Source organism: Amphiura filiformis, chromosome 12 (assembly GCF_039555335.1).
Source record: "Amphiura filiformis chromosome 12, Afil_fr2py, whole genome shotgun sequence".
NCBI classification, from domain to species: Eukaryota; Metazoa; Echinodermata; class Ophiuroidea; order Amphilepidida; family Amphiuridae; genus Amphiura; species Amphiura filiformis.
Window position 1 is genome coordinate 56,180,665 of NC_092639.1, and position 258,629 is coordinate 56,439,293.

General features: G+C 36.2%; 3 protein-coding genes across 6 annotated transcripts in view; 1 reads left to right on the forward strand and 2 right to left on the reverse strand.

The window, feature by feature from the left end:
• Window positions 1–12,118: 12,118 nt before the first annotated feature.
• LOC140166466 (uncharacterized) lies at window positions 12,119–227,615 on the reverse strand. Of its 4 annotated transcripts, XM_072189945.1 has the most exons (15): window positions 227,501–227,615; window positions 222,450–222,551; window positions 114,562–114,700; window positions 79,493–79,594; window positions 75,676–75,810; window positions 63,392–63,549; window positions 59,235–60,832; window positions 58,488–58,762; window positions 31,245–31,430; window positions 22,341–22,564; window positions 19,542–19,671; window positions 19,032–19,145; window positions 18,183–18,340; window positions 16,079–16,337; window positions 12,121–15,069 (listed from the first exon to the last, which is right to left on the reverse strand). In XM_072189945.1, exons 1-15 carry the CDS (start codon window positions 227,509–227,511, stop codon window positions 14,875–14,877), a joined length of 3,786 nt encoding a protein of 1,261 aa, XP_072046046.1. In that variant the 5' UTR covers window positions 227,512–227,615; the 3' UTR covers window positions 12,121–14,874. The 4 variants fall into 4 exon arrangements, with proteins under 4 accessions (XP_072046048.1, XP_072046046.1, XP_072046049.1 ...); XM_072189946.1 differs by lacking the exon at window positions 75,676–75,810 and having other exon boundaries at window positions 12,125–15,069; XM_072189947.1 differs by lacking the exons at window positions 114,562–114,700; window positions 222,450–222,551; window positions 227,501–227,615 and adding an exon at window positions 106,612–106,786 and having other exon boundaries at window positions 12,119–15,069.
• A 5,737-nt stretch (window positions 227,616–233,352) lies between these two features.
• LOC140166459 (glucose-induced degradation protein 8 homolog) lies at window positions 233,353–242,755 on the forward strand. Its single transcript, XM_072189937.1, has 5 exons — window positions 233,353–233,448; window positions 239,003–239,114; window positions 239,763–239,959; window positions 240,810–241,007; window positions 241,517–242,755. The coding sequence occupies exons 1-5, from the start codon at window positions 233,446–233,448 to the stop codon at window positions 241,688–241,690; spliced, it is 684 nt and encodes a 227-aa protein (XP_072046038.1). The 5' UTR covers window positions 233,353–233,445; the 3' UTR covers window positions 241,691–242,755.
• A 15,582-nt stretch (window positions 242,756–258,337) lies between these two features.
• The window catches only part of LOC140166933 (inactive phospholipase C-like protein 1), a 129,405-nt gene continuing 129,113 nt past the window's right edge, over window positions 258,338–258,629 (reverse strand). Inside the window, exon 28 of the mRNA XM_072190418.1 lies at window positions 258,338–258,615. Coding sequence (XP_072046519.1) covers window positions 258,338–258,615 — 278 coding nt within the window. The remainder of the gene's footprint in view (window positions 258,616–258,629) is intronic.

Genomic DNA, 258,629 nt, shown 5'->3' on the forward strand with positions numbered 1-258,629 from the left:
ATCACATACAAAGAATTTTTTTCTGAAAATATCAACTCCCAGATGACATTTTTGACCCTTTTAAATGAATTAAGCTGGGCTGATATTGTGAAGTGGTCAACTTGCAAGCATTTTTGTTTACTGTTGGGCTTTTTAATTTCAACATCAATGTTACAGCATCCCAGGTGAATCTGATAATGTAATGGTTTGATTATAATCACACACTGGTAATGGATTCAAATGAAAGATTTTGTCAATCAAATGCAATACAATGTCAAGGCAGTGCTGCGTTAAGTGCAATTTTCGCAAATTGCATTTTGTAGTGCTACGTACCAAGTTTAATTTTAATTAAAGTCTTTATTTTAAGCACACGTCACCATTTCACTAACTGCCTCGGTAATTTCTGTTATTAATTGACTACATGCTTGTAGAATTCTGAAAATGCCCTTTAAAAAGAAGCAGAGATAATAAACAAAACTTGCTATTTGTTTTAGGAGAAGCGGTATAGCCAGCCTTTTAGTGTGGGGGAGACAAATTTTGTCTCCTTTTGTCAATTTGTTGTCACTTAATGACATTTTACTAATTGCCGTCCCCATTTTACCCCTGACAAATATCTGGGGGGGGCTTTTTTTGGGGGAGATATGCAATTTTTAATGGGCTTATGAATATTCAATATTCATCCAGTTGAAAATGTTGTGTGGAGGATTTCTTCTATCTGCGTACATTCTGATATTCATGCTGCATACGGAAATGTTCATGTAGAAATTGGCCTCATCTATTATGCAGATTTCCCAGTGCATCATCTGTGGTCGCTGTACAAACCAACAGGAATATGTGCTGTCTTCAGTAGATCGCATTACGATATCACAAATAACATCATGTGCTGTCTCCAGTAAATAGCATTACTGTCACAATAGCATCATGTGCTGTCTTCAGTAGATAGCATTACTGTCATAATGGCATCACATGCTGTCTATAGTAGATAACATTACCATATCACATATAGTATCACGTACTGTCTTCAGCAGATGGAATTATCCAATCACACATAGCATCATGTGCTGTCTTCAGTAAATAGATTACTATCACACTAGCACGATAGCATTACAATATCACACATAGCATCATGTGCTGTCTTCAGCAGATAGTAGTATCCTATCACACACAGCATCATGTGCTGTCTTCAGTAAATAGCATTACTATCACACTAGCACGATAGCATTACAATATCACACATAGCATCACATGCTGTCTTCAGTAGATAGCATAATCCTATCATACATAGCATCATGTGCTGTCTTCAGTAGATAGCATTATCCTATCACACATAGCATCATGTGCTGTCTTCAGCAGATAGCATTATCCTATCACACACAGCATCATGTGCTGTCTTCAGTAACTAGCATTATATCACAATAGCATCATGTGCTGTCTCCAGTGGATAGCATTATCCTATCACACATAGCATCATGTGCTGTCAGTAGATAGCATTACCCTATCACACATAGCACAATGTGCTGTCCTCAATAGATAGTATTACCATATCACACACATCATCATGTGCTGTCTTCAGTAGATAGCATTATATCACAATAGCATCATGTGCTGTCTCCAGTCGATAGCATTACCATTTCCCACATCATGTGCTGTCTTCAGTAGATATTATTAGTCACAATATCAACACTTGCTATCTGTCTTCAGTGAATAGCATTACTATATCTTACATAGCATCATGTGAAGACCATTGGGGGATGTCAAATTTAGGGGGTCATGTCCCCTCCCTTTTACTGTTTTGTCAAAATTAAAAGTAATATTAAAATTTTGTTCTCTGAATTGACCTTTCACATATTTTCCTTAAAGGCCCATGCAGTGATCACAGCGAAAGTGTGAACAAATTAAAAGTATTATGTGATGCGATCAAGCAAAATCAGTCGGAACTCGGAAATATTGATTTTGAGATATAGCCAAACAAAGGTAATATTTCCTTTTGTTTCCTCTTGTTTTGGAAACTCTTTAATTGCTCATATCTTTGGAACTGGTTGTTCAATTTCAATGGGGTTTTCTGCAAAATGCAGCTTTGTAAATGCTTGTTACTATCATATAAAAAAACTGAAAATTTCCGAGTTCCGACTGATTTTGCTTGATCGCATCACATATAAGTCAATAGAAATTATGTCTTCATGGGTTAGGGGCCATCCATAATTTTTGCCATTTTCACTTGCATACAAAGTGTATGTAACTTTTTACCCCCCTCCCTCCCTCGAGTTATGTACAAATAAAATGGCGAAGTATTTCCATAGCAAAATTGGGTTGTGGTTCGGGTCAGGATTTAGGTTATGGGTTTTGTTTGGGTAATGTTTAAGGCTGGAGGTTAGGGTTAGTGCTTTAGGAGGACTGTTGGTTGTGCTCCAGGAAAGCAGTTGGTTGATGAAAATAATTTGCCATTTGCCTGATAAAGTCATTGCCAGCACTCCCTCGTAAGGCATAGAAAAGGAAAGAAAGAAACAAAAAGAAAGAAACGGAAAATACTAAAGAATAAAAGAAAGACAAAGGAAAAAGAAAAAAGATGTATGAAAAGGGTGTTTTGGTGGTACCGCATAACTTAACCCGAGTAATTGAGCTGGTAAAAGCGATAGCAATTGCCGACGGTGATTACCATTTTTCCCCCCGTTTACTAACACTCCTTGTTTTAGCTGCTCAAATTTACTCAGCTAGCGGTGATCCGATCCGTGATTTGCACAGGTACCTGCACAATCAATAATGATATGGTAGATTTGATTCTGTATTCATTTTTACAGGCTTCCTTTTTAAACAGTATTTCATGAAAACGAGAGCCATCAATAAATTTAAAATGGCTAAAAATGCAGCCTGAATCCAAACTAAATGACTAAAATGCACCCCAAATCTGCTGCACAGCCTACTCCCAGACTCATATCCACTAAGAACCCCCGGGATCACATCATATAAAAGGGGGGGGGACCGGGGACAGACAGCCTTTGATCATCCTAGTGCAAAGGGATAGGACTCCTGTGTATATTAGACTCAAAATTAAAGAGAAAACCACTGCTGGCATGTTTTAGAAATTGTTGCAACAAATTGAATAATTCTTTTCTTAGGTCAATTGGTTAATAAGTTAAGAATAAAGTATTTGAAAATACCATGATTTTTCACTTTCATATTTTTTTATCACTCAAACAAATCGCCATTTTTCTTATGTACATATGCCCAGAATTTTTACCCCCCTCCCCCCTCTTATGTACGCTTTGTATGCAAGTGAAAATGGCGAAAATTGTGCACGACCCCTTAAGTAGAGAACTGATGGATATAATGGAAGTAATCTACCCTTTCTCGGCCCTTTTTGCAACGCCAGTCAATACAAACACTTCCAAGAGTTTGAAAGAGCAATCAGTGGGTGGAATATAGAGATGGTGGAACATGGGACCTCCGATTGCAGTTGGTAGTGTTTGTATTGACCGCCTCAGTCTGTAGAAAGGTAGATGGGAGAAAGGGTAGATTACTTCATTTAATCCAATATGGTATTGGTACAGTAGCATTGGGTTATACTTCCCTTATTGTTTTAGACTGTGTAGTTAAATAATTAATTACTAATTAATTAATTTCAAGCTGCAGCAATTGGAGGGATGCACTGTATCTAATGAAGATGAAGAATAAGAAACTCACACAAATAAATGATAAAACACCACAAATCTTGTTATGAAAAAAAATGGGAAAGTTATCGCATTTTAATAGCTTGCTCTCCTTACACAAATAGCACATACAATCTACGAGCAACAGAAGCTGCCTCCAACATAAAAATAAATACTGCCCCCTACAGTTGATCCTTTCATAACCTTTGACCCTGGATACATTACTGACATCACTGCACCCACAAGCAAGTGTAGGTTGGTATAAATACAATATGATGTAAATGTATACATGTGAAATATTTATGATATATTAATAAATATCATATTTTTACATCAATTTTTTGATCAATATTTTAAGCATGATTATAGTTTTAGGTGATGCTTAACAGTTGAACGTTGTACTTCTCACATCTCAATAATTGTGTGTTCTTGATATACTGTTCTGCGTGCTTGCCATAGGTTTCAATATAAAAAGCTCAAATTTTGAGATATTTTCTCAAAATATCAAGAGCTATCTTGACCTATACACAACATGAATATATTGCATGTCAAATAATTGCATGTCAAATTTTAACAGTAACCTGTCAAATTGACAACATCTGCCTTATGTTTAATATTTGGTTTGGATAAATATTCCACTACTTTGATAAAACCGAGTCATTATTTAAAATGGTTACCTGGGATAGAATTGCTTGCTACAGCAGCCATATCAAGACTTACACCCCAAGACTTGGCATGTTGGGACTTACACACATAGCACAAGGCAGACACTGTCATTGCGCTTCAATGGGCTATTGCAGTTGAAATCCATACACCCCCTATGGAAGACATGACTTTTATCTCCCACACAGGGGTGTAGATTTTAAATGGAGTCACACATTCAGGTATCCCCACTTGAAATTCACACTCTAAGTGTGGGAGATGAGGTTGCGTCTTCCATAGGGGTGTATGGATTTCAACTATAATAGCCCAACGGTGAACTGATCGACCCTTAAGCACCACCTTTGTGATTATTTGAGCGAGTTAACATTAATGTCTTGTGTATTGATTTTGAATACAAATATTAGATTATAATGTTACAAATAACAAGTGGAGTAACAATGCAGCTTCTAAAATTAACACATACATACAATACACAGTTTGTAAAATTGTTTTATATTAACATGATTCTTTTTACTTACACATTTTTCATCATCGATTTACTCGCCAACTCACTCGTCACACATTCACATTTTTTTGTAAAACATTTTTGTTTAAAAATCACAAATGCAACAGAAAAAAGCGAACGATATTTTGATAACATACTGGCGGACACATACACTCCGCTTGGGTTCAGTTATTGTGTCCATTTCTCAACCCAAGAGTTTCTTTTTCTATTGTATATACATGATGTAGGATGCAATTCAATTATAATAATACTTATATTAAAAATAATAATATCAAAGGGTTTTAGGGCAAGATTGACCTTTCTGCAATAGCTGCCCTATGTTAACTTAAATTTTCACCAAGTACTCAACATGGCAAATCTAACACTATTACATCTGGCAGCTATTGCAAAAAGGACTTTCTTGCCCTAAGCCCTCACTATGCTTCCTGTGACATAATGACATTAAAAATCAAAATCATCAAATGCCTACTTAATATCAAGGGTGTCTGCCTATTTCAGTGTTCTAGCTACAAATTATACTGCACCATATTAGCATAAATTAGTCAAATTTATCCAATTAAGTATTCTAATTAATTTTATAATTAGCCATAATTATTCAGATTGAACAAGGTGGTGGCGGTCTACAATTAAGGTGATTCGGAACTCACTTTCAAACGTGGTATATATTTTTATGAAGCTGTGTGATCAGGAACATGGCAAAACTGACATGTCTTCATAAAGTTAATTTAATTAATTACTGTTTTTAAAGAATAAAGAAAACAAATGCATATCACTTAAAAGAAAATACCATAATTGTCATTTGCATTTTAAGTATATCATTGCAAATCACTTAAAAACTAAACCGACTACACTAAGGGACTGTTTTGTCTATAATGAAAAATAAAATCAAAACAAATCATAAATTTGCAATAACAATGGCTATGCACAAATGTACATGTAGTCATTATTCAAAGTCTCTACGAGTCTTTGAGTATATAGCCAAATAACAATACAATGCAACATAAGGACTATATGTGCACTCAAAACTAAAAAAGGTTTAGCATTAAATTATACATTTCTAAAAATATATGTATGAGTGCCATAATAGTATGTTAAATAATAATAAATATGAGCTTAACTAATATTAATATGCACAAATTGTGCAACTTATAATACTTAATCAGCATAACAAGGTACAACATAACAATTGAAACACAACATTTTATGTGTGATAAAAAAATATGGAGCATAATCCAGTAAACAGTTATTGGAAGTTATTGAAATGCTTCAAAAATATGTAATTTGTCTCTGCTAGTTATAACAATGTTCATCTGAAAGTGAGTGTAAAACCCAGAATAAAGGCTTGTATATAGCCCAACGTCTTAAAGGCAATTTTCCGTTGCAATAGACACAATGCCTAATTTGTTGCAAAGTAAAAATGACCGAAAAGACATTGGACTATATCTTGGCTTATAGATATCATTGCCAAATTGGCAGAAACTACTTCTCTAATGAAGAAATCAATGGGCTATTCCACCTGAATACTATACCCCCTATGGAAGGCATGTGGGTGGGTGTGAAGTGACCTCATCACCACTTGTCTGCATCTTTCATAAGGAGTGTTTGAATCAACTGGAATAGCATCATTTTGTTATAATTAGTCAATAGATTTATAAGAAGTTCAAACGAACAAGCTAAACACACAAAGGTTTTATGTTTATTTCCATAGCCATGATCATTTGGAAGAACAAACTAATCAGCCAAATAATATAATTTAAGTCAAAGCCTCCCAAAACAAATCTAAATACTTTTGCTACAATTATGTGTACGTCTCAGTAATGTATGTAAACTATACATAAACACAAACAAAAATATTAAAAAAATAATACCATTGCGTGTCAGTCAGGAAGGCATATTGTTATGGAAAATATTTCATAAGATTTAAATAATATAGCACCCTTAATGCACCTACGAACAAGGAGCAAGTCTTGAGTTTCTCTGATCCTTTACATAACATCTAACGAGAATATAAAAGGGTGAATTAGGCTATTCTATGTGAAAACCAAACACCCCCTATGGAAGACATAACCTTAATCATCCACACAGGGAGTGTGAATTTCAAACAGGGTTACTTGAATGAGTGACTTCATTGAAAAAATCTACACCTCTTGCGTGGGAGATTAAGGATATATGTCTTTCATAGGGGTGTATGGATTTCAACTGGAATAGCCCATTGTGACTGACAGAGGAGACAAAAAATAAGGCATCCTTTGGGGGACTTAGGACAAGTCTACACTACCGACAAAGTGCCAACGGTATTTGCAATTTATCAATATGCATTTTTCACATGGATAATAATGTAAATTTGAGGTGTACTTAGGTGTGTTCATCTAGCAGGGGAGAACACAATCTTGCTCTGTAATGTGTAAATTTGATTTCCACACATCAATTTATCAACAACAACATGGTACTTTGTCAGTGGTGTAGGAATATGAAACATTCTGCAGGTGTGGTATTAGACCGTCATCCAGTCTTGCTGAAATGATGATAGACTAGGCATATGAGTCTTGCTTTAAGTGTGATATCTAACAGTTGATAACTGGCATCTCAAAAACATCATAGACTCTGCTTTGGTTTGAAAAATAACTTAAGTGCAGAAAAGTTATGTTTTGAAACTTCAGCTGATTGTAAAACTTACAGCACAATAATATTATGTTTGGAAATTCAACTTCAAATTTTTTGAAAGAAACACAGATGCCTATTTAGTGCTTAGTGAACTGGAAGATAATTAATACTTGGTCCTCCCATCCACAAAATGGTTATAAGTTTGGTCTCTACAACAGAGTGTACTCATCAAAGGTGACTAATTAGTAACAGAAAGATAGTGTGTAGAAGAGACTTAAATCAGCCATGTTGATATCACACACACACACTTACAAAACATTGCATTGTGGGATTCCCTGCAACAGTCTATAATTTGATTATTACTAAATAAGCATTTTACAATTTAAAACTAACCTCCTTATTTTCACCCTGTCCATATGGTACCGCATGACATCAACTTTCTTGATGCACTTGATACTAATTATAAAATACAAACATTGAGTATGCCTATTTAGTAATGATCATACTATAGTGACATAAAACTACCTCATAATTGCAAGCATTGAATGTATCGACAAAGTTTTTATTAAACAGGTCCTCATAAATTAAAGACAACAACAAAAAGTAGCAAAAATGCCCCTATAAACCCTTTTCCTACTAACTTTACCTCCCACCCACCCGATAATATTTTCCCACCCTCCCACCCAACAATACCCTCTATAATGCATTACAACAGACAGACATTGAAAAAAAAAATTAAATACAATATTTGCTGAATTATAATACAAGTATCTCATCAATCATCATGGTATAATAGAGCCTACAAAATACCAATACAATACAATAGTTTTGTCATTTTCATTACAATAGTTTTTATTATTCAATATGAACTGGTTAGCATCTGCAATACTCTGAATCTTGATTCAACCCCAGAAGTCACCTACTTACAGTGACAACACAGTATTATTATAAATACACTGAGGGAATTTACAATACCTAGGGTATGACCAAGATTCAAGGTACTGACTTGCATCGTCAATACCGTGAATCTTACTCCAATGTTTCTCTCACACTAACACTATACAGTGTTTTATACATTAACAGGGATTTAAGGAAACTTGGGCATGAAGCAAAGATTCAGTGTATTGCCTAGCATAGACCAGTTTGGTATGCTTTATAAGCTATACTACATAGTGGCTAGTTTACAAAATACTGAAGAAGAAACTTACACAGTGAAGGTAATTAAGTTATACATGTACACATCAATATTTATAACATTATACATTAGATAGATAGCACATTTCCTCTATTTTCATCAGCTTTCAAGTCTGGATAAGTTGAACTTTATTCCCGGTCCTTTCAAGCTTCAAGAGTTTTCTCCTAATGCACTTTTTTCACTTCCATAGCTTCCAGTTGAAATCCACACATCACCTAAGGAAGACACAACTTTAATCTTCCACACAGGGATATGAATTTCAAATAGAGGTACCTGAATAGGTGTCTCCATGTGAAATCTACACCCCTGTGTGAGAGATTAAGGTTGTGTCTTCCAAAGAGGGTGTATGGATTTCAACCGGAACAGCCCATTATGTCTGTACCATACTAGGCAATCGTAAGGAGCTTAGCATTTGTCAATGGCATATTTCCAGTGCTTGATCAGAAAAGCGACTTAGCCGATATAGCAATCAGAAGTCGCTAGCGTCAAATCGTATACTTCAAGGCAACATGCTAGCAACATTGCTAGCCACACCTGAACGCTACCTAGCATTTTACAATCGCTATCAGTATTTCATCTCTAGCAATTAGTTTGATGCACGCTGCTAGTATGATTCAGACTTTAAATTCACATTGAGTTGCTGTAGTACAGACTATCAGGTGATTCCAAATCTTGCAATCATTTTTATATCGATGTAGAGTGAGCCATCGACTACCTTAAAATATTTTGAACATTTTGAGCTTGAAATTTCACTGATAATGATTCAATGTACGGTAAGAAGTATGGTACAGTATTGTAATGAGTGAGAATTTGACATTGGTGGGTTTCAAGTTGGATGCAATCAATAGAATGCCACCAACTCGTCATACATGATGAATAAGGGATGGCGCCATAACTCAACCGCTGGTACCCTGACAAAACTGGTGGTTGGGCATGGTTTTTTATTTCTTATAATAGAACCTGGTTAAACCACCACAGGCCTCTTTCACAGAGACTTACGATCGATCTTACGATTGATTTAATAGGGTATTATGTGTGATAAATCAATCATAAGATCGATCATAAGGCTTTGTGAAATGGGGTGTGCCAGGATGCCAGCGTTTAACTGGAGATTGTGTTTTTTCGCCATCCCTACAGTGTACCCTGTAATTCATCAGGGAGACATTGAAACTGGTAGCATCATTTTAATCTGGGCAATTGGACATAGGTTTAATACTGCAGGCACAAATCCGATTCCAATAAACCTTTGGTTCGAACCCCTTCGCGAGAATAACACCTTTTCACCATTTGAACCCTTGACAGTAGCACCTCCCTCCCATGGGTGTAGGTGGTGGGGTGGGGTGGGGTATTGAACCATACAAATCAATACAGGCAAGATTTAATTGACCAATAAATATGAATGCCTATGAATGCATGATTATAGTAATAATAAATATGTATATAATTCTTTGTATTGTAAATTTACATCATAATCATCATAATAATCACCATATCACTTCAACCAATCAAGATAAGTTACATTTATTGCATCATAATTTGTCACGCATATTTGCTTACAATTTCGCCTTTTTGTAACCTTTACCCTTTGAACTTGCATATGATAAACAATGACCTGTACATGTATAGTCAGAGACAGAAATGAAGAGCTTATTTGAGTTAGAAGAAAACTGGTGTAATAGACCATTGGGCTATCCCATTTGAAATCTACACTCCCCTGTGGCAGATTTAGCTTTAGTCTTCCACAGATGCAGTATGAGTTTCAAATTGAATAGACAATTAGGTTACCTTCAATTTGGAATACTCACTCCAGTCATGGCATATACAGGGTGGAGTATGGGTTTCAAAAAAATTAACCCTAGCCAATTCCATTTGAAAAACTTACTCCCTCTGTGGAAGACTTGTCTTAAATCTTAAATCACAGGGTTATGGCAAATATCAAATGGAACAGCCTGATACATTGCCATTGTCTATTGAACAATAAATAAGATGCTAGACAGCCTTGCCTATATGCATCTGTGAAGTGATCACATAAAATGAGTCGCCCTGGCAACAGAAGTCTTCTTTTTGTATTTTATTGTTTGTTTTTGAAACATGAAAATTATCATCAAGAACAAAATATTTCATTTTGATAGCAAATTACAGCCAGCAAAATAAGAATATAAAAATTCAGTATAAAGTTTTGACCTTTCATTTCCATCTCACGACTGGAAAAGGCAAAGAGCTCAGAAACAAAAGTATGGTGAGGTACAAGTGGTAAAGTTAGCAGAAGGTATGAAATGTTGGCAGAACATGTAATTAATTGGCAAGCCTGCTGCACACATACAGCCAGCCCCACCTTGAATACATATACAGAGGAGTGGCAGCTATCACAAGCTTATTTTCCTATGATTTACATGAATTATTATAATCATTTATAACAGTTTTTAATTATGACATCAGGTTATTAGTTTCTGTTAGGTTTTGCTATGATGCTTTGTATTGGTTTTTAATAGTATATAAAAGTTCATAAAAAACACCATTTTTCCGAAACATTCTTAATCCAATTTTTCAAATGTACGGTAAGAAAACCTTCCAGAGAATTAAACTTAGAATAAAAGCCTCAAGAGTATCATCCTCCACTAGCGAACCAGTTACAACAATGGATTATTCCAGTTGAAATTCATACACTGTGGTAAACATGACCTTAATCTCCAACACAAGGGGTGTAGATTTCAAATGGAGTCACCATTACAGGAAACCCCATTTGAAATTTACACTCCCTGTGTGGAATATTAAAGTCATATCTTTCTTAGAGGGTGTATGGATTTCAACTGGAATAGCCCAGTGAGTTTAAGTTATCAATTCCAGATGACACTTTTTCCCAAAAAACCTGGGCTTGATTTTAGAGTGGTGGCAATTCTTCACCCCTAAATCCATCATAAGTCCTAATCGCATCAAAACTCTTCCATGGTTCCGTAGCATATATTTATATGTCAGCGTTACGACACATTTGGGCTTACGATATGTTGGAGGAGTTGAGACAACTTTGTAACTGTTAATAAAAGCGATCACTGGTCAGAAATTTTGACATTGTGCTTATAAAAAGAACTGCTTAGGTGTAAGAACAAACATAGAGTGACATGTAACAGACAAAATAGATAAAATAGGAAGCCGAGTTTGGACCCCGCTTGATTATAGTATATCCGAGAAAAAAATAAATGGATAAGTTGTGATACACACACAAGGTTTCAATTTGTCAACTTATACCTCAATAGCAACTTATATTCTCTTGAACTCACTTTATACTTTGCAATAAGATTGTTGCGAAAAAAATAACAGGCAAGTTAAAAAGAGTAATAAAACACCATGCATAAACTATTTGTCTCAGTCTCAATAATGATCAGCAGAATGTCTGAACCATATGCAGAAATAGATGTAAGTAGGTCCCATTGTGCTATCAGTATACATGATATTGGCAATAATTAAAAACTTATCTACATATTTAGAAAAAAATAATATAAATAAATAAAAACTCATGCTATTATAACAAAATATGGACAAACAAATCATCCGAGAAAATGTCATCAGATTATTACATAATAATGTAATGAGTTGCCATGGTTACTTGGTGATTAGGGACCAAACCAAATGACTGATGACATCCTATAAACGTAACTAGTTTAATTTACCCTTCCCCCTCCCCATTTGACTAAAGTGGAAGTGGATTAAAATACCATAGAATACAACCTACAAGTATATATGCCTCTAAATGAGTGGGTTTTTTTTGTTGACGAAAGGCAGACACCCTCTACAAAAACATTTGGAGTTTGAGCAACTATATTACTGATACTGTACAAACAGGTAGCTGTACAAGCAAGTATTATTGTAAGACCAATCTATTGTAATGTTTTTGTGGAGTGTATTTGCCTTTTATCCCTATCTTCATAAAAACACTAATTTAGAAGCATTATGCTTGTAGATGGAATTCAATGGTAGCATCAATGTTTTAAGAGCAGGAGAAATGAAATCAACATTTTTAACTCCCTCCCTCACAAATGCAACTAGGTTTGTTTACAGGATGTCATCGATCTTTTGGTTTGTTCCCTTACAACCAAGCAAAAGTAGTATTGGGCCATTCCAGTTGAAATCCATACACCCCCTATGGAAGACATGACCTTAATCTCTCACACAGGGGATGTAGATTTCAAATTGAGTCACCCATTCAGGTAACCCAATTTGAAATCTACACCCCCTGTGTGGGTGATTAAGGTCATGTCTTCCATACACTGTATATGGATTTCAACTAGGATAGCCCATTATGACACAGTTGGACATGCACTTCTTTTGTGACTCAAATTGGGAGAAGGGATGTGGCCTTGACAAAAGTAACTTGACAATATATCCTTCCAAGTAATAAAACCGTATCTACAAGTAGGCAAGATTGCTGATACTGTTCATTATACATTTCTAACTTTATGCTGTGTGTTCAAACAGACAAAATCTATACAACAGAGCAGAGTTGACCACTTGATGAGATTAACCATAAGAATCATTTGATATATGCAATGCACTTGTAAAGAATACAACACAATGGGCTATTACAATTCCAGTTGAAATCCATGTACCCCCTATGGCAGACATGACTCTAACCTTCCACACAGGGAGTATGAAGTTCAAACAGGGTTATCCGAATGGGTGACTCCATTTGAAAGATAAAGGTCATGTCTTGCATGCACAGTGTTTTCAACTGAAATAGTCCAATTATCATTTCCAAATAATATGGAAGCACTAAATGGAATAATTGCCACATACTTAACACAAAACTCTAGACTCATCTCAGTGCTTTTCATGATTTGCAGATTGGAATTGTTACAATAATTGTTTTGGCTTCATGCTATTCCCATTATTCCTGTAATAATCAAACATATTCCTATATATTCTGTATTAGTTAGTATCATCACTATTAGGGGCATGGGTTACTAGTAGGTTTAGCATTTGTGGATTTTGTTGAGTTGGCGCAGAAGATATACATTTGTAGAACACACACATTATCTGTTTGTTTGTAATTTAGAGACATGATTGTGTAACACACTATGCCTTAACAATTAACGCCATAATTATGTTTTGTGTTATTGGTACATGTACTATAACCTTATAATAATCATTGCAATATTACAGTATCATAGTTGAAAATATTCATGAATTTTGCAGGGTGAGATGGAATAGATATGGGGCCATAATAAGCATGTAATTTTATGTTTAGTTGATTTATGATATCAAATGAATATTTTTGCTTATTTTCTGAAGTTTTGACCAGGAATAAGATTTTTCTGCTTTACAAGATGATTTGTACAATTATTAGCAGTTATTTTCATAAATGTCTACTGGCGTTATGCACTTTACAGATGATTGCTGCAGGTTACTTTTGTTTTAAATATTTGCATTGATTGTACGATTCATGAAAATAAAACACAGCTCTGACATGTGGTTGCAAAGGGCTAAGTAGTGTTGCCTGACTGGAGCACCACTACTTGGGTAGGAAACAAAATGGACACAAATTCTTTCAAAAAGTAGCTTTGCCCATAGGGTAACATAGCCTGCATCATCACACTTTGCACTTTAGAGGTCAAGCATATTGTCCATCAAGTCAGGAAAGCCAAACTGCATTTTTATAAAAAAAACATGTAAACACTCTTTATCTTTGTAACTTACATAATTTTACTTCATGATCACTATTGAAATTTAGGATATACCAGTTGAAATCTACATACCCCATATGGAAGATATGACCTTAATCTTCCACACAGAGTGTGTGAATTTCAAATGGGGTTACCTGAATGGGTGACTCCATTTGAAATCTACGCCCCCTGTGTGTGCACTTAAGGGCATGTCTTACATAGGGGTGTATGGAATAAACTGGAATAGCACAATGCTGCAAGCAAATGGAAAAAGATACACTTCAGTACAAAACTGCACATCATGATCTGCACCACATATTAATATCATTTAGCAATATGCAAACATATTCCAACTTTTGTCACATTCCTCCACGAAGTCACTACCAGTTTGTCGATGCACCAAGTCGTCATAGCAACAGCACACAATCCTCCATGTTTGGTTTTCGGCATAATATTCCAAGAAAATTCTGCAGGATCAAATTCACCGATTTGATGAATCCCCAAGCTGGTGGCCCAACAAACATCCAGAGGGCTAGAACCTCAGGAATATCACAATATTTCTTCTACTTAATATATGTATTTTCTCCATACACACAAAAATGTGCACAAACTGCTATTGTTTCATTAAATGATACCATCTAAATATGAGGTATCAAGATGCTGTATCAGCGTCCGTACAAACGACATCTCCTTTCTCGTATTCTCAAAGATGATTTGTGGGTTCTCGGAGGCGCATCGTAGACAGTTCGGCGCCATAACCATGGCGAGGTTATTAATGTCCATCTTCGTTGACGATACATTCTCCTCCTTTGCAAATACCTGCAAAAATGCACAAAGGTGAAAAAGTTATAACAACATTGTAAATGTCAGTAATGGTTGTGGTGGCAGCACTCTGCAGCAGTGATAAAAAAGTTGACTACATTTCTTTTGGTTCAAATTAATTATTATTGACAACTCCACATCTAATATATCACAGTGACTACTAACCCAGGCAGGTGTGAACTGACCAGCCTGACTCGTGATGTATTAGTCACACATATCAAGGCAATAAACAGTACACAACTTATTGTCATCATCTGCAGAATTGAGGCCACTGATGCTAATGACACTAAAATATCTGCTTGCTTTTTTTTCTGTTTCCTAAATAGGGAGTGTGAATAGAGAAATTGTCAAATGTTTACAAGAAATGCCTGAAGAACCTCACTGTACCTTTTTACACTTTTGTAAAGCTACAAACTGTGGTAAAGTTTCTAAAAACTTGGTTGGCAATAACATGCTGACAATTTATGACTTTATTTTTCTGTTGTGTTTGAGATCCACATCCCCTGCTGTAAACTGTTGCCTTTACTTACTAATTGAAGTTGAATTGTAAACATTTTGCAATTTAAACACAGAAAATCCCAAAATTAGAAGATTCCAACTTCCATATTTGCACAGGGGAGCCTGGCAACAGAAAAAGGCTTTTTTACATTTTTTTCGGGATCATTCATCGTTCTACAACAAAGAAACTTGTTGCATACATTGGCATTTTGTTATTTAAACTGCAACAAAATCATATCCAGTCATTAGCCTGCAGCTAGCATGATTTAAAAAAAATCTCTTTCACTTTCACATTTATTAACCCCATTGGCCAAAATTAATATTGTGTCCAATTTTGAACCAATCAAGGAGGGTATTAAATAAGATCACCTGCAAATGCAAATTTGACCATAAATAGTTTAAAGCCTAGTCATAATTGGCAATTGAAATGAGCATTTCAAGTTATCATCCAATCAGAAATGCTGTTAGATGACCAGTAGTGTCCAGGGGTTAAGGGTCACAATCTTACCTGTAAAAATTTGATAAAATGACAGAGCAGTAGTCTATTTAAGTCTGGTAATAATGAGATCACTTCTAATGCCTTGTCTCTCTCGTTACATGCCCTGATACACTGGTCGTAGAATTCCATGGGTATAAGTGGCTCGTACAGGTCACGGTACCATAATTTAAGTAGCGAAGCTGGGACGTTGGGGTCGCTGCACTCTGGCATCGACCACTGGTCACATTTCACCTTGAGTGCGTTGACCTCATCTATATCACCGGGTACTCTGCATTTATGATGGAATACAAAATATTAGAACAGAATTAGCAGACAGCAGGGATAATTATGACCATGTTCAACAAATATATTACAACCTCTCTGGGTTATTATGGACAAATCCAATTCTATATGCCCCTTTCTTAGTGTGAGTGTGCATGCAACAGAATGTATTATGGGTAATATGCATGGGAGATAAACCAGTCTAGGGACTCACTGGGGTGAACTTTGCACTTTGTAAACAATGCTTTGTACTTGTATTTTCTGATTTCTCCTTCCACAACTGTTTCCTTACAAGTATAAAATATTCATTTCTAACCAAAATGTGTTAAGTTACAGTCATGAAACTGATCATTAAACACTGAAAACCATCAATAGATTTTATTCACCATTTGTTGTGAATTTGATGCAAAAATAGGGTGTAAAACACTAACAAAACACAAGGGAAAATAAAAGTGCAAATAACAGCATCAAAGTGTTGTATAACACACATCTCCAATCTCTCACCAAGTCATTAACTAAATCAACAGTTATCAATTAACTTATTTCACTTTTTCCTTCCCAGCTACCCATTTAAGTTCTCATCACTCTTACTAATAATAATGACACAACCACAACATATATAGCCACACGCCTTCTTGTGCTGTGCAATTTGGAAAGTTCCGACAGTGTTTCCGGAGCTGGGGCAATGTTTACGTCAGAATCAGGAACCTTGATGGCATTTCCAGTTTATATAAAAAGATGAATCATAGCAATTTTATCATATCAATATTTTTTCCTTTTTCAACAAGCTTGCATAGCTCATAACAGAATTTGAGTCATAATATAGGCTACTTACTATGTTTAGAAAATTTGAATTGATGATAGTGTCATCAGATTAATAATACATCACTTTGTTGTAACATATTTTATGTATATATTGTATTAATTTCAACTGGACCTAAACTGATCCTTGTTGAGAATTCCTACTAACAAATCCATACTTGGATGATATAACTACAGTCTAACCTCTCCTATCCAGACCTCTTTCAGGAATATCTGTTATCTGAATGTGTGATCTTCATACAATCTTCATAGGAAAACAAGTTTGTAATGCTTGAAATCTTAATTTTGCATTTAGAATGGCCTATCCCTGTTGCATACAACCTGAGACGAATATAGGTATATTCGTCTCAGCATACAACCATGGACTAAAGAGACACTGACAAACTCCAAACAGTCAAAGTCTCAATGCACGCAATGCTGGTGTGATTGTCAGACATGGCACAATCAAAACGATGGGCCCATGAATAAGTGAGAATTCACAGCATACAATGCACGGGGACTTTGACTGTTGGAAAATAGTCTGTATTAGTCTATCCTATATCTTTTAGTGTTATTATGAGTAATGTATAGTAGTCTCAATTTAAGCACTTGCTGCATTCAGTGTCTCCAAACAAATCTGTCAACACTTGATTGATTACACATAGGAAGAAATATTCAACTATGGTTTCTGACAGTAGTATAATCAGCGGCGTAGCTGTGCTTTTTTCCAGGGGAGGTGGGGCAAGCCTGTATGGAGTGGGGCCCAAATCCACCAAATTTCCCTGCACTTGGGGGGGGGGAGGGGGCAGGGGCCCAAAGAGACAATTTTTGCCAGGCTTATTGATAATAATCGTATGGTATTGCATATCATATGGATTCCCCATCTCTCTGCCCCTCCTCTCCCTCTCTTTCCTCGCTCCCTCTTTTTTCCTCTTTTTTTCCTTGCACTAGGGGCGGGGGGCCCAAATAGGCAATTTTGCATGGGGCAATTGCACCCCGGCAGCTACGCCACTGAGTATAATACTTTTTGTTTATGTCCAATTAGTCTTACCTGAATATTCCTTCTGTTTTCTCTCCGCCTAATCTGAATACTTCTTCTGCTAAGACGACCACAATCCAAGGCAGCTCACGGTCTGGGAAGCGATCCTTCTGTAAGTCCATCACATCTTCAAGTGTATTACCAAACATGGAGGGATGGAAGACTGAATTCTATACACAGAATCAAGGAAAGATGTGTTACAGAGATAGAAATTGATATATTATAAGCAGCATCAACTTAGTAAGGTTAATGGTGCTGTAGCTGTTGAAACTTTATTAAAATTGTCAATTCTCATACTTTTAAGCCTCCATTTTTCTTTGAACTATTAACTCTCCAATAACACACAAAATGCTCCTCCTCAAAGATATGGCATAACATCAGGCAGCTATTGTACCTCACTGCAGCTATTGTACCTTAAAGTAGCTTTTGCAGTCCTCATTATTAACTTGCCATTATTGACATTTTGGCAATTCTCATCAAACTAATATGACCTATACCAAAATGCACGGATCTTACACAAATGGGGCAAATGTGAAGTTTTGAGATATTTTCTCAAAATATCAAGAGCTATCTCAAGAACTACTGGACCAATACTAGGCTTATTTGTACTCAATTAAATGCATTTTATATGCTGATTCCAAATATAGTCATGAAAATTAACAATTTTTAAATTTTTAAAACAAAATCTAAACCTGTCGTCTGCAGTTGACACCCATGTGGAGAGAATTAAGTGTTAGAGATCATTTAGAGGAAGATGGAACATGGCTTTGTACACAGTGTATTAGATAACAAAGGTTAATGGATGGGGTCATGTTCCAACTTATACTGGACACACATTATAGCCATCCACTGATTACTTACTTTAGCTAAATTGATTTCTTCCAGTGTGATCTTTTTGACTCCTTTGCGAGCCCCTGTTTGGGATATCCTCTCAAGTTTCTTAAAGCAATGTTCTGCATAGTCCTTGACAGGTACCTGCACATTACAAAGGAAACATTACATCAATAAATCAATCATAATTTTGACAAATTGACAGCTAAATAAATATTTAGAATGATCATGAAAATTATACCTGGGTAAAGAGGGACATACTATGTAGAGCATGGTAATGTTTGAACGATGTCCTCTTTCAACTCAGAACTCCAAGTTTGTGAGAGGAATAAGTCCACTTATTTTACCATTAGCTGATGAGTTTTATAATAGATTTTTAAACACAAAAATTTATTTTAAATATCAAACTATCCTTAGGAATGGAAGTGGACAGATGGAGGGAATTTGAGGAAGATGGTCATCTATGTCTCCTACCACATTTGTATGTTGGGTGGGAGTGGGGGTAGGCGAGGGGTGGGGGTAGGTGAGGGGTGGTCTTACCTTTCTTGTGTCATATTCCCCAGTCAGGTGCTTAACCACATATCCATCCAGATAGGAGTGGAAGCGGACGGATGGAGGGAAGAAGTTAAGGAAGATGGCCAACAACTCCCAACCTGCTTGTAGACTTTCACTGAAAAATACAAAATCGTGAAATGCAGTTATTACAAATATTTTATGGTTGCATATATTGCATAGAACTAGCCCTGTTCCGCAAACTGCGACGCCTCTTGAATAGCGAGCAAAGTGAGCACCGAGCGTAGCGCTATTGGTGGAATATCTTGGATCATCCTCATAGGTATAAGAGTACAACACAGAGCCTGTGCTAATACTGCATGGTTGAACAATTATGTAAATAAATCATACATTTTCTATCAATGTTTTTAATGATAAATAGCTCCTTCAACAGGATACTGTAGTTCAAATGAAATCTTAATTTGCAGATCATTTGTAGCACTAATACAGATTGCATGACTTCATTAATGTAAATATCCTTATTTGAAATGTCTTATACAATATGTACATTTTGCATCTTTTATGGTATCAACACATTCCCTTTAATCCTATACCCAAATATACATATAAAGTATCATAGAATTCTATAGATGTATTGGCAAAATCCAATTTTAAATCGCTCTTGCTCTATGTTTCTATGTTTAGATCAAGCATTTAGTTTTGAAAATAGCACAAAAAAATGACTACACAAAACATTACTTATGCAAATTGAAATCACGATCAGTTGGCTGAAATTGATAACAAACTTATAAATAGCTTTGCTAATGGGCTTCAGGAAACACAATGTGACATGAAGAGAAAGTTAGCATGATCTCTGTATCCGATAGAAAAGAAGTGCTGTATCTTCTTTTAAAAATTTATCTTAGTTTACAAGATCCAACACATGTGCCGGCCGTCAATGAACTATGATTATATAACCTATCAGGGTTGCCAAACCCACAATTTGGTAGCCCAACTGGTCAACTTTTGAAAATTGTCCCCACAATTTTTGTAAATTCCTGTCCCATAGAAACCAATGGTTAAGAAAAAAAATTGGATGACTCCTGCGACTTCCTGTAGTTTCCAGAAACCAATGGTTAAGAGAAAAATTGGTTGACTTTTGATTATTTGACCCGCGATTTGGGCTGAAATGTTTTGGCAACCCTGCTCATAATCTCTCCTAATAATCTGTATAGTTGCTATTAAAGCTTTGTTACTGACTACTGGTTTCAGGTTATGAGGTATGATACCCAATATACAAAGGTACGCATCTGTATTGAGAGGTCATCATATGTCACTGAACTGTGCTTTTGAGGGATTAGGTTAAAGAGGTCACAAGTAGTATGATAGCTAGCCAGTGTCAATCACAAAAATGTGGAAGGATCTTGAATTTGAGCAGAAAGGAAATTCTGTGAGTTCTCATCAAGTAATCAATGCTACATCAAGAAAGATCTTGCACGCAAGCGACCCTAAAGTTATACAATATGTAACTGATAATGTTGTATTTGGCTGGCATGTAGCCAGACTTGGTTAGAGTTTCACATCAATGTTATGTAATCAAGTGTTTAACTGGAATTATGTGTAATATGCTGCATACTTGATTTCAATATTCTTTTACAAATAAGAAACGTAACAGGATTAATTTGTCAATTTGTGGTTACTAGAATTTTGAAATAAGTGTAAAGTCACAAGTAGGGATTTTCGAGACGTTCCATCTGTTGAGTTGATGTTCTTTGCTTGATGACGTTTGTATTTTCAATGGTGTGTTCTTTGTGAATGGGGACAAAATTGAAAATAGATTATGGCATATTATGTCCCATTCACAAAGGACATCACTGACTATACATGTGTCTTCAAACAAAGAATAGCAACTCAAAAAAAAAAAAAAGGTCTCAAAACCACCAACTTGTGACTTATGCGCTCATTTTGTGAAAACAGGTCACATACGATTTGATAACTTGGGAGTCCAAATCAGTTTCTGATTATTTCTACTGTTTCTTGCAGTAATTTCAACACCAAACAATTGATTACTTGGCTGGCATGTACCCAGGCCTGTCTCGGTTTCAAATCACTATTATGTAATCTGTTAACAGACTGTGCAATTCTCTGGAACACATTTATTATTTGTGTCTCACATTGTCTTACACCTGCTAAGGGGAAGCATTTAGGATGCCTCATTCTCAATTATTGCAATGAAAAGCTTCCATATGTTACATAATTTTGAATAGTAAGTTTGAATTATGGCATAATTAATCTTTCCAGTGTGATTGACAATGACATAAATTAAATGCTGAGTACTGTATGTCGTGTACAGAAGAATATTCAAAATTGTTTGTCATTTCAAACACCATCCAAAAATAAATTTTGCTGTAAAATAATACTAAAAACATATTTTATGACAACGTTCCTCCTAAGTGATCTGTTTTAAAAGTTTTAAGCTTTTCACAATTTGCTTGGCACAGAAAATGCAACAATTTGCAGCATTCAAATTTAGAGTATAAATATCTGAAGACTTGATGTGATCACTGGACGTGCTGCATATAAGCCATATCGCTAATGCATTCTGGGAAGGTTTTGGCAAATTTTGGTACAGAATACAGATGAACATTAACTCTGACCAATCAGGATTTTTGTGTGTGTTTGCTTATAAAATATTGTTTGAAATGTTTTACTACAAAAAAAATATAAGAGTAAATGAATGCATAATAATTAAAGCAATTTTCCAGATTCAGCTATTCGAGTTCAGCTACCAAAACTGTCTGTCCCACAATGCATTGCAAATTGAACGACAAATTGGCGTATACTTACTCATTATAATTTTCTGTCGTCTGTCTGCACACTTGAATGTAGAGTTCATCCCTAATGGGTACCGTTGTCCAGCCCCTCGTCACCAAATCCACGACCACCGCCTCCGGTTCCTTGTCTTTAATTTGCCTATCTCCCATATAACATTGAATGAGTTTGAAAACTTCTATTGCATCTCGTTTCACACCTTTGTCCTTGGTCTGTAGCATTGGCTTCTTGATGATTTCCTGGATTTAGATAAAATGCAAGAGGCGTATGGTAGATAATTAATTTGGCATTCTATATAACATTACATCCTGTTGTAAGTTCTTGTTCTGTAGCATAGGCTTCTTGATGATTTCCTGCTGTAATTAAAACATACATGAGGCATATGGCGGATAATCAAACAGAATTTTAGATGTCATATAGATTGTTTCTATTAAATGTGTCCATAAAACATTAAGATAATTTTCATAAATATCTTAACTTGAGTCTTCACATACTGTAGTTAAAACAATCAGAAGTTTGAAAACGCAAGGACGAAAGACAACTCTTTTATGCTACTTAAACCAGCTCCTCTCTGTATGTAAGATTAGGGGGCCAATGATAAATACAAAAGCCAGTCTTCAGGGAACGGCTCTTTTCAGAGCCTCCAAACCTTGAAATTTAGCAGAGAGACGAGATTTGCTTGTTCTCTGTTGACAAGGGGCAGTCTTCAGTGAACGGCAGTAAGCAAGGGTGGCCTACATGTCTCATTCTTAGGTACTTTGTCCTGAAGAAGTCAGAGCTACTCCTGACAAGAGCTTGACAGTTCTAAACTTGTCCGGCGCTAAAAACCCAATAATTGAAGTTATCACATTATGTCCACCACTGTAAGAGATCCTGGGTAAAGTCCTTTTTGTGATCTATTTTAATTTGGAAGTAACATGCTGACATTCTTACTTTATTGCACAATTCCACTTAACACCAATAAAAAGTACTTTCCTTTTGAATGGTTCCTGTAATTGTCAAACCACAAAAGATATATAAACCTTGATGTACAGAGATAGACAAATATGTGAGCACTCACCACTTTTGGTTTAGGCAATTGAACCAAAATTGTTTGACCATAGATGTTGAATTGGTCGATCCTTTTCCACTCTTTTCCACGTACAAGCAGTCAAAGTCTCAGCATCACTCGATAGTGAGGGCCGATTGTTCCATGAAATGCGACGAGCAAAACTGCTACGCACTTAATGCGTATTTTTAAGGCACGCAACACTCTATCACGTATACGCGTAGGCACACAACGTTGGCGTGATTGTTAGACATGGCACAATCGAACAATCGGCCCTCATGAATATGCACAAATTCACAGCATACAATGCATGGGAACTTTGACTGTTGATACATGGTCTGTAATAGTCTGTGATCTTTTCATATATGCTATGTATTTACCGAGACAATGTTACCAATCATTCTGATTGGTTAATTGATAGTTCATTAATTCTAAGTATCTACTACAAGCAGCATTGACAGTCAATCCAAAAAGATTAAACAAATTTGACTGCATTTCTTTACATTAATCAGCAAGTTTGTTTTCATTTTTGTTGCCCTAGGGTAACCAAATTAGGGCAACAGTAATAAATAGAGTATGTCAAGATGGTACTTCCTTATTATCATTGATCATTACAGGGACTTTCCCCGGGGACTCTTTCTGTTGCAATGGTGGACATATATGATAACTTCACTTGTATTTATCACTGGCCGTAAAAACTTGCGTACAGAGAGGGGTTGGCTTCAAAAGCAGGAAAAGGCTGTCTTTCCTGAATGTGTTTACACGGAGATGATCGGCTTTAAGAACATCCTAGTACAGAGTCAGTGTTAGCATCTGATTTGTAACATGTTTATGTGTTTAAATAAGAAAACACGGACATCAGCATAAAGGACATCCTAGTACAGAGTCAGTGTTAGCATCTGATTTGTAACATGAGGGCAAGATGGCAGAGTGGTTAAGGCGTTGCGCTGCCGGCCGGGAGATACGATCGACAAGGGTTCGAGCCTTGGGCTTGCCTTAGGTGAAAATTCTCTTCCCTCCCAAAAAGTTCCTATATGGTCAGGAATCCTTCAATTCAGTTCAGTATTTAATTTCAGAATTTAATTGAAGAATTTCTTCTCACCCCCATACACTGCTCATCACGTGCAGATATAGGTAGTGTATGTGCTTCGTCCGTGATTTGGAAGTCATGTAAAGCCGTTGGTCCCGTGTACAGGAAGAGTCAAACCCTGTGCACGTTAAGTGTCAGAGCTATTCGAAAGAGAAGGGGACCATCCCGGTTCTGATATCTGCAATCAATCCTAGGTTCCAGGATCGTGCATAGGTAAAAAACTGTGCACGTTAAGCCCGTGCGACAATACTCAATTTGAGGTATGCACGTATATAGGAAGAATGTTTATGTGTTTAAATAAGAAAACACGGACATCAGCATAAAGGACATCCTGGTACAGAGTCAGTGTGAGAATCTGATTTGTAACATGTTTATGCGTTTAACTGAAAATACACAGACATCAGCATAAAGGATATAAATTACATAATATTTTATTGGTTCTGAAGCCAGCTTCTGCAGCCCTAGAGAGACTGCAAACTGTACTGAGGTCACAATGTTATAAATAGGCATAATCCTAAGAAATGTACTTTCTCAAAAGTGTGAAAGATACTTGTTTTCATGCTTTTCACTCAGATACTTTCTGAGGACAATCAGTAATGGTGGCCTGGTCTGCAGACAATGATTAAGTTCCATGGAAAACCCAGTGTGCTTTCAAGTTTAAACCCACTACAGCCCCCATACACACATATGCGTGTACTAGTAATACTAAATCCATCACTCTTTGATTTAGCCCTTCAGAAGGAAACAAGACAGACAGATTTGAGAATATTTTTGGATGACATAACATCACTGAGTTACCCTGGATCATCTGTGCCACCTCTCATCACATGAGATAGGAAACTGGCACTGATATGCTGACAGAGATGTCTTGCCACAACACCGCATCACAAGATATTCATTAACGACTTTGTCCACTCTGAGGTCAAATATTTTGTTTTGGTCACAACTCTTTTTTGTGCAAAGCTGTGTTTTGGGGCTGTATACAGTTTGATGTTTTGCATCAATTTTGCTCTAATCTTGGTGTGTGTAAATTGCATGAAGGCATATCTTATACATTCTCCATAGGGTTATGCCATTTGATATCCATACACTCCTATGAAAGACATGACCTTAATCACCCACACAGTAGGTGTAGATTTCATATGGGGTTACCGGAATTCACACTCCCTGCGTGGATGATTAATATCATATCTTCCATAGGGGTGTATGGATTTCAACTGGAATATCACATTCTACATTGACCACTCCAGTAGAATGTATTTTACACATTTAAGTGAAAAAAGACGTCAGACTACATAATAGTAGTAGCCTTTAGCCTGTAATCCATTTGGTTTCTGCCAGGCAGTGATGTCAGTGCAGTGAGCCCAGTATTAACTTGTGTGTGTGTTGACTCAAAGAAATGATGCATTTACACACTTGCCGCTACGGCCTCAAAGAAGCCAAATGGACTATAGCTACAATTGTATTGACTCTAGCAGGATAACATAGTACTTTGCCTGCCTCACTCAACCCAAGTGTAATAGGGAGCATTTGTCAAAAAAGAATCAATATCCAAGTGAAGATGATTAAACTACTAACATTGCAAAAATAAAAAATTCTGATTTGGATTAATCAAATTGCAAATTGTTGCAATGTGCGCACATGAACTGCACATTAAGGTAGTATGAACGGCTACGGTGTCATGCTCAGATTTGCTTTGAAAATGATACAGAATGTGGAGATGGGTGAGAAAAACTCACCTGCCAATTTTTAATTTTTTCCAAAAGAGCATTTTTGACTTACACCATGTTTTGGGATTGGAAAACCCCATAGACTTTGCACATGGCATGTTTTTGGCATGTTGCCAAGTTCTTCAATCAGCTTCATTTTTGAAAACAAGTAATTTGTTTAAATGTGATTTTCTCTCCTTTATACCCACTCCATAAATCTGGTTTTTAATTTGTTTTATTGCAAAAATGCTACTTAAGAAAGGACAGCAATTTTTGCCAAGATATTGGCCTTAACAAAGGAGATATTTAATGGTAATGTTAGTACTTTTTCAATTTTCTTGACTTTTTCTAGAAACACTAAATTACCTAAATTCTAGAATTTTTTTGGAGTTAACTATAGGTCCAATTACAACAAACAAGGTGTCATATGAAAGGTAATCAAATTTAGAAAATTCTCTCGCCAGCATTTTTTAATTAAGTGTTTCGATTTTAAGTTATATGTGTTTCTAAATTTCCCTAAAATCAAAAATTTAAAAATTATTTTTCTAAAAAATTAAACACTTTATCCAAACAAGCTGGCGAGAGAATTTAGATATTAAGCTTATACACCATCCCTGAAAGTTTGGAAACCATAGCACATTCCATGTAGGCAAAAAAAATTATAATGTGGAAAAATTTAGGTAATTTTCAAAAAATAAAGAAATGAAACTCTGAAAATAGGTGGAGTGAAGACTTATCTTTAGTCCGTTCTAAGTTTTAAATTAATACACAATTCCAATTTGCTATTGTGGCTATTTTGCTGCAAGCTTGATTAGCCGTTCATACTACCTTAAAATACCCCAGCCAGCAAGCATAGTAAATCTGTCAGCAAACAATCTATTTTTCATATTGGCAGTGATAATTTGGCATTATCACAGACTTGGTTGGAGCTTAGCATAATTAGTGACTTTTACTGGCATAAACAAGTGCCGAATTTTTTTTTAAAGCTTTGCCAGAAAGAAAGACTTCAAATCTGGCAGCTTAATTTGTCTCATTAAACTGTCCCCAACAACTATCCCAACCAGTCTGTCTGGGAACAACATTAGACTTCGCAGTCTGTTTACTTTAAATAAAACCCGACCTAAATTTAACACTATTAATTCAATACCAAGATCCAATTTCTGGGTAATAAACTATCACAAGTTGCAAACACTAAAATTTCAGTAGTGTCATTGCACTTTGGCAATGTCACTCTCAACCAATACAGCGTACCGTTATCATAGGTCATGCTCCATCTGATGGAGAACAGACTATAAAATGGACAGGAAGTGTGGGTAAGCAGTGTGACAATGAGGTGGATCATCCCGTCCCATCTTCAAGCTAAGCTAAATTTGGCTGACCTTACCCCTTCTATTATTAGCTCATGGTGTTCATCCAATTTTCTTTTAGCCAAATCATGAGGCCGTAACATACTTATGGCGGCACTTTTGCTGTGCGTGTATTTAAATGTTGCAAATAGTGGTATCATTATTATTGAGACTTCAATTTACTTCAGTTAGATCTGCTCAATGTTGCTTGTGTACAGGCCACTGACTTTCATTGGCCCAATACAACCACTGGCATATTGCAATTACTGCATTGTTGCAACATTTGCACAGGTCACCTCAAAATCCTAATACCAGCTTTGCACCACTCCTGGGTGGAGTGAGGTATGTTTAAAAGAGATGCACAGCCATAACGAGGCATAACTCAGACTCCTCAGAAGTCCTATACATGGACTCTGTTCTCAATTGATTAATCTACCACCTCTGGGTTACAGCTTGCTACTTCATATCGTCGGGTGCATCACATACTGGTCTATCTTGAATTTTTGACTTTTTTGAGAAAATTGGTATATAGTTCTTTTTTACGGAGCTCTTCAAATACAACAAATTACAGACCTCAATTTTTCCTAGATAATTAGTTATAAAATGCTTAATTTAAACTATCTATGATTTTTTCAAAATACGTATTTTCACATACTGATCTATCTCGAAAAAAACACGCATTTCTAGAAAATCGCAATTGAAAATCTTCGTATTAAGTTTACCTTTCTATAATTTAATTAGACTACGGATTTTTATGAAAGCAGACATGCCAACTTTGAAATCCAGATTCCCGTACTCAGAAGAACAAAAATCCGTATTTTGCACCCAAAAACCGTATTTTATAAATATGTACCTTTGCATACCTGCCAACCCCAGAAACCCCAAAAGTAGAACACATAATTGCGAGGGAGCACTTGTGCGACCGAAAGCACGTAATAGCCAGGGCCCACCTCACAAATTTGCAATGAAATTTGGCAATACCTAAGAACCATTCCATCAAGTAATAAATCAATACAGAAAGATGCTTCCTTTACGAGTTATCACTCATTGAAAGTGCTACTTTGCTATACTTTACATAGAAAGCGGCCATCTTAAAGTCGTCATATTTCCTTAATTACATGACTGATCAAGCTGATTTTCGAATATGTGATGCATGGTTGAAAATAAATTATTAAAAGATTTGGTGACCTCAGTCGACCTTTGACCTTCTATGTGACCTTTGACCTCACGGAATTGGATAAAGTATGTAGACCAAACAAATTGATATATTTCTGGAAACATTGGGTTTTGTTACTTCTAATGTTGTTAGAAGCATGCTTTGTTAAAACTTTCCAGAAAATAATTGATAATCATCATCATCATCATCATCATTATAGAATCAGTCGGTAGACCTGCCTAACATCGGATTAATGTCAATGTCAATTAGAAGACTGTACTGGGTATAGCAGTTGTCTATGCATGGTTAAAGAAAAATATTAAAATATTACAAATATTAATGTGCCACTGAGTGCACCCTTGAGAAAACAAAATCGGAAAGCATCTTGCAGGCTTATTCTGACCTAAATAGTTAACTAAATATCTCCAGAAGACATAGCATGTGTAGCAGTTAGATGAAGATGCTTAATAAAAATATTAATGTGCATGAAAAATACGCAAGTCAGGAGAAAATTATTTCAAAAATTCTTGTAGGCCTATAAATATTTCTTTAATGTGCATGCATCGTATGCGAAAGTCGGAAGTAAAAGGAGGTCGGAAACCTTCTTGTAGGCTTATTCTTTTGCACCAATAGAGCTAAATAGTTAACTAAATACCTTCAGAAGATAGCATTTAAGGTGGTTACTAAAAATATTAATGTGCATGAACAATCTGCAAGCCAGAAGAAAATTATTTCGGAAACCATCTCGTAGGCCTATTAAATATTTCTTTAATGTGCATGCATGGGGCGAAAGTCGGAAGTAAAAGGAGGTCGGAAACCTTCTTATATGCTTATTCTTTTGCACCAAAGGAGCTAAATAGTTAACTAAATACCTTCAGAAGACATAGCATTAGGTGGTTAATAAAAAATATTAATGTGCATGAAAAATCTGCAAGTCAGAAGAAAATTATTTTGGAAAGCATCTTGTAGGCCTTATTAAATATTTCTTTAATGTGCATGCATGGTGCGAAAGTCGGAAGTAAAAGGAGGTCGGAAACCTTCTTATATGCTTATTCGTTTGCACCAAAGGAGCTAAATAGTTAACTAAATACCTTCAGAAGACATAGGTGGTTAAAAAAAATAATAATGTGCATGAAAAATCTGCAAGTCAGAAGAAAATTATTTCGGAAAGCATCTTGTAGGTCTATTTATAAATAATTTTTTAATGTGCATGCATCATGGAAAGTCGAGAATAACGATGTAGGCAACCACTTTAACAGACCAAGAAAGTGGTCAAATGATACCAGTAATTCAGTCGGTAGACTAATCTTGCAGCTGTTTATCTTTTTAAGACACAACATTTTATTATTTTGGTCAAAATTCTGGAATACCGTATTTTTGGGGGGTTGACCGTACCACCGTATTTTTCACGTTTTACCGTACAAAATACGGTGAAACCGTACTAGTTGGCATGTCTGTGAAAGTGGTTTTAAATTAAAGCATATACTTAGCAGATTTATTTAAGTGGAATCTTGAATTATATTTATGTATGTAATATTGCTTAAAACTACACTTAAGTTGTAGTTCTGTATGTGAAATAGTTAATTTCCCGATATCGTATTGAAAGTGCATTACATACTGGTCTATCTCGAGATAGACCAGTATGTGATGCGCCTAAAAATCACATCATTGTTCGCGAAATCGAGATAGCCCCCAAGATAGACCAGTATGAAACGAATTTTAAATACGATATCAGGAAATTAACTATTTCACATACAGAACTACAACTTTAGTGTAGTTTTAAGCAACACTGCATACATAAATATAATTCAAAATTCCACTTAAATAAATTTGTTAAGTATATGCTTTAATTTAAAACCACTTTCATTAAAATCCATAATCTAATTAAATTATAGAAAGGTTAACTTAATACAAAGATTTTCAATTGCGATTTTCTCGAAATGCGTGTTTTTCGAGATAGACCAGTATGTGATGCGTCCGACGATATGTCCGTTATTCCAAATGTGCACTGTGAATGTTAAGAATTGCAGACAATACAGAACAGAGAACGGTCCTAAAACAATGTTTTTTCCCAATAACAAAAGGAAACATGAATGTATAGTTGGACTAAATTATAAACATGTTCATCTGGACTTATTGTTTTGGCTGGCTACAGTATCATGTCATATCCATGATGCATCATCAGGCCTAGTCATTTTCAATTGGCTCTGTATTATTGACCTGTGACATCACAGTGGTAGAAGTAATGTCACACTGGAGTATGTGCTCTTTTGATGTTAGGGGGTGTCTTTAAGCACAGACATGTCCTAATACTACACAAAGGCCAACCTACACTTTGTTTGGTAGGGACTTCAGTGCTTAACTTCAAAGTTTGGTATTTGCGTCGGGCTTCACCTTGAGTTTGGTAGGGATGTCCGTGCTTTTAGGCAAGCATACTGACTAATCACCCTTGCACGTATGTGTATACTCTTTGCAGGATTCAGTGCACAATTTGATACTGCTACCACTGAAATACGCACAAAACTCAAGGTGAAACAATCAGAGTACCCAGAATGCATTGCAATTCTTACCCTCGTCCATGATAGCATGTTCGCTAACGGCACCTTCTTTCTGAACAGCCCTTTCTTATGTCTGTTGATATTTTCAGCTGCATAATTCTCTAGATCACTTTCCGATGATGACGGTTTCTTGGACTTGCCCATGGCCACCAGTGATGGGCTGGGCCGCATTGCACCTGGTACTGTTCCATGCTTGGCCTAACAAGAAAAGAGAGAAAAAATATTAGTTAATGATAATTTGTTACGGTAACCCTCCTTCATTCTATTTTTTGCTGAATTTACAGGAATGTATTAAATTCATTTTCATATGAGACTATGCAACACTGACACTATGCAAAGCTGAATTGAAATTGGGCTATTCCAGTTGAAATCCACATACATCCTATAAGACATGACCATAATCTCATACGGAGGGGTGTATATTTCAAATGGAGTCACCCATTCAGGTAACCCCATTTGAGATTTACACTCCCTGTGTAGAAGATTACAGCCATGTCTGTCCACCAAATCAGTATGATGCATACATAGGGAGTATATGAATTTCAACTTGTACAGCCCATTTAAATTTGGTCACTGAGCAACAAGCAATTGATTTTTGACCAATGAGGAAGCAGGCTTTTTGCTGGTTATAAAACTGATTGGTCAAAAATCAAGTCATTCATCGCTAAGCAATCAAGTATAAATTCAGCTTTACAGCAGTAATATTGAATGTGAATAACTTGTGTGTATTTGTTTATGTGCTTTGTATGTGTTTTACATTATTTTGAATTGACGGGTGTTCAATGTATAAATGCTAAATAAAGACAACTTGACAAATAAAGACAAATGCTACATAGAGACAACCAGGATATATTCAGCAGCTCTGAGAAAACAGCATTTGAAAATAAGTGCTGTATGCACAGCATAATGTGCACAAAACCACCATTATACCATAATCTCAATACATTTCTGATACAGAATGCAAGTTTCAATCCCTATTAGTACATGATACCAATTGTGATTGGCTAAATGAACAGGCAAATATGAAATTGATGTGCAGGATGGTGAACAATCATGATGATACATTCCTTTAACTTTAATCCCTGAAGAAATATCACATCATATTAAAATAAAAACATACAAATCCAACCAGGATATATTCAGCAGCTCTGAGAAAACACAACACAATTTGGATTACACCACTATAAGATTACAACCAAACTTCTCAAATGTCTACCGCAAAACCCAAACCTGTATTATACTAGGCAGTTCTCAAACCACAGTGTCGCCTGCTTTTGCAATTAACTTGAGCAATGTATGTTTTTTCGACTTCATTACAATTGATCTTTGCTAAACTGGCCTCAAATGACCCTTCCAAATTGTGGGTATATAATGCTGATCACTTGTACCAAGTTTCATAAGAATAAAATTGGTCCCACCTTTAAATAAAACCAAACAAAATCTCTAGTCTCAAGTTGAGAGTAAAGCCATGTTGGATTTCGTAGAGGCAAATTAAAATCGTGCAGGGTGTATATACATGCATAGAATAGCGATTTGTCCATACGTTATCCACGCAACCGAATAAACACAGATTTGAGTCTGCACTACAGTATTCAACATGGCATACTCTCAACTTGAGGTGAGACACAGTATAATCAGCTAGTTATGTATGACTTAAGTCGGGTGTTTTCTTTTTTTAAAATCCAAAATCAAACCACAATCTAACACCTTAATACCTGCCCCACAACCATATTTCATGATATCTTAATTACATAAGCTTACCTGTATATGTATAACCATGTTAAATAAGCCTATGTTCCTGACATGAAATCCCAAATCAAAATCTGTCTGACATATCAACTTATCAAATGTCAGGTCTTCTCTAAGATGGCTATCATAAGCCTAATTAATCTAACTTCCAATGACACAGTTCAATAAAAGTCATTTAAAAAGCAAAGCTCAAAAGTTTGACCTCAAGATGTGGAGTATGAGTTTAAGTACCTAACACATTCACAGGTCATTCTATGAGTATATAAACATATTGGGCTTGGGGAACTGTGTACTGACAGATGAGCATGTTCTGGTACATATTTTGACCATTGCTGATCCATGTTCACGGTTGATAAGTAGCATTTTCCTGTCATTATCATGGTCTAATAACTGATATAGGAAGCAATCGTCCACTTAACCTAATCCTGTTCCTTTCTCTAAATCTACAGATTTGATTGGTAAAATTAAACTACAGGATACAAATATGGTCTCTCTATGATAATTGTATTATTAATCCAATTATTAGCACTGGCCTAGTTGAGGAAGAGGAAAAACACACCCGATATGGGGAATGAAATGGGCATGTTAGGATGTATGGTCTTTAGTTGAATGTCATAGTTTACAACTTGACATTGGTCATTTGGTGTATGGGTATTTTTAATGCTGATAAAAATTAATATCATATTTGTGTAAAAGACCACACATTTAGCCTAGCACAGAAATCTTCTACTGAAGGATTATTAACTTTATTCCATAAGCTGCTGAATACCTCAATGGAGTCTTTACACTAGTCTAACTCATGAATATCTTGCACCAAGGATAAACCTGGACTTTCAATTTTTAATTAAAAAAAATAAAGATGATAACTAGACTGGCACTTATCATTTGGATTATCCAGAGAGATATATAATGCTATAATGCTACATACACCTTCCACAAAATCACCAATTTGAGTTTGGATGATCACTCATTGTTTGTTTATTTCTGCAGCTGTCCTTACATCAGAAAGGCCTCTTAATTGATATATCCAGATTTAATTTGACAAAGTACAGCAACTCTTGTTGGTTGAATAGTGATTACCAAACACACTAAATACACTAAATACAACTTAACATCATGTTTCAATACCTTCAATGTTGTATGCAAGGCAGCAACAGGACCAGCCAGAAAGCATAGCACACAATCTGACAATGACATTATCACTGAATAATTGTACTGAATCAGGTATCGTCCACCAATCAACTTGGTTTAATTATCAAATATATTATACAGCACTTTTAATCAACTTGTTCCAATATAATTGTATCAGTATCCAACACTTGACTTAAGTTTGCACAGAATATATCCAACTATAGTCCTCTTTGTTCCATGACAAAATAAATACTAACTGTTACTACCAGTGATTACAAAACCCTTTTGTTTGCTAAGGTGGGTGAGAAATGAAACTATATATGTAGCATGTCAGGCATTCCCCTTTTTTATTTATACGTGTAGGCTTTGTTCACATGACCACAAGCCTAATATGAAAGTGTGGCAGTGTAATGCCCTTTAAATAGCATCCTGGAAATCCTATGAGTTTGAACTTCAAAAGAAGTCATTTTATTATCATGCAAAGTGACAAAAAGGTGACTTTGCTTGTTCATGGCTGAGTAAATTTGAAAGATTGATTGCATGGGACAATATCTTGCGATGGTGGTGGTACTGAATGCTGTTAAAATTGAATTGTTTTCTAAGTATTCTTTTGAATTTAAGAATGAAAGTAACCATTCCTTGCATAATTTTGACGCTTTCCATTTTAAATATACCTGTTACCTATTTTTAATAAACAGAGCAGGACTTGTTGCCTATTTTTAGCCTCTTTATCAACAGGACAGTTGGTTTACCCTATGCATATAACACAAAGCCATCCTACTTGCCATAGTTAGAATACTAACTTTTAAAATAAGCCCCATTTGCTCCATTTATATTTAATTTTGTATACTTCCGATTCTCTATGCACAACATCATAAAATTTAGTGGTAGTGTTACAATTGCAGTGAACAATTATTAGAATTAAGAGCTTCATTGTTATAATTTCTTACATCATGTCTTACATGAAGGAAGTATTATTTCAATTTGAAGTTGTAATAATCTCAAAAAAGAAACAAGAGTTTACCTATGGGTCATTGCCTATGTTTATGATCTGAAATAGAACCAGGTCACAATGTTACTGTGCTAAGAAAATAACAACATTGTGTCCACCTATCAGTCACGCGACATCATTTCACATGTCTGTGACTATGTGAAAGTACTTGCACAAAACAAGTTATGATTCTTCAAACCAAAACAGGATTCAACTTCCTCATATGTGCAACATTCAAATGCCATTCACCTTAAAAATCACGAGATTAGAAGCTTTAAGTCCTGTGAGTAACTTGTAAACAGGACTTATCTAAGACTAGGCATGCTGGTACTTGACAGTGCAATAAAGATCTATTAAACAGGTTGAACTTTCTAACCCAATTCTTTTAACCTTGTAAGTCATACTGAAATCAACAACTGGTTGTTCCATATTACGGTCTACAATTCTAGGGTATTGGTTGCCACAGCAAAGCCTACAATGTGTCATTTCAAATGCTGCCAAATGACACATATCACTGTTATATAAATACGGTTTCATGTAATTTAATAGGTTTCAGGCATGAGAGTGGCTTTGCTTGAAAAAAGCTGAAGTAGAACAAAAAAAGCTAAAAAATGGTATGAAATTGGCAAAAAATACCCAAAATTGGGCTGAAAATTTTTAAAAAAGTGTAAATTTGAATATAGTCAAAAAAGATGAATTCAGCTGATCAGCTGAAAAATCTCATCCCTGAGGTTTATTTATTCAAACCAATATGAACTTCTCTTGAATTTATTCTGTACACACATACCACTTGTGAACAAATTAGGCTCTAATTATGATAACTTATATAAAATTGATGTTCAATTCTTCCTAAAATTAGTTTCACCTCAAATTTGGTAGTGACGTCAGTGCTTATATGTGATTGCACCACAAACTGCTCTGGTTCGCATGCATTTACACTTCGCAGGATTAGTTTAGCGTGCATGGTTCAATACCACAACCATCGATATATGCACCTACTACATCACTATTAATCACGAGTTGAAACATAGTATAGTTCTTCTTAATGTACGAGAATGCCAACTGACTTCTGTTAAAATATGATTATCATTATAATATTTTGCTGTAAACCTATGATGAGCGCATACTACTGTGATGTTGTATAGTCTGATCTAACAACACATACAGCGCAAAGTTCATTCATATATTTCTACTCGGCAATAGCAGATCGCCTCGGCAGCCAAACAGAGACAACAAGTGAGTTTCACTGCAGTAAATATGCCATAGATTAATAAACACACGCTATTTATAAGTTCGCTATTGCACCCCGCACTTATCATCGAGCCCCCACGGGCAACATGCCTACCTTTCGCGGTATGAAATATGCGATGTACGCTTAAAACACGCTCTCGTCAAAAGTTCACAGGAAAAGATTATAATTCTTGCACTCTTCCTCTCCAAGTTTCTGAATGCACTTTCTCTGCAAGTAACTTTGGCACTTAAACATTTACCTGAGAAGATTTTTGTCGGTTTCAGTTTTCTGTGCAATTCAAGATGGGTCCTTAGTTAAAACTAAAAGTACCTCATGCCACATCTTAATCTTGCAAATTATGGTACTTTATTGACTAGTTTCTATCAAAGAAGAACGGCACTTGTTTTCATTTTGAGAGAGCGTGCACAGCGTAAACACAGAAGTGGGGTTCTGATTGGATGATGCAATCATCTGACAATGATATGCGGTAATCTGATTGACAGATTACGTGTCAAAACGTTGGTCGGCGCAAAGTTCCGCGTATGTTGCTCATTAACAGGGTGCTCGCGTCAATCTGAGCAAGGGACTGCAGTTCTTCTCTGAAACCCGAGTGTAACAACCCCCTGATTATCCAGTCTATTCTCAACATCAAAAATGCATGTTTTACATGGAGCCTGTGCAAAGAAAAAGTGTCATTTGATTACATAGAGGTAGTGTTACATGTTGCAAAGGATTCTGGGAAGGGTATCTCTTCTCTGAACATTTACATTAAGAAGACAAACCCTCCAGAATAAGAAAGATACATGATCTAAAGTAACTGACCTCAATAGCTTTTGCAAGACCTGGTACATTGAGCATATCATCGACAATAAACACCACATCGCCAATTTCTTTCATCCACACTATCTCCACCACAGAATTCTGTGAGAGTCTCTGGAACACCACATAGTCTTCATCAATATTAATTTCCATGCACGGATCTTCCATTGTAAATTTATAAAATGATAATCACTCGCTGAAGTTACAACAAATGATTTTCAACCACCGGGTTAAGCATCAAGTGACTAGCGGCCAACAATGCTTTCACCTTGACCAATACTTGCGCTTCATGCCCCACTGTTCATTGTAAAATTCTGACAGAATATTTATCCACAAAATCAGAACGATGCATACAAGCAGTAATTTCCAAGATATATATTCCAAAGTCTGAGTTCAGTTAAAATTAAAAGATACAAATTTCCACAGAAATTTCTCAATTCTAGCACCTCCTCAAAACATAATCTGAAGCTCCTTTTAAGAAAATTTTAACATCTGTTTATCCAGAATGTTATATTATGCTATATCCAGGCCCAATATTACATCCACTGTCTGCATAAGATGACACCCGCTCAACACAGCACGACATCACACACTGATGAATCAAAATCTCCTGCTATGAACAATTGCACCGATTCCTCAAGTGTTGATGCCAAGAAGTAAATATCTAGGTTCTACTGACAGACAATCAAAGACACCGTCACTTGAAGATAGAATCGTTTGGCTCACACTATTTGGCCTAGCTAATAACTGACTCTAGTGAGTATGTCATCTACCCCTGATGACACATAGGTTCATGGGTGGACCAAACATTTAACACTTCACACCTCACAGTTACACAGTGTCCTACTAACGATGAAGACATTTTTAAAATTACACGCATGGTGGAAAATCTATGTTAACACTTGCAAGTCAATTTTTGTTCGGATTTCTTAGTGAGCGAAGTGAGATCTCTCTCCCTGTCCTGCTTTTTTTAGCCGATGCATGCCTGCAATAATAAGCGCTAGAATCTGATATACTCCAATCCCTAAGTACACAGTTCTTTAAACCCTAATATGCTTATACACATACAAAATGACTTTTGAATATAAGTACAAAATATCATCCTCTACAAAATGAGGTCAAATTTTAAGTCAATACAGTTGAATGAAGGTTACAGAACTCTGTTATTAGGAGTGAGGCTATACCTGTAGACAGGTTAAGCTAATCTATGTGGGTAGCGGAACACGCCTTTATGGACAGGATATAGGGCTTAATTGTACCCACTAATGAAGGATTGATTATCAGTGAGAAACAAAGAACACAAAGTCTATTTATAATCTAATGTGTACTCCTACACACTCTCATTTGTTTATGTTTGGTATTAAACAAATATTATGATTTCTAATCATATTTTCTTATCATATTTATGGCCACCTTGTATAATCTAATGTCGTACTCCTACAGGCTTTCATTTGTTTATGTTTGATATTAAAAAAATATTTTTATTTCTGATCTTATTTATGGCCACTTTGTCTATAAATAATCTAATGTCATACTCCTACTGGCTTTCACTTGTTTGTTTATATTTGATTTAAAAAGATATTTTTATTTCTAATCATATTTTTGTTATCTATTAATAATCTAATGTTGTACTCCTACATACTTTCATTTGTTTATATTTAAAATAATTTATTTTTAAAATTTCTTATCATATTTATAGCCATGACATTGTCATATAAATGGGGCCTAGTGTACAGGGGATTATTCCAGTTGAAACGCTTACACCTCAATGGAACACATGACCTTAAGGCCAAAAAAAAAAAGGTTTGTCTCAAAGCTCGCGCGCCCATTTGTAAAATCGTGAGATTTGCAAAAAAAACAAATGCGGAATTTTTTTTTATTTCAAAAAAGAAATTTTTTTTATAGTTTTTCCAGACGAAATTCAGCAAAATTCAGATTTTTTTTCTCCAAATACCATGAAAAAAGTCGGGAATATATTTTTAAAAAATCGCATTTCGCATTTGTTTTCAAACCACTCGTGAGCTTTGAGACAAACCATTATTTTTTTTGGCCTAATATCCCACACAAAAGGTGTAGATTGCAAATGAAGTCACCCATTCAGGCAACACCATTTGACATTGACATTCTGTTAGTGGAAGATTAAGATCATGTCTTCAATAGGGGGTATGGATTTCAACAGGAATGGCCCATTAAATAGACACATACAGCACAAGGTACATCCTGTCATATTCATAGAAGTCAAATGCAATTATCACTATTGCTCTGGAAAGTTGCATTAATTGTTTTAGATGATGCTTCCATTTCAATACTTTCATCAAAGTTATAAGCAATTATGAAGATGGTGTAATCTATCTATCCAAAAATAAACCAGTAATCACCAGTCATTGGTGCCATGGTTATATTTAGAATCCAAAAGGCTACAACAAAAACATACATTGTAACTTTTCATTCCATGCCAGCAAATTGGACTATTCCAGTTGAAATCAATACACCCCTATGCACAGGGAGTGTGAATTTCAAATGGGATTACCTGAATGGGCAACTCCATGAAATCTACATCCCCTATGTGGAGATTAAGACCATGTTTTCCACAGGGGGTGTATGGATTTCAACTGGAATAGTCCATTACTCTATTCAAATAATACAATTCAATAAACAGAATCCCCAATATGGACTTGTGTAACCCCATGAGAACTACCTACCGATTGGCCAAAAAGAATTTTTCATTATCAATTGGCCCAATCAGCAACATAACAGAATAATTTCACCACACAAAAAAATTGGGGTGAATTATTTGCAAAGCTTCGTTCTGATTGGTGATTAAAGTGAAAATATCATGTAATTGACCAATCAGAGGCAATGTTAGATCGCCAGGTAAAAAGCTCAGGGGGTTAAAACAGTTTTTACAGGTTTCATTTTAACCTTCACCATTTCAATAAATCAATCTTAGTCTGCGATATTCTTGTCCATGCCAGGAAATTTTCAATTAATAAGGCAAAAATGCAACTTATTCCCCCGTGATTCAAACATGACACCTATCTGGCCTGAAATGAACAACAAGTTCAAAGTTACAGTCACGCTGTCATCATACACATCTACTGAAATATAATGTAACCTTCAAATTCAACTGTAAGTTAATCATAACCCTAATTTTAGTCTTCTAGCAGCCTAAATTCTAGCATCACACTATATTTTGGATCACCTTAAGTTTAGTAGTGATGTCAATGCTTTTTCACGGTCCTACCACAAACAGTCATGACATACCGCCCTTGTACATGTACGCTCTGCACAATTATCTCTATGTACGTGATTTGATACTATGACCCGCGAAATATGCATCTATGTCACTACCGATCTTGAGGAGAACCAAACTAAGTACTTGTATTATTACATTACCCATTATTTAGCAATGCGTATATTAGGCTCATTGGGTAATCACATTGGGACGCATGCCTGCCCATTGGTTTCGGTTTATAAGATGTTGTACGATTTCACAGAGTAAGGATTAAACAAAAGTTACAGAAGGTGCTTTACAATGACATAGAGTTTTGATACACCCTGTAAACATGACTTCAACCATAACTGTCAGTTGAAACCCCTACCCAGGATCTCACCCAACACATGTCATTCATGTCCTTGGTTTGGTTCATCATATGTTACTTACTGTAAGATATACAAGCACAGGTTGCTATGAATGAAGAAAGTACTAAAGGTAATTCATAAGATTTCATGTAAGACTTCAGTCAATGTTGATCACTATTACACATCATGTGCAAGAGTCTTTCTTTAGCCATTGTTGACAATTTCAAATTACATGCCACAAACTTCCATATGATTTCAAATTATGCACAAGAAACTTCCTCATGATTTCAAATGATGTGTAAGAAATTTCATGCTCTTACCAACATCTGTACCTTTTGCTTTGTCAATAAAGGAGGCTTTGATTGTTTGTATCTTTACACTCTGGTCCGAAAATAAGTTCATCAGGATTGTCAATAGATATCATTTGTAAATTTTTTGTTATCAAATCCACGTGAATATTGAGTAAAATGATGTTAAACATACCTTATGTTATTTTGTAATACATGTACCAGCATTAAACCCAGTTTGTCAGTTTCCAGATCTGACCAGAACTTCCAACTTTTCAATACACAAATGCTCTGATGTAGTACATGTTAGTATCCATTGGTTCAAGCATGGCCACATACATCTATTCTGAATTATGATATGTCATAAGGCTTTGTGTTGTGATCATTTTGATCAGTGGTTCGTAACAAAGAAAGCGTGAGCCAGTTGACCCAGCAACAGTCATATTGTATTATGCACTACGTCAGTGAATATACACAGCCTCACAAATATTGGTCATACTGAAATGCAGATTACGATAGCCTCTTAGCCTTTCAGGCAGTCAAGTTAGCTCAATCAATAAGGCGTTCGATTATGGTGCAAGAGGTTATGGGTTCAAACCCTGGAGGTGGTTTAGTACGCTCTCAAAGGAATATTTAGTTAGCTTGAAATTACCCTGGACAAGGAAGTTACTGCTAATTGTCTTGTTGTAACCTGTAAGAAACTCTGGGAGCTGATTGTGGCTTCATAGGTCAATTGTGGACATGTCTAAGTAAGCATTTCAAAGATGCAGAGTCCCTGAGTTGTTGTTAACTGGTTTATGGAATGATATGGGACCATAGTGGTCAGAAACAACCTGTACAGTATGTCGAGGCTTGTGGATCAAAGTCTAGGCGTTGTGCCTGTGCGTAGCGTACTATAAATCACTGCCATTTCTTTTTTTAGTTCAAAGTAGCAACAAAATGGAAGTGACCTATAGGGCCTCTAGGCTTGAGCCCTTCACCTATCCTAGGCAAGTCAGCAATAAACTTACAGATTAATTTTAAGATGTCTTCCTGCAGTACCATAAGCCATGCAACATGAGACAGAAAGCCAAGACAATCCGCTTTTAGTTTCCTACACTGTTCATTGTTTACTCGTGATCTTATAAGGTTAAATTAGGGCACAAAGTTCCTGTGGACGAGGAAATTGCTAGCAGCTGTTATCCTTACTGCAGGAACAACTAGAATACTACAGATGATGCTAAAATAAGATTGCATTGCGATATTACAGTTGAAATCCATACACCTCCAATGGAAGAAATATACCTTAATCTCCCATACAGGGGGTGTAGATCTCAAATGGAGTCGCCCATTCATGTGATAGCATTTGATATTCACACTCACTTTGCAGAAGATTAAGGTCATGTCTTTCATGGGGGTGTATGGATTTCAACTGGAATAGCCAAATCAGTTTGCATAAGTTGAAAGGTTTGTGGCTAACATTTACTTCTATCATATATTTCTGTATGATTGCATTAGAGTTTGGTTTTATGTGATCAGCATAAATATCAGAACTGCAACTATGAACAAATAGCAATTATTTTGTGAAACTGAAACTCACTGAGTGGTGTGATGATGAGTAATAATTTATTATATAGTTTTCATCAACAGTTATTATTATTACTGTGATGCAGCAAAAATGTCATGAATATTTAGCAAGTTTATTTTCATTTCTGAGGGATACTAACAATTTGATCCGTCGATCAACCATCATAATTATAGTAGTCCACCACAGAAAGTTTCAAGCTTTCTTACATCATTTCTGATTGGTTAATTCACACTAAATTCATCTCAGTGACCAATTAAATTACAGCTTCTAAATTTTAAGCTCAATTCTCTTCAGTCCTACCACCATTCTTACCAGGTTGCTGATTGGCTCAATAAATCATATTAGTCTTCTTGTAGCCAATCAGCAGGTAGGTTAAGAGAATTAAGAGGAAACTGAAATACCTGTATGGGCTGGAAAAAGCTACTCCTATTTAAAACTATTCCAGCAAACGGTTTAAAAGAATGGAGGGTGTACTTTCCCAAATGCTGCTCCAGCGAGATGATTTCCCAGTTCTACACAAAGACATAATAATAACCAACTCAACTTTCTCAATACAACAGTCCTTACAATGATAAAGCTAAGGGATATAATTACTTCAGTTACATTGTTCAACATTGCCCTTGCTAATATCAGTCCTTTAAAAAGAATGCAGGGTCACAGATTTCTGTGGCTCACTGTTTGAAAACTCAAGTTCATTAACAAAAATTGTATGGAAACTTGATTTCTAAACTCACAAAGATGGATTTTCCTGGATTTTTCACATGCTTTTTAATTTTTAGACCTTTAGCTTAGTATTTTTTTAGAGACAAGCAAAAAATTATTGGCAACTATTGTAATGAATGTTGACCACAAGAGGTTATGTAAAAGGGACTTTAAAATGATTATCCAAAAACTTGTTTAAACAACATCATACATCATGATAAAAAGCAGTATATCTTCAAGATTTCAAATGCCTTATCTTTAGTTGCACCTGGTAGGACAACCTTGAATTGTCTTACACTCACGATGCCATCATCTTAAACCAAAAAAATGGGTATTCCTTATGATCCTGTCAAAACTTGAGCTTGGACAGCAAAGAGACAACCCAAGATCCTACTCATGTACTTCAACACCTGTTAGTGAGTCAATTTATCATCTTATAGCATCTCAAATTAATTAACAACAATTTGTTAATAACTTAACGAAGGAGTGATGATTTACCTTCGAGTTTGACCTCTGAAGTGTGACTGACACCCGTATATCCAGCAGTGCATTCCGACATGATAACTCCACAAGTGTCTGCTGCTGCTGATGATGATGACCATTATCATTCATATCAAAATCGTCTCCGAAACTGTATCCATTGTATTGTCCCATAGTCCAAGCACTGGGAATGCTGGAGCATCGTTTTCTACTAGCCAACATCTTCTAGCACCGATGGATTTCTTGGTATCCTAAAAAGTCCCCTACATTCAATGATTGTCGGACTGATGTACCAATACAAATGGTAGATTATGACTAACTCAAGTAGGAAACTTGGAGCATAACAGCAGGTGTATTATAGTATACTTATTTATAAACTGATCAAACCGTATGCAACCTCATTTATAAACAATCGCTCCAGTTTTTGGTATCTATACCTCTGCCACATAAAAGCTGTAAAGATTCCATAAAACCTTCTGATGTAGATAGACATAACATGACCTCACCCCTCCTTACTGACAGTTACATTCAAACTGAGCCGTCTTAGTCACCCCTCTTCTTCTAAAATGGAATGGTCAAGCCTTGACATCACACGCTGGCTTGCAGATAATTACAAAGTTCCTCTACTTAGGAAATTTAAAAAAGAAAGTTTATAAAGTACGTATGCATGCATGCCTGCCTGCCGTATTACAGATGACAACGCAGCTTTCCTGCAGGGTCGCCGGCTGTAAATAGCCGATGGATAGTGTTTAGATTGTCCAGTCAATTTAATACTTTGCCGACAGCAATATGGTGACACTTGTTGTACAATTTTAAGATCCTTTACATTTTATTAAGTAAATTGTTTTAATTTAAAAGGATATAGAGTGATTTAATCTTGACACCAAAAACATATGACGACCTTATCAATGTTTTGATAGAATATATAAGTGAGTAAAAACAAAACCTGACCCTGCTGCAAAATTCAACTCAATACGATTTTCTTCATAATCTTTAAGCAAAAACAACACGGCACCCTAGAATAACTGGCATGTTTATTTTGTTGTGTGTTTATTATCGGAGATGGAATCAAAAATACTAGTATGCGTCTGTCTGACACGGGGTCTAACGTCACATGGCAATCAAACTCAGAAACAATTTGTTTACAATTTGTCATGATAAATGAAATTTCAGCGGCAATTTGAAACAATCTTTCCTGAAGGCACCATGTCAACAAAGCCAAGAAAAGTTGCTTTGCTTTTTACCTTGTAAAAGTACTGTTCTTTTTCTGCCATTTTCTGCATCCTCTTCAACAATAAAAGCACCAGATGAACGAATCTCAAACCAATCACGGGCTGTGGGGACTGAGAGTTGATTGTCAAACACATTCTAGTCTTTTTAATTCAGTATCGAATGATGGCAACCCTTATTACTATAATTGAAAGAGTAGATTGCGTCTGACGTCACTATCAATCAAACTCCCTACGACCTTTGATTGGTTAATAGCATGTAAAAGGAAGGTTGATTCATCTGGTGCCGATCAGAGGAAAGGAATCGCAGAAAATGGTGAAAAATTATGTACTTTAACAAGGCAAAAAGCAACTTTTCTAGGCATTGTTGGCATGGTGCCTTCAGGAAAGAATGTTTCCTACTATGATTATGAAGACCTAACTTTTGAGACGGTTTGTATATTTGAAGGTGCAAACTTAACCATAAGGCATCCTGTTTTACTTTTGCCATTTAAACTATCACGACACTTTCCGAGTTTGATTGACAGGTGACATCAGAAGCAAACTAGTCTTTTTAATTCTATCTTCAATTATAAGATCTAACTTTTGACACAGTTTGCATGTTTGAAAGTGCAAAATTAACCATAGGGCGTCTTGTTTTACCACCACCTTCAGCAACTTATCATCACAACACTTGTAAACAAACCAAATGCCGGGTTTGATCGACACAAGACGTCAGAAGCAAACTAGTCTTTTTAATTCTGTCTTCAATTATAAGACATAACTTCTGACACGGTTTGTATGTTTGAAAGTGCAAAATCAAAATGAACCATTTTTTATGATAGGGCACACAGTTTTAGTATCTGAGCCAATTATATTTTGATAGAATTGTGCCCCCTTTCTTATATAAGATCCCAGGTAGTCTGCAAAAGATAACTACAGCAGCATGTGACTGACCCCTGTTAGGAACTAACACACTGAGCCAGTGTTGCCGCAAATTTATTCAGCCCAAATTGCAGGTCAATCATCGAAAAGTTATCCAAAATTTCTCTTAACCATTGCTTTCTATGGGAAAGAAATTGTAAAAATCACAGGGGCTAATGTTCAAAACCCACTCAAATTTGTCTCAAACAGGACAGGAAATCGTCAAAAGTTGTAGAGGAATTTTTTCAAAGTTGCCCAATTGGGCTGCTAAATTGCAGGTTTGGCAACACTGGAGGTATGGCCAGAAAAATGAAAGGAAAAAGGTACTTGCCATGCCTTTAATTACTGAATGTTTCCTTAATGTGCAAAGGAAAACAGCTTGTCAGTTAAGGTTCATTTCACTTTGGCTATGTTACCGGCAATTTCATTTTATGATCATGACAATTTGTATGTGTGTAAGGATCTGGTCATTGTTTGGGTTTACTTTGAGTCACTGAATACAATGATGAATAATGATTTTTATCATCGAATGAGTCTTAAAAGATTGCAATGTCAGATTTGGCAAGACTTTTAATAGGAGAAAAATCACCATTGTTTCATAAGGATTTTCAGAGAAGCCCTTCTAATTCGTCATCACTGATGTCGACTAGCCAATCCTCTAAAAATCCTAGACTTTCATAAGGTCTTATAAACTGTCACTACCTTGGTTTGGGATTAGTGTAAGGATGTGGGTAAAGGTCAAGACTAAGGTTAACCTCTTACATAACTATCCTTCTTATCCCTTACTTTCTGACCCGGACACTCAGATTTTCAGATAGATATCTACTTCCTTCACCTAAGACTACTTCTACATACCTATGGCAAGATATTTTACTTCATTTGCACCCAAGTTATGGAACTCTCTTGCTCTGGACATTCACTGTTGTAACTCTATGGGTATAGGTCTCTTCAAGAAAATCTAAAAACCTAGCTCTTCTAATGTGCTTATAATGTTTTTACTTTTTGCATTTCTGCAATCCCGATTGAACTGAATGCTTACAGATTTCGCATTACCTGTCAGCCCTTTCGAATTTGAATCCATAGTTCAGCCAGTAGAGCAATAAACTGGCAAATCAAAGGTTCTGGTTTCAAATACAGGCAAATTCGATAGATTTCTTATCACCATATACATATTGTGTATGGCAAGAAGCCTCAAGTTTTGATGTTACATTTTTTGTGCATTGAGCAAAATTGGCCTATCCTAATGTGTATGCCGGATATGATCATCTTTACTGTATCAGCTACATGTCTATTGCACATGGAAGTCCAACGGTAGGCATATAATCTTAAGTGTGCTGTTAGCCTCTTTTTGGCATCTGTAGGCTATTGATTCAAACAAATGGCCTACAACCTTTATTCTATGCACAAACTAAGTTACAACCCAACAACCTTTCACAAAATTGACAGCTATGTTCAAATGGATGCTATGAAACATGATGACTGAGATACAGTTGTCCCCATCAGGGTTGAGTTATAATAACACTTACTACCTAACATTAAGCATTGCAATGTGTGAAGTACATATGGCAGCTTGTTTAAAGGTTACGACTACTGGATGTTCACTTTAACGCTTTCTCAAAGTAACATTTGGTTTAGGCTATTGCAGGATTTTAAGACCTATAATACAATATCAAGAATGCAGGCCTTTACTGGAGTTTGGTATGAGTATGTACATGCTTCCTAGAGTCTATAAGTGGCTGGTTGATGTAAATCCCTCCTCTGCATTAGGAGCACCAGAAAATCTATTCTGTAAAACGTTCACAGTATATACAAGTTCTTTTGTAGTTCAAAGTTAGGCATTGCAATGATAGCAGATCCAATGTCCAATCCAATAGCCTGTTGCCCTGTACACAAGTAGTCTTGAATATTTAAATGAATTTTCACAAAATGGGACCCATTACAATATCTGAGGTGCAGTTTTGATGCCAAATTTAACACAAATTTGACAATTTTTGTCAATTTTTTGTATGTTTTGGAAAATTTTGTCACAAAACCGGGCCAATTTCCAAATAAATTTTAAAAAATTGTGTGAAATTTTGGCATTGAAGCAATACTTGGTTTCATCTAATTCAAAACAAATAAGGCCTAAAAAAAGATTGTATTGCCTGAAGTCGGGGACACATGATATAAATTGCAAAAGTGATGGCTTGTTAAATTTCATAATTTACTAATTTTGACAAGCGAAATTCAAACCATATTTGATGTCTTACAGACTTTTTCTTTTCCTACCTATAATTTAATTGATTCCTCTTTCAAGAGAAACCTGCACTTACAAATTGCTCACTAATTATATCACCTTCCAAACCTATTTTATTTGAATTTGATATTTCCTCTTCAGTTAATGAATAATCTAAATGCTGTGGTTTTAATTACCTTTCTATTGCTCTATCAATTAAGCATATGTTGGATTATAGTTCACAGTTGAGGTCTAACAGTAATATTAATTATCAGGTGAAGCGGAGATATGACATTTCCTATATCATATCGAGATGAACCCAATAGCAAATTTATTATACTCAAGTTACAAGAAAGGACATGATTTTAATCATCAAATTTGTTTTAAGGTACATTGTACTAACCGAAAAAAGTTGCGAACAACCATGCTAGCCCCTATATCTCATAATGGACTGTTCCAATTTCCTGGTATGTTTAAAACATGTGGTCATTGACCTAGTATGAGTTACTTTATAGTTTTGGAGCCAAAGTGTGGATGAAGACTTCAGCATTTTTTTGCGACTTGGAACCATTGCCATGTATCAAGGACGTATGTCCGAGTCGGCTTTAGGATCTACCGTAAACGTTCGCCTAATGGCGCTATGGACTCCCTTGACATAACTGGAATTTTAGACACAGACTAAAAGTGCCCTCCTATAAAAATCCCACCAGCAAATAGAGGCACATACCCTTAATTCTTGTTGGGATTTTTAGAGGAGGGAGCTCTCTATTTGTACATGAAATTTACCCCAAGGCAAAGGAGCCCAGGTGCGCCATTAGGCGAACGTTTACGGTATATTTAAAAGGTCTCATGGTCTTTACAGCACATATCCGACACTTTACTTGGAACCCTACTAATGATCTAGTATGACTATGAGGCCGTTCAGGATCGATAAGCACATACTCTTATGCACTTAATAACATAGTACAAGATATACCGGGATAGCTGTACCTTTGATATTTGCATGAAATTTACCATGATGAAACATATTTTGAAGAGTGCATAAAATATTCTAAAATTAAGCTTAAAAATCCTTGTACAGCACACTATAACTCTGTTCAATCATGTGTCTCCCCTCATAACCAACTCTCCTCTAAAAAAAAAAAACCTAAAAAGTTTCCCCATAAAAGATCATCCACCTAAAAAGCCTAACCGAAGCAACTACAGAGCAATCAATGTTCCAATATTGTGTCTCTATATCAACACACAGTCTGTCAATATGTGTGTGCAGCATGCACAAAGCACTATCAGACATAAATGACATCAATTCCTATCGCACAGTTCTGTAACCCCTATTAAAAAACCATAGCTCAAAATTTGACCTCAAGTTGTGGAGTATGAGTTTTTGTACCCAACATATTCAGAGGTCATTCTATGAATGTACACACATATTGGGGTTAATACTCTGCGCATGTTAGCCTAATAGGATCAACATAAAAACTCCTAGATTTGAGGTGTTTTCTCAAAATATCACAAGCTATCTTAAGAACCACTGAGCCAATACTAGGCTTGTTTGTACTCATTTTAATGCATTTTTCATGCCAATTCCAAATATGGTCATGATAGTTTACAATTCTGAAATTTTTGAATTTGAAAAAATAATTGAAATTAGTCGTCTGCAGTCGACACCCAAGTGGAAAGAGTTAAGAAACTGTGTCTTTGCAAGTGAGCATGTTCAATATCCTAGTGAAAGCAAATTTCTCTCTGAGCCTATCACACCTGAGACCTAAAACAGTTTTTCTTTACTATTCTTTTATGTTCTCTTTCTTACCGCAATGTGTACATAGAGCATCGGCAATATTTGGAAAAGGAAATCATTAATTTAGCTTGCAAGCTTTGTATTCAGGATGGCATGAATGTACACATGTGCCATATCTGTGCTGCCATATCTTTCAGTGAAATGCCATCAGGTGAATTTGAGATAGGGGCTGATGGTGAAAATAGCTGCTATTTATACTTTCAATGATTGCATGTTATGGCCATTGCACTGATAGGCTGATAAACACCCTAAATTTAGGGTCAAATTGTCAAAAAATTGCTAAATATCTATGGTGACCATTGGATTCTATGTGACAGGGAACTAATGAAAACGCTGGTAGATGTGTTGATAATAGCTGCCGTTTAAACTATCGATTACAGCATGTTATGGCACAGGTACTGGTAGACTGATAAACACCCCAAATTTAGTGTCAAATTGTCAAAAAGTTGTTGCCCAATCATAATGACAGGTTTCTATGAGACATGAATCTACTGAAAACTCTGGTTGATGATGATCAAAGGTCACCTAAAATGGTCCAAAATCTTCAAATATTGCCCAATGGGGCTACCAAATCATGGGTATAGTAAACCCTGCCCGAAGTTTATACCATGCTTCATGCCTGAACTTCTCATAGCAGCCAACATGGTTGAGAGCTGCCTAGGAACCTCTCCAGTCAAAATGTCAGCCATATAAAATTAATCACCAGGTGTTACTTGATGGACAAGTAGAGAGACAACTACAATCCAAGAACAGCTCCATTCAAAAACTACCCACCATTTACTAAAGGGCATGCAATCAGCCTTTACTGGAATCCAGAACTCAACCATGTTGTAAGCTTTTGCTATCATGATCACACACATTTTTTATTAGATAAATAAAATTAAGACTCTACATTAGGACTTGCTGTCACAGATGTCATCTCCAACGAGGGTTGGATTATACTATCTTGTTTTGCAACTATGGTCATTAGAATGTTTAAATGCATTTTTTGAATATCTTGGTTTAGAACAATATAACATCATTTGTAAGCTCCTACCAAAAGTTTTCCACCTCTAAAACTTGCAGGAACTTCATGTACCAGGGCGTAAACCGTAACACAATAGTAGCAACCAAGTAAATATTTCCTATACATTCAGATTAAAACTCTAAAGTCACATTAATGCAGGTCAACTTATGTGTTGATCATCCCATTTTAGGATGTTCCATTTCCCGTACTAGGATTCCTTCTGATATGAACTAAGGCAACATTATGAGCCTACCTAATTTGGTATCATCAATATGTGGATCCTGGGTTTGTCCTTTGCAAGTCAATTTACACCGGAATTCCTTCCCACAATACAATATACATAACAAAGAAGATGGATGAACCTCCTAGCTGTATCTATTGACCTTTTTGGTATATCCCATAAGCCTTTGCGAGTACACCTGTTTGACGTCACGCCGATCTGCGCCGATGCGCACATCATTTAGCGTACATTGTTACTGCGCATTGCGTTTAGTGAACATAGTCGGTGTGACGTCAAATACCTTGTGGGACGGAATTTACAAACTGACTGCCGATAGACAAACAGGATCCATGTATTGACAACAGGTACCTCCTAAACTATTCCTATAAACATTTGAAGAGCAACTTAAAATCTTATAACCATAGACAAAAATATTATTATATATGATTATATGATCAGAATTATTCAGAAAACAAATGTTGTATGATGTGTGTTTATGTTCTGTCTGCACATCATGCAGTGGTGTGGTTTACAACTTACCTTGGCACGGAGCACTCCATAATAATTATGTAACAAACATGTATAAATATGTATAAAGCTGTAAATGTAATAAACATGAATTCAAGTGATATTTACAATGATGATGGTGATGCAGTAATAGAATCAGAAACTTCATGATTTTGCATATTTACAAAATGGTAATGATGAGTACTTTAAAAAATAGAGAAGAAATTTCAATATGTCAACAAAAATCTGATGCTTAACAAAACAAAAATCATTCAATGTAAATACCACTTTAACAGTTGGAATATTGAAATGTATATAATATTTTCTTACTCTTTACTATTTAAATGGTTGCATAGTCTCATACATTACCCACTAAACTCTTGATATTCTATAAAGCACACCATTCTTCTTCAAGACAAAGTCTAGGCAGCTGAATGGACTATTCTATTTAAAATCCACACTCCCCCGTGGAAGATTTTGGAAATATCTTCCACAGGGGAGTATGCATTTCAAATGGAGTGAACACATTAGCAGCTCCATTTGAAACTCACCCTCCCTCAGTGAAAGATTCAGGTTGAATCTTTCTCAGAGGGTGTATGAAATTCAAATGGAGCTGCCTAATATGTTCATTCCATTTGAAATTCATACTTCCCTGTGGAAGATATTTCCAAAATCTTCCCCAGGGGTAGTGTGGAATTTAAATGGAATAGCCCAATCTTTCAATCTTTGCAGAAGTGAACAACACATTGAAATCTAGATTGCTGTTTTAAAATCTTACAAAATTATTGTTTCCTGAAACTTTCTTTCCTTGATGTGTGAAGAAGCTGGCCTTTGTCATCCATAAGGTCGACAATTATCTACATTAGCTTGTCAATTAATGAATTTTCAGGTAAAAAAAATCACAAGATTTATTTGAGTCAATTAGATTTAAATGTGTTAAATGATGTGTTTTACGAGAAGAGTCAAGCTATGGACGCAAATCAGAGATTGCTTCAAAATACTATAAGTTATCTATTAATTCCACAGCCAAAAATAATTTATAATTCTAAAAAATACGGTGTTTTTTTTTCTGATAATAGTTGCGATTATGCATGACAACCTATAATATTTTGAGCTGACCCTTCATTCCCAACATTCCTGAAACTAACATATAAAACTACAAATTAATAATAATTCAGTAATTCCTACAACCTATGTTAGTATGCCAATATCTCCCTTATTATTTAAGGACCTACAGAACTAAAAATGGAAGGTGAAAACACAAAAAGTGAGATCAAAACAAAACGATCAAAATAAAAATACTGACAAAGGTGGTGGTTAGGTGGATGTAAAGCAGCAATGATGCAGATGAGATAGATGGATAAAAAGAAGCAGCAGCAAAAACAGCCAATATGGATTTTGCGCCAAGTGTGGTGAATTTGCATCTGGTGACTACTGCTGTAGTGAGCTGACTTTTGTAATTTACCTTTTAATATTATAATTTATATTCAAACTTTGTGTTTCATCAATTCTCATATTTATACACAAGAAATTGTGATAACCTAGCACTGGTTTTCTTTTCCCATGTGGCTGATAGCAGTTTGTTGGTGGCAAACTGCAAAAACATTCCACCTGGATTGACCGCAATGTTCAACTAGAAATTAGATAACAGTGACATCTTCCACAGGGAGTGTAGATTTCAAATAGAATAGCCCATTACATGTAGCAGGTGCATTTGCTCACATTGGTAAATTGACATTTTCATACATGGTAACGTATCTAAATAGTCTCCTTAGCATGCATTGGAAGCTAGCAAATTTCCTTAACATACTTTAAAGCGGAAATAATTTTGCAACATTTATTTTTGCTCTTAACATGTTCCAATCTGCTACCGCAAAAATAGCAACATGCAAATATATCACTTTTGCATAAAGGTCAACATAAGAAAGCTTAGAAACGTGAGTTATTCAATTTATCGATTCAAAATTGGCAAAAACATGAAAAAATAATTGTGCAAAAATATTCACTTTTACAGTTGCTTGGTATTGATTTTTGTGTGTAAAAGATTCCAACAATACTGAATGAAACAACCTGAAGTAAAGAGCAAATTTTCATATTAGGTATTCCATAAATGTTACCATGTACGTAACCTTTCATATTTGACAATCAAACCTACAATCCTAGTCATTTTAATTAAACAACTCAATTAAACACAAGTATAAATCTCTCCAGCATTTTGGTAGCAATTGGCACCAGACATAATTCCACACCTTATGCACCTGTAAGCTTTATAGCTGAAATTTTTATGATTGCTTACAAGCTTGCCGCAAGGTGATTTTTTTGCGATAATAAAACAGGTGAAAAAAGTAACATAATGCAAGAAAAGTTCCACAGATCCCAGAATTGAAAACGATGTTAGTAACTCAAATTCAAAAGAGCGAAAAAAAGTATGAGATTAAGTCACCGGTTGCAAAATTATAGTGAATGATTAAGATTTTAATTTTTGTTACGAAAATGGATGGTTAAAGAAACAGGTGATAGTGATTTGAAACCCAAAGCCAAGAGTTGCGATAAAAGAATCTCCAATTTCCCTACGAAAATCCCAAGACACTCTATCTTAAGTTCTAAGGCAGTTTGAAAGGATATTTCTTCTTGAAAGTTGAAAAATGCCCTAGTATTTGACGGACTAGGGCGAGAAGGCCTTTTTTATCTGCAATAGCTGCCCTATAGACATTAGACAAGTTCTGTGCTCTATATTGTACACATCTATATTGTATACTTCTAAAGATATGACTCCTGGCATCTTTTACAGATGGGGCCTTCCTGCACTAACATGCCAAAGACAAAAGGCAGTTTGCAAGAATATTTCTTGGAATTTGAAATGTCTCTAATGGATTTATCATGTGAGGCAAAGTTTACTTATCAATGGAATATTTAGTTTCAGGTGCGTCAAATGCAAATTTCATATTGTCGGGGGATAGATGAAGTATTCTATATATTAATTATGTAGCATTTGCCAAAACATCTGGGAAAACAAGTTTGAAGGGTCACATTAGAGACGGCTTCAAACCCAAATGGCCAGTCAACCAACAGCACCCTGGCAGATGAAACCATACCCAATCATCAGTTCTATCAAGGGAGGTTTTAAAGCCATCACTTGACGCCCCTTACTTTTATTCTGCACAATTTTGACCTGAAATCTAGCCAAAGTTTTCCTAATATCCTTTCAAATCTTTAAACAATTTTGGTACCCATACCCATGCATCAAAATCCAAAATGGTGATTTCCCAGAGAAGTCTGGGAGGTCTCCTCGACTATCTTCTTTGGAAACATATCATTCAATTCTCTTTAAATTGCCCAGGTAGCTATCTTTTAGAAAACAAATACAGTACCAATAAAACTGCCCAAAGCTAGACTACTCTAAATAAGCGAAAATTAGAGTAGACTAAAATAAGCCATTTCAGGAAAACTGGAGACTCTTTTTATGATAGCAAAAATAAACAATCACTGTGTGAGTTTTGATTAATATCACATAATTACAAAAATAAAACTCGTTATGATTTTGAAGTGAGTGTGTTATAATGAGTGGAGTAATTAATTAATTAATTAACACAATAGTTACCATCTCATTTTCTAGTATTGTTTCAAGCTCAGCTTGCAAATCAAGTTCACTCGGTGGGTCTGTGTCAATATCAATATCGTGGGTTTCGCCAGCGTGCTCTGCTGCTTTAGAGCAAAAATCACAAACAACACACCAAGGAAAGTGAACGCAAAATTATAATAATAATAATAAAACACAAACCAACATAAAATTAAACAAAACACGTGTGTGATGGGTTGTAAAAGTAACGATATTAAAAAAATAAATGTGTGGGTTTGAGGTGTGTATACTGGACTTGGTTGAGAAGTGCAATCATTTGATCAAAATGCAGATAATTGCTTGTCCCCTTTTAGTATTATATACAAATTGTTATCCCCACTACTCTTTTCACATGCCAATTTTTGGTTAATATATGTTCCAATCCTGACATGGTCACCATTTTTTATTCTTCTTTTATGCTTTCTAATTAAGATTACTAATTTAGTTGATGACCTGTTTGAAGGTGCCAGAGAGTCCCTCTTGGAGTCAAAACATTTGGCCAAAAATAGGTTAAAAACTGGCATTTTTCCAGTATCTGATCAGGTTTTTTACTTCATCTGGAATTATTGGGGGCTGAAGGGTATTCAAGCCCCGCACCCACATTACTGAGGCACCACTAGGCCACCTGGCAAAGTAAAATGTGAATAGAACATCTGTCTACAAAGTGTTCCATGGTGGCATTCCGTTCCAAAGTTGCAATCCTCTACAGTCATCTGCAACGTATACTTATTTTCAAAAGTATCCATTACTGATGTATATATGACAAAACTAAATGAGCTTGAAATATGTTTTTTATTCTATTCACCCCATGTTTTTTTTTTGACTGAATTGTTTTGACATTATCTTTAATGTGTTTGAAGGTTAAAGCACTTCACTTCAAAGTATAATCACCTCTAAATAAATTGGTCAAAAAAATTGAAAATAAATCAAACTGAATGGTATATACAAAAATAAAAATTTATATACAGAACACAAAAAACTTAAAACTTGATTAGGGATAGACTCAAAACTAAACCGCAAGTGGACAGCAAACATCCTGACAGAACCGCGCTTTTACCATGTTCCAATGTTTTGAACAAAAGAAATCGTTCTGCCAGGATGCCTGTGGTCAACCAGCAGCCAAGTTTTGAAGCTATCTCTTATCAAATGAGCTATTCCAGTTGAAATCCATACACCCCTATCAAGACATGACCTTAAGCGTCCACACAGGGAGTGTGAATTTCAAATGTAGTTACCCGAATGGCTGAATCCGTTTGAAATCTACACACTTGTGTGGGAGATTAAGGTCATGTCTTCCATAGGGAGTACAGGGATTTCAACTGCAATAGCTCAATATATGTGAACTTAAAACTAAAACTGTTCAACACAATGGTTTATAAAAGAAGAATGGAAAGCAAAATGAAAGGTATAAATGGGACTATTCCAGTTGAAATCTATACACCACATATTGAAGACATGACTATAATCTCCCACACAGGGGGGTGCAGATTTCAAATGGATTCACCTATTCAGGTATCCCCATTTGAAATTCACACTCCTTGTGTTCAAGATTAAGGTCATGTCTTTCATAGGGGGTGTATGGATTACAGCTAGAATAGCCCAATGAAACAGGACCAGGAGAGTGAAATAAAAGAATACAGTTCAAAATCAACTCCAATAAGAGTTAATTTTGATTACTGCGGACTGTAGCCATACTATTGTGTTGCTCGGACATGGCGACTCAACATGATCACAGAACTTAAATTGGTAAAGGAAGACATGAACAGTTCAAAAAAAGCATGCCTGAACAAAGTAAAATTTAATGAGACATGAATATTCATTAGCAAGGACATTGAATATTCATGAGGTCATTGGATATTCATGAGGTCATTGCATATTCATGACATCACAGAATACATGAGAACTAAACAAAATTGTTCTAAAGTTTCAAAAATCAAACCAATAGAAGACCAAAATACCACCCTTCTGTTCAAAAGTCACACAAAATTAAATCACCATAAAAACTGAGTAAAATTGTTGGACTTGTACACTTACGAAACATGTAAAATTGTGAAAATCAAAATAATAAAATGTGAAATGTGACATCCGAAGACAAAATTTGGCATTAATGCAACAAAGCAAATATAGGTTATGGTTAGTCTTAGCATGTAATTAATAATTTTGCAAATGTATTATATGAATTTTGAGAAAATTAACAAATTGCATAATTAAATGCTGCAATGGAACTATTTGACATTAGGTATGTTTTCATAACCGTTGATCAATGTGAACTATTACTGTTTTACAATTGTGAACCTGCCGACTTGAAATTCTAAGAAGTTAAATACTGATTTTTCAGAATAAACCAAATTTGTATTCAGCAGTGGCACCAGTTTTTGACTGAATTGATATCCACAATATCTTTGACGTCTCATCATATTATCAATTCAGTTTAAATTTTTGTAACAACATTGAAAGAAACAGAAACTGGTTAGGTTTTAAGTTTCAATATTGGGAGTGAGTCATTTCACATGATTAACAATGTCTTGCTTTTGAACTGCATCATGTACAATTAAACAGAACGGGCAAAAGTATCCACAAAACTAAAACCTAGTTGAGCTTTGAGCTATTCAGAATGCGAACATAAAGCCATGGTATGTGGACGACATGCCAGGCACGGTGATGAAGCGTGCACATGGCGGGCGAGCCTTCAACTAGTGTCTTAATTTGTGGCTTCTGGATCGCATCAGGCCAGGTTCCAAACCCAGAGAGTGAGAGACAGAAAAGGGGGTTTATCTCAAAATCAAAGAAAAGGTAACTGGTTCAAATCCATGCATAGCATTTTTGCATTCAAACATTCTCCATGCATTGGCATATATAACTCAAGATCAACAAAATAAAACTTTGGGTTAGGCAAAGTTTGGCATCAAAAACTGGTTATGATCTCCCTCTCTCTGTAATAATGGAATCAACTATATTGGCCTTGGCCACAACTAGCAACCTAGTCCAGCATTATGGGATGCTCTGATTCACATTATCCCTATGAAAACACTATCAGATTTGGAACCACTAAAGGTTGAGAACCTTATATATGGTGGAATGTTCCACTTCAGTGTTTCTATATGGAAAATGTGAACAAAGCAACACCTTTTGGCCCCATCTTGCCAGACTATCATGAAACTAGTTTAAGGCATATGGAAACGCAACTTAACGAGTGACAGGGTCAGGGGTCACACGCACCTTCCATTCTTCTTCAGTAGGGGAGTTACTAGTTGAAATTACCATGGAACTTGGGCGCTGATCTTGAACCGATGTGCTTCGTTCTAGTGGCGGTGGTATTGTTCCCGTGCCGTTGGTGTCCTTCTTGTTGGGTCGTCGTAGCGATGCATGCATGGTTTCCATAGGGATCGTGTCTACCGATTGGGTATGGTGGATTTCAGGAGGCGAGCCAGGCGTGTCCGTAGTACTGCTTTCATACAATGATGGGTTCTGAGATGTGCCATCAGTACCTATATCTAAGAATATAAAATGATTTCAGATACATAATGATTCACCAAACTCTTAAAATAATAATCAGTAACCATTATTAGTTTTTGTTTCATGACCAGACTTCCTTCACATCATTTGCTTTATTTAATTTCTACACTGTTGTTCCCCTTATCAAAGCAGATATATGTATCTAGCAATGAAGTAGATTAGATTAAAAGGGTCCAGACTCGCAATAGAAACGGTTTAGCTGCCATATTGACTTGTTATGCATGGGGACTAAAATACAATACCTCCAATATTTACAGGCAAAAGGCCGAAACTGAAAGATGTTTATTCTCTCCTAAATCAAAAGCAATTCTAAGGATGTGAATATTTGCATCATAATTTCCAATTGTTAACTTTCAGATCAACAAGAATCTTAATGTATAAGTACATGCACAAATATATGACACCTGTTCTAAGGGCAACGATACAGGTCAAAGGTTATTGTTTGCTTACCATCTGAATCAAAGCTTTTATCCAATTGTTCCTCTGAGCTCTTCTTATCTCCCAAACTTTTCTCTTCATCTTTCTCTCCATTCACCATGCGTGCTCTCCAAGTCGGCGAGCCTGACCTCGGTGACCCCGATCTAGGTCGTCTATGCCGCTGTGGAATGATCGGACTACCAGAAATTTCTTTATCTTTGTCGTCTAAGTCTCTAAGTTTTTTCCACTGTTCTTGTTCTCGTTTCTTCTTGGCCATAAAGTCTAAATTCTCATACAACGGCGGTCCGTCAAATTTACGCTGCTTCTTACTGATGTCTTTAATCACATCCTCTTGAGTTACATTAAATATTTGAGCATCGTCTAACTGCCGGTGTTTGGCCACTCGTATATCAGTTTGTTTCTTTTCAAAGGGCAAGAGCTGGTCGGCAGACCTGGAAAGGTTTCCGTGTAATTGCATGTCGTCTGATGATTGGGACCGCTGTGAATCAGAAGTGTTTGGCCGTAGCGAGGAATCCGAGTGTTGCGACGATAGCGAGTGCTGCGATGCTTGCGAGGCCTGCGACAACTGGCTGTCAGAATGCTTGTGCACAGCCGTACGTTCCGTTTTATTACCTCGATGATTACCTTCCACCTGTGGACTATCGCTGTGATGCGAGGGCGAGCCAGAGAAGGACTCGTCTTGACTTGTTGGGGAATCGGGGGATAGGATTTCATATATATGTTCAGATGGAATGTTATTAGGATCATATCCAGCCGGATGTACATGATAATGAACACTATGTTGCGCAACTGCTGAAATTGCAGCAGGCACCGCAGAGTGAAAGTCCATGCTATGCGACGACGCCGACGAAGGCGGCGGAGGATGGGCACCTTGAGGGAAAAATTGGTGAAACCTTTCGCCCGACTGCGACTGTGGTATACTAACGGGCGGGCTGCTAGATTGAACTGGTTGGCCAGCTTGCATGTGACGATGATGCATAGCTGCATTAATTCCCATTTTAGGCATTTTACTTTTCTTTTTAACACGAGGCGACGGCATCGCCTGTTTCCTAGGGTCGTCATGGACGGGTCTATTTGCAGGCAACACATCAGGTTGTTGGTCCCCATGTGAGTGCTGACTAGACCCTGATAACTGGCTATCAGAACGTTCATGATAATGTTTATGCATATAGCCTGCTGGTTGAGCATACATGAATTGTAACGGACTGGCTCCGCCATACCCGTAACCTTCCGACTGTGAGCTGTGAGAAGCAGCACTATCGGACCGCTCCATGACATAGCGCGGCCCTGATGCATGTTGTAGACTACTTGTTGACAGTTCTTTCTTCATCTCTCCATGCTGGTGAACTCTTTCCATCCCAAACTGCGGGCTTTCCATGGAAGATCGCCGTCTGTGCGGATCGTACACCATTTGCGATGGATCAACGGGGGCACTGTCTGACCGCATTCTTCTCTGCTGGTACTCATAGCTGGCATGCTGGCGCTGTATGGATTCAGGTGTATAGCGGTTTGATCGCTTGGTACGTGGTGACCCTTGCGTGATGGAGTGCATGGAGGCTGAATGAGGCTGGTTATGCACTAACTCTATTGGTGATGCATTAACAACTTGCCTGCAAAATATGACATAATAAATATGTTAATATAATTTGTTTAATCAATATGAAGTTCATCTTAACTCATTTAAAGATAATTGAACTCAGCTGTTCCTGAATTTCATGTAATTTTTGATCAAATTACCTCTAAATTTAGACTCAAATTACAAATGTAACTTTTTAAAACTTAACGTAGCAGGATAGGTGAATGTCTTTGTGGAAAGTTACTCACAGTATGTATTACACTCTATAATGTCACCCAATATATCAGGGATGTAAGTAGGCCTGAAGAAAGAATCCTGAAAATCTGGAAAAACGGGCTGATAATAAATAAAAATCCTGAATTCAGGATTAATCATGAAAACTTACATCCCTGATATATCTAATTAAGTACAAATCTGTTCACAGATACATGGCATATTTTTCTTCAGAGAAATATCACAAATTTTAGTAGTAGATATAAAACTGGAAATGTGAAAATCATGTTTTCGTAAGGTAATGTGACGATCAGCACCCAACCTAATCCTGAGTTTTTGTTTCAAAAGCTCACGTATAAGTAAATTGGCTGTGTGTATTAGGTTTTAAACTTGATCCTATATAGCCGTCATCCTGTATGTTGTTACTTCTAATATCCTTTTGTCCAACCACAAAACACCACCATCATTGGCAGTACCATCACCCTGTATCACAACCAATACTCATCATCAACCACATTCCCTTCCACCAGGACTCTACCACCACCTATCACCTGTAACTGGATCATCACAAGAAACCCTCAGCCTGACCTATCCCATTGGCAGTACCATCACCCTGTATCACAACCAATACTCATCATCAACCACATTCCCTTCCACCAGGACTCTACCACCACCTATCACCTGTAACTGGATCATCACAAGAAACCCTCAGCCTGACCTATCCCATTGGCAGTACCATCACCCTGTATCACAACCAATACTCATCATCAACCACATTCCCTTCCACCAGGACTCTACCACCACCTATCACCTGTAACTGGATCATCACAAGAAACCCTCAACCTGACCTATCCCATTGGCAGTACCATCACCCTGTATCACAACCAATACTCATCATCAACCACATTCCCTTCCACCAGGACTCTACCACCACCTATCACCTGTAACTGGATCATCACAAGAAACCCTCAACCTGACCTATCCCATTGGCAGTACCATCACCCTGCATCACAACCAATACTCATCATCAACCACATTCCCTTCCACCAGGACTCTACCACCACCTATCACCTGTAACTGGATCATCACAAGAAACCCTCAGCCTGACCTATCCCATTGGCAGTACCATCACCCTGTATCACAACCAATACTCATCATCAACCACATTCCCTTCCACCTGGACCTACCACCACCTATCACCTGTAACTGGATCATCACAAGAAACCCTCAGCCTGACCTATCCCATTGGCAGTACCATCACCCTGCATCACAACCAATACTCATCATCAACCACATTCCCTTCCACCTGGACCTACCACCACCTATCACCTGTAACTGGATCATCACAAGAAACCCTCAGCCTGACCTATCCCATTGGCAGTACCATCACCCTGTATCACAACCAATACTCATCATCAACCACATTCCCTTCCACCTGGACCTACCAACACATATCACCTGTAACTGGATCATCACAAGAAACCCTCAGCCTGACCTATCCCATTGGCAGTACCATCACCCTGTATCACAACCAATACTCATCATCAACCACATTCCCTTCCACCTGGACCTACCAACACATATCACCTGTAACTGGATCATCACAAGAAACCCTCAGCCTGACCTATCCCATTGGCAGTACCATCACCCTGTATCACAACCAATACTCATCATCAACCACATTCCCTTCCACCTGGACCTACCAACACATATCACCTGTAACTGGATCATCACAAGAAACCCTCAGCCTGACCTATAGATCTTTTACCCTATCACCCATAATGTACTATTCTAGGGTGTACTTCTACCAGCGATATTCTTGTGCCATTGTTCCAATGTGGAATTTTATTCACTGTGTTCATATTCATGCACATCCATGACAGTATCCAATCCCCATATTTTCATCTTAAATTCAGTATTTGAAAAACAGACCATAATTTAATACAAAATTCAACAGCTTAAGTCACTCCAAATTCCACAGTTTTCATCCAAAAACATTGGAAAAATGTTGTTATTTCCTTACTATGGTCCAAAATAATGGCAGTACTATCTTCCTCAGGGGGTTCATATTTCAAATGGAAGAGCACAATTTGCAGGAATTTTGAAAGAAGTAAGTTTCAGGTATTCTAAACCAGGGTTGGATTCAGGTTTATAAAGGGGACGACTCATGAACATTTTTCAGAAGAGCGAATACAAAGCTATTGGCTATTTGGGGGGAACCCAAGGGAGGTTCCCCGGTTTGAGTCTGAAAATTGTGTACAAATAGGAGGTCAAAATCACACACTGTCCCATATGAACAGGTTACAACCTCTTCAGCCAGCCCCTTGGATCCACCCCTGTCCTAAAACTTTGCTCTACTGCTCTACTGATCATTGCGTACCTATCCATATGTTCCATTCGTTTTCTCGTCCTTGGCGTTGACACCTCGGTAGTCTCCATGCGCTCCAAGGTTGCAGCGCCATCACGCTCTCCAGGCTCACGCCGCCTGTGGTGGTGATGATGGTGATGATGCCTATGTTGCTGTTTATGTCTATGTCTCTGTAGAAGAACAAAATGAAGAAAAATATTGATATGTTAAAAAACGTTACTTTCCTATTTGTGGTCGCAAACAAATCATATAATTTCTCCATTCATTGGAAGTTCAAGTATAATAATTGTCCAGCTACTATTTCTATAAAAGAGACACACAACAACGGAGCTACATCCTGAGTACCCCTCCTATGATTCTGTATACACAACAAGTTTGTTAATGAGAAGTAACCATTACTATTGGGTTACCACCAGGTACACTTGAAAGTACAGCCATGTGTACACTACAAGCAGTGATGTACATCCATAATAATACTCCAGCAGTACTTCGGTGGTACACTTTGGGCTACTACTCAACCAGCAAGTAAACTTGGAAGTACCACATGTATTTGTACTCTACGCACAGTGGAGTACCAGAAGATATTTCAGTCTATGTGCTGTGATTTGATGATTTTAATAAAATAGAAATGGAAACTTCACAAATATACTCTACAACCAACAGGTTAACTTGGAAGTACCACCATGAACATTCTACAAGCAGTGATGTAACACAGTATATTCCATAAGTAAATCCAGAAGTATACTTTGGTGGTATATTTTGTTCAGTACTGCTCATCAATCGGCAGGTAAACTTTGAAGAAAAACCAAGAGTACTACAGATAAAGCAGAATACCTCATCAGAAAGTGAAATTCTGTATACGTGGATTTAGGGTTTCTCTACCGGAAGTCAATTTGTGCCAAAATTCCTTCCCACAATGCAATGAGCGTTTTGCATCACAATAGATGCAGTTCGGAGGTTAATCAATATTCTTTGTTATGCAATACGCATATTGCATTGTGGGAAGGAATTTCGGCACAAATTGACTCCGGTAGAGAAACCCTAAATCCGCGTATTGTACATATATTGCAGAGTTAGTCTACTTCATAGTCTACTTCATAGTCCCCTTTCGACATCCATATTTTTATATAAACTCATCTCACAATGAAATTGCTTTCATAATGAATGAGAACCAATCCCATCCAAAGACGGTGACCGTCACTGGGCATATGTTGTATTTTGTGGAAGGGCGCAGCTGGGGAAAATTGTTAATCAAAAAGGGGCTACAAAGTAGGCTAGTAGAAGCACAGGCTAGCAGCTTAATTCAAGAGTTGCTTACAGTGAACAACACTGCAGAAATGACAACCTCAAGGTCTTTCACATCCATGTTCACAGACAATTTTAGTTCCACAAACAAATCACTGAATTGCACCCAAGTGACTTGCACCTTCTAGGTAAATTAGAAGTAGTGCCTTCCAAAGCAGTGAAAAATATCCTCCATGTTAGTGTTTGCATTCCACATCACTAGGCCTGCAGATCAGATGAGGGGAGTTTCTCATCTATTTGAACCAAGGTGATCCTTCACAGTGTACATAAACAACTAGAAACCAAGTATTCCAAATAAGGGTAATCATTCCGACATTATCATACACCCATCTGCCATCATTTTATCAATCTTACATTTCACTTATGCATCCAGAATTTTGATAATTTTCTCCCGCTTTTGCCAGCATAACGTCCGTAACTAAAAATACCTGCATGTACTGAACGTGATGACAACATCATGTTTACAATTTATGGGCCTCCATATGATAACATCATGAAAGACATATCTGTAGGTATGCTCATAAAATTTTGAAGTTCAATATTTTTAGCTGAAAGTTCTTTCATTTGAAAGAGAATCAAATTACCTAAACAATAAGGGGTCAATCATGTTTCTAGTGCATATACTTTTGAAGTTACAGACAAAAATAGTGTCGCCAAATTGCCCAAAATTTTGTGTGTGAGATTGTGACAGCAGGCACATGTACAATGTACACTACTGTATGTGACCCCAGATGACCTCCTATTCTTTACTGTAAGAAAGCTTTTTTGGATGGTCTTGATTTACACACAAATTGCTTTTAACGCTTTAACGAGTGTCCACTTGGTGGAACATAGATTACACTATGTGATAGCTTATGAATCCATTATTATGCTAGTACCAACATAAGTCAACATCACTTAGGTTTTGGTTGTCAAAATTAATTTTTAGTAATTTTTTCCATTGAGCCCCACAGTAAAGCCATTTTTGGACAGTACAGGCACATTCCACTTCCCTATGGACGAATAGCGCCACCTACAGTGTGTGATGTGAGCCTGGCTAATATCTGTACAATCTAAAAATAATCACTCATGTCATTACATGATGCTGCTGTGTTTAAATCATTGTTATCGGCTCTTCAAGTAACACTTTTCAAGTCAAATTAGCTCTGGTGCTTGAATTTCACTTTTCATTAATTTCAAAGTAACTTTTTGAAAGACATCACATTTGTAACGTCAAAAATCACTTTTATATTACTAATTAACGCCAAATCTTTTTGAAGTTTAATTAAATAGTAATGGTAAATTCTAGATTTATTTTCAGTTAAAATGGTAAATTTGGAATTGTGTAAAATAAAATAATTTTCAATATAACTTAGCTGCATTCCCATTGGCAACTATGCTAATTTAGACGAAGTACAACACTTAAACCCATTTCCTCTTTATGCATATCACCTAAAGCAAGGAATTATAAATTCATCGACTGAAATATTCTCATTGTATCGATGATAGAAAAAATATGCTCTACATTGTATGCGCAATTACCCCAGAAAAATTTTCTTTCCTCTCACGAAATAAGCAAAACCCAGGTGAAAATGCACTGGTACCCTTGGAAATATTAGGTGATTGAACATCGCATAATTAGGCCATGCAAACACAATTTCTGGAGCAGCTTTTAGTTCAATGTGTTGATAAACTTCAAATTATTGAATCCACTTTCCGTCAAAGTCATTGACATGTACGAGTCAGTTAGTACAATGAGTGCTTTACCTGCCTGCCAAGTCACTCAGATTTTACAAGAGCATGCTACATCATATCATCACTAGTTATTTTCAACCATTACATCACATTCTGTGATTCATATTGGATGTAAAAGTTTCACTATTAAAATTCAACAGCAAGGCTCACTGTTTTACATATATACAAGCATAGAATAGAACAGAAGCTTGACAGGCCTCTTTGAAGCGTTATTCTTGACTTCTGACAAGTTTGTGTTCAGCAATGTCTTGAAATTTGGTTTTGTTAGTCAAGCTTTAGTCATGATCACAGTATAAGTTCTATGATTCAAAACTTGGGTACTTAAACTTGTATGAACATGTCAAATAAAAAGGGTAATACATGACAGTAACTTAGGGAGGATATTAAAGGGCCAATAACAGATCCATCGCTGCTAAACCGGGCGCACTGGCCATATTTTGCCAAGTTTAAGATGTCCATTTGCCGGATTGAATCTGACCAAATGAGCATGTTTGTTTCTGTTTTTTCAATATTTAAGTGAGCTCGCCATTGCACATACAAGATTGATCAAGGGAGTAACCTGAGTTTGTGTGAAAAGAGATGTATCTCAGACTATCTTGAAATTTGGTAGTTTCTTATCCCCGGAGACAAGACACTCGGTGTGCACAAGGGAATTTCATCTACACCCATGTTTCTGCAAACAAGAACTGCTACTTTAGATAGATCACTCTACCCAAGAACTTTACCCACCTGGAACGTTTTACACGACCACCTCCGATGCGCCCCAACATTACAAAACTTCTAGGACCAATGACCGAGTAGCAATAATGAGTCCTCTGACTCCTTGATGCACTATTCTGTGTGGGATAACCTCTACCAGGTAGTTTACGCAGTAGCGAACAGATGCAGATGAGTCAAAATCGGAAACCATTCTCAACACACATACACTGGCAGAAGGCATTATGATAGACAAATACACACTTCCAGAAAGTATTTCTTGATCTATAGTTATTTTATGAAAATGGTATGAGTTCTTATCATTAAATTGACCTAGTTGTGCTCATTTGAGCAGTTTAACCTGATTCGTGAACTTTGTCTTTTTTAAAGACATTTCTTGTTTGTACAGAATGTCTCTGTATCTTTAAGATGTCAACATCCATTTGAACTAACCTCATTTCTCTTCGCCTCTGAATCACACATCTCATACCATCTCAAAACAAGCATCTTATAAACAACAAGCAAGCAACACCTCACTCCAACTGTAATATCAAGTCATCCTCAAGTGCAAAATTGTTGTCTTTGATGCTTCCGCTTGATCCATGACTCAAGCCTATCAATGCCCATTACAGGGTCCATACTCCATGTCAATTAAATAGGTGTTGTAACTATCGTTAGTTTGCGAGAGGCCAAATTGCTGCAGCTTTAGCCTACTAACATACATACAAGCTTAATCATCGCTGGCTTTGATTTTAGGGAGCAGAGAAATGCTATTGGCAAATTCATTAACGGTAAAAGTAGTGTGTGTGTGGGACGGGTGTAACAATTGGGGTACTTGTTAAATGAAAATTGTTTTACTTATTGGACACTGTAAAACCCAACATCTTGTGCAAGCTCATCTTTTACTGTTGTTTTTCACCTTAATAATAATAGCATAAGAATACGAACCAAATATCTATTACCAGAACCATATTCTTCAGGTATCCTGCATCAGCAATCAGCAAGACACTTTCTCTCTCAATTCCATTCTTTTCCTACATCATAACCTAAGGCAATGTGAGACACGCTGTAACAAGTGATGTGAACAAGTCAATATACATTACTGTAGGGAAGATATACTCCTATTTGGTTCACTGTGCTATCTCAACATAAGATATATAGAGCTTGACTTGGTCACTCACTCCTGATGTGAACAAGTCAATATACATTACTGTAGGGAAGATCTACTCCTATTTGGTTCACTGTGCTATCTCAACATAAGATATATAGAGCTTGACTTGGTCACTCACTCCTGATGTGAACAAGTCAATATACATTACTGTAGGGAAGATCTACTCCTATTTGGTTCACTGTGCTATCTCAACATAAGATATATAGAGCTTGACTTGGTCACTCACTCCTGATGTGAACAAGTCAATATACATTACTGTAGGGAAGATCTACTCCTATTTGGTTCACTGTGCTATCTCAACATAAGATATATAGAGCTTGACTTGGTCACTCACTCCTGATGTGAACAAGTCAATATACATTACTGTAGGGAAGATCTACTCCTATTTGGTTCACTGTGCTATCTCAACATAAGATATATAGAGCTTGACTTGGTCACTCACTCCTGATGTGAACAAGTCAATATACATTACTGTAGGGAAGATCTACTCCTATTTGGTTCACTGAGCTATCTCAACATAAGATATATAAAGCTTGACTTGGTCACTCACTCCTGATGTTTGGGTGGTGCTTACAACTTTGATAAGCTTCATATTTGAATTTCTTCTTCAAATTCACTGAGAGACTGGCAATTGATTTTTACTATAGAAGTTTTATGTTTTTTGCTGCTTATGATGATTGGTTGAAAATCTGTTGTTCATCGCTCAGAGACTAAAAGCAAATTCAGTTTAATTATTCAGCTAAACTTAATCAGAACTATGAACAAACAACTACATCAGCAATCCATCTCATATGGCGTTTCCATATCAGATCTTGAGAAAACGGCATAAGAACTGGGCTATTCAATCTGAAATCCATATTCCCCTTGTGGAAGATTTTGTCTTCCACAGAGGGAGTATGGGTTTCAAATAGAATAGACAACTGGTTAACTCTCATTTGAAATGCTGACTTCAGTTGGGTAAGATAAAAGTAAAGCTGTAGACACACAGTGACAGTATGGGTTTCAAAATAACCAATTCCATTAGAAAAACATACCCCCTCTGTCAAAGACTATTCTTAAATCTTCCACAGGGGAATGGCCAATTTCAAGTAGAATAGCCCATTGCTCAGCATCACCTGAAAGCCACACCCCCTTTTAAGTCTGATACAAGGTACATGTACTGTATGTTCAGCTTCATTTATCACACAGTCATTGGCCTTACCCGTGTTATTTTAAAAGCCAATTCTTGCATGATTTACTCATGTAATTTGCAGCATAGATGCAAGTGATTAATAGTTTATCTCTTACACCATTCTGTTGTACCTGTTTTTGATATAGGTACTTTTGTTTTCATAAAATCTGAATAACGTAAGCACCGTATGTAAATAATTATGCAGGTTTCCCTGTTTAAAATCCAACGTAAAGTGTATCACTTGGTTGCTCAAAGATATACATATTACTGATGACTTATATAATCAAAAAATATGGCCAAATAAGTCGAAAGAAGCTAACTTGTCCAAAATTACAGGTTCCTATGAACTGATTTGGAAGAAGCAGTATGGTGGAAGTCATAGAGCATGATCATGGAGCCTCTCCTGCTCTGATAAACCCACAGAGGTCGGTATACACAAGAGTCGCATTAGTGAACATGTTCACGTAACCGCCTCAACTTATTTGCATAATTTTGGAGGTGGGCTGATCGGATTCTGATTCGTCAAACACCTAATTTGCATCGTTTTGGAGGTTTCCATATTTGGTATTACCTAATTAATTATTTATACCTCTATGTTGTTTACATAGTGACGTCATTAGAGCTGATCACTTCGTCAAACATCCGAAGAACGAACGTTTGCAGTTTTATTTTTATTACTGTTATATCGTGAAATACCATATAGCTGACATGTTAGTCCAATATGATAGGAAAATATTTTTGGCGATGACCCCATGTTCACATTGGCTAAATAAGCTGTATTTTCGCTGGAAAGGGGCCGGGACTTGTCGGCCATTTTGTTTGCAAAAGGCATGTTCTTCTCCCACGTTACCCGGAAATGGCAGCACCAGAACAAATGATGTCATTTCTGGATTTCAGCCGGAACAGTTACGTTCACTGCCGTGCAGCGGTATACAGATAAGCTCATCTAGGTTTTACTAAAGTAAAACATCTTTGGATAAACCCGATAAATGGCAATTGACAAGATATAGGTACAATGGTCTTACACTTATCATTTCCATAATTTAAAATCATAATTAATTGCTCTCCGACTTTGAATCTTGAACAATCCGAATGTGAGGAATGAGCATACACATTAAACAGGTTGATTCAACAACCTCCTTAAAAAATCACATTTCACATGCTTGCCAGACTGTGTATGGAGACTATGACAATGTGTGGGAACGAGGAACATTATTGTTTGAATATCCAAAATTAAATTATCATGCACCACAAAATATGAATGCAACAATGAACTTATGTGGAACATTTTGGTAAGCTGTGTCCTAGGGGGAAATAACATTTGGGCATGTTGGGGAAGTGGAATAACAAATGAAAGATCGTCAAAATTGAGAATGTGCTTATTCACCTTTCAGCTGAGCTGGTTGTCTAGAATGTATGTGTCGCCTATAATTTATGCAATGCAAATGAAGTAAATGAGCTTGATGTGGGCCTATAATAATATTCAATTTATTTCTACTTATTTACATAACTACATTGACAGTACTACTGTTTGCAAAAAAATGATGTTTCTGAGATATGTATAGGCTCAAATTTTTTAAGAGAACTGAGCATGTAAAGAAAAGAAATCAATGTACCTGTAAGCTTGTATAGGTTGAAACTGGAAGAACATTGTGAAAAGCAGAAAGTAGGTTTGGAAGGTAATAGGGCCTATACCAAATTAGATCAGCATTCTGAAATATTAGTAACATTTTAATTCTCAGGGGAAAATTAATATTCATGAGCACTTTTCAGTCATCATTTCCCTCATAAAACAATAAAATACAAAGACATTTTGTAACATTGTTCCTCAACACCCTACATCCAATTTGGCTCAAAAATGACTAATGATGATCAGAAATCTTTCCTCCCAAAAGAATGGATCTATTAAAAGCGAGTTTAGGGAAGTTTGATTTTGCTGAATTGGACCACATGCACACTTGTCAGTCGATGTCCCGCCCCTGGGTACCCGGAGATGGCCAGGCCTTGCACATGAGATACATTTTTTAAATCTTTAACTATCTGTCCAAATCCCAGCCAAGTCACTGATCGACAGGGTAATATTTGTGTGTAAAACCCCAGCCAAGTCCCAACCCCATTAGCAGGGCAATTGTTGCAAACCTCAGCCTATAGACGAATCCAATTTCATGCATTCCTACACCTCAATGGCAGCCATAGCTGGGTCCTGTCTGGGTCTATCCTGCCTAAAATGAGGGAATTTTAAACTGCATTCCATCACCCATGTTACACATAGACCAAAGAATGATGAAAGTTTACAACACAATACAATATAACATCGATTATTAAGCGGCTTTAATTCACCCAATTGGGCAATCACAACACCAGTTTGGTGCAGGGGGGACCCAGTAATGGCCGAATGAATTCTGACCATCACATGGCTCGTCGGATTCACCAATAGCTCTAGCTCAAGTCACCACTCAAATTCCCAGCTCTTTGGACTTGGTCAACTTCATGAACAAGGCCCTGCACATGTCCGGCCCAGCGGGGACAACATTTGTGTCAACTCTATGTCCAAATGTTGTCAACTGCCCGGCTATTTAGGGGTACACAGGTTCCAATTGACAAGTACATTATTCAAAGTCTCATCACTTCATCCTTTCTGACACACCTAACATGCATGTGGCTAAGCATCATTAATTAGTGCTAGATAGATGACACATTAGCCACCCTGTGTAAATGCTCTAGTCAATGAGCTGTGTAATGTCATGTCTATCATCGCACACAGGATAGACAGTCAATGTTTAGCCACTGTGTAATAACTGGAGTAATCTATAGCCCATATTGATGAAATGATCACCTCAAATGCATGTTAATCGATAAAACTGGTATTATAAATATGGCTACACGTACGTATTGATGAAATAATTATAAAAGTCTCCCATGCCACAAGTAATTTTAAAGCAAGTTAAAATGCTGGCAGGCAAGTTGTGACCCACAATAACTGGCCCAATCTGGGGCAATGAGAAAGTTGTGAACCACAACAACTGGCCCTAACAAGGGCAATGGGAAAGTTGATAAAAAAAACTTGCATGCTAACCCTAACCCAATCCATGTTTTTTTTGCTATCGGAAGGGAAAGAGAGAAGAACAACAAAGAAGTCACTTGGAACCCCAGGATTCGAACCTCAGACCCCTCACATAAGATCATCGATATGCAGCCACTGGGGTTTTGCTTCTGTGGCCAATGATTCTGTGGGTATTTAGGCCTTAGAATGATTGCGTCATGGCATCACGTGGAATGCATGCATGGGCAGTGGTTTTCATAGTGAGCTTTAGTGAGTTTCAGTCGGGTTAGGGTTAAGGTTTGCTTTTTACCTTACATTGAGGCCTTTTGCCAAATCTTTGAGCGACATTGCTCCAACGGTTTGGATATGGGAACTTGAAAGCAAATAGCTTTCTTTAGACGATCTCATCTTGATTATGAGGGAAAGAGGGAGTTGATGCTGTCAATCAGGTCACCTTTAAAATGTAACCCAGCAAGGCTTTCTTGATCAATGGTTTCTGTCATTTCAGTTCATTGGCATTATAACATGAAGCAGTTGAATCATGTTAATAGGGTATGTGGAGTGACACTACATCAGGCTATTCCAGTTGAATCCCATACACCCCCTATAGAAGACATGACCTTAATATCTTACACAGGGGGTGCAGATTTCAAATAGAAGCACCTATTCAGGTAACCCCATTAGAAATTCACATTCCCTTTGGGGAAGATTAAGGTCATGTCTTCCATACGGAATGTATGGATTTCAACTGGAATAGCCCATCTAAGTCATGATGTAGTTAACTTTGGATACAAAAGTCAGGGCATGAACTATAGTGAACACATAGCTTGTTCATGTCTACCCTGGGGCAGGTTGATTTACCAATTCAGTTGAACTTACAACAAATTGAATAACTAGATTACATGCCAGAGTGTTGCGTTAAGCACATCGCACTGGAGCTATTCATTAAACTTTAACACTTTACAAATTGTCAGGTTCCCCATAGAATTATCATGGGCTGTACAAACGAATCGCTAATTTACATCTAAATGCGTTTTTTACCTTGAATCTGCTATTTCTTACAAATTCTGAAATTGAACAAGTTGTCTTGTCTGACAGGAACTGGGGACAGGAAAGTTTTAATATTGGATTGATTTTGCTCTTCAACTGCATCACCGGCCATCAACATTTTTACCATCCCAATAGGGATAGTTACATAATCTATGGACTAAGAATATCCTGGCATTGCCAAGGTATTTCACACCTTGGTACTCCTTTTCATTATCACTAGCTGATAACATGCATCTGCATAGCTTTTGTGATAAAGGGAATCCACTGCCATTCCAAAGACTAAAATTTAGCTTACTAGCGATTACCCGTCTTGCGCGGTCAGAGTCTTTCACGGTTTGTAAATTTTGTTTTAATTATTTTTTAATTAATGTGATTAATGGTATGAGAGGAGATTATCATTTAGAAATATAATATTTAGTATCCTTTCCATCAATGGCTTGAAATTGCAATTAGATCGTGATTGAAATAAGTCTTCTTGCCACCATATCATATCCACCGTGAGAAGTCTTGCCCCGTTTGATGCTGGCCGCCCTGATATTTAAGATATTTATGCATTTACAGTACTTTTTAGCCCATTTTGGACAAATTTGTTGTACCTTCGGCCATTTTTTACCATTTTCGTCCAAGTTTGTCCCCCACCTTGAAATGTACCTTGCGACCCCCTGCAAGAGTCCTGGCTACATCACCGAGCAGATGAACACAATTTTATTCAATTCCTATGTTAACATACATTTCAACCATTAAAAAACATTAAAGACCCTGAAGGATGGAGTCTTGAACATGAACTCTACCTGCATCCCCCACTGGCTTACCCACTCCCCTTTTCACCTCGCTACATTTATACTCCCTCCTCAAATATCTCGTACCAGACATTAAATTTCAACAACCAGACAGACGATTGAATGAATGCTACACAAGTCTTGTTTTTACACCGTTGCTATGAATATAATAAAAAGCTTTGATCCATAGACCTAATCCTAACCTTAAAGCAATTGCTGCTTTATTTTGTCATTATATATTTGTTACTCTTGCAGCTTACTAAATGGATTCAATGGCTACTACTTTATCAAAAATCACCGCCACATTTTACTATTTGCAAGGTGAAAATTTTAAACATAATAAGACATTTTTATATTTAAAATGGAATGAAGCACTTGGCCAAATAAAATACAGAATTATATAATTTTTGTCCCTGCCTGCTTCTTATATTTCCTGCCCTCCTCTTTTTATTCTTTAATGGCAAAACTTTACACTGGCAATTATCAAATGAATACTAATCTATTTGTCATGTTTGTTTATTTTGCTTTCTTTTGTTGTTTGTATTGTACAAAATGGAGGTAAAATGGTGGTCTAAACACTGAAGCAGTAAAAAGAAAAAAAATCTGTCTGCTATCTTTTCTATATTGTTCCCAAAAAGCCAAAATGAGAGTATGTATTAACATGGCCTATACTTTTAGATTTTTTTAATGCAAAAATGAAACTAAAATTATAGTATTTCTCACCCACACACTAACACTTGTTATTACTTGAGCACACCCAAGGTAACCGTAACCAAATGCTTTATTTTTCTTCCTCTTTATATTTTCTCTACTTCACTCTAGTGTTTTCTTTAACAATAATTTATCCATTGTGTAGGAATGGTTTATTCTCTTGGCCTAGCCTCCAATCCTAGGAATAAAGCACAACTTGATACAAATGAAAGTAAACATAGGGTTGTCATTGACCCTGGCAAGGTAGAATCTACACAGTGTAAGTGTGTCAATGTGTAGACCATATTTCTTTGAATACAAAAAATTGTTCAAAGTACTTTACATTTATTCCACTGCCACTACGATACATCACACAATGTGGCTGCCAACAACAACCGCACTGGTATGACTACCTAACAGCTCCCCATTTTACACCTGGGTGGAATGGAACAAATGAGTTCAAGTGTCTTGTCCAAGGACACAACACTTTGTCACTCACTGGGTTTGAACCCACAACCTTGCAATCATGAATCAAACGCTCTAATCGTTCGGCTAACATGCTCCTGCTACAGACACCGCAGATGATCTAAAACTGAGCTAGTATCCACAAATGATTATATCTTCTTCACTTCTTTCGCTGTCTGTCGCTGTTCTTACCGGGAGTGAATTTTGAGTGGGACTGATCCCCCTTTCGCAGCTTGGCTCAGCACTGCAGCTGGTATGTTTTGGCAAGGTTTTGGGCATCCTGTCTTCCCCATTCTGAGCAACTCTGCATGTACCTGGTTCTGCTTGCTGTATAAATTATAGAGGTTTGGGACATTTCAAAACATGAAGAAAACACATCTAATAAAAATCTACATTTGTTGTACTTGTTCTTTTTGCATCCAACATAACCTTCATCAGGACACAAATCACTGGTTTTCGTTACAAGGGCTATTTTGAACAGCTTCTGTGTACCTATGTTGACAAAAAATGTCACAGGGGCTATATTGTGATATTTTTGGGAAAATCACCCTTACATCCAAGCCTATAAGCCCAAATACTTATTCTACCCCAGAGCCCCCAAAACATTAAATGCCTCTTGCATCTGCTACTACACACACATACATATTAAGCATTTGAAATACACAATACCCAATCCCTAACCCTAATTCAAAGTAAACGCAAGCTTTTACCCACACCTCTTTTTCAGAACATATCCTACCCTTTAATTTGTCTGACACCTTAAAACTACTCATTTTATAGACTAGCCCGGTAGTTGTTCAAAACTGCCGTCTCTGATCTGGAGCCCGCCCAAGGTTCCGTTCCCATTTGTCAATCTGCCATATCACATACATTCGCAGACAAACATATCACATTGTTAATTATTTTCAGTGCATTTATACTGAAATACATTATTTCAATTCCGTCTCTCTATCACTGTCATATTATCTCTGTAACTTTCTCGCAAACAGCAACTACCAAAATACCTAAAAATACTTTCAATTTCTAGGTAATTTTACAGCAAAGTCTTATCTCAAAAATTCCATGTCATAATATTCACAGACTTCCGTCCTTTTTCCCAGGTATCTTATATTTCCTTGCAACTAAACCTATTAAAACTGTTATGCTAATCACATGCCCATTCATGCACAAAATCGTTCCCCATTTCCACTACATCAAACGAACCAACGAGGTCAATGGCCTAGAACTCAACCCAACCCTGGCATTCTGGCAACAGATTTGATGACGGGGAAAATGACGACAACGTGGTGTAGTTTAAATCCCCTTGGAATGTCGCGACATGTTTAAAGTGATGCGTAATTTACTCAATGAAATCTTGCAATCTTATCTAATTGCCTCCATGCTATTAAAGCACTTCATTTTGCACTTTCCTACAATTAATTGCTTCTCAATTTTCTCTATAAAGATTTGCTATGAAAAATTCACAATTTCACTACCTAGTTAAAGCAGTTAAAAATATCTCCATCTTCTTACAAATTTAAAATTACAAAAATGTCTAAATAAAAAATGACACACAGGAGAAGGGCAGGATTTATAAAATGACAATCATTAGTCTATTTCTTTTTAAATATATTATATTTTACTTTTTAAAATAAATTTTCCAGTGGTACAAAGTAGGTTACTTTTATCTTGTTGCTGTTTTCTCTTTCATCTTATTGTAAAATTAATATAAAAAATCTAGTGGCTTCTCCAATTATCATCCACCTAGTCATCCTCATCCCATTAACTTCACAAAATGAACTTTCAAAAAAAAAAAATCTGGTGCGAGTTAATTAGATAATCCAAGCAAATTTGCTTCATAAAACTAGAGAATAAGAAACCCACCGTGACCCAGAGGCCATTGGAACATGTGTACCTACCTACCAGTACCATATCACAAAGAAAAGTATCTCAGTATCTTTACACCGATGTGATTAGTTACAAAGTAAGCTACTATTACTCATCCATTTAACACTAGCGAGCCTAACATCACAAAAGAGAAGCGCTCACGCAAGCTTTACGAGGATATCCTTTTTGCCTCCAGAAACAAAATGGGTAATTGCTAATTCTTGAAGTCTTTGTCGGTCTTAATTGGCCAGCTCATGCATCAGGTACTGAGGTGAGGATTGCGTGTGTGCTTAGATAGCTGGTAGTGGATGCATCAATGGATGGATGGTAACCAAGTTACCGGAGGAAGGGAGGTCAATGGAAGATGGGGGAAAGAAGGGATAAAATATGAGTGGTCAGTGACAGGCACCAACGATGGCCAAAATGGTTGAATATTGTTGGTGTAATTAACACATAGGATATATCAAGTTCTTGGAATAGCATAATTATCTTACTTGTCCTATATAGCTTTTCTATTTTATGATTGATGAATTCAAAATATGTATTCCTATATAGTAAATGTTTTGATGCTATTGGCTTCCTTGATAGCTAATTTGGAGCGCTGGTCTAAATACCCAAGGGTCCCAGACACTCCCAGGTTCAAATCCAAGTATGTCAAGTTTTTCTTACTTGGTCTACTTGGGGAAAACAATACATTAAATGTATGTATTTCTATGTCTGTTTTGTGCAAACCAGAAATTATTAATAACATTTAATCATACTTTTGCAGAGTACTAAGTAAAAAGTTTCCTTACTCAGAAGTACAAATATTTGTGCACACATAAAAGTATTTTCAAAATAAATGAGATGTTTTCAGAAGATGTTGATTGAAAATCAAATTTTGCAAATCATATTCTCATCTCTCATTAAAAATTTCATATCCATGCTTTCTGGAAATAAATTCTCCAAGCACAATAAAGGTAAGATTTCCAGTGTTTTGGTATGAGGTCATCGACCCACCAAATCATGACGGGATACAGAATGAATGAGCAAATAGACTTATGCATTATTCATAATTTTCATTTAATTAGGGTGTAAAAGAGCACAACATTATTCAAAATGCAGACTTGCTGGTAAAGTATCATGTGCCTATTAAATAGGTAACTTTATACCATTTAGATAGTCACTAACTAGCCACTTAGCACTTTTGAGGTTCATTTTTATCAAGCCTGGAGTAGCTAACAGAGCTGGTAAACATCTATTGTAACAGTATACTAAATGTCCCGTTTGAAAATCACCAAAGAAAAATTGAAGTCTTGCAAACACTTGTTTAAAAGCAGACTCACTTCCTCATCCCTCTCTTCATCACTGATGGAGTCTTGACCCCTATGTTCAAGACCGAGACCAAGACCTGATCATCAAAGGTCAAAATCAAGACTGAGACCATCCTTTCAAGACCAAGACCTCAAGTATCCACATAGACTAAGATCTCAAATTTAGGTGAATGAACTGGCAATCAATCAATAACATCACTGGATTTCACCCACAATAGTTCTCTGGTATGATCAATCCAGGAGATTGGACAAAGTTTCTATATAGAGGTTGTGCATATGACATATCATATCGTAAATATGGCGGACTACTCAAATGCATTCAACAAAAGCATGATTGCAATCTACCGCGACAGTTTCATCTCACACACATAACAAATGCACCACGATCAAATAGGTTGATGACAAGATTTGATTGAATGGACTGCACTGCGTCATGAAGGACACCGGTTCAAATCCTTTGTTTGGAGCCAATCGATAAAAGCATGCAGGGCCTCTATAATACTCTCTTACTCTCTCCTTTGTAGTAGAAGCACAATTACTAATAATCAGTTCAAAATCTTCAGCTGATCTTTCTCTTTTGTTCACATGAGAGAGAATAAGTTAAACCACAGAATTAAACCAGAGAACCTGCACTTGAACACCATCTTGATACAAGCAAGGGGTAAAAATTAGTATTATTCATGTTTTGCTCAAACTGCACCAGAATACCCCTCAATTTTTCCATAGATGACGACGCAATCGTGGCAGTATAGGGAGTTCCGGTTCTTCTTAATAATTCTGTGATTAAAATAAGTGTATAGCTGTTGGAGCTATGGCTTCATTGTACCTACCGATGATTGTTGTGACTTTTGTTTGCTACCAGTGGTGTCCCCATCTTGTCTTTCTTGCGTCCCCTGCCTGTCATGTCGTACTTCTGTATTTAACTTTAACGTCTGTAAGAAAAAGATCAAAGAGCCAATGTAAATCTTCAAAGTATGCAAAATGTACAATAAAACAAAACAAATAAAAATGGCAAGTGATAAGCTACAAAATGAAACATAGTATATTAGTGGTATAACATGTCATAATTTGTAAAGGATTCACATTTTTGCATAAATTTTTCTTAAAATTAGTGCATTTAAAGAAATATTTGTGAGCATGAAATTTTGCAAATTCTTGTCACTTTTGAAATTCACAACATTTTAGGCACATGAAAATTACTTGCTTTATTAGTATGTGATCAGAGAAGATATCTGACACTTCCCATAATGCATTTCTTCCATTTCAATTTTCTGTGCTGATTGGTTGTCTTGTGCAATATGGGTCAATGGTGACAAAATGTACCTAATATACACATTCGGATCTTGCAAAATATGCTTATTTTTTGACTATCGACCCGTGTTTAACCAGTCTATTCTCAATATGAACACAAATGGAACCTGCATAAAGTAATGGAAGTATCATTAATGAAATGAGGTAATGTATTATGTAATATGTTGCAAAGGATTATGGGAAGGGTATGGTATCTTCTCTGGTATGAGAGTAAGCAAAGAGTCTTTTGTTGGGTCAAATCTCTTTTTCTCATTTTAAGTTTCCCCTGCAAAAAATACAAATGATTTCAAATACATCTTTTGTCCATATCTAAAATTTTGTTTTACATCCATCTCCACTAGATATTGATGCCTGCCTGTCATTTTGAATTGCCTGTCCACTTGACACTTTGGCTTGATCATATCAAACATTAAACATTTGATTGAGTGGACCCAATCTATAATAACACTTCACCATGTCACCCAGTTTTTAATCAAGCTGTCAATGAGTTACATTTGGTAAACTAATATTTGAGTTAATAAATAGGTAATAGAATCATAAATCATCTTCATCAGCGGAACCAATCATCTTTACAAGCACCAAACCACCTGTATGCGTGAAGCAAATATTTAAATTGATGTCTTCATCTTAGCATGTCCAAGTGATTGGTTCATTGTGATCATTTTTTTCAAGATGTTGCTAGCATAGTTTCCACTTTGATTTTTAATAATCTTTAATATATTCTGTACTTATATATTTCTATTTGCTGTTCCGATGATCAAATGCTCCTTTAAGGAGCTCTATCATAGGATTGGCAAAGCATTGGGTGAATTGAAAGGAGAAGGTGTGGAAAGAATACATCAATTTAGACACCAAGATGAAATTCCACAATGCCTAGTTCTTTCTACCCTTCTGTATGATTTTAAATGCTGTACTCTCACTGAAAGAGATGAGTCCAGATTAGATGCATTTGATATGAGATGCCAAATGAATATTCTCTGCAATCAAATGGATACAACATAACCAACAACTGAACATTAGATCCATGACAAAGCAACAGAAGCTCACTACTATCATCAGAAAGCGCCGCTTACAGTGATTTGGCCACCTGCTGAGAACGGATAAGAGTCGCATCCAAAGAACACTCTACTTCTGGAATCCTTACCATGGAAAGAGGGGACCTGGATGCCCTAGAACAACTTGGAAGAACATTATTCAATGGGACTTGGATAGACTTGGCATCAGATGGGTCTGTGGATGAGGTTGGAGTTGCTACCAAGGATCATGCCATATGAAAGTTTTTCCTACCACAGGCAGCATGCACAGAAATGCATGATGCTGTCTGGTAGATAGGTAGGTACGTAGGTATATTTCATAATCTTTAATGAGCTAAATACACCTTTTGTTAAACTTAAGCAGGCATAGCAGCCACTACAGCCTCCAACAAGATGGAAGGACCAGACCCCAAAAGACATGGGCAAGGATCTCCAGGAGACCCAATATCGGGCAAATGGCAGACCGGAACGGAGGAGTTACCAGGCAGAGGGCATATCCTATGCAGATAAGTCAAAAGTTGAAAAACAACTTACATTATATTCTGAAATTGATTTGGTAAGCAAGCAGGATTTAGATGCAGATCAAGAAAGACAGCGCCCAGTGTTTACTCTCTCTACCCAAATTGGCCCAATTTTGGCTCAGTAACTTGGTAAATTGCGCCATGAGCCTCTGAGTAAACACTGCTTGCGCCCACTGCAATATAACAGGCAAACAGAACTTGGAAAAAGTTCTTGACTTCCATGTGAGTCAGCTAAACTTACGCTGGTATTCTACTTTCTATTTTTGCATGATTCACCTTTGCAATGAGCTTTTAAAACTTGAAGCAGGTGAAATATTGATTGAACAACAACAAATGCAGCAACAAACTTTGAAATAGTTTTTGATATCCACGTGAGTCACTTGGAACATTCACTGGTCATTGCACACTTTGCTAGATATGTGATTCACTTTTGAGAAATGGTGCTTGAACGACAACAAAGGCTGCAAATACAAACTTCAAGGTGATAAAGATCTCTCAATTTCACTCTGTGTGTGTCAGTCACAAAAGGACGCATCATACACAATCCTTAACATGATAGCTCATGATGCAAATGAAAGTTAAAGCCATATTATAACATTTTCAAACAAAATAGATTAGCATTTCTTTGCCATAAAATGTTAGCTTTTACTGTCAGATATATCCCCTTTTATTTTTTAGCTGAACAACTACGGCAAAGCAAAGAAAATTGGAATTTACTACCAGCGCACATGTCGGCGCCCATACGTACTACACTCCTTCGGTCATGTTGTGGTACGACCCTTTGTTGTGTATATCACCGTCCTGCACGCCGTGTACGTACTGTGTGTTATGAACATTATGTATGTGTTCGACGAATAATTCCATCGTAATAATAAAGCGCCGCGTTTTATTCAAAATCTCGGATTTTGACAAAACTACAGCACCTAGAGTCTTGATTTTTGCAGGGTATATTGGTTTAATAAAGTACAATTTAATCGTGTAAAAAGGAATTTTAAAAATTCAGTGAGGGCGTCTTCCTCAGCAAATGTAATAATACGGCTTTAAGTCACTGTGCACATTCGTCATTTAGTTTTATTTACAATTTAAATTAATTATAAATCAATGTCACTTTCAAAAGTGAATCAGTAGAACAACAACTAGGCTGCACATATGAACTTTTAAAAAGAATAAACGATGCGATCTCGTGATTTCTCCAAGTGTGTCCATCACAAAGGGATGCATCATGCCCAATTCCTTATCATGATGCAAGTGAAAGTTAAGTCACTGTGCATATTTGTCATATATTTTCATTTACTATTTAAATTAATTCTACATCAATGTTATTTCTAAACATGGTATAGTGCTTGAACAACAAAGGCTGCAAGTACGCAATTCACGAAGAGTAAAGGATAAGATCTTGTGATTTCTTTCCAAGTGTGTCTCTGATGATAATCCATCACAAAGGGATGCATCATACACAACTTATAAACATGATGCAAGTGAAAGTTAAGTCCCTGTGCGCATCTGTCATATAGTTTTATCTACTACTAGTATTTAAATTAATTCTAAATCAATGCCATGTTTAAAAGTGAAAAAGTGCTTGAACAACAAATGCTGCAATTAGAGAACAAGATCTCATGATTTCTCTCCAAGAGTGTCAGTCACGCAGGGATGCATCATACGCAATATCTAAACATAACACAAGCAAAAACTCTTTGAAGTAAGACACTCATTCAAGACACACAAGTCACTGTGCACATTTGTCATAGTCTTTATTTACCATTGAATTCAAACGAAATCAATGTCACTTTCAAAAGCCTGATATGCAAATGACCTGATTCTCAACAAGAAGTGCTTTTCACAGATCATGGGCAGTCATCATATATGACACTATAGGAATGCAGAGACTTGAAGCACCTTACAATGAGATCATAATAGCTGCCTCAAACAAACTGACAAACTTTTAACACCTTTCTATTATCATTTAGATCAGAAATACAGAAAGCAGCTATTTCAATACATATTTCTAACTTTCCCTGTTATAGCTGCCGCGTGACATCCCAACATATATTGAATATATTTTCTAAGTATAAAACAATCCCATAACATATCCTTTTATAAATGGGAGCTATTGAGATTTTTATTTCCAACTTTTTCCAAAAGGTATTGAATTTTAGGTGAATATGAGCATGGTTTCAATCTTGATGTCAGAATGAGATCATGCTAAGAAATTGGAAACCTCTTTGCAGTGTGATATACATGTATATTGTATGACAAATACCACTTCAGAACACCGAAATACATTGTACATACATGTAGAGTAAGTTTCAGATATTAATTCTGAAAACCTACTTAGGCCTACATGTTAATAACCACATATCCTGGAACCCAATAACTAGGTCATGTATTCAAATATCATCACATTTTTTTACATTTTTCTTGAAATATTAACTCACATATTATACAATTTTTCAATATCTACCTTTATTTTCATACAATTTATTTTCAGTTGATACAAAATACAACAGACATTGAATATGTGACAATATAATATTACATATAGATTTTATAAAACTTTACTCGAAGCTAAAATTGTAGACAGGTATAGAATTTTGACCCAATTTCCCCAATGCCAAAATGTCTGTGTATATTTGGCATCTTTAGGTATTGTTCAACTTTATACACAAAGTATGTTGTATATTGTTTGGGCATAATGGGAATACATGAACTTGGTCACCACGAAAAGGACAACATGCTTCTGAGCCTTCCACCCATAGGGACAATATCATGATCCATTTCAAATGGCAAGTATCTTATTTGCACATGGTGCCCCAGTCAGTTGCACATTCACTGTCTGAATTGAGACTATGTATAGGAATCTATACAGTCTACACAGTTTTATGTATAGGAATGTTGTGAACATGAGAATGTTAAAATGCATTAACGGCAGATATGTTGTTAAAAATGTTACAGTTGTCATTGGGAACTAGATTTACACAAAGAAGAATTTGTTGAATAGTGTCTTTTTTTGCACCTGAATTGTTGAATAGGCACCGCTGATCATTCAGTGGGTGTTCATAAGTAAATATTGTTGAATGTGTAAGTTGGCTAGTTTCTCTTCTTCTTGAACTACCATCAATGTCATTGACCTAAACTCGTATTCAGATGTAAATTCAGGATGTGAATGTAAAATGATATTTGTGAGATCAAATGATTTGGGTTCCCCTCATGAAATTTGACACCATACTTATTCAGCGCAAAGCTTTTTTACACTTCAGCAAAGCAAGGATGCAGAATTTGGAAGACAATGTTTGTACAAAAACATTGCTGAGATGTTTGTGACATAAAATTATTTCAGTTCCTCTTATGAAATTTGACACCATGCACAAAGTTCAAGCTTAAGCAAGCCAATGGAGCAAAATTTGGAAGACAATAATTATATGAAAACATTGCTGGGGCATTTTTTCAGGCATTTCTCTACAAAATAACATACAATGTACATTGTATAATGTACAAGATTCAATTAGGGTGTGGATCTCTAATTTTGTGTCTGTTCACTCAATTCTAAAGGAGTGCAGCAAATACAGAGGCTTCCTACATGTCATATGAGCAGGAATATAATTGATTCCTTCTTATAGATGCACAAGGATGCAGAATTTTGAACACAAAATATAGCAGGATGTTTGTAAGTCCAAGAATCTACAAGAATCATTTATGGTGCGTATTACACAATTTTCCATGCATTCACTCAAATCTAACAAGGTTGGGCAAATTCTAGTCTCCTGCATCTCACGTGAGCGGAAATAAATGCATTCTCTCTAGATGCTTGTTTTCAAAATCTTAGCTAGTAAGCAATGTGCGCTTAAAAGGTAAGACCCCTGCCCATCAGCATGCATGAAAACTTACTCAAAAATTGCATCGCAAATGTGCAGTGATCCTCGAGTTCACAGTGAAGAAGTTAATGGGTCGAAAGCTCTGTCGTAGTGGAGAGGGTTCAATTGGGTAGACTAATTCCAATCAGCCGTCTACACTTCGCATGTACTGTGTATGCTTCGTAGTGACGACTGATTATCTTACAGCCAATATCATGACGGACTTATGAAAACTATTCAATGCGACTTTGGTTGTGCGCCGTAGCGCGACTGACTAGCGGCGCCCGCGTACCGCGTCGCTGTACCGCGCCGCTGTGACAAGATCGCGCTCTGAACTTCTAAAAACAACAAACTCGGTCAAAAGGTCAATTTGGACACAACTGCGCATGCTCTATGCCACAGGAATCCTGTTGCAAAATCCGTCACTTTTTTTCCACGTAGTTTTCTCAGTCGTCAATCCAGACGGTTGACGACTGAGGGCAGCAGTCTATCAATTGGGTAGGCTTGTATGCATAGAATTCATTGAAAGTACCCATTTGTAAGTAATGTAAGAACTAGCACATGTACATTATCCCGGGACACAATCGCTGTACTACGATGAGGAAATAACATTGTATTCCGTACAGCTTGTTTTTGAATTCTCTCTGACCCAATTAAGCAAATTCAATTACAATCATGATTTCTTTGTATTATGGGAGAAGGAGAAGAGAGAAAAGAAACACATTTTATCAACCACAGTTTGATTAAGGTGGTATTGGATGCATTTTCTAGAAATTAGGAAATGCTTTGAGCATGTTTTAAACAGATTAATAGAGTAGGGTAAAGTAATATTTCAAGTCATATTAGCTCATTAACTGTATTGATTATTGATAAATACAATACAATACAAAGACATTTATATAAAACCGTATGTCCGATTAGCTTCAAATAAAAGGTATATGGATCAGTGTTCTCTGCCCTACTCAATTAATATGTTTAAAACATAAATATAGCACTTCCAAAATGCCTCCAATACCACCTTAAACCCCATCATATAATATGCTATGTTGACCAAGTTGTACTCAAATCGCACCTCACCAACATCTGGTTTTATCTAATGGTGATGTAAGACCTTCCTCAAGCTGAAACAATGTTTGATACAATGATTTTGCTTACAAGAAATTTTATTTTTCACTTGTTATTATTTATATGGTAGTCCATACATTCAAAACACAAACACCCAAAAGATGTACACAAAAGGTAGAGAGATGTTACTCAAATAATAACAAAGTCCACGGCCATTTACACTAAAATAGAAAATTCACCATATTTCATTTTATTTCCTTGATGATATTATTTCATGTCTAGTAGTTGTCTCAAGTATTTGTTCTCAAACAAAGGTAGCCTCTTGACCTGCTCCGTGTCCGGAGGAAAGGATGGGCAGAGTCAATAAAGGAGAGGACCATGTCCTACATCTTGTTGGTTCTTGCCTCTCTTAACCCCATGAGAACTACCTGTCGATTGGCCAAAAAGAATTTATAATTATCAATTGGACCAATCAGCAACATTGTTAGAATAATTTTCACCATGCAAAAAAATTGCGGTGAATTATTTGCAATGCTCCATTCTGATTGGTGATTAAAGTGAAGATATCATGTAATTGACCAATCAGAGGCAATGTTACTTTGGCAGGTAGTACTCAGGGGGTTAACTCTTACTACACTTGTCTGCTGCGAGAAGGTTGTAAATACATTACAATAGTTCCCGTATGAAAGTGTAATTCATTGCCTGACAAGAATCACCTCTGTAATGAATCATACAGTTTAACTGTGATTTCTGCTTCAGATAATTATCACTGCTAACACAGGGTTAGGATTAGAGGACTAGGATAAGTAGGATTAGGGTAAGGATTATGTTTAGGATTAAGAAATTAGTCATAGGGTGAGGATACAGTAGCAGTAATGCTGAAAATGTTGCTCAGTGATTTCTTAAAACTTCAATTTGGTTTAATTTCACTGTGCAAACTGAAACTTACAGGAAGTCGACAAATCTAAGAATATGGGACTTCTCTCATCCCATTCTGACCCCTGACTCTATGCTAATCTAAACACAAAATTCCCCTATCTCAGATCATGAACCTACTAGCTTCATGCTCAGATCCTATTCTTCTATAGATAATCCTAATTCTAAGTACAGGCTAACCTAAACCTAATTACAGTAGCTAAGTGATAGGTTCAAAACCCAACTGTAAGTTGACCGCTGTCTCCCTGGCAGAACCAGCAGTGGCTTCTACTGCAGTTTGGAACACTATAGCGCAGTTAAACCAATGGTTTTTGCAAGGGCCAGCAGTCGACCGGTAGCATCCCTTAAACCATATTCCTTAACCCTTGGAATAACAATCCTTATTCTTATTCTCGAGTCTTGATTCAAAAGGCAGCTTCCACGTAAGGTTCAAACCCCAATGCAATTATAATAAAAACACACATAGAGATGTTTGGTAGACAGGTAAACTGCTGTCATGGCAGATGGTATACAATGCCATCAGCAAACCTGCACAATTATTTATATACCTGTATGGCTGAGACCCATTTATAAACAACCCAATTTAAGTGTGTTACATAGGTTAATACTACATGCATATTATCTCTGTATTGTTGGGGCTATTATAATGAAATCTCTTTCAACATTAAATATATGACCAGTTTAGAGAGAAAAGTCGACTTGAAGACTTGAACTGCAGCTTCAAATTTAGATTTAAACTGCCAATTAAAAACTGCTGCAAAATAGACAAACATGATGGCAATAATATTTCAAATACTCTCCACACCTTATTAGACCTACCATATCAATCCTAATCCAAAATAATCTAATCCACACCTTATTAAGAATCCTAACCCTAACTTTAGCACTACACCTTAAGGTTAAAAGCAGTGGCATATCATGAGTCATTCGATTGGGGTACTAAGCTTCTGGGGGCACCGACCGTCTTTTGGCAATTTTCAATGGGATCATTTCAAATTTTCACTTTGACATGGGGGGGGTACTTTCCGCCTGCCCCTAATAGCATGAAGGGTGTTCAGTTGAACATCAACATTTTGGCGTTAGAAAACTTCCATTTTTCACACAGCTGAAAATGTCAGCAAATTTGAACCTAAGAGTGACACCTGTAAGCATGCCTATGTAACCAAAACTAAGAATATATCACTATAAAATATGCGATGGTTGCTCTTGATATCTACCCATTCATATTCATACACACACTTCAACCCATGACACTGATGGCCCACTCAAACCCAAGGTTGGCTAACGAGAGCTTCTTCCATTCTATAAAACACCCAATATCATCTGACACACTGTCAATTATTTGAGATAATACAAACATAAGATCTAACACAAAAAATGTACCATGTTTGGATAAACTCTATGAAAACACTTGTGTTCTTGCTACACAAACCCTGTAATGCATACAAACTATAATGATCTCTTTTACACCTAGCCATCGGCAATCTTGTCATCTTTTGTCAACTTGGTTAAGAGTCCTATACCCATCAGATTTTATGTTATGGTATTCCTGCCTTGAGGCCTTTGGTGTGACTTTGAGAAGCACTTGAACCCTTTTCTTTTGTCCAACCTGTCCATCCATCTCATACATGTTGAGACAGTGGAGTAAGAATAACATGTATGTAGGTCCTGCATGTCCGAGATAGCGTACCTTGAGCCTTACTACTTTGCATTTCTGTCATTATGCACATTCTTCATTTTCAACGGCAGGGGAGCAGAAGGGGTGCAAGTCCTTGGCAAATCAACCAAAATCATGGAAAATCAGTGTGTTTCAGTCAATTTGATCCTCTCTGCAACCCACTCAGTAATCAGCAGTGTTCGAATTATGGAAAAATAAATGGTTGTCCCACGGACAACCAGGTTAAAATTTCTGGTTGTCCGTCTAAGTTTTTGGTTGTCCGTACTTGGAACAAAGTTCCCCACAACCACATGTGTACTCATACACGTACAAAGGTGAGTTTTGGATAAAGATTTATGGTTGTCCGGGGGACAACCGAATCAGTATTTTTGGTTGTCTGGCGACTTTTTTAGTAGTCCCGGGCAACCGGACAACCAAAATTTCGAACGCTGGTAATCAGACTCATCTTCTGAAGCTTTCTGACACCATCAAACTTTCCCAAACTTCAAATATTTCTATTTTCCTTTATCCCGACCTCAAATGCCCTGATCGAAAAGCATCCAAATATATTATGCAGCATAAGTATCACTTTGAACCCAAGAGATAAACATCATTTTGTACAGGACAATAAGATGTTTATCCCTACAACATGCTTGCCTACTTAAAGTGATGTTTTTAGCTAAATTACTCCTGATATCTCAAAGTGATGTTTTTAGCTAAATTACTCCTGATATCTCAAAAGTTGATAGACAATGTAAATGATATTTAGTAGATTGTATTTTTCTATAAAGATGCCTTTTTGGTTCCAGTTGCAACAAAATAGTACTTTGCAGGAAAGTATAGAGACACACCAAGTTACAAGACACCATTGCAGTTTACCACTTTTATATTAAAAAAATATGAGGGAAAGGAGAATTTTTTTGAACATGAGTATATGAAATATGACAGGCCGTCTCATCATCCACAAAATATGTAGAATGTAAAATATTTTGTACACAAAAATATAGAGATACACCAAGATACCATTGCAGACACCATTTCAGTTTACTACGCCTCATAAGAAAATATGAGGGGGAGGAGAATTTTTTGAACATGAGTATATGAAATATGACAACACAAATTCATCATCCACAAAGTATGTAGAATAAATACTTTGCAGGAAAATATAGAGACATGTTTACAAGACACCATTGCAGTTTAAGATTTCTTTATAAGATCCTTCACACAAGAATGAGAGGGGAAGGAGATTTTTTTAACATCAGTATAATTATGAAATATGACGACAGGGTCTCATCACCCACAAAATATGTAGAATGTCAAATATTTTGCACCAAAATATAGAGACACACTGAGTTACAAGACACCATTGCAGTTCATCATGACTCCTCATAATGCGAGGGGAAGCAGATTTTTTAAACATAAGTATAAAGAAATATGATGACAGGGTCTCATCATCCACAAAGTATGTAGGAATTTTGAACATAGCGACAAAATCTTAATCAAAATATCTCAACAGGTCATTGTCCTAATAATTTCTGCCTGTTTGTTCATATAATTGTTCACATTTACCTGAGACACTACCTGAGACACTAGGATCCACAACATGCTCATCTATCAGGGTACAGTTCTTAAACCCAAAAGATCTGTACATTCATTGAATGACCTTTGAAGATTTGGGTACAAAAACTCATACTCTGCAACTTGAGGTCAAATTTTGCACTATGATTAGGTAATTGAGATTATTGGACTATTGCCATTGGGATGAGGCTATAGTGGGCCATACTTTGGGGTATTATAAACAATTCTCAAAACAGAGGATAATCTGATTGTTCTCTACATAACAAGATGCGATCATACAATCGGAATCACTAAACATTGCTTGAATATCACAGTTGAGTTCCCCACAAGATTTGATAGTGTTATCTTGTAGTAATTTTTTTTAAATACTTTTTTACAGTTATTAAATTTACACAACAAAATTTCCAGTCAAGTATAACGTTTTTCCATTATGAAAGTGCAACCAATGATTGTGCAACTGGTATACAAAACACACAAATAAAAAACACTATTATTAACTATCTTTTGGCACAAATCCTCAGCAAGGGTGCACTCATACATGACATTACTACCATGAATGGATGTGAAAGGGCATTTTATTACATTTACAGACCTGGAAAATTAGCTTTCAAAGAATATAACCAGACATTTTCTCAGAAGCTAAATACAGGAACTGGTTTGAAACAACAGTCACAAAAGGTATAATTTTCCTATCTGTGGTAGATTATATTCTTTCTTTCTATTCTTCTGTTTTATCAACTCAACATTTTCAGATATTTTTTAAAAATAAATAGGCATGTTACCCTTAACAGCACAAATTCAACAAGGCATACTTAATATGCATAATAATATGACTTGCTGGGATATATACTTAATTAATATTTTCATTAACCACTTTATGGGTTATTCCATTGTATCAGGTCAAAGGTCAACTGAACAATACCATCATCCTACAGTCATATGTGTGAAACAAAAACAAGGGCAAGTTTTCTTTAACAACCACATAAATATTCCTTCCCAGTTTCCCAGTGTTAGGACACAATTTAAATGTAAATTTGTTGGAACGTACTGTGAATTTCTCATGACCAATACTAAAGTGATGTATAACATGCTACTTTCATTTTTTGAAAATTTACCTATATTTAAAAAAAAAGGAAGAAGAGAATTAGTCTCATTTTAAGTTTTATTTTGACTATTGGCACATGATATGAAAGTGGAAATTATCAACCTATATTTATTTTCATGAATTTTGCGCTCCAAGCAGCTACAAATAACAACATGCAAATATATTACTCTTTGTGTATCAATGTAAAAACATAAGGAAGCTAAAATTCAAGAAATTAAAAACGAGTGAAGCAGTTCTAAACATTGTTTCAAGTGCAAAATATTATGTGCAGAACTGTAGAACATTGCAAAAGTTGCCTCAACTATTATTTACAAAAAGAGGCAAAATGTCTGCTACATTAAGAAGCCAGTTATAATTGTCCCTGATTTCACATCTTTGCAAATATCTTAACAAATTGCATAAAATTTGTGTCAAACTCAATGGCTTATTGCAAACTCTCATGAAATTTATGAAAATAAAATACCTGCAAAATTGCAGCTTTAAGAAAGATGTTTTACAGTACTGTACTTGACCCAAACCTGAAAGGCACAGAGCTGACATAGCCATTCATATGAATGTATCTTTTGTACCCATTTTGAATATGTTTTTGAATAAAAATATAGAATTACCTTCCCCATAGCAACCGACATGGAATACAAGCTACGCTCATTGAAATTATTCTTTTTGATTGGTATACATTCAATGTCATGTAACTGCAGGGTTAAAGGTGATATGCATGTTATCAATTTCAACTGTAAATTTGAATCAAGTTTAAAACCTTTTCTGATGTAAATTTCAAGTTGGATCTTGTTTATGACAAAAAAATCAGGTGAAGTATACTTGGTAAATATCAGGTGAAATTCAGCTTCAAAAATGACCACAGTGAATGCTTTATATTACATGTCCCCCTTCACTATTACTGTCCCCCTCACTATCACTCTTGCAATTTACACTCCAAAGCAATTTTAATGTCAAAATACCAGATTGATCCTTTTTAGTCTTTTAGAGCACATTAACATAAAAAGAATAAAATTGTGAAAAACGCTAAATAAATTTTATGAGTTTTAATCCAGATTGCTCATGCGCATTTATTTAAAGTGAGCCCCTGTTGGGGAATAAGTGTTTATGACAGAACACTGAGCCATATACATACGCACTATTGCTAAAATATCTGGTAAATACAGCTTCAAAATGGGAAAAACACGACCACAGTGAATATTCTTCATTACATATTCCCCTCACTAAAACTCTTGCGATGACCACTTCAAAGCAATTTTAATTTCAAAAACCTGATTGATCCTAGAGTGCGCTTTTTGATTCCCATTTAAAACACAGGAAAAAATTGTCAAGTGAACGCAAAAATAAATTTACTATATGGGTTTCGAACAAGGTTGTTCATTCATATTTATTGTAAGTTTATTTAAAGCGAGCCCCTGTTGGGGAATCTTATGAATAAACCAATACAACCCATTGACGGCTTAACTACACATCATACATAATTCAACGACTTTTATGTTAAACGTGAATTTCCGACATCATGTAACTATCGTACATCATGTACGACCACTGAAGCAATCAGAGAAATGCGATAAATCATTAAACACAACACCTTCCCTTGAGGACTTTCTATTTAAGATATATAAGCCGCATGAGAGCGATATTTTGGATTGGCTTAAACTTAATTAATAAATTGCGCACATCAATTAGTTAACCGTTCTTACACCACATTGTAAAGCATTGCGATATTACAACCCACTATATAAGCTGCCTTGCTACCAATCTCATCCGATATTGTAGAACCACTTACCTGAGTATGGGCATGTTGGTACCTGAATACGTTTTTCAATGAACACATCATATTGAATCATACCGAGTTAGAAGAATTCAGCAGTAAACGAAAAAGGCTGATTAATTCTCATGAAGTGTTAACCGTTAGTGAATGCAGTGATTAATGGTAGTGCGAAAAACATAACCCCACAGCATTAGTGCGAGAAACTCATTCATCTACACTTTCTTTTAATTTATTTACTCTCATGAATCAACAACCTCCTCCCACCATCTTTATTAATATATCGGTGGCGTTATTATTAATCATAAATGCATGGCTTATAGTGATGACAGATGACCATATTGGGACGTAAAGATGTAAATATAGTCGACGCCATGATGCATGATTGGGTCGAGATAAAAATCCATACACAAATATGAGGTGAAGTTAGACAATGAACTAAAACTATCAAAAAAATGTGTGCCACGTTTAAAAAGAGATTAAAATGTCAGGAAACATGATGAGTATTATAGAGATTCAAGCATTTCATGTTCTGTAATAATCAGCTTTGATTTCCATTATTTTCACATGCACTTTTTTCCATATAGGCAAGATCAAATTCATTTTATCCATAATGAGAAGACAAAATTGAAACAGTACTTCATATTTCCCCCAAAATACTTTAAACATCAAATTAATTCAAACCATCCTCACCTGGGTACCTTTAAAGCAGAGTTAATCTTGCAGATCATCTCGTTTCTCAGAACTTGAGATATGCATCACACTCGCAAAGCTGTTTAATTTTGTTACATACGTCTTTCACTTATGTAGAAGGTGATTTTTATTCAGTTACTTATCATTGTTTATGCTTACACATTTGTCCCAAATTTGAACCATTATTTTATAATAAAGCATTTTTCCTAACTTTCTTATCCCTACTCCCAAAATCAAACACGCAACACATCAGTTTCTTTTCCACACTCCGAATAGTTATAGGTAAATGAACGAGCACACGGATGCCTTTCAACACTAAGATCATGAAACGATAAAGTACGTTCAGAGATTTGACTTTGAGTTACCTATGCTATTTTAAGTAAACCTATGATAACCTACAGTTGTCATTATCAAGAGACAATATCACTTAACCATTCAGTTATTTCTTGTGAAATTACAGCATTATTGCCTTTCAACAGTGTGCAAATGATAATGCATATTCAATGAGCTTTATATTGTAGGGAATTTATTTATGAACTTTAAAGATATACTGTACTGTAATCATCAATGTGATTACAAAGAAAGTTATTTATTTTTTCTTCCATCAAAGATATGTTGTATGCAGAGAAATTCAGATATCTGACAAATTTATCTTTATATAATAACCATCTTCATGTTTTTCCACTCCATTTTAATGGAAATTCTTTTACTAAGCTTCATTAAAATTTATAACAGAATGGTCGCTGCACCATGACTTCAGACGGAACTCACTTCTGGTATTACAATTCATGTATACAGGACAAAACAAATAATGTAGTAAAACGCTTTCTCAATTATTTTGTAAAGTTAAACCAATACACCATTAAATCAAATGACATGGATACAGAAAGGGAAATACCTGCACATGATAAATATTCAGAAAGTGTGGAAAGCTATTCTATGCCATGATTTTCAAATTCAGTTCCAAGCTTTATGTCACAGAAATACATTACGCTATTGCTATGCATAAAATCATCTCCTGAAGTTAGACATGACATACTCTAATATTGGGCTATTCCAAATCCATACACCTCCTATAGAAGACATAGCCATAATTCACAGAGAATGTGAATTGAAGTGTGAATTTCAAATCAAGATACCTGAAATCCACTTAAAATCTACACCCCTGTGTGGAAGATTAAGACTGCATCTTCCATGGGGGTGTATGGGTATCACATAGAATAGCCAATTTTGTCATCTAAAGATTAGAATTAACATTTAACCATTCATCCAAGCAAGTGAAGCCAATATAATTCTAATACCAACAACAAAAACAAAATCGTTGTCATCTTCATTCCGATTTAAGGAAACACACAAAACTGCAGACAAACTAATCACTGAATCATCAAGAAAACCCGCCACACTTACTATTATTATGTACTCTGTCCAGCACATCATCTTTAATAATTCCAAAATCAGGCCAGGGTGGTGCCCAATTGATTTGTCGGTACTAACGACCCAGTTAACGAGTTCAAGATTCCTCCACTCCAAGAAAGGTCAGTCCCCATAATCGTCCGCCGATGAGGAGGAGATTTCGTCTCGCTCGAGTCGGTGGAGTCGAAAGTACCATCTGAAGACCTATGGATGGTACTTGTATGTGCAATGAACCTAACTAAACCACATCTGTCGTGGAAATCTATAGTCTGTTTTCTAAATAGTAAACATGGAGGGGGAGGGTTGAGTTGAATCATAGGCGGCTTGGTTAGAAGTGTGTATAAAACCCCAATTAGAAAACTTAATGCAATAAATGGATCACATTAAAGCGATAATTTCTTAGAATGAATGAATGGCTTGGTTAGTCAAATAAAAACAAGTAATGCTAACAAAAAACAGAAGTAAAGCTTTTTTTTTGAAGATGGCACTATTTTTTAATGATACTCACTTTCACGGTTCTAAACAACAATGCAAAACATATCAAAATCTGGAATAGAAGAGACATATTGCACAGTAAGGATGACACTATGGATGCTTCATTGGAGGAGCGGGAGGGAGGGTTGATTGGCCTTGGGGAATGATGAACCATAATGACGACTGATAGACTCTATGGAGTTCAAGATTAAACATGTCCCGTGTGTAAACCCAATATGAGTCACTGAATTTAGCTATTTCGAGGAAGAGCTGCAAAATTCGTTAATAATTTAGATATTTTTTGTAATAATTAGAGAGAAACATAATCTGAACATGTTAAGTTTGACCTTGCAGAATTAAAATCTGATCAGCTTCTTGTTTTGCTTTTAAAACATTCACTGACAACACCACCTTTAATCTACCATTTCCGTTATTTCCTGCTTAACTGTTTTGATCTTCAATGTTTTGATACCTAGAATGAAACCATCTATTCAATTGAATATGCAGATCACATAACCATACAACCAAATCTTTAAAATATGATTTAATTTTCAACCATGCCATGTTTATAATGAGCAACTTTTGAGAAGTTCAACTCACTATTTTCCCAGTCAGCCAGCCAGGTCTTTGTACTTTTTTCATCACATCCAAGCATACCCACCACATAACCTTCTTCCTCAAGTTCAATTTAAGGACAATTTCCCATTATCTACACTTTTCAACCTGACAACACATCCTTTTTATCTCACAACAAACCAGCCATAAGACTCGTATACATTTACATTATTGCACTAACTTACGGAAGCAAATAAGTAAAACAACAGAAATATTCCATGACAAAAGTGGTGCGATGAGGTGGTACCATAGTAACATGGATAAAAATCCCCAGGTATAAAACTTCACACCGATTTGGCGTATCGGGTATAACATCCAGATAACAAGTGGTATATACGCTTGTCAACTCAGTAGCTGCGTCTTCGCCAAATGCAACGCTTGATGGAACACACCCAACTACCTGTCCAAAGTTGTTCCCAGGTCAGAATTAAAGACCTCACAAAATACGGTGGAAATTGATAGTGCAGTAACTTCTCCACCTGCTGCGACAGGGTGTCCTTAGTGAATGTAGAATAGCCAGATAGCGCTCTTTTCAGCTTGTTTAATCGGTGAGGGATGGTGGTCCTACGATGTCAAACAATACAAACTATGCAGGTCCTATTCACAAAACGTGTCAATGGAACTTGTTGCAAGCAGCTGGAGGTCATAAGATCGTGATCGTGTTTTTACAAGATGATTATTGATAACTACAAAATGATATTGATGACCGTTCTGGTCCATTTCACACTGATCAATTCATATTTGTACATATTTTTCAGCAAAACAAATCATTCTATATAATTTCATCTAGGTGTTTAATAAGGTCCAGAGATTCCAAATATAAACTTTACATGTATGGTTGAATTCCACTGTACTGCATTTCCTACACAAACACCTTCAGAATCAAAAGGTGGTCAATAAGGTTCGATATGCATGTTATGATTGAAATCCACTGCATTTTCTCATTGAGATCAATCACATATCTTAAGTATATAATCCAAGCTGAAATGGAAATTGTCATTAACCAATCCTTATCATCAGAGCATCACTCCATTATGACAACACTCCAAATCATCATCAAGTCGTTAAAATCCAAATCTTGACCAACCCTGACGAATTCCACTTCCCCCTCCTCCAACGTTCATCAACAAAGTCAGCACTATTCCATCATCTCATCTCTCATCAGTCTACCACTCATCATCAAGATCCAGTGATGCTGCATGCATCTCTATGAGCCAAGAGAGGAGGAAGAGTTCACTGGTAGTGGATTTATCACAAAGATGAACTCAGTGTGATTCAGGAAGTACCTGGGCAAGCATGCAGTAGGCATGTGTGACTACCTATGCCTCAGTGTGTGTGTATGCACTAAGGTTCAACGAGGGAAGTATGCGCATGGTTGTAGGGTCAACCTCCTCAATCCCAAACGAGATGATTATTTTTCGCTGGTTATATTTTCACAAAATACTTGTTGTGTTTTCAGTGGAATAAGCACCCATGTATTTGTAATCCATGTATAAACCTGTTGTCCAATTTGTAGAAAAATAGCCAGCAAATTCAAATCACATCCATACTGTGAAAAATTTTACAGCTTGAAAATAATAGGTAGCTACAAGCATACTATGCAGAATTGATGAATGGGTGAGGCAGCGTGCGAGCAAATTAAAATTGTTTGTAATCCATAAAAGTTGTAAACAATAAGGAAGGAAAAATAGCCAAAGTTCATACTGTGAAATTTTTTACAGTATGAAAATAACAAGCCAGTAGCTAGTGCTATGCAGAATTGATGAATGGGTGAGGCAGCGTGCGAACGAATTAAATCGCCTGTAAGTTTGTACCTGAGATGAATAATATGTGGGCACTGTTACCCAATGGCTAGGCAAGCTAGTCAATGAATAAATAAAATAGCTCATATGTGATGTACTCTACAGTCCAAAATCCCAACGAAAATGTCAGCATACACATCATTACCCAATGGCTGGGCTCACCTGAATAACCACTCAATTAGACAAAATCAAAACAAAATATCACCAAAAACAAGCCGCCTTGAAAAAACTTCCTCTTAATGACCTTATAAGGTCACGGTAAGGTAAGAACCAATTCCCTTGTCATAACATGAGATAAATTGAAGACAAATTAGTGTCCCTTTAAGCAAGGTCTTAAGCTTCAGAAACTGGCTTAAATGCACACTTAATGACACATTAAGAGGATTCCACCAACACCAGCAGGAGCCTCACAGCCTCAATATCCGTGCCATAGTTCCATGACCTCCTTTCAGCCATCAATTGACCTCAAGTTGTAGAGTATGAGTTTTTGTACCCAACATATATTCAAAAAGTACAAAGATATAGGCATTGAAGAACTGAAACCGAACATATTGCAATTTTTCAGATCTAAAAAATTCTAAGTGCAGATTTTAATCCTACATAATTCTCTACCAGTACTGATGAGCTTGGAGAAAAACAATGTATATCCTGGTTGATGCAGCACGCGTGAGTAAGCACGCTTTTAGTCGGAAACTTGCCGACAGGGAAATGTGCCGCTTCTTTTCCTGTTGTTACAGCTTGCCTGGTTGACTGAATGATGGGTGCTAGCTAGATAACTGGTATCTTCCCTACCATTGATTGCCAACAAAGGTGTCAAGGTTTAACCTGGTTTCAAAGCTTGCCCACCAACAATAACAGATTGATAACTCAATCTCAATAGACCGCTTTCAAAAGCTTGCCAACCAACAATAACGGATTGATAACTCAATCTCAAAAGACTGCTAATTAATGGCAGAATCCACCAGATAACTGGTATTTACAACTTAAAAAACAAGAAATGTATATCAGCAAGCCTTAAGAGAATTACAATAAGGGATTGAAAACTCCTAGTAAGTGTTCAAGAATTATACTCTTACCACTTATAACTGATGGACATATACAGTGTTTGTTGAACTCCTAAAAACAACATATCTCTTGGAACAAAATCCTCAGGCAGTGTCACTTTAATTTAAATTAAGATCAGTTCATGGCAAAAAATGATTTTTTCGTGTAAAATTTGCTCCATCCTTTGCTTCAAAATTGGTCACAATCTCTGGTTATAAACTAAATACTAAGAATGAAATGTTATTGCATGTATCAGGTACTTGTGCTCACGATTTTTAAATTAGCCAAAGTCTGTAAATACCCAAATTGCGTTATTTGCCTCAATCCATGCCTATTACGTGCTTCAAACTAACCCAAGCGTGGGGCAAATGAAAATCGTATATACTATCCCCTATGGGCTGATGGGAAGCACAGTTCAGCGAAGAGTTAATATTGGGCCACTCACTATCTCATATCCTATAAAACAAGGTGCACCCCCTGGGGGAGACCGCCTCCAATGAGAACAAATCCCGCGTGCTACATTTATATACGCACGAAGAGAACATCCACAAATTCTTTGAGATGGGAAAAAACAGCGCTTCTGACCATTATAATGTACCCTGGAAACTCAATATTGATTAAAATTGTATGTAGTTTTAAAATGGTAGTTACCTAATGGCGTAGTTTGGGTGCCGAGTGTAAAATGCGCGAATGTTGTTCCCAAGACAGACTGTCGCAGAGGAGGTAATTGTGTTGTGCAGAAATTACTTCTCCCAGACCTACTTCTGCTGTTCTGTAGTAGCGCCCAAGACTACTTGAAAACAGAGACATTATTGTGGGCTTTAATCAAAGTTTACTTCAATTGCAAATGAAAATGTCTCCATTATAACATGTCTAGGGTTGTGTCACAACAGTTTTTGTTCTTAAAATGCATATTGAACATTTTTGTGGCATTAGCTATGATACATCTTTGACACTGGTGTTATCATGGTTATAGTGCAATAAACCTGTTGCCATTGAGGTGTAATAAGGACAGCTAACATACCCATCCTCTCCCACCACCTTTAATCAAGCCTAATTCATACTTAGAATCACAGTGAAATATTTGCATAGCTGTGATTGCACAATAAAACTGATTTGTATATTAATATTATAATGTGGTAAATTAGAGCGTGTTTCTACAGGCGCACCACTAAGTTACCGCTAAATGGATAACGCTATCTTACCGTTATCTTACTGTTTAACCTGCTGTTTCCACAGACAGGTTTTTGCCGTTGGCGTGTTCATACCGGTACCGTTTAATCTGAATGACAAACATGTTTTAAAAGTGTATTTTGTCTTACCTTTTACGATAGTATATAGGCGTGTTTCTATTGGGACCGTTTACCGGTAAAAAGACGGTAAAGGGATTATTTCTGCTCAATAGAAACTGACCTTCCCGCAAAAAAAAAAAAAACAGGGGAGAGTTTTTACCGGTAACGCTTTCCTTCTTGAGGAAGGAAAATAGCGGGGGCGCTTACCGAAACGCGTCAATAGAAACTCACTCCGTTCCGATTGAATGCGCATACAGGGAAGAAAAGCGGAAGTTGAGTCGCTGAAATTGACCTCTGCATCATCAATGAGCTAGCTTGTTTATGTATTATACCATGATTATACCATTCCGTTCGCAAAAATTCTTAGGCCTAATCACATACAAATATTTGACTCACTTGCTATAAACAAAGTAAATGGAAGAAATATTTATAATGCATTATCCCTGCATTATACATATCATGCTAAATATTTAACATGAGTTATGATTTATGACCCTAGTAAAAGCCATGAAATAAAACAACAACAACAACATCAGCGGATGAATCCAGCTGTGCATGCGAAAAAAAAATAGAAATCAACTCGGATCCGCGGCGGTGTGTGCTTCAGAAAATTAGAAAGATTTCATGAATTTAATATTATGTTGTTGATGTTAAATTACTATTCGCTAAAAATAATTAACTGAAATTAAACTGTGAAAGATTCAATTCTAAGACCTATTTTTTTGCGCCCAACAATACTGAGTACTCACGTCGATATCACTGAGGGGGATTTCCCAATGGCGTAATTTGAAGTACGAGAACGAATGAAAACGCTAATAAAAAAACCCATATTCTTCAGTCTTCTTTTCTCATGTTTGCTACCTCATTTTTAGCCAAACAATTAAGAAAATACTACAATATTAAAATCCAATGCTTTGCGATTGACCCGGGGATTGACCCCAGTGCACGACCTTTCGCCGGCAAACTTTAAAGGTGTGTCAATTGACACTGTTCATCGAGTGTTTACCGGTAAACAACGTGCAATGGAAACTGACCGTTATCCGCCTTTCGCCGCTATTTGACGGCGAACAGTTTTACCGGTAAAATGCAGGGGACTCAATAGAAACACGCTAAATGGCCAAAATCTTGCATCGTAGGCCTAGAATTAATGCTAGAATGGATTGTTTAATGGTTGATTATTGCTAAATGATCACTTTTTTTTTGTTATATTTTGCAAATCAACAGCAAAGTTTTACATTTTACACAGTTTTTCACTATTTTGTAGCATTTACAAATTTCCGTGCCACGAGCAAACCCCAAATTCCGTGAGTTTTTCTGTTTTTTCCGTATCACGGAGAAATTGTGGCTTTACATAATAGTTTGGACTTGTTATGTTGCCCAGGCTGTTATTAACGTTTTTGTCATGGCGTCTGTCCAATTAACATCCATTTTGCTCAATAATCGGCAAGTTACCGCTTAGGTCTGTTTCCACAGAAAATCTACCCGCTTCGTCAACGGCAAAAACCTACTCCAACGAGGTTTCCGCTATGATGAAAAGGCGTTACAAAAAGGCGTTGGAGGCTGTTTCCACAGGAGTGATTAACGGTTCCATACCGTTTCCGAACGGTATTTGGCTCTGTAGAAACACGCTCATACATCTTGCAGGGTTTCTGTTGCTATTTATACAATAACATGACAGCATTCGGGAAGAACTACTCTCGTCATATTGTATCACTTGTCCGCCATTGCCAAGCATGAGTGAATTATCATTGTAGAAACAAAATTGTACAAAATTCAACTACGATACCTCAAGTTATATCGCTGCCAAAATTTGCAATCCCCATTTCAAGCATGAAACATTTTGATCATTATGAGCCTTGCAGAAGTATCCAGTAGATAACCCAGGTAGTGACATAGACAATACAAATCCTATATTGTCATACTATTGCCCTATTACTTCAATGACAATAATACTACAAAGTTAGACAAATGTACCGGTATTCTCATAATTTTTATTACAATTCTCTTTTGTTTACAATCAAAAGAGCAACCGATATGACCGATTACGCATGATGTAAGTTGAATTGGGATATAAAAAAGATATAAATGAAAATCACACAATTGGTTGACAAACCAGTAAATCACATTGAAAATTACACTGAATACAAATTGTATCCCTTGAACCTGTTTCTTCCGAACTCAGTACCTGGATGTAAAATTGTGCCCACTGTATTTCTAGCTAGAATGTTATGTTTGAGGGAATCCCAATAATTTGCTATCCACGCAAATGTAACAAGGAAATATGTTCTGGAAAAACATCAAAGCTTTCCCATACTTTTATTTCAGATTTTTGTGCAACATTTACCAACATTTATTTTAGCACTTCAATTTAAAAGCCATCTTCTAAAATCAGAAGTGGCAGTGGAAAATTCAACATTAGGTCTAATCTCTGATATGATATTCCTCAACCCTTTGGCTATCCTGATCGTGGGATCCAAGCCATCTGATCACATATTCCAATGACCCAACCAAGACTCAGTTCATAGAGATCAACAACCATAACATGAAACCCAAACACTACATCTATCATTCTCATCCACCAGTACAAAGTTCTTCAACCTTAACATTATTGTACATCCATAAGAATAACCTTAGAATATGTTGGGGACAAAAACTCATCCTCCCTAATTAGAGGTCAAATGTTCACCTATGAATGTTGAGTGAATGTTAACAAACATCACCACTGGAAATGAGAGCATTTCAGTTCTTGGTAAGAGATCAGCAACCATAACATGAAACCCAAAGTTTTGTCATAAGGTAAACACACTTGTGACAGATGTTATCGTATCTTGATATTTTGTTTCCAAACCGGAGTGAAATGATGGGAAAATGAGAGAAAAACTTGACATGATGATATGCATGACTGGAATAACTTGAATCTGCTTCAACAGATCCCCCTCATTGCAGATGTTATGAATGCTTTCCTGGATGTCTTTAGTGTCAAAATGAATTGATGTTATTGGATGTGATTTGATTTACTGTATATTAGTGCCAATCCTCTAATAAGCACCCTCTACAAATGTACAAAATCTTTTCAAGCATTTCCAGGACTTCAAAGACAAGTTGTAATCTTGATGAACGTTATCCTGCAGTTAAGTGCAAGGGAACCCCACCAGGATCCAAGAACCCTTCCCCCAGACACACATGTGAACACACCCCACCCTAACACACATCCAATGATATTATGTGGTATACGTGCAAAATTTGCCAAAAACCACTCCAACTAAACATGCAACAATTGATGAAAATCCACTTACTATGATTCTGACGGGAATCTATCTGATTCACAGAACCAAGACCAAAACTGGCAAAGAACTGAAAACTACCAAATAACCCCAAGCATAATGATGGGAATCTCATGTCATTCACAGATAAATCAATTTTGTTTATTACAAAAATTCAAACACTGTACGGAAATCATTCCTGATCCATGTCATCCAAAACTTATACCAAACAAAAGAGATGTATAATCTCCCCCATCAATCTGCCAAGCCAGTAGGCAACAAGTTTTGTATCTCTCAAATGGCACCCAAAAAAGGAAACACCATATAGCCTAAAGACATGCAAGCCTATCATGATGAGACCATTTTGTATCTATTACAACTCTACATGCAGGGATTGTAGGTCGGGGGTCTCAGCAATGCAACCTACCAATGGTACAGTACGTATGCCACGAGCAACGAACCCAACCCAAGCTCAGTTTCCCCTTAAAACTTAATTGTTGAATCTTCTGGATTAACAATGCACACACCCACTTTTGTAGTATTGCGCACTTTACAATCCAGATCAAATTGTTGCTATGATTATTCATCAATAGCCTCAAGTGAAAGGACATCTTAAACCTGGTCGAGCTGAAAAAATGAAGTACTGCAAAGTGAGATATTTTTGCGGTTTTAATTTTTCGCGATTTGAAATGTTCAGAGTAGTTTAACTGTTTCTTATATTTGTGATTACAAACAACACACATTAAAGCCTATGAGTGAATAATATTTTTGCAGACTTGTGGTTCTGAAAATAACCACAAAAGCGCAAAAAATAAAAACTTCACTAACATTTCTCACTATACAGTAAATAGTCCATTTATGATTAGCATCCAACCTCTTTGTCATATAAATATATGATTAGAAAAAAATTGTAACACTTTAGGCATCTTTTCTTTGTTGCTAGGTCATCCCTCCTCCAGTCCGTAACTGTATTGTGATTGCGAGCAATCGTCTCACAATTTTAATTGACGGACTGATGCGTCATGTTATGTTGAGGTAATTCGTAGGTAAACTTGAGTCACATGGAATTGAGTCAACATCAAGCTTCTATTTATTTATATTCACTTGAATTGTTGAACTGCAAACAAAAGCACTTAGAATCATTGGACCCATATGTCATGTAATTCTGCATCCAATAATACAGCACATACTACTATGTGCAACTGTGATATGTATAGAGTTACCCCAGTGTGTAGGGATCAATATTACTGAGCAAAGAAAGCGTCAGATGAGCTTGGTTATACACACAATGAGCAACAAAGCTATTGAATGTTGGTAATGACTTCCAAATGCAATAGAATGGATAAAATAATGCCAAATATGGGCAAAATAAGGATATGAAATAGAAAAATAATAGAAATGAGGCAAAATGAAATGAAATATAATGCAATGGATTGGAATAGAAATAGAATAGAATATATAATAGAATATATAATAGCATAGAAATTAGAATAGAAATAAAATGGAATGGAATAATTATGATAGAATAGAATAGAATAGAATAGAATAGAATAGAATAGAATAGAATAGAATAGAAATAGATAAATAAGAACAGAAGTAGGAATAGAAGGAATTCAAGAAATAAAAAGTAACAGAAAGGAAGTAAAATTGACAAAAGTCAAGTCAAAGTTACAAAATATATAGGCCTAGCACTTGCCTAATCTTAGTCTGCACATGTAAAATATAAAAAAGTAAAATGTCAACAGCCAGCCACAATAATATCATAAAATGCGTAAAATCCTAGATATAATCTAAAAGCAGTTTACTAGATCATACAGCTGACTGCTCACTTGAAAAACAACTCCTAAGCTAACCTTTTTATGTGTAGTACAGCATACGAAAATCAGGAATTTCAGCTACTATAGTAATACGGTATAGGGCTGTACTGTATTTTTACTGTATCTAGACTAACTCAAAGATTTAATTTATGCCTCACCAATGCAATTGATATCTTTTATATTCTAGGCAACAGTTCACTTTAGATAAGGGTCATCAAAAGTGGTACTTGTAAACAACAAAAGTGATGGAAAGCATTCTGAAACTGAGCAGGGAAACAAGTCCAGAATTATTTCCTTCGTTAGTTTCTGTGAGGTTTCCAATTTTATCTATTAGCAAACTAAAAATGAGCATTTCCGGCTGCAACAAAAGCATTATTTAAAAAGGAAAGTTTTATTTCAAACTCTAATGGTGACCCGCAGGTCAAATTGCTAGAATTGTACATTGTACAAGTTACAACATAGTACACACAAGACAAAACAAACACAACATATGCATATATCCATGATATTGATATCGTGTCCAATAAACAAGCACAACAATTCATACAAATATAATCAATCAGTAAAAACTCTAAATAAACAATTTTTGAATCCCACATATAATGTATAATCGAAACCGCACCAATTTGTCTGCATTCCCAATAGATTTCATACAAAAAATTAAGTTTAAATAAACATTCAAAATAAAGAATTTTTTTAATCCTACATACAGTGCATAAGAATCGAAAGCACACAAAGCAGTCAGCGTTCCCAATAGATATCAGTAGGTCCATATCCATATCTTGATAGGTCTCATCCACACCACCACATATCCTCCACAAACATCATCAAATGGGGCTTTAAATTACAACATCTGATATTTCTGGTAGTACATAATTTCTGCAACAGTACAACAAAGGCAAGTCTGCCTGGAGCTAGCCTCTTGCACAGATGTTTTGTTATGATCCACCCACTACCAATGTGGATGCATTGTTTTCCTGTACAGCATGCAGGGGGATGACTAGTCTCCTTCGCATGATTTCAATTGTCATCTGAACCCAACCATGAACTCCGTGGGAAATCTGCATGCTGTACTATTTATTATTATGAAATTTAATATTTCCAGAGTTTAACTGTGTGAAAGTTAATGACAAACTTATTAATCCAGTTTATATTAAAACCAAGTTAAGACAAAAGGATACCTGCCTAATTTGCATAAAATCTGTCAACTTTTCTGCTTTGTTCAGAAAGCATTCACAAATTCTAATTAGAGTGTGTGGCTCTATTGTAAGGGCTCTAATCAGGCTTGATGAAATTATAGCAATTGTTCATAATAGCCATTTCAATGTGTGGTTTGGATACAATTTGGGCTGGAATTATTATAATAGCCATGCTCAGGATTCAGCAGACAAAAAAGCCTTTTGTATTATGCTTTGTTAACAAAAAATTGGCAGAATTAGTCAATATGATAAAGGGTAGAATTATCAATATGATAAAATCCCTGTTAATATTATGTTTAACTTCATAATGTCAAGGCTATTTTTACACAGAGATAAACCTTTTTTACTGTAAAGAAATGTACAGAAGCTTCTATTGAATAAAAGATGAAACAAGTTGTATATCATTGACAAATTTAATTATTAATAGCTATTAAAATATGACTTTGTTCCATTTTGTTTGGTTTTCTATCATTTAGCAAGCTCCCATTACTGTTTTCAATATTAATACCAGCCTTTGTTTCAGTGCAAACAATTGCAGCAGATGGTGCCTAAATATATTTTATGAGCTCAGCTTAAGTTTTATACAAAATCACCATTTTGTAATTTACACCTCAATTTTAATAAGAGATTGGTACATAATGTTATTTTCCCCAATCAGGACCCCAATTTCTACTACTTCTTATCAGTCAGAAAAGTCAAACGAAAGAAATCTAACAGCAACTTCATTGGATAGCTATCCATACACATGTACATGCCAAAGTCGGTAGTACAAATGCGATAATCTGTAGATCATTTTAGGGGGGGTCAAAATCTAATGAGTTTTGAAAACAAAAGAAATTTAGAAATCACATACGGTGGAGCCCCTTCTTAGAAAGATAATCAGCTTCATAATAATAGGTGTGTTGAATATATCACTCAAGTAGCAATATTAAATAGCATACGCTCCATAACAAGTACACAGACAACAAAGCATTCCTAGAGAAGACATTTTGCACTTTCTACCGGAATAAAAAGGTTGTATGATCTGTACAACCTAATCAATGCACAAAGGTTCTTTTAATTTGTCACATAAAATCACCAGTATACAAGCCATAACACACAACTGATTGAGATGTAAGTAACAGGACATCATGAATGCATTTCCAATAATAGTCTGTAATGATACTAGCATGGGAGCACACAGTTTTATGCCAACATTATACTTCAGTCGCTTTCACTGCACAATTTACATCTGACCAATGAGCTGGACTGCTTCTTACAGCTTTAGAAACAACACTCCATTTGATTGGTTCAAACTTAACAGCTTGTTACTAGCGACTGAGGTATAAATACAGTTTTAGCGAGTGTTTTTAACACCAAACTCAAGCATTCAATTACTATTGACTCCTGCATGGCTGACAGGATGGCATGGTTATTTACGAACTGACAACAATCATAAATATTGTCTCACTTACATATTGATTACTATATCATCCTCACTCACTCAGCCATGCTTATTATAGCAAACTCTGTTTTCCACATATTTTGGTACATCCAGTGTTCAGATCTTATAAACATTAGTAAGATGTCTCAAGAACCACTGAATCAATTACACTACATTGATACATGGTCAGTGCCATATAAAGAGCCTATGATTAGGCAAGTGTCTCAAGTATTAGCAATTAAAAAAGAAAAGGAGGAAATACAAAGCCAAAGACTTGATGGAATTATGTGAGCAGGGATGTTTGCCTCACAACTTGAAAATTGGGATATCCCACATGGGGCCAGTCAGCCACTGCCATGCCACTGCATTGATGCCTTCAACATCACATCTCAGTTCTCACAAGACAAATGAAACTGTCTAGGGGACCACTATTCGCCAATCGCACGGTCATCTCAAAACGAGCTTCTACCAGCAATGGGCGTACTGTGTGTGCATACGCCTGTCAAGCGCATGCTTTAATTACCGCATACGCTTTGCAAAAGCCTTCTGGTGCATTGCTAGAAGAGCGCGAGAAACAAATATGCTCATTTTGCGCATGCTTTTGCAGGGAGAACCTCGTTTTGGTAGCAAGATGGCGGATCGTTGCAAAGGGCGAATATATTACTGGTCATGTTTGTCTCCACTTAAATAGACCCTCACACAGAATTTAAAAAATTCAACACTTAAAAATTTGTATTAATAAATTAATTGTCAGTCAGTGAGAAGGGAAAACAATCCTCTGTCCAAAACAATTGGTCCAATGGATTCTGATCCAAAGTGCTTTAGTCCAACTAGGTTTCAGCCAACCATATCATTTTGTAAATTTATGTTTTTGCCCCAGATTTAACTTTTGTACATCCCACCACACTCGTTGTGCATCAATCCACATGGTATTTAAAACCACAGTGTTAAAACCCATGTTGCTAACTGCAGGGCTCTGCAAGAATAGAGGGAAATTGGCAAGATCAAATGTCGAACTTTTTAATCAAACAACACAGCAAAAACAGCTCACAATTTCAAGAGCTCCGATTTCACTGCATTCCTATACATACTCTTATCTCACGTCTATATGCGACATCACAGCTCATAATGAAAACATCATAGTTCAAAGGCAACGAATATTATTTGAGATCAAATGATAGTTCATATCATGATTCACAGTGACTTTGCCATTGTTCAAACTATTACTGCCATCAGGCACATATAAAAATCATACATTATGATTCAAAAACACAAGACTTTGGCTAGGAGGGAATCCAAAATGTTCTTTGTCAAAATCTAACATGAATGATGTCTTGATATGTGGCAAGAATGTTTGGCTGGCATTTAGCATTACCATCCCGTCTATAAATACACCATTGGGGTGTCATCTCAATTGGGTTTCAGTTCCCCTGTTAATGTTGCCCAAAGTGAGACAACATTGTTCCATTGTATTCATGATGGGTAATGTAAGATATACTAATTGACATGATTCCTTAAGATAGAATAGGTGTAAATTAACATGCAGACAGCATCTCCAGGATATTTTATTGTGTATACTACCAGACTTGCCTAAATAATGATTTTACTTGTTTCTAATAATGATTTTGTCACTCCTTTATCCTGAAGTAGTAATCGCTTTATATGAATAATTTAATTTCACTTTCTTTGTTTTGAAAATGTCAAAGTGTATTTCATTTCAGTATTGGTCTGGCGGTTCTCGAGAAAGCTTCACTAGCTTTGATTTTATATCTCATTCTACATGTAGTCACAGCCCAGGTCCAGAATTCTAGTGGTCTGTGCAAAGGAGGGCAGTATGACTTTTCCAGATCAGGTACATGTACAGGCAGCTGAGAAAATGTTAAAAATATTGAGAGGGCAGCATACACCTGATTTGGAAAGCACAAGAACATTACGAACACTTAAAAATTTGTATTAATAAATTAATTGTCAGTCAGTGAGAAGGGAAAACAATCCTCTGTCCAAAACAATTGGTCCAATGGATTCTGATCCAAAGTGCTTTAGTCCAACTAGGTTTCAGCCAACCATATCATTTTGTAACCCTCTATTTTGGTCCAAACCTTTTAATTTTGTCCCATAAATTTTTGGTCAACAGAAACTTGTCCTACTATAATAATAGACCAAATTTTTGATGCACTAAAAAGTATGTGTGGCCGAAATATCTTTTGAATAAAAATATACAACATCCGACCAGGTGTATTTGGACCAAAACCATTTTGGACGAAATGTTCTATATCAGCCATGTTCAAATTTTACACATTCAATGAATTTGAAAGATCGTTTGTAAGTTCTAGCAACATTGTCGTATATACAACTGCTCACACTGTGTATATTTAAGCCAGTTTCACACCAGTGATCTAAAGAAGACACCCCTGGAATACTTGATTCTGCAATCTATTTTGCAATACTTGATGAACATAAACAATGTCTGGTGTGACACAGAAATTGTTCCTTTGCTGGCTAATGTGAACACCACCACCACACATAAATGACACATTAATGAAGCAGGCAATAATTTGTGATTCTCTTCTAAATCAAGCTTTTCAGACTGCATAAATTATCAAAACAAAATTTAATTATTAAATTTTGCTGCAGTAAGTGATTTTTTCAGCATGAATATGTAAAATTTCATGATTTAAATTATTAATACTCTAAAATCTGTCACCATCAGCTACCATGCACACTTACTTCACTTTCCTCAATTCATTTCAAATTCATTCAACAGCCTGAAGCCCCCTGGCTGCCATCACTAAAGTTATACTGCCCTCATATTATGCGGAACACTGGCAACTCTGCAGTTGAACATGAATAAACAACTGCTCAGTGCATTGACTCATTGATGATGGGAGCCATATGTACTCAACATGGACATAGTTATTGACCTTTTCTCACGTCGTTATCTGGCACAAGATTCATTCACATGCTTCTTGTCCGGTTCGGCCATCACACGGACATCTGGGCAAGGCCGAGATTTTGTAGATTGCTTGCTCTATTAGAGATGATATCTGTTACTCGCGTTATATGAGAATCGCTAAAGATGTGGGTTTGTTACATGATATTAAATCACAGAGAGCTATCAATATTGAGATATGAGTATATTGATGCGCTTCTGATAATGGAGTCTTCCAAATTGAATACAATGAGGCAGGGGGTACCAAGGGGGTGTCATATTCTTATGGAGTAGTAGAGGCACTGGAAGGGGGATACCAAAACTGATATATGCTCATTCCGTTGGACTCACACACAGGATGCTAACATCCATATTGATGGTTAGAATAAGTAGTAGCATACCATTTTGGCACTTTTCTTCCGGCACTGCTCATTGCAGATTAAATTATCCCTGTAATGCCTTGATTAATTAGACAGTGTTTGTAATCATGGTGAGTATGTAAGACCAGTAGTGTACACAATGTGATACATATCTCATCTATATTCCCAGATGCATGAGTCTTACTTTCCCTGTAACTTCTAGTTTTACATTAACAGGTAGTTAATTATAGATGTGTTTTTGCACTTTCACATCAAGATTATCTAGCAAAACTCTTCTCTCCTTACTCTGGCATTACATAATTTTCACTTCCAAGTCCAAAGTCTTCACAAGTTTCACAATTGAGGACTGATATTTCATTGCAATTTTCAATTTGTTTTTAAAATACTCATAAAAAATGGCCTAAATTACAAATTGCACTTTCTGTATTTGGAGTTTGGGAACTGGATCTCAAGGTTTGTAACTTTCATATAATGAAACTTTAAATGTAGGTGATTGCATTATTAACCCCTTTCAATGGCCAGGTATTACCCATAATGCAATTTGTTCCTGAATTATCAACACTGTTTATTCTCTCAAACCTTACAGATTTTGTACTGGTTAGGGACTGTTCATAAACACTTGTAAAGGGGGGCCTGATGCAAAAGGAAAATTTCACATATTTTTTTCAGGGCCCCCTTTCAGACCTGAAATTTTTTTCAGGCCCCCCCTTTGGCTCTGAAAATGTACATCAAACCTATAGAAAATAGTGTAAACTCATGTTCTACGAAAAAAATAAAGGTGAATTTTTCAGGGCCCCCTCCATTACAAGTGTTTGAGAACTGTCCCTTATAAAGACTCCAAAATATAGCATGTTGGGAAGACTTGGTTGTGTGTTGTGGAGTGCACCTAAGGCAGTACAATGGATTGATAAGTACATAATGTACTACATCAAAACACAAACGTGATCTGCCACATTAATCACAACTTCTTGCTAATAAGTTAGCGGACCTGTCCTGCACGTTTATTGTAAATTGTATTATCTTCAAAAACAAGAAGTACTCATAAGCTTACTGCTCTGAAAGTTTATTCAAGTATAAATTTATGTATTAAATGGAAAATTTATATTCTTAATAGCTGTTTGTTAGGTAGCTTTATGTTATTATCATAGCAAAAAATGCCTTTAAAGCAGTGATCACAAGCCTTCAGAAATGTTATTCCATACTTTGATGATTGATCAGATGAAATACGTAGGTGGTATAATAATAGTACGGGGAATTGATATAATATCCTATTAAGTCTTCGCAGCCTTCCTTCCACAAGGCCCGATTTATACTCGGATTTGCGGAGGCGAATTTTTCACAACAACAGACATGCAGCTAGTATTTTCCAAACTCTACGATACAAAAACAAGTTCAGGATCAATCAAGCAGAGTTGAATACTCAAGCGATAATTCTCTAAATTATTCCGACAAGCTACTGTGCAAGAAACACATCAAGCATCAATCAATTTTATTGCCTAATATTTTATCACACGACCTTGGTGAATCTTCACTGCCAAAAGTCACGTCCGCAAATCAGAGTATGAATCAGGCATAAGGATATTGTATCCGCAAAATTCAGCAAGATCAACATAAAGCCAATGAATATGTGCTGGTTTTTCTTGGGTCTACTTGTACAGGTGTGGTGAGTTAAAAGTTACTGATGCTGCCTCATTTGGTGCTAATTAAAAAAGTACAACCAAGGTATATGAGGGTGGCAAAGAAACCATTTCACAACATGATAAACTGTTGCAAAATTAGTACTTTTGTCACAACTGAACCTCATCAGGAAAATATTAGTAAATATTTAGTAAACCATCATGGGGAGTCAAAGCTTTCACATCTTAACTACATCTTAAGTAAGGCAAAAAATTCTGGCCATTTTAAAAACAAGTGACTCTATAATTATCTGGAATCAGGTAGTATCAATACCTGCAATCCTGGAAATAAGTAGTTCAGGCTCACTTGCTCAAATCCAATGTTTGAAGGCTAGTGAAGCAAGTCTGTCATGTAAGTAGACACTCTGTTCTGTATCCTCATTCCTCACCCTCCCCATGTTCTGACGTTGGAGATGCATAGTCTCACAGACCTGCTGATACAGCTTTGTCCCACATTGAACATTTTATTCACAGATTGTAGGTTATATATTGAAGGTTCAGAACCAGAAAGCCTTGACTCACAAAGGAATCCTTTTTGAGTTAAGGCTTTCCGACTCTCAACCCTCAATACAGTAGTGATAGCACAAGCAGTGATGGTGACACTATCTGCAGTATTAGACTAGAAGGCAACATTTTTAAGGGCCATTTGAGCCCAAAGGTCTGAATATCTACAGGCAATCATCTAACACCAAGTAGCTGCATCTTGTTGTATTTGGGTCACAGAAGTTACAGTATATCATCATAATGATATCTGAATCCCGCGATCTGAATCACAGTGGTGACATTGTTTAGGTGACAGTCAAATGTTGGTTTCAAAATGCAACTCTTGAATACAGAGACATCCAGAAGCCCCGAATTTTTAGCATGGGTGAGCAAAATTTGGGGCAACACTTTTGGCTCTTGGCACTTTGGCCTCATTGGACCTGCCCGGCAGCTACTCCTCTTTATTCACCGGCTACTCTGAAACTTGCAGACATCTGCTTGTTTCTGACACTGAAATTACAATGTGATCCATGACCCCAGCTCCTTGTGTCCCAGTTTGAGTAGACTTACCTGTAATTTAGCCAGTGGTATGATATCACAATTCTGTGGTCTATGCCACACTGTTTTCTGTAGCATCTCATTATAATAGTAGAACCTGGACGTTTTAGGATCAAATAGTTCCCACCATTGGTTGTTGTCTCGTTTTTTACTGTCAAAGAAAGAAAGAAACATAAAGAATTGATAAGTGTATTGCAAATTCTGAAATGGCACAATATAAATAACATGAATTGAGACATGCATTTGTTGACCGAACTGATACCTGGAACCCTGTTCCTGAAGATATTTGCAAGTACTCTGTGCTTCCCTGCATTATACATGTAGCAGTATACATATATATTTGTGGACATCCTGAAAAGTGAGAACTTTTAATAAGACCATAATTCCATCCAGGATTTTGAACTCAGGTTCTCATTATTTATATATTGAGGAATTACCAGAAGGGCATCTCCTTGCCAGCAATTCAATTCAACTCTTGAAGCATCCTTGTATCAACTAATTTGGGTGTACCTTGAAATCCCATTTTAATAAAAATTCCCTTTAAAAGGGAAGGCCAGCCTCAATGCAGAAGAGGTCTTGTAAATAGTTTGGGTCACCGTGAAAGGCATTTTTAGGATCACGCTTACATCCATGTTACATGACAGTTCACCAAACCATCAATGGTGAGAACATGCACACTGAAACAGCAAAAAAACATTAACTCCTATAACTCCTGTCAACACTTTAATTCATTACTCCAAATTGTTCTGTATTTTTGGCTTTACTGCTTTTTACCCATGCTTATTATTAAAATCAAGAAATACACTGCAGTTGTTAGTTAATTCGCTATGTTAACTCAACTTTAATACATGCACATTTTATTTTAAAATAATTTTATATTATTTCATGATGTATAGTTTACTATAAAGTAGATAGTGGCAAGCACATGATAAAGGACTGATCATTCACTACAATCTTCACTTTTAAACTGCATTTTTTGAATGTGTTGATTGTTAGTCCGAAACTCCTGCAAAGCTATGGACATGGCATCTTACCTACTCCATTCTGTAATAGTCTGCATTGTGTGTTTTCTCAGTCTTCAATCATTTTGTTGAATGTAATTTTATGAATCAAATAAAAAGATAGAAATTGGCCTCACTTTAGTTATGTGTCATTTTACAGTATTTATAATTTATAAAGTAAGACAATAATTTATTTATTTTCTATAAGTGCATGTCAAAATATGGGATATATTGTTCAATATTATAGCTAGCCCCTAAAAACTTTATTTTCAATCGGATTTTTCCCGTTGAAAAGACAAAACTGATGTTAAAGATAGCAATAATATCATCAATAACATTTTGAGTCAATTTTATCCATAAAACGATACAGGATAGGATAGATAATTACTTTGACTTCAATGTGGTCCATATAATGAAGATTTTGATTCTACAACATTATTAGATCTGTTATCAACATATCAATTATGCACTCACAGGCAACCAAACATCATGCTATGCTCAGTAGTCCACTGATATGACCTCATGATCATTCCCCCGCTTTGACCATGTCATTTTTTTGATATGCTGATTGCTGAACAAGTTTATGTTTATATATGTAGGCCTAACCTATGATAACTTTTTAAGTCATAATTAATTCAAACATAACTTTGGCAATACTCAATCGTTTTCGTTCGTTGAAACGGCAAAACATACTTTCTTTTCCTTGCAAATCGAATAAGCAGACATCAAAAACATTTCCACCACGAGAAGTAAAAAAAATAATTCATACCAATAGCAGAAGGCTATAATCTTAGCTAATCTTTAGTGTACACAAACCCCATCTCAGAATTAGGTACCAGCCCTATGGGCTGGCGAAAAGATGTGATTTTGAGAAAAACAAAAGATAATTTTGTGGTGATACAGAAGCTCATCACTGTCATTTTTCTTTCAATACCAAATTTATGAGTAATAAATCACAAGGTGCAGAGACAGACACATTTTGACAATGACCTTCTGATGAAATGCATCAATAGCATTCAGAGAATGTAGAACCAGGAGCTGGTATAATTTACAGAAGATTATGCCAGCCATGCTTTGATTTATTCTCAACATATTAGTGATCATAATTATTATTATGGGCATTTGTTTCAAAAGCTATAGCTGCAAAATTACAGTAATTAATTTTTTAATGATGTGATTAACAGTTGGGAACTATTACTATCATAGTAAATCTACATGTTTTATGTAGATAGCGTAGTTTATTTGAAGTAGGGAAAAATGGATTTTTTGTTTCATAAAACACTTTGTGCTCCAGGAGCACTGTTTGTTGGCAAACTTTCAAATAATCATTAGTCATTCCTAAAACATTTTTAGGCCACCATTTTAATGTGCTGCAACATTCCTTACTGTTAAATTATCTTGACAAATTATTTGCAACTGACTTTTTTTTTTGGGTGTGTGTGTGTGATGATGAAGTTGTCAAAAATCTCCGCTATTGTGCTCATTTTGGTCCAAAACAAAAATAGTATAAAAACTTTAAAATTTTATTGCCAATGTGAGGACAGTACAGATACTGTTTTATAAAAATGTTCAATCAATAGTTTTATCAAAATATTTTTTGCAATTTGGTGAAGTGCCTTTGATGTTTTCAATATGGAGAACTTGAGACATGCCTTTGATGTTTTCAATGTCGTCTCGAGATAGTTATCCAAACTATGTTAAAATGTTCGGTGCCTCACTCAACTTCTTGCTAAAGTGCTATATAAATACCTGTTATGTTATGTTATCATCACAAGCCTTTTACGATAAATATAAACCTCTATATCAAACTGACATGAAAGACCTAACAAAATGCAAAGAACCAAGGATATCCCTGAAAGAACCAAGCATGATTACAACTTATTTGGTAAAGAGTATAATCAAATTTTTTTCTGAAAATAACCCACAGTATATTGGGCTATTCAGTTGAAATTCATACACCCCCTATGGAAGACATGACCTTAATCTCCCACACAGGGTTTTATAATGGAGTCACCCATTCAGGTAACCCCCTTTGAAATTCATACTCCCTGTGTGGAAGAAATAAGGTCATGTGTCTTCCATAAGGTGTATATATCTTCCATGGGGGTGTATGGATTTCAACCGGAACAGCCTTTTGCACTTTCAAGTTCAATGTAAATCTCATTATCAGTACATTCAAAGTTCACCCATAGTTCAGTATGCAAATTATCTATTTAAAAAATCTGTAGGCCTTTTGATAGCCACATACTGATAGGGCATGCACACACAGCATGTCCATCACACATACAACTTTCTACCTTGTCACATCGTATTCCATCATTCTCGTAATTAAAGCAAGGGATGTGTTATTTACCAGCACATGACTTAAGAGCAATAACAACTCAATTAATAACAGCAAAGGCAAAGACAAGCAATGGCATTTAATGTTGCACTATCTTTAGCTAGTCGTAAGTATATCCGTTCTGAATATTCTAGTTTTCTAATCCCAAAACAAGGGAAGTACATGATGATCAGTCATGAGGAAGAGGCAGGTAGGATGATCCACATCTTTGGTGTTGTTGTTATCATCATTATTGGCATCACTATCTTCATTGTTTAAAACAAGCAATACCAGTCAACATTATTGTCTTCAGATTTCATCTTCAGATTTGTTGGATGTCTTCATCATCATCATCATCATCATCATCTTGATAATGAGATGAATGGACCCACAGCTGGAAGACAACTTCACAGCAAAAGGCATTTTGGCACCCATTTGTACTAATTGACATAATCATGTCTTCTCAGCTTCTAATCCTGAGTGAGACATGTTATCCCAAACTTTGGAGCTATTAGAACGCCAATCTGTCAGTTTTTCAACTTCCCTGTCACTATGAGCCATATTATGACATCACACCCAAAGACACATCTCAATGACCCCCAATACACAACCAAAGCTCAAATTTTGACCTCAAGTTAAGGAACATGAGTTTTTGTCCCCAACATATCCAAAGGTCATTCTTTGAGTGTAGAAGCATATTGAGCTTAAGGAACTGTGCCCAAGTGCACATTGTCAAGTTGAGATCCTCATTTGAGATCCTCAGCTGTGTTCCCTATGGTGGAGATTACTTCTCTGTTTGTTTATTTATCTCAATTTAGCAGAACAATTATCATACCATGGTAATAGGAATATGACAAACACAACAGCCATGAGCCATCAATCATAAACTTAACCAAGCAAATGGCCAAGTTGAACATCACGGCCAGATCCAGCATACAGCTGAATTAGAGTTCAATGACCTGTTTACATTACGGCCAAAGAATGTATATGGATGTGGACATAGTGAAATTAATATGTGTAAAGTAATACCCATAGCATAGACTACATAGACCAATGCTGATCCAGGATGAAAATGTAGCCAATGGAATATGGTGATGAAACACCATCATATTGAGAGTTTAGGGCAAGAAAGCCCTATCTGTAAATTAGCTGCTCTATATACATTTTTGATCATTTCTGCAGTTTATATTTTGTACATCAAAAACTATGACACCTGGCAGCTATTGCAGATAGGTCCTTCTAGTCCGCAACCCTCGATTATATGCTTATATTTCACCATTGCAGTGAATAAGGGAGGCTTAATTGTTATACTCAAAACATTGCTTAGTTTGGAATTAAGTCTTGGATAAAGGTAATGCTATACTTTATTCCTTGGAGAATCCCAAGAATTGTTGGTTAGTTGAAGTCTTTGACCATGTTGACATTGCTGTGGACAAGGACAATGTGGGTGCACATGTCTTTCTGTTGGGACTCATGTAACAATCTTGAAGAAGCAAAAAGAGCACCCAAAGTAGTTTATGGCCAAACCTGGATGGAGAGAGAAGATAGGTACAGACCACTTCCAGACTGAGTGCTCATGATCACTACACAGGATCACAAGCTTGCAAGTTCTAGTTTTGGCGAAGTCATGCCTCTTTCGTTAACACCAAAACTATCATACTGCCTGTTAGTTTTTCCTCTTCCAAATTTCCACTTGCATTCCAATTGCCATAGTGACAAAGACCTGGCGAAGATCTGGTGCCATCTGGTAGGACTTCAGTTTTTTACTTCAAATCATCATAACTTTACACCAAAATAAAAATATATATAACTATCAATGATGTGCTTTGTCAGCATCATACTTTAATGAGTTTCACAAGAAGTTTTCATCTGCAAAAAATTGGTATGAGACAAACCTTGCTTTCAGAAAAACACATTCTTGGAAACATGCAGCAATTAAATTGCTAATTTGCAATAGAAAATTGTCATAACATGAGAGTTAGCTACTTCATCACTTCTATCACCTGTATCATATGAATTACTGAACTCCTTTTGAACTCACCAGCATGTTAATTGAAACTACCAAAACAATTACTAGTCTCTAACTATGGAGAAACAAAAGTTTTGACACACACACTTAAATAGGTATCACTTTTGAATCAGTTTCACACATTAACATTCAGCAACATAATCCCTTTCAATGAAATGTTTCTCTATCGTTGGAAACCAGATATTATGCCAAGAAACGATATTATAAGACGTGTGCGGTATTAAGATGAAGCTAATATCGCTGTGTGTGTAAATTCCCCCTGGAGTCTTTGAAAATCCTGTATTAGAAAGCTGAAACCTGACAAAAAATCATGACAAGAATTTGACAAGATCAAGAATTATTTAGTGCCAGAAATTGATTGTCACTATCCTGTTTTAAAGTTAAAAGCTGTAAAGTATATTTTTTGTACTGCATAAAATTTCACAATATGCATATTCATCAATAAAATTTGACAACCACAAAAAATATGTCATTTATTGATGACTGATGGGAACGCCATTCCGCATATTCAAAACAATCAAATCGATGTAAACTCAGTGATGTATGAAAGTTAGCACATCAGATTACCTCCATTGAAGAAGTATTTTTAAAATAAATATACATGTAATGTAGGTCATGGAAATTTGTGGGTACAGATGTCAAATGCAATACTGCAATACATCTATTTTAGTTGTCATTAGTTATGTTGAGGAACTATTTTGACAAGCATTATTATAGATCGTGGCATTTTCATATCATATGAAGGCTTTTGAATGTGTTATCATTGTAGATGAGATAACAAGATATTACAAGATGCTGTCAAAAAGTCACTGTGATTGTCACAATTTTATATACAAAATAAAAAGTCTTGACAGGCTCTTTCATCCCTGTAATGTATGTTATGCTATGATAGTTACGCCATGCTTGGTCTGACAAGAGCAGATTTCTTGAGTCTTCCAGTATCTAGCAAGTACTTTATTATCAAGATTATTGCATGTTGACATAAAAGGAATGAGGGAATTGATCTGGTGGGCTTGTTGTCTCTCCCTCAGTCTCCCATCCCAATTTGCAGGTTATCTTCACCATTATGTTAAATTACACTTTCTTTCAACTCTTGACAAAGTATTCTGAAATAAGTCATCTGAGCATAATGAGTATTCTTGAAATATGCAGGATTCCCTTCCCAATTTCCAGATTATCTTCACTACTATATAAATGTTATAATGTTATGTAATCAAACAATATAAGATGAATGTCAACCACTATCAATTTTGACAAATGCAAAATCCTAATTAGTGAAATTATGTTGTTGTTTTTTGTTTGTTAGAAAATGTTTTTGAAGTGAATAAAATAAAATATTTTAAAGTAATATTCAAAGAAAATAAGCATTGAATATAATCCTAAATAACAAACCAATTAATATTTCATCAAAATTTGATTTAATATTTCAGGTAATTATTTTCTTAGCATCTACATGCAGCACTTTTCCCTTCACAATCTCAGCCCAGGTCAGTAAGCTGTCAGCTTCAATTGAACTTCACAGTTGACACTTCAATTTTTAATTACGGCCATGTAACTAGCCGCTTCCCCTCTGCAATCAAGACCTATTGCCCAGCTGCACCAAAACTTCCATTTAAGGTCTTATACTACAGTTGATTTTCTCCATTGAATTCCATATTTGGAATGGTATAACATGACTAAGATCATGTGGTTCTTCCATGCACATATCTACAGATCAACCAAACCACATGCCATATCTGATAAATTCATCATTTAGCTTATCAACTTTTTACTATGTTCCGAGATCGGAAGGATTTAGCTGAACATCAAGCTTTGTAACATATTATGAAAACCAAGTACAGAACAGAGTATTTCATTTGAACTCCATACACCCCCTATATGACTCATTTGAAATCTACACCCCTTGTGTGAGAAATTAAGGTCATTAAGGGTGGGTGTAAGGAATTCAACTGGAATAGCCCCAAATCACAAACTTGTAGATACTTGCTTGGCACTGGCAGATAAATGATACATTGAAAATTCTTATTTCTTCAAATGCACTTGAATTTTCGTAACCTTATTCTGTCTTCTAAGGCGCCCCAATTTGACATGTTTGAATTGGGTGAAAATCTGAATGAAAATCACAGAAATACGGATATTCTTTTTTTATCTTCTTATTTTAAGGGATCTAAAATGAGCGTTTATTGTGTTTCGACAGTATTTTTTGTGGGACATGAGAGCACCTCAGACCTATCGAATTGCATTCTGATATCAAATAATTTTCATTTTTGAAAATCACAATATAATACAAATTTTATGACAAATTATAAAAATTTGATATTTTTCAAATTGTTGATATATAACAGTCCTCGAAGTAAATTATATAAATCTAATGATATATTCTTAAAGTGTATGTAGCAGGGAGGAAAATTTTGACCTTTCATATTGAAGATATGGATTTTTTTCCCAAAAAGACCTAATTTTTTTTAGTGTTTTGGGAAAAAAATCCATATCTTCAATACTGAAAGGTCAAAATTTTCAATTGATCGTCGGCTTTTCATCCCACCTACATACACTTTAAGTATAAATCATCAGATTTATAAAGTTTACTTCAAGTACTGTTAAATATCAAAATATCAATTTTAATGATTTGCCATAAAATGTGTATTAAATTGCAATTTCAAAAATCAAAATTATTTGATATCAGAATGACATTCTTCGTATTCAGAATGCAATTCGATATGTCTGATGTGCTCTAATGTCCCAAAATAAATACTGTCCAAACGCTCATACCCCAGCCCTTAACCTGATTCTATAGATTTATCCCTAAAAATGATTTAAATGAAAATAAGATTCCATTTCCTTGATTTAAAATGTCATGTTTGACAAGATAGTTCATTTTGAAATTTGTCAAAACAGCATGCAAATTTGATACTTTCCTGATTTTAATACATTAGCATTTGTGCAGAGCACCTGAGCAAGGTTGAAATGGAAAATTTGTATTTGTTTACACTGATTTATACTGGATTCGGTTGATTTGCAGAAATACAAGTACAAATCTACTGCAAGCTAACTGGCTTGTGGCAAGCAAAGATGTCTTCTTTTTTTATTCAATATTCCACAGCCGTGTTCAGTGAGACAACCCATGTCAAAAACACTGAAGTGTAATGTTGACTTGAAAGTGACTCAAAATTACTTCATCTGCTACACTTTGCTTTCTGATTGAGCTATTCCAACTGAAATCCATACACCCCTATGGAAGATGTGACCTTAATCTCCCACACAGGGAGTGTAGATTTCAAATGGAGCCACCCATTTAGGCAATCCCGTTTGAAATTCTCCCTCCTTGTGTGGAAGAGGGAGATCATGTCTTCCATAGGGGGTGTATGTATTTTAACTGGAATAGCCCATTCATTCACATGTAAAGGATATGGAGTATTGATGAATGTAATGAGAGAAAACAGCATATTGATACTCTCAGTCAGACTCACCTGTTCTAGCTGCTTACACTTGCTAATTAGGAATTATAGAATTCAAGTTGAATGCTAAATGTCATCAGGAAAACATCACAATTGACATCACAAATACTAAACATGTAGCATACAATGTAGATGTTATACTCTTGCTAAATTAATTTAAAGGGGTGTGGTCCAATTTTCTCATGTTCTGTTTTCTATCTTACATTAAGGCCTACTATTAAATCAATGGTTCCAAATGTTGAATTCCTCAAGCAGTTTTAATTATTATAAAGCATAAATGAGCATAACATCAATGCGGTGCCCCATTGTATACTTCCACAATTCATCATGTTGTTGTTTACACCATCTAAACGATGCTTCTTGTTGAAATCTAATTGCTCATTGATGTATTGAAATTACACTGCATAACACCATTATTACACCAATTCCAAGATACATTGTATTATTGAATTTTGTTAATTTTAAAAGCATACGTCTAAGCTTCAAAATGTTGATCCAATTCCAAATCTATTTTAAGAAACTTTTGCAACGGCCATTGTAAACCATGCAATAATGGGGAAATCAAAACACCAAACGAGTTTTCCTGAAAATCCAAATGAACATCTATTTTAAGAAATTCATTTAATTTTTAGTATGCCATTTCTCCCAATGCCTTCAAGGTTGATAAATATGAGAATCTCTGAATCTGACATAATGATGGTTCAATTTGTTTTTGAAATTCTCTCCATTTTGGAATGGAAACTTAAAGAAATCTCCCATTCTCTATTCAGAATAACATTTCCTCACAAGAGGCATACGTACATACATCGCAATAGTGGTATTTTTGCGCAATTAATTTTCTAGCTTGAAGTATACAACAATTTTAGTAATTTTTTAATAGTAATTTTTAATTCACAAACTTCAAATTTTCTCCATAGACTCACACACTAAATGAACTTTACATCTTCTATTTTTGAGAAACTTAGAAAAAGACAAAATAGAAGGTTTGAAAAGGTTTCTAAGATTTGAAAATGTCTACTTTTGCAGTATATGAAATCTATACAGAGGGGTCAAAGTCTATTTGACTTCATTAGGTGTAATTGGGCTATTCCAGTTGAAATCCATACATGTATGGATTTCAACTGGAATAGCCAATTCCAATAATTTGCTAATTTGAAACCAGAGCCTAATATAAATGGTTTCTCACTGCGGGTACGGAATTGAGGAAATAACCACACCACGCTGCTTACCAGTGAAGCTTACATCCAGGTTAATATCCAAATCAGAGAATATGAACTCTGAAGTAACAATATCTTGCACCGCCTAATCTAATATGGTGACAAAAATGTGCCTTGTGTAATGCAGCGTCTCACAAAATACCACAACACCAAATCCTGTATGTATGCTGCATTACCATCTATCTAAATATGACAAATTTAAATGGTAACTCTTGTAAGAACACATCCCTGCTTATTCCTTGGGCTTATTCCTTATTTAAAAGAAGAAAATACTGTTTCAACATTATGGATTTTATTCCCTGCCACTTTATCACAACATATGCTTGCCAACAAGAATATCTTGCACAATGACACTGGCCCTGATGGGATTCGAACCAACAACCTTTTGATCATGAGATGAACGATGAAGTGATAGGCCACTGTGCTCTTGCTAAAAACAATTTTATCATGCAAAATGTACATTAAAACATACAACCGTGCCTTCTTTGTAGGCTTTGAATGCGTGAGAAATGTTAAGGAAAATTTCTTTGGAGTCTCATTCGAATATAAGATGTGCAACCTCGCATTCACAAGCACACACAAACACCCCATACACATAAATTGCCTTTAAAAAGTCCTATTATATATAGTACATGTACATGTACATTCCTCAAAGCTAATAGGCTGTTATACAACTTTTAGCACCTATTAACAATAACAACAAATCAGTAAATTCAGAAATTTATAAATGACTTCAATTTGACCCTTAAATTAAAGTCAAGATACAGATCTCTAATATGCCAAATAGTCAAGTAGAAATCAACAATTCATATCATAATCAATCATTCCAAATCCAATAGTTTCCACTTGGCTTACCATCTTGGTTCAATACAAATGGTATCATTAGTCAGGACTAATTCTTAGTTTTGGATACTTTGAATGGAATTAATTTGCTTCGTAGATTTCCTATGCTTACATTTCATGGATTAACGAACCAGGTATGTCGGAAATAGCGACAACGGAAGACAAAATAAACACTTTGTTAGTTCTTTTGACAGCAAGTGGGTGAATTTTACTTATTTCATGCTTGTGATATATGAAGTTTCAGGTAAACACTGGTTTAATACAAACATTTTGATCTTTACTTAAACTTTCAATTGTAACATAATAAGCTTAATGCCAAATACATGTAACTACAATGTTGACAAGTCTTTCACATGTTCTTTTCCCATGATCCCAATTTGGCAACATTATTTCACATGAGCCCAGCACAGCTTTACTTCTTTTGTTTGTTTGTTTGTTCAATGAAAAATACCCACAAACCCTATTCATTCTCTCAGTGCAAGTGAAATGTGCACAACTTCAGTCTTTAACCAAATGTCTGGCATTGAGGAGTGGGGGTAGGGGGTGAAGGAGTTGCCACTTCCCCACACAATGAGTAACCTATACTTTAGTGGAATACCTGTACCATATTCATTCCATGTGCAGAAACCAGTTCTGATTTATGTGCAGAAACCAGTTCTCAAACATGGAACCAACCATAGATATAATTAAAATCAATATTTTGGGCCATTGTTTACATTTGCAATAATGTAAACATACAATGTCAAAAATAAGCGCCCACCCAAAAATGACTTTGTTAAGCACCCTGGGCAGATAATGGAATGAATACAGTAATAAGCCCAATCGCTATTCTAACTTCCGGTTTTTGAGAGCAGTTTTAGGACACTTTGACCTCTGACATATCGGGAAAATTTACGTAATTATTATTAATTTTCTTATTATTGTCACAATTTTGATCATTAAAAATACCAAATAATTAATTTTAAAACATTTATATTTTTTATATTTGTTTTAAATATTGTAAAACATTTTAGATTATATTTTGAACGCACAAAAACCCAATATTTCTGAAAGGTCAAAGGACAAAGTGTCCTAAAACTGCAAAAACTGTCCCACAATGCATTACAAACTTCCAATGCCGATTGGGCTTATTGAGGATAATGCTTCTGCATCTAAGCCATTTTGAAGCCTGCCCTCTACTGACAACCTACTGCCAATTTGACAATGACATCATCAAATTATCAACCCAAAGAAACAACGATACGAAGGGAATCCCACCTTTATGACATCTCCCATTTTTCCTCTCCAAACATTACACTGATCCTCTGTGATCCCAGTCTGCCTCTAAACTAGCGTGCCAATTGCTCAGAGTGAGTCTCGTCTTTATTCATGATGCTTTTAAGTTCCCATGCGAGATATGACTCGTTGTGTGATGGTTTGGTATCAATACGGGGGAACACCAGGGGGATGCATACACTACCATCCAAAACAAGCTCATAACCAATGGTGTAGTTCAATGACCTCCCATTAAGAAGCATAGCTCAAAATTTGACCTAAGTTTTGGAGTATGAGTTTTTGTACCCAACATAATGAAAGTTCATTCTGTGAATGTACAAGTGTACTGGGATTAGAACTGTGGCCTGACAGATGAGCATGTCTGAAGTCTTAGCAATAGCCTATAGTTGCACACTAATTGACTGTAAAATGGTGTAAATACGCCACTTGGTCATTTATTGGTGCGTAGGTAAGATCCTATTTTACACGCGTCTATGTGCAGGAAAGTGCAGCCTATATCCGTGATGTGCACCTGTTGCGAGGGTCGAATTTGCGCTATTGTAATTGTATTAATTTTCCTAGGTTAATCATTAAACTAAGCCTGCTCCAATGCAAATTACATTAGAGAGCTATTCAAATGTGCTTAATCGGGATCATGGTGGCAATATGTGCAACTAAACCGTAACTTAAGTACACAAAACATGCTCTCATGTTTAAAGGCGAGTGGTGTGATTGTAACACTTAATATTTTCTATCTCACATTGAGGCCCATCATCCAAACATTCTTATTGCAAATTTTGAGTAAAATTGCTCCACTGATTTGGATTCTAGAAGAAAAATATATGTCACAGAGTAGCCCATACTAAGCGCCCTTCCAGCCTTTATGAAAAATTTAATTAAATAAATGCTCCCTCCCAACTCCCCCTGAAAAAAAACCAGATTCCATGCATCTTGTGTAAGTAAGCTTATTTTACCATGGTCCACACAAGATCGGTAATGGCGTTGGCACGGCCCTGCAAGGTGCTAACACTTCAAAGTGTTCATAGTTCTGGTCGCTAGGGTTCAAATCCCGCACAGGCATGGAATCCTCGTAATATGTATCATGTTCGCTTCCATCCAGCGATCAATAACCTGAATAACCATTGTGTAATTCAATTCAATGCACAAGCTCATACACATGTGGTTCTTTGATGTCAATCGCATACAATATAACCCGTGATCAATGATGAACGTTGGTCAAAAGACGAGCTTACTGAAGTGAAAAATTATGTACATGCAGATTCATCATTTATGCATATTGCCTTGAAAATCATAAAAAGTAACTGCTTGATCAACCCAAATGATTTTATTAGCGTTATTTCTAAACCAAATTTCAAAACCACAAAGTGTTTTACCTGACTTTTGACCCAGAAATGTATGAATTTGATGAGAAATTGTGATGAAAAATAATATTTTACAAGTCAGATTCAGAAAGAGAAAATCTCATTACTCACGTTAATTACATCACAATCCAAACATAGATGGTTCATGTGGTTAAGTTCATGGAGAATGTTACAAACTGTTGTATGTTTTGCCATATTGTTTTTCTATAGGGAATAAAGTTTTGTCGTTAAAATCGGACATGAAAACCTATCAAAAACACAACAAAAACGTACATCGCTATTTGTATGCATGAAACAAATAATAAGAATTGTACAGAAGTGACCTAACACTTATGAAGGCTGTATCTTGAGAAAGCGCATGGTCTGATGCTAGAATCTTGGCAAGGACACTCTGGTGAAATAAAGAAAAATATATTTGATTGATTTTTTTGTGACTTTTGAGCGTTAAATGTTTCAAAATTTACAAATGAACAAAATCTGAGTAACTATGATGTCATAAACATGACAATAATATTCATGATAAATAAGTATTGCTCCTAAACATGCTAAAAAGAAATGGTTAACAAATGGTTTGAATACATCGCATACGACCTTATAGTAACTGTATCTAGAAATGTGTGCAAGTTACTTGTCAATTTTAAGCCAGAAACGAGCTTTTTCTACGGTTACTGCCCAGCTCATTAGCGCGATATGTGATATTCTTTATCTCGAGTTTACTGCCCTCTGTTGACGATAGGGCTTCGAACTCTTATCAAGGCGATCTAAGAAGTGCAGGGCCGTGGTTGGGTGGCGAAGATTACATCATAAACCTGGAACTGAACTGAAAGTCATTGATCCTAAGTCATAGTTTGTCATGTCAACATGATTTTTAAGCTTACCTAATGGTTTTTGGCGAAAATTATTGTTGTAAAAATTACCTCTAATAAACAGCCCCTTTTATGAAAATTTTTTGCCCCCAGGGCATTTATTACAGGATATATGGTAGATATCGTCATGTATTGGTTACAAATTGGGCAAGCTTAACACTTTCCTCTGCAACTATTTTCAGTAGTCATATTTTTGTATCCAAGTTGAAAATAAACAAATTAACACCAAATTGGTTGATGACTTGGGTAACTCCCAATTTCCTATTGGACTATTTTCGGCACTTTCCCTTTCTGTACCTATGAAAAGAAACAAAATGGAACAGAATTATACAGTAAATGACCAAATTCTTCTAAATCATACCGTAGCTTAAAGGGGCACTTTAAAATATAATTACAAACAATATTCACAATATATCAAGTCAGAGGTATAAATGCAAATGTAACCTGAATTATTGCAAGAGTAATTTTAAGGAGAAGCTTATTATATCCTGTGTTATGAAAATAAAACTGGACATGTTGAATGCAAAATAATGCTGCAATAACTGGGAAATGTATGTTGTAGCCAATTGAAAGGGCATTTCATGATCCACAGCATCATCCCCCACTTTTCTCAAAAAAAGGTGAGATTTTTATACCACTGGAAACCTCTAGCTACATAATGTTTATGTACAAAAATATCTTGCAGATTTATTCATTTAGCAAAAATATTGTGAAATTTGAATTACTTTCTGGTATACCAGAACAAAATTACAACACACTGTCTGTGAAGCAGTGTAATACACATAATCATACATAAGCTTGGAATAAGCTTTTTTGATGGATATCTACTGGAAAATGTCATAATAAAAATTCCCTTTAAAAGGGAAACCAGCCTCAATGTAGAAGAGGGCTTGTTAATTAGTTTGGGTCACCCTGAAAGGCATTATTAGGATCACACCCTATGGAAGTCATGACATTAATCTTCCACACAGGGAGTATTGGCTATTCCAGTTGAAATCCATACACCTATGGAAGACATGACCTTTCCCACAGGGAGTGTGAATTTCAAATGGGGTTACCTTAATGGGTGACTCCATTTGAAATCCACACCCCCTGTGCAGGAGATTAAGGACATGTCTTCCACAGGGGGTGTATGCATCTCAACTGGAATAGCCCATTGTTTTACTGTGATTTAATTAAGAGCTGTGTCAAATTTATGCAAAAATGTAAAGTGAAAGGGGGGTACCTAAACAAAATTAATGTATTATATTTATCAAGTTCAAAAAGTTATTAGGGAGTGCTTATTAGAGATGGGGCACTAATAATGTCAAATAAGGTACACAACAAAATAATGTTAAATTCACCTTCCCACATTGCGCAAAAGTGAGAATCGATAGATCCATACAAAGAGTCAGAAGACCACAAACTAATGTTCAACTACTGTAACATAAGAATCAGACGACGTGCCTTTAATTAGGAGAATAAATAGTAACTCTCTTGGATACATAGATCTTGTGTGCGAGTTTTCAAATGTCAACTGTCATAAGCTAGACAGATGCTTAGTACACTCATAAAATATTACTTAAAAGCAAAGCAGTTGGCAAATCTCAATTCCAAAGTGAAGGGTATCAACCTACATGCTAAATCCCAAGGACCAATATAGTATGCACAATTTAGTTTGACAAAAGTTTAGGCTTGTACAACGAAGTCGCTCTTGTCAAAATTGTTGAATAGGAGGTAAATATAATCTTGGATACTAAATAATAAATAACAGAATAATTAAAGCTTATGTGGGCATGGTGGTGCAGCGGTACACAGTGGCGTCAGGTTGTGGGTGCCCGGGGGAAAGGATACGTTGGAGATGGAGCAAAATCGACCTGGGGTCACAGAATTGGTTGCGTGATTCGGCACCCCCAAGACGGCGCCAGGGCACGTGCCCTCCCATGTGCCCCAGCTACGCAACATGCCACTAGCAGTACTGGCTCAGACTCATGAATGATCAGAAGATTGCGGGTTCGAACCCCAGTGGTACCATCGTAATGTGCACTTGGACATGGCACTTGACATTTAAAGCTGTGCTTAAGGCTACATGCTCTTTTTGGTTGAAATTTTTGGCGGGAAATATTCCCGCCAAAACATTAAAGTAATCGTTTCCCACAACTAAATATCATAGTCAGGAAATTAATGATGCATCTGGTAGCTTAGATCATAACTTTCATTATACTTAGTTGCAATTATCCCAGATAATTCTTGATTTGTTTTTACAGCGTCTTGAATTGTCGATGTTTTTGATCAAAAAACATCACTCGGTGTATTTTGAAACTCGAGGCATTTGAGAAGAGTTAAAACTCTTCTCAAATTAGCCCCAAATCATAATTTATTCAGAATTATTATCCAAATCAGTGGAGCAAGTGTAGCAAACACCAATGGGAATAATTGGACGTTGTTTGCGGAGCCTAAATTTGGTTTGATTTTATTTCACAATAATTCTAAGGTGAGAATTTTGACCAGACATTTCCTTTTTGGATTTCCAATTTAAATTCATTGATATGTGATATTTTGAATAAATAAAGAGTACGCTTACCTTTCTGCAACACTTCCCGGTATCATTGAGCATCTGCTGAGAGCCAACGATTTGTCTGAAAACAGTCCCTTCCTATCATTTTTGAACAAAATATGGTTCAAAAGTGCGTACACTACGCGTATATACTGGCACAGATAGGTAACGAAGAGAGCTATTTACGGTGGGGTATCTATTGTAAGCTATTAGGGTATAGGCCTATAGTATATCTTCCCGCATAGTGACAAGATGTGTCAAGCAGGTGCATACATAAGGGCGGTATATTCAAATGGTATTGTCTGGATCATTGAGTATCGATTAACGCTTGCGTATACACGGATGTGTGGTCCTCCCAGGTTTTGACATGAATTACAAATGACGTAAATGAATGACCCAGCGTTTTCATTTTATTATTACAAAATTAATCGCTGTTTATCACGAGTCCTAAGAGTCGTACCTGAGTTCAATTCATCAAAATTAATTTGTATTAAATGAAAAACAAACAGACAAGTAAAGTCATATGTCTTTCTATGACTGTATTCCTACCAAAATCTGATTTTCAATACACTAGAAACGTGTTGATATGTATATCTTTGAAAATCGCAGAATGTTAAACACAGTCACCGTGGCACAGTAGCCTATGCATCTGTAGCATTCATATAGTGCCTTGGCAGTGGTTCGAACCCTGGTGAAAATTTTAGTATTTTTTATTCTTTTTACTAATGCGCTGTGCCGTTTTTCAAACACGCCCCTGAATGAAATTGATGGGCAAGTACCCTTAAATGATCAGATGTTATTGACCAGTTTTAAATTTCTCTTTGATCTCCCTTGGTCAAAGAATTAATAATTAATGTGTTGTCATGATAAAATAGGTCAAAACTGGAGGAAAACAGATATCACTTGTCACACTTGGTAATTGAGAAGACGGGACAAAATCTTCTTGAAAAAAGCCAACTGGAAACGCACACTTGTCAACGACATCCTGACAGAGCACATGTGTGTTTCTACTACAAGAAATAATCTTAATCAAAATATACATGTGAGTCTTCTTGTTCCAATTTATTTTGAGCAAGTTCAATTTAAACGAGGTTATCATGTTTTATTTTAAGCCTCTCTTAATGACAAATTCATCTCCAACTTTCAACCAAGTCTGCAATGAAACATTTGCTACGATAACAGACTTCTCCAAAAATTACAAGCATTCTAATTTCAATTTTGCCTAATAAGAGTTCAATTTAGAAGGAGATTATCTACAGACAAGAATTCTCATCTTTCTGCATCCGACTTCTAATTATGTCTGGAATGAGAGCTTGTTTTGATGATATTTCTTGCTGAGAAAAACCTTTAACCAAATTGTAATTTCACTTTAAAGAGGGTTATCAGCCCGATGCCCGAGAAATATTCCTTACTGCATGCTACATTAGTTCTATACTTTATGCATAGACATATCTTAGCAAAAATATACACCAAAATGAAAACATTAATTGAAAAAATTATAGTTTTGCAATTCTTATCAAGCACATATGAGGTTCACCTTACGAGAAGGATATCATACTCTTTTAAAAAAAGAGTCTGGCGATGAAACGCCCTTGTTGCACGCACGTGAGCGAGAGAAACGATTGCCGTCTTCGATATCCAACTTGTAATATTGTCTCGTCTCAAGAGTAGAACATGGTCAGGTCTATATTACGCTATTACCCTGAAGCCTGGCTTTCAATGCCCCTTTCTGATGGATCACTTACAGCGACTGGCTACACTGAACAGTGATGCCAATAACGCTTTCTAGCACAATTGGGTTATTTGGGAGATGCCTGCCGCAACTTGCTAGCACTTGTCCAGTGCTGGAAGTGATGGACTCTCCCTGGCAATAACCAATTGCACTCCAGTCACGCCCTGGTATATAGGCTAGTCCATGTGTTATGCAAGGGCATTGCGATCACGATCAGAAGAACTGAGCCGATTCAACAATTTGCCAAACTTTGATTTGGCTACTTGGGCGATTATCTCGCCACGGCAGCCTTTATTGCATCATTCTGTTTAATTTTTTTACAATTCAGACAGAACATGTGGTTTCAAATTACTAGAAAAGGACTTTGCACCCTTCAAAAGAGTGAATAATGATGATAATTTGCTCCTTACGGAAGTCTCACAACTAATTACTTTTCCGTCAGGGGTAGCGCGAGCTAAAAAATGTTAAGGGTCCGGTTGATTTTTTCCGGACCCTTTAAGTCCTGCAAAACCCAAATTTAAAGGGTCCAGTGAGAATCTAAGGGATTTGCATGCGCAACCAGGAATATGTGGTAACTTGTCAAGAATGATGTTATTGCTGCGTTGTCATTGTATTGACTGATTATTTTTATGATTTTGAATGCTCTATTCAGCAGATATCTTAGGTTTTCTGTGTCATAATTGGTTCCTCTTTTGTATTGACAATGAAGACATTTTTTATGAGCAAGTCGGCAATGAATATCATGATAAAAGCTTCCGTGCATTGTAAAAGTTAAACCTAGGGGTCCATGAATTTTTGATCGGACCTATTGACAGTTTGAACTTGAGGGGTGCAAAACAAAAAGTAAGGGGTCAGGACGCACAGGCGCACAAGAATGCGACCCCTGTTTTCCGCCTAATTGGGTGATTGTACAGTTTGTAAAAACATGCACTTAAATTTAGGGAAATGGGTGCATAATTTTTCCATGTTGCCGCACCTGGCACTGAAAACTTTTGGCAACATTGGTTACAAGCCTGGGCTTATAACATGATGGTAATTTTAATTATTGTGAACAACAAGGCACATACGTTACTAAGTCCATTATTTGAGAATGGACAAGTCAATGAGTGGACAGTGGTGGGTTTGGCCCATATCTTTAGGTGGAACAAAACAGCCCATTTACCAGTGATGTTCTAATTACGAATACTACATTTGAACTATTTTAAACACAACCCAGTCGTTAGAATTGCAGATTCATACATAGTAATAAAATGAGAATAATGTCAAATTTACTTTAAAACTACTTGTTATTTCACCGGGTATGCTAGCCATTTCCAAAATTAAAAAAAACCAAAAAAAAACATCAGAGCTAAAAACATTGGCTGACGATAAGGAAGTTCCTTGAAAGCGCTCTCGGTAAGCGAAATTAACAAGTAGTGTTGAAGTATAATTTTAAATTATTCTAAGTCTTCTTTAGTTTCTGCAAAGAAAACACATTGACTTATTCATCAAAATAAGGTTCTGCACAATTCATTATGGCATATCCTCAAAGGCTAAATTATACTACAGAATATGCAACATTTTGTTATAATAAATTTACAATTTTATTTCTTAATTTCTTTAGCAAGTTTTTGAAATAATAAATCAGTATCATCGGCGGCCTAGTTATGCTGATGTACAAACAAATGTTTTGCTTAGAGACACTGTCATAAACATTTTAACCCGTTTTTCACAAGTAACTGAATTTGACAATGTCAAGGTAACAGCCAGCAAATTGTCAGCTACATTTAAACAGCCTACCATATACTACATGTTGTGTGAAGCTCTGGCATATCCATGTTCAGGCAGACACAACATCTCGAGCTTTCATCAACTTTAAGGGTTCTGGTATGAATGTATCTACAGTATTTTTTGGGACATGAGAGCACATTAGACATCGAATTGCATTCTGAATACAAGATAATACAAGATCAAATAATTTTGATGTTTTTTTTTTTTTTTTTATAATACAAATTTTAAGACAAATTAATAAAATTTGATATTTAACAGTCCTCAAAGTTAGCGTTCTAAATCTAATGATAAGTACTTGAAGTGTATGTAGCTGGGATGAAAAGCTGATGATCAATTGAAAATTTTGACCATTTTTTATTGAAGATAATAATTTTTTTCCCCAAAAAAAGACCTATTTTTAAAAATGTTTTTGGAAAAAAATCAATGTCTTCATTTTTTTACGAAAGGGTCAAAACGTTTGTCAGTCGAGAAAAATCACAGGGTTTACCAATGAAGCAAGCTGAACATTGATCAGCAGTCATGGGAATCATGACCCGTTCCAGCACCCCCCCCCTCCCCTTATGAAAATCAAAGTTTTGGCTCAAACACCCCACTTTTAGGCAGAGAGGCATTTCCACAGAGAGATGCGGGCAAAAACCTCATAACAGAACCACCTCTTTCTAATGACCTCCATTTTTCACTCTGCAACATTTTAAGATTTCAGATTCTTGTGAAATTCACTAAGAATAAGCCATGGTTCATGTTGTTAAAGCAAGCTTCGCATGTAAAATATGAATAACACATATGAACTCCGGATAATACTTAAGGGCATTAGAAAATCAGTACTAACTAGATTATGAGGGTAATATTTAATCCAGGGAGTTTGCGACTTCTAATATCTTGCTTCATGTATGACATTAAATGTGACTATTGAAGCTTAGATAATGAAGGTCTTAGCGGAAAATGAAAGCGTTGTAACAACTACGCATGTTGTTCTGGCAGCTTGTCATATAATAAAATACACACAATATATTAAGAGTGTCTTCCTCCCTCCTGTACACAGTCATATTCCTATAAAAGCGGCCCAATAGACTTTGAATTCTTTGAAATACATAATTTGCGATATTGTATTTTGAAAAGTGGATTGGGGAGGGAAGACATGAGACCCACATCAGATCTACAAAAGCAGCCTATTTTAATGGTATAAACAGCCAATTTTAACTTATCCCTTCTCTTTTCTGATTTATTACAAAACTGTGAAAGTGATAGACAATTCAACAAAGAAAACAAATGAATTCTATGTCCTTTCATGCAAATAGAACACACCCAAACTCAGACGTTAGTTGTCATTTCGTCCGAATAGTCGACATCCTGATCACCTTAAAAATATGCTTCAACTGGATTTGTCAGCTATTCAGACAAACGTTAGTTGTCATTCATTTTTTGTTTCAAGAAACCAATCAATTTCTCCTAAAATACTATACACATAAATCACATGGAAACTATATAGTTCAATCAAAATCATTATGATTATGAAAGAGGCTCCAGGTATTCGACATAATCCTCGTTGAAATGGCTCTCAAAATTCATCTTATCGACATTCGGAACATATATTTAAGAAAAACTAATCAATTCCTCTTAAAACCTGAATATGCAAATTACAAAAGTGGAAGTGAGTGATGGACAGTTTCAAGGGTGAGGAGTATTTCTACTCCTCTCAACATCAAATTGCTTCTCAAAATGCATACACTACATCGCACAGTACATGCAGCCATGAAAAACCAATCAATTGCTCCTAAAACACCCAATTCGCAAATCATGGAGCAAACCCAGTAAATGAGTGAAATCGCATCATTCTTTGATTACACATGGTGGTGTATCATCACTTAGTCAGCAAGCTGGCTGCTGATGTTACTGTCATTCATTCATTCATTCATTCTATGCCTCAATTGGCTCACTCGTGGGTCATTCACCCTACCCAGAATGATGATGAACGCATCACTATTATCAATAGCCCATCTACGGGATACTGGATTTTTACACATTCAACATGTTGCTATACAGAATTGTTTTTGTGACTAATTTGATTTATTTCTTTTGTCTAAATCATTATAAATTTTTACCAATTTTTCCTTATTTTTCGATCGTAGAATTTAAACATCTTTACAAAATTTTATCAACTGTACCATGATTGTGAATTTTCAAGGTCATTAATATATGTTTCATTTTGTTTTCTTTATTTAATATCATTAACTTGCATATGACATGAAGAGTTTGTCAGAGAGGGACTCAACACATAATTAATTTGCTGGAGAAATCGAATACAGTAACAGATATACAGGACAGGAAGAGAATTCTGGATAAGATGATTCTACTATCTGAAGGATGGACAGAGGAAGCAATAGAGGAAGAGGGTGTCTATGTGATATGAACCACAAAGATGTCATCGCGAATAGTATGGATGCTAACATCAGAATTAATTTGATGCACCATTTTCAGACATGAAAATGTCCAGTAAAATGTATGTTTAATTGTTTATTGTTTGTTTGCATTTTGTTCACTTGTTTGTGTTGTCTTCTCAATATAAATTCATGATTAGGGCCAATACACCTAGGTAATTTCAAGCAATGTTGAAACATACTTGTCAATACCATAATAACTAATGTCAACTCCTCATTCCATGAACAACTTATCAAATCCCACGTGCTATTCAGGCTCCATTCACACCCACTAGTTCCCCTTCCTCTTCCACACTACCAAATGTACCATGAAACCATCAAGGCCTAGTCACTAGGATCTCTAATCATGCTCATCTATCAGGACACGGTTCTTTAACCATAATGTGCTTCTACAATAACTTTTGCATGCATTGGGTACACAAACTCATACACCATACCTTGAGGTTAAAGTTGAGACATGGTTATTGAATGTATGCCAATGAACTGTGCCACTGGGTATGAGAGTATTCTGGCTCATAGTGGGTCTTCATACCAGCTTTTCATTTCCCATGTCTATCATTAAGTAGGATGTGGGTGACACAAGGAATGCAAACTTGGCCTCATAGTATACACACCACATTTCAATGCCAGAACTAAACCTTCTGTGTGCTATCTACTGCAGACGACACTTGTCACAAATTTGTCACAATTTATTTTAAAATGTTGAAATTTTTTATTTTATTAACAAATTCTGAAACAAAATATTGAATGGCGTAAGGTGTGAACAAAAATATGCCTAGTATTTAGTACCTGGAACAACTTTATGGTGTAAAGCTTAATTTTTAAGCTTACTGAAACATCTACATATATAGTTTACAGTAGATCTTTGATTATAGCCTCTATGACACGGTTTCAGATTTGAAGCAGGTTTGACTGCCAAAAATGGCAAAATATAAAGTTTAAAAAAATATTGTTTTAAATATGTTTTCTAGACTGAAATTTTGTGCAGAATTCATTTCTGAAGTCAGAAATGCACAATCTGTCATTGTTTTCCTGATATGAGCATTACAGTAGAGGCATATGCTTTTGATGGAAATAAAAATATGAGATCCATAAGTGACAACATCATCACAACATATTTGAACTCTATTGGCACACTTATAAAGGCTCTGCAGGGCTCACATCATGTTGTAGTGCAAGTCTGACATCTGATTGGTGCACACACATTGCATATAGGTCACATGACTGCGCAATATTACAGGATCTAATTGTTCCCGATTTTGCTCAAAAATGGGGTGGCGAGGCAATTTGATAAAAAAATTAGAATTAAAAAAATATGCATTTTAGCACAAGTTTGATACAAAATCCCTGTAGTACTGTATCATGGGAATAACTGATTAGTTTTTCTGAAGTCAGAAATGCAAAATCTGTCATTGTTTTCCTGATATGAGCATTACAGTAGAGGCATATGCTTTTGACAGAAATAAAAATATGAGATCCATAAGTGACAACATCATCACAACATATTTGAACTCTATTGGCACCCTTATAAAGGCTCTGCAAGGCTCACATCATGTTGTAGTGCCAGTCTGACATATGTTTGGTGCACACACATTGAATATAGGTCACATGATTGCGCAATATTACAGGTACTAATTGTTCCCGTTTTGCTCAAAAATGGGGTGGCGAGTCAATTTGTTAAAAAAATTAGAACTCAAAAAATATGCATTTTAGCTCAAGTTTGGTACTATATCCCTGTACTACTGTATCATGGGAATAACTGATTAGTTTTTTAAACATGCCGCCCTCATATTTTTTTTGTTGTGATTTTTCAAAATGCCAAATTTTACGTAATTTACAGATTTCACAAATTGTTAAAAAAATTAGAAAAGAAAATTGAGAAGGAATGGAAAGATATTAATGTTATACCCAAGTAGGAACTTATACTGTGCATAACTGATTAGTTTTTCAAGCCTATAGCTCTTGTAGTTTTCTTGTAATCCCGATTTTTATAAATGGCAGTAATTTTTACACACATCAAAATTTTAAGGGGTAGGGGAAACATTTTTACATTTTGCAAGTCTTTCCCTTAGTTAAAATGAACAAAGTTAGGTATCAAATGAAAGCCAATTAAATACTGCATAGACTGGTAGGTCAACCATCACTGTAGCACCTTCCTATCAAGAGTTATGATTTTTCAAATCAATTTTTTTGCCGAAAACAGCTTATTTTGGCATGTCAATTGTCACGAGGCATGTCATATTTGAATGATTCTGGCGCGCAAATTATTAAGTCAATCACAAGACAAATACCTGAATCCATCAAATAGTACCCTCAGCTGATATGTTAACATTTTAAAGGGCCATATCTATGTATATTGTAGACTCTATGAGTATACAAAGTTGGCATGTGAAAATTTTTGTCACCCAAAAGTGTGTTTTTCGGGCAAAATCGGCCACAAATCAACATTTTGTAGCAAAAGCGATGTACGATGCACGCGCTTTTGATAAAAAAAATCATGTTCTACAAACAATTTTACCCTAGAAAAGACACCTTAGAAATTTAACATGGCTATTTTCACTCTGGGGTGAATTTTTACACACTTTGGCAGTGAAACCTGCTTCAAATCTGAGACCATGTCCTATACACAAGGTTATGAAGGTCTTCAAGTTCACCATCTGACCCTACAGTATCCATAGCATGCCTACAGCAATTAAATTCAAAAAGCTTGTTTTCTATGATCAAGTCTGGCTATTATACAGTGCAGTATACCCAGAAAGATACATTTTGCAAAGAAATTAAATAGCTGCCTTTTGTATCAAACTGTTCAAAACAATCATAATTACGTTGCGGTTGGACAGGGCCGTAGCAAGGTTGAAAAATGTGGGGCGGCCATTAAATGCGGGGCAGCCAAAATGCAAATATGCCCAAATTGAAATAATATTAAGAAAAACATTTCTCAAATTTCTCAAAAAGAGTGGCGGCCATGACCACCCCGGCCGCCCTGCTTGCTACGGCCCTGGGGTTGGATTCCTTCATGTGGCAAATGGTGTCGGGGGGGGCAACTGATCACACTTCACAAGATGTGGTACTTCTCAGTCAATGAATCCATCTACTTCCGGCAGCTATCATTGATCAATCTCCGATATCCATACTATTTTGTTACACTCACCAATTATGCATAGTTTACTGCTACCTTGGGGAAAGTTGTATGATATGAAATCAATGCAATGGCAAATTGGGTTCAAAGTTGCCTAATTGGCAGACCAGACAAAAATATTGTTAGGTTTTCAGGTGAAAAACATTCTCCTACAAAGAATCCTATTAAAAGGCCCACCATAGTTCTCTCCAAGGCTGTGTGTCATGAATAGAGCAGTGAATCTGAGATTTGGTACAAATGAAAAGAGTGAGATTTTTTTTGCTAAATTGTACCATTTTTGAAAAAAAAAATCATTTGAAGCATTTGCAGGTGTATTATACTTCTAAGGAAAGAGATTCAGAATAGTAGTCTATTCTACAGACATTTATGTAACCCCTTCACTGTGGGAAAAATATAGCCCTATTGGTTTCCAAGAAGAAATCACAATTTCTCAAAATGTCTTATTTGATCAGGATAATGTGTTTCTTTATCTAAGGTTACAAAAATGCCTTCATTCCCACAAAGATGTTTGCTGGATTTCCAATATATGTACAGGGATAAATACTACTTGCTAGCCTACTATACACGGAAACAAACATATTATATTATACTGAACGGCCTATATCCAAAATTGTAAAAATATCCAGTATCCATCTCAAAATTTGAATAAAACGTAGGAAGACTGTTTGCTACTACCCTGGATGCAGCACTTACACTTTAATCAAACATAATACCTGAACAATAAATAAAACATACCCTAGAAATTGTAGAGAGACAGAGATAGGAAAAATTGAGGTTGATGACCGGTAATGTGATTACAAAATGCATTCATAAAAATCATTGTCTTAAATCTGATATTACATCAGTAATTCCATAATGTTCATCATTTCACATACTCTAAACAGACATTCAAACTGTAATTAACAGTACATCAAGGTTCAGTGACATCGGACACGGAAACATTCATCCAAGCTAACTGAACGGTATCATCTTCGGAATCACACCAGTCAAATTCTACCATATACCGACAAAGTCTGACGCATGAGGGTCAGCGACTAGAGGCCTTGTAGATTGCAATGCAATAATCGTTGAAATTAAATTCTTGTATTGCTTATTTCATATCTCCCGCTATTGACAACTATGTGGCAGTGACTTCCAAGCAGGCATGTGTTTGTAGTATCGTCCTGTTTCCTTCCGGAGAAAATATATTACTTGTGCCAGTCTGAAACAGTTTGTACTGTAAATCAATATGGATAACTTAATGTGTATTATGTTGCTATTAACTGAAATGAAAAACACTGATAAAATCAAACCAGATTTCCTTTATAGCTATTCCATGAATTTTGTCTATCACTCATGACTCTGAGTGAATTTTTTAAAGCCATTTGAACCAATGATGTATAAGAAGTCTTTTAAATTCTTATTACTGCAAAAGTGGACATTTTCGGGGCTACATTTATTTTACAGCTACTATGAAAACAATGACATGCAAATATATTCCTTCTGTGTATAAGTCAATGTAAGCAAGGAAGCTTAGAAATATCGTGAGTTTGAAAACAAGTGAAACAGCTTAAAATTGGAAAATTAATTGCGTGAAATTTTAAACTTCAATTACAGTACCAGTATATTCTTGAATAATATAAGAAATTGATTTAGGGTAAGCCTCATTTGAGCTCCAATATGCCAATTATTACAAGGATGTATCAAAATAGCAGGTTGCTTCCGAGGTACCATCAAATATCAGCGCACCTGTAGATCAAGTTGGTAATGTGGCATCAATTCTTGGAACCATTTAGGATGTAAATATTAAATGGATCAACAAGCGTGATCTCTGGTCCATCCAATTGTAACCACACCACCCTGTTTTATCTACTAACCATGAAGTTATACCAACACTTGCAAAGAAAAAATAGATAAATATAGAAATTGGATAATATGATAAATCTGTGGGGAAATTACCCAACTATAACAATTAAATTTGATCTTACAAATACCACCCTTCTTTATCATTCAACCTTACTCTTGAATAGATAGTAATTCTATATCAGGCAAAATGATAGTGGAGGTTACCATCTTGAAAGACAAAACTAAGTGAACTGTTACTATTAAATTCAGACATGAGACCACCCTTCTTTTACCATGCAACTTTCCATAACCATTACGAAATGATATTTCATAAGAGAGGGATAACAAAATTAAAATATATAATGTTGAAATTATATCTGGCAAAGCTTATAGCACCACTTAATTAAATTTAACTCTTGAATGATGTATGAAAAATTGTACTTTTTTACATTTGGACAAAATATATGCAGTGGCCTAGTAAAACAATGTACAGGGGCAATAAAATACCTACCTTGAAAAATAATACAATATGAAGCAAAATTACTATCATTGCAGCTACTCTTAGTTATGCTCTTTGAAGCCAAAACCATTCAACTCTTTATTTCAATACTAATATAATAATACCATAATTATAGGTCCCAATGAAAATGATGAAAGACAGTAAAATTTCTGAACTATTGCAATTAGATTTGTACTTGAATGGAATCATTACATGCATGATTCATAATCGGTTTCGGAAGTGAAATGAGATCTGGCACAACCACAGAGTGCAGGGTACCATAGCAGAATCACCACATGTAAAAATGGTTACAATTAATCTACATGGATTTTTTTCTTTTTTGTGAATTTAATTCCCTATATATTTGAAGTAATTTAATTTTTCTTATATTTTACTTTCATACAATTTTTTGTGAGATTGCAAAGGAAAAAAAATTTAAAAATAAAAAATAAAATTTAAAAAAATTGCTGCAAAATTAATTGCTGCATGTAGTAATTGGAAACTCTACAGTACAGAATATCAAAGATCTGAATATTAAAGAGAATCCTTTTTCCCCCACCAGTAAAATTATTGCACAAATAAGTTAGACCTGCAAATATATATTCATTATATTGTGCATGCTTTTACCGATATAGTATAAACCTGAGCCTGTTTTAGCAATTACATAATTGCTTGATGAGAGTCCTAAATTGATCATATATTTTAGATCAAATAGCAATAGTTATTAATTTCCTCATTTTACTTCCAGGGGCCATTAATTGATGACACCATTAAAACATTATCACCCCACATTCAAATTTAACATAGAAGTAGAGCAAGGTCACATAAATGTTCCATGAAGCAGGTGGATTGCTTGTTACGTGACTAAACTAGAACACTAACACGTTATAAGAGCTAACATTTAATAAGGTATAAACGTTTGTTATATTTTCTCAAAAACTGTGCTTCGTTAGCCTATAGGGCCTAGTAATGACACCTGACGGTAGACACACTTTTAGTGGTTTCTTAATCTTAAAATTTCTTTCCAGTTGCTTCACTGGACACAACATGCTTCAGAAATTAGATGCCTCTAAAAGTCTAACACAATATTATGTGCATAATATGTATGTTTATACTGGGAAAGGATTGTTCATTCATGCAGTTTGGTTTGGGATAATATAGAAACAGATAAATGTTATAAACTTTCAGTACAATGCGGAGTGGACACCTAGAAATAATGTATGAGAGTCCAATCAAAATCATCAATGGCTTACTAACTGTCCCTCTTTATCAAACTATGACACCCTAAATGTGTCTGTTCTGCCATTCACTAATACCTCCCTTCACTGTAAACATACAAGCAATTTGTAATTCTATCATCTCAACACCAGCTTCCATCAGTCAGAAGATGCATGCAGCATCCTCCATCCTCCATGTATCCTAAGATGATTAACCATGTAAAGTAGGTCATCTGATGAAAACATTATGAGGAGGGGCCCATAAGTGACATTATCAAAACAACTTGACACCCACTCCAGCTGTATTATTCTTGTTTTATTATTATTATTACGGATAAAACAAGCAAAGGGATTTCAACCGTATTTAGAACCATAAGTATCAAGTCAATATGACATTGAGAACGAGCTTATTTGCAGCTAAACACGAGGGATAAACCTTCAGGTTGTCACCCTTTTTTAAAATATAAAACCCACGTAGCGGAACGGCAACAACTAATCTCGGTGTATAGCAACTGGGATTACACGTTGCAATGTGACCATATTTTGCTTATAGGTTTCCTGTTGAAATTATGCAGCGGCTTCGATCATGAGGGACTTTAAGTCCAAGGGGATAGCCAGGCTTAAACATAACAACATATGGTTTAGTGGACTTCTAATGTTGGTGAAGAATGTGAAAGCATTTCAGGACAGCATAATTGGAGGCATAGTTGGTTAGTGAGTTAAGTGAGGGAATGAGTGATACAGTGAATGAGTGAAAAAGATCATCAGTAACTATCTCCTGTGACAAAATGAACTGGCTTCTTAAAGAGCAATTCAAAATATTTTTTAATTATCTGTGTACGCTGTAAATATCCCATATAGAAGATTTTCAAGTCAAACAATATTTTGCCCCTTGATTATTAATATTTCCCACATTTAGTATTAAGTTGATGCTCATATATGCAAAAATTTAAATAAAATTGTCACAAAAATTACAGCGCATGTTGATATTCTATTCCTTTGATGTTGCCATCCATGCAGCCAATCTGAAATGATTATCTCAAGTACATGAATTTTTTGACATTGTGGCAGTCATCACAATTAAGGTGAAACAAAGATATCATATCTGTGAATGTGAGTATGAATTAGGGTACACAACTATGCAGCATTGAAGTACAATCCCACATCAAACTGCGATAAACCTTCACAGCCAGGATGTAAGACGTTTGTTCCAGTTCTCTAAGGCGCATGAAAGTCGATTCCGAGTTTACCGTCCCCCGCCCGCGTCACTTATTGGAAACCAAAAATACCCGCGTCCAATTTTTCAAAAATGCCAAAATAATTCATTATTTTCAAAGTATGAGTGTTTTCACCAGTTTTAGCAATTGGAAACATATTTTTGTTTGTAAAACATATAAATTCATAACTTGGAAGCAAAACCAGGCTCTTTTCTCTCTTTTCTAGTCCCTACCTTTCGTGAAAATTTCTTCGTCGCATTTATTTCCATTTTGCTTTAAATCAACACGCATTTTAGGTCAATAATAAAATCTGATGAAATAATGAAAAATGAAAAAGTCACCTCACCAACCTGGAAAAAAAAGTGATGATAAACTCGGAAATGACTTTCATGGGCCTAAGCTTCAAGCAAACTGTAGGAGCTCAGTAAAAGACTACTTATAATGCTCTGCATGCTGGCCATAGGGTAGAACATTCAAAGTTTTTAAATATTTTCTCAAAATATCAAGAGCTATCTCAAAAATCACTGAACCAATACTGGGCTAATATGTTTGTACTCATTTCCATGCATTTTTCATGCTGATTCCAAATATGGTCATGAAAATGTACATTTTGCATTTTTAGATAAAATTTAGTACCGTACTTATCGTTTACAGTCGACACTGTGTGGAGAGGGTTAATTACGTCTTGTGTATTCCTAATCAATGTATGTGAACTGAATTGGGTGAGAGGAAATGGTTAGAGATTCTCAAATACTTACAATGATGATGCGATTTGGCAGTTCACATAGCTAGCCACTATCATCTGACTTTGAGTCATAGGCTAGAGTAATGTCAGCATGCCAGGATTTTATACACAGGATGACAACACAGGATTGTGTGCACATGTATGAATAGGATTCAAAGGTGGAATTGAATCAGCTGGAGTGAAATTAACAAGAATCAAAGGAGCTTTGAAAATTGAGACAATAACCTTTGCTGTGACCGATCCCTTTGATCTTTGCATTATAGTGGGCATTGACGGCGAGCTAGTATTTGGAACGGCCATGCTCATATCATGTATTCCATCCATTTGATAAAGAAAATCATTATCTTGTCAAAGCAGCAAACCTAATTCAAAATAAAAAAATTCCCTTCAAAAAGGAAAGCTGGTCTCAGTTGAGAAGGGATCTTGCAACCTTTTCAAGTGTTTTGAAATTATGCAATGCAATGTTTTGGAGGAAATGTAGCTATCAATTGTTGTTATTCTTGTGGAATACAGCCCAAGGATACAAAATAAGGTATGATACCTTCAAGGTTAGATCTCCAATGTAAATAATCATACCGAGGGGTCAGTGACACAAAGATGTAACTCCATTTTTTGTGAAAATGAGATTTCATATCAAAATTTTCAGAAATATGAGCACTTTCCAATAAACACATTAAAGTAACTCCATTTAGCACCCCATTGAAATCAATGGCCAGGGAAACATAGACTTAACTACTTACTGTACACGTGGACCACTCATTTTTCTCAGAATGGCCAAAATGGAGTTACGTCTTTGTGTCACTGACCTCTCGATATGTGCATTTCATTTCTAATAGAATACAGCAACAAGGCAGCATTTTGGAATTGGGCTATTCCAGTTGAAATCCATACACCCCCTATGGAAAACATGACTTTAATCTTCCATACAGGGAGTGTGAATTTCAAAATGGGGTTACTTGAATGGGTGACTCCATTTGGAATCTTACACCCTTTGAGTGGGAGATTAGGGCCATGTCGGTGGTGTATGGATTTCAACTGGAATAACCAGTGTTCGAATTAAGGAAAAATAAATGGTTGTCCCACGGACAACCAGATTACAATTTCTGGTTGTCCGTCTCAAGTTTTTGGTTGTCTGTAGGCCTACAACGGTGACAAAGGCTACAGATTTATGGTTGTCCGGTGGACAACCGAATCAGTATTCTTGGTTGTCCGGCGACTTTTTTAGTTGTCCCGGGCGAACGGACAACCAAAATTTCGAACGCTGGGAATAAGAATAACCCATTACAACACTCACATACTGCGCTTTTATAATGTCCCAAGACTGATCAATTTGTCAGACTTTGGTACTAAAGAGGCCATACCACCTCACATCAGTCAGTACTGCTGAACCTCTCAGCAAATATGTATCATATTTAGTCTTGGAAAACAACCCAACACTCTCTTGAATCGTAATCTCTATAATACCTAGTCTTCTCCACAAATCCTCACAATACTACATTCATCTGAACTGATCACACACAATAGTGAAATCCATTTAGCTCAGGATTTTAACGGACAGTTTCATTAGCCTCAATTTACACGTTAATGGAATAGTTAAGCATTTTCTGTGCTTGGGCGTGCTATCATTAGACATGTGTAGTGAATATTGAGCTACGCTTGAGTCTGCTGCGAGGTACGTCCCTTTTAACAATACACTGGGGTGCAGTTTAAGGTTCGGCAGGTAATACTGTCAAGTAAAATTTTTTTGCAATGCGTAATTTTTGCAAAATTGATACATTTTCTTAAAGGCGTATTAGGAAAAAGAAATATTTACTTGCGAGAAAATATTGTGACTTTTACACTCGCAAAATTGGCAAAATTTTTAGTATGCAAACATTTCATGCTTTGTATTATTTGTATAACATGCTCATGTATCAGGGGCACAGTTCTTTAACCTCAATACAGTTGTCCATTTATTGAACGACCTTTGAAAATTTGGGTACAAAAACTCATACTCTGCAACTTGAGGTCATATTTTGTGCTATGATTGTTTAATTGGGGTTATTGAACTATGCCATTGGGATGAGGCTATGTGGTCCATATAGTGAGTGTTTGACATTATGATGCACATTCATGTCAAGTGTCTCTTGCTTTGTTATGTGAATCTTGAATCCATTTGATGCTCAGTGGCGCGTTGATGGGTGCGACAAACTTGTAAACATTGGCTTTGTAATGTAGAATGGGAAAATTCATATTTTGTATTTTGAAACAGTAATATCATTTTAAGAGGTTAACAAACAAACTTTTGTACAAAAATAGAAATCATGTTCAGGTTTGGTTAAAACCGCTTTTTAAATACTTAAATTTTGATTACAAAGGCTATATTTAACAGTGTGTGTAATTTTTGCAATAGAGAAATATCTTTAATGTGGTTATTATGTAAAATTTGTGGGGGAGGGATGTTTCCATGTATTTATTCACCGTTGTAGTGAATACATCATACCTTAGGTGCTGGTTCACAATTGATTTGCACACCTGCAAGCAACCCATTAACTTTGTGTTGGGATCATTTTGATTGTGGTTCCAAACACAGATAGCGTGTACCAATTGACCTGGCAACGATCAATGTTAATGTTACACTACAACAGCGAATTGAGCCATAGAGATGCACATTGTACACACTATAAACGCAAAATTAATCATTTTAGCAGGACTTCACATCGAATTCTAGATAACCATTCTCAGACATATTGATATACATCAAACAACTTGCAGAGTTTCCAGGTAGGCACTGCTTTTGTCCCAATCTCACCTCAATCAAATGGCAACATTTATACCTATCTGAGCCCCTGGTGCAACAAGATATTGTGATTACCATACAATGCTTATTATTAACACTCAGTGTTACACTGAGTAATACTGTATACAGGTGATTTAATATTAAGATAAAATTAATGCTTGTAGTAGTAGCAGTTTTCCTTTTTTCTGATTTTTTTTCTAGAGCAAGTACCTGTCAATATAATCACACTCTAGTTTATCAAATCATCAACCTCCCATTTAATGCACTGACTATATTGAAACTTGTTATGTTTATGGTAATACTGTCCAATTTTGTAGATAATAGATGCAAAAGCAAATATCTTACACTTCCCACAATGCATTTAGGCACAAAGGTCCGGCCAGATGATATGCATATGTCTGCTAAGGGACCTGATTTGCTATTCAGTGTCACATGGGTCGATAGTAGCAAAAAATACCGTAATTAACACGGTTTATCCAGGTCTTTAAATTGAGATATTTCTTGTCACTATCAACCAATATTGCACTGAATAGCAAATCAGCACAAGGAAGAAATGCATTGTGGGAAGTGTAAGATAGCTTCTCTGAATAGATGCATTGTACATTTATCATTAGCCTGGAAATTTAAGAACACAAAGTGAGATGTAAAGCTGAAGTCTGTATCAGATTTTTGTTACTACAAGTTTTATCACTGATTTGACCAAAATTTCACAGCAGCATTGTAAAAAGTAACAATATTTCTTCCTAGTTTTGGTGGTCAGAGGGGTCAGGGGAAATTTCCAGGTGTACATCATTTTGGCCCAGCATTTATTGGTAGAGGATGCATTACCAGGTATCAATTTTGCAAAGACTTTATAAACAAGAATTTGTCTTTAAAAAAGACAAGTTCACGGATCAGGTGTATAGTGCATACATGTACTTTGAGCTACTTTGATCTAACATTTAATATTCATATCTAACCTACTCTGCACTTATTTGACAATAAATAAGTGATATGAGGCTTAATAATGATACCTGCGTCTTGACTCTGGAAAACAATATTTTTTAAAACGTCATTTTGCATTTAGTTTTTAAGCCACCTCGGAAGCCACCTACAGGATCTCATTTTGCATTTAGGTTTTTATTGCGTTGCAAAGTAGCAAAACTTTCTTTATACACTAAGACAAAAAAGAAACTTATAATTTTTTACAAGGTCATATCTTAAAATCCTCTCCATAAAAATGAACAAAAATTGCACACAGGATTACTTCAATACTCTACTCTAAACACTGGTCAGTAACCAAACAGTTGTCCAATTGACACAACAGCAAAATGCACTGACACACAACACCTTCCTGGACCACATTCACAGCGCAACAGATTTCTTTGGCTGGGTTCCAATTATTCGCCTGTACATGAACAAAAATTACACACAGGATTACTTCAATACTCTACTCTAAACACATGTCAGTAACCAAGCAGTTGTCCAACTGACACAACAGTAAAATGCACTGACACGGAACAGCTTCCGGGATCACATTCACAGGCGAATAATTGGATCCCAGCTTAAGAAATCTGTTGTGCTGTGAATGTGGTCCAGGAAGGTGTTGCATGTTAGTGCATTTTGCTGTTGTGCCAGTTGGACAGCTGCATAGTTAGTGACATGTGTTTAGAGTAGAGTATTGAGGCAATCCTGTGTGTAATTTTGGTTAATTTTGATAGACATGATTTTAAGATATGACCTTGTGAAAAATTATAAGTTTCTTTTTTGGCTTAGTGTATATGGCCCAATTCGTGCCTGGAAAAGGCTATCCCCTCTTACAACCTATCGACATGTCTAAAATCTATAATGAGGTGTCACCGGGTTTGCAAGAGATAATAATACCATATCTAAACACCATGAAATTCACCACATCACGACCAAGCTCACATTGGGCGCCCCATTCCTTTTTTAAAGGAATTTTTATTAACTCTTGCTAGCTTTTGTCAGGGTCAGTGATATTTGTCTTTGTCAATATTATACAGGTTTATACACATGGGTTATTACAAGAGTCAGTAAACATTCAATTAACTATAGATAATGGACTTAGTTTTGTGCAATGTATGTTGAACTTTATCTGAAGATATACGTCTAGCCCTCTTCTTTTGTTCCATTATCTATTGTATTTCTTTTGTTCAAAGTCTGGTCAACTGTTGATTATATCAAGTAATGTGGACAGGTCAAGATAATCTGGACAGGTCAAGATAATCTGGACAGGTCAAGATAATCTGGACAGGTCAAGATAATCTGGACAGGTCAAGATAATCTGGTCAGGTCAAGATAATCTTGGTCAGGTCAATAAATTTTGAACAGGAGAAGTACATGTTCATATTTAGAAACACTGGCCACATTATTTGACTTTTTGGACATTTCAACAAACTTAAAATGCATCAAAGTTTAATATATTTTACGATCAGCATAAATTATTATGCAAGTTTATGCATATTAGATTTAAATGAAGATGGTAAACAATACTTGTGTGTATTGAATGACACCAAAAACAGCTTTATTGAATAATGCAAATTAGTTTGTATTATGTCTCTTAACGCGGCTGTGTACTCTAGCCATTGTTTCTTTCTCAAAATTGAGTTTTTATGATATGTTTGTACCTTGTTATGTTTTTTATAAATACAAGGAATGAAAATCCAGATTTGTAAACTCCAACTGCAATATTTTAAGGATTTTATTTCACTATTCCACTCGTGTTTGAAATTGAAAAGGAAAGAAAATCTTTGTTGTACCAGCAAGGTACACGCCGCAACAACTCATCGCGTTTCAGTGTCGCGCAATTTTTTAACGCACAAATCTGCTGACGATCTGCTGACGCTTATCTGCATCTTTTGGCGCATCTTATGGAAACACCACGGAAGCACTGATTTCACAAAACCTAGTGGTCAAATGGCTCCGTTTTAGCTGATAAAATGTGGGTTTTTTCAAGTTCTTTCCCCGATTTAAATATCAAGTTATGAATGGATTTCGCTCAAACTTCTCAAGGGGCTGTGGATTTACCCGATGTTCACGTAATATAAGTTACAAAAAGCGAAAACTGTTGCATTCTCCTGTGAGATTCGATGAAAGTGCAAAATGTGACCACTTTAAACTTCAACGGCCATTATTTCAATGTTCATTTTCTCGGTAAAATGACGATTTAGGTACGATAACTCAATAAATACAGCATCTACAGGTAAGCAAATATGATCATCGTAAAAAGCAGGATCGACTCAAGAAACGGTTTTCTCATTTTTTTATATTTTGGTCTATTTCCGATTGTGGGCATCATTTTGTGCAAATAGGCGTTTTGAATTTTAAAAGTTCATTTTGATGCCTTATATGGTCAATATCTCAAAAATAAGGCCAATATCAAAAAATAAAAAAAACGTTTTTGGAATGGAGCCTCAAGATTGAGCTAAAAACAAAATAAAATATTTTGGAAAGAGTGTTTTTTGTTATGATGTACCTAACAAATATTGCCAAAAACTCACTTTTTGTGATTTTCTTCAAAATTGTTGTTTTTACCCCAACTCTGTATTTATATTAAGATTTATTGATGTCTTGCCTTCATAAAAATGTATACTGTTATATATGTTGCGCAAATAATTACAAAGTTATTGCACTTTTACTACATGCATGTCTGAGAGTACACAGCCACCTTAAAGCCTGTATAATTAGGACGAGGATGTCAATCTACCTTTGTCCCCCCTCTCCCAACAAACGCAGATTCCGACAAAGTAGGTAACAAAACAAGAGCCATGAGGTCTTACAAATTAAGTTCAACCAAGGATATTTTGCACCTAAAATGCAGTACATTACAGGCCACAAGACTAGATGTAGAAAAACTACAATCTGAGGCCTAACCCCAACCAAAATAGGTCGAGGAGGGTACCAAGGAATATGCGTTGATTTGGTTCAGGACATTTGTTCTATAAGTATATTAAAGATAAATATAAATTCTATGGTGTTAAATGAGTTACCGTCATGTCTAGGTAAAACACACCCACTTTGGTAATTTGACCTTTGAACTATTTACATATTCATTATTAATATTACGAATATGTATAAAGAATTAATAATAAGAATTAAATAAGGCTATCGAGTGGGACAGGACCACAAATGAATTGAATAGAATCTCCCGTTAAAATCAATGCTGTATTGATTTGATTAAATCACTTGCAATTGATACTTGATAAGACTCTCGTAGACTCGAGCGCAGAACACACAGGAAGAATATTACACTGTCTCGGTGTGTTTTTATTTTTGGAAAACCCTAAACTTACACAAGATAATCATATCAGCTTTTCCAGTTTGTCTTTTGGAAAATGAATAAACCATAACAACAAATTCGCATGTTAGTCGCTCGGAAGGCTCGACCCCTTCGGGGTTTCGCCTTCCGAGCGACTAACATGCTCACCATACCTCAACAAGACACCGATTATCTATGGTAATGGTCTGTTTTGAACCCTTTATCTACTACATAATCACCTGCTACACAGTTTTCTATACAGAATGATTTGTTTACTTTGTGATGAGGCACTGACCTAACCCCTGCTAGTTTTGATTAACCAATCAGTTATGTGTATTGTCAGCATGTGATGGCCATAAGCCAATTGAAAACATGTTTCTAAAAAAGGCTAAAAAATTCCTACGCTGGTCAGACTCTTGGACAGGTTAAGTGTTAAATAGTAAGTTGTCAGTAGGGCAAGATTAGATAAAGGCATACAAACTAGGGTATGAGATATTAGGAATTATTTCCTAGCCTCTTAACCACAGCCTGTTGTGCTATGTAGCTATTCAAGACACAGGATATGTAAGGGATAAACTGTGCATATGAGATATGGGTGCAAGTGGCATCATTTCACTACCGTTTCACTACCGTGAAAAAAAAAAGCCAGGAAAAACAGTCTTCCTGCTTCCAAAAAGAACTTTAATGGGAAAATATTGTGCGCAGTGCACACAAATATTTTACACTCTGTTTGGCCCATGATTGGTTTAAAACAGAAAACACAGGAGATATACAGCGGGTAATTTCTGGGTGCCTTTTTTCCCCCCCTTTTTTTTTTTTTTCCCTTTTCTTTGCCTTCCTGATTTTCTCTTCTGATTTTTTTTTTTTTTAAGAGGCACCCTACCTGCCTCTCTCCCCACTGGCTATATGCCATTAAGGGACGCACCATTAGATTCTCAGGGTGGGGGTAGGAAGTTTTCAAAAAAAAAAAACTTCACCCACTACATGAGCAAAAAAAAAACTTTCCCCACCAACACTAAAAAAAAAAAAACCTTCCCCACCTAACTGTGTATAATGCATGAAATTAAAAAAAAAAAACTTCCGCCCAAGTGATGAAAAAAAAAAAACTTAGCCCGACCCCAACTTCCTACCCCCTGAGTATCAAATGGTGCGTCCCTAACTCCCACAAATACCCACAAGCAATCAGCATGGATGAAATAATGCCAAGTTTTGAACTATTATCAGTTGAAGCTTGAATCAGGTTCTAGATACATATGAATGATGTGACTGGTAACCACGGCAACATAAAAGAGTTACATTTTACACAGCATCCATAATATATGGAGACCACCTAGCTCTGATAATAATTGCCTTGCAATGGACCATTGAGAATGTCAAATACATTAGAGCAAATTTGCTTCAATTTTCTTTATATATAAATATAATATTAGCAAAGTGCATTCAACTTTCCATTACCATATAGTATGCCAATTGAATGATTAAAATTATCTTTCATTTAAACTTCAAATGAATTGTATTTCGTTTAAATTTCAATATTCAGTAGTAAATAATGGTAGCAAACAACTTCATGCAGCATTTAGGAAGACAAACTAATAGTAATACAACATGTAAAACATTCTTAGAATATGTGTTTAAATATCATTGTGATACATTAATACCCTTTGGGGTTCTGGTTGGAAAATTAAAAAATTCATTGAATAGGAGCCTAATGAAAAATTCAAACCATGAAAGTACACAGTATTTAATAATTAGTACACAAATACACTATACAGTACTTTCAGCCAGGCTAAGTGGTAATTAGGGAAGACAAATAGGTTTTGTATAGATAGTGACTTCTCCCTTATTACACATGACACAGTTTTCAAAGTGATATAGGTATTCTATAGAAAGCTATCTCCGGTAGTATCTTGTCATACTTGGTTTCACAATCATTTAAATCTTTCATTTGTTAAAGGTTGTGCATCAATTGTTGGGAAAAACTAAAATAAACTCGGCAAAGTACAATTAAAATGCTTTAGAAAATTTTACAATTAATGCTTCAGTATGTCTTATAAATGTATGCTGAATTTGAAAATTTATTGAATTGTAAATGCTCTGTAAATATATGTGTATGTGCTTGTTTCAATTGCCAATTATGACTAGGCTTTAACCTATTTATGGTCAAACTTGCATTTGCAAATGTTCTTATTAATACGCTTCTTGATTGGTTCGAATTTGGACACAATATTCATTTTGGCCAATCGGCAGGTAGTTCTCATGGGGTTAACCATCCTAGTAATTAAGTCATAAATTTTCAATAGCAAAAAGAATATCACTTACCTGTTGGATTATCCAAATTAAGTTCAATGTCCATATATGGTAATAGAGAGAAAAACCGGTCATGCCCAAACAACATGAAAGGAAAAGAACAAATGTGTAAAAGTTAGTAAAAACAGGAATAAAACTCATGGGGTTAAGCTGATAAAAACTTAAACTTGATATAACCACCGACCTGTCATATGTCGCCTCTAATTTTTACAAATGTTGCATCTTTAATGTTAAGTATCGGTACATCTTTTACCCAACCAAAGCTGTAAAAACCTCGCTGATGCAACTACTTGATTTTGTAACCACCAAGCCATTGAAAAGATGTCATTTGTACATCACTGAGTGTCAGAATCAATGATTCTAAAAGGCTCTTTAAACCATCTTAACAGCGCCTGGACTTGGTGAAAGGTCAATATGACAAACTGGATGTTATTGTGTGACTAGTGAGGACTTTTACATCAGAATTCATCACCAAATTCTCCCATCTGGAAATCAAACTGCCCTCAGTGTCAATGCTCTTCTTCAAACTACGAAACTTATACACTCAATATTTAAAAAGTTCTTCCTGTCATTTTGTGTTATTGTATGAAACGCCCTTTTATGACGGGTCTTTTTTTTTTTTTTGTTAAAGGTTTGCTACGTTGAAAGTTTGCCAGTATGTTGACTGTTCACTTCCAAGGTTTTAGCTAGGATTTGACAAGTACCTGACTGCCCGTCATTTTCACCAAAACTGCCTGTCCAAAATTTGACCTTGAAAACATAAACCAGACCTCTGCCCCTTCTGGAGGTTCAGTCAGTTCAAATATCTATTGCTATAGCCTTATTTCTATTGACTATTACTAGTCTGGTCTTGTTTTGCATTATATTTAGAGTTTAGCATATGTCCCAGCCATTAATTTTGCCTATCCTAGGAGCAAACTGCCTGTCCAAAATGCCGGGTGGACAGGTGGCTAGCTAACACTCTGTTTGCTAAATGTCGATATGTCAAATATAAAATAAGGTTCACAATGTTGAATATGTATTTAATAAGGTTACCTATTGCTGATGCTGGGTATTGGACAAAGCAAACCTTAGTTCATATTCAACATAGCGAACCTTACTTTCCACATAGCAGACCTTCCACATAGCAAACCTTATTTTCCAAATAGCAGACTTTCCACACAGCAAACCTTATTTTCCAAATAGCAGACCTATGACATAGCAAACCTTATTTTCCACAAAGCAAGCTTTTGACATGTACAGCAAGGTGCAACCTCAAGATGTTCTAATAATAAACTGATTTTTTCCCCACTCTGACAATTTGCAATTACAATCACTGCACTTTCTTGAACCCATATTCTTAATAGTGACACAGTAACTTCAGGAAATCTGAGGAATTTGAAAGAGGATGGTCAGGGTAGTGTAAACTTACAGGAATGTTTTTAAAACTTAAGCATGTGTAGCACTTTCCCAACAGAACTTCAACCCAAATTGAATGTTTTAACATCTGAATACTAACTTTGTTTGTAGGTGTAGCACTTTCCCAATAAACTTCTTCACCCCTAGCCCAAATTGAATATTTTGATATCTGGTGAACATGTCCTTTTTGGTCCATATAAACATGATGAAGCTTTATACCAGCATAGATTATCAATGATACCAGTAAGTCCCAAAATGGTCTCATTCCCAGTGACAAGGTTCAATAATGTCAGTTCAACAGTGATGGCTCTAAAACTAACATCATGATAGTGAGTATGAGTTGTTGTACCCAATTATATGTCATTTACAAGTGTTCAAGAGTATTGAGGTGAAAGAACTGTGCCCTTACAAGATGAGGTTGTTTGTGATCAGAATCTTGCCTCTGAGTTTAAGGTAAAGGCCACTTGACTGCATAACACACATCAACAGTTCATAAACTGAGTGCACTTGGCCATGTCACAGTTTACATTAAGTCTAGTTGACCTTCCTGTCTAGGGTCAATAGGTCATTTGACCTTGAATGTATGTTGTCTGTGTACACACTGTGACTGAGACAACTGAGGACACACTGTAGCCACATTAGGAGCATGTTCTTCTTCTTCTTCTTCCTTATAAGTGCCTCCCTCATATGTATGAGTATTGTCGCACTCATGTACAGACAAGCTGTACTTATTTTTTTTACTCTGGAACCTAGAGTAGATGAGTGTATTTTGAAGTACAGTCAACATGACCGGGATGATCCCCTGCTCTTTTCGAATAGCCTGTGGCGTTCTTTAACGTGCACACTACATTAATGTGAGAAAATATGCATGTACACGGACCGACAGCTTAAAGTGCCCTCCGAAGCACTAAGCAAGTAGAGTGAAGTGTCTTGCTCAAGGACACAAAGAGCCGGACCTGGGATTCGAACCCTTGACCCTTGGGTTCACAGTCCTATGCCTTAACCGCTAGGCCACGCTCCTCCTCCTCTTCTGGTAGATTGTATCAGAGAGTTTGAAGACAGTAGAAGCAAAATTCACATTTTGATTAGCACAGCCTCTGTGCACTACAGTGTGCAGTACAGTCTGATACCTATGATGATCCAAGATATTGCTCGCTATCCGAGAGGCGTTGTGGTTTGGGAACGAGGCGCGAGGCTAAAGTTTGTTCGGCTTATATAAGGCGGAAAAAATAAGACTCAAAACACTGTGTAGGCCTATTGATATAGAATGGTGTACACGCTGTTGGGCGCAATGCTTAAGCTAGTTGTGCGTTGCATAATGCGGGACTGACACACACAGTAACAAAAGCCGAACAATATCCTCCTTATATAAGCCGAACAATCTTAAGTTCAAATTTTAATTGATCCAGAAAAAAATTGCACAAAAAAGTACATGTAGTGTCAACATGTTTTCTATACCAAGAAGGGAAAAGAGTTTCCTTGCAAACAATAAATTGTAAATAAATATTTGTAAACAGCACCACTAAATCAACATTATGTTCACCTTGACATGTAAAACCTAACCAATCAATTAACTAATGCAACAGTATTAACATTTAATACAAAGTCATGGTTTTTCAAGTGAACCTTGCATCTCAAATCTACTATACACCTGTTAGAAAAACCGTACTCAAGAACCACAGCCCCTTTGCAATCATTCTAAAGAAACCTTCACAGTGTTTTCAAATTAATTATACTTCTAAAGTGGAAATTTTCCCAGAACATTAAATTTTGCATTTTTCATGTTCAGCACACGATACCGCGAAAAATAAAAATGTGCAAATACGTTTATGTGTATAGGCCAATGTAAGAAAACACAAAATTACGATTTTAAAAACAAGTTCAAAATAGGCAAAACGCAAAAATATTATCAGTATACAAATGTCCCAATCATTTCAAAAAAATCTTCATTCCACTCTCCGCAAGACATCATTCACATACAAATAGTTAAAATCGATAGTAAACTACCGTGACAGAGGCTTGATCAAAGCATTTAAAAAGCACTGATATAAATGGAACAAGGTACAGTAGTTAAAAAGGGCACTGCATCGTTTTATCTTGCCTCCCATAAAAAAGTGCTTTCTGCTGCCTTGCCGACAATTTCTTGTTTTTGATCCCGGCAGCGGTGCAACGACCACGTCTCTGCGATCAGAAATTGGTTTGCATCATGCTGTAACACATACAAGTGCCTTGTGCAATTAGCAATAAGGTAACAACAAGTGTACACAGAGGGTTGATTTTTGTTTAAGGTGCTCCCTGTTGGTTACGGTTGCCGTGCGATACCAGCTGCATCGTCGTGCTTCCGCATCCAATATGATGTCGCATGGAGGAAGACGTTTACAAGTAGCACATCTCATTTTGGTATTTATCTTGCGTGTGCTGAATTCATTAGTTGTATAATTTTTGCTGCAATTTCTTATCGTCGGTGAGGATAAATCTATTGATGTGATTTTATCAATTGAAGAAGTTAACTCGTCATTGTGAGCTTGTCGTTAACAATCGAAACTTTTAATTACTTTCCTTCCTAATTTTCACAGGGGATAACTGCAAAGTGCAATATTTTTGCAGCACTAAATTTTTGCTATTTGAAAAATTTTTGCAAAATAGAAAAATATTTTCAAGCATTTACATTTTGTAAATCCATGTTACTTGCAACCTTTGCAATGTGTTCATAAACGTGACCATTTCATGCTTTACTGTAATTTGCATCTTTACAATAAAAATTTAGAGTGTATGATGAAATCAAACTGTGTAGACTCATCTGGGTATGCGGATTTTTTTTTATGTCTAGCATTAAATAATTTCTGTATTTTTCAGCAAGGTCATTGATATTAGCACTCAAATACATATAGATACCTACAATAATATCTACAATAACAAAAGTTGAATGTCAATGTCATTGGTTAATGAATTACATGTGTATGGCAAGATTTTAAGTGTGGAGTTGATAATTAAAAGATGCGCTAAAATGTGTGGGATGACACCTGCTAAATAGGTATGATGTCATACGTGACCATGACATTGAAAAACGGAGATTTGATTCTAACACTGTTTACACTGTTATTTTTGCAGGTTTTATTTTCCATTATTTGCAAAGTGGCAAAAATAGGTGCAATCACATTTTACATAAACTTATTAGTAATTTAGTATACTTGACAAAAATTCTGCTATATAAACTCACACAATGAAATTCTTTTACTTCAAATTCTTGCCAAATTCTGTATGTGAAATAACAGTTCACAATCAGAAAGGCAAGTTAAAGCAAAGATTATAAATGTATTGTTATGATCCTGGGAACAACTGAAAAAGGATTTCCTACGAACAAAAAAAGTTTTGATTCTTGCTGACCATCTCCCTATCCATGGTACAAAACCAGGGAGTCAAAATAACATCAATGTTTTATTAGCTCAGTATCTGAACCTTGATGAGTCCTTATTCCTTAATAATGTTGTTATCTTAAAAACAAAATGTGGAAACCATGACCTACCCTCTCTATGCTGTTTTAGATGTGAATCAGGCTGGCAGCGGTCACAAAATATATCGCAATCAGAGGGGAGGGCAATCTCAGGACAGAACCTGTGTCATAATGTCACTCATGCGGCCACTAAATTTTGAGATTATAGAGAAGGGGCCGTCTCAGGACCTGGTGAATGTGATCAGAGGGTTTGTACATGGTTTGTTTGTACCCTGTTTTATAAGAGCATCAATGTAAGCATCATTCTTTAACCCCCTCCCTCATCGATCTTTTGGGTTGTCCGGTAATAAGATTTTGTAGCATCAATGAAACACAAATAACTCTCTGTTATGGATAATAACTGCATGTGATGAGATTCAAATTCTGAAGATTAGTTTCTTCTAAGTTCTATACAAATCTCAAGCTCATGTAACAGCTTTAAATACATACTATAGTATACTTACAGATTTGGATGACCAATCAAACATAGTGATATCTGGTCTCCATTACTCTTTGGCTTATCCATTGATATAATCATGAAGAGAGCAGTTGATGAAAACAACAGGATTAATCCAAGGAGGAGTTCAAGATATCCAGAAGAAATGTTGGCTGATTTGGATTATGCTGATGATATAGATCTTTGAAGAGACGGATACCAAGATGGCAGAGACAACCGAAGCCATCTGTGTTACTGCTGGTATATGAGGACTCCAGGTGATCTATAAGAAGACAGAGGTCATGTCCATCGGCCGATCTAGTAATACAAAATCAGCTGTCCTTCTAGGCAATGAAGGTCTCATCAAAGAAGTCAACCTCTCCAAGTATCCTGGTGCTTACAGCAGTGCTGACGGCATATCAAAGAGCTGAACAACAGAATTGGCAGAGCCACAGGAGCCTTCAGAGAGCTGGACAAAGTGTAGAAAAATCATAACATCAACCTGGAGACCAAGCTGAAGTTCTACAATGCAATGCTTGTGTACTTTCCACACTACTTTATGCTGCTGAGGGCTGGACACTCACAGAGAAGGATGAGGCTAGATTGGATGCTTTTGACATACACTGTCAACACAAAATCTTTCGAGTGATATGGTCACAACAAATATCTAATAGCTACATACGATCTAAGACCAAACAGCCCCAACTCACATCAGTCATCTGGAAACGCTGCCTACAGTGGTTTGGACATCTGCAGCGAATGGATAAAGACCGCATCCCCAAGAGCTCTACCACTGGAAGCTAACCCATGGGAGACGCAAACCTGGTCATCCAAAGACATCATGGAGAGACATCATCCACAGAGACATCTCAAGGCTGGACCTAGGGTGGACTGTATACTGTGTAAAGGAAGCTGAAGTTGCAGCTCTGAATCGTAGGACTTAGAAGCATCTCTTGAGCCAGGCAGCAGATGCAGAAATGCATGACGCTGACTGTAGGTACATAGGTAGCCAAACTGTGGGAAAATTTTGATGTTCAATCATGGTTTCAAGCTGCTTTTGTTTGCTTAATTGTTAATTTGTTTTGTTCTTATATACTGTTTATTGTTTGTTTTGTTGTGTGTTTGTTAGTTTTAAATGATATCCCTCAAACAGTTGGCAAATAAAATCACTATTCTGTGACATTTCATTACAATACATGTCCAGCATTTTAATTTAGCCATTGAGAGGCTCAAATCCCGGTTCAATATATTTACAGAATTTGGCCCTCCTCTAAATTCTTATTTTATATACATTTTCAGCAATTTTTAAATTAAAATTCTACAATTGAAATCTCTCAAAGACAATACTAAACTAATAAAACTACACCACAGTAAATGAATTCTCTTAATATCCAGCATAATTAATGCACATGGAGAAATTGCACTGATAATTGAAGTATGACTTCCCCTTTCCTCGTACTCGTACGTACATGTACATACAAGTAAACACTACATCATTATTGACTAAGTATGTCATCATTTATACCCAATCATGCCTTTAAATTTCTAAAAGCTTTCTATATTTTCATTACAGGCACTAATTATATGTGTTTGTTTTTTCATTACTGCTGATCAATAAAAAGCTAATGAAAACAACTGCATGGAAAAATTTATTTAAAAAAAAAATCCTTAGTTTGCTGGTATTCCATTTTTAATCAAAAGCTCCCCTTGTTGACTTGAATCTCCCGTTTGAATCCACCATGCACTACAGAATCCCGAGTCAATCTCTGCCAATATATGGCATTCACCCATCCAATATTTACAGAGATTTATCCTCAATGACAGAAATAACTCGCAAATTCGCCGATATAGTAAGTAAAAGTAGAAATTTTCGCGAGTGTAATTTTTGGTGCTTTACCAATTTTGTAATATTTCGCTTGTTTTCAAATTCCCAATTTTGAGTCATAGACATACCGTACATAAAAAAGACCAACATTTTCACACTTGTATTTTTGTGGTGTTTGCGTAAGGGCGAAAAGTGCCCCCCAAAAAAATGTTTTGTGAAAATTTCCTCATTTACATTAATAACACACTACAAGTACGGCTAAGCTACGCAAATGCTTGTAGTGTACTGTGAAGTAATATCAGCTTACAAGTGGAAATTCACTCATGCGTATCATTTTGGCCAAATTTGACCATACAATGATTAGTGCGTGCTCTATGCTTAATGCCAGTTATGAAATCCTAATAAGTAAGTGAAGACCAGAAGATGACTCCAAAGAAGCACTGCTTTAATTTCAACGTTCAAACCATGCAAATGATTGGTTATTGACTTTTTTAAATTAAGGAGACAAATATTTTCCAATTTTTTGTGTATTCTGTCAACTATTAGCAGCAACTTTTGAGGTTACACATGCATACTATTATTTGCCTGACTTGCCTCTTTTGTGAGGTCTAATTTTAAATAAAGTTTCCTGTTTTCTTGGAACTTTTTTTTATCAATTCCTTTTAGTTCTGATTATATTAATATTCCTTGCAATAATCATGGAATCCTGGTTACTATCATAATACAGAGCTCTTAGTCCAACACTACAACTCTTTCATTTCAAGTGAATGGACACACAAGTCTACCCCACACACTTGTATGCATAAACTCCTACAACTGTGGACATCAACCTACCCTATTAAGCTTTTATTATCCAACTGCGGACACACCAGCAAGTGTGGTCAGTGGCTAGATAAACACATTCTTCATCTAAATGTATGCTGTTTTGGATCTACAAACATGTCCATTGAAACTGTGGAAATCCACAGTTCATGTGCATCCACAATTACAGACATTTCTCATGTGTCCCTCATTTCCACTTTTTTCAAGCGCACACACAAATGCATGCACAAACGAACGCTGTACACATTACACATGTAATAAAAAGAGTTTATAAAATGCCTATTTCTCTGACAGTAACTTCACCAGTTTTAATACTCAAATTGCAGACAGTTTCAATTTTCAACTCCACACAGCATAAAATCCCTCTAATAGCCCCAAATAACAAAATGGTTCCTATTGGTTAGACTAGTTGTAATAAAGTGCATGTACTGAGGGTAATTGCGTATAATCAAAACAATCCTCATCTGTCTACATATATTGCTATTCTCATTACAAAGACAATTTTTCTCTTAATTATGAAATACAATTTCAGTTGCAGTCTACAGTGTAGCTAGATTATCAGGGATGATATAAAATGATGAAACAATATGTAGACAAATCTATTTTGGTAACATCTTTCTGTTTGCAAGTATGAAACAATTGATTTTTAGATGCTGTCCCAATTCAATTGAAATTGAGCTCAAAATATCTCATATTGCCTGTGTAGTAATAACTTTGTAATGGCTGCCTAAGGTTGTCTGAATCCTAGAATTATGGAAACTTTTGGGCCTCATAACTGCTAAATTGTTGGTCTAAAGTATATAAAAGTATACATACTTAGAATGGCAAAGACTTTATAAGTTCATCTGTGAGGTCAAATTTGGGCCAAAATGAATTTGGGCCAAAATGCTAATTTTTGGCCCCAAACCCCAAAAAACTGTTTTTTGGCCCACTTCTTTTTCGGAAATCCTACCAAAAAAATTCTTGGGCCAAAAAATGTTTTTTATTAATTTTTAAAAACTAGATAAAAATATCTAGGAGAAGTTTTTATTTTTTTGAATTTTGACCATTTTGGGATTTGGGGCCAAAAATGAGCATTTTTGCCCAAATTTGATCCCACAGATGAACTTATCAAGTCTTTGCCATTCTAAATATGTATACTTTTAAATACTTTAGACCAACAATGAGGCCCGAAAGTTTCCATAATTTCAGGGTTCAGACCAACCTTAAATTTGAATTTTATGAGTGAGGCAATATCTCAGAACTGGTGCCTGGTTTGAAAGCTTTTAATGCAAAACAAAGAATCTAATCACAAAAGGAGACGATTATTCTGAGCCACCACCGAATTTAAAATCAACTACTTATTGAATATCTGGGTGTCTGTGCAGGTGTTTCTGCATGTGCATGAAAAATGATTTTTTTTATTTTAACAATACATAGCCTATATCCAATATTATTTTTCAAATATATTTTTTAATATAGATTTGAATATATTTAAGAAATAAAGGGTGCAGCATTATCCTTTACATGCAAATAATGTGTCGAGGCAGTAAAAGCGTAAATAATGGGCGGCGCAGCCAACCCATTATTTAAACGCTTTTACTGCCGAGACACATTATTTGCGTAAAGGATAATGCTGCACCCTTTATTTCTATTCTATTACCAGAAAATAGTGCGATTTAAAGAGAAAATATCTTTTTTTGGCACAAATATCTTGAATAATGGGTCGTAAGAGGAATAGAATGTGGAATAATTTTTTGTAACAATAGGCCTATCGTTTTAATACATTTAAAAATACATTTATTTTCAATCTTCAAATTTGAAAAAATCTTAATCTGAATTTCTTCACTTTGCAGAATCAGCTCATCTTTCATGATTACCCAAGTTAAGAAAAAAACATTACATTGTGAAAAGCATTCCAACTATGTGATAAAGCAATGAAACAAATTATGTGTGTGCTTCAAATTCTGTAATTTGCATGTTTAAAAACTGTGAAGGACTTTCTAGCTACCTTTAAAACAAATAAAAATAAAGAGTCGGCCTGAATGAAATGGCAGACAACTTTTATTTTAAGTCCAATTTTCTATTTAGCTTATTATTTCTGCCCAATTAGACCGGCGCATCAAATTGCAGTCCAATTTTCCAGACAGTTGACATTCAGGAAACACTTCGGTTCTCGTTGGCTGTTCCCAATTGCCCGACCTTCTGTACAACAAATCATTATAACCCGCTAATAAACGATTGCCACATCTAAACTTTTTTGTAGCCAAATTTGGCTTTGATAGGATATCCTGAGTAATACACAGGACTTGAGAAAATCCATAAAATATGCAAGACTCTATGTGCAATTCCACAGTCGATATCTAAATATAGGGTGGCTAAAGTAGTATAATGTAATCGTAGACGTCCACTCTTTACTTCATACAACCTGGTACACAACCTGCAAAACAAGGTCGGGGTTAGCACACCATTTTGGAACACTGAATTAAAAAGGAATTGCTTTGAGTAGGTACGATTCAAATTGTTTTTCCCCCACTTGAATTGTATTTAGAATCAATACGGACTATATGCAAAGTCTTGATTTCATGGTTTAATTTTTGAAATGAAATTATTTGATTACAACAGTCCAACAGAAAACTGTCAAAGCACCGTCTATTTTTAGATTATGTAATTCTGACAAATAAATTGTGACAGTAACAGTACTTATCTTTTCAAACACTGTTGTTTTTTAAACCACATTTTACAATACAGTCTACGACCTTAATATTGAATTTGAAAATCAATAGGTGAATTTGCAGCACAATACAATTGTGTTGTGGAATGCGGTTGTTTCACACATAAACATGTGTCAAACACAGTGTTTTGGAATGTGGATCTATAAAATCCTTTGTATTTTTAACCAAAATCAACATTTTCTTGTTCTTTTGACCAGAATCTATATGTAATTGTAAAATAAACTGCAATCATATTCAACCTGTAATCAGGTGCATCTAATTCTCTCAAGCAAATATAAAAAATACATTAAACCACAAATTTTTTAAAATGTGCACCCTAGGCCTATAGAGTATTGCTGATACCGATTGATAAGCATTTGAAATGATGCATGCTGGGAATGAAAAGGGCTCAAATCCGACCCTATTATCAAGGAAGCTCATTTCAGGTACATGTTGGGAATTTGGAGGAAATTTTGGAATTGGGAAGCGAAAAATTGCTTCCCCATATAAGAAATCTACATTAAAAATGTTGCTAGCTTGGGGAAGGCAGTAGCAAGGTTGAAAAATGTGGGGCGGCCATCACAAATGTGGGGCGGCCAATATACAAATATATATGCCCATATTGAAATAAATATATAAAGAAAAACATAACAAATTTCTCAAAAAGTGGGGCAGCCATGGCATCCCTGGCCGCCCCGCTTGCTACGGCCCTGATCTTGGGAGTTCTGTAGTGAAATTTGGATCTCTGTGCGGGAAACATTTTTTTCCAGCCGAGCCTCCAAGTTCAATCAATGAACATGTACAAGTAGGAGAGTCTGAAATAGTGGAGCCCAGTTCTCTAGAAACTCACTTTACAAAAGCAGGTCTTATTCTCCCACGTAAATCTCATCAATCAATTTATCACCATCTCCTTGTTAACTACCCTTTATAGAAATCCACTCCTGTTGAAGGAGAGCTGAAATTGATTGTTAAAATCTGCTATGAAAGAAATGATATCATGATCTCACTGAATATAAACATGTATATTTCAAAGTATTCTTTGATCTTTGAAAAGTTCATATACATGTACGTGCTGGTGATGAACAATTTCCGCAAGTGAAACTGACTTTCAGCCCAATAAATTCAACTTACCTTGAATTTTCTATAGGGCCTATGTAACACCAGAGAAGATGGTAACACACATCTTCAGAAGAAGTCCTATGATGTTGTGTTGGACCAAAAGTCGCCAATGGTCAACAAATGACCAACACATCATAGGACTATCTGATGAAGATGTGTGTCACACATATCAAAAATTCAAGGTTATAGTTGAATTATTGTGCTGAAGAAGTCAACTTAAACTTTTGAAAATTATATGATCTTGTCTCACTTTTAATTTAAAGGTCTTGCAGGATATGTTATATTTATCTTTAGTTACTCTGGGCTCGCATCAAAAGGCTATTTAAACAAGGGTTGATGATAGGGCCAAAATAAATAGGGCTGAGGGCGATTACAAATTAGCCCCTAAATTTTGCACCATAGCCCATGTAAAATATATTTGGAAAATTTGATATTCATCAAATGGAAAAGGGATACTTTTGGTATAACTATACTCAAAATATCCCCCACTCCCATCAAAAAAGTATTTTTGGTTCAGGGCCGATCAAATATAATTGAGGTCAATGTCACTGTTTTTCATCATATCAGAAAGGGGATTCCCCTGTATTCACAAGAGACAATATCACCCACATATAACTATGAATCATGCTTGCATGCTAACAGTAAACAACTTGAGAAGCACAACATATTGTCCTCATTCAGCATAGGAGAGAAGGCGGTACTCAATGGTACGGCAATGTGAAAAAGATTTTCAATTTTTTACGAAACCATAAGCCAAAACTTCTCCATCAGTTTACAAAACATTTATACATGTATAGCCTAAATACAAGTATGTACAAGAGGCATGTCCAGAATTATCTTTAACCCAGTGGGGGAGGGCCTTTAAAAATGAGCCCCAAAATAGGCTGATTTGTCATGGTTTTATCATAAAACCAGGGGTGCCAAGCCTCCACGGCAGGTAGAGGAGTACACTTTTCAATGGGGGATGAATTGTGCTGCTTGGATGAAGTTACAATGAAAGTAGGCTTTATTCTGTATTGAAAAGCATTTTCCCATGATAACACATACACACTCCTTAGAACAAGTTCTATTCAAGCACACGCTGGAAAAATGACCAAATAACCACACATTCTAACACCTATAAATAACATCACATCATGAAATTGATAATCCTTCCAATTGGCCCATCCACTCTTTGGCCCCAATCCCTTTTAACCGGTGTGTAAAGCTAATCTGATCAAAACAGTGCACAGTCCAAGATGTCAGGTAATATAAGTGCAACTATCAGTCAACAGATGGACATGTAGGCAATCTTCATTTAAATAGTCAACGATGATGAGGCGAGTCAATGAAGAGCAAGCTTAATTTAAGTTGCCCAAATCCAATTTTTACTTGATCGATAGACACCTGCAAGACAGTAAGCTTTGCATACTCAACATAAAAAGTCCAAATTTTGAGATATTTTTTCAAAATATCACGAGCTATATTAACAAATACTAGGCTTGTTTGTACTTATTTTAATTCATTTTTCATACCAATTACAAATATGATCATGCAAATAAACAATTGAAATATTTGAATTTAAAAAAAAATTGAAACCTGTCGTCTACAGACTACAGTTGACCCCCGCGTGAAGAGGCTTAATGTGCAACTGATTGCACAGTGCTGGCATAATTACGGCAAACATTTACCACCATTAGTTGGCATCATAATAAAGTCATTGCCACAATTTAAGCATCATTTAGTATATTTCTGGGACAAAACATCTTTACCCCATTTCTAAATTGCATCAGTGTTGTGGTGAGGTTTGTTTTAAAGGTAGGGATTTAGACCATTATTTTCAACAGGTGGTACGCCAAAAGATGCATTAGTCGTGCGTCACATTGTAGCAACTCCTAGGTGGACACTTGCACAAGTTGCACTAATAGCATTTTGAACCATTTATCCATTTTCAGTATGATTTCCCATGATCAAGAGCAATTATTCACATTTTGAAGTTGCAAAAACAAAGTTAACATGTTTGAAGAAAATGTTATCAGTTTCCATTGGAACCACTATTTAGTCAAGCAATAATTTCCCTCACTAAAACCCATTGACATCATGAGCAAATTATCATGCATATTTGTTTTACAGCTTTCCTTGTCTCCTGCCCTCATGGCGCCAGGAATTTTTTTTTTTTCGGGGGCATTAGGGGAAAAGTGAATTTCAGGGGGGAGAAAATCAACAAAGTTTGCGCAAACTTACCGTAAAAATGGAAATTTGTGTAATTTTGGGTTTTTCTGGGGGCAACAGGCAGGCAAGAGTTCTAGGGGGCATTTGCCCCCCCATGCCGCCGCCACTGGGCCACCCCTCCCCATTAGGGCCCTTGCCTGGAACTTTCACTGTTTTCATTGAAAATGCTCTAACCTGACAGAAACTGCTCACCATGCTGCACACATACCCATATGTCAATTCAGTCACATACACATAATTTTATTCTTTTCACATAATTTGTCTGCATTTTAACACCATCAATGTCCATATCATTTTTTCAGCTGTTACAGCACATTCATGTCCAAGTACATGAATGCCTGCTGTTCTCATGGTGTGCCACAGGGCATGCAGAAAAGCTTCAACATCAAGTTGACCATGGCTAAATATAGACCCTAAGCTATACAGGTGTTTAATAATGTACCAAAGGGACACAGAGGAAGTACTCCATCAATGGCTATTTCTTGTCAAGTTCTTGAAAACACTAATATAAATTATTCAAAATGACCATAGTTTGAAATGCACCACAGTTATGAGTGGCTCTGGAACCAAAGGAATAATTTTGGTGGGGGCCAAATACAATAGGGCCCCTCAATAATCTACAATAAAATTCAAAATAGTTGGGTAAAATCATGGTAAAATTCACAATTTGAGGGTAAAATTCATATTTCAGGGTAAAATTCATAATGAATCATTTTTAGGTATTGATATTAAATTCTTGCATTTCTTCCAAATGAGGAGAACACTCCCTCCCCCACACTGATTATCTCCTCAGCTTCAGATTCCAGAAGTATTTGCTGAAATACAAAATATCCATTTTTGTGTACCAAATATACTTGGAAAATGATTGTACTCTGATTGGACACTAAAGATTGAGCGTTTACTATTCAAGTCGGCATTTGAATTTTTCAAGCAATTATGTATTCAATTTTATCTAAAATTCACTTACTATCCATTTGGCCATTCTGATTGTTACATGTAAGTGCTTTGATTTCATTACTCTACATAATTACAAGAGTAGTACCAAAATCAAACTGAAATAATTACATTTTGTGGGTGAAATACCTTATACGGTCCTTGATTGGCCTGCAACCAAACACTCTAAGGAAATGTCCTACATTATGTAGTATGAATAAAGGCCAAATACTCTACGGAAACGGCCTACATAGTATGAATAAATATCCACATAAAACAAGCAATGAATGCCATTGCCACACAGAAGACTTTATCCATTTCCTGATCATTTTATTTTATCATCAATGAGATTTTGGTACCACCATTTTCAGAAAAAAATGGGCATTCCAGTGATAACAGCGACTCATGTCCATTTCGGACCACAATAAAGCCATAAATGGATGAAACATAGCCATATCTCCTACAAACCTTAATGGCTAGGGTAAAGTCTGATTCTTACTCCACGTCGCAGCGCGATGCGATACTGTGATGCTTTTAAAACATTGCAGCATTGTGCGATGAAATTAAAATATACATTTTAATTTCATTGCACGATGCTGTGATGTTTTAAAAGCATGTGGGGTCTGCATCTCCTTTTATGATCCAGCAGCCAATCACAAGCGTGCACGGCTGCAATATTGCAGCGTGATGCTTAAGTTGAATAAAATCCAACTCCATCACGGACCGAAATTTCCACCGCATTTCACCGCCGAGCTCGTAAAAACCTGGCTCAGATTTCAGTTTAGCATTGCATCACGCTGCGATGTGGAGTAAGAATCGGACTTTATAGACTTAAGTGGTAAATGAGGCCAAAATGGCCAAATTGGAGACGATGCAGTGTTGATGCAATGTTGCGCTGAATCCTCCGTTACCTATATCCACATAAAACAAGCATGTCAAGGACAGGATATTACATCCATTCCCTGATAATCATATCACCATATACATCAACAAAATCTGTTCAAACTCAATTCACCTCAATCTGCTCAGCAAAAAGGAAGAATTTCATCAAAAACAGTGACTTGGGATATGACACAGAATCCCCAGTGACTTGTGCAGTGACACTTCACATTCACAAAGTCGCACTTTTGTGTCCTCTTTTTCCTGTTTACTACATCTTCTTTTGAGCAATTTCTACTATTTATATTTAGCAAGATCTGTTTTAAAAGACGAGAAGCTTTCAATCCATGGACGACTCATCGTTATATCATGATTTAAAACAAACAATAATTAGAGAAAAATATGCTCAGAAGTGATAGCAGACGATTGACAGAAAACAGAATGACACATCAAAATCAAGTTCAAGAACATTTCATTGGTTTTTAATAAATTACAAGTTTCTTGTTTTTGTTCTGAAATTGAGCTGAAGAACTGTGCTTTAATCCACTGATGTTTCATGAAGGAGGAACAGAGGAAGATTCATAAGGTATATTGCTGATAAGGATCGATAGGCAAAAGTGATCGAAAAGGGCTCAAATTTGATGTGCGGGTCACAAATTTGACAGCTTGAGCCCTTCCTAGCATGCATCATGCTTGGCTATTAATAGATTGCTATCACAATATACCTTATGTAAAACACTACATTTAGTCTATTTACAATATAGACCAATTGTGATCCAACAATTTTTGCACTGGACAGCACCCAGTTGCTATAGGGAACAAACCAATATATTCCCGAAAAACTTGATGTTCTTTTTGACTCCCTTGAATTGTACTTATTTCTGGAGATTTGTAATGAAACTATAGTTTGATCAGTTCGTAATCGGCGGGCCTTATAACATCGCGGATTAATATCAATATATTTTATTTTGAGAAATGCGTTCTGACATCTCGCTAGAAGCATCACAAAGTATTAATTGAAGTCCTATACTTTGTCTACTTTATTTAACACACACAATATATATAGACCATCTGGACAGGTCCACTTTACTACTTTTAACACGGGTCTACTTTTTGGCGTAGTGGTAAAAGCCTAACAATTCCCGCCGATTAAGAGCTGATCAAAGTATAGTTACATTTTTATAGGGCTTCGCTGATCTTCAGGTCTGTTCCCTTAAAACGTGTGTCTTATTCACATGTCGTCAGCCTGCTACGCAAATTGGCCAAGTGATTTTTTGACATTTTGAGAACAAAGAACAAAATATGGTTCAAGCATGCATCAGTTAGATAATCACCCTAATTATTTTTTGATTATTCCCTTTTATTAGTATCATTATCATTTGTTCTTGTGCAAGAATTGGTGAATAAATATGTTTAACTGCATGCTTGAACCATATTTTGTACTTTGTTCTCAAAATTACAAAGAATGACTAGCGTAGCAGGCTGACAATGTTCACAAGTACTTGCACAAATCTCACTGGTGATTTCAACTGGTGAAACATTAACCATCCTAGTAATTAAGTCATTAATTTTCAATTGCAAAAAGAATATCACTTACCTGTTGGATTATCCAAATTAAGTTCAATGTCCATATATGGTAATAGAAAGAATCGGTCATGCCCAAACATGAAAGGAAAAGAACAAAAATATGTAAAAGTTAGTAAAAATAGCAATAAAACTAGAATTTCAAAGCACTCTAAACTTGCGAGGTTCTTTATGTGCGCATCTCAGCGGCAGCAATGTTTCCACCTTGACGCGTATCATTTTAACTGGTGCAATTTCACTAGACCCAAAAATAACCTTCACTTTATGCCTCGCTAAAGATTGTTTGGCTTAGAAATTATTCGGCTTTTGTTACTGCGCATCAATAAAGTCCCAATTCACGCTCGCGTAGATTCACATAAGCATGCGCCAGTCACGCATTACGCAATGCACAATTAGCGTAATCATTGCGCCCAACTGCGTGCATGCCATTCTATATCAATACACAGCGTTACGAGTCTTAGTTTTTCTGCCTTATATAGCCAAATATTTAAACACTGGTCGTTCCCACCAAATTTCAACTGATAGCTAACAAGTCTCATTCATGAATGTGTTATCATTGAATGAGCGACGTATAAACTGTGTGCATATCGCTATTCATCTTATGTCTTATTTATACGTCCCACCTGCGTGAAGCTCTGCACTATACATGTACAAAGACAAATGTGATCAGTGAAAACCAACATTTAAATAAGATTCTATTCTTTATGCAATTCACATATTATTGCTCTAATTACCTACTAAACAACATACATTGTACATGATACTCATTGTTGAAGACCTATATTCCTAAGTATAGCTTTCCAGCCATGGAGACATACGTGCAGGTTGTTAGTTCCAAAGTTAATAATTCTGCTAATTCTCCCCACAGGACACATGACAACTTACCCCGTGAGGAACGCCAGGCTCTCAAGTCTCTTAGAACCAGGACTGACATCATCATCAAGCCTGCTGATAAAGGATCTGCGTGGTTGTCATGGATGCGCCAAAAGTATATCGATGAGACCATGAAGCACCTCAACAATCGTACTAACTATGCTCTTGTTGATTCTGATCCTACTGACTCTTTCTCTCAACAGATAAAGACCACCCTGGATGACATGCATGCTCGTGATGAATTAACTGACAAAGCCCATGCATTTCTTTCTCCTACAGATTCTAAAGCTGCTCGATTTTATCTCCTGCCCAAGATCCACAAGCCTGGGAATCCTGGTGACCCATTGTATCCGGTAATGGTTCCCCACTGAGAACATATCCTCTATGTTGATCACTTCATTAAACCCCTTGTTTCTCAGACTCAAGTCATACATACCACGACACCCGGACTTTCTCAGGAAGCTTGAAGCTATCAAGGACCAGATCCCCAGCACTGCCATCATTGGCACTTGTGATGTGTCATCCTTGTATACTAACATCCCATTCAGTGAAGGAATTTCAGCTACCTGTGAAGCGCTGTCTAGAAGTGGCCACACCAGTCCCCCATTGATGATCTGAAGACTCTCATGAATCATGTACTAACTAAGAACAATTTCACCTTTATGGGAGATCACTATTTACAGGTATTTGGGACATCGATGGGGACCCGCATGGCTCCGTCGTTCGCCTGCCTCTTCATGTCTAGGCTTGAAGAGCAGATGTTGGATGCTGCCCCTTGTCGTCCATGGATTTGGTGGAGGTACATTGATGATGTGTTTTTCATCTGGACCAGAGAAGAAGACAGCCTTCACACCTTTCTTAACCATGTCAATTCTTTCCACAGAACTATTAAATTCACGTCTGAACTTTCTCACCACCAGGTCAACTTCTTGGATGTCACCATCAGAAAGGAGAATGACTCCTTGTCACAGATCTATACACCAAGCCCACAGACAGTCACCAGTACCTACACTCTTCCAGTTGCCATCCCCAACATTGTAAAAGTGGTATAGCATACAGTCAAGCTCTCCGCCTCCGCCGCATTTGTACTAATGATTCTGACTTCTCACAGCATGCCAGGGACCTCAAGAAGAACCTTACATCTAGGGGGCACAGCGCACTTAAAGTGCAGCAGGCCATCAACAAGGTCAAATCTCTTCCCAGGTCAGATGTACTGAAGCAGAAGCCCAGAAGCCAGGACACCAATACCAGAGTCCCTCTTGTGGTCACTTTTCATCCTAACCTCCCTCCTCTCCATAGCATCACTAATGACAATCACCATATACTTCAAACCTCAGATCGGCTACAACGAGCAGTTCCCGATAGCCCCATCCTGGCCTACAGGCGTCCTCGCAATCTTAGAGATCTTCTTGTGAGAGCTGAAGTCCCCCCACTTTCTGATACTATTCCTTCCACACAACAGGGTACTTTCACATGTGATTCCAGGTGTGTTGTCTGCCAGGACCATATCCAAGAAGGGGATTCTGTTGCCAGTAATTCCAACAATTCCTCCCACAGGATCAGGGGCAACATCACCTGCACCACATCTAATGTAGTATATCTCATTTCTTGCAGAGTTTGTGGTATACAGTATGTGGGAGAAACTAAGAATGCACTTAAGAAGCGGTTTTATGGACACAGGTCCACTGTCAAAACCAAGAAGCTTGACACCCCTGTTGGTAATCACTTTAACCTCCCCAACCACTCCATCTCCGACATGATCCTACAGGGCATTGAGTCTTTAGGTAACCGCCCGACACCGTCCGTGCCAGCAGGGAGAAATTCTGGATGAAGCGCCTTCGTACCATACAGCCACACGGTCTCAACATCCAAGAGGGAAGCGACTAACTTGTTTTTCATCATCATTATATTTGGCCCCCCCCTCAATTTTTTTTTTTTCCTATTATTTTTTATATATATTTTTTTTACATTTTTTCCTCCACTTTATTATTTTAGTTTTTATTTCCTATTTACATCTATCATTTTGTAATATGTTCATGTAGTTGCCATTCATTTTCATATTTCTATTCAGCCCATTGTCTTCATTCATATCCTTATCCCTCTTACTTCCATTCATGACATCCCACTTCCTGCCCCTATTGATATTTCCCAAGAAACACTTATGTCTTCTATTGTCTTGCTAATTTCCTTTTCCTTTATGTCCATGTCCCTATATATATGCATGTTTGTGTGTTGTCTTGTCACTCTGCCTTTGATAAAGATCCTGCTAGGATCGAAAGCTCAGGCCCCTAAAACTTTGAAATAAGTATAGCTTTATTACCATGAAAGAATTTATTACCATAAAAGAATATTTAAAATATATTTAAAATACATGTATTTTGATCACAAAACCTAAAAAAATGTTGCTACTTTTAAATATTCTGTTTATCTGTTTTCAATCCCTGAATCCCAAAATCACAGAGAGCCTCCACCAATATCGCATAATGAACTCCACCAGAGATATCATTATCATTCAAAGAAACACTTCTGGGTGAAATTCATAACTACTTTTGTTTCTCCGTTTCCCTAAATTGCACCAATTGATGAATATAATCAAATCATGTATTCCTCTTACCCACAACATATTTACCCTCTCCAACTGAAAAAAAAAATCAAAATTAATATTCAAATGATTCCAATCATATCCGAAACTGCCCTAAGCGTAATAATTTTCCGATGCTGCATTAACTACATCGGATGTTGACAGCGATAATACGGTGCTGCTATTCTACGTTAGGAGTACGAAATTGCATCAATGATAGGATATTTTCATGTATCATATTAATCTATTTTCAATTTCCAAACCAGAACATATTTTCTTCCGCTTCGTTGTTGTCACTCTTGTTTTGAGTAGGATTGACAATTTTATTACCAATCGGAAGCCGTAGAGATAAAATGTTGTGACAAATTGAATTATGAAGATTTTCATTTTCTTATCAAATGTTTTATTTTATTTTATTCTACTCAAGTACGATTTCATTACATTTATAAGAACACAATATGTATATTGCTATCACGCTACTGTAATAGGACTTATTTGTGAGAAAATAATTTTACTAGTGCTTATTTCAAATTTGCCCAATCCGGTAAAAAAGATCTAAATTCCATGTTTCAAATAGGTAATTTAGTCCAAAATCACTAAAAGAATATAATTTTGACCCAGAAAAAAAAATGGTTTGTGGAAACACATTTTTTTTTCAACTTAATAGCTAATCAAATGTATTCACGATTGCAAGACTCAATTTTTTACCCATCAAATTGATACAATGCTTGCAATATAACACAATCTATTTTTTACATTTTCCACACCCCTAGATTTTGTCCAGACTAGCATCAAAATGTTGTGACCATTCCCAACGATTATTTACGCCTGTGATCACAACCATCTTCATTCACCTAGGGCGGTTCTCAACCATGTCGAATTACTTGGTTTAGCCACACTGACCATTACCTGCTTTGTACCCCCAAGTTATAAAGTCTAGGTGGTGAAGAGCAAATTAATTTTCTACTGTGAAACTGTCCATGAATGAGTGAAAGGCTTGGAGAGTAAGAAATAGCAAAACGAATGTTGTTTTCTTCACTACTTATTTCCGTAGTGCTAGCCACTTTGAGAGGAAAGTAATTGTGAACTTGCAAAGGTTTGCCATTTCCTGTACCATGCCTATGGGAATGTAGAGTCCATACTTTATGCAATATAAGGTACATTCACACCAAGGGTTTTTTGCTTAAGCAACCCGTTTTCGAGCCACGTTGTCTTGACGATTCCAATTTTTAAGTCTGTCCAAAAATTTATTGCCAAGAAATTCAGGGGATTTCGCGATATCCCTGATTGATCCTCAAGTGGTCCTCGAGTGATACTGACTCAAGTGCTGAGCTTAACCTACGACCTTTGTTTATATTTTGTTTACTTATATTTAATATTTATTATTTAATTCGGCGGACCACTATATAGATTACAGTGTGCTTCCAGTTGTAATTTCAAAGCTGTCATCATCAGGCATCGCAAACTTGAGGATTCCAGTCTTCAATTGAATTGTGTGGACAAGAGGACGGGCCGTTAAGAATTGACTAAGGAATCGCAAATGTCTCAAGTTCGCCGATTCTTGAGAATTCTATGACCATTTGAACACAGCTAATGGCTAGTTAAGATTGGAACAAGTCCTATTTGAAAATGGACCATTGCACAAAATAGTTGTAGCTTAAAACCTAGAGGAATAATAGCTTGAAGATATAAAAACATTTATCAGAACATGGACGTAGAAAACAGACAACACTACTATTGGCTCAATGCTCACAATGTTTCACTCGGCAGTCATTGAGCTCTAACGTCATTTGATTGACAAGTTCTTACATGTACATGCACTGCAATATTGCCATTTTTCAACAAGTCTCTTTTTTTTACTACAGAAGGCACACAAAAGTTATAAATACTCACATTGCAGACATCAGACTCTCTATTTTCACTATTTAGTGATCAAACTCGGCAAAAATAATAATTACATTGTCGTCACAAAATATCTATCGGTCAACGCCAATACTTTCATCTTTGAACGATTATGGCTAGTCTCTTGACTTGCTAATTTCGCTGTGTTTTAGGTAAAAAACAAAATGTGTGGAAATGGTATAATTCGTCAACCATGAGGCTAAGTAAATTGTTTGGGGAAGCTCTGTTGAATCATTTCCTATGGGTGAATTATAAACATTAAAAACAAAAAGGCTAAAGTGCTGGTACCCATGGGATAGCTATGGCACAGTTTGGGGATTGCCTTCATGGGTGATTTAAGAATTGGCCAAGAGATAGAACAGAGGAAAGGGAAATCTCTTTCTGAATAATTATAGTTTAAAATATATGTAGGGGTGTGGGGGATTAGTTGTGTGCATACTGTACATGCTGTTATTTTTCGCAAAGGTTTTATTTTTGCAAATTTTGCAAGTGTGCAGGCGCGGAAATAGCAACACAAAAAAATACAGTATTTATAAAGTTACTTTACGCTTAGGCCTACATAAATGCTGTGAAATAAACAACTCACACAATTTCCAAAATATCTCATAATCGCGAACAATTCTGTAAGCGAAAATTATAGCGTATATAGTACTGCATGCCTTTGAGGGTGTGTAGTGTGTATTTGTGAAAATGAGGATGCATGTAGGCCCCTACCCCTAAAAAATGATAATCCATAATATTCCATATATTCAAGCCTATCATATTGAAAATAAAAAGCATGGATCAATTACACTACAAAGTGTCAACATGTTTTTCGTAATAGCACTTTTACACCTTCAACCAATGTCCGACATAGGTTACATAACCCGACACATTATATCGTACCAACTACTTCCTCCTACAGACCATTTAAGCATGTTACGTTAATAAGTGTCCTGCTCACGATGAAGTGATGCGTTGATTATCTGTGGTGATATTACGTACAAATCACAGGGATGTAAATTTACTAGACAACCAGTGATGCCAATGCCCTGCCTTAAGCGTACAATTGGGCCACTTGCTGCACTATTCAAAAAAATATGCCCCTACTTGCATAAAATTGGGCTACTTTTGCTAGTGTCAAGCCGCGGCAGTAATTTCACATAATTTTCTTTTCAATTTAACCAAATTACAATGGTTTTAAGTTTCCGAAGCTCCAAAATTCTCCTGGGTTCAAATCCTGGTGGTGCCACCATGTGCAGTTAAGTAAGGCCCTTTATTGGCTCTCTCCACCCAATTGTATAAATGGGTATCACCAAGCCCACCTATTAAGGAAGGTAACCCCCTCCCTGCCCCCATATTACGAGGGGCAGTCAGTATGTTTTAAGAGTTGACTCGTGACGTCATTTGTGGATCGTTTTCATGGCATTTCTCAATGATTACATAAACACTGTACCTTTGTCTTTCAAACAACACATGTAAAAATTATATCACACATATGATTACGTAACAGCATTAGCATAAAATCAATGGTCTAGAGTCACCTGGTGAAATTGAGTCGTTTTTGTTAAGGGAAATAAGAGGCCGAAATGAGGTATTGTTGTATTTTCTATATTTTCTCGGGAATTAAAGAATGGAGAATGCTGCCGTTTGGAACAGTAATAGAACACAAACTACCAGTTCATTAAACCATGTTTGTTGGGCTGGAAAGGTTTTAGTTTATCTAAAATGCGTGGTCAAATATGTCTTATTTTTGACAAAAACAAGGCTTTTCTTTCTTTAAAAATCTTGATATTGCCACAAATAGCAAACGTGGAAATTTAAATTTTTTTACCAGTTCTGTTGACTAATCTCTAAACATTTAAACGGGAGTCTCCCTAGCAAATATTTGAATCTGTGATTAAAATATAACTGTTATTCTACCATTGTTACATTTATACAAAAAGTAGTGGTACAAAGAGAGAGACCATCGTTTGAATGAGAAATTAATTTTTTTAACTTTTCTGTTCATTTCAGGTTGAGATCATCCATAAAAATTCATATGAATATTTAAATTACAATTTTCATAGCATTTTGTAATATTTTAGGCCCTATTTACATGGAATTTTGCACTTTTCGTGCATTTCCACCATGTTGTATCGGTCATCCCACCTACGCATGCGCAGATTGTTGTTTGATTTGCACCAGTTATCATCGCACTGAGTACCAGCTCTCACACGTGACCAGTCATTATATTTTAGTATGTTTAATTTTGGAGATAATTGATTTCATTTGTAATAACTGCTTTTTCATTTTAGCCATTTTTGCAGAATAATTTCGCTTCCATTCAAGCCCTAAAGTTGTTGAAGTTTCCAGGCGTCCCATTTCCACCAAAGTTTAATGACAAGTCTCATATTTTACCAAATGCAAACTGAGGACCTACTGTTTATTCCTGCCCAAAACTAGCCATATGCACCTTGTACTTTTGCTGTTCTCGGACATTGTAAACACGTGTATTTTCTGTAATTTAAAAGGCCCACCTTTTTGCGTGATTTGGCAGTGTCCCTAGACTATTGATTTTATGCTAATGCTGTTACGTAATCATGTGTATGATATAATTTTTACATGTGTTGTATGAAAGACAAAGGTACAGTATTTATGTAATCATTGAGAAATGCCATGAAAACAATCCATAAATGACGTCACGAGACAACTCTTAAAACATACTGACTGCCCCTCGTATTCTAAAGAGTATGTCTCTAAGATCTGCACTCCAGAATATGAATATAAGAATGAAGTTCTTCACCTTAGACCAATTTTCAAAAGTATAAAAAACAGTACAAAGATCTATAAAAATTTCTAGATGAAAATAATGAAACTTAATTATTTCATATACTCAGACTTTTGAACCACCCTGAAAAATTCTAAAAGCACACAATGGACACATTTCAGTGAATTGCCACGGCTGGCCATCTCTAAATGTTGTCTCGCTTAAACAAATACATCCCATTTACGTTTGTGATTTCAATATTTCATTTTCCATCATGCCATGTATAAATGTCAAGTTGTGCCGAGTGGAACGCTACACTCTCCAATTACGTATGTTTACTGAAGATTTCAGACACAATATTACATCAGGAGTAAACCATCAATACCAATTTTTCAAATGGTTACAATCGGCACAATATCGCTACAGGGTGGATATTTACATCGCTTTGCTATGTTAGTAAATCACTTCAGCATTTATGAGGACACACAAAATATGACAACAAATTGTCACTAATTCGGTTAGCGGGATAATATGGACAGACGGACTGAGAAACGGTGACATTTCGGATGAACGACTTTATGTAGCGAAATCAATCAAAACAAAGCAGTTGAGTGGCGTGGGGCAGAAATGGTAGATATTTTATGTTGGATGTGTGGGCAGTAACTTGCAACATGTTATGCTGCCTTTTGAATTCAGATTTATAGGGATGTTATAATATTATAGGTGCGCACTGGTCTTATTCCATCCAAACATCTGGTACATTGTAGGTTATTAATAATTATTGAAAACTCCAAAATATTATGAGCCCGTGTCCATCACCAAAGATGCTCACTATGCAATTGTGGGTGAATCTGGTATGGTTTTTGTTTTATGAAAGTAAATTTGGCTGAAGTTTGGGATATCCTTCACATTTTATGAAGCTATTCCAAAGCCAAAGTAAAGCCAGGAAAGTACAGTAGACCACAGTAAACACAGCAAAACAAAGCAAAGTAAAAGCAAAGCAAATTAAAGCAAACTGGATGAAAGCTACAATGCTACATCGCAAATCAGCTAACAATGCAACCATTTCTCAACCTAGCCCAATCATGAAGGCTAAATATATCACAAAGGAGCTATCCAATGTCACAAATTATACAAAGCAGCTATCAATGCCATCTCTCAATCCACCTGTCAAGCAGTTTGCTTAGATCTCTGCTTCCAGAGGATGAACCAACGCTGATGAAAACATACCATGCCATCCTCAAAATATCTTATAATTGTAAGATGTCGAGTGGTTAGAAGGTCACACACAACATGCACGGATGACACAGACGGATATTGGACTATGTTGTGTGCTAAAACAAAGACAGGTCATCAATATTCTCAATTTGCGCATCGTAATATGAAATGTTTTCTGTACTGAACAACGTCTCTCTAGATCAGAGCTTTCTAAACAGTGGATGTGAGTGTGACCCCATTTTAGAATTGCGAGCCCAAAAAGTGGGAGTCGAAAGACTTAACAGGTGGGGCATGTGATACAATTTTGATAAGGTGGTCACAAGTGGTCCAACTTTTATTTTAAGAAATGGGGTCACTTAAAAAAAGCTTGGAGACCTCTGTATTACTACTAGACCGGAAAAAAAAGCTTCCCTGTTGTCCCCACCCCTCTCATTATGCTACTATCATAGCTATTGTAGTCCTGCATAGTTCATCCATTTTACGGCCAGTACACTGAAATGTTCGCTTGCATGAACATTTCGCGAGTGCAGTTCATTCACAAAATTTTCAAATACGCACAAATATATTTTCTTCCTATAGGCCTTAAAGGAAATGTGTACAAATTTGCAAAAAATTTCATGTCGCAGAAACATGGGTTCTGTCCAAAACATGAAATTTTAATGCCGTGAAAATATCAGGCGTTACAGTATCTCATATTCATGTGAACATTTATAACATGCAATGAAATGGATTTGATCAACATAATTATTCATAGAATGAAATAAGTAGGTTAGTTGGGACAGGAAAGTCATGCAGAGTCGCACAAAGTGACATTTTTGGCACTTTGAAGTGAGCCTTTGGGGTTCTCGATACTGTGCCCCTGACTTGCTTCATGAAAGCTTCTTGCAATCTTTGAAAACCTGAATGATTTTATGAGACTCCCTTATGAATCTTAAAGGGAACATATTTAGGTATTAGCACAGTGGTTGCATTGAAGTACGTCTTGATTTAGCAATACTTTAGAATACCTGCCACCACCCCAATAGATTAAGGTTAGGATTATGTTTTAGGATTAGGATTAGGGTATGAGTTTTAAGGCATGCTTGTTGAAATGGTCACTGTGTGTGGAGACACACTTGGGTCCTGATGGGACCAGGATCAAGCAAGATGCTCATACCACTGGCTAAAATGCCATGTAAAAGCATACTGGCCAATAAGGAAATAAGGCCAATCCCAACAAATCAATTGACCAATTTTACTGTCAGCCTTTGGGTCAAGCAAAAAGAAAATTCTGAATCTAATCTGAACTGCCACCAAGGTTAGGGTTAGGATTACAAGATTAGTGTCAGCCTTTGGGTCAAGCAAAAAGAAAATTCTGAATCTAATCTGAACTGCCACCAAGGTTAGGGTTAGGATTACAAGATTAGGATATGGCAAAAAATCTGAAGTTGCTTCCAGGCCTGCAAAAAATGAGGACTCCAGGAAGCTTCTCCCAGGGAAATTTGGGTAAATGGAGAGAATTTTACTTCCTCAAATTCAGAAATAATTATATGCTACATTATGTGAATTATTGCTAGTTTTGTGGCACATTTGCTTTATCTTCCAATGAAATTAACTCTTTCTGTAGGCCTGACTGTTCACTTGATTTTTACAGTCATAACAGCTCTGAACTTATAACTGCATAATAACAACATAAGACTGCACTAATAAAACTGGCTAATCACACCTTCCAATTAATGTAATAGTTCAACATCAATTTCATCCATTTTACCACAGTAAATATCACCTCCATCACACCCTCCGCACATAAGGTTCCCATATTTATTCTATACAAGCCCCATTAAACGCATCAAATTATCTACTGTGAATATCTATCACTTCACGACTTCACAAAGATAGCTAAACAAGCGGGGATACATTTCAGACGTTAATTGACTTGACGATTTCATCTCCCACAACTTTCTCTTCTTCTTTGCTCTTATATACACCATCACAAAAATGGCCCGCTGCTGCGTTAGTTAGCTTTCAGTAAATACCAAGGGCTGGCTGGCGTGCACATGTTGGCAATGCACATAAGTGTGCTCTCTCCACACATGCATTTTAACAGGAAATCAAACCTTTAATGCCGTTGTGTGTTTCTCCCCATCAATATAAATTCCCTTGTCACCTCAATGAAGGTACTCCAAAGCCATGGTTTGTAAATTAATGTCAATTTCTTCCATCGAACCCCTCCCAAAAATAATATTTTATTACTTTCAATATCAATTATGTATAAACATTTAATTTTGTTTACGTAAATTTCACATTAACTTTCTAGCAGGGAAAATGTTCATTTACATGCTACCCCTCCCCCAATGTTGAAATAGACCAATATGAGATGACACCATGACAGCCCCCCCCCCCCCTGTTTTTAAGTAGAGACCACTTTCACTAAAAGACCTACTCTATAAGATCATCTCAAGCCCTTGAGCAGGTCTCATCCCAGGTGTATTTTAAAATGCCTTGTCTTTAATATTTATATACATTACCACATTTTAATATTATGATCATGTGTTTCTAAATTTCCAGCTTTGCATTGGCCACTGCCCACAAACAAATGAGTCATTTCAATTTTTACATTTTATAGGAGTGAAATCAGTAACTTAACTCCCAAAATTGAACATTCTATTTTTATCATCTTCCTGGTTTAAAAGCCAAAAACCCAGAAAAATGTGTGCACATGCTGCTTGTCTATTGATTGCATGACAGCACATCATAAAACCAAGATGCGCAACTATGGATAATTTTTGTAAGGTTTTGATTTTCACTCCTTAATTTCAGAACCACAAAGCCAGTGAAATATTTTAGAGTCTGGGAATTGAACAAAATGCAAAAATGTTCTCAAAAATGAATACCACCAAAATATCCCGCTGATATCCAGCTTTATTTATTCTCAAAATATCTAGTCGTTATTACCCATCAAATAATAAAATTCCCCAACACATTAACTAATGCGGTCTGAAACAATTACATGGATCCGTAAGACAATAACAGGCAAGAATGTAAATCACTGCCTGCGCAATATGTCATTAAAACATAGTACTCTAACTACGATTCATCGCAGCGATGCCTAACAGCGGCAAAAACCTTTTACCCATCGTAATGAACTTGACATAAACAGTATCAATCAAGGACACGGATGAGTTGAGGACTGGTATAAATTAAGCTGTGCCATCCGTACCATGCGCACACCGGTCTGCTACCGGCGTTTAAGTACACACGCCATATTTTGTTGCCTCAAGGTCATTGTACTGTTTTGTAGTGGTCAGATGATGCGATTATTACCGCAAACCCTCTTGATAGTGATCTGCTCCCTGCGTCAACCACAATAATTTATCATGCATGTACCTGCTCTGATGTAAATATGAGATTTGAAAAGGATAAATATATGAGTTGCTTGTCCAGAAATATGAATTTTTTTAATGAATATTCTTGCCTACTTAAAAACATATCAGCTACATTATGCTGGTATTGCCATAAAAATGGGACTTAAGGTTCCCCAGAGAACTTATGTGAATATTTTCAAAAAACCACTTAAGAACAAAAGAAGATCAAGATCTCATTCACCTGTATCTCAATCAATTCTAGAAATGTCTTGCTTGATTGCATTGCATACTTTGTACTTCTTCTTCGCAGATCATCAATTAAAATATAATGCAGGATTACTTTTCCCCATGACCGAGTTTTCAGATTTTTAATTGCATGTTAGGTGACGGGAAAAACACACCCTATTTTGCAGGCCCGAACGACCCAGATTTGGCATTTTGAAAGATTATTTTTTTATTATTATTTTGCTAAAACTATGTAAAATAAGTCATTTTTTGGCCAACATATATTTATTTTGTCAACAATTTTTCAAATATTTTTTCAAAATATGTTTGCAAAAAATCATCCAATTTTCGCCAAAATTTTCAGCTTTCAAGGATCATTTTAGCCTCCAGAAAAAATAAATAAATACATACAAACCGACCTGTAAAACAGGGTTTTTTTGTAGTCTACTCTTATATTACTACTCTTGCTTTTTGTAATGGCATTAAATTATGTAAACTCTTTTTCCGAACCTGTCCCCATTTATTGAAAGCAATGACCCAGTATACATCACCTAGCTTAAAGCTCCTTGTAATTTAGTATCCAATTCAATATCTAGTTGTGATTTATGTGACTTAATTGTTTTCTATAAGTGTGGCATCCTCATTTATGACCTATAAATCACCGCCAAGAATTTTGATCTAATCGTCATTTACCTTTCCAAACATCATCCCATCACTCCTCCATATATAGCGAGTGCTCCCTCGTATCTCGCCCCAAAATTCCATTCATAAATTTACCAGCCATCGGGATGCCAGCAATTTCTCTATATGTGATGTTTTCTCACTCACGCTCATCACTTAGTCATAAATATTATCTATTAAATATTGTGATATGGGACGTGGTGAATTCCCACTTGGGTTGGGATTCCTTACAATTTTTTCAACCCATAAATTTACACTCGTGGATGAAAGCTTGAAAATCAATTTGCATAATTGAAAGCAGTTAAATTTGAAATCAACATCATCATTCCACATGTGAATGAAGTTGACTGCCACCCCATCAAAAATTACAAACAGTAGTTTACTCAAAAAAGGGGAACATGGCCTACAATTTTATCTGCTAGTCTGGGGGACCAGGGAGGGGGGAGACTGACTCACACCCATTTAGAGCAGACTGAGGTTTCTCATGTCATTTTTTTCCTAGTTCGGCTTCCAATTTGGTGTGAACAGTCCACGGAATCAAGTCCTTGGCTCCTCCCACTATTAAAATCCTGGGAACATATTTGATCACAAAATAATGTTATTATATTTCATGAATCTGGAGAAATAAGAAATATTTCTACTCGTACTATCATTATTACCAAAGTAGTGTTTTCTCGTTCTCATGTCTTCTACTTCCATGGCCAAATGAAGCATTTTTCCCCAAATTGTCCTAATTTTTGCTTAATAATTGCATATATTGACTAACTGAAATAAGGACTTACAAATTCTGTGCACAAAATCTATTTTTCACTGGGCCTTGTTTCTGTCATTCTTCACCTATGTCTACGATACAACAACAAATGTGCACCCAAAGCTGCAGTGTAACTGAAATTGCATATAAAACACTTGTCCAAATCATTTCTACCTTTCTTACTCCAAAATATGAAGTGAGAATGTAAAATTATATCAGATTTAACTTGATAATGATGGACTACTACATAGGTGCAGATTCTAATATTAATGGACATGCATCCTCCTCCATTAATATCAGAATCTACATCAGAACAGGTAATTATAATAGAGGACGATATAAACATGACCTTCATCATCTTTCATGCCGACATCAAGGATAAATTATATATCGCTAACAGTTGCTAATGTATACCACTCTGAAGCGTGATATTTTTGCAGTATAAATTTGCGATTTGAACTGTTCCGAGCAGTTTCTAACATATGCGAATAAAAATAGTTCCACATTGAATCCTATTCTGTCGGTCCGTGTCACGTCACTTCCGGTTGATGATGTTCGAGTGAAAACAAGTCCCTGATTCGATTTTTGTTGATGATTTCTGTCATTGGTGTTATGTAAATTTCGATCGCAAATAGTCAGTGGAATCAAAGTCTTCAGAGTGGAAGAAACTTACTTGATTTACCGTTTATATACTGACAAACTTAAAATTAAATTCCATGGTCGAGTGTCGTTTTTTCCGAAATTGAAGGTCACTCCAACAACATCGCTATGTAGCATCCTTCACAGCCGGTTTCTGTTGTTCATAACAAACCGTGAGCCACATGCAGTTTGGGCACGAGACTAGAGATAGCCCGGATGTTGGACCGACAGAATAGGTACATAATACTTTGCAGGCTTTGAAATTCATGGTGCAGAAATTAATTACGAAAATAAAAACCGAATGTGACAATTTCTCACTATGTTGAGACACATACAATTGTGCATTAGTAATAATGCAGATAGCTGATAGAAACATCAATTTTCTGTGGAAAAAATGTTGTTCCTATCCATTAACTAAAATACTCAAATCAACTGCAGCTTCCAATCAGTACAGAAGTAGGTTTACCTGTAAAGATGTGTAAAACGAATTACATCTTTTCCCATACATGTGACTGACAAGGTATACATGTACAGTATACACAATAAATGAGGTACCGGTTTTTGAGCATGTCCACACAGCCAAATCGGGGGTATATTATGAAAATATAGGCAACCACAATGATGAGCGCAATTTGATATCAGTGACAGCAAATGATCATGATACAGAAATCACAAAGTTATGAAACAAAATATTGATCATAGAAGGTACAGAATCAAGAATTTGACTGTTTGTTTCCGTTGATGTTTATCGTAATTGCCCGCACTCATACCATTATTACCATGCATGCATTTGTTCGAATAAGGTTATTATCAGGTATGCTCACAGTGTATAATGATGCAGTGGCGTAACTAGGGGCCAAGGGGGGGGGGGGGGCAACGTGCCCCGGGTGCTACTACTACTAGGGGCGCCAAATCGGCCTCACTTAAAAAAATATCATAATGCCGATGCCATTCCCACACCCCCGCATCTAAGATATTCTCAGGGGTAGGGTGCCAATTTTGTTTCTTGCCCCGGGTGCTACCAACCGTAGTTATGCCACTGATATGATGTGTCAAAATCAGTGGGGCCTGATATGGTAAACGTTGGCAGAAGCGGAATTTGTGATTCTGTACCTCCTTCCGTTTTTGTTTCGTAACTTGGTTATTTCTGCATCAACGCCATCACTGATATATTAAATTAAAGAGAACGTCCTTGCGCACATTGTGATTACCTTGATTTTCAAATTTACCCTCACTTAGGCTAGGCCTAGGCTGTGGGGTCATGTTTAAAAGCTGGTACCTTACTTATTGTGTATACTGTACTACGAACAACCACAGTTTCCAATATTATGAATAAACAGTGTGCAAGTCGCTGGTAGGAAGTACACAGAAATTTAAGCCGATTTTCATCAAAATTGCCGCCTCAAAGGCTGTTACCTGTCAATCAGCGCATCAGTGGCACTTCACAGTCATCGTAGTACAAACCCAAAATCAATAAAATCTTATATTCAAGGAAATTATTGATTTTTTATTTTCAGGAGCATAAAATGCATGAGGCACTACAAACTATCTTTTTACTTGAGTAGTAGAATGTATAATGAATTAAGTACTTGAGATGGTGGGCTATCACTTGCTGTAATGTGATTATTAATTTGATTAATTTATTCAGAGAATCTTGTAAACATGAAATGAATTTACAATAATTTACAACTAAAAACATAGAGGGACTAATATTACTGCACTTGGTATGTCTTATGATGTATTTTGTAGTAAAATGGGCAATCTAAAATCCCTGACATTTTTCTACACACTTGGCCATTTTAAATCCTTATCAATTAAGGTTTAGTCTCTTTGTAGTAGTAAACCTACAATTACATGAAACAGATTATGAATCAAATTCAATATGCTCAATTTCTGATAAAAATGCTGCTTTTCAACTTAAAATTTCCATTATCATTGTCCACATATGTAAAAATAAAATTTTCATACAAGAGTACTTTTTACGAGCTTTCTAAATGAAATACAAGATTTGCAGCAACATGACATTAGCTTTTCAATATTTCACCAGCTAATTGCCTAGTAGAACACACAAATATTGTAACATGATATATATTTCAGTGTGAATCTTCAATTGATTCATACACAGATTTTCTTAAATATAAGTTTGCATCAATCAAAATTAACTTGAAAAGTTGACACAGTGCAAAATTTATAAAAATCAAATACAGCTTGTGAGCTCGCTGTATCTTTTGCTGAAAATGAAGTCAATTCACACTCTCTGTGACGAAATTCTACCCCTTAAAAACACAATTCTTGCACCATTTAGCCTAGATGTTACAGTTTCTCGCTACGTATTTTTTTCCGACTATGATGAAGAAGCATGATTTGGTTCCAAAAAATATCTACCCTATGAAAATGGGGCACATCTATACAAGCCGTGGATAACAAATCAGGTCAAATCAACATCCCATGTTCTGCATCTAATTTGTATTGGTAAAAAACCCTCTCATTACCTCTTCCTCCAAGTTGTGAAACTGATAGGAAACCCCTCTCCACTATCACATACTATACATTACAAGCCAACTTAATCAAACTTGGTTGTACTCCGGAGACAACCAAATCGCACCAGCCAGGGGCTGTTAAGAGTGCACTTGTACCGGAAAATATACAAAATAATGCATTATTCATAGCGTAGCTATAACGAGACTCCCAATTTATATCCATGCATTTCTCTGCATGTGTACATCTGCGAGGGACTTGGGAAATTTATACTTAAAGCCTTTTGGCAGCTTTACGTAAATATATACATAAAATTTTGTGTAACTACGGTAAATTCGTTCACAAACGTTTTAGAACAATGAATATAATTACCATATATTTAGCATTGAATTTGGTTTAATTTACGTGAATATGTGAGTGTAACTACCCTATCAGCTGCCACAGTTATACCCCAACTATAGATAAGACTTGGCAACTCTAAATTGGATCGGAAGAGGCAACCGATACCGATACGGGAGTTTTATTTAAAGCGAAGCTTCGGAAAATGGCCTGCAGTCGCATAGATTCTGTCACGTTTACTGATGGGAGATTTTTGAAGCCCGACAAGAATCAGAATGTAAACAGAAAAGCAAACTTTAAATATTTATTTATTTGCTAGTAATAATTTGCTCAAATTCAGTACAATTTGGATTCACATCTGACCTACATTTATGATAGGAAGATAACAATGAGGTAATTAGGCTATTCTATTTGAAATCCATACACCCTATGGAAGAAATGACCTTAATCTTTCATACAGGGAGTGTGGGCTTCAACTGGAGTCACCCATTCAGGTAACTTTTTTATTCATCCTGTGTGAAAGATTAAGGTCATGTCTTCCACAGGGGCTGTTGATATCAAATGTAATAGCCCATTGTCTATCTTGTTTGATATGATAGTACTTGAATCAGCTGTCAGAAAGTCTCTGTTCTCAAACCCAGGAAAAATAGTATTGCAATAAAATGCCAGACCTTTTTTTGAAAATTACACAGCTGCACAAATCTTACTGGCATACCTAACAAAGGATTTGAAAATAAATCTGGGAATAAATCATCCTCTCCTATCATTGGTATATAATTATTCAGCTAATTAGAAAACAATTATACCCGACCTTTTTATGATAATTATTCAGGAATTGGTTATAGGCCTTCCTTTTAACTAAACCTATTCATTCAATAAAATTCCCACACAAAATTGAAAAGTCTGAAAAATATAATCCAGAGGCCAGGCTCATATAGAGGGCATGAGGAATTAGCATACAGCCTTCACCCATCCAAACTTGTTTCCAAAATCCTCCCAGAATAGACTCAATTTTGTGTGGTGCCCTGAAAAACTCACATTTAAAAAATCCACAATAACAATTTCAACCTTTTCAAAAATACAACCCTTTCGCAAAAATATAATTCATCCACAATATTCCATTTAAAATCTCTGAAATGGAAAAATTCTCATCAATTCCCTTCACTTCAATCTTTAATATCACCATTTTATTCCTCTTCTACGATTTTAAACTAAAGCTTCTTATTCGTTTGATCAAGATCAATACCTAGAAAAGAACTGATTACAGATTTCCCCTGTGCACTACTACATCTCATAATAAAACACTTTCATTTTTCTCAAATAGCAACTTGGGAAAAAGTGGAGAAAACAAGATAATAATATTATAAAGTGGGCAATATTCTGACTTCTCCAGTAGCATCCTTATCTTTAATTCTCATCTGTCATTGCCATGGTAACCAACATATTTCAATAAGTACTATTACCTTTTACACACTTATTTTCACAAAAATTTTAAGATTGTGCAATTTCCACCTCAAGCTCTGCAACAATTGCAGTTTTTCCCCAATTTTCAACCTATTCGGGCCAATTAATCACATTAAATCCTAGTTATTTGCACCCATAATCCATGGTTTGATTTCTCTTCACAAAATCCACAAATCGAATAAAATTTAAGCGGCATAAATCGGCTCATGAATAGCATAATCAACTTGGCTTTATACTTCAATTGGTTTATTAGGATCGCCACATAAATTGAAGCCTTTTTTACTGTCCACTCTCGTTTCTTGACTCGTGTCTTTTAGCCCTGGGGACATATGCGGTCTGGACGGTCAGAATGCCTGGACGTTCATTACCACATCAAACCCACAAATGAATGATGACCAAGTCCAAGTGCTAATTTTCATGCATTACTGACCACTAGATGTATCACCAAATTAAGCTACTTCATGATTTTATATTCATCATCACCAATGTCACTATTTTGTTTTTCATCTGAAAATGTCATATTTGACATTTCTAAATGGGAACTCATGTAGGACTGTTGCCTTATTGATCACTAGATGTGATCACTGACTTACGGTGCTTCATGATTTAATTTTTTTTTATACATTATCATCACCATTTTTTTCATCTGAAAATGTCAAATTTAATATTTATAAATGGGAACTCACATCACCGGTCATCCCGGATTAAATTACAAAAACATATTTACAAAGCAGCTGGTATTCTTTTCTCTATTTTTGTCCTCTTTTCCATTTCATAAATTTTGAATAAATATGACCCAAACCAATCGCAGTTTTAGCATGAATAATTTCCCATTAACTTATTTACACAGTTAATGATATGATGACTCACAGTGCCACAAAAATAATAAAATATATTTGTATATGCAAATTTTACAGAGAATAATAGAGCATGAGATGGTTACAAAAAGAAAATCCGGTCAGAATTTTTATTAATTTTTTTTTCTCTATCATTTCTATTATTCTTGCCTATGAGAATAAGTTGCATTTTTTTTTAAGAAATCATATAAATTTCACAAAATTTATAGGGGGAAGATTTTTACAAATTATTTTCTTGAACATCTAATTTTTCTTTGAAGCTATCACAGCAAACACATTTAAATGTTAAAATAAAGGGTATTGAAAGGGTATATAGGGTATAAGACGAACATTCCAAAACATTTCAAAAGTGCATGATCAGGTCATTCCACTGACAAGGCTATTATAATAGTACTAGTAGTAACAGCTTAACACTATTTGTATTGAGATCAAGAGTTAAAATCTTTCTATATTCCAAAACATTGAAACTTGCTGCAAAACATTCAAGCATGATGCTATTTAATTGCTGACAAAATATTTTACAAATATGTTTGCCAAAAAATATTTTACAATAACATTTTGACAACATTTCAAAATGGCTGAAAAATGTTTCCATGACATTTATATTAAATGACGCGTCATTTAGATGTGTATATTCCAACGTTTGACCAAAACCAAGACATGTTTATAACGTTTTAAAAATTAACTGTATATTTCATGTGTATATTTCACATGACATGTGCAATGTGTGACTATCTATGTAATGTTGGGTCAATCAGAGGTCACAGGTAAAAACTATATCCTTGGTAAAAATAGGTCCTTGTTAAAGAAAAAAATCACTTGAAGAACTACACTTTCCATCAACTTGCCAAATTAAATTCAACACATTATCACGCTGTAACTTCGTACTCTAAGACATTCATGACTGAGAGTCCTTCCTATAATGATATGACAGATATGATAATGCACATTAAACACTGTAAAACATACCCTACTGCTTGCAAAACACACATACACACGCACACACAAAAACAAGCCTAGCTATGCTCACTCACTCACTCTCTCTATAGAAATGCCCTGTAGCAACTTGCCATCACCAGAAATGAAATTTGAAATGTGCGGCATTGGTATTTCACGTTGTGACTGAGTGACTCAGCGACGACTTGCGTCGTTCATCTGATCCAAGCAGGCCCATGTGATTCAAACAAGTCACCAAACCATACCAGGTTGCCCCGAGATGTTCATTGACGCAAACCGTGCGATTCCTCTAACAAAAGATAACTCACAATTAATATGAAACCCTTTGCCAATGTCTACGATACTGTACCCTTATCGCACCAAGATGCTAACTAACAGGGTTATCAGAAATTCGTTACTTAGCATGCTTAGCACTGGTAGGTAGCGCATCAAGGTTTTATCTACGCCTGAGAGGACCAAATCAATTTCTTCTTTTTCGCAACATTTGATGTTTTGAACAAATTCCATGATCTGATGAAAGAGCCATTGGGTCTATACATAGGATCTACGATATGCTCATCTGTCAATACAAAGTTCTTTAACCCCAATACACTTGTACACTCGCAGAATAACATTTGCTTGGGTACACACCACATGAGGTCAACCTTTGAGCAATTATGTTCAATGAAGGTTATTGAACTCTGTCATTTGAATGAGGTCATTAACATGGATGTTGATGTGATGAGATTGGGGTGATATAGCGAGCAAATTAATACCAAAGTGATCAAGATGTAACTGAGCAGTCAATAAGCCCAATCGGCATTGGAAGTTTGCAATGCATTGTGGGACAGTTTTTGCAGTTTTAGGACACTTTGTCCTTTGACCTATCGGGAAAATTGCTGTAATTATTAATAATTTATTTATTATTGTCATAATGTTATCATTAAAAATATTTAAATAATTAATTCATTTAATAATAATGTTTTTTAAGTTTGTTTTTATTCTAGTAACAAGTTTTAAATTATATTTTTTACGCACAAAACCCGAATTTTCCAGATAGGTCAAAGGGCAAAGTGTCCTAAAAAAACAGGAAGTTACAATAGCGATTTGGCTTATGCAATGCATCTCCTCAATACTAATAGATTTCAGTATCTAAGAGCAGAATTCAGCAGGGTTAACATCCCAACAAAACTGATGCGTAACTTGGGATGTGTGTCCTCACTTGGATATATTTTCACATTAATTCAAAACATTGACACAAAAAAAATGTTAAATTGCACGATTTGATTTTAAAATAATAAAATAGCTTCAATAAAATCCACAAAAAGAATATGCCTGAAATGGCTGAAAATGAGCAGGACCAATGCTATCATTTATATAATAATAAATAATTTAATTATATAAAGCTTTGATGTTAACCATTTGGCACTTTCATGCTTCAAACCGAGCATGGATTTCCTTACAGAAAATTCAATTGATACAAAATTGAATCCATTCTATCACAAGCCAACTTCGGCCAAGCTGAAAAAGTCAATCTGTATCAAATGTACTTGATACTTGTAAGAACTTGTTGCTGTGAAGTACTAACTTGTTTTCATTTCATGAAAGAATCTTGTTCTATAAAGTAGAGGCTCTTAAAAGGATCACCCCAATTCCCTGTAACTTAAATCAATAGTGAGTGTGACCCCTGATATCTCCTATCTCTACAAACACTCTCTACAATGTGCACAGTAGTCAGGGTTGCCATGCCCACAGTTTGGAGCCCAATCAGGCGACATTCTCTAAGACGGGCTGATGTCGCACAAGGGAAATAGCATTGCAAAACCAGTGTGCGCCTGTGGATTAATGTCAATTTGTGCAACATTTCATGTATTCGCATCTGCGAAATGGGCTGAACATTTCTGGCAACCACAGCATACTCAGTAGTCAATGAACTTTGCAGTTTAATATGCCTGATGCTAGTACAAAGTCACTGCCAAGTTATTTAACAGGCAGGTTTCCATGAATCTCAATAGCTGCATCCAACACTGTGGACCACAATGGCCTCATCCCAATGGCATAGTTCAATAACCTCAATTAAACAATCATAGTGCAAAATATGACCTCAAGTTGCAGAGTATGAGTTTTTGTACCTAAATTTTCAAAGGTCATTCAATGAATGTGCAAATGTATTGGGGTTAAAGAACTGTGCCCCTGATAGATGAGCATATTGTGGATCATAGTGCAATTATTATTACAAAATGGGGTAATAAATGTCATATTTCAACGATGAAACCCAAATTGCTGTAACTGTATGGAGCCATAAAATAGGTACATTCAATCATTTTAATTGTATGTCAAATTTATCTGTCAAGTCTAGATCTCTATACCTTTAAGGTAAATCTAATGAAATTGTATTTCTTTGCTCTTTCTCAGAATATGCCATTTGTGTCAAACTCTAACTGCTGTTACATTTAAACCATCACATATGACATTGTTCCCTACAAATTCCCTTTAAAATAATCTACATCAAGACCTGTCAGAATATATTTCTTACATTTTGCATTGAGCATAAATTTCTGCAAAATGTAGTTTTCAAGATAATCAAGTTTATGGTAAGCTCAATATTTCAATGTTGTATCACAAAAAGGATACCATAAATTCCAATTTATTTACTGTCATATAAGACCTATTGTAAACTTATAAACATTTTCTTTTGCTTCTTCATTCACATTACTTTCACATCCACTAACAACAAGTACAGTTTACTTGAACATGTTGCTATTATTCTACAGAAAACAAGTTGTCTTGTATCTTTCAAAACAAATTCTATAAGGACCCTCATGTATTTATGTGAATTGCCAACATAACATCACCAGGCTCTTCAACATGATTCTCTGCCAGGTCAAGGAAACCAAAGAGGATAAATACAGACATGTAGACACAGTATGCACAAGGAGAAATTGTTATTAGATGATCAGGCATGAGGACAAGATGGTATGATTCAAATTTTCTCAAATTATACACTGGCTCAAAAGATGATCTTTCTGTGCAATGTATGGACAATAATAAGGGGTTTGGCACTAATTATGAGCCTGGGAGAGGGTAAAAGTAGGTGGGCAGATAAGAATTTTTGGCAAGCCAAAATTTTGGCATACATTTTGGCACACATATCATTCAAATAACATGTTCTTAAAAGGCTTACGAAAACAGTACAGAAACGTTCAATTATAAGCAAACATTATATCAAGACCATTTTAAGGTTTTCAAATTGGGAACCAAAAAATTGAGCATGCAGAGATTTTATTGGGAGGCCAAAAGGTGGGGAGGGCATTAGCAATATTTGGCATGCCATTTAGAAATCCCCCCAGCTCATAATTATTGCACAGCCCCTTATAGCAATAGTAACTGCCACCATGGTTATAGTTTCACACACATCATTTCACATGATAATGTGAGGGTCAGTGTTTTCATTCAAACCACTCAGTGCTCAACAAAGAAATACAAACCTATTCAATAACATCATATGGTGTGTTCACACAGAACTGAACCTTTAACAAATCTTAAAACTTTCAGAGGGTGTGGGACATCCTAAATGTGGACCTTTTATGGGGCCACAAGAAATCATGCATGTCATAATCTGGACTTTCTGGGGCTTGTTGGAACATACTCATGTGACCTGTGGACCTTATTAATAATAATATGAACTTTTTAAACAAATTCAGAAAAAAGTCCAGTGGGTTCAGAGTGTTGCATCTTCATGGTTACCATGAAAAGGTTTCCAAAATCTGAAAATGATATGTTGACGAAAGTTGAAGTGCCATCTAAAAATTACGAAGTAAAAGAATAACAAATTTTGTGTTTGGATCAAAAGTTCACACTTAAATCATAATGGACCTAAAAATCTTAAGTTATTCACCATTGTGTGAACATAACAACACTCTTTGGCAATGGTATAAGGACAAAAGGAGTGCTGCAAGAATTGAAGGAATTCCCCATGTGACCTTCTATTTCAGGACAAGGTCACTCTGCTCCATTGATGGCTTTCATTGAGAAATTATCTTAATGGGTCAATTGCACTACCTTGGTATGGGAGACATCCAATTTAAATAAACTGTTCTATTCTTATTGGGTGTTATTTGCTGTTGAATCACTTTATTTGTGGTTGTAGAAAGAGGCCAAATTACCTACATTAAACACAATGTTGGAAATACATTACAACATAATGTACTTATGCAACAGTATGTTGTTTTTACTAAGAATTATTTTCATTGTGGTCAAAATTTGATGAAGATGATATTGGAAAATGGTATGGAAGGCATCCAATTTAAACACATTTACCAATTTGTGGTTTTATTTTTCAGTTAAAAGCACTTTGTTGATGTAAGAGGCAAAATTACCTAAACAAACAAAATTCAAAAGTACATTGCAACAACAGTACATTGCAGCAGAAAGTTGTATTCAAGAATATTTTTGACTGGGTGAAAATTAATGGAGATGAAAATGCAAAATGTTTGTTGGAGGTTGGTATCGAACTTAGGCTATACAGAATCTAAAATGGCAGCCAAACGAAAAACACACAAAACCCTGTATGTTTGCTATGTGTTGATGTTGTGCTTGATGCTAGCAGGCACATACCGAGCTATCGAACACATGTAAGAATCCATTACTGTGACATCGATTTGACTGGCAATCAGCTCCGACGATTGCCAACCGTGATCCATTCTGCGCTCTCATTTTGGTTGCAGTTTCATATAAGATCCCGCAGTGAATAATGACATATGAAGAAAGAGAAAATGAGAGACAGCGAGGAGAGGTAAGGTGAGAGAGAGAAATATCCGACAGTAAGAGAAAGAGAAATAAGTGTACAAGAGAATATGAAAGAGAAAAACAGAGATGAAAGAGGAAGAATAGAAAGAAATGGACAGGGACTTTACATATTTCAGTCTCTTAAAGAGTCCTGAGAGATACATGCGTAAAAATAAAAGAGACAGATAAAAGAGTGGAACAGATGAAAGACAGGGAAAGAGAGAGAGAAAAAGAGAGAGGGATCTCCAATATTATAAAGAGAAAAATTAAAAAGGAATGACAGACAGAGAGACGTGTACACAAAGCGAAACATCAGACAGAGAAAAAGGATTAAACAAACAAGAGAAAGGAGAGAGATATGCGTAAAAGAGAAAGATGACAGAAAGAAACAGAGATGAAAAAGAAAGGATAGCAATAGAGAGAGAAAGGGGAAATAGAGGAGAGAAAGAGAGAGTCCTTTACAAGGCAAATTTAGAGTGTAGTTAAAACTCTCTCTCCATTGAAATGACACTTGATGCTACATGGCACTATTGCAATGAACGGTTTCCAGATAAGATTTCAGTCAAGGATGTAAATGCACTCGCAGCAAAAAACGCAAAACAAGAGGAAAGCAAAGAAAAACACTTCCCTTGTTTTGCGTTCTCTGTAGATTAAATTTTTTTACCGAGTAGTCTCCATAATGTATGCAAGCTTTGCTGTGGCACGGAAGATAGTTTCTTACCAAATTAGGAGATAATTAAATCTAGCGATTAATTTTGTGGCTCTCTATCGATAACAATTAAACGACTCGAAGATGGGTATCATCGTTATAGTGCTCATCATATTACATAAATACGTATCCTATTACTGTAAACTATCACAGAATGAATGAAGAATTCTGTTTCATAATAATTGACAAAACATCTTTTCATTGAAATATTTCTGGGGCAGCATGTGAATCGCTAAACATCGGCACATCAAAGCTTGTTGATTTACATGCAATACAATTTTAATTGAAGTATCAACTACCATATTCAACTTATCAAATATTTTGGAGTTCATGCCACAAGTGTGATTTTGAAAATGAAATACAAAAGGGATTGAAATTACTCTTCTTTGTTGGCTGTCAAATTCAGCACCGTTATCAGCCACTTTTTTACCGTTTCATTGAATTAAGCTTACAATACGGACACCTGCTTGTCACTCACAATACTTATTGCTTTGCAAATTAATTCTCTATAGATAGTTGAATTCTTTATATTTCAGCAATATTATGAATGTCACTACCTTTTCACAAGAGAGAAATATCATTGAACTGTTTCAGAAATTAGAAGCCTTTTGAAACCTGACAATTAACTTTATTTGTTGGCCTGATGAACAATTTTAATTTTCTTTTTCCATTTGATATTTTTTGTTTGATTACAGGTCAAAATTGTTACTTTCACTACTTCATATCAATTTTAATTTTCATTTATAACATATTTGTTATTACGCCTGCTAAAATTGTTACTTTCACTATTTCAATTCAAATTTCAAATCCTGTAAAATCAATTTGAGTTTCTATTCATGAGAATCTTTGAGCAAATTGATTTTCGGGATCTTGCCGAAATTCTAGCCCTCGCACATGGTACAGAATATAGGCTTTGCAATCAGCTTTAAGGATAATATTAATCACTAATATTGACACTGTAATGGTTACCTTTTAGAAATTGAGTCACAATTTAAACCGTTAGCATTTCATTCTTTGTCGCAGATGTACCAGCCCTAATGCCAACATAAACATCATATGGGTAAAACCTTTTAACACGGAGTAGTACGTTGACAAGCGACTAGTATCGGGACAATTTCAAAACGTAAACCCACTGCAGGGTAAAGATACAGGTCGGGTTTTTGTTAGGAGATACTACCGAATTCAAGCTGCTTCAAGATAGGAAAGAAAAGATGTGTAATAAAGCAGGAACCGAGTTTTTTTTATGTGGCATCAATTTTAACATATTTACATGCAAGTTCCCCAAAATTAGGTCGAGTGCAAGCAACATGGAAAACATATGGAAGTACTATTACCAGGACTACTTGAAAGCACACCGATACAAATTGATACTTATTCAATACAATTTAATAAAGTACGAGAGAACAGTTCCTTCCCCGAAAAATAAACCTTGCAGAAATTTCACAATACTTCCACATCTAGCAGGAACTGTTTGTATAAAAAATACAAGATTTCTTTGTTCAAAAAATTTATAACAGAAAACTTAAACCATATGCCACACTGACTGAACTCTAGGCAAGATAGAAAGTAACCAAGGAAATAAAAATATACATGAAAGGAATTCAAAACCATCTTAACTTTGTGAAAATAATATCTATGTATCTTTCATTCAGGCCTGATAAAAGAGCTTTACAGCATTGAATTCCACTTTCTGCTACAATGTATGGTTTAATATTCTTATCCCTTCGGTCAAAGTTCCATGACCCTGTGAACTTGTATAGTGACCTCGTTTACCCAAGGTATTAATATATCGCCAAGTATCAAAGTTCAGTTTCATCTACCCAAAGAGCTGAATGAAAGTTAGGAACTATGCATGGTGGAGGTGAGACTGTGAAACAACATGGCCACAAGTTATTTCTACAGTACGAATGTGACTTAAGAAAAACATTTGAAACACTTATCTTCCCTTGTATGCTATTATTCTTTTTGTCTCTTCTCTGTTGATTTGTTCAATAGTCATGTATTACCTCATATAGTCATGATTAAGACATAAGGAAGTTCCTATTCATATCTCCAAAGGGCTTGTTATGAGGACAGTTTCAACTGATAACCAATCCACTCAAAATCAGTTGCTGTCAGTCTTGCTAACTTGAATACCTTTACCGTGGGTTATATATATTTCAAAAGGTTATAAGCCCTACCTGCAATAGCTGCCCTGTAGACATTTGACAATTTCTACATTCTGTATTGTACACATCGAAGACTCAGTGCAACAAAACCATATCTCCATTCGCTGCCTTGTGTAATGTTGTGTACACTGTACATACAATCATTCTTACATGCCTAACGCATGGGAGCTAATGGAGATAAGGCAGTGTTGCGCTGAGCAAGACACCTGGCAGCTATTGCAGATGGTGCCTTCTTCCTCTAACCCTCCATTTCTTCCCAGCTTTTGTCATAAGCCAGGTTTAATATTCCTTGTAAGACTATCATGACCTATACTTTGTACTAGGACAGGAACTCAGAAATAAACTTTGTCACTTCTTGAGCAAGTTTGGTTAACCCGGTTCTTTGTATATAAAAATAAACTTAAGCATGCTGAAGAGAATATGATGATAGTTTTCAAGTTCCATTCTACCTTGTTTATTTGTATAGTTCTGTATTTTGAAGTTCAACATATTTTTGCATTTTATAAGCACTGCAAGTATACTTAAGAAAGAGTGCATACTTTTCCTGATGCAATGTAAATAACAGAGCAGCAGACTACAAAGTTTACTTTTAACAAAATATTGTTTTTAGAATTTACAAAACATGTTTCATAAACCTTTTTCTGTATATGAAATGTGGAATGAACGTTTACTTTTGTTAGGAAAATAAATGATATAAAATTGAGCAACAGAAGTCATAGCGACAGAGCACAGTCATTGTCAAGAGATACCTGTTTCCAGTAACTTAATTTGTTACAAAATTGAAATCTCTTATGAAATTACACAATTCAATTTACTTGCAACATCCAGTTGCTGAAATGATCTATGTTTTGCAATGCCAAATTTACAATTTAGCTCCATAGGGAATGTCATTTATAAGATAATCTAATTTTTCATTATGAGAAGAAATTACAATTGTAAAAAAAAATGTTTTTTTCCTTACCTATTGCATTTCTCACTACATCAAGTTATCAAACACACAAAGATAATAATTGAATTTTGCTAAATGTAATTTACTATGGACTAATTGAGATTGGGGCAATGCAAAATGACAAGGTTGTGTTCTCTACTTCTGTACATTGCCTTTCAGTACAAACTCTACAGACTAACCTAGCTGGCAAAGATGCCTCTACATTGCTGGGTATTGCAATTCACCCCCGATATGTTGAGTTTTAACATTTCAGTGAGACCCATTCAAATTTAACAGGAGAGCGCACTGTTACATAACATTTTGTTCAATTACTCCAGAGCATCAATTTTGTCCAGTTTTAACATTTCAATCAGAACATCAAAAAGCACACTGAATCCTCTCCTCTGCCAAACCAAATGTCATTTTTCAGAGCTGTACCTCTGTATAACTTGCAAGTTTCGCACACCAAAGCTCCAAACAGGGGCATCGCTAGACCAATGATTTGGGGGTGTACAGCATGTTTTGCAGACGGAAATATTTTGTAAATTGTAGACCCAAATTTTTTTTAGCCAGGACGGCGCTCAAGAATCTAAAAAGCGGGGGAGGGGGTTAACGGTCAAAGTATTTTTGACAAATTTTTTTAAATTAGTAACTACTATTTCGTAACACATTAATCTTTTATATGATTCTTGCAATTTGCCGACAATCACATCGCTTGACTACATTTGCCGACAATCACATGGTTTCGATGACAACGGTCAATTTTTGCTGACAAAAATTGTGTATGGGGGTCACATACTATCACAGACATACTATCACTCTAGGTCATTCGTTAGGCTGCTCTTTACACAATAACTGTGTTTTATGTGAGGTTTTGCATGACGTTAGCTAATAATGGATCTTTTTTGCTCTGCAAATTCTGCAGTTAATAACATACAACGTTTATTTATTTATTTAGTCGAACATATGCTTTTTAAGTCGGCAACACACGCACACAAACTTTATGATTTCAAAAATTAATACACTAGTTTAGCAACAAAATAATTTTGCAGGAAAAAGAGAAAAGGTAAGTTGGATTAAACAAAGTAAAGTGCACACAGCACATCGCAGTCAGCAAAATCCCTGATCATTGTTGCATACATGCATATTTACATGTCTCCATCTCCAGGTATCATACAATGGTATAGTCATGTACTGATTATTGACATTTCATGATCTCTGGGGGACTAAGAGATTCTATTTCTTTCATTCTGTCTGTACAAACCTTCCTGTATTTATACATTTCCTGCAGTGTTCATAGTTTGACTTTGAGTAGATCAACATAAGTTTTCCTAATCACATAGTGTTGGAAAGATTTGAAGGAGTTTATATTGCAGTAGGCTGAGTCAAACTGCCATTGCCAAGTGAAATAAACATAATAATCCACTTTTCATTTTAAATGAGGTGAAGAAGCACTGGAGCAGAGTATTTCGGGTTCATCTCCATGAATAGGACCAGGGAATAGTACTATTCAACAATATGCTTGTTTATACATATTTGCATATATTTATTTAGGCCTTGGTACAGCCAGCCTACAACAGTTTCAGTCTGACCATACTGTCTGTCTGGTCTGACCGAAACCAATAATTTGATAAGATTACTTACAATTCAACACACATGGCCTACACATCTATCTACAGTCATCCACACTGAGCCCATGTACTTTTCCAAATACACTAACCATCTTTAGTCCAATGGGAAAGGACCCTGTATTCCCTCTCCATAAAGTGCACAAAGACCGACCGGGCCACTGGGACAGTGCACACCATCACCTGCGAAATGCAGAGGTGTCTGCATACAATGTAGTATACAATAAGTGACCATCTAGTTGGTCCAGTTTGGATTCATGTATGCCCTATCCTTTACTATGGGAGATAACTGTCTGGTTTGTGTAACTTTCTGGTTTTTGTAAATGGATCTGGTCAGTATATTAAAGCTTACTCAAAATCCAAGAGGATCAATACTCGTATTGTATGCAGGCTTCCCGTTAGTGTGCGTCATTGCGTCCAGACGCGTATTTTACAAATTTGGACGCAAATTCACATGGCTAATCAAGTATTTTTAAGTCCATGTCACATGCATTTGGACGCAGACAAAACTTCAAATTTTATCCTTAATTGATGATAAAAATAAGGAATTTTTATTCTTTTATATTTTTAAGATAATAAAAGCCCCACAATTTTGACCCACCTGCTGAGAATTGAAGTAAATTCTGCAATATTTGTAAATGCAACGTCAGGAAATCGTGCACTTTTTGCATGCTTTCCGAACGATCGCTGTACAGCTGTTTGATCACATGGCCTGGGGAAGTCCCGATTGATTTGTTTACAACGACGACGTGCTGCTAATGTGCGGTGTTTATTTAATTATTTATCACAACCTGACAATATTCAATTTTTAATATTTTAAGTTTATTTTCTCATAAATAATCTAGGTTTCCTTTATTAGTATTATTGTTACGATGAATAAAAGCAATTTGTGGCAGCGCGTGTTTTAGTTTTTGTAGCATCAACAGCACGTTAATTTAAAAATAGAACGCGGAAGTACGAACGAAAATTGCTCAAGATTGACAGACTTTGCTCATGTTTTTGCACCTGTTTTTGACCACGTTTGGACCAAAACTGACACAGAAATGAGAAAAATTATCATAGCGAATGGAGATGGAATATCACGGCGAAAATGCACTTTTATTTTTTTTTAAACAATCGACATTTGATGAGGTGTAGACCCGGGGTACGTGTGTATCGTCATATCGTGAATTTCAGATGGGCGCTTTAAAAATCTGTCTGGGCGCAAGTTTTTGCAACCTCGTCAGCAAACTTGCGTCATTACGGACGCGCATTTTTAAAACCTTAACGGGAACCCTGATTGTATGTGAATCCAAATTATATTGGTTGTTGACTTTCTGATATATATATATATGTGTTACCGTGTACAGGTTGAAAGTCTAATGTTATTTCACTCCAGAAATTTCCATCTAATTCAATTCTTCATTGCTCCCAATTATTTCAATTCCAATTCGATACAATTCATGCCCAAGCCGACCATTTTTGTATTCCAGTTCAATTCCAATGCATTGAAATGAAAATACCCAAAATTCATTTCAATATTTCCATATTTGGCATTGTTCTAGTAATGTTCATGTAGCATACAAGGGGCTTACCAGTAGGACTAAATAGCGTATGGCAACAGATATGAATGGGATAATGCTGCCAAATATGACAACCTGTGCACATCTGTAATTCAATTCTATGAAGAACTAGCCTAGCTTAGTAGCCAGCCCATTATTGATGTACAATACTGTAAAAGTGCACATTTTTTGTGATTAATTTTTTGCACTTTGCCAATATTGAGCTGGGTTCACTTGTTTTTAAATTATGGATTCTAAACTACCTTGCATTGACAAAAGAATATATTCCCATGTAGGAAGCCAAATGCGCGAAAATAAATGTGACATGAATATCTTCACTTTTACAGTAAACTACATTTTGTTTTCTACTCCTTACTTCAATGGACAATGTCAATGCACAATGCAATACCACTATACCATATTAACGCACTATGAACATTTTTACACGTTAAGAACCGCACTCCAGATGATAGTTATTGAAAACTGCTTGCCAACAGTAAGCAGTAATTCCTGCATTCCTGCATATCATTTTCACAAGTTTATCTTGCCACCTTTCCCTCCCCAACAATGTAAAATGGAGAGAAAGCCCTGACGCATGAATGTAAAACAAAAAATTGTGTTTAATAAACAAAATCTTGCCTAAAATATTCAATGAAACAAATTATAGGCTGTCAATAACTTCCTGATCATATATTAAAGGATTTTTTATAACCTATTGTTTTAGATTTCTTTACAATCCAGTCCACATTAAAAAACCTAAGTAGAACAACATCCTTAGATATGCAATACTTACCTTTCTTAAACTAGCACACAGTGATTCCAATACAGGCCGTGTCAAAATGATTGGTACTCCTTGGGTTTGATGTGGAAATATTAAAAGCCGGTTTCTTCCAAATGCAACATAGGATCATCTTGGAAAGGCCAGAATTTATAATTTATACCCTTTTATCACATTAATCTAACAAAAACTTGTGGATCTTATGTTGCATTTTGATGTGGCAGTGTTGTCCATAATCACTGAAAACTGATGGGTACCAATCATTTTGATACACCCTGTATGCTTAGTTACCTACATGAAAGTACCTTTTTAGAAAGAAAAAAAAACTAGGACAGTTTCCCTTATTATTCACCAAATTAACACCGGCCTATATATCTGTAGCCCTCCCATGACATAAATTCACTAAACTGCCAGCATTCATAAATCCTTTACTACAAACCTTTTCTGCTACTTATTGTGTCTTGATTTGGCCAGCAGGGATTATTCCTTTCTTACTCTGCACCTTTTAATTAACAGTCTGATATCTAATTAAAACTTGCCTCTCGTTAGCCTCATGTAGTCTCCTGTTGCGTCTGGCAACTCCAGATGCTTTTGATGCTAAATTTAAACTATGAAAATGCAAAAGTATCAAAAATGTGTAATTGTGAACAGTGAATTACCAAAAATATCTGTGATCCAAATTCTGCTGAATAGTACAATTCATAACAGATTTAACCTATTTAGTGCCCCTTCCCTAATAAGGCCCTATGACAGTATTTTCAAGTGAACCTTTTCACTGCACTGTGCAACTAAATAACTACATGTGTGTATAGTCCCAATTTTGATCGTCAGTTCATTGCTTTCATAAGCCTCCCAACCACCCTCCCCTGAATGTAACTGATTTCTGCTCGGGCGCTAATTAGGTCGAATAGGATATGGTACTATTATTAAAAGACAGTTCCCTGTGGCCTAACATGTGGTGTACAAAAGCGGATGATCTATTTTCGTATCAAAAATCAAAAATATAAAAGATCTTACCAGTTACATGTTTTCTTATAATGACAACATGTATGTAACTTTTTCATAAAGATTTCTCTAACTTTAATAATTCAGAGCCTGCAAATGTTAAAAGATATTTTTAAATATAGATTCAGCTTGGTCAATACAGACAAGTAAGTTATCATGAAATATAAATTGATCCAACTAAAATGTCTGTAACGAAATATGATTGACCAAGAATATCAACGAGAAATTGATACTACATGCTTCCTCTACAGACTCCGAATTCATTGCTATAATATCATCTCACATGGCAAAGTTCACAGTCACAGTAAGCTTCACTGTGAAGTTGTATTCTACAAACCAAACATCCTTCTCTGAAGTCTGATGTCACTTTTGGTTACTGAGCTATATAGCACCTATGTACTATGAGATTGAGGCTATTTTGTAGCCCTGTGAGGAAGCCAAGTTTCAGTGTTTGGTCAGGTGGACCATCTTTAGTACTGCACAAATAAATGATCACATCCTAGCCTACTGAAACATCTGCAGTTGCTCTCTGTTTCAGTTTTACTTGGCCACTGGCTGGTTAAGCACAATATAGACTTAAATCATTTTTCTTTTGAAAACCTGTATAGTAAGTGCCATCCATTAATAGATCTAGGATAATAACATAGCAGCTCCATTGACACGATGTGTAGACATTGTAATTCAGCATTGATCAGATATTTAACATGTAGGTGTGTGTTTTTACAACTTTGTTCAAGGGGTGCCCACTGCTGCAGATGTATGAAGTTTTTTCCTCCTAAATTTTAGATGTAGAAATGCCTTCAAAGGGTTGAGGGATTGGAGGATTGATCAAACAATTGATTGCTTGATTAATCATTGACTGGTTGGCTAATTTATATTTTGGAATTTATACGTAAACAATTGAAGGTGGGCAACTAGAATTTTAATATCATGCAAGATATCAAATTTAAGTACAATTTACAGTACAGTGTTACGATACTCTTTTCCTACATCATGTGATGATACATCTCTGAATGCAGGTGTAATTTAAATGATGTCATCTTCAGATAGTGTGTTCGGGTACAAATTAACCAATTACTTAAATTATCTCCTTCTAAATTCTCTAACCTGCTCATCATAATCTAATTTAATAGCTCTCCAGTTAGCCTCTTGTAATATGACAAAAGATTGTCCACTCCAAATGACATAAGTGCTCTTTTATGACCCTTAGGGCATATTTTTATCTAAACATACTTTAGAAGAGAATTTCTTCGATTACCACACTCCATCCACTAAGAGTAACATAGCACTATGCACACACTCCATTGTTTGCAGAAACTGTGGCCCCTGCCAGCTCAAATCAAATCGCAGGCATATCCCAGTTTTAACATCGGTGACCCAAACACGGTGCTATCTTTTCATTGGGGAGCATCACTCCTATAAACATTACACACACAAATGCATACACAAACACGCTGGCTGGAGAGACAAAAAATGAGGCAAGAAAAGTCAGTTTACACAACGGAACTGATCGGCCATGTCGTAATAGTATTACGTTTTTTCAGTGTGGCACAGTGGGACATTTATATTCTTTCTTTTAGCATTTCTTTGTCATAATATACACATTCAGTATATAAAGCATGATAAGTGGGCCAAATGTGAACCCAACATTACTATTCCCGCGAATTATAATTGGCAACAACGTAATGAGATTCTCATGTTCAGCTCAGCTGCTCGTTGAAGAGACTGGTGTGCCAGGGCAACTAAATTTAGAATCTTTGCTGCCAATACTCTCAATTACCCTCTTCAATACCTCAACTTTGATGTAAGCACCAGATTAATATACGTTTCTAAATAATGTTTACCTCATCAAAAAAATAATTAGATCAACTTTAGAATTTAGCAGTCACTACCCTCAACCTCTAAACCCTAACCTGATTCTGAACACTATATTGTAACTCTAACCCTAATATTAAATCTTTTACATCTCTTACATGAAGAGTGACTGCAGTCATTTTGAAGTCTTGCCAAATAATAAACAAATAGCCCTTTATTTATTAAAATCATTAATTAAAGGTTTATTCAGCAATTACTAATTAGGATCAACAATTAGGCTGATTTTATCACATTATATGTCTCTTGCATGAAACATGTGAATAACCCGCTCTGAAAGTGTAAAGCACTATCCTGTGTCTACAGTGCCACATGTAGCAGGAACTGCCTTTTGAGGAGAGCGAGAGCAATCACTCTCTACTGCTCTCCTAAATCTGATATAGGAGTGATTTTAGCGCTGATATAGGAGTGATTTTAGCGCTCCTTAGTTGACCATTCTCTCATTAAATTCTATTGTAAATGCTATAAACAGCTCTCCTTGAAGGCTCCAGAAGAGCTATTTAATGCTCTCCTGCAAATTCCAACAGACAGTCCCTGGTGTAGCACTGTACCATGCTAAATTAGACAGCCTTGTCGTGTGATAAAGAAAAACTTAAGTACATGTAATAATAGTACAAACATACTTTCATTTTGATGTCTTATATTGTCTGTATCAGATTGCTTTGACCGCTTCAGCACCATTTTGCTGCATTTTAGGGCATTCTGATTCTACAAGTCGCTGAACAGGCCTTTAATTTAACATTGGAAGCTTGCCACAATGCAATGCGATCTTGACTATGGACAATACTAGTAATGACATTCATATTAATAAGGCAATTGGGAAACTATTAACATATCCTGTTCAACAGTACATTGTTTATGTGTAATGTAGTATGATTCATAAGCACACATGATATAACATTAATACAAGGAATTAGAAGGATACACATGTAGAACACGGCTGGCTGTGATTATGGAGCACATTCAAGTAAAAGGATGTACATGTAGGCCCTATATCTAGATGTTAGATTTAATTATAGTATTTTACTAGATCCAAAATAGCATAAAATGTATTACAGAGTATAATAAATAACATAGACGGTGGTGTAAGGTGAAAGTGCACTCTGTGGTAAAAACTGAAACATTCCACAGTACATGTATATATAGGCAAAAGTGTCATTTGGAGAGTGAAATTCACACTTAGTTATTTGCCTTGCACGGTTCCACCATGATGCAAGGAGAGTCTCGAACTGGCATGACATGAAAGGAAGAATTACAATCTTGAGGCAATGTTTTAACATTTAAAAATGACTGGTTCAATTCCCATTCATGCATGCTGCCAGATCGAGGCTCTCCTTGATCATGGCGGATGGGTGAATTGCTGTCCGGTGTCCATGGTTACAAGTGCTTACACAAACTTCTCTGTGTGTGGGGTGTGTACATTTGTTTTCCAGCTTATAAACTAGAATACTTTGGATTTCATGGCATTCGGGGTCGTCCCAAGCTATCAAAACTTTCACAGCGTACCCCCATTCTAATATCCCAAATATGGACTTAAAATCAGGGACCCAATAGAAATCCCCAATACAGTGAACAAAACTTAAAATGTAAGCAAAACAAATCTGCAAAAAGGTGGCAGTTAGGCGGCAAAAACTTGCACTGTGTGTTTTTGTCCCTGGTTGGCCAGTAATTGTCCCCGGTTGACACACAGTTCTTAAATATGGGTTGAGGGGTATGTGGGGGTGAGTGTGTGTGGTTTTAAAAACATTTATGATCGCAGACATTTCAGGTTACGCCACTGAGGACATCCACAGTTCGTATGAAAGAAATGTTTAGTATTGAATCATACTACGATAAACTACCTCTATAAAGTTGGTTCCAAATTCTCACACTACTTGTATGCTTGAATTAATGTGCCGATATTTATGCAGCATATAGGAACGTGATGTAGGAAGAGGATGATGGGTTCAGTATAAAGAGGGGTCATTGACATCCTAAACACCAATGCACTTGACTATCACCATTCAGCACTTGAAATACCTGCACAATGGATATCAAACTCTAGCTGACATCAACAAAATGGATCCCATACAATGGCCTTCCTCATCAAATACAGATTCAGTGCCACCTTGGATTTGGATTGTGAGCTTCTGCTATTTTAAGATGTGCAAACTCTTCTTTGGCAAGCAAGAGGTGAATTTGTGTGCACATATTTTACCTCTAGAGCTCTAGATAGAGCTATGGCAAAAACAAGCAACTGAGTCAATATATAGGACTGTCCTCCGCTGATGTGTTGGTTTTGACTTGCGCCTAAGGGTGTGAGTGAGTCCCGGGAATTCGAGTCCCGCCTTGAGAATCCTATTACCCGGCAGGAAATTCCCTGCCCGGTAACGAAATTTAAAAAAACAAAAAAAAACATCTTGAAATTTTTTTTTTTTTTTTTTAGGTCAACCATGAATGATCCTAGCATTTAGGTCTAGGTCCAGGGACACTTTTTTTTTTTTTTTTTTTAAATTAGAGTATAGTCCCACCCCCCAATTTTGAAAAATGTTCACCCAAAAACGGGTGGGACTATACTCACGTCAGCACTGATAATTGTGAAGCTCTGAGAAAATAAACAAATCAGGAGACTTGGATCAATTTGAGTGGCTTAATGCAAATCCATATTTAATACGGTAAATAAAATATGTAATGGCATAATGAAATAACTCTTGGACGCAATTCACGGCAGCCACATTATGGACATAGCTCATTACACTAAGTTAGATTTCTGGCATCACATGACAACATGCACTTTTCACCACCTTCCAGACATTCTAAACTACACACAGAAACCCTAGCTCCAAATCCTGACCGATTTGAAATGTCTCTCGTCACCTCAAACAGGTGATGAGTACAAGATTTAGGCCGGTCCAGCGAAGATACTGCACTTAACTTCTTCCTCTGTGCTCTACATGTAGCCATAATATTGCTGCTATACATAAAAAATCCACTTATCCATATTCCACTTGATGGTGGACAAGCCCCAGCTACTTCCTAACAGAAGGGCTCAGACAAATTGTATTTTGACAGGAGGGAACGATTGATAAAAATCACATTAACTCTTGTCTCCTATTTCGTGTATTGAATGTGTTCCAATTTTGTCTCAATAATTCTTGGATTGGAATCAAATCATTTCATTTTCATTCATGAGCTCTTCCTTGTGCAGGTGTGTAGAGCAAGGGTGAAATTAAATGGAATTAAATGGAACTTTTTTGGCAAAGTGGCCCCTGGTTCAAGCTCTGTTATTTTCACCCTTGGTGTAGAGTCTGACTTGTCTCAAGTTGAGAGTAATGCCATGTTGGATTTTGCACTTGGCAAATTCAAATCAGTATGCTTGCGCAGTTGAGTCGCCAGCGTATGGTCAAATCGCTCTCATACAGATTAGGTTTGCACCCAAGATTCAAATCTGCTACTGCAACATGGCATTACTCTCTACTTGAGATGAGACACACTATAGTTCTTAAAACTTATATTACATTACCCCCTGCTTGTAATAATAAAGTGGAAAGCTGAAATTTGTGTAGAAAAAATGTTTTATTTTATTTTAAAAGAAAGTACCCGGTATACTTTTTTTTAAGTTGATGCAAAATATGTTAGAATATGCCCTACTACATCTATTGTGCAGCTTCACTTTTTTCACCTCAAATTTGGTAATGACATATTGCGTATTTCACTAGTCATAGTATAAAATCGCACACGCTAACCGTATCCCATAGAGCGGCGCCGTATACACAGTTTACACGCACACAAACTATTTACACAACAGCGTAAAAGCACCGACCCCAAACTCAAGGTGAGATGAAGTGCAGTGAGCAAGCTGATACACACACACATACCCCCCTACAAACAGATACATGTATGAATACGAGGTTTGAAACTAACCATATTCTTTGAAACCAACAGATGAATAACAATTTGATTCACTGAATGGTAAAACCTGTGTAAGGTGAGTATCCAGGGCTGGATGATAAACCAATGCATAAAACCTGTTGTCTGTTCTCATGTCTTCTTCACACATCACATTTGGGGTCACGTCAATCATAATGACTCTGCATGCTTAGAAATTTCACTCCTTGTGTGAGAACTCATATCGCTTGATTTTGTTGAGCATAAGATCTACAATGTAGAATGAGCCACAGATTCTGTTCTAGAATCTGTGAATGAGCACTGTGGTGTTTTTTTTGCAATTTTTTTGTCTCAGAATACTATAAATAGGGCATGAAAAAAGGATCTGAAAAGTGTTTTTTACATTTTTCATTACTTACAAATGGCCTACATTATTTCATACTCAAAATCATGATATTACAAACAGAAAGCAGTCCCAAGTAATCCAGTTTTCTCTCTATCAAAACATAAACATGGACATTTCTAGCAGCATGACAGTCAACTTAGTTGATTGCAACACAGCGTATCCTCTCTCACATCATTTCTATGGGCAGTAAATATGTATGAGTGACAATATGAAGCCAAATTGCCTATGGATCTATCTAATGTAGCAACTCAAGTAAATGGCAACATAGGTCACAGATGAGGAGTCATTAGCTATGGCAATGACCTACTCTATGCAAGCAGCAGAGAAGACTCAATCTCACTGCATATCAATTATTTCTACCTCAAACATCACTGGAGAAACAATCAATTTTTTGCTTCAATTTTCAGAATAGTCAAATTTTCACTGACAAGAAATTGGTGTTAATTTCAGCTTTGCACCATCATGCAACATCAGTAATTATTACACATTTTCAAGCAGATTATAAATTGTATCAAAACCCACTTGTAAAAGATGTGAACTTTGAATACTCACAAAATTAAGTTAAAACCAGTATGTGCGGCTTTCTGAATGAAACACTGAAACACATACAACATTAATAATTAAAATGCAATATAACCAGGTGAGGTGCCTGTTAATTATTGAGTAAATGTGTACCCTCCAGACATGTGCATTTTACACAATTTTCAGCTCAGCCGTATATTTTGCAAACTGTTTATGTTGGGAAACTGTGTGTATAACAATATGGACTCCGCAATGTGCCTCTCACTTTGGTATACTTTCAAATTTGCATTTAACTAGGGTGTTTTAACATCCCAATGTGCTTATAGTTTCCGTGGGGGGTGGTGGGTGGATGTGTGGAGTCCTACATGAATAAAATGTAGATGGGTATGTGCATGTATATATTTTGCATACATGCAGGTGTGAATGTATTATTATGGACCACAATAGCCTCATCCCAATGGCATAGTCAAGTTGCAGAGTATGAGTATTTGTACCCAAATCTTCAAAGGTCATTCAATGAATGTACAAATGTATTGGGGTTTAAGAACCGTGTCCCTGATAGATGAGCATGTTGTGGATCCTAGTGTATAACACTTGTACTGGTATTCCAACCCATCACCTGCCAATCTGTAAAAATAATAGACTTTTCTTAAACTCCCAATCAAAGTTCAGCATGGTTTCAGTTTCAACAGTAGAATCCTGGATACCCTTCCTGGATGCTATTAAACTACTGCCCAGCCCTACCTCCATCATGAACTCTTGGCACAGTGCAAAACATGTAGGCCTACATATCAAAACTACTATTACCAAAATCAAAGTGCTGTGATGTGAAAGAATTGAAACATTAATATAATTTGCTATTTTTAATCATAAAATAATGTCAATTTGGCAAAATATGCAAAGTATTAAAACATAATATTTGTTAAAACTAACATTTTATACTCTTGCCAAAGTTCAAATTAAATCTGAGTAAACATAACGCATCTCCATACTTTACAAATTACCATATGTGACATCATTTCTGAAATCCTAACAGCTGGTGAGGAGATTGTCATTAGTGCCACAAACATTTAGGCCTACTTATCACTAGGCTTGTTCAGATGTGAGCTTACCTCTGTGTGAGCGTAACACAGAGGCAGTGCGAGGTCATCATTTAAACGCTGATACTCGTCCACACAGTTCCTCCTCATAGTTGTTAACTCTATAGAAGCACTCTGTGTTAGCTGCAGCGGTCACTTTGTGTTAGTGTGCTACCACAGAGATTCCTAAATCTTCTGTGTTAAATTTTGTGTCTGTTTAACATGATGCTTGTTCATGCGGGCGCACACTAAGCTACCTCTGAGGTAGCTTTGTGTGAGCCTAACACAAATTTAACTCTAAGCTAAGCCTGTCTGAACAATGCTACTGCTTAGCTATCACTGCAACATTCCCTAAATACAAATAAGGCTGCAATTGAAATATGTAAAACCAAAGGAAATGCTTGATCCCTAAATCACTCATTAAATATTTCCTCTCAGCATATAATTATTCTGCCAGATAGATAGATAGTATTTTCCAGTCAGGGCAAATCCCTATAGCTATGTTACTTCTGACTCAAGATCTCACAACTAATTATCTTTAAAGGAACTCTCAGTGATCCCAGTGAATGCGTTAAAAAAATTGCAAGAAATGCCGCTGCATTCAAATGCATATATTGTGGTTCACCTTCAAAGTTTGGTAGTGACTTAGGTACATATATCGCTGTGTGCAATATTGCACTGTGCACCTAAAGTTATAAATCACATAAGGGATGTTTGTCCGCACTCTGGCGGTGCAACTGCAAAAAATTTGTGATGTCACTATCAAACTTGATGTGAACCACAGTACAAGTGTCCCTATATGTGACATTTTACCTTTATTAGTAAATTTCAGTCTTAAACACTTGCAGGGACAGTAAGCACTCCCATTCTCCAAACAAAAAGTTAAGATTTTTTTATGAATTTTCTAAATTAGCAAATCACTGCTAGCACCTTTAAGTTCTTTATCACTCTGTTGCAACATGGCATGGATTTCCAAGTTTTTAAAGCCACAAAAAGGGCAAAAGCCATCTGATTAGGAGTGATTTTCAATCTGGTTTAGCTGACCTAATCATATTAGTACTTGACTTCAACATGCCAACTGACATTCAGGGACAATGAAGTAAGCTTATCTATTTGTAGTTTCTTGGTAAATTGGAAAGGGAAAATGTGGGCTCCATAGTATAACCCATGTGTATTGTGTAATGGTATGGGAGATCAAGCATATTGTGTTTTGCCTAGGTCCTTCCAAATTAAGCATGCATTCAGTGTTCTCTGTCGTGTTACTACGCACTATAACAATGCATACAATGTGCAGTTCATTGACACGTCAACAGCAGATCGCGTAAGTAGCCAATCAGAGACGAGTGCATTTTAAAACGCAGTGGCTACGCGATTAATGCGAAGTACAAAGTAAAATACGCTCTCATAAAAGGAATACAGCAATTTACTATAGATTGTTACTCAGTGATGGTTTATGGAGAACAAAATATCGCAGGCATGCCTACCTACAAGTAGTTCTGCCAAGATTTTCAGCATGAAATGGAATGATAATCGGTGTCTTGTAATATTTCAGCATAAAAGTTGTGCTTGTAGTGCTTTGCATGCGCAGTGACTCCACATGACACATTATAGGCTTATTCAGTACACATTTAAATTAACAAGCATGTATTCTAGACAGATGTACAAATCCATCGGTGATGGGGCAAAATAATCCGAAAAGTATTATACAGACAGTGCTGAGATTCTGTGCATTATTTGATGATTAACACTTCAGTATAAAATTCTGCCATATAAAATTGGCAACATGTTCCCTTCATGTCAATATGCCAAAGAACACACAATCAAGTATCAGAGGAAAATCAGTTCTAAAAATAGCACGTCCAAGTCTAGGATGACAACTGTTTGTGAAAAGTCCCTTGAGTGTGTTGTATTTATCTGATCATAGCGATTACACATGACCTTGTGACCTACATATTCATTTCCATATGGTCATTTTCACAGTAAAGGGTGTAACTTTTGATTTTTGGGTCAAAATTTCAAACCACTTAAATATGTTTCTGTTTACTGAAATCATGCATAGAAGCAACTTAAATTCCAGTAAAATAATGTTTCAAGGCTTAAACCTTTTGATTTCTAATAAAAAATTTGACATTTCCATAACATTTTGGTTAAAATCTAAGAAAAATGTATTTTACATAACCTCAGAAAATTATGACATGAAAGCTGGAATACATGTGAAATCCCATTCCAAAGTAAGTCAACAGATATAAGTTAAATTTTATACCATGTTTTGCTATGTTTGTAATTGCAGTTTTTAAAATTTTTTAACATCAAGTGTCATTTACAATGGAAATTTCCAAACCTTAAACATATTTCTTAAGTTTTAATTGGGTTCCTAAAATAATTTGAATGTCTAACTTCATGTACAAATACTACTTGATGAAAGGAACCTCCCAGCCAAGTTTCACAGAAATTGGAGTTATTTTTTAGAATTGGCAATTCAAGCAATTTGTGTTTCGGAGGCTTCAGTTAACAACACAGGTGATCATAAAAGTAAAATATTTGGCTAACCACTACAAGTTGACATAAAAAAATAGGTAAATAATATCACAATTACCAATTTTCATGCTTTGCTTCTAAGTATTGAATTTCAGTTGTGACAAAAATTAAATTATCACAGCAAGTCATTTTTTTTTGTTTCGGAGGCTTCATGTTAACAATTGTTAAACATTGCAGAAGTAGTTTTTTTAAAAAACAACAGTGTTGGGATCATCTAAGCTGTTATTTTCTTGTGTATATTGAATCAATGATTCTATGCGGCAGATATTGTAGATTTATCACATGTTAATTTTTTCACCCATTTGTTTAGTATGGTGTTTTTTGCATGTGAAGCCTCCGAAACAGGCTTTTTGGATATCAGTATATTTTTCAAACATTAACCATAATGTCAATTTTTTTTTTTTTTTATGACATTCTGCACATATCAAGTAATAATTATAATGCAGATATCAGTATGAAACACACCAATTTAGATATGCATAGATGATAATTAATCTTATTGTTGTTTCGGAGGCTTCATTTGTTTCGGAGGCTTCAATTGTTAACGGAAAGTTTGTATTGGGTCCCATTTTCAAACGGTGATATATATCTCCACGATTTAAAAACATGTGACTTGAGGATCTACTTTGCTACATTTTGATAAATAGATTGGATGAGCTCTTTTATTTATATTTGCACAAGCTTGCTGAACAGTTTGTTTCGGAGGCTTCAAAAAGTTAACGGAAAAAGGGCTCTTTGAAGTCAAGATTTTATAAAAATTTTAAAAGCTTGCAAATCGACTAATTTTTGTTACCCATTTCAAGTTAAGGTAACAACTGTTATGAATCAAGAAGAAGTGAAGAAATAACCAAGAATTATGAACCAAAGCTACACCCACAAAGTTTGTTAACAATTGTTAACGGAAAATGAAGCCTCGAAACGACAAATATCAAGTCCGGTTCTCAAAAATACAGGGCTGTTCACAATTAAATCTAATGTGGCAGTGTTTACTGAACATATGACTGTACTTTCAGGATAAGAAAAATTATCCATGAACTAACTGAAGAAAACACAGGGTTTTACAAAAATGTTACTGTTTTTTATAGTTTTTCAAAATGGCAATATTAAGTACATTTAAGCCTGCTAAAACTGAACGCAGTAACTCCCAAAGCTGATTATGCTACCCAAGGTAGCTGCTAACTATTATTTTATTTATTTATTTATTTAAACTTTCTTTACCCAGGGTAGCTCCTTCAATGTCAAAACACTGATTTCCAAGGAGGCCCTGCATTTACAATGTGAACAAGAAGCATATATATACAGTAATAAATCAGAAAATACATAATTATAAATGCCACATGAAATTGTGAACAATTGGGAAAACATGTAAATTCAGATAAAAGGCATATTACACTGGTTTTATCAAAAACAACTGCTTAAATTGAGCAATACTCATTGACTTAAAATTACATCTACTATCATTTGGAAGGCTATTCCACAATTTAGTAGCACGTGAATGAAAAGTTCTTTTACCTGCATTAATATTATATGGTGGTTCAAAAGAGCAAAGTTGGTTTGACTCCTGGTTCCTTTAGAGTGCATATCATGCATAAAAGTGAACTGAGAGGAAAGGTAATCAGGAGCCATTCCTTTCAGGCATTTGAAGGTGAGTGTTGCCATATAGTTGAACCACCTATCATTTAATGTATTCCAGTGAAGAGTACTCATCATGTCATCAATTGGTGTTCTGATATCAGCAGAAAGAATAATACGAGCAAGCCTATTGTGAAGAATTTGAAGGGAGTTGTAGAGCTCAACAGAACAGTTAGACCAAACAGTATTACAATAATCAAAATTAGGCATAACAATTGCATTAGCAAGCATGATGAGGGTATCTTTTGGAATATAAGGTTTGACACGTTTAATTACACCACATCGCTTAGAAATACAGGAAGACATTGCATTAATATGATCAGACCAAGCCATGGTAGGATCAAATGTAACACCAAGATACTTAAATACATCTACACGCTCAATAGTATCATTATTGTAATATAAACTAACATCTGTAAAGTTTTTTAACACCCTGCTAGTGCCAAACACCATGAACTTAGTTTTCTGAATGTTTAATGTAAGATTATTATTCTTGAACCAGTCAACAATTTTAGATAAATTACATTGAAGCTTTGATTGAAGAGTAGAAGAGTCATTAGCAGTACATAGTAATGTGGTGTCATCGGCATACATAGTACATTTACAATCAACACTATTAGAAAGACTATTAACAAATATTATAAAAAGAAGTGGGCCTAAAATAGAGCCTTGAGGAATGCCAATATTAATGTTCTTAAAATCAGATAATGTGGCATTAATGTTAACAGCTTGAGCTCTATTACCAAGATAAGATTCAAACCACTCAAGTGTCGTACCTTTAATACCATAGTTGCTAAGTTTTTCAATTAAAAGAGAATGGTTAACACAATCAAAAGCCTTTTTGAGATCAAGAAATATTGCACCAGTGGCTTGTCCATTATCCATGTTTTTAAAATGAAATCTTGAACATCATTCAGGGTAGTTGCTGTTGAGTGATTGCTACGGAAACCAGATTGGTTCTCTGACAGAATACCCATAGAAGTTAAATAAGAATATAATTGATTATGAACAGCTCTTTCGATAATTTTGGAAATGAGAGGCAGGACAGAAATAGGCCTGTAATTTCCAACATCCAATTTATCACCTGCCTTAAAAATTGGGGTGACTTATGTGGCCAAAAATCATGGAATTCTGTGGCTTTATTAGAACACTACGGATTAAAATGTTAAAAATCCAAAGTTACACCCTTTACCGTGAAAATGACCATATATAAAGCCCATTATTGGATAAATAACTTGGTGTACATTTTAAGGTTAGCCTACTTGCCCTGTACTAATAGCCAGACTGCCAGGTAATAGCCATTTTCTTTTCTCAACTCTTTACGTGGGAGAGAGAAAATGCATGAATCCAATTTAACAAAGCAGCATGTCATTTTTTTTTTTTTGGCTATATTATCGTGATCATGTTCAAGGCACTGTCTGCATCATACACAGACTACAGTTTTGCAAATTAAAATGTTCACACTTTATGTACTTTGTAGGCCAAACTATAGAGAGCATTTTGGACAACAATAAAGAGAGATCAGAGATGTTCTTGACATGATACTAATGATCTATGGATCACAATGGTAGAAGACCAAGGCTATGTTTGCTGACAAATTCTTAAACAACAAATCATTTTAAGCTTATTAAATGTATTTGAATTCCATGATAAAGTATAACTAAATAAACAATGGTCAATTTCAAGGCAATTAAATGAACATAGGCTCATGCACATTTCTTGGTTCATGAATCATGACCATGCACATAGCTTACATTTTTACAAAAAACTTAATTTTGCAAAACCCTTTCCCACCATTATTGCCAACAAATCGCCATGTTCATCAATTTAACTCTGTGAATTCAGAAGTTCATCTGTACCTGTAAATTTAAACACATATCAATATGCACAAAATCCGAGTTCCCTACCTAATTCAGAAATTATAATTTCTCACACAATTTGTATGTTTGCAGCAATACCATGCAGCCTTCTATAGTCAGGATTGTATGTCAGCTTATTCACACACCCTCTCGCTCAGCAACATAAAACTCACCATAAACAACTCACAGACTACCTAAAACCACAGCCAACACATAATAAAATGCATTATTTGCAGGTCTGTTTTAAGGTGTAGTAATCGCATCTAGCCATTATTGATCATCAATTTGCTATGTGACAAGCAAAGAGGTTCTGACTTAGCAGGTAGTATGTACATGACCAAATTGAACATAAAACACAACAAATACATGACTATACTGTGGTTCGCCTCAAGTTCGGTAGCGACGTAGCCACGTAGGTGCGTATTCTGATGTGAACTGTGCATGTAAATTTAAACACGCAGAGCGTACACACATGTGCAAAATGGTAGTTTGTCCGCACACTTGTGGCACAGCCGCGAAAAAGTATTGACGTCACTACCAAACTTGAGGTGAACCACAGTATATGATTAGCATTGGCGATATCTATCATTTGTTGCACTTTTGCAATCACCTGCAAAAGAGGACAAACATGTGGGGAATTTGTGTGTGTAAATGCAGGCGTGCAGGTTCCTGGATAGAGATTCTACAAAAAACAGCATTCAAAAGCATCTACATGTAAGGGATGACTGCATTTGGGAGTGTATGGTCAGTCCAAACATACATATAGTAAAAACTGCATGTTGAGTCCATGTTACTTAACCCTAACACACCTGAGTACTACAAAATACTACTTGATAAATGCGCTGCTCGTGCGTGCATCTCACATGGTGTGATGACGCAATCGCCTTAAGTGATATAGGCACGGTTTCGCTGGCCAGCAAAGCCCAAGACCCGTGGCAAAGTGTCGCCGACCGAGTGCTTGGCATGCAAGGGGTCTCGGGTTTGAATCCCACCCATAGCAAACAACTTCTTTCTTTCTTTTCTCTCTTTATTCCTTCCTTCTTTCCCTTCTGTCGCCAAAAAGCCCCTGGTGGGTTAGGGTTAGGGTCAACTCCAAAGTATGTCCGCACTCCGCAGTTAGATATAGTAAACTTCATATGGTGGTGGGTTGATGTCCACAGTTGCCGGCATTTACACGAGCGGGTGTGGGAAAAAATGCATCATTCAATGTGACCACATGATTTTGAATTCAATATCAATTTTATCAAATATCATTTCTGAATATAATTGGGAGTGGTAGTACTGTATTGATGGGTCAATCAAACCTGTTTCTGGCAACACTCTCTAAAATGAAGACTTACACTTTAGCACTTGGCGGTGGTTCCCATGCAAGTTCGCCTGTACGTAAATTTCCATACATAGGCCGCTGTGTCTTGGGCTCGATTATTTCCACCCATTCTACCCTGTAATAGACAAGAATGTAAACATAAAGTGTCAGTAATTGGTGCAATGGTTATCTAATCTTACACCAAACTAAACAGACTTACCTACACATTCAAACACTATGGATTTGCGATAATAGTGAGATATGCATCATAATCTTCACAGTTCCCAATCCTCTTGCTCCTTCCTGTAAAGCAGCATTATCCTGGTACCCATACAGCTCCCATTTATACATCTGGGTGGAGGGAAGAAGCATTCAATAGGATGGAACACATGAACAGAATACTGCTACTTATCATTCATGCTTCAAAACTACAACCAGTGTTGACAAAACTTTTCAGGTGTGGCAATCAGTGAATGAATCTTAAGGGGGTACTACACCCCTGCCCAATTTTGTGCCTATTTTTGCATTTTTCTCAAAAATTATAGCGTCTTGGGGACAAGTAAAATATGTATATTATAGGGGCAAGGACTACAACTACTGCACTGGAAATTTTATTTCGGCACAGACAATAGTTGTGTAGTTACAGTCAAAAATGAGGGAAAACCTGTATTTGATCAATAAATCAATAACTACTTGCTTTGAGTTGCTGAATTTTCAGTACAGTAGTTGTAGTCCATGCCCCTATAATATGCATATCTTACTTGTCACCAATGTGCTATAATTTTTGAGAAAAATGCAAAAATAGGCACAAAATTGGTCAGGGGTGTAGTACCCTTAAGTAGCCCAAATTTAGGTAAGTAGCGGCAAGATTTTCTGAGCAGCGGTAGCCCAACTAGGTGCCAAAGTGCATCATTGGCATCACTGACTATGACCACAGCTTACTTTGTGATCACAGATCAAATAAAATAATTCCATAATGATCAATTAATTGCACTTAATTCAGGTGGTTCCTAATCTAAGTTCAATGGTATTAATTTCAAAATTCTTCTAATCAGATTATATAGGTCTATAATTTAAAATTCTGATGTCCAATTTCATACATGGCTCATCTTTTCTGTGATTATGAATTCAAATAAATTATCATCATGGTATCTTTTCTTGTTTGCAAGGTATATGTTATCAAATTTGTGTTGCCCACCTGTATGACCTCACAGTGACCTCACTGGCCTGTCATGTTTGCTGTTTGTATCTGAATCCATGTCACTGAATTAAATTCATTCAATTTTTCAAAATGACTAGAGGGGCATTTTAATAAGAGGAGGGGAGTTTATTAAAGGATAGATACAGTATGCAATATGTTACAACTAATGTTTACATTTTCCTGAAATTGGGGCATGAGTATTTGTAATGTCATTCATGGAATTTTCTGAATGATTTCCACCATGATCCTCTTGACAAATACTGACTGCACAGTGCATACTAGCATGTCTACTGTAATGGGCACCTCAAACATGATAAGTGTTTGGGAATACATGCCTTATCAGTGTTTGGTGGAGTAAAATCTATATAAACTGAATGACATACCGATTACCATATAGACTCAAACTATTGCAACTTTGCTGTGTATTACAATGGTATGTTCCCAGATTAAAGTAGGCAAAAAGTTAATATTTCCTCTGATTTTATGACAAAAAATTTTTTTGGGTTATCAACTTATAAATATGTGAATTATGCAAATAAATACAAATTGGTCCCTAGTAATATCAAGTTTTGTCCTGATTGGAGGAAACAAGATGATCCAACTTAAAGAGTTTTTAAAAAATAAAATGTATATTTTATCTTTCTGTTCTGTTCTGTTTTTAAAATCCTGACCCTATATTTTAACAACCCTGCGTATATCTGTACTGTACAGCTAAGTCAGTAATAACCTGCCTTTTAGTTAATAAATATGGAATCATTATGGTCTATACCATATGGAATCATGCAACAAGAGCATAATCCTCTTTGGGTAGTGGCTCGGATCGCTGTATAAAATATTGTTGACTTGTGAGACTGTGTGTATATCACTGCACAAGCATGCAATAGCTGCCATTTGTATTATCAATAAACCGGCTTCTTTCTCAATAGGTTCAGACAATACATTGTTCATTGTACTTTTTGTACAAGTACTAAAAGTAGGTCAAAGTTAAGACATCCTGTATTAGTCCATGGATCAAAGTAGCACTTCAGATGTGTTCTTGGTGTCGGATCAGGAGCACACAAGATACAGGAAAAACACCCAACTTTGTGGTAGCTAAACCAGGGAGCTGAACTGGTCCAGTTGTAAATTAGAAAATCTAAGAAGAGTGCAACATTTTACTACTAATAGGATAGGAACTCATCATCATCAACCTCTGATCAGTCAGCAGTGGGAATGCAAATCCTAGAATTATACATTTTCTACATCATGAGCTGAATACCTGTAACAATCCTAATCTTTGGGGTATTCTAATCTTAAATTTACAACTCAAATATGTAATTGACCCTAATCCTACAGCTTTGTTGTCAGGCCTTATAAAAGTATGCTTGGACCAGTAAGCTCCTGGTCCCTAAGATGGCTCCTGGTCGTATAGTTTGCAGTGTAAAATATTGGACACACCAGGATCCAAAACAGACTTTTTTTACCATGGGGTAAAAAAGCCTGGGAGCCTTGTTTGTTTTTTCAAACCAACAGATCCCAAATATTAAATGTACACAATACAAGTTTTACAACAATACAAGTCAAAAACAAAAATTAATTTTGTCTGGCACATTCCTTTTTCCTGGTTTAATGAAGGTCCCTGCTGCTTGATCTGGATAGCTTCCAGGACCCTCCTGGGAAATTCTTTTGTTTCTTTCTCCAAACCAGACACAGGATTGGAACTAGATAATGTGTGGGACAACCTGATCAAACCCAGCGGCACCAGGGGCAGGAAACTTCGGTGACGTCATCAAGTGTGATGTCACCTGATCAGGTTGGTCCTGAGCCGCTTCCAAGAAAACATCAGAGCTAACAACATCGGCTGATGACGAGGAAGTTCCTTGAAAGCGCTCCCGGTAAGCGAAATAAACAAGTAGTGTTGAAGTCTAAATTAATAATTTTTATTGTTATTACCACTACGTATGAATCTGCAATTCTATAAACTTATAAATTACAGGTACCGGTACGCATGTAATTTGGTTCATTTTTAAATTAAATTACAGAAGATGGATTGACATTTTTATTCTCAAAATGTTAACATCAACGGCTAATCCATAAATAATAAATGGGCCATACTAATTTGCTATGAAAGTATACCATGATCATCAGAATATAATGTTAACCAAACATATCATGTCAAAACATACATGTTGACAGCAATTAACAACTAAGTGTGCAATGTGCCAATTGACCTAATTAATCACATGATAATTAATTAATCATTGATGTTTCAATCATTAAGTTTAAGGGTCAAAACAATTGGTACAGCTGCAAACTCAGTGTGTATATTAGGCATAGTGTATTTATTATATTGTCGGCTTAAAATTATATGCCTCAAGTTTGGTTTGGGTCATATGCCGCTGCTAATAATTTGAATTAGTGGTCCCATCAATACGAGTACCAGTTTATCAAGAAATTTGAACCCAAGTCAAATTTTTTGGTCCGATTATAACTGAACTTCACCGAAAATTTTTTTGACATTTTTCACAAATTTGGGCTACAGTGAGGCAAAATTTAGCTATTTTCTGAAAATATTGAGAACATTTTGAATAAGTTAGCTCATAATTCCTATATTATATTATGTATCAAAATTGGCTTTGAAAAAGGGGTCAATGATGAACCAGAAGGTCGAAAATATGACCCTGCCCGGAATGTACAACATGCCTACATTTGTACTTTGGTTGCAAGCCTTGAAATAAGCGGACTGGAACCAGGAGCAATTTCTTTTTTAACATTGCTCCTGGTTCACTGGGATTTCACAAGAACCAGGAGCATTTTCTGAAGAAGCAGGAGCAATTTTCAAATAGTAAATCCTTTTCTGATACAATAGGCCCTACAGCATACCAGCACTACTGCATCCAGTTAAAAACTGGAACCAGGAGCAATTTGATTTAGAAAATTGCTCCTGGTACATGTGAATTTTGCAAGGACCAGGAGCAATCGATGGCTTTACGAGAGCAAATTTGCTCCTGGCGCCTGCTTATTTCAAGGCTTGTTTGGTTGGCAAGTTTATTAGCAAAATCATAGATGTAACATAATGGTATGCCAGTCATTAAAGCAAATTTCACTTTTTGCTGAATTACTGAAGCTTCATCCATCCATATTGTGACAAAGGCAATTTCATCTAGGCCTATGTAAATACTATTATACATAGCAGTTGATCACACTTCAACTTATATTATTATTTTTTAATTAACCTTGACCCCATGGTCATTGCATTGGTCAAACTACAATGTAATAAAAACTCGCAAAATGAAACATTTGTTGTTGACATAGTTTCAAATCAGATTCCAAACTTTCACATGCTTGGGAAATATCTTCATTCCTCCAAATTAATTATATTATTTTAGTTGTTCACAAACACGCATTATACATTGCTATCTATTTTCTGATTGATAACACTTGTAATTAAGTTGTGAAAGTCTGATGTTAGTTGCCGGACTTGCCGCTATATCATCAATCAATTTCATCCGTTTATTTCTCAACCATTTTGTCAACTAGCCTTGTGGAGTTGTACAGTCAGTGCCAGAAAATCCATTTTGTACTATGAAAAGGAATAAAGATATGTATGATCCTGGTATAAGCACTCACATAGTATGTCCCTTCATAAATTCTAGTTCACAATACCGCATATATAAAATCCAAAATCGGTTGGTTCAAAACATCGATGTTTGCGAATGACAGTTTCTCATTGACACAGCTGTATACAGCACAGTTCAATGCGTATTTGTGTGCACTGAACTGCATTGAATGAGATTACGATACGGAGACATTTGGCTTTACGGTACGTCCACTATTTCCCGTTATTCCGTACTCCATCGACATAAAATTCCAGAATTTATTATCCCTATGTCTTATAATCTTACCGATCTGTCATCTTGGCGATCTAGAACGTCATCAGTATTCCAGTAAAGATATAGGAAACGCTAAAACGTTAGATAGGAAGTTATTCACATTGCTCCTCTCAGTCGCCATTTTGTTTGAAAAATGATAATATGTGTCAGAGTTGCCATAAAATACACCTAAATTTTCGCCCAAATATAATTCATGCTGTACAATGTGAAAAACCTGATTACACCCAATTGGGCGGTTTTCAAATTTAAGGTGAGGTGCGGACTCGGAAATGTCGATCGTTGAGAATTTTTCCGAATGAATCCGATACGAGTTTTGACAGGTAGACTGCTGCAGCAACCGGGGCAGCAACTTCATTGGAAAAGTTGAGAAAGGAACCATGCACCAATAATTAGCCTATACAAATTATGGACAAAAAATTGACCTGGGCAATCAAACAACTCCATAAACATTTAGTTTTGTAACTTTATGAATTGAGAAAATATAAGGGAGGGGACATGACATCAACACTGAACTTGAGGTCAGAGTAAGTTCAAGTTTATTTGCCTAAGGCTATATTGATCCGGGATATTGATTTTCTCAGGATTTACGTTGACCTACAATGGTAAGGAGGGGGAACATAATTAATAGGCCTATTAAAAGTAACAATTGGTCTATTTTGAGCTAGCTATTTTGAAGTCTCGCTTGAAAAAAATGAAAATAATATTTACAAATATTTCAAAGATATGGGTAATATCCGGGACTGGGGGGGGGGTGCTATAGGCTACCGGTACTAACCCAAATGACCTTTTTTGGCCCCGTTTCCCTAAGGGGCTGTCCGGCTGTGCAATAATTATGAGCCCTGGGGTAGGGTAAAATTGGGGGAAGGCAAGAAATTTTTGGCCAGCCGAAAGGGGGGGCAAGCAATTTTGGCAAGCCGAGAGGGGGCGCAAGCGATTTTGGGCACGCATTCACAGGGCGCCTTTTTAATAAAACGCTGTAAACAAGGCTTACGAAGTACGGAAACGCTTAAACGCTGCGCTCGCAACATAGGCCTACATCTAGACCATTTAAAGTTTGAACTTTGGGATTTTTGGCGAGCGGTTCGGAAATTTTACCCCCGGGGGCCGGGGGGGGGCTGATAATTATTGCACAGCCACTAAGGGACCGTTCACAAACACTTGTAAGGGGGGCCTGATGCAAAAAAAAAAAAATCGGGCCCCTTTACAGACCTCGAACATTTTAGGCCCCCCTTTTGACCTGAAAATTATGGGTCAACCCGATAGAAAAGCATATAAACTCAATTTTTCCAGGAAAATTTGTGGTCATTTTTTCAGGCCCCCCCTTAGGAGGGTCAAACAAATTCAGGGCCCCCCTTTTTGCATCAGGCCCCCCCCCCTTACAAGTGCACGGTCCCTAAATTTGTGACTTTTTTTGACTAAGAAAGCATAAAGAAACCTTTTTTATTTGCTCGCTATTATACGCTCGCAAATGGGCAAATTTCGACATTTATGGCCGAAGAAGCATAAAAAACTCATTTTTCACTCAGTCGCTACGCTCGCAGAGTGGACCTTTTTGGCCTTGGGTGAATGGGGACAGCCCACCCCCAGTGGCGTAGCGTGGGGGGGGGGGAGCATGTGCCCTGTGCACACCTTGGGAGGCGCAATATTCAGAATCAATTCTGAGCCCCCCAACATGGAGCGCCCTTATGTATCATTAGCACATGGAGACTTCCTGGGCACCACAACCCCTAGCTACGCACGCCCCCCCACACACACACACACACCACCCCCCCCCCTCTACAGTCAGTGTGTTTCTGACCTGAGCTGCTGTGCGTTTCTCAGATCTGCAGGCCTAAAAAGATGTGAAGTTTTGTAAAAAAAACTCGCCTACTGGCTTTGCACCCCCCCCCCCGAAACCAAATCAACTTTTTTAGCATATAGGCGATGCAGGATCGGGGGAAGGGGGGCCAGCGGTCCCCCACTTTTTGACTGGGGCCGGCCTGGCCCATCCACTTTCAGACCCATAATGTGCTGAGTGAACATAACTAAGCAATTCTCTATACCATCCGTCCATGTATAGGCCTACCCTGAAAGAAAGTCAAAGTGTAAAAATGACGCACCAAAACGCTTTAATTGGACCTTTGCAAATATTTTCCACCCCCCCCCCTGTGTCCGGATAAACAAATCCCCCTTTTTGATTCTGCTTTGGACACCCAACACTATAATGTTTAAAGTAACAATTTATAGTAAAAAAAAACATGTCTAGCTACGAATGGCTTTAATTGGGCTTTTTCAAACCAAGGTTGCCATAATAGTAGGAATGGTCTATGCCAAATGGCTTCAGTTGGGCCTGCATTTTGATCGCGGACATTGTACATAAATTATACATCCGCCATTGACATACAGGAGGACAATCATCCCCAATGTTGACGCCTATACGGTATATGTAGGTTTCTGACCAAATTAACCTCATAATTTATTTGGCCATATTAGGCTCATTATTAGCCTAATAGCCTTAAAACTAAAAGTACCTGATCTGCAGGCCTAAAAAGATGTGAAGTTTTGTAAAAAAAAACTCGCCTACTGGCTTTGCACCCCCCGAAACCAAATCAACTTTTTTAGCATATAGGCGATGCAGGATCGGGGGAAGGGGGGCCAGCGGTCCCCCACTTTTTGACTGGGGCCGGCCTGGCCCATCCACTTTCAGACCCATAATGTGCTGAGTGAACATAACTAAGCAATTCTCTATACCATCCGTCCATGTATAGGCCTACCCTGAAAGAAAGTCAAAGTGTAAAAATGACGCACCAAAACGCTTTAATTGGACCTTTGCAAATATTTTCCACCCCCCCTGTGTCCGGATAAACAAATCCCCCTTTTTGATTCTGCTTTGGACACCCAACACTATAATGTTTAAAGTAACAATTTATAGTAAAAAAAAACATGTCTAGCTACGAATGGCTTTAATTGGGCTTTTTCAAACCAAGGTTGCCATAATAGTAGGAATGGTCTATGCCAAATGGCTTCAGTTGGGCCTGCATTTTGATCGCGGACATTGTACATAAATTATACATCCGCCATTGACATACAGGAGGACAATCATCCCCCAATGTTGACGCCTATACGGTATATGTAGGTTTCTGACCAAATTAACCTCATAATTTATTTGGCCATATTAGGCTCATTATTAGCCTAATAGCCTTAAAACTAAAAGTACCTGATCTGCAGGCCTAAAAAGATGTGAAGTTTTGTAAAAAAAACTCGCCTACTGGCTTTGCACCCCCGAAACCAAATCAACTTTTTTAGCATATAGGCGATGCAGGATCGGGGGAAGGGGGGCCAGCGGTCCCCCACTTTTTGACTGGGGCCGGCCTGGCCCATCCACTTTCAGACCCATAATGTGCTGAGTGAACATAACTAAGCAATTCTCTATACCATCCGTCCATGTATAGGCCTACCCTGAAAGAAAGTCAAAGTGTAAAAATGACGCACCAAAACGCTTTAATTGGACCTTTGCAAATATTTTCCACCCCCCCTGTGTCCGGATAAACAAATCCCCCTTTTGATTCTGCTTTGGACACCCAACACTATAATGTTTAAAGTAACAATTTATAGTAAAAAAAAAACATGTCTAGCTACGAATGGCTTTAATTGGGCTTTTTCAAACCAAGGTTGCCATAATAGTAGGAATGGTCTATGCCAAATGGCTTCAGTTGGGCCTGCATTTTGATCGCGGACATTGTACATAAATTATACATCCGCCATTGACATACAGGAGGACAATCATCCCCAATGTTGACGCCTATACGGTATATGTAGGTTTCTGACCAAATTAACCTCATAATTTATTTGGCCATATTAGGCTCATTATTAGCCTAATAGCCTTAAAACTAAAAGTACCCATTTTTGCGCTCATTTGTCTTTTGCGCCATATTTCACCATTTTGGCTTCAATATAACAACATTTTTCGGGTTAATCAAATGCCGAATTTCAAACTTGCTCAAAAGATAAGAATTCCTCTCAATTCCTCTTGATTCAGAAAAAGTAGGTATAGTTTGACCAATCTGCGATACCGTTCTCGCGTTATAAGCACTAAGGTAAACCGGGAATGTATCGCAATTCAAGTTGGAGAAAGCTTGTAGTCGCCTGCTCCGCAGCCGACTGATGATGATGATGATGTCGGTGCATTTCAACGAAGCTCATGCACTTGAACCGAGTTTGTCATCATTAATTTTGAAGTAAAGACTCGTAAAGTCAGTCATATTTTTGATGGTTTAGCAAAACGATGAGCAAAATCCAACACTTTGTCTCAAAATTTGACTAGAAATGTGCATCAAAATTAATACGCCACAATTGTCAGGGACCCATTTTAAGTGGACCCGGACCCATGCGCCGTGACCGCCCCTCCTCCTCTGTTAACAGTAGGCCTAGGATAGTGATTCAAGTCAACCCGTCATACCATGTACCGTCATACGGGATTGGTCACTTAATAGCCTGCATAGACACGATTTCCCATCTTTTAGTAAATGTACAAAAACTCTTCTGGGGCCAGGTTCACATCTTTTGATACTCCCTTAAATTGCCCGATTGAATATTCGATTGATCAAAAAGATTAAATTGTCAGCCTTTTGCCGTTCCGAATTTAGGAACAAATCGTTTTTGATTGTATTCAGTCGGGTGATTTGAAGTTTCGATCAAAAGCATGCAGTGATTCTCAATCTTTTAGTGATTAAAGTTAGGGCAAATCTTTTTCGATTGAATTTTCAGTTGAAAAGGATTGATTTTCATGTTTTTCAATATTTTGCCGTCCTCAATTAGGAACAAATCATTGCCAATTGAAAAAGAGATTGGAAATTTTCACTCGAGGTATGCCTATGCAACTCGTGCCATCATATTAAATTAGGAGTAGGAGGCCTAACACAAGATTCAACACATAGAATAGTGAAATCAGTAAACAAAAATAGTTTTCACTTCAAAATACTACATGGTCAAGAGTAACCCCCCAAAAAAAAACAAAAACAAAAAACAAACAAAAACAAAAAAACCAAAAAAAAAACCGAAAACAAACAAACAAAAAACAAACAAACAAAAAAACATTTCAATCTCATTTTCAATCTAGTCTATACCGTATATTTAGATTGATTGAATCGGTAAAAGATTAGAAATTTCAATCAGCCAGTTTAAGGAGAGCCTCAGACAGGCGTAGTGTTGCCAGGAAGTGCAGGGGTTAAAATGAGGGGGAGGGGACTTCAATAATTATGAAATAGATAATAGGCCTAGGGGCCTATAACAGGCCTAGGGGCCTATAACAGGCCTATGTGTAGGCCTACCTAGAAGCCCGAGCTGGCACGATTCGGGTGCGATCATGATTTTTGCCATTCAGTGAAAGTAAAGGCCGGAATTTATAGAGGGTCATGAGTGAGAGCCGCCAGTTCATTGACCTAAATTAGGGGGAGGATGGAGGGGGGGGGGGGGCAATGGGTGAGAATATGACATGTTTAAAACTTTGGTGAGACTGAGCCAAGTCTTGATTGAATTTTTAGTTTAAAATGCCTTTTTTTGATTTTTCTTTTTTTTCCAAAATTTAATAGGCCTATTCATTTAATAATAACAAAATCACTGCTGTTCAAATAAAAAAAAACACTTCAGGTCAGTCAGGAACCTCACACGTACAGTTTATGATTTATGTTTCAATCACTGAGATTTTAATCATGTTTACAATTTCAATCAAATCAATTTTAAATTTAATTTGTAGGAATTCAAAAGTTCTTGCCTATATACGGGTTTTTCTCAGGTCTGTTTTTTTCCCTGTTTTTTTTTCCGGTCTGCGAATTTATGCCCTCTACCGGTGGGGAACCCCCTTCTCATCATCCACTTCATTTCCTGGCTGAACTACGCAGAATTTGGTACCAAAACAAAGATTTCTGCCGAGTATTTTGCTGAATTCAACCAACATTGAGTTAACAGTCAACCTCCAGATGGTAAGATTTGAGTGTTGAGTTGTATGTACATTGATTAATTGATAAGAAGGAAAAGATCGTAACTGTGGAAATAGTATATTTCGAGATTGAAAAGTCACTCGTCGCATTTCCAATTATTCATGTATCATGTTCATGAAGGCTATACTAAAATGCAGCAAACCTTTTACGAGCGCGACTACCGTGATGTTGCAAATTCGGCGCTAATAACGCGTACGGCGCACAGTTCATTCATAAATTTCCACTCAGCAACAATATATCGCCTTAGCTTAGCAGCCAATCAGAGACAAGTGCGTGCAACGCAGTATATACGCGATGTATCCTTACAATACGCGCTCGTCTAAGGTTTTCTGCATTTTAGTATAGCCCTAGAACTCTGGCCATAGTATCCGTTTTTACTTCCACTAGGGCCAGAGGCACTTACATTGAAAAATTTGTTGGAGATGCTTGAACAATCCAGTACAAAAAATCAATGCTTGATCGAACCAATACAAATGTGTGTCAGGTCACTAATTAACATGATAAAACCCACTTGAGAACACACAATCGTCGGTCATTTCTTGTTCGAAATGTTCTAACTTTCGTATGAACAACCGATAGCTTGTGATACGAAAGTTAGAACTTGCAAGGATGTTATCGTATGTAACGTACTTGTTTACATGTACGTGTGATACATATGCACGCAGTTGCCATACAGAGTACAATTTCATGCATATGAATAAAAACTTCTTCCTCAAGTTAGTTGTTGTCTCCAAAATATCATGAAATAGTTCGTGACATATTACCGACACACTGTACTATAATATTTTCTTAAATGTTCATACATGTACAATTACGAAAAACGTCAATATTCGTTCTCCGAACGGCTTCGATCAACGCCGTGTTTCTGCTGCATATGCACCCACTGACCTCCAGCAGTGTTGCCTAAAATGTTAGCCCAAATCGCGAGTCAAATAAATTAAAAGTCGATCGATTGTTTTTAAAATTCATACATTGGTATCTATGGGATAGCAAAATACCATAAATTGCCTACGCCAGATTTGAAAAGTTGCTCAATTACTTTCTTAACCATCAATTGGTGTCTATTGGACAGGAAACTGTAGTGTGGAAAATCTTCAAAAGTCATCCTTTTGGGCTACTAAGTCGCTGCTTTGCCAATCCTGAACTCCGCACGTGCTTATTCCACCAGCCGTCTACACTGCGCATGTACTGTGACCACTGATCAGTGACTGTGACTGATTACGACCCGGATGTACCCAATTGAAAAAGGTCGTCTCTAGCGTGTACATCGGTGACAGTAAATCGGCCATGATCATTGCTCGGAGCATCGCACTGCTGTGACCTAAAACATCTCCAGAATGTACTTCAAAGATGTATTTTTTCTCTAAAAGTAAGCAACCTTGAATCCGAAGATACATTATGTTAGTCCAGGAAAATTGTAGCCAAAAGTGACATTCGGAAGAATGTTTTTTACTTGCGTTATAAAAAGTATCAACGCTATGCAGACGCGTTTTCAAATAGCCGTAAGTTCTATCTTATGCACACATAACTCTCGTGTCGTCGTGCATAAAAGATAGATTTTTCGATCAAGTCATTTCTAAAGATGCATTTATACTCAATTCGCTTTTGCAGAAATCTGAATCGCACGCATGATCAGTGTACTAAATCGCCGTCGTATTTGCCTGCTGAGCATGCGCATGAATCGCTGTTTTTCAAAAGCGAAACGTCACACGTAGGCCTATATTGACACCCTCTGTTGGTCAACGTTCACTAGAATTGCACACATAACTTGTGCAGTTAACGACAATTCAGTCTGATGATGAGTAACCCATGGGTATAAACACAGCTTTACACAATGACTAATTTACATTACATAGGCTCAAAAGAACGTGTTCATGTACCGTTACTCAGCCAAACACGGCAGAGTAGGTCCCGGATGTTAGGTACATGTTCCTATCTCGTCAACGTTATACCTTTCCATCAAGGAAAGAGATACGAAAAGCGAACGTCTGATGAAGGCCCAGGTCCCCCACTGTTAAAATCGGACCAGCCAAATTTGCACGCTACAGGGCCTGAAAAATAAGATCCCGCGAATCACAAATTGACACGCGTATGGGAGCTGCCATGGGGTGCTAACAGCAATGAGGGGGGTCACCAGCACAAGTGTCCTACGCGATCAATAACGTACGCGTACAGGGCGCATTCAACTTCAACTTCAAGTGCGCCGTACATGACCGGTAGTTCCTGGATACGTAACCAATGACAGGGTCAATGGCAGGGTTAGAAGTTCGAGGAGAATCCATTCTCGCAGGGATTCTCGTAAATAAATTTGGGAGAATCCAAACAGATTCTGTGAACTGTGTAGGTTGCCAGGCAAACCTTAAGGCCAATTACAATTGATTCTTAGTTTCCTGTTTCCCGCCCGCGTCCAAAGTACTAGAGAATTGCAAAATATTTAATTATTTTATTTGGATTTTGGATTTTCTCTTTAAAAATAACTTTTAATGACTACCATTTGCTACTTTCTGACTTTGATCATCTATGATGTATAAACATAGAACCTAATTGTACCATAAAATCAAACATAGTAGTAAAATAATTAAATGCATGCTCCTTGTCAAAATGGTTTGATGTAGGTTGCGACCACTTATTTTAAAATAAAGAAAATAAAAGATAATTAATAATTAATAATTAAAAGTCGCCTCATCCCTGGTTTTCAACCATGAAACAGGAAACTAAGAATTAATTGTGAAGGGCCTAATGAACACATTTGTTAATCAACCAAATTCGCCTAGAACACAATACATATTTTACATAGAAATTTAAAAGAACAGGTAGGTCAAGGAAACCTACATAAATATGTTTTCTATACTTCACTTGACCCAAATATATGATTTTTTATGGTGATGAGACAATCGCACATGGAATTTTAGAGGGATTTTGATAGCAGTTCCATTAAAAAAAACTGCTATCATAATGGATGAGACTAAGATCTAGAAACACCCCCGAAATGCCGTTTTGGGGAATTTTGCCAGCAGAATCTTTTTGATGAAAGTCAATCTTTGACAAGATGTAACTTTGCTACGGAAAGTGCTATAACAAAAAGGTTTTCAGTTTTGTCTTTCTTTACTCAAGGGCTTTAATTTGATATATAAAATGATGCAGTTTAATGGCAAATTTGAATTCACCTGGCATACCTAAACCATGTGCAATAGCAAAGTAAATGGAGGAGAATCCAAAGATTCTCGCAAAATTCTGTCACAAGAATCCATTTAGATTGTCACAAACTTCTATCCCTGAATGGTCGCTTCCACGCAGTAACATACTTCTGAACTTGCTGTCAGGGTCCTGGTAGGCCTATTGCCAATAAGCAAGTTCGATAATTCAGAACAGAGTGCATTATGTAGGTATGAGAGGCAAATCTTAGTTAACAGTAACACATTTGCTAGTCAACCAAATTGGCCTAAACCGGAGCCCAATCACAATACATATTTACATAAGAAATTTAAAAGAAAAGGGTTGTCAAGGAAACCTACATAAATATGTTGCCTATACTTCACTTGACCCAAATATATATGATTTTTTTTGTGATGAGACAATCGCACATGGAATTTTAGAGGGATTGTGAAAGCAGTTCCACATAGAAAAGCTGCACTATCATGAGACTATGGCTGCTGTTTTCTTTTTTAATTGATGGATTAAATGTTGGCTGAATATTTTTGATGAAAGTCAATCTTTGACCAGATGTAACTTTGCTACAGAGAAAGTGCTATGACAATACGATTTTCAGTTTTGGCTTTCTTTACTCAAGGGCTTTAATTTGAGATATAAAATGATGCAGTTTGATGGCAAATTTGAATTCACCTTTCATACATTGTGGGTAAAAGTTTGGTGGGATATCACAGCCAGGCCTCACACAGTATTTCAATGCAATGATAACGAACTTTGCACTTTTTTATTTATTTTTTGCCAGTTGTTAGGTCTGATTGTCCCCATAGAACTTTTACTTATATTTATAACAAACAAAGATAGTTTGAACCTGCCTTGGAAGTATCAACGTTGTAAATGACAAATAAAATCACAGGAATTGCTGATCAGTCAAAGTCCACTCCCATAGCCAAAAAATTAGCCATCTATGGGAGGATTGTGTTATATCCCCTTTACTGTCCAAGAATATTACCCACAATGCACTCTGTTCTAAATTATCGAATTAGTTTATAAACATGAACATGATGATCGATTGAAACCATTGGTTGATTCCGGAGGTTGATTGACCATTTACTCGATCCATTGTCATTGTCCAACGTATAAGGTTATTACCGTACGGGGAATTGTTGAAGGAATATTACACAGTCAAGAATAGGTAGGTACATGTATGAAGGGCAAACCTCAGTTAACACATTTGCTAGTCAGCCAAATTGGCCCAAACTGGGGCCCAAACAATATACATATTTTACATAGAAAATTAAAAGAACAGATTTTTCAAGGATAGATATAAATATGTTGTCTACTTTTGGGGTGGTGCAATAATTATGTGTACCCGAGGGTGGTGAATTATAGGGGGGCAAAGATTTTTGGCAGGCCAAAGGGGGGTTCAAGCGATTTTTGGCAGGTCGAAGGGGGGCAAGTAATTTTGGGCACAGATATTTTGGGCACCGTTTCTATATTACGCTCTAAAAAGGTGTAGAAAACGTTACAAACATGTTAAATAATGCAAAATTTCCTGCTCGCTGCGCTCGCATTATATGATAAGACAATTTAAGGTTTTAAATTGGGGTTCCCCAAAATCTTGCATGTCTAAGGGGGGGAGGGCAAAGGTTTTTTAACACGTCAAAGGGGGGTAACACATAAGTATTGCACAGCCCCTTACTTGACCATATATGATTTATTTTTGTGATGAGATAATCACACATGGAATTTTTGTTATTAATTTGTCATAAAATTTGTATTATATCGTGAATTTCATAAAATGAAAATTACAGAAAGACATTCTTCGTATTCAGAATGCAATTCGATATGTCTGATGTGCTCTCATGTCCCACAAAAAATACTGTCGAAACGCTCATTCCCGTTCCCTTAAGTCACAAGCCAAATTAACTTCTTGAAAACTTCACTCACAAATGAATAATTTTTCATTAAATGTCTTCAGGTGTAACCGGTCAAGTTCACTTCAATGTTTATTTATCTTGTCCATAGACCAAGAGACATACTCTACCATGTTTGCGTGTCACTCATGGAGGTTGAATGCAAAAGTGCATTTGGATTATTTAGTTGATTTATAGAAATGATTGATCTATAGTGAACTTGTGCGTTCTGTGTGTAATGAGCTGTGTCAAAAACATGCCCTCTATGTAAGTGCTATACTGCACAAACCTTTGTTGCTAAAGCTTAAAGATGCCAATTTTGCCTGTAAATGCCAGAGACCAGAGGTACACTATTTTGGTGCCATCGGTGTGACAAACCAATTTGTGGATTTGACCAACTTTGAGTTCATTTACTTTGGGTTGAAATGTCTTTGATCAAGTCATATATCACTTGTGTTGCCTTTGTATTGCAGGCTTCTTCTAAGCCACTAGAGATAAGTAAAGCAGATTGGATGGAGAGGTTACAAGGAATGCATATAACAAGAGCAGATATGAACAAACTCATCATGAATTACTTAGTTACAGGTAAGACACTATTAACACCTGTTTATAGTGTACTGCATTCGCCATGTTTATTATGGTAAATTGGTTGTAAAATCCTGCCACTAGTACTACAATTCCTGAAAATGGTCTGCAGATCAATGCAGGTTTAAACAAGTTACCACATACTCTAAATTGTTGCAACTTGCATTGAGTTGCAGTAGAAATGTTTTGAAATCAACACACCAGTGCACTTTAATGCACCCCCTGCAACACAATTATTCAGTAAGTAGAAGCTAGTAGGTTTCACAGGTGGGATGATGGATTGAATAATTTGTCAGGTGAGACTCTGACTTCTTTGAGAGTTCAACAACCTTTTCAATCTGATGGTGCAGTTGTTGAAACCTTGGTGCTGCCCATTATTGAAGTTCAAACCAACTCAAAGTTTGTGAAAATGAAAAAATAGAGCCCAGTTGAGGTGGATTTTCTGTGAACCAGAAGCTACTTGCTCCCAGCCAAGACTTCAAACACACAGCTACACATATTCTGGCATGCAAACTTTTTGCCATCTGCTAATTAGGTCCAATACAGTACCATGGGGACTCAATTTGGAAAAAATAATGTCCTCATGTCAATGTGTTTGTATAATGCATATGCCCAGCAATTAACCGCACTTTTTGTTTTATTGTGCAGAGGGCTTCAAAGAAGCGGCAGAGAAATTCCAGCAAGAATCGGGCACCAAAGCTAATGCCGACCTAGACATGTTAGCTGATAGAGTGGAGATCAGGGAAGCTATACAAGAAGGGAGGATAGAAGAAGCTATAGCCAGAGTCAATGATATACATCCAGAACTATTAGATAATGATAGATATTTATATTTCCATTTACAGGTAAGTTTGTTATTACGGAGGGAGCAGTGTGGCACACTGGTTAATGTTCAATGTATTTGGCTTTGGTGCAAGAGGTCCCAGGTTCAATTCCCTGCAGGAGCCCTGCCCCAAAATCTAATTCTGCTCTTCTTGTGGCTCTTCTGGTAAAGGTGGTGCAGACGACCCATGATAAAAGACCTTGTTACAGTCAGCTCTGATCAGGGTAATAAGCCAGATTGTTGGCTACACTTGCCTGTCCTGTAAAAGCCCTAACCAGCGATCAATGGTGACTTCCTTCACCAGGTCACTTGTGCCTCTGGCTGAAGGTTGTCAGTGTTATCTCCTAGATTTCAGCTGTTAATGCCTAGATATGCTTGACATTAAAAAAAAAGATTGTTATTGCTACATTGGCAAATAGTGAAAGACTAGTAAGGGTTCTAACTGAAATTTGTGACACTATTTTTGAGGCATAACAGAGCTAGGAATCCTTTTGCTTAGCATGTGCCTAAGTAAAACACATTTAGGAAAATTAGTGAATTATGTTGATCGTAGAACTTGTTCATGACACAAGCCAGGTTATTTTTTTCATATGGCATAAGCCAGGATAGCTTGTGCCTCTCCTAAGGAGTTTGGCCATTGTTTATAGTCATCCTGGATTTACTCATGCCCTGAACTTGGTGTTGAAATGGGTAACTTGGGTAATTTAATATTAAGCTAACACTTTGTGTATTTGTTGATGTGTATGGGGTGTGTTGGGGGTTGTGTGTATTCAATTAACACAGACCCATTTACCTTTTGTTCACAATGGCTTTGAGTAGCAGTACCTGTTCAAGAAAATATATCCTAAATTGTATCTTACTTGTTTCCATAGCAACAACATCTCATAGAACTGATCCGTAAAGGAAATCTTGAAGGTGCTTTAGACTACGCCCAGACACACCTAGCCGAGAGAGGTGAAGAAAACTCAGAAATCTTGCCTGAATTAGAAAGGACATTAGCATTGTTAGCTTTTGAGAATCCAGAGACATCACCATTTGCTGACCTTATGCATCCATCACAGAGACAAAAGGTAAGATAAGAAATAAAACAATTAACCTTTTCGGTAAATCCTATAATACCTTAGATGTTGTCATTTGATGTCCAACCGATGTGCACATTGTTTAGCGAACATCGTTACTGCACATTGATGTGCACAGTAACGATATGCGCATTGACATGACGACATCACCGGTCTACAGCAAAGGATTATGGGATTTACCGAAAAGGTCAATATTTGATTGTACTCAAGTCAGTGCGTTTACACGGTTGCATCGGCAGCATTCAAACAAATCACATTTTTACGCATGTGTATATTGTATACGCCCTGCGGGATTAGGTTAGCGCGCGATTTGAATCTGCCACTACGAAATCCAACATGACGTTAGTACCTGCGTTACTCTCAACAAAATACATTGAAAAGAAAAGAAAAGAATTGTGAGTTGCAAACAGGTATTTTTTAGATTTCAAACTTGTTGTCAAAATGTATACAATTTGGGTTTGTCTCCTTATAACAATTTTGATGTCTTCTTTTCTTGACAGGTTGCGAGTGAGTTGAATTCTGCTATCTTAGAGGCGGAGAACCGTGCTTCCACACCCAAACTAGCCAATATGTTAAAACTCTTGCTTTGGTCACAAGACCAAGTGGACTCCAAGAAAGTGAAATTTCCCAAAATGAAGGACCTTGCTAAAGGGGAATTCACATCACCAAAGTGACTGATGAACAGAAGAGAACAAACAAACTGCTAGAAAAAATGATGTGTGATTTTGATATCTATAATTTGGTTCACCTCAAGTTCGATAGTGACATACGTGTGTATTTCGTTGGCCGCAGTATCGACTCGTGTGCATAAAGTTAATCGCGCAGAGAGTGCATGTACATGTATGAATACAAGGGCAGTATGTCAGCATGCTTGTGGTGTAACTTGAAAAAAACAGTGACGTCACTCCCGAACTTGAAGCGAACCAATGTTAAGTAGATCACTTTCAAAGTGATGGTTTTGGTAAAATAACCAAATTGCTCCATTTAATATACACAGAAACAGAAATTTGGCAATATTATTCAGGGTTAGGTATTTGGTACATTCCCTTAGGGAGAAGTGTTTTATAATAATGATCAAACTAGTGAAGGCTTATTCTTTTTGTTACACTGTGGAACAGATCAAAAAGGATTGGTAACTTTGAAAGTGATCTATTAAGCCAAAGTATGATGGCGCTGCACAAAGTGGGTCTATAGTCTGTATATATCTACCTTGAGTCACCGGCACTAGCTTTGAAGTTCAGCGTGTGCTGCGTTTCTTGCGTATACATATGCGGCACGTTGATCTCCCGCATAAAAGTATGTACACACACCAAGTAACGCTAAGCTAATACAGAACATGCTGAACTTCAAAGCCAGTGCCGGTGACTTGAGGTAGATATACACACTATAGTCTTTTGAATTTGAAAGGATTTACTCAGATTGAATACTGCCCTCTGTTGGTGTACGCAACACATTAAGGCTAATGTGGTAGTTATTGTCAGTTTAAAAATCAAGTGCAAGATTTGATTGTCAATACTTGCACATTTTTGCTACTGGTGAGAACGGGATCCGCCTAAGATGAATATTGTCATCTTACTACGATAATTGTCCAAGTCATTTTTTGTAATTTTTAGAACAAAGTATAAAATGTGGTTCAAGCATGCATCAGTTACTTAATCACCCTAATTGTTTCGGATTATTCCCTTTAACTGTATCATTATCATTTGTTCTTGTGCAAAGATTGGTGAATCAATATGTTTAAATACGGTCGCGTGTCTTGATCTCGCCACCAAAAAAAGGTGGCGACGTTACATTTTGCCAAAGTCGACTCAAAACAAATGATGATATCTCTGTCAAGCAAGAAGGTATTGTCATGCTTGTGGTCTCATTTTATTGCTAAATAAAATGCACTTTCAACCCTGTAAAAAGAAATACTTGAACTGTTTTAATACTGACACTGTGCTTCATAGAATTCAGAATGGGCAGGGTGGCGGTGGTGGGGGATGTGGTGGTGGGGATGTGATACACACAAACTCTATGGGATTGGTATTTTAAGTGCGTAATCTGCTTCTGTAAAGGCTGTAAATTTGATTTGGACTATATTTAGCATCTAAAACACTGATGGCCTTACAGCTCAACAATTCTACTAATTGTTTTTAATAATTTATGATTGGTTTAGTCTAGAAAATACAAACTTTTCCATACAAAACTACCTGTTGTCATATTAAACCCTGTAGTAAGTAATGTAGATGTCTTCAAAATCTAAAAGATACTGTAAAATTTTAATTACTTATCCTATCATAGTCAAAGTATAGATTTTCTGAAGGGAAATTTGACGGGGAATCTAAATATGGACATATTTTTTCTGTATGGGTTAGGGGGAAAATGTTTAGGTTCAAAATATGTTGAATTGTAAAAAAATCTAACATACTTTGGGACACCCTATATTCCTAGATTACCAAGCAGCTGTGATTTTGGTTTCTTCCAAAGTCAGTTGGCTCTCCATATCCTCTAACCAAATGAATGTTGTTTACTTCCAGTTTATTACTGGAAGTTGGTAATAAGCAATGCATTGAGTGACCCATTTTTTATCAAAATCTTTTTTATTCCACCCTGTATAACTTGCAGGTCACCCTGTATAATGAGTTGAAATGTATATATTTGAATTGCTTATGACTTCAGCTTTCCAAAAATGTATACTTTTGCTAGTTTAGGGTTGATGATTGTCGAGATAATCTAATTAGAAACCCGGTTGGTGTAAAAATTCATAATATTTGTCATGTAACGCTAAGGGTGGCGAGTTCAGGACACATGGCCATACATGCTTGAACCATATTTTGAACTTTGTTTTCAAAATTACAAAAAATTACTTTTTTGGGGCTGATGATATATTTCTTTTCTGGGTGATTAGGAAGGAAAAAACATTTCTTACTCTATGAACAGTTTCCAAATTATTTGTTGAATGTGGAACCTGCGACATGTGAAGTAGTAAGTCATATAGTGGTTTAATTTAATACAAATGGGGAATATTGTGAATCTTGGACCTTGGGGCCATTTCACTGAACTTAAATTTAAAATCAATCGTAACTTAGTCGTAAAAACCATTTCACTAAAATGAGTTGAGATTGGTACCCTTCATAAGTAATAAGGATTTACTACAGGGACCGTTCATAAAATTCCGTTTAGTAAAATGGTTTTCGTAACTAGCAAAGTGTTACTTCAGATACGAGGGGTTAAAAGTTAAGTGAAATGGACTCCAGGGATGCTCAACCAGTTTGTTGTGACCACATTTAGGGTCGCAAGCTCTAAATATTGTATGTATCTCAGATATTGGGCTATTCCATCCACATTGATTCCCCCTGTGGAAGATTTAGCTTACGTCTTCAACAGAAGGGTACGAGTTTCAAATAGAATCCCCATTGTGTAACTTCCATTTGAAATACTCAATCCAGTTGTGGAAGATATAAGTAAAGCCATATATAGGGGGAGTATGGGTTTCAAAATAATGAACCCTAATACATACCTTTAGGGTTTCTTTACTGGATGTCGATTTGTACCTGAATTCCTTTCCACAAGGTAATAGGTATATTGCATGACAATATATAGAGTTCAGAGGTTAATCCATCTCGCTTGTTATGCATATGGTATTGTGGGAATGAATTTAGGTACAAATCGACATCCGGTAGAGAAAGCCTAAAGTTGCATATTCTATTTGAAAAACATACTCCATCTGTGGAAGACTTGTCTTAAATCTTGCACATGAAATGGAACAGACCATTATCTATTCTACAGACCTGTCACTAGGAAAGTGGGGATTAATAAGGTTTTATATGATGAGCCTAACTGTTAGGCATTACTTGCTATTATTGCTATAATTTGCTTTGATAGCTTAGTTGGTTAGAGGCTTAGAGCACTTATTTTCTTTTTGCACAAATAATGGGCACAAGACTTTAAATGCAGCAACTTGAAGAATCAAGAATTTGAAGGGTATTTTAACTTAACATATATTTATTCCCTTTATGTGTTATTTATTAGAAAATATTTCTTATAATTGTAGTACCTGATGAGTTGCAAGAGGCACTACTACCTTTCTTACAGAGCCCCTGGTTGGTTGATTACATGATATAATCATATGAGTAACCAATCAAAATAAAGGTTTGAGATCTCTTTGCAATTTTAATACCCTTCAAACTTTTTTTCTTACCATATCTCTGATTGGCTCAATACATGATATAGCCCTCTTCGAAACCAATCAGACTAGTCCTTAGAGGCTGATAATTTGGCTGGTAGTGGTAGTACATAATCCATCACCTATTTGCAATGTGCTCATTTAATTTGTCATTGTACCAAATCAAGTTGGTTGTGCCTATTTTTGTTCCTGTGATAATATGTGACATGATCAAAGGGAATGAGTCGGATGTTGCTAATATTTTGTTGAGATATTGACAAAAATAGTGTTCAAATTCTTTTGTTTTATATTGTTTTCAGTCACTGTTAAATTGCCCATAATTTGGTAACCAGATGTTTGATTTTGATGGGGTTTGCATCAAAATGTAGCGTTCATAAACTGCCAGAAAATGATGTAAAAAACGTCTAATTGAAAATTACCGACATTTAACTCACTCCCCTTGATCATGCCACATACAGGGTGTCCCAGAAAAAATTACCGAGTGAATAAAATTGAGCGTAAGTCGAAATAGACATCAGAATCAAAACAATTAAAATGTAGCGCATAGCCTATTTTGTTGTGCATTACATACGAAAATTTTATTTGATTCGGTTGACTGGTTCCGAAGAAATGAACGATTGCATAAAGCGTGCATCAATGCAGTTCATTCCAAGTTTGATAAACAGGCGCTATTTTTATACTCGCTCACCACTTCCTAAAGTTTGTGTATCTTATTAAATTTAGTCCACATTATCTATTAAAACCCCTCGGTGTTATGTCATTCATGCTTTCACTGAAGATGAATAACAGTTTGTCCGAGAAAACTTTGATTTCTGCAATTGGAAGCTCTCCAACTTTAATTCTTTAGGTTGTGCAAATATACTTTACAAAGAACATTTGAGCCAAAACTGACAATGATCAAGTGCTAACAGCTTTACGTGTGATTTTTGATACCACGCAACATTAATGTTAAAGTTTTAAAAGATTTAGACTTTGCATTACAATTCCTTGGAAATATTCCGAAAACATTAATGTGTGTGAGAAATTTTTAAGCCAGCTGGAATTCTTTATGTAGTAATTCTTTATGCAACATTTATATCAACATTAACGAGAAAAGATATTTACAAATACTGAGCATCATCTTACATACAAGCTTTCATTTTCAAAACCGTGCAGGTTTTCAAATTTGAACAAAACCTAATTAAATGTTTTGCAAGAAACAGGTTGTTTAAAAAGAACGAAAAGGATTTCATAGAACAAAATATGAAGCCCATTGATAGTTTAACCACTAGTGCTTGCGCATTGTGTTGAATGATTTTTCTTTCAAACTTGGAATGAAGTGAATTGATACATGCGTTATGTAATCGCTCATTTCTTCGCGATCAGTCAACCGATTCCAGTCAAATTGGCGTATAAGATGCAGAATAAGATGGGCTACACACTGATGTTTAGATTTGTGGATTCTGATGTCTATTTTTCGACTTACGTCAACATTTATTTGCCCGGTAATTTTTTCTGGGACACCCTGTATAAGGGCTGCTCTGATTGGCTAATTAAATCAGGGTCATGTCTCCTGTTTCTTCATGTATTTGTTATTAAATGTTATAGAGTTACAAAGTGGTAAAATTTGTCACGTGTGAAGGACAAAATTTATTATTAAAAGCCCACATTTTGAAAATAATGTCATCATATATGCACGTAGTGGTCCTTAAACTATTTATTTATTGCAACCAATTTAATATTCGGAGAAGCTAAAATGAAATTTCTTTGAAATCCCTATTTAGCCAACTTTAAAACCCAGCTGATTGCATGCTATAGAAATCAACTCCAATCACACAGCAAGTGCGATCCGAGTATGACTAAACTGTTCGTGCGGTGTGTCTGATCTTGCGGTGTGTCTGATCTTGCTTCTGTTAAACCTGGTTGTTGATTATGTCAAATATCTTATATTTAATAATTGTTTTGATTGTTGTCTATCATGTATGAAATAAAATGTTTTCCAAAAAACAGTTTACTATTTTTTTACAATGTTTTTAAGAGCTTGTTAGTGGTAGATTGAGGTGACAGGGCAGGAACCTGAATCTTGATCTACTCTCGTAAACCTTTATCATGCAGTGAATACAGAATAAATCGCAAGTATGTAGGGTACTAGATCGAGATGGAGGTTATTGCACTGACAGGTTTTGTAATGCATTATCAGTTGATGTAAATTCAAAGGTGTAATATTGGGCTATCCCAGGTGAAATCCATACACCCCCTATGGAAGACATGACCTTAATCTTCCACACAGGGAATGTGAATTTCAAATCAATTGACATAAATGGGCGACTCCATTTGAAATTGTCACCCTCAGTGTGGGGGATTAAAGTTATGTATTCCATGGGATGTATGGACTTCAACAGGAATAGTCCATGGGGAAGGTAATGTAACCGCAAGTAAACATTTCTTAAAACACAAGAGAATGCAAGGGCCAAAATTGTTTCACTGTCCCGCATGCATGGCTTTTGCAATTAGCATTTTATTGCATTTATTAAGGGTTTTATGTAAAAAAAAATGGCTCAAAATGAACAAAATGAAAGGAAATGGGCTAAAATGGCAATATAAAATTTTAAATATCTTCATTTATAGCCTATTAAATGGGGGGGATGAATTTGATTTTGCTGTGTGAGATAGATATATTTTTAGCTTGGGTTTGATATACCTCATTTACAGATAAAATTGTCAAAATCTGGACAGTTTGACTTTGGAATTCTTTTTACACAAGTGAGATGTCAATCAAACTGAACTAACAAAATTCTTAACAATTCATATCAATTTCAAATACCCATAGTGAATCGTGCACAATTAACACTTCGAGCACTGGTTACATTAGTTTTCCTATATGGGTGTGAAACTTGGATGCTGAGTGCGGAAATGGAATTAAAAATCCACGCTTCTGAGATAACTTCTTGCCTGGTTTTGTATGAATCGTTGGAAGTATTATGTGGACATAAAAACTTCAGGCAAGCGTTTTTGGCTTGCATAACACAATTGGCTTGGGCTGCCCTCTTCAAAGTATTTGACCAGAACTGCATTTGCAGACTACTCCAGGTTCACTTCTCTCACTTACAAGCAGATAAGGGAACGTATGTGATGCGATCAAGCAAAATCAGTCGGAACTCGGAAATATTGATCTTGAGATACAGCCAAACAAAGGAAATATTTCCATTTGTTTCATATTGAGCTTGTTGGAAACTCTTCTTAATTGCTCATATCTTTGGAACTGGTTACTAGTATTCAATTTCAATGGGGTTTTCTCCAAAATCCAGCTATATAAATGCATTTTCCTATCCTATAAGAAATTGAAAATTAAATATTTCCGAGTTCTGACTTTTGCTTGATCGCATCACATATGTTAAGGTACATAAGAGATGTTCTCCTAACTATTGTGAAACACAGGCAGCTAAATTGGTTTGGGTATGGATGGAAGAGAAGCCTTACAAACACCATGCTGCAGGGAGGCACAGAGGGCAGTAGAAAGAGACATGGCCTAGACTTTCTTCAGTTTATCAGAACAGCTGAAGGTAGTGTGATTCAAGGGGCATCAATGTCGCCCTAACAACCTCCAAGGTATTGGACATAGATTGATAGATAGAAACATTTGAATCCCAGAAAATGCACAATGACACATGATAATAGTTGCTGCAACATTTGCAGCGTATATTTATTTGTCCATCCATTCAGTAGTGAATAATCTAATATACATCAGAAATATTCACATTATATTCATATTAACAATAGTAATTATATTCACAATGTGCATTCATCCCACAATTCATTTCACCTCTAAAAAAGGTCAAAGGTCAATGGGTTACTAGGCATTAACAATTAACTAATTACATTCTTTTATCACATAAATTCAGCCAATATACTAGATTTTTAAAACAAAAGATTTTTTATCTTCAAAATTACATACATTACAAATAAACAATTTAGGTAGATTGCAATTATATTTATCACAAAATAAAAATTTCAGATGGATGCATTTTGGTCCTAATAATAATTAATAGTATTGAGAAATTAAATTGTCGATATGTAGAAGGGTAAAAGTGACTTCACTAAGACCTACTGTATACGCTGTTATTTTGATGAGGGTTTTATGTTCACAAATTTCGTAAGTGGACATGCAGGCGTGAAAATAACACACAGTTTTATATCAAGTTCCATAAATTCTGCAAAATATATAATTCACACAATTTCCCAAAATCGCAAAAAAATTGTTTATGCGAAAATAACAGCGTATAAAGTACGTATCCAGGGTCGCCCTCTGCTCTCAATATAGTACAAAGGTGTGCAGACATGGACAGTTTCAATTAAATGAATGCAGCTTTCAACAGCTCGATCCAACGGTGACCATACATAGCATATTTCAAACTTCAACGCGAACGCACAACCTTGGATACAATGCTAACCAATCACGAGTCATTGGCATGGTTGGATTCACTTCTGCGTTACTCACGCACAGTCGCACACCCCGGTGTACATCGCGCAGTGTATGCAAAAAAATGCAACACTTTTGAAAGCTGCATTTATTCCATTGTAATTCCTATTATAATTGCCTGCTATTTTATCAGTATGAGGTAATCATCATATTATTCCCAGCAATTTTAATCACTCACTGAGATCTCGGAGATGCCAATCTGCCAGAACACAGTTAACCCCAATGGGCTAATTCATCTGAAGGCCAAACTCCCCCTGCGGAATAATTTGGAAATATCTTGCACAGCAGTAGTTAAAGAATTTCAAATGGAATTGGCACATTAACTCCCTCTTTGGAACTTTCAAGTCAATCTATCTCAGAGGGTGTATGTAAATCAAACAGAGCTGCCTAACATGATCATTCCATATGAAATTCATACTCCTGTGGAAGATATTTCCAAAATCTTCCACATGGGGAGTGTGGCCTCTAGATGGATTAGTTCAAAATGTTTGCACTGGGTACAAAATATCATACTTTTCAATTTGAGGTAAACGTTTGAGCCAAACGTGAGGTAAACGCACAGCCCTTTCTGCCACTCTTTGTATATGAGCAAGTTTGAAATTAACAATTTATGAAACAGCGCCCTATTACACTAAATTTGTGTAAACTTGGAGCCGTTGTTTGCTACAATTAGCTCTCAAATCCTTGCCAATACATTGGGTACTTTGCTGACTATAAATGTGTGTATGAATAGTTTGCAATATGCAAGGCACAGATCTATAATAGAACTTAAGAAATTATGTACAGAAAGTTAGAGGATTTAAAATTAAATCTTCTAGATAGAGGAAGCTAGGGTTATGACATCGCCAGTCTAGTCTAGTACTATCAACATGGTTGATTACAACGTCATATAACATTGATGCAAGGTATTGCCATTTCTACATTTGTAACACATGTGATTTGACATCCACAACAGATGAGGTGATGATTCTTGAAAAGGGATAGTTCATAATAAAAACATTCCAAGTACCTAGTACAAATTCATTACAAAACCAGCTTTGTTCCTAGGGGGAAGGGCATCTCTGTACAAATGAAGCAGGGATGTACTGCTGAGATAGGTCTCATGTTTGGCCTTCTGGTACAAGGATGACCTTTTTTGTGCATGAAAATTGGTATATAAATGGGAAGTTTTGCTCAAATTTGTCCAGAAATTGGCCAAATTTTTGTGACTCATGACCTAAAAGTTCTCAAATATGGAAATATTTTGATAACAATTATCACATTTGACCTGTCATGTTCCCCTCAGCACTGAACAACAGCTTGTGCATAGTTCCAGCAAGTGTCACTGACTGTTGCCAGGGGTGTATTTCACTGAAATTTTAACCCTTCACAAGTTACAAATACCCTTTTACAAGTAGTAACTTTATGAAGGGTCCCTGCAGTAAATTCCTATTACTTATCAGGGTACCGATTGTAAATCATATTAGTGAAGTTAATTTTGATCAGTAGTAAGTTAAAATGGATTTTGAAATTTGCAAATCATCACAAATGTTAGTGAAATAGACCCAAGCCTGCTTTTGCCCAGACCAGGGGTCCATTTCACTAAACTTTTAACCTTTCGTAACTCGAGTAACCATTCGTAAAATTACGAATACCCAATACTAGACATAACTTTACGAATGGTACCTGTAATAAATCTCTATTACTTACGAAGGGTACCGTAAGTAAGTTTAGTGAAATGGAACTTACGACTCCTCATAAGTTACGAACAATTTTAATACTTACGAAGCTTTGTAAAGTTTAGTGAAATGGACCCCAGGACTAGTTTGGGAACCATTATACTAAAGTGCCAAAACCAGTCAAGAACTGGGTAAAAGCTGGTCTTGGTCAAAGATATATACAACGCTGCAACTATGCAAGAACTGACACCATGGCACCAGAACCAGTCCAGACCTGGCCCAATGCTGGCCTAGTTAGTGAAAGTGGCGCTGGTAACTAGTAGTTGAGCCTTGAATCAGTGTTGTAATGAAAATGGTTAATTATAGTAAACAGATCAGATCAGATCAGATCAAATCACACTGAACAAGATGATCGTGTGTTCAGAAGACAAAAACTCATACTGCTATATAATCCATATAACTCAACTTGCTTGAAGAATGTTATACTATCATAATACACTATATAGAATTTAATACATATAATATAAACTATTAGAATATAAATTTCTTCCATTTTTAAAAAGTGGAAATTCAGTGATGCCTCATTGTTAAAATGTACAATAATAGCTATTTACTGTGCTTTTATTTATTTTTTTTTTTTTTTTTAATCCTAGATACAAAGATTTCATATAAACATTTCATACTCAAATCATATTTGGTGCTTGCTTCTTCAACAAATTGTACAAACAGCTCTATGGCTAACATAGAAATGTGTAATCATTATTACATTGTTAACCAAAATATACATGTAAACATTCACAAAAGAATACAGGCTGTATCAAATGTATTGGTACCCATCAGTTTTGAATGGTTATTGTAAAGCATGCTTCTTCCAAATGTAGCATATACCGTAAAACCTCTTCTATGAGCATATATAGTGCTTTTGATGAAAGCTAAATTAATACGATACATGCGTAAATATGTCAATACAATCGATTGGTCTTACAATAATACTTGTTTGTATATACTTGGATCTGTGATTTATTTGCTCAAGCTCCATAATGGTGCCTGGATTAATTTCAGTTTCATCAGAAGCACTCTATATGCTTGTAGACGGTATAGGGTCTTCTTGAAATGAGCAAATTGGTACGACTGTTTATGACATTAATCAACAAATTATACTGATCTTTTGTTGCATTTTGACGTGGCAGACATGTCCGTATCACTGGAAACCGATGGGTACCAATCATTTTGATACAGCCTGTATGTATTCCAGCACTGATTTTACAGACTAAACTTATTTTAGTAATTAACTTCTTTCATCCAGAGTGCATTCTTTCATATGATACATAATGCATAAGTCAGCAGGGCTTTTAACTAAGGTCTTTAGGCTAAGCAAAATACTCAAGTCATGCTAAAAGCTTTAAGCATGCTGGTCTATAATATGGAAAGAAAAGAAAGAAACAGAATTGAAGCTTAAGAACAAGGATAAGAAGGCCACTCTTAACAAATCGAGTGAACAATGTTATTGTGAATAGATTACCGTATTTTGATGTAGACAAGAGACCTACCAAATCAGGGATGCATTTCGCTAACATTTACGACACATCATAATACCTAAACTCACCATAAGTCCCAAGCCCATTGTACCTCTTCCATAGGATATATCGGTTACAATGACACCATTAGACATCTATCATATCTGCAGTAACCCATTATAACTTGTCATAATTAAACACGGCTTCTTGCTATAAACACTCATTATGGATGGTTTCAAAGCCCACAATCACAGCTGCCCTGACAGAACCAGCGGTTTACAGGTTTATCCTTAGTGTAAGAGAGCATTAGAGTCAGGGTTAGGATTTAGGGTTAGGGTTAGGGTAAGGGTTAGGGTTAGGATAAAGGTTAGGGTTATGGTTAGGATCAGAGTTAGGCTTGGTTTGGTGCTCTCTTACATGAAGGATACACTGGTTTACACACGTTTTATTGTTCTGCCAGGGCACCGGCAGTACACCGGCAGATGGTTATTGACACCATCCCTTAGCATATATACATATATTGTAAATCCTCATTCTGAAATTGATACACCATAAATTTGTTATGCAATTTAGCCCATTTATGTTGTCAACTATTATGAAATATACCCATGGTCTTGTGACCTACAAAACTGTGACCTACAAAACTGCAAGCTACATACATACAATGTATAATGAAAGTATCATATAATAAAATAATTATCAGAATTATAACATACATGGATAAATGAATAGCATATATTAAGCTTTTTAAAATTATATTATATAATGAAATGCTGATAAAGGAAAAATATATAGCTGTTAAGCTTTGCAATTTGCACTTTGAAATATTTTTTTTCATGATTTTCATTTTGTAAAATACAATTTTACCATAGTATACAAGATTATTAAAACATGTTTCATAACATAGCATATGTACAAATAACTTCCTACAATGCAAGAAAATAATAGCTCAAAATTTGCCGGCAGAAAAGAACTTTGTCAGTGCTCAAATCTATTAACTGTTTGGCCTGAAGTTGAGAGAGATTTTACATCTATGAACCAAAGACTTTAGACCATAGAGAGACAGGACTGCACCATGTTTGTGTGTCACTTATGAAGCACAAAATGGTATACCCTCCATTTAACTAAAAAGATACAGACCAAATCACCAACAAGTGAAGTCTCACATGCACATACTGCATATTTTTACGGTCTTTTGTATAAATGTGAAGATACACAACGCTCTATCGCATAAATTTGAAAGCATGTAACGTGTGCGTGATTTGTTACACACGGTCAATCATATGATCGACCCTCATGAATATGCGAGAATTTAAGATGCCAGTAATATGCTGGTCTGAAACTATCAGACAATATTTTAATAACCTTACAAATTTGCAACAAACCCAAATTGTGACAAAAATCACCCCGGGCAGAATTTTTGCTCTATCTCCATTTACGATCCTGCCCAAAAGTGTCTCCTTTCGATATACGACATCACAATTATCATCAACAGATAACCCATAACATCGCTCTCAACTTCAGGCCAAAAGGCTGCGCGAATAGCCATTATTGGCAAGTAAACATAAAATATAAAACACTTTATAACAATAAGCTGCACTGTTGAAAGACAACATACTAAAATCACACTGGTTTCAATTTCTATCTATAGCATTTAATAGCCAGCATAAATTGCCCAGCAATTTCTTCTTACATAAATGTAGTTACTTAGACCGACTGCAAAAACCCTATAGGAATAAAGGAAGCTAAAAATAAATTGATAAAAACTGGATTGCTCAGGATTTCATCTTTATTGGTGGAGGATGAGGTCGCTATGGGTTGAGCCTCAATTAGGGAATATTTCAACATTATAGTATCTGTGCTCAATTTGAACACACACTCACTCTTACTTTTTAAGATTTGTGCTTTGTCATAAATAGTTTTTAATATCACTCATAAATAAATTGATTTCATTGATTGATTGTCATTTAATTTTAAACACCAGCCTTACACCATTGAAAAAAACAACTACTAAAAGTATTTGAAAGTATTTACCATAAGACCACATCTTGCACAACACATTGTGACCATTGTGACCCATTGTGTAAGTGTGCTGTGCATGTGCAGGGAAGAGACTGACAATACGTTATAACCTTTTGCACTTTAGCCAGCATGCTGTACACATGCAGCAAAGAGATGGATAAACTTCATATGAATAGCGCAAATGGTAAACTATTGGTCATAATTGACATATAAATGGTATCACAGCAAAACTTGGTGTTTTGTTGTCAAATGAGCATGAGATTTGCTTCAAAAAGTAACACCATTTATGTACGAGTGATATAAAACAAATATTAACTGTCTTAAATTTGTGTAATGGTTACTAAACAATTACCCAGTGAAAGATGTATTGCCCTATTTCACTCACCTATCAGCTTGTGAAATGGAACAAAACACTATTGTCGTGCAACATTTGGATGGAGGAGAGGTGGCCAACGCTGCAACCTTTTTGGACCTGCGGGCCACATTGTGAATTTCAAAGAGTTTGATGGACCACATATGGAGTTGGAGTGTTTTCTTATATTCATAATGATACATTTTGTAAGGGCGGGCTTCAAGCCACATTGGACTTTGCAGAGGGCTACATGCAGGCGCATAGCAAGCGGGGGGACAGGGTGGACGAAGTCCATGGGCCCCGTGCCCCCCATGGGGCCCCGAGCACAAAAGCAAAAATTAAATAAGGGTTGATAATGGAGAGCAGGGCCGGATTTTTATACCATTGGGCCAGATGGGCCCGGGTCCAGGGCAATTTCGGGCCCCTAAAATTGCCCTATGAATCTTTCTTTTAACCCCAATAACAGCATGTATTTTGGTCAAAATAGGGCAAAATTGTACAATTTTCCGCGCTTCGCGCGCATTCAAATACCAAAGTTTATGTTGAACTGGGGCCAGAGTAGTCTGAAATTGAATTGAACAAAATATGTTAGTCCCCCTTTAGTTAAACCAAAACTTGGCCACTGACTTGAGTGCACATGTCTTCCTCGGCATGTGAGTTCGGGGCCACCAAATTTTGGCCTGGCCCTGGGCCCATAAGGTAGGCTAAATCCCGCCCTGATTAAAAGGGCCCGTACCGTTCCTTGTCCATGGGCCCCTGGTGCTCTTGCTACGCCCCTGGCTACATGTACTATTGACTAGTCCATTAAAATCCATACATCCTATATGAAAAACACAACCTTAATCTTCCAAAGAGGGAGTGTGGATTTCAAATAGGGTTACTTGTATGGGTGATTCCATCTAATATCTACACCCCTGTGTCAGAGATTGAGGTACTGTGTTCCATACAGGGTGTAGGGATTTCAAATGTGATAGCCCAATTGGCCCATGGCTGCAGGTTGGCCATTCATGAGATAGGGGTTGGTGGAAGCTCAGAGTCTTTGGGATGGTAATGATGCTACAATAGTGCACATTTACATCTTATATGTACAACATTTCTCAAATTTGGTCCTGCCATGACAATTTTTAAAAAAGTGTGCGCTGAACATGATTTTTATTTCAATGTTACATACAACCAAGACATCAAGAATTTGTTTCACATTATTGCAAAATATGATGCTGAATATGACCAGAAAGTATGCCACATTCAACTTTACACCATTTTGGCTTCCATCATTAATGCTCTGCATGCTAGCCATATGCTTCAACATAAAACAACAAAATATTAAGAGCTATCTCAAAAACCACTGAACCAATACTAGGCTTGTTTGTATTCATTTTAATGCATTCTTCATACTGATTCCAAACATGGTCATGAAAATTTACAAGTCTGAAATTTTTATATTCTGAATTTTGTTTGGAACTTGTCGACACCCGCATGGAGAGAGTTAACCAGGGTGGCCCAATATAATCAGGAATGCTTCTTACATTCTCAGAATCAAAATCCGACAAGAGGATTTCTTGTGCGCATGCATGGTATTCTTGATGGCATGGAATTACTTTGTACATCATGAGCAGGAAGAGAACACATGGAAGGTAAATACGGACAAAGAAGCTATTAAAACGAGGCACTTGGGTCATTAAGGGTCAACAGGAACAAATTGAGGCTATCATTTATACATCTTGCATTTTAGACAAATTGGCAACAAAAAATAGTGAAATGTATTATTATTTTAAAGTTTCTATTGTTCCAATGTACAATACATAAGCCTCTTACCTAATTTGCAAAATATTTTAACTTATTTTTGTTTATCTTTTTCATTTTGCCCTTTGCTTTGAACTAAAAGACCAAGTGAAGTTTGTATAGTCTGTCTCGTCTTACTAAGTTGCGAGTAACGCCATGTTGGATTTTGTAGTGGCAGATTATGACCAGTGCATTTACTCGGTTGCATTGTCAGCATACAGACACATTGCCCTTCTACGCATGCACGTGTATATGCCTCGCGGGATTCGGTTAATGTGGGCGACTCAAATCTGTCACTGTGAAATCCAACATGGCGTTACTCTCAATTTGAGACGAGACCGACTATAGTACACTGACTGCAAGGTGCACAATGGGCTATTTCACTTCATCCGCTCCCATTAGGAAGATGACACTGTTATTAAAATTTCAGTTTAACTATATAGTCAATCCGTTTGGATTTTTGTCTGCTGTTTATGTTAAAAATCCAACTGAAACCAGTGGATTTAGAATGATTAAAACTGTAAATTTTGGTTGGAATTTCAATATATTCCTCCATGGAGGGGGGAGGCTCAAATGAAATAGCCCAATAATAATGAACAATGGATGAACATTAAGGTTGCATGTGGGGTATTTTTTATCTCCAATTTATCATTTTAGTGGTGACTACTATACCATTTGTCATCCTGGTGTGGCAGTGAAGTCAAGGTGTTGAGGCATCTCTTTCATTCCGGACATCTATGCGGTGTCTTCAATCGTGTACCACAGCGATTTGAAGGAGCACCCAATGAAATGCACACTGACATCACTGCCACATCAGGGTGAAAAATTGGTATATTCTGATGTTGCTCGCAATTACTATAGGTTCTTCTAGGCTTCCGAATTCAAATTTGCACAGCAAATAAATGTTCATTCAATTTCTAAATCAAGAGTCACATATAATGTACTTTTCAACAGCTGGCATTACAAATAAAATCCTGCATAATATAAAAATGGCATTCCCTCTTTGGTTCCTAAACAAAGTGACTGCAATAAGGTCAAAGGTCAAAGTGCAAAAGCTCACACATGTTGAGGGGTGAGGGTGGCATGGGTGTGGGAGAGAAACCAGCTGGAACCACCCTGATATTTTGATCAAGTGAGTGATACCAAAAATTACCCCCATGTCTAGATCATACTGTACAAGATCTGAAGGTAAAAACATATTCATAATTAACACACTATTTCAAATTTTCAGGAGTATAAAATCAAAACAAAAACAAAACAAACAAACATATGGCAGCTATTGCACTTGTAACCTTATCACACTCAATCTGACAAAAATGTGTTGCTATGGTAATGAGACATTTTTGCCTGAATCAGACAGATATCAGCTTATTTGGGTTTGATGATTTGGTTCCGATCCTATCCTAGCGGCTGCATCTTTTGTTGCTTCTGGCACTGGTTCTTCTATTTCAGGCTGTTTACCTTGGCTACCTGGTTTTGTTGTGTCTGGCTCATCGCTACAATCCGTTTTGTTAGATTCAGCTTGGGCCAAGTCTATATTTGTCTCTTCTTTGCATTCTTCTTCCTCCTGCTGCTTAGACTCAGCTTCCAGTCCTTGCTTAAAGTCAATATCAGGTTCGACTATTTGTAAGTCTACTATGTCTGTTTTTTTTTTA

Bases quoted from the DNA above. Each gene is read 5' to 3' on its own strand.
- LOC140166466 (XM_072189945.1), bottom strand. The intron at 79,595-114,561 runs GTAAGTCTACTC...TTTTTCTTACAG, and splicing joins TACCACTGGCTAAATTACAG to ACGTTAAAGTTAAATACAGA. The intron at 75,811-79,492 runs GTAGGTACAATG...TAATTTATACAG, and splicing joins AAAAGTCACAACAATCATCG to CAAGCAGAACCAGGTACATG.
- LOC140166459 (XM_072189937.1), top strand. The intron at 239,960-240,809 runs GTAAGTTTGTTA...TTGTTTCCATAG, and splicing joins ATTTATATTTCCATTTACAG to CAACAACATCTCATAGAACT. The intron at 241,008-241,516 runs GTAAGATAAGAA...TTTTCTTGACAG, and splicing joins ATCCATCACAGAGACAAAAG to GTTGCGAGTGAGTTGAATTC.